The following is a 288358-nucleotide window of genomic DNA, read 5'->3' as shown; positions in this document are numbered from 1 at the left end:
CAAAAAGAGTGGCATACTGTAAGTGTGGGACAAAATGTGCACATAAGAGAGAAAGAAAAACACAAGTGATAACAGGCAGGCAGGCAGGCAGGCAGGCAGGCAGGCAGGCAGGCAGGAAGGAAGGAAGGAAGGAAGGAAGGAAGGAAGGAAGGAAGGAAGGATCAGTCCAGTGCTATTCCTTCCATTCTCTTTCTCAGGCAATCCAGACCGCTATCCTCCCACTTCTCCATGGACATCAACTATGGCAGAACTTCAGAGAAATGAATATTTTGTGTTGTTTAGTTCGGTGAATCAGTGGCCCAGAGTTTGGTAACCAAATTGCTTTAGAAGGTAAGAGGCATTCACATCGGGTGAGCAGGTGAACAGATCTGTGAATATCTCATGAAAGTAAAATCAACATACACTGCTGTACTCATCACACATACATAGAAGAAGAGAAAAGTCGAAATTCAGAAAACAGTAAACAGGTGTCAGGAGTACAACATTTCCAAATAGTTCATTTCAAATAAATCCAGGATGGACAAAAAACAGGTTTCAGTTTCACAGGCTTTTTAAGAAAACATATAAGTACAGTATATGGGCATAGCAAAAAAAATATCATTTTTGATTGCTTGGCATTTTTCATTCTTTCAAGCCAACATAGTTATTGCTGTGGTAGATTTCTTCATGTAAGCCTCAGGCATGTGCTGTTTCCTGACCCCTCTGCCATTAATGTCAACATGTTGACAGGGAAATCTGAAGAAAGGCTGTAAAAGGTACAACTGCTCAATTGGACTGGGAACTGTGACTATCCATAAAGGAGAAGGAGAGTGGAAGACGGGTGAAGCGTAGGTCTTCACCTCCTCTTCATGCTTTCATACCCTGTTTCCTGAAAACAGCTTCTTTTTTATGCGGTTTTAATCCAGGTACTGAATTATCTTTATTATGTGGGAAAGCTGGGTCCGCTATTATCAACAGGTTCCTACTGCCATTTTTAAATACTTGATGAATATGCGATATGGCATTGCAATTTTTGTTGGTAAGACCACAATGAGAACTCTCAAGAAAAGCATGTTTCTACCCTGTTTCCCCCAAAATGAGACATCTCCTGATAATAAGCCCAATCGGACTTTTGAGCACATGGCAATAAGGCCAAGCGCTTATTTCAGGGTTCAAAAAAATATAAGACAGGGTCTTATTCTCGGGGAAACAGGCTAGTTCTTCTTCATTGTCCAAAAACCTTCTTACATTTTTGTAATTATGGGATAGAGTCTATGCATTCTTTTTTTCCCCGCTTCCATAAAAAAGAACTCGATAAGCAAATAGTGGAGACTAGTTTGATGCAGTGGTTAAGGCATCAGAATAGAAACCAGAGACTGTGAGTTCTAGTCCCACCTTAGGCTCAAAGCCAGTTGGGTGACTTTGGACCAGTTGCGCTCTCTCTCTCTCTCTCAGCCTTAGGAAGCAGGTGATAGCAAACCTCTACCAAAACAATTTGCCAAGAAAACTATAGAAGCTTGTCTAGGCCGTTGCCTAGTTGAAGGAGGAGGAAGAGAAGAATATCCCCAGCATGGATTGTTTGATTATGTGCAATCAAGTCAGTGTCAATTCTTAATGACCACATAGATTGTCTCCAGGACAATCTCTCTCCAACCTTCAGATCTTCCAATGGTGTAACCATAGACACTGTAACTGGATCTCTCCACCTTGCTGCTGCTTGTCCTCTTCTTTTTCCTTCCACCTTTCCCAGGATTATAGATTTCTCCGGAGAGCCAGGCCTTCTAGTAATGTCCGCTAGATGATAATTTATTAAAAGGCATTCTATTTTGTTTTTTGCCAAATGTGGTGGCTCCCATGACAAAACAGCTGGGATCATTAAGATGATGGCTTTGCACTTGGGTACTTCCTTGCCCAAATTAAAAACAAAACAAAAGTAGGAGAAAAAAGAAGTGAGGCAATAGTAAATGTTGGGGGAAAAAAAAAATGAACCCTTTTAGAACAGGCACTTATTTCTAATGAAGAAAGAAAATGGGTCCATTCATTTTTTTTTTACTACCGGTTCTGTGGGCGTGGCTTGGTGGGTGTGGTGTGGCAAATGAAGGATACTGCAAAATCCCCATTCCCTCCCCACTCCTGGGGGAAGGATATTGCAAAATCTCCATTCCCACCCCACTCTGGGATCAGCCAGAGGTAGTATTTCCTGGGTTTTTTTATTTATTTATTTATTTTCAATTTATATACCGCCCTTCTCCCTGAGGACTCAGGGCGGTGCACAGCCAGAATTAAAAACATGAAATACAAATATTAAAAACAATTAAAATCTATATAAATTTGGCCCAAAATTTAAAAAAACACAAACCAATTAAACATTTAAAAATTTTAAAAAATTTCTTCCTAAGCCAGCCCGGCTTGCTGGAAAAAGTGGGTTTTAAGGGCACGGTGGAAGGCACTGAGGTCTTGGATTCTCCTTATCTCTGGGGGCAGCTGATTCCAGAGGGTAGGTGCCCCCACAGAGAAGGCTCTCCCCCTGGGGGTCACCAGCCTACATTGTTTGGCTGATGGCACCCTGAGGAGGCCCTCTCTGTGGGAGCGCACGGAGCACACGGTTCTCTGAACTACTCAAAATTTCCGTTACCGGTTATCCAGAACCTGTCAGAACCTGCTGAATTTCATCCCTGGTCCACAGTCCTGATATCAGGCAGTCCTGTTGTTCATCTAGCGAAAGGAAATAATTTGTTTAGTTCAGACTGAATTTGCCCAGAATGCTTTAGGGTGAGGTGCAATGCCAAACTGTGCTACATGTGAATACAACTAGAAGCTCTACCCATCATTTTTGACACATGCCATTCTTTTACGTGATCAAATAAAACAGAGGGTGGAATAATTTTCAGTTTACCCCCTGATTAGTCCCAGTGGTACCAAACCTGATTTCCTGTTCATTGTAGCAGTTACATAATTGTCAATATATGGGATTAGCTCTGATCAGCATTTCCTGAGTGAGAATTAGAGCATTCCAGAACCCCAGAAAGCATTTTCTAAATGTTTGTTATCTCCAGCCTAACAATTTGCAAAATGTTTAATTGGTCTTGTGGAACCTTTGCAATGAAATGTCATTCAGAACGCAGTGGGAATGACATTTTTTCTGATTACAATTGTAGCTCAATTGGCCACTTACACCCAGGAAGCCTGCTTCAGAAAAGGCACGTTTCTACAGAATGTATTTTATGCAGTTCAGCTCTTCCCGTTTATCTCTTTAACCCATATGCTGCTTTTCACTTGATCAAAGATTTCAAAACTGTCTATAATAAGATCAAAAATATCTCAATAGGATGAAGAAGCTATCACTGAGTTTTAATTTTTAGCACTTGTTTGGAAATAATAGAGTCGGGAAAACAGATATGTTGTGACATTATTTACTCAATTGTGAGGGAGTGAAATTTGCTGTCTGTGCTTTAAAAAAGCAACTGCAGCCAGGCAGAAAAAGTTCCCACTCCCACTTCCCTCCTGCCTTCATACATTCACACACAACTTTACTCACAAGCAAGCCGGTTGTTGCAGCTGTCCCTGATTATTGAGCCACCGACTGGCATTTTCAAGGATGTGCAGACAGCCTCACCCCACCCAGGCTCTTAGCATACGAAAACAACTGCTAAGACGGAATGGGAAGAGGGATGTGTGTAGCAGAAAAAGCCTACAGAAGAGTTAATGGGGACAATGTTTGGAGATTGACAGCTATTACAACAGGCGAGAGAACTTTCAACTGCCAGTACTATAATCTATGATGAGGAGCACATTCTGATGGGGGTCCTGCTTGGACCTTGGAGCTTTGTTGGGAGCTCAGTAGCAACTGAAAAAAGGAACAACATTACTGAAACAGCACTGTAGCCTATTCTTCTCCATCCTTTACTAAGAACATTTGGAAAAGGTTGCATGCTTCTTTAAAGACTTTGAGACTTTTATTTGAGCTGAGTATTCTAAGACTGAGTCTAAAGAGGCCTAAAACAAGATGGACCAATGACATCAACAAGTATTGCAGGGTCAGTTAGCAAAAGAAAGCTCAGGGCCATATAGGTTGGAAACCTATGCAGAAGAGGCCTTCATCCTGCAGTGGACAATGGCTAAAATTGTGATGATGATTGAAAGACTGAATGTAAAGGATTGAATAGTGAAGGCATTATCACTTGGCAACATCACCTTACAAAGTCATAGAAGAGTAGAGTTGACACAGAGCAATAGCCTCTTGTTGAGGCAGGTGTGTGCTGCAATGAAGTACTGAGTACAGATTTGCTACGCTGTGTTGTGCCTAGTCTTTGGAGAGCAAAGAATCCTCATATAGATAAGCTTTATATGGTGATAAGAATATTCAATCTAAGATGTTTGCATTTGATTCCAGTGCAAAATATCTTAACAAAAACAACTAGGAAAAGAGATGGCTCCATGTGTCTACATCAGGGGTGCTATTCAGCAGGTTCTGACAGGTTCTGGAGAACTGGTAGCGGAAATTTTGAGTAGTTCAGAGAACTGGCAAATACCACCTCTGGCTGGCCCCCGAGTGGCGTGGGAATGGATAAAATAATAATAATAATAATAATAATAATAATAATAATAATAATAATAATAATAATTTATTTCTATACCGCCCTTCTCCCAGAGGACTCAGGGTGGTGTACTGCCTATTAAAAGCACAAAGACAAACATCAATTAAAAATAATTAAAATTATTAAATAGTTTCGGCTCAAATTTAAAACCCCTAATTTAAAATCATTACATTGATAGCCCAGCCTGGCAGAACAGCAAGGTCTTGAGGGCACAGCGAAATACACGGAGGTCGGAGATCTTGCGCATTTCCGGGGGCAGTTCATTCCACAGGGCAGGGGCTCCCACAGAGAAGGCACTCCCCCTGGGTGTCGCCAGCCGACATAACTTGGCTGATGGCACCCTGAGGAGACACTCTCTGTGGGAGCGGACTGGCCAGTGGGAGGCTATTGGTGGCAGAAGTCGGTCTCGAAGGTACCCGGGTCCTATGCCATGGAGTGCTTTAAAGGAGGTAACCAGCACCTTGAATTGCACCCGGAAGACCACTGGAAGCCAGTGCAGCTCGCACAGGAGGGGTGTCATGTCATGTCATAACCACCTGCGCGGTCACATTCTGGACCAGTTGGAGCCTCTGAGTGCAATTCAAGGGGAGCCTCATGTAGAGAGCATTACAATAATCCAGCCAGGAGGTGACAAGGGCTTGAGTGACCATGCGCAAGGCATCCTGGTCCAGAAAGGGCTGCAACTGGCGAACCTGATAAAAAGCCCCCGTGGCCACGGCCGTCATATGCTCTTCTAAAGACAGCCGTGCGTCCAGGAGGACGCCCAGATTGCGACCCCTCTCTGTGGGGGGCAGCGATTCCCCCCCAATAGTCAGCGATGGCACCAGCTGACTATATCGGGATGCCGGAAGCCACAGCCACTCGGTCTTGGAAGGGTTGAGTCTTAGCCTATTTCTCCCCATCCAGACCCACACGGCCTCCAGGCAGCGAGACATCACATCAAGGGCATCGTTGGAATGGTCTGGGGTGGAGATGTACAGCTGAGTGTCATCAGCGTACTGATGGACTCTCACCCCAAAACCACGGATGATCTCACCCAGCGGCTTCACATAAATGTTGAACAGAAGGGGCGAGAGAACCGACCCTTGCGGCACTCCCCATGCGAGGCGCCTCGAGGTCGACCTCTGCCCCCCTGCCAACACAAACTGCGAACGGTCGGAGAGGAAGGAGGAGAACTACTGCAGTACAGTGCCCCCTATTCCTAACCCCCTCAACCGCTGCAGCATGATACCATGGTTGATGGTATCAAAAGCCGCTGAGAGATCTAATTGGACCAGGACAGAGGAGCAACCCCTGTCCCGAGCCCTCCAGAGATCATCCACCAACATGACCAATGCCGTTTCTGTTCTGTACCCCTTCCTGAAGCCCGACTGGTACGGGTCCAGATAGATAGCTTCATCCAGGTGCTGGGGAAGCTGTTGTGCCACCACACTCTCAACAACCTTCGCCACAAACGAAGGTTGGAGACCGGACGGTAGTTAGCTAATTCAGCCGGGTCCAGGGAAGGCTTCTTAAGGAGGGGCCTCACCACCGCCTCCTTCAAGGTGGCGGGAAAGGCACCCGCACTCAAGGAAGCATTATAATCCCTGGAGCCAGCCTCGTGTAACCTCCTGGGAGGCCAGTACCAACCAGGAGGGACACGGGTCCAATAAACACGCGGCGGCACTAATCTTACCCAGAACCCTGTCCACATCCTCGGGAGCCACAGGATCAAACTCCTCCCAGATAATATTCTCAAGACCTACCCTTGTCTCCTCCCCCGGACTCATCCAGTCGGAGTCCAAGCCTTCCCGAATCCGAACAACTTTATCATGCAGGAATTGCACAAAATCCTCAGCTCGACCCTGCAAGGGATCTTCCCGCACTACCCCCTGAAGAAGGGAGTGGGTCACCCTAAACAGAGTGGCTGGGTGGTTCTCTGCAGATGCGATAAGAGTGGAAAAATGGTTAGATTTCGCTGCTTTTATCGCCACTAGGTAGGTCTTGATATAAGACCACACCTGTGTCCGGTCAGAATCGGATTGACTAGTCCTCCAGATGCTCTCTAGGCATCTTTTCCGACAATTCATCTCTCTCAGCTCCTCGGAGAACCAAGGAGCCAATTGAGATCGGCATCGGGTCAGAGGCCGCAAAGGCACGAAGCGGTCCAAAGCTCCGGCGGCCGCACTCTCCCAGGCGGCCACCAGGTCTTCGGTCGAGTCGTGTGCCAGAGTCTCAGGAAACAGCCCAAGCTCCGTCAGGAACCTTTTGGGGTCCATCAGGCGCCTGGGACGGAACCATCTGGTCGGTTCCGTCTCCCTGCGGTGGGGGGAAGCGGCTGGAAAGTCCAAGTGAAGGAGCAAATGATCTGTCCATGACAAGGGTTTAATGTCTAGGTCCCCTCTACCAAGATCATTCAACCACTGACCAGAGACAAAAATCAAGTCCAGAGTGTGTCCCCCTATGTGAGTGGGGCCTTGAACCAACTGGGTCAGGTCCATGGCTGCCATGGAAGCCATGAACTCCTGAGCCACCTCTGACGCCTCACCTGCAGATGGTAGGTTGAAATCCCCCATGACAATAAGTCTGGGGGTATCAACCGCCACCCCGGCAATAACATCGAGCAGCTCAGGCAGGGTCACCGCCACATGGCAGGGAGCCAGGTACATAGTCAGCAAACCCATCTGCACCCCACAGCCCCACTTTACAAAAAGGGACTCACATCCGGCTACCTGAGGAACAGTGGTCTCCCTCGGACGAAGACTTTCCCTAATAATCGCTGCCACTCGCCCACCCCTCCCCTGAGCCCTTGGCTGATGAAATGCATGGAAACCTGGTGGGCACATTTCGACAAGGGGGACGCCCCTCCTGGCCCAACCAGGTCTCCGTAATACCTGCCAGGTCCGCCCCCCTCCAAAATAAGATCACAAATGAGGGGGGCTTTGTTAACAACCGACCTGGCATTACATAACATCAGCCACGGACCCAGGGCCTGGGGCTCTGTGCAACCCCGGACACGAGTCGCGCATTGGGGGCCGGAGTGCGCAATCGCTCGTAAACAGCGTGTGCGCACCCCCGGAACATGATATGGCCCCCTGCGCCCATCATATCTGCCCCTCCCACTCATTATTTCAATTGCACTGCCCTTCCTATCACCCCCCTGCTCCCCGGTCAAATTTCCTTCCACGACCCCTCTGCTGCGTCCAATCGACCCATCACCCCGCTCAGTGGCTATATGGACCCCCCCCCAGGTCCACCTTTACAACCCCCTCTCCTCCTCCCGGGTCCCCTTAAAATTTTCATTAAAAATTTGCTTAAAAAACCCTCAACCCCCTCTTCGCTGCATGCCATCTCTCGGGGTTCCAAAGCCTGTCATCAAGATAGGCCCTCGATAACATGGAGGGCCAGGCCTACGAGAGGGGGGAGTCTCGCAGCGCTAGAAGGTTGGCTTTTAAAAGCATCATCCAAACCAAGGACGGGAAAGGAGGGCCAGTTCTTTTTTTTTTGCAGTATCCTTCCCCTGGAGTGGGGTGGGAATGGAGATTTTGCAGTATCCTTTACCTGCTGTAACCACCAAGCCACGCCCACAGAACTGGTAGCAAAAAAAATTGAATTCCACCACTGATCTACATGTGTCTGATGAAGCTTGGCCGCTGCCAAAATAACAAGTAGCAATTAATAGATACAAATACTGCAAGTTTTTTTCCCTTTACATTACTTTCTGCTGACCCAGAGAACTAATGTGTTCTAGACCAGGGATCCCAATCCCTGGTCTGTGGCCTAGTACCTAGTACAGGCTGCCACCCATTCAGAACTGGACTGTGGAAGTGCTGGCGGAGAACATGTGTGCAGCTCCATTTGCACAAGTGGTGTGCAAGAGTGGCCATCTTTTGCACAAATGGAGCTGCATGCACATGCTCGCCAGCTGCCCACATGGAACCATCACATTTTCTCCCCCCGACACCCTCCCGCAAATCTATAAAAGTTGGGGACTGCTGTTCTAAGCTATTTTGATGCCAATCTTTTTTGCAAGATACCAGGTTGGCCTCCAAGTCTTAGATTCAAATGGAAAGTGTGTGGTTGCTTTAGGGCTGTTTTCTTAATACAGTTTGGGTTTTTATTCTCTTTCTTACATGGAGGCATCTGGTCCTCTCCAAATAATTCAGAAAAGATGATGGAAAAAGGAAGATGATTCTACCATGTTGATGTGATCACAACCTATTGTTCAGTTCAGAGTGTTGATTGACCACTCACATCAATAGTAACCCTGCTCTGCTGGCTGCACTCCCCTCACAACGTCTCAGAAAACCATTTCAATTGACATCATAAAATGGGCATGTTTCCATCACTCCGTATTTTCACGAAACATAAATAATGCTATTGCAATGTTCTCCTTCTTCAATAGCCAGTCAGATCATTTATGGCAAGAACAGCAATTGCATAAGAAAAACTACTTTAACCAGTTTGGCAAACTGAATCCAAACAAGGAAGGAGTCAAATATCCCTCTCTCAGAGATCAACCAATGGAACAGCTTGCCTTCGGAAGTTGTGGGAGCTTCATCACTTGAAACTTTCAAGAAAAGATTGGACTGCCATTTGTCAGAAATGGTGTAGGGCAGTGGTCCCCAACCTTTTTATCGCCGCGGACCAATCAGCCTTTGATAATTTTACCGTGGCCCGCTGAGCGTGCGCAGGGGTGGGGGCTTTGGGCCACACGTGCGTACCTGCGCGGGGCTCTCTTCCCTGGAGCCTTTGCGCACGGCCCAGGAGCTTTTGCGCACGGCCCAGGAGCCTTTGCGCTGCAGCGTTCATGTCCCCCGGCCGCTGCGTGGCCCGGTGCCAGGTACTCCACGGCCCGGCACCGGTCCGCGGACCGGGGGTTGGGGACCACTGGTGTAGGGTCTCCTGCTTGAGCAAGGGGTTGGACTAGATGACCTATAAGGTCCCTTCCAACTTTGTTAATCTGTTAGAGGTTCCGTATCTCCTTTGCCTATCTGCGTAAGTGATCTTAGTAACCATAAGTGAGATTTCTCTGACTTTCAAACTGCAACTGATTTAAAAGTAGTGTGGGTTAAATCTGTCTAACTTCTCTGAGCCCTGAACCCAAACTACTGGATTTTAAATAAATTGTCACTGCTGTCATACCAGCTACAGATGGTAAAATGTGCCTTTAGGCAGTGGTATTACCCTTGTTTGTCATCTATCAGGATTACTAAAAGCTGTTTCTGTTCCATTCTAAATTGGAATGGATCAGGGTAACCAAAATATATCTAAATTAAAATAGATCTAAACAATAAGCACGATAAATATATATAGTTAAACTAATATTAGTTTATATATAAACTAATATATAATATTAGTTAGGGAATGCCGGATAAGCATGCTTATCCAGAATGATAAAAGATCTATTTAATCTTTTTTAAAGGCGCTAAACCCACAGTCTTTTGGAAAAATGAATAATAGATTAATCTTGGGAGGTACTGATATTCAAAAAAGGTAGGAATCCAGAGGACAGATGATAGGTCTTTGTCCATCTGGGATGTTATCCACACTCTCACTGAATACAATTCAAAATATTCAAAACAGCCAGGAAGTGCCTCAGCTCCATTTAATTTCTACTTTGTCAAAATTTTAGTATCCAGATAGGTAAGTAACATTTTCCTTTGAAAAATTCATCATGAAATTTCTCACAATGGATCTTTGAAAGAACTATCACCCAACAACCTAAGACCCATCATCCCAAAAAGTGTTTCTGAATATTTGTAAATGAAATTAATTACAGAGGAAATCAGTTTGTTTACCACATTTACAACATAGAATATTTGATTATTATAGCTGTCCATCATGTTTGGAAATTCTAATTCTGACCTTTTCACCATTTCGTTTCTAGTTGTTGTTCTGATGATATTATTTGCAGTCTTCCAGAATGTGAGAGAATGGGAATTTCACTGAGAAGGTTTTAAGTTTACAGTTGCACTAAACTAAATTTTGACTTCTTACAAGTGCCCTACAATTGATTTCCAAGAAAATAGAAATTGGGTATTCAAAACTAAATATTTGTGGCTGTATTTTCTACAGTGTTTTATGCCCTAATTCAACTTTTGCTTCTAAATATAGTTTTCAAATGATTATTTAAAGCTAACTATATTAACTATGGTAAAACATTTGTCTTGTGAATTAGGAAAAAAACACCTTTTGTTTTGACTTGCTTAGTTATTCTGGAAGTCACTGTGTAGTATAATATTTTAATTCCAATGTAGTGATGAGATTCTGACATAGTTTGCCAAAATATAATATAAATGCATAAATTGAACAGCTAGTGAATATGAAAATATCATGCAGTCTCCTAGTAACATCTACAAACTACAGTATCTGCTACCTGAATAAGCATTTTGTTTTCGCTCACCAGCCCACTATTGTAATTCACACATTGATTCCTCTCTTTTTAGCAGCCCAAAAGTAACCAAGAAGGCAAAGAAGTCCAAGAAAATTAGAAATTAGTTGGAATATGAACTCCAGTTTGCTTCCATGGCTTTTCTCAAATTGCTTGTACTGTAAGTGGGCTGATAAGACTAAGAGCCATGAGCATCTGGAGTGCTGAAATAACACTCTGTGTAGATGATTTGAGGAATTATGCTCTTCGCAGCAAAGTTTGATTGCCTTGGTTCATAGAAATTATGTATTTAAATCAATATCCCCTAAAGCTTTTTGGTATACTGGGGAGCTTCATTTTTTCTGATAAAGTAATTTTATCAGCTGATGTAACTTTTTAATTCTGGTGCTTAAAGACACAACTTTCAGGAGCTGCACATTAATCTCACTATCGCCAAGCACAAACCACTGAATTCTGCTAGCTAAATGGCCCCCATCCTTTCTCTTTTACAGACTTGTTTTTATTGCTTTTCTATTCCTGATATCCTTTTTTTTTAAACTCGGCATTTGGATTGTTTTCTTAATTCCCAATCAACATTAAGCATTTGTAATAATACTTGGCTATTTTTCCGTCTTCCTTCCTTGCCTTTGCTTCCTGACTTCCCATCTCCACCCCAAGTTATAACATTGTTCTTGGGAACAAGGCCCATGCAATTGTGTTACCTGTACACAATGCTGGATACTCTGATAGAATTGTGTAAACCTCCAAAAGAGGAAGAAATTGTTCCTGGAAGCAGGGTCAAAGTATCAAAAGAGAATAAAAAGAACCTAAGCCCCCAAGATTTCAAACCTTTAGGATGGAAACATAGCTCAGTGTACTGAAAATAGATTTTGCATCCCAAAAAACTTGGATTCAACCTTCAACAACTCCAGTTAAAGAGACTAGATACCTGCAGCTTATATCATCCCAGCCAATCAATGTAGGAAATACTGGTAAAGATAAGCAGTAAACCCTAATGCTCCTAAGTATGTCTGTTTTGTTATCTTAATAAATGCTACAGCAACACAAATGTGAACCTTTGAACTTTCTTATTTTTATGTTCCTGCAGCTCTCCACTGACCCACTTCTGTGGAACTGATGCCTAAAGCAGTTTATTTCACAAATAAGAGCTTTGTTTCTGTTGGTCCTTTCCTTCCTTGTCTTTTCATTAGTCTCTCATTTAATCAGGCTCTATCAGCATATGGTCCTTTTAAGTCCTTTAATTCTAACTGTAATAACAAAAGCCATTTCTGATAGGAGCTTCTTTAAAATTCAGGACAGGTTTTTACCGGTCACTGGGGTCGCTGTGATGATATGCACAATTTAGTGCAGAAAAAGTAAAAAAATAAAAGCTTTTTAAGAGTGGAAAAATACAGGCTGTAATGAGGGCTTGCTGCTGTGTTGTTTTGGCCAGAAGTAAAAACCAAACATATCTGACAGAGCCAGCCTTTTTCATCAGAGAACTGATTATTTATGACTTTTACTGTGTTCAAGCTTTTAGTTTTAGAGTCAACTTCTAAATAATGATTATTATTGAAAGAGCTTCCCTTGTATAAGGGTGCAGACTGAAATGGCTTGTTGCTAATTTGTGAAATAAAAATCCACCAGCTGTATCTTTACTACTCAAAATCATGATGGAGATTTATTTGCGGACAAACACGGAACCTTTGTTTGCATCCTTTTCATTCCAATGGGTGGTCCATATCGGAAGTATAGGTAGAATCATTTGCATAGTTATTGTAAGTTGGACACACCTAAGAAGAAATTCAACAGCTCTAATTGACTTTCCGCACATGTTTCTCTCATGTACAATCTGCTTGATTAATCCATTTGATGAGTTGCATCTTTCCCTACTGCTGGCTCTCAGAAAAGGGCATAAGGAAGATATAATTGATATAGATCTAGACATGGACGCATATAATGAAAGATACAACTTCTTTAAAGTGTGATCGTATTTCATATGTCTGTTTTGCTGTATATAGGACTGGAATTGGCACGGAGTTGAAATGGCATTCAGAAAGGGGAAGCATAATGCTTTATTTTCAGTGACATAATCCTAATGAAAAAATTTACTCCTCTCCGAAGGATTCATTTCCCTCTTGCAGTGCCGATATTGCAGCATCAGTAACAGCTTCCTTCCTCTGGCAAATTGCAAATTCAGTGCAGGGATTCGTCAGGAGCAAGCTTTGTCTGACGACTATTATTTAAAAAGACCAGACAGACATGTTAAATTGATGTACAAGTATTTCCAAGGCTGGCCCAAATACAAGAAGAAAGCTGGGCACCAGCATCCCTGTTTATATTGCTAATGATGCTCTCTCTCCTGGACTTTGTAGTATTTTGGCTGACAACTATTATGCACAGCCCAAAAACACCCTTGTGCAATTTATCTAGCAACTTACATTCTTCACAACCAGCCCTGAAGTCTATTTCACAGACCACACACTGTTAAAAATATTAATACCCCTTCAACAATTTACATTATTCTTCATAATTTAAAAACACTACTCATTCCAGTTATACTCCCTGGAGATTAAAGATCAATAAAAATTAAGCTGATGGTTGAAAACAATACAGAGAATCATTATGATAGTTGCTTGTTTCTATTTCTCTCTTTTAGCTTTGTCTAAAACATAAAATAGCTGAAAGGAGAGGTTTGTGCAGAATAGCCAGAATGTCTGTCACAAAACATCGTTTGGGCCATATGCACTAATGTCTGGAAGGCAGGCTAAAAAGAACTCACCAAGTGATGATTAATTGAATAGATTCTTTTCATAACAGCATTATGAAAGTTCAGGAAGTTAGCTGAGTGGGAAAATCCTGCTTCGTTCAGTCTAGAAACAAGGGGGGGGGAATTGCAGCTGAGGAGATGGCCTGCTTTTTAGTTTGATTAATGTGCTCTAATAAGACTTCTGTCGTCTTCATAGTGAAATTCTGATGTGATTCATAGATGCTGGACACTTATCTGACAGAAGCATTTCCACAAGTGCTTTGGAGAAAATAGCCTGCGTGTGGTTTGAATGTCAGGGCTTTGACTCCAAGCAAAGATTACATGGAGTTCAAAGCAAAATCGTGTGATTTTAGAAATTGTTACAACTATATAGAAATATACTGTATGTACTAAATCTGAGTTGTTTCCTGGCTAATGGTGGTGATGAATAGAAACCATGCTTAACTATATTATTTCATAATCTCTGTCCGTGCTTTTTTTCCCCATTGCTTTCTCTTTAGCATCAAGGAAAACAGAACAGCTGAACAATTCAGAGAACTATTTATAGATCACCATGTTCCTGTAGCCTTTTCTGTGGGAAATCCTATATATTTTGTTTTATTTTGTTCAGTATGATATTTGGGACCAATTTAGGATTCTGACTGATCTCATCGATGGCAGTCAAGGGGTAATATCGTGATTATTTGGAAATACTTAAAGTAAATGGACCTTATTTCCCTCTTCAAGTATTCAAAAAGAAGAAATACAAATACATTAAACCCCATCCTGATGTTACTCACTTCCACTAGGGGGCTGTGGGTATTGCCCGCTAAAGACTATGTCGATTGTTAATCCTTGGTTCTGGGGGGAGAGAAAGTGCCACCCTCAGAACGGGCTCGCAATTTGGGTGTCCTTCTAGATTCATAGCTGAGATTGGAACAACATCTGACAGCTATAGCTAGGGGGACCCTATTGGATTAGGAGGCTCTCCTCACAGTCACTCATGCCCTTGTCACCTCACGGTTGGACTATTGCAATGCGCTCTACATGGGGCTACCCTTGAAAAGTGTTTGGAGACTACAATTGGTCCAGAATGCAGCTGCACGAGTTATAGTGGGTGCACCTAGATACACCCACATTACACCAATTCTCTGCGAGCTGCACTGGCTCCCTATCAGTCTCTGGGCACAATTCAAGGTGTTGGTTATTACCTTTAAAGCCCTACATGGCTCAGGGCCAGGCTATCTTCGAGACCGTCTTCTACCACATAGCTCCCAGCGACTGGTAAAATCCCACAGAGTCAGTCTCCTCCGGGTCTTGTCAGCTAAACAATATTGGCTGGTGGGTCCAAGGGGGAGGGCCTTCTCTGTGGCTGTCCCGGCTCTCTGGAACCAATTACCTCCTGAAGTCCAGACCGCCCCCACCCTATTGGCCTTCCGGAAAGTGGTGAAGACCTGGCTCTTCCTGCAGGTCTGGGGCCGTTGATCTCGTTATAGTGATCTTGCAAGACCCGGCCACAAATTGGAATGTATGTGTTTTAATGTTTTAATGTTTTAATGTTTTCTTTTAACTTTTGTATGGGATATTGTTGCATTGTTTTATTCTTTGTTGTAAGCCGCCCAGAGTCCCTTGGGAGTTGGGCGGCATAGAAATGCGACAAAATAAATAAATAAATAATAAATAAATAATAAACAATATATACACTGTGGAGACATATGTGGGGAGATATCTCAGGAGAGTTTTTCCATAAGATTTGCATAAAAAGCAATGCCACCACCTCCATAACTTTAATAACAAATAATGCTTGAAATGAACTCTTTTAATACCAGTATTTACTTTTCCACATAATGATTTAATCACTGTCATTCGCTATACACTTCTGCCAATGATAGGCAAGCTTTTTAAAACTGTCATGAAACAACTCCATATTTTGTCTCTTTGGCCAGATCGTGGCAGTCTTGTCCATCTCTTCATTTCTGTCAAATAGTGGGATCCAACTTTGCAATTGCCTTTTGAATGGCCGGTGAGGTGTGAAGGCTAAGTTGTCACATGGCAGCAAAATTTCCTTCTTGTGCTTCTAAATCTATTTAAATGATTCACAGTTTTGAGTGTTGCAAAATAACAGAGTTGATGGTGGTACTAGGTTCAAGAACATTCATGTAAATCTGTGTCCCCCTCCATGATATGTGCACCTGTGTTCCCCCTCCCCAAATTATGGATTTTCCTTCCAAAAGCCTGGAAGTTTCGTTTATTTTTTATTTGATATTTTGTTTTGAGATCATAATGATGACCCCCATGCTTTATCAGTTCTCACAATATTGTGAGGAAATTCTTCACTTGCATTTTATTAGCATGACAATATTTATTGACAAATTTCAACTCTAGAAGCTTTTATCTCTGCTGTCAACATGTGAGGAACCAATATTGCACAAAATATCCAACACTGAAAAAACAAAATTGTGCCCTACATCTTCTGTGACATACCATGCTTAATAGCAACTTCCCTTTGAATAATCTGTCAAATGATTAATCCTTAATCAGTTCATCAATCTTATGTGAAATTTGTTTCTTGTTGCCAAGTTTGTCCACTTTGTTCTTGGTCACGCAGCTCAGTTTTTCCCAGTTCACCATTTTTATATTTTTGGCCTAATTAATGCACATTACTGATACTGACTTAATCAATACCATAAACTATCTACATTTAATAGTAAATTTCAGTTGAAAGGACTTTTTCAGCAGTAAAAAGTTCAATCATGGCATACAAGTAGTTCTCTTTTAGTGACTGCCTTGTTTAGCGATCATTAGCAGTTATGACAGTCATGAAAAAGCAATTTTATGACTAATCCAACCATTTATGACTAATCCAAGCACCACGAGCCACGGTGGCACAGTAGTTAGAATGCAGTACTGCAGGCTACTTCTGCTGCCTGCCGGCTGCCTGCAATTTGGCAGATCAAATCTTCTCAGGCTCAAGGTTGACTCAGGCTTCCATCCTTCTGAGGTCTGTAAAATGAGGACCCAGTTTGTTGGGAGCAATATGCTGACTCTGTAAACCACTTAGAGAGGGCTGTAAAAGCACTGTGAAGTGGTATATAAGTTTAAGTGCTATTGCTATTTACTTTTTGCAATTCTGTAGAGCAAAGGAAAGCTGAAGTAAGATCATAAGCACAGTCATATTTCACTTAGCAACTGCTTCACTTAATAAATGATCAGTCCCAACTGTGGTTGCTAAATGAGTGCTACCTGTATTGTTTAAAGTACACTGACAGATACTCATGGCAAGTTTCCATTTCATGAACAATAGCAATACAACCTTCCAACTAATTCCAACTAATCCCAGATCTCAAGGGATGACAAATGTTCTTCCACAGAACAGAAAATTGCAGCTGTTCATGCCTGCTAAATCATGTTCAAGAAACTCTGAATGTATAGGCATAATACTGTTTTCCATACTCTCAAAAACATCTATCAGAACTGTATTTTATCACACTTATCTTCTTGTTCTATTAAGGTAATTGTTCTTTGTGAGAGAATGACTAACCAAAATCACATGGGCGGCTTGGTAGACTGAGTTAATTCAAGAGAAAAAGAAAAAAATCAGTTGTGATCGCAAGAATTATTTTAGAGGTACTAGCCAGGATTCTGCTGGTTACAATTTTGATAGGGCCTTATTTCTCCCTTTTAAAAATATTTTTGAAATGTTATAAAAATGAACCTGGATCAACTGAGAATGTAAATTTCTGAAGTGTTTATTGTACTTCCAGTGAATGTAGTATAGAATGGACAGATATACATATGCTGTTTAAGAAACATATGATAAGCATGATCTCCAAGCTTATTAAGTTGAAGTGTTTGGATTCAATCCAATGCACTATGTCATCTTAATGAAAAACCCTTTGAGATAAAATAACACATTTCCCAAGAGTATGTTAGGATTGCTATCCAAGTATACTTACATATATCACACATATATAATTGGATTGTAAATCTACTTCAAATTTTAATTATTTTTCCTCAACAGGTACCAAATGATCCATTTTGCATATTTACTTGGTTATTGTGCAATACAATTAATACTATTTATCTTAATGTTCTATCTGCTGATATAAAGTATTATGCTTATAAAAATAGTTTCAAATCCTGGGGATTATACAGATCACTTCAGTCACTTTTCAATCAATAAAGAATACTTCAAGGGTAAAATATACACACATTTTATGTATGAACAAACACACAGACACACAGACACACAGAAAGGGAGGGAGGGAGGGAGAGAGAGGGAGAGGGAGAGGGAGATCTTTTCCCATTAAAGTCTTCAAGGGTGCTTATAAAAATTGGCCCACCACATTTGGGTTGCAAAAATACAAAAATATGGACAACTAATTTTAAAATAATATTATTGGATCCCATTAAACAAATGGGTAAGATTTATTTATTGCATGAATTTGGCGGAAAGCAACTAAAACGTATCCACTTTTATAAGTATGTTCCATAAAATTGCAGAATGTGTGGAAACTCTGCTCTCGCTATTATTAAATTATCAATAACCTTCTATTAGCAAATGTTATAAAGGTTTTTCTGAAGGTGTTGTATTGGTAATCTGATCTGTTTAGAGATATAAAACATTACAACATAAATTAGGATTATGTATATGGAAAATATGTGGAATCTTCATATGACTAGTAATGCTTCAGAATTGAATATGCCCCAAGGTTGATCTCCTTACTATCTACTTTTCTATTTTTTTTTAAATAAATGATGGGTATCAGGTGGTTTGCTAGATAAGGTGGTTTACTAAATAAGATGGTTTTTCAAATCCAATTAAAAATACACCTCAATTTGAAATAGAATAATTTTTACACAATTAAGATATTGCAAGCAAAAGATGAAGATTGGCCTTACTGCAGTTGATAGACAAATAGCCTAACCAAGGAATTAATTGCTTTAAAGAAGCTCTTTCTCTAATCTATGGTACCTCCAATATATCCCTAACTGAGCTCTTCCTTAATAGATAAGATGTATTACAGATCATGATTAGCTGTTAAAGTCCATTAAGAATAGAAAAAAAACCCCTCATTTTTAGAATTATAAACACCACAGTGGGTTTCCTCTTGACACAGTAAATAGTTCTTCAGCCTGCACTATTTTGCTTATTAAAAAATTAAGCATTACACTATTTATCTTTAACTACAATAAGAAATTTGAACATTGTTGAATTTAAAAAGTTCATAACTGCAGTGCACCAAAGTTGTCTCTTTTATTCTACTGGCATTAAAGCTTTAATTTTAATTTGCTCTAGCACAAAATCTTATAAGGAACTTAACTTCAGCTAATCAAAATCTCAAAGTGGTCTTCAAGTTTCTCATTGTATCCACAATATTGCTGAGCACATTGTAAGCCGCCCTGAGTCTTCGGAGAAGGGCGGCATATAAATCAAATTTAAAAAAAAAAAAAAATTAACAATGCAATTTTTGCAACTCAAAGCTAGACTTTTGAACATAGGAGAGGGATCTGAATCCATGATTATTTAACTATCAGTTAAATAAATCCCCTTGGATTTGCTCTCCTGATATTGAGAAGTTCCTATTAATTCCTTGAGGCCAACCCCTAGAAACCAAGCTTGGTATGAGGGTGCAAAACAGCAAGTGACATGGATCACTATGTGTCACAACTGTTATGTTAGAATCAATTGTTCTCTGAATCTAACAGTTTAAAAAATCCTACTTACAAAAGAATCTTCACACCTGATTTATTTTATAATTTTAGGTTTGAGGTTATTTTATGTTAATTTAAACCATCTTGTGTGATATGATCTGATGGATTTGATCTGATCCTTGACGAAAATTAGGCAATATTGCTGTTGATCACAGCAACAGTATTACATTACCAAATTTACATAACAATTACACAATAAACTTTTTTTTTTTAAAAAAAAAGACCTACAAATGGTTCATGGATGCCTACATATTAGATAGCCTACTGCAGTACTTTTTATAGAACTAGAGCATAATGTACTTTTCATACTATGGATTTTCTATTTCTGTTTCTATGGATCATCACAACTTTCCACAGTTGCCAACATTTCAGAATCACCAACAAGGACATGTTTATTGCACTATGTAGTTCACAGCTCTCTGGACAAGTCCTCTCCTTCCACTCCCACCCCTGCAATATCATTCTGTCTCTCAAGCTACAAAGGAATTGAAATGAGACATGAGTAACTAGGTTTGAAGTTATATTTGACACAGCGGGAGCACTCTTACCTAATATCAAATCAAATCATATCCAAATAATGAGATCTAACTAGCTCTGAAGAGGATTGGTGCTGTTAAAGAAGTCTTATCTGAAACCAAAATCGGGAAATAGATCCAAATAATGAGTGAAAGCAAAGTGTTGAAACAGAATTTGTCACTGATCAATTGATTCAAAATCTTCTTTCTTTTAAATTTTCAGCATGTACTACATTTTGCTTTGCTGAGTAGATCAATGGTTGTGCTGCCTTCTAGAAGTTTGGATTATAATAGCAATTATTCCTGATCATTGAACCTTTAAACATTTATACTAGGCTCTAGAAAGAATACTTAGGTCTTGTGGAGACAGCAGAAAATAATAAACTAATTGAATATAATTTTAAGAATTAGGTTACATCTTTAAAGGTGTAAAAGACAATTGGATATCACTTATACAGGTTTTGCAATAACACTAAATGGCAAGACCATTCATTTGAAATGAAAAAGATTGCTTTTTTGTATAAAATATATAGTAGCTAATACGTTTTAAAAAGCATTGTCCAATACGGGATTTATATTTCTATAATAACCACAATAACTTTATTTTGCTGTAGTAACAATAAATGTTCAAATTAAATTGTACAACAAAAAAAGGAATAACATACTGGTAAAGGATCATCAAAATGCAGAATTTTAGCTGAGTTCGAAGAATACTATAGTGTATTGTTTTTATTTCTATAATTCCAGTAACTGGAAGAATGCTCAATCAAGAAAAAAAATAGATTTGGCTCAAATCAGAGGCTACAGCATTTTTATACAGAGAAAGAATTATTCAATATATATAAAACATGTGCATGTTTCAAAAATAATTTGGAAGAAGTGCACCTATATAAGTCTGATGGACTGCTTTAAGAACAGAGAGGAACAACATTCATGCAAGTTCCAAAAGACTTGTCCAATAAACATGGAAATCACAATACAAAATTACTTTTTTCCCCTTTTCCAGCACAGCAGATTCTATGTGGACAAAAAGAATGCTTTTTTAAAGATTCAAGCTACTAATAGAAACTTTTGTAGTTAGAGACCGAAATCTATTAAAAAAAATGTCCTGCCACAAAAATACATATTTTTCCATATATAAACAGGCACTTTGGATCATTACAGATCCATGACACTTAAAAATAAAATAAGCTTTCTAATACACTGCTTCTAAGAATGCCATTTTTCAGAGTGTATACTTTTATCTTACTTCAAATGTAGAATCAGATTTAGCAAATGAACACAAAAAAATTTGTTCAGTATCTTAGAATCACAGTACTGTCTAGGCTGCTTGACAACATGTCCTACTGACAATAATTATCATATCATTACAACAGTATTAGAACAACCAACTTGTCTAGCAGTTGCTATTAACTGGTTAACCTTAAAATATTTAACAGCCTATAAAAACTAGTAATTGCATTATCTGCTATGTATTTTGAGTGCAGTTAAGAACAAAATAAAACTGCAAGACAATGTTATTCTATTAAATGACATGCATTAAAGTTTCATTAAGAAACTTCTTTTATAGATTGCTGAAACTCTCTAAAGTTTAGTTCTGGGATTGAGTAAGACTATAGCAAATTTCCATGGCTCAGTGATATTCACAAATCAGGTGAATTAAACATTCTTATAGAATTGGAGTATCCTTGAAACACAGCCACTTAGTATGGATTTAATTTTGAGAGAGTTTCTTTTTCAAAGATTCGGGCATTTCAGGTGGGGGGGGACGAGGCAACTTGAGATAAACTTTAACTGAATCATAGATGAACCACTGCAGTCCAGTGAGGGTACCAATCATCAGAATACGGGTGAAGAGGCCTTTCCAGATCCCATGCATGCCCAATTTCTTGAGAACACCCAAAACAGTGGTGCCCCTTTCTTGGTTCAGCACTGATACCACAGAATCAGCCGGGTGTGAGACTATAGCACAGAAGATGCCAGCGATATATCCGCCAACAAATGTGACTCCAAGTTGTTCCATCTTGCTGCACTGATCTCGTGGCTTAGGAATGACGTATTTATAGAGTGCTTCTATAGTTCGTTCAAAGCAGGAAAACTTCATCATGGTGTAAGGGATCTGTCGCAGCCAGAGAGGATATACTCCCTTATAGAAAGCCCAGAGTCCTTCTTCAATATACATCTTGGGAGCTGCTTCTCGCAGTGTTTTGGCATAACCGCGCTGGGTCTGAATCCGTACCTTGACTGCTTCCATCGGGGCCAAAGCAATGTCAGCAAAGAATTCGGCACTGGCTGAAGCAGCGAGGTAGAGGCTAGTCCGCCACAGATAAGATTGTTCTGGACCCAAAAAGTCAGAGTACTGTAACTTGAAGAATTCATAGAGACCAAACTTGCCAAAGCCCTGCATGGAATAACCTATGGCTGTTGGAGCCCATCCTTTAGCCAGGCCAGGAATCCCCTCCTCTCGCACCGTAAGAGAAAGGCCTTGCATAAGCCCTTGGTAACGCCTGGGTTCCACCTGCATGCGGCACTTCACCACATCCAGTGGCACAACAGCTGTGTGCGTTGCACCACAACTCACCACCCCACCTAAGGAGCACATCAGCAGATAGGTAAATGAGCCATACTCGCAGGAATACTCCTCCTCCACCACCTGTCCTGCGGGACTGTCTTTTTTGGTTACTGAAGCTGCTGACAGGCTGAGCAGACCCCTGGGTGGAAGGGCTGGGCTGCCATCTTTGGAGGGCTCCAGGTTCATTTCCCTGCAGCTACTTGACAGCCCAGAGTAAAAGGAGGGCCTGTTGCTGCCCCTGCTGCTTCCTTCTAGGATCCAGGTTGTGGGGCAAAGCCCTGCCAGCAGCTGAGACCAGGGTTTGGGGTGGGGACTCCTGCTGCCTTCAAGGGCCTCCCCTTCCATTTTGTCTTCACTGTTGAGGATCCTGCACTCAGGGCCACTTTTCTTAAGGCTCCTGGAAGAAGTCTCATCTGCTTTCCAGAACCAGGATATGTGCTGAGAGAAGGGAGCCATGATATCCCTGGCTCCTTCCTTCCAAGACTTGCCTTTCCCCTGGTCTGTGGATGGGCCAGGCATACTCCGTGCACAAGGAAAGGCCTGCTAATAGCTGAAGCTATTGCCTCTTTCCAACTGCCAGAGAGTTCAGGGTTCTTCTGGCTATAGAGATGTAGCCTAGAAGCGGCAGAAGGAATAGGACTGTAAGTGGACACTCTAGTCACTCTCTCTGTGGTTTAGAATAGTTGGCTGGAAACAGAGGAACCTCAGTGAACAAAATTTGATTAAAGAATAAAAAGGTTCAGAGAGTGGGGGAGGCTATTAAATGCACAAAATATATGGGCAGGAATTGCATGGCCTCAGAGAAAAAACTCAAAGGTGCCACGTTCTAAATCAGTAATAACCTTTAATGAGAATCCAAAATCTTTAGCCTTTTTCTCCTAACTTTTAAGCAAAGCCTTCTAGTTTTTGTGTATCAGAGGCACTGGTTCCATATTTCCATGAGTTTTTTCTGGGACAGAACCTTTGGGACAGAATGTTTATTTATTCCTACTACTTTCAGTTTTAGGAGCAGCACTTATTTGAAGACACTATTTTTGCCATTTGCTTTTTGGTCATAGAGCCTGACTTTCTACCTACGATAGCATGTGTATTTGTGTTCCATATTTAAATCATCAATAATAATATGTTATTACTACCACAGAGGTGGAACATAGGAAATAAACTTCCATGTTCCTCAATATTCCTCAATTATAAGGAATATTTCATGCAATATTAAAGATCTGATTACCTTAATATGCAACAGATAGACTAATTATTACATAGCTATGCAGTATCAAGTGGTATGTGTCAATCAGTTTATGTAAATATCATCCTGATAGATGTATGGTACAAACAAAATAAATAAAGCTACTTCCGTCTTAATCTTTTTACTTTTTTTTCTAGTCCAAAAAAAAGATGGAAATCTGAAGATAAAATACAGGATAGTACAAAATGGAAAACAACACAGCCTGGCTTATAATAATAATTTGTTCAATAAAGCAGAGTGATTAATGAAGCTAATCACACACAAAGAAAACTAATAGAGTCACATCCTGTCAGACTTCACAGGAGACACAAGCAATAAATCTCAGTTCTCTAAGAACTCAGTCTCCCTTTCAGGGAGTATGGTAACTAGGTAACAGCAAATACTTCACAGACCCAACAGAGCTAGATGGTGGAGCCAAGAAAAAAGTAATAGATGTGCAGAAGATCTGAGTAGTGCAGAACACAAGAATCAAATCTTTTATACATGTCAGCCTCAGGGTGTAAAACCTAAGCCTCCCCCCCTCCCCCACTCTTCAAGCTAACAGTCTTTTAACTCTTCTTTTCTAGTTTTTGAGTATCCGAGGCACTGGCTCCATATTTACATGACAGTTCTGTTTGGGATAGAACCTCTGGGACAGATGTTGGTTTATTCCTTCTTCCTCAGTTTTAGGAGCAGCACATATTTGCAGATAGTATTTTTGCCATTTGCTTTTTGGCCAAAGCATCTGACTTTCTACTTATAGATAACAGGAATGGTGCAACCTCAACAAATTTATGTGATAGGATTAATGAAAAGTCACCTGAAAGCACCCCTAACTACTATAACTTGTTAATATAACAGAAGCAAATCTGCTGGAGAAAGAAGGGAAAGCATCAAGATAGAGGATACAAAAGAACTAGAGGGAAAATAAAGTTCAAAATAGTTGTATGTGGAAAGAAATGACTTAAAAAATGGTTGCCTTCATTTTCTTAAATAGCTGTGTGCAAAACCACATGGCCAATTCCCAGAACACATATGTTACTTGAAACTTCAATTTTTCCTATGAACTAAATCAATGGGAACATTTGGAAGATGGTTCAACTATTTCAAATGGGAAGATTATGGAACTGGGTTTAATGTTGTCAAGGGAAAAGTCTGGCCCTGAAACAGAACAGGAATATTGCAAAATGCTTCCCGATTTAGAACATTCCATTCTGGAAACAGATGAGCCATCTTGGAATGCTTGGCTGGTCTAGAACTGGACCAACCTGCTTTCTACATCAACTTGCCAACTTTAGCTGAATTCTAGAAAACTAAAGAGTAGTAATTAGATAAGGAAGCATTTAGAAAGTCCAGGGCTACAGGACAGATAAAAAAATAGCAACAATTATATAAGGTGGCAGTAGCGAACATGATATACTTTTTTCTAAGAAAACTGCATTAAAAAAAATCACCAGGACTTGAGTTCATCTTGAAAATAATCTCTTTTATTCTGCCATTCAAATTATAATATTAAATGAATAAATGTCCTTCATTATACCTGTGTGAAACCTGTATGTGCCCTGAGGATTATACTCTATGTAAAAGAAAGATTGGTCTGTTTGCTTTCTAGGCATTTAGATACCAGGGTTTTAATGTATTATAGTTGATGAGACAATTCAGTACAAGAATTAATGGCAAAATGTGAAATTCCATATTTTACCCCAATTTAGAAAATCACATACAATCACATACAATACAGTACAAATAAATACAATTACATCTTTCAGTTCCCTATATGCTATAGCAGTTTACATGTAAGGAAATATAGAAAAGCTTTCTCTAAATCAGATTAAAACCTTTGCCGTCAAATATGCTCTATGATAGATTTCAAAAGATTCCTACCTCTCAAAGATGTTTCCCCTGTAATTTTGAAATTGTGACTCACATTCTACTCCATTGTGAATATTAGAAGAGTTTTCAGCTGGGTATAATATGGCCTATTTAAAAACTGAGGTCAAGTAGAGGTACTTCTTAAAGTTAAATTCTGACATTAAAATTTTATTTTCAATAAAAATCCTAGAATTACACTGGTGATAGCCAAATTTTAGCTCCCCTTTTTTATGAGCCTGTAATCCCTTAATTTGGAGTAGAGTTGGTGTGACTGGATAGAGGTAGTCAAATTTTAACTATGGCTATAAAAAAAAATAATGTCTTTACTAATACATTAAGTTTTAAATTTGTAAAAGTTTTGTGTTGTATCATGAACTTTTTTATTTGCAATACTAGTTTATTTTATGCTAAATCTTTTGATTATGTCTGTGTTTGGGTATTTTGTACTGTATATAATAAATATTACATTACATTCCATGCATTTAAAAGTAATTGGGTAATTCTATTTTATGAGCGGTTTAATTCTCTAGCATGTGGGTAGGTCTGAGCTTGCCCATGGGCTGGAAGGCATATTATTTATTTATATATACAAAAATAGTATACCCTTATTCGTATCCCTTTTAGAAATCAGTTCACAAAACATAAAAACAACCGTAAAAAGAATGTCTAATTATCAAAACGTGTTATTAGACAGCAGGGTTAACTGCAAAACATTTGAGGAAAGAAATTTCTAAGACATGCATACAGATATGTGGGTGTACAACTAGGGTTGGCTTTTGAAAGGCTGCTTGAGTGCACAGAAGACATGACTACTTATGTTCTTCAATAAGATTTTGAATTCTGTGCAGAGTAAGATATAGTATGTTTTAAAAGCAGGGGGGGGGGGGAAACTACAGGGATAGTTGACATTGAAGCAAAAGCTGGATCCAAAATTCCTATCTATTACTATTAAATAAAAATCCTTGTGAAGTTTGAATCAAAGAGAAAATATTAAGAATGACTAAAGTACAAATTCAAAAAACATTTTCTTTTGCACAAGAAGTTTTGTTTGTTTAAGGTATTGTATTTTTCTTATCTACCATATAAGCAGCCTACAGCCATTAAATATTTATACTTTAATACATTACTCTAAAATGCAAAACAGGAGAAGGAAAAAACACAATTTACAGTGATAACTGGAAATATTTAAATTATTAGGAAACCAGTCCGTAAATGTTGATTTAAATACAGAAAGTCAAATAATATGCTCCTGGAAAAAAAGGGAAAGGGTCCTTTAGAACTTTCAGGAAGTTGTTAATATGGAAGTGCTTTAGGACTTCCATAGTCCCAGTCCAGCTAATTAAAAAGCAGAAAAGCATTTCCAATGAAAATTAAACTTTGTAAAATTCTGCAAATGCAGATTTATCATCAATGTACAGCATAATTTTTTTTTACTTATTATTGCTTCTTTATTTGGACAGAGTTATTTTTTAAAAATCCAGTATGAGTTACTGTGGAATTCATTATTCATATCATAAACAGATTTGTAAGTAAGTGGCACAGTCATAAAAATCCAACATTAAAAAGTCACTGTACAAGGAAACAATTTAATAATCTTCTTTTCTTGCAACATAATTAAGCATACAGAATTATTTATAAATTATAGTTTGCTCTTTGTTTACTGTATTGGAATAAGATATAACTTGGGAACCATAGAACAGTTTTCATTTTGCAAATTGATAAAAATAAAAATTCATGTCGTAGTAATGATACCACTCAACCCTCTAGGCAATAGGACAGTTTATTGCATCTTGAAACCAACTTATGGACTGCCTCTCAGGTTCAGAGAAATAAATCTATAAATAGTTAATTTGTACTGAGAAACAGATACATACAATGTCCTCACAACTTGTGTGGATATCAGAAATCCCAAAGGAAAGAGATTTGGAGTTTATGATACAATCACTGTTTAATAAAGGAAAAAGACAGCTGTTTTCCCTGCATGTCACAAGATATGAACTCATGCACATCTTAACCAATTACTGTCTGAAGTTCAGAATTGAAACAAATGAGCAGGATAATTCTAAGGTAGCACAGGTATCAAAATCAATTACTTGACTTGTATCTTGTATAAAATGTTCTCCTCTTTTCATCACGCCATCTCAATTAATATTGCACACCACAGATTCTCCACTGAAGCACAGAACTGTACAGTTTGCATCTGGCCTCTTAAATCTTTCTTGCAGAGCCACCAGAGGATGGAATGTCTTGCTTTCTGCTCACAAAAATTATCTGTGGCCCTAAAAAACAAAAACTCCACCTTCTTGGCAAAGAGACAAGTTCTGTAGGTTTTGCAGGGATGGAAGCTCTTTTCATCATGTTGAGTTTCCAGTAAAACAAAGTTTTCCAGAAAAGGTTTGTTTCGAAATAGTCTTCAGAAATAAAAAAAAGAAGAAAGGAATTGGACTATTTTGTCGCTTACCACAAAATACTACATTTTGTGATCTGAGACCCAGCACCAAATGTTCCTCCTTCTTCACAAAGCAGAATTCTTCTTTCCTAGGCTAGGGCCCAGGCTTAATTGCTAGATTGTAACCATTTTTGCAAGCAAGGAGAGCAGATTTCAGTGCATACCATTTTAGAACCGGTGTGGATCTAGATTAGAGAGAGAGAGCTGTTAGCCATGGAGAATCAAGATGGGACTCAATCTCTTCGGGCTCCGAAATGTTCACGTTGCCGGAATCATGGTTTTGTGGTACCAGTCAAGGGTCATGCTGGTCACTGCAGGTGGAAACAGTGCCCATGTGAGAAATGTTCTCTCATCACTGAACGCCAGAAGATCATGGCTGCGCAGAAGGCCTTAAAAAGACAAGGACCAGATTCACCACTTAGAGAGACCTTGCCTCCCACTCAGGGTAGGCCCAGTGAAGAAGGGGCAGCCATTGCTAGCAGTAAGAAGGGCCTAAAAATGAATTCCTCAGAGTCTTCCACTCATGGGTCAGTTGTGCATGAGGGAATTAAAGTGACTTCAGCAGTTAGCTCCAGTACCAGAACAGCGAATAATCCAACACCACCTAAACCGAGCTCTCCGACCTTCATAGATTTAGGTATGTGTACTAGCCACAATTATTCAAACATTGGTGATTAGCTGTCTTTTCTGTTTTTGAATTTAACTTTCTATTTGTTCTGAGCATCAGTGATGTATGTATCCTGCTATGCCAATTTATTACTGGTGATAATTTGGATTATTGTTTTTCTTTCCCCAGTCCAAGGGTGATATTGCTTAGCTGTTTATTTATTTACTGCAGCTTCCATATCCTGCTTGAAAGCTGCTCCACCATGCTTCATTGTTGCAAAACTAAATTTACACAGCCAGAATCTGTACTGTAGGAGTCAAATGAGTTGCAGCAGGCCCAACAAAACACTGACCTGCCAATCAAGCAAATATAAAAACAAAGAATCTAGAATTAATATGATGTGTACTATATTTTTACCACATTCCTTTCAGCAAAGGGAATATTTCAGTGTTAATGAAAATAATATGCTCAATTGATTTTTGTATGAACAAAAGAGGACAAACCTGTGATCGCTGCCATCTTTTGTAACAATTTATTTTTGCATTAAATTGATATTGTACAAGCTGTATTTTGAAGAATATTTAGAGATGCAGTGTATTTAAGGAAAGTACCTTAATTTGAATTTCTCTGCAAAATTCAAATTGCATTGGTTAGTTATTTTTAAATAAAGTGGTGTTAATCAATATCTTAAATACAGGGAAAGTGTAGAAAATATATTTGTGGAGTCCTCTGCGAGCTAGGTTGTTTTCTTGCAGATATTTTCTTGCGCTGATGATGTTAGTTTATTTGGGTAATGAAACATCTGCAAGAAAATAACCAGCCTCAGAGAGCACCAAGGACCCCTCATTTAAACCCAGGGCTACAAATATTCTCCTGTAATATTATATTTACCAAGGTGATAATGAACATTGTTCATTAAATCAGCAGGTTCAAAATTGTTTATCAAAAGTAAACCTGAAACATTTCAAGATGTTATACATTTCACAATTATTCAGAATTTTTGTTACATTAAAAATAGCTTATCTTCCATTCTGCTCTCTTACTGTTTTAATTGGGATCCATGTTGTGTTCTATTTATGAATATGGATTGCCATCTACTGGCTTGATATAACATTAAATACTATTAAGATATCTTGCGATTTATTTTTGTTGCTTGATCTGATAACATTAAATTTTCTACTTAAGAGAAAAAATGAATTTGTTTATTATGGTTCATTCTAATTCAAAAGGTCCCTGAGTTATCTGTATCGAAGTTCCTTGTTTATATAACTTTTTTGTTGTTATTGTTGCTTGCACTTCCTAATTTTGATTTTCTTTTGTTACCCTTTCCCCTTTTATTAACTCCTTTTCTTTGTTGTGGTATTTTACATTTTTATGAAATTTAATAAAGTTTTGATTAAAAAGGGAGAAACAATTAATTGAATTAGTCCAAACTATATAAAACAGTAAATTACAGTATCACATTTTATGTTAATATATCTCCTATTCATAAATAAATAATATTTGATTTAGTTTGAATATTGCGTAATGTATGTTTCTAGCCTCTGCTTCTCTGTGACTAACAAAAGTCTCTATTCATTCTTCCAACTCATACAAATCATGAGTAACAACTCTGCATTAGTAGGATCTTGGCCATTTAAGGTGTCTTGAGTGTAGGGCCTTTACAACTCTCAGTGGAACAATTATTAATTAAAAAAACACTTCTTGCATTTAAGCTGTCCACTCATTCTTCAATGTTCTCAAGGATATGTAGCTGGATAGGACACCTAAAGAGTATCTTCTTGAAAATTTAATTAGCCAAAATGCAACACTTTCAGGATGTTAACATACCATACAGACCTTTATATGTTGCTGATACCAGCCAGTTTGGTCTAATCATTAAGACATCAAGCTAGAAAGCAAGAGGCCATGAGTTCAAATCCTGACTCGGCCATGAAAGCCTCCTGGGTGATTTTAGGCCATTTACTTACTCCCAACACACCTCACTGGGAAAAATAAGAAGAGAAAGGTATGTTGGATATGTTCCCCCCTTGAGATATTTGTAAAAATGATAAAGGCAGGATATAAACAAACAAACAAACAAATACTGGTAACCCATTTAATCCAGCCACCATCCATTTAATCTTTTTTTTTTTTTAAATAGACCATCCCAATTTGCCTCAAGAATGTATTGCTGTGTGTCCAGAATTTGGGGAGAGGGACCCTCCCAAAATGTATCCTGGTTACTCTGGGATGTATCCTTATCCATTTTCAATGGGATTCACTATCAATCAACCAACTTACAGAGGTCCATCTCCTGCACCTGTTTTGCCTCTACAAACAAGTTTCAGACACTTTTCCAGCAATCATGGACCAAGTAGTGTTCCTGCTTCTATACCAGTAAGTATAGTTTTCTCCATACATGGTTTAATACAGCTCACATAAGCACAACACCCTCAGATGTCTTTTGTAGCTAGCCATTGGTGTAATAATTGTGAATCAATGGCATATTTCAAATTTTGAGTATCTTGAGTGTACTGTGGTAAAATGGTTATCGTGTGAGGCATAGTCAGTCACAAAACACCAGAAACCAAACCAGTAAGATTACTACTCCTTTCTATTTACTCTCCCATGGTGACATTTTTTTTTTGATTGGATAGTCACATATTCACACAAAGCAGCACCTGGCTGCATGTATTTCAAAAACTGCACCTGAACTCAGTTTTTGGCAATAAAATGAATGATAGAGCCTGGCACTATGCTTTTCAGCACATTCACATTCCATTTTTTTTTCAATTAAAGAATGATAGAAGTGCCAAGGGAAATGCCTGAAGATGCTGGTATCTTGATGCTGCCATACTGGGAACCCACTAAGTTTGGATAGCAGACAAGATTGATGAATCATGAATAACTGCTAGGGCTGTACACTGATTTAAATTCTATTGAGTTCTATTCTAGTTATGAATGATAATAGTATTTCCAAGAAAATCTCAGATGTTCTACTTTTAGAATTGTCCATTTAAATTGGCTACACATTGGTATGTCCACACCCTTCAATAGAACATTGATTTGGATGCACAGTTGATGGTTTACTCCATTATAATCTCTGGTTTAGAGCCCACCTAGCTGATGCAACTGCTAATACATCCAGCGGTAACTATGATTGGGGAGTTAATCTAAAAGTATAGGGAAAAGAATGTGAGAGGAGATGGTTCTGTCATGTCTGAATCAGAAACAGTGCTTCTTACACAATGAATTTGCAACATTTCTATAAAATGAATCCCAACCCATGTTTCTTCCTGGTACTTAATTACATAAATGCAAGCAAGGACATAGCATACTACTAGCCCAAACTATAAAGGCAAAACCATTTTGTCTCCCCTATGTATGTCAGAAAAATATTTTTTAAAAAATAACTATATTTTTTTTGAAAATTAGGAATGGACTAATAACAATTTAGGAAAATAAAAAATGGCAAACATACATTGTTAAGTCTTCTCTGTTTGAAAAACACTGTATTGAACTGTTATTTCTCTTAAATATGGATTGTTAACTACCCAATGCCACGGCTAATGAAACTGTTGTTGTTGGATCTTAATATCATTTATTTACCATTTGGCATAGGGGTTTGGATTTCTTTTAAATGGCTGCTGTCTTTTCCAGCTGTGCCTATCCAAGAATTGAGTCGGAGGAAGTAAATGTAAAACTTGAAAATGTTCTTGATTTCATTTCCAATTATAAAAACAAGGCTAATAAAATTATGTATGATAAATAAAGTTAGGTTTCTGTCAGATTGACTTCCATTTTAATTGCTTTCTGGAAGCAGTTGAAAACTAGGCACTTCTAAAGGAGATTTGGCATGTCATGCCACTGTGGCTGAGGTACGCACACACACACACACATATATGCAGTATAATATTTTAATGTTTAATCTGATTGTGGCTATTTTAATTGTTATTGTGTAGTTTATCAGCAAGATAGATGATTATATATATGTATATATATATGTGTGTGTGTGGGCAAGTTTTGCTGTATTCGGGTCTTTTCCTGTGTAATACACCAAATACCCGAATACACCAAAACTTGCATACCTCTACCTGTGAAAATCTACAAAAACATATATGCGTGTGTCTGTGTGTATATACATTCACACACACAGAGATGATAGATAGATAGATAGATAGATAGATAGATAGATAGATAGATAGATAGATAGATAGATCATAGGATAATGGCCTAAATTTCACGACTTTGTAGCTACCATCTGCATAGCTCAGTTCACCAGCCATTTATGCACTTCTGTTTTTATATAGCTACAGGACACAGGTGGGGATTTCCGGCCAGGATACTATACTCCATTGTCACCCTTTATACCCCGAGGCTTTCTGCCAGGGATTCACTACCTTCCACCACCTCTCCAGCTCAACCTTGTAACTGAAGCTACAAAGGAAACATCTGGTGAGTAATCAGAATATTTGGTTGTGCAGCTGTTACACTGATGTTTGCAATGTACTTACAGGCATTCTTCAACTTAACAGTCACTTAACAACCATTCAAAACTACAATGGGCCCAGAATAGGTGCTTTATGGCCCATAAAACATTTCTCCCTTTGTAAAATGTCATGCCATCCCTGCTCCTCAGTCACTTGACCAGATTTCAGGTGCTTGGCAACTGCCTCGCCTTTACGACTGATGCCCCATGGTCACATGACACCTTTCAGAAAATGGGTTCACACTTACAACTGCAGCAATTCCTTAACAACTGTGGAATCGCTTAATGACCACAGTGATTTGCTAGTTACACATATTAGATTTAGATAAATCTAATGCAACTAAATTTTACCAAGAGGATCATACAGATTTCATAATGTTTATATTGTGCAGATTCGGTCTACCTAAATTATTTTCTATGTACATTCCTGTACTGCCTGCATAATTCCAATAGCAAATGCTTTTATGATCTTGTAAACCAAAAAACTATTTTTAATTATTAGCCAATATTGAGAACATCATCTGAACACCTGATTCCATTATTTGTTCAAACTACAGGGGCACATAAATCAAGCATAGGTTCACTTTAATTGTATTTTTAGTATATCTGGGATTAAATCATGATCACATCACAACATGAGATTTTGGGTGGTAATAAATATTTATTATTAATATCTGAAAATATTTAACTTAAAATTTAACTCTGCTGGTCTTCCTCAACCATATAAGAACAATGAAAGAATATCTGTGTAAACTTCAAAAAAAATTAGTGTTTTCCCCAAATAATTTATTGCAGGAGAGCCATATTAAATTTACTGAGAATCATTTTTAAATTCTTTCTGCATATATAAGTAGGGAAATAGTGGCTTTTTCTCAAGTATGTGATCTAATATATTCCAAGATATTCTACATCCAGGGATTTATATCATATTGTCCACTCTCATAATTAGGCTTCAGGTAGTTCTTGAGTTACAAACATAATGGAGGCCACATATTATGGTCCTATGTTGTAACAGTCATAAAACGGGTCGATCATATGACCGACCAGATTTTATGACCATTTTCTCAGCAGTTGTTAAGTGAACCCATGGTTCACTATGGACCAGTTTTGCAAAAAAATTGAAGCGAGTACCAGTTTTTATCAAAACCATCATAAAATGCAGTCATGTGACCATGGAACACTGCAAATGGCCATGAATGTGGCTTTGTTGCTGAGCATCTGAAGTACAGTCACATGATGAGGGATGGGAGGGTAATGGTCGAAACTTTGAATCCAGGTTGTAAGTACCGCCAGATAGGACTGTTGTAACTTGTAACAATTGTTAAGTGACTGGTCGTAAGTTGAGAACTACTTGTACTTGAAAAATGGTTCTGTGTTGTACAGCTACAGTCAGTCAAATAGCTCAAATAATTATTTTCAAACTAATATTCTCAGTAATTGCCTATTTAAAATGCATATATCACTATGAACATTTATATTTGTTTCCTAGCCTATTATTATATTAAATAAATAAGAAACAAATGTATTCAAAGTGAAGTAATAAGTATCTTTGTAATACTTATTGGAGAGATGGCTTTTCAAATGACACTCTGTAAATAACAGAATTGTGTTGTGAATAAGAATATGTTTTGCTTTTGCTATTTAAATAATAGTAATGGAATAAAGCAGAAGAATTCTGTCCAAGCAGAAATTGTAGACTATTTTTTGCTTCTATATTTTAGTTTCCACTGAAGACAGCCAGGATTCTGCAGTTATATGTAAGCCCAGCCAAACATCTCAAGAAGATGCCTCTGAAGATTGTTCTTCATATAATGAACAGTAAATCTTCACCATCTAAGTTGAACTATTGCTTTCAAGTGCCGCCTTTCTAGAAATGTTATTTTGTATTACTTTAAACTATATTGCTGCTAATCCTAATTTATCGGTCAGATAAAGTTAGAATACAGCAGTTATACAGTCCTATTTGCATTATTGGTGTTTCATGTTCACCTAATAAGTCCCGCTACAATTTGTTGTCTTGATGCCAAGTTGCAAGTTTAGAAAGATATGCCTGTATTGAAAATCATCACTGCAGTCCCCTAATTGCATGTCAGATAGTGAATGTAGGCAGAGCTCAGAAGTGATGTATATTGTGAGAAGTCAGATGTGCTTAGTAAGATTGTGCTAGGATTGTGCTAGAGAAGTCAGATTGTGCTAAGATTTTATGGTAGAGTCATAGATATCTATGACTCTACCATAAAATCCTAGCACAATTTAACATATTGCCCAGCCTAAGCTTTGGAAGGAAACATACTGGTTAGCTTTAGGATTTTCAACTTTTATTAGTTGATGCCAGTCTATAGTGTTAGTAGTTGTTTGCTATAGCAGCCTTTTTCAACCTAGTACTATTGATATATATATAAGTTGGAATTATGGAGACATGGTGCAACTGAAGGACATCAAGTAAGGAAACACATGAAAAGATTAATCTACCAATTCCTCCATGCTAAGCTGCTCTTAAATTATAAGAACAAGTAGTTCCTTTGCAGATGCCGTGTTTCAAATTGGAAAATGGCACTAAGAAAAATCTGGTTTTAGCTAATAACTTTGTCTTAATTGTATTTCCAGTTTAGTTCCATTACCTGTTGTAAAAATACTTATATTAGCCTGTTACAATAAAACATTTTCAAATGGTGGTACATTCTTATATATCTTTTCTTCTATACAGATTCAAAAATTATATTTTGAAATGCGTTAGGCATTAGAGGATAATCGCTAATGAGTTGATGAAGAAATGAAAAATTCAAAGTAATATCAAGAGTGCGGCTAGTGAAAATTTGAAAAGTGATTCTTCCTTATCTTCCCTTTTGAGAACTATAGTAGGCATTAATAAAAAGTTACCCTTTCAACATTTTTTTTTCGTTAGGAACATTCAGCTTTAGAGTGTTGGGAAGAGAGTTAGATTCAGCATGAAAACAGAGGATGCTTTTCATAGACCTTAATCCAGTACAAGAGGTTCACTTGAAGTAACCAAGCAAAGAGAGAGGTGATAAATTTTAAAGTTTCTGAGCCTGGACCATCTGGAGTCTTTACCAGCGATTTTCAAATTTCACAACTCTAAGATATGTGGATTTCAACTTCTAGAATCCCAGTTGGGAATTCTGGGAATTAAAGTCCACACATCTCACAGTTGCCAAATTTGAAAAACTCTAGTCTAATACCTTTTACTGGAAAGCAAGGACAACTCCAGGCATAATCGAGGGGTGTTCTCTGAGCTTGGTTGTTTTCTTACAGACATTTCATTACCCAAACTAGGTAATATCATCAGTGCTGATGTCTAGTTTGGGTAATGAAAATTAGTCAGCCATTCACTTTGATATCACTTTAAAGTTATACCTTAAATTAAAAAAGACACACAGTACGTTTAATATACTTCCATGTAAGAGCATAAAATGTGTTCCAATAGACTGAAAGTCTAGTCAGTTTTTCTGTAGGAAGCCCTCAAGCAGGACATGACAGCAATACTACTGTACTTTGGATACATGTGGTAATATATTGTCACTGTGAATAGTTCCCATTATATTTTAGTTGTTTCAAATGCCTGCAAAATTTATCAGAAGTGACAGTGAAATAAATGAGCATAGCATTAGTATATTTTCCAGACTGCCTTCAACTTCCTGAGGCTTTTCAAATCTTAGAAGTAAGATGATTGAATTCAATAGGAATACTTCCAAGTAAACTTGCATAGGAATACTTCCAAGTAAACTCCCAATGGTGCAATCCTACTGTCTGTTTCTAATTAAAATCAAATAAATGTGAACAAGGTTGTTACATCATTGACAGTGTAATGGACAGTCAATATTAGAGAGCTACACCAGTCAATATTAGAAAGTTACAGTAGTTTTTATGCAGCCCACTCCACAGTAGCTGACATTTAGCTGAGGAGAAATTGATATTTTTTCCAGTAATAAAGAATTTCAGCTGAGTACTAGTAAAAATCAATACCACTGAGGAATGATCCTAAAAATAAATAAAGCTACACTGTATTGTAAAACACTAAGTGGGAAAGTCTCTGTTTCTAAATATTCGCTCAATAAAGAAAGCTACCAAACGGAAAATATCATTTTGTTGGAATCTATAGTAAATGTTTTTGCACAAGAGCAAAAATATTAGTCTCAGACTGACTTTAATTACTATTCTTGTGTCCAGTTAGGAGAGCCAGCTTAACATTTGTAAGTAGAGAGTAAAATATATTTGACTGCTATTAGAGCCAATAAACATAGAGGTAGTTTAGTGGCTGTCTTGTTTAGCAACTATTCACAGTTACAGTGGTGATGAAAAAGTAACTTTGCAAACCAGTACTTGCCTTTATGACTTTCACAGGTCTGGAAAGCTGAGGAAAGTTGAAGTAAAATGATAAAATTGAGGTGTTTCATTTAGCAATTGCTTCGTTTAATGACTGAGTTGCTGGTCTCAATTGTGGTTGCTAAACAAAGACTACCTGTACTCAGGATTTTTTAAAAAACTCTTTCTACATGAATTTCTAGTTTCAGAGGCAAAATTGAATACTCAGATTTAGGAGAGCAACTGACAAGAATATGGAGTAACATTCTCATTTAAATCTGGCATTTTGTTTATTTTAGGCTCTATTCAGTGTTCTACAATGAAGATGTGATTGGTCTTTATGAAGCATTGTTTTTTTTAGCCAGTAGAAATTCACTTTTCTTAGGATAGATCAATTCTGTCTGAGATTTTCCCTGACCTAGATTTGCACTGAGTTATCCATGAGAGAGAGTTTTGTAAGTCCAGTGGTGTATTAACCATTAAGCAGACTAAGGCCATGCTTAGAGCATCAGGCCCAAAGGGGGCACCACAAAGTTGAGAAAGAAAAAAACCCCAATGAAGATTTGTATAGTATGTACAAAGGAAGGGGGCACCAAGATTTGTCAGTGTTTAGGGCAGCAGTGAGCCTTAATCCACTACTGCGTAAATCGTAAACTCTAAATGATAGCTGAAGTAACTAAATAGTAAAGTAACAGTAAATATTTAGTGGATTATGAAATATACTGTACCTCATTTTTTTTATAGCAGTACAATTCCCCAGGACAAAAATTAATGTAAAAGTATGGGTTTTCTAGTTCTAGCAAAAGAAAAAAAATCTAAGAGGATATTATCAGGAAAAGCTTTGCAACAGCATAGCTATCTTTCCTCCTGTATTTAAACTGTAAAGGTCTTCAGGCATTACTACAACTGAAGCTTTTTCTTATAACCACAACCATATTTACATGGCACACAATTCATACAGCAATGTTCTGCAGAAAGGAAAAAGCAAGCTTTGCTTGCACGTGCAGAATAAGGGAGAAATAATCTTTAACTCTCAGAAAGCTGATTTTGGACTTGGCAAAAAGCTTCCGTGGAATTGCCATTTACTGGATTGATCTTGCATTTTAAATCCCTAGTTCTGTATTATGAAGCTACATTGTGAGTGTATTGCCTTCTGAGGTAGCTCATGCCTTGAAGAATAAAATGATGAAGGGAGGAAAACACTGTTTCTTTCTTTGATAACATTGATTTCACATGTCAGTACTTCTTCTCTTTCTGCATGAACTTTCCAAGTTTATTTTTTAAACAAGTTGGCTTCTTTTAGAAAGCTTGAGTTCCAAACCAAATTAGAAAGCATCCATTGAAGCAGGACTAAACTGCATGCTGGGTTGACTGCATCTGTTATATCTAGCAGCAAATATAGTTTTCTCTAGATATTTAACCTGTAAGGAAATACTCCTACTCTTTTGTTTTTATTGCAAACAAGCAATTAATCACCCTAATTGCTCAGGTACCCAGAAGCCCAGGATATTATAGCAAAGCAAAATATATGACATTTGAAATACCCCAAGGTTTTTAAACATTCATTCTGGTAATGTAAAACTTGTTTAAATCAGAAAAAAGTGCTCTCAAAAGAAAAAAGACTGTAATAATATTTTGTATCATTGCTTTTAAAATCTAACCTCTTATTTGGTGATAAGTGGCGAAGGTTGTTGAGAGCGTGGTGGCATGACAGCTTCCCCGGCACCTGGATGAAGCTATCTATCTGGACCCGTACCAGTCGGGCTTCAGGCAGGGGTACAGCACAGAAACGGCATTGGTCACATTGGTGGATGATCTCTGGAGGGCTCGGGACAGGGGTTGCTCCTCTGTCCTGGTCCTATTAGATCTCTCAGCGGCTTTTGATACCATCGACCATGGTATCATGCTGCAGCGGTTGAGGGATTTAGGAATAGGGGGCACCGTACTGCGGTGGTTCTCCTCCTTCCTCTCCGACCGCTCGCAGTTTGTGTTGGCAGGGGGGCAGAGGTCGACCTTGAGGCGCCTTGCATGGGGAGTGCTGCAGGGGTCGGTCCTCTCGCCCCTTCTGTTCAACATTTATTTGAAGCCGCTGGGTGAGATCATCTGTGATTTTGGGGTGAGAGTCCATCAGTACGCTGATGACACTCAGCTGTACATCTCCACCCCAGACCAACCCAACGATGCCCTTGATGTGATGTCTCACTGCCTGGAGGCCGGGCGGGTCTGGATGGGGAGAAATAGGCTCAGACTCAACCCTTCCAAGACCGAGTGCTGTGGCTTCCGGCATCCCGATATAGTCAGCTGGTGCCATCGCTGACTATTGGGGGGGAATCGCTGCCCCCCACAGAGAGGGGTCGCAATCTGGATGTCCTCCTGGATGCATGGCTGTCTTTTGAAGAGCATATGACGGCCGTGGCCAGGGGGGCTTTTTATCAGGTTCCCCTGATTCACCAGTTGCAGCCTTTTCTGGACCGGGACGCCTTGCGCACGGTCACTCATGCCCTTGTCACCTCCCGGCTGGACTATTGTAATGCTCTCTACATGGGGCTCCCCTTGAAGAGCACTCGGAGGCTCCAACTGGTCCAGAATGCAGCCACATGGGTGGTTATGGGCGCAACCCGTTGTGCCCACGTGACACCCTTCTTGCGTGATCTGCACTGGCTCCCAGTGGTCTTCTGGGTGTGATTCAAGGTGTTGGTTACCACCTTTAAAGCGCTCCATGGCATAGGACCCGGGTACCTTCGAGACCGACTTCTGCCACCAATAGCCTCCCACCGGCCAGTTCGCTCCCACAGAGAGGGTCTCCTCAGGGTGCCATCGGCCAAGTTATGTCGGCTGGTGACACCCAGGGGGAGGGCCTTCTCTGTGGGAGCCCCAGCCCTGTGAAATGAACTTCCCCCGGAAATGTGTAAGATCTCTGACCTCAGGGTATTTCGCTGTGCCCTTAAGACCCTGCTGTTCCGCCAGGCCGGGCTATCAATGTAATGATTTTAAATTGGATGTTTTAAATTTTAAAAAATTAAAATTATTAAATAATTTTAAATTATTTTAATTGTTGTTTGCCTTTGTGCTTTTAATAGGCTGTACACCGCCCTGAGTCCTTCGGGAGAAGGGCGGTATAGAAATAAAATAATAATAATAATAATAATAATAATAATAATAATAATAATAATAATAATAATAATAATTATTATTATTATTATTATTATTATTATTATTATTTACACAGTTTGAGGTATGAAAATCTATGGAGCAATGTATGCTTTTTATGAATATCAGAATATTATATTATCACATTATAATCGTATTCTGGTATTATTATAGTTCCTATGTTTATTTTAAATCTGCCTTATAGTATTTGTAATTTTACCAAAACAATTCCTGACTTTTGTGGCCCTGGACGTAATCCTGAATCAGATTCGGAATGTTGAATGGTATCAAATATACTAGCAAGATAAGAGTCAATTTATTATTGGACTGTCACTCTTGTATTATTCTCTATTGAGGCTCTGCTAGAACTAGTACAAATACACTCACCATTTAAAGCAGGCAGCCTTGTGCTCCTAACTATTATATCAGGATACATTTCCACTGATCAAATCAACTACCGTTCTGGGGAAATAAGTCCACTAATTCCAGTTCATCTTAGGTCTCTGATGAATTAGAGATGAGCAAAATGCAGCTATGAGGTATGAAATATCTCTTCTTTCTCTAAAACTGTTCAGAACCTCTTTCATTCTGGTAGCAGTGGCAGTTTCCAGAAGTAAATTCTCTGAAATTAGAAGAAATCTCTGGAAATAAAGTTTGAAGTATCTTGAAGAGAATAGATTCCTGGGGTCATGTAGTAAGGGATTAACCCAGAGTGTTCTGATGTTAGCTTTTTTGCTCACCCCAAACAGATGAAAATTCTGAGTTTGCACTACCTACAAAACCTTTGCACTATGTTTGCACCGCATACAAGATATGACTCTTTGAACAGGCTGTGGAGCACTGCTTAGTTATAGTATTTGTGTACATAATTTTTATAGAGTTCCTGAGCAGGAAGACAAAATATTTGCAGAAATTCTTGTACTACACACTTCTCAAAAGTAGTGTTCCCTTAGTCAGATCTCTTCCTGTTTGGATTATTCATACTGTCATTGTGGACAGAAGACATACTGGCTGGAAGTGACAGCAATGCAAAGCTCACAGTTGGGAAATCATATATACCTCCCCAATGAAACAATGGAGAGAATGCAGAAAATAAAGAATATGATTACAAACAAAAAATGAGTGACTTTACTGAACTAGTTCAATTCAGAGAAACAAGTTAAGCTGCCTGTTTCTCCAAAACTCTTCCTTATGCCATCTTTGCACACGGTTTGGGGTCCTGAGGTAAATTGACTTAAGCTTTTTTTTTTATTAAAATTAAAAACTGGAGCTCCCTCTTGTGACAAGAGAGAGTTGCAGTTCTAATATAAACGCCATCAGTGTTAGATTCTAATGTCAGCCAGTCCCTGTTCCTCATTGACTTTGCTTGTCAGAGTGTCGCAAAAGGTGATCACATGATCTTGGGGCACAGCCACGGTCATAAATGTGAACCAGTTGTCAAGCATCTGAATTTTGATCACATGGAAATGCTGGAAAGGTCATAACTCTGAAAAACAGTCATAAGTCACTTTTATCGATGTTGTAACTTTGAACGGTCACTAAATGAATTGATCACTTTTCATCAGGAATATTACGCGAAAGGAAAATGTTCCTTTTGTTGTTATTATACACGGTTACAGACTTTAAAACAAAATAATGGACTTTTGAAGCAAAGAAATATCAACTTACTTGTCTCAACATTGTGGCGACCAAAACTGAATGCAGTATTCCAAGTGTGGCCTTACCAAAGCACTGTAAAGTGGTATTAACACTTCATGTAATCTTGATTCTATCCCTCTGTAGCCTAGAACTGTGTTGGCTTTTTTGGCAGCTGCTGCACATTGCTGGCTCATATTTAAGTGATTGTCTAGTAGGACTCCAAAATCCCTCCCACAGTTACCACTATTGAGCAAGGTACCACATATACTGTACCTATGCATTTTGTTTTTCTTGCCTAAATGTAGAACTGTCAAAGACTAAGTGTTTTTTATACAATGATAGAAAATAAAAGACAACATGAATAGTATAGAAAATAATCCTTTTACAAGTAATTTGGGGTGGGGGGACTTGTCATACATTTCCATATGTATATGGAATGATTGTGATTGTGTTTAGGAGTCTCACAGCCCATGGGTAGAAGCTGTTTTTAAACCTTTTTGTCCAGCTGGCTATACTTCAATGTCTTCTGCCCGATGGTAAAAGTGAAAAGAGACACTGGCCAGGGTGTGAATCATCCCTAAGTATCTTCCTTACTCTGCTGAAACAGCGAGACCTGGCAATGTCATCCAATGGTGTTAGAGGGCAACCAATGGTTTCTTGTGCTGAATTGATTACTTTCTATAGTGCCTTCCTGTCCGCAGCTGTTAGACCAGCATACCATACTGTAATGCAGTATGTGAGGACGCTTTCTATCATGGACCGATAGAAAGAAGTCATCAACCGTTGTTCCACCTGATTTTTCTGCAGAACTCTAAGGAAACAAAGTCTCTGTTGAGCCTTACTAACCACCGGGGACATGTTTTTCCAGGTCTTGACTAATGAGCACTCACAAGAATTTAAAAGAGGAAATCCTCTCCACACGCCGCCCCCCCCCCCTTGATATACAGTGGTGCAGGTTCCTCTCTGTACTTCCGGAAATCCAGCACCATCTCCTTGATTTGATAAATTGATTTGATAAATCTGATAAATCAATAATTGCTATAATGACAATTTGAGGCTTGAGGCGAAGTTTAACAGTGTAATACAAAATTAAGTGATACCCATTCTTTAGATTTGTGTATCTTTTTGAGAATTTATGGGACTTTCTGAGTGTAGATTTTGCAGTTATATTCCCAATTTAAGAGCAAGTTCTTTTGAAGTGTTAATGCATAAATGACTCCACATCATTTTTGTCTCCAGAATTGTGGCATCCATATGTTGAAGGTCATGGAACCAACATAATTTCTCCCCTGTACTGTCTAAACAAAGGGTTGAGTATAGGGAAGCTGTCTGAAATGTTTTTCCCCCAAAATTGAATCAGGCTAAAGAAATTAAATTTTAAGTGTCAATTCATGGGGAATAAAAAACTCAAATTTTTCTCCTGTTTCCCTCAATCTGGCATGTATTTAATATGGAAAGTAAAATCTCTTATCCTGTTTTATAGTCAAAACTGCATCTCCATATGTCTTATCTAGATTGTCCTTTAATACATCCCAATAAGTGTGTGGGTGAGGTGTGTTTTTGTTGCTTTCCCTAAACTACTGTTCTCAAAAGGTAGAATAGAACTGAACCGAACCGAACCGAATAGAATAACGGAGTTGGAAGGCACCTTGGAGGTCTTCTAGTCCAACCCCCTGCTTAGGCAGGAAACCCTATTGCCTATACCATTTCATATTGGATATAGATATTGGAACACTACTATCATGTCATTCCTAGTCCTTCTTTTCATTAAACTAGACATACCCAATTCCAGCAACCGTTCTTTATATGTTTTAGACTCCAGTCCCTTAATCATCTTTGTTGCTCTTCTCTGAACTCTTTCTAGAGTCTCAACATCTTTTTTACATCGTGATGACCAAAACTGGATGCAGTCTTCCAAGTGTGGTCTTAACAAGGCATTATAACACTTCACGTGATCTTGATTCTATCCCTCTATTTATGCAGCCTAGAACTGTGTTGACTTTTTTTGGCAACTGCAGCACACTGCTGGCTCATATTTAAATGATTGTCCACTAGGACTCCAAGATCCTCTCACAGTTACTACTATTGAGCAAGGTACCCAGTGGTGGATTGCTACCAGTTCGCCCTGGATCGGGTGAACTGGTAGCAGCAGTGGTGGGACCGCACTCACGTGCACGAGCGAACTGGTAGCAAACTAAATTGAAACCCACTATTGAAGGTACCACATATAGTGTACCTGTGCATTTTGTTTTTCTTGCCTAAACGTAGAACCTTACTTTTTTCACCATTGAATTTCATTTTGTTAGATAACCCCCAATGTTCAAGTCTGTCAAGAGCCTTCTGTATCTTAAGCCTATCTTATGTTGATGTTGGAATTCAGTTCCCATGGAACAAAGGAAATGAGCTTCAGTGGGTAAGATTACAATTGTTCAACCAAGGTGTGTAGCAAGTCCATTCAGTTGATATAAAGAAGTAATATCATTCCATGCTTAGATGATTGCTCCCCTAAGCAGAACAAGCACAAAGAAATATGAAATTAATGCCAAATGTGGATGCATGGACAGAGACATATTTTTCCCATCACAGAAGTAACTTTTTTCAGTTCCTCCTCCCATATAGTGAGTTTTTCATATGGATCTGTTTAATATGAAGAATCTACCACAAGCCTCAAAAATCAGGATTGAATTAATAGCCAGGATTATGCATTATTGCCAGAGAATCCTCCATCTGTTCTATTGGATTCTTCAGACCACTCTTTCTTGATTGAAAAAAAAAAATCCTTGAAAGAGTAATGTGATTTGGAGAAACATAATTTAAATGACAATATAAAACATCTTTTGTATTATTCATTTAAGTCAGAGTCAATTGATATTGTCATAAATTCTTGGTTCCCTCAATCAATAGTAAACTAGTGGATTTTTTGTAACTGAAAAACTGATTGCATGATCTTTTGTCATGTTTACAAAACATCTTCTGTAGCATGACTGGTGCTATGATTTTACACAGCTAGTCAGGATGTACAGCCAAAACACACAAATTCTGTTTTCTAATTTTGGAAATTCAGTTTTATTCCCCAACAGACTAGCTCATTCCAAATATCACTTTTATCTTTATCTTTTATAAGGAGAGGAAGGAAGAAGGAATAAGAAAGAGGAAGAGGAAGGGACAGGGGAAGGAGTAGGGGAAGGGGAAGAGGAGAAGAAGAAGAGGAGGAGGAGGGGAGAAGGAGAAAAAGAAAGAGGCAGCAGAAGCAACTAATGTTTATATTCACGGTTTGGTTTGGCCAGATTCACTCTTATTGTAATTCAACAGAGTTGAGGGAAATCAGCACCTTCATTCAGTTCACTGAACAACTTCCTTAACATTGAATTGGAATGGAATGTTGTTGTTAGCTTTTTGGGTGCCCTTGTACTTCTATAGCTCTCTTAAATATTGAATGTAATGTGTTATCATTGTAAAATTAAATCAAACACATAGGCATTTGATTGAGCAATAGTTGTTCTACACTGCTTCCTTCGTGCTTATGGGCAAAAAACAATGTTCCAAGGTACTCTTAATTTTTTCCATAATGGCAATTGTTACATAAAATATTTTTCTTCTTTTTTTGTATAGTTGCCATTAGCGGTCATCATAAGTATAAGGATTCCAGTTAATTCCCATCCTGTGTAGTCATTTATTTATTGTGTTACTAATATTACTTCAAAATACTTAGCCAATACAATCAAGTGGACATAATTCTGCAGAATATTTGGCTTGCTTGACAAACATGATCTTATTTTTATGACTTGCATTAAAATATTTTTATTTGGCAAACATAGCATAACACGTGTTATTAAAATAGAACTTGGATGATATAACTCAGCTTATTGATTACTTAGATATTATTATGGTATTAATGGAGAACCATAGAAGTGTCCTTCTGCATTATAAGGCAAGTGATTGAATCGCTGTGCAGAACCCAAGATGTGGTATCCCCTGTTCATGGTTATGAAAGTGGCAATATGAACAATAAACCTTTCTCACCATAGCAGGGTAAATTAGTTAATTGATCAGGAAAACAGGGAACCACTAAGGATAGAGTATGGTTCCAAGCAAGGCCATACACGGGGGATTAATTACAGTTAACAACCTGTCTGGTTTACAAAATCTTAAGAGGGAAGGGAAGGGAAGGGGAGGGGAGGGGAGGGGAGGGGAGGGAAGGGAGGAGGGGAGGGGAGGGAAGGGAGGAGGGGAGGGGAGGGGAGGGGAGGAGAGGAGATAAGAGAAGAGAAGAGAAGAGAAGAGAAGAGAAGAGAAGAGAAGAGAAGAGAAGAGAAGAGAAGAGAAGAGGCAAGATAAAATGATAAGATAGATAAGAGACAAGACAAGATAACCTATATCGTCACTTTTTTTCCATAAACACACTAACGGCACACATTAAAAAATGAAATTCTGATGCCTGTAAATTCTGGAAAGCAAAGTTGGGAAGCATGGGGTCCTTGTTAAATTACAGCTCCCATTAGCCCCCAGCCATTAGTCATTTGTGAAGAACACCAAATAATTCAGTAACATCTGGTGGATCGTAGGCCTCTTACTCTTATTTTTGATGATAGCAAACAAATGATTAAAATTGCTTTCAAGTGGCAGCAGCTTTGGAATTGGAACCATGTAATGTTGCTATCTATTTCTGCTGACCAGAAAGTCATTTACAGCTAGCGCATACCTGACCTTTTGACAAGGAAGTTAATGGAGAAGCTAGATTTACTTAACAACGGTGCTACTAACTTAACAACTGCAGTGATTCACTTAACTATGGCAAGAAAGGTTGTAAAATGGGACAAACCCCACTTAACAACTGTCTTGTTTAGCAATGGAAGTTTGGAGCTCAATTGTGGTCATAGGTCAAGGACTACCTGTATATCAGTAAAAGGCATGGGGCTTTTGTCTATAACTGGAATACTGGATTTTAAAAAATCAGGTTTAAATGGTGTATTAAATTATGTATCACAAAGCAAATAATTGAATCAGGATGTTGAACAGATCCAACAAAACTGAGTAACATAAGGACTCTGATATTCTCCTAATTAACAACAGCTGGAACTATTATGTGGTTTAAATGTTCTTGCATAATCCGTATTTCTTTTTAAACAGAAACAAAGCTATTAATTATTAATATTTAATGAGGCAGGGAAATACATTTTAAATGCGCAAAATAACACAAGCCTGGATTGAAACAAACATCTATTTAAGCAGGTCAAATTAAATTGGGAAAGATTATAATCTTTTCCAATTGAAACATTTTTAAAGAGCATCGTACTAATCAGATCTAAACCATATCTTTTGCTAGACATGCTTTACAAATGTTTATCAGCTGAGTGCCTTTGAATGACATCCCAAAAACAACACTATGAAAAGGAGCAATGTGCCTGAAAAAGAAAACTTATTTGCACAAAGGTGGAAAGATTCAACCTGACCCAAAATAGAGGAATGGATAGTGAAGATGATAGAACTTCCTGAGATGGCCAAATTGACAGCTTTAATTAGAGACAGGACAGGCTTAAAGCTGATTGAAAATCCCTTATTGAATTTTTGTGTGCAACAGAAAAAGATGAAATTATGATGTACAGTATGGGTGTCCAACCTTTTGGTTTATCTGGGCCACATTAAGTGAACAGGAATTGTCTTGGGTTGCATAGAAAATATGTAATTAATGTATATAAATCACATAATAATGTTAACATTTACAATATTGTGGGACCACATTGCCAGTTGTTGAGGGCCGCATGTGGCCTGCAGGCCACTGGTGGGACATGATGGATATAGTACTTTGATAATTAGAAAATAAACAAATTAGATAATTTGATGGTTATAATGATGTAATTGGTCGATTTACGTTTACAATTGTTGTACAAAAATTGCAAGTCACTTTACATTTTTTGCTTTTTTAAAAATTTCCGCACTTTTGAAAAAGCAGATACATTTTTCAGCACCTGCCCTCAACAACTAACCTGTGATCTTTTCTTTGAGAAAAATTACACAGAAGCAACCTCAACCAGTAAGGATTATTTCTAGTGTTTCTTACATAAAGAGGTGGTTTCAAGGAAACTTACTAGTAAAAAAGATACTTGCATTGTTAGTAGTAGTATGTTTCAGAACTATGGTTATGTGCTTAAAAAGCTTAAAAATAAGGCTTAATAAATGGCAATGAAAATCCAGAACTAGAAAGCGGGACTTAATCAGGAATTCTAAAATTTACATGGGTGTTCACAATAGGTCATTCAGTGCAGGTTGTCCTCAATTTACGACCACAATTGAGCCAAAAATTCCTGTTGCTAAGTGAAACATTTATTAAATGAATTTTGCCCATTTTACGACCTTTCTTGCCACAGTTGTTAAGAGATTCACTGTAGTTGTTAAGTTAGCAACATGGTTGTTAAGTGAATCTGGCTTCCCAGTTGACTTTGTTTATCGGGTTACAAAAGGTCACATGACCCTGAGACTCCATAACTGTCATAAATGAGCCAGTTGTCAAGTCACATGACTACAGGGATGCTGCATTGGTCATAAGTGTGAAAAACGATCATAAGACACTTTTTTCAGGGCGTTGTAGCATTGAATGGTCATTAGATGAACTGTTGTAAGTTCAACGACTACCTGTATTTTGATACTTGGGATTTCTGGGGGTATAATTGCATTTTTTCTTGCAGACAACTATAAAGATTACCTGAATTTTGGAAAAAATGGCCACTAGAGGGTGATATTGGCATGGTTTAGTGAAATCTAAAATTGCTTGAGCCTACCCTTTTAACCAATGTAAATTCCAAGCTTAAAACATGATTTGATGACTATTTGTTTCCTCCATCTTCTGTTCTGAATATGCATTACTTATACAGAGATGGATTTAACAAGATATATATACCTTAAAAGCAATAATACAAACACGAGTCAGTTTTATATAATCTGTGAAAATTTGAAAAAAGAATGTGAAGGTACACTAATTGTGTCCTTGTAATTGAGTTCAGATTTCTCTTTTATTGGGAAAAAAAATCTTCCAAACTCTTGTTTTTATGCTGCTGTCTCAAGCATGATCCACACATTTTATACTTTTTTTTCAGAAACACCTTTCAAAAGAATTTCTCATACTGATATTGACCACATGATGGGTTATCCTGCCATTGTCCTCGATTCTCCCTTCTTCTTCATCCTTGTCAGATGTTCCTATACATTCAAACTACTATTGTTTTTTCTTTCTCATTTCTTTGGTTCACACCAGTGAGTCTCCACTTTCACTTTCCATCACCTGGGTCACTATTAGCTTACTGCCACTTCTAAGACTCTATGAAATCTTATACTTCATAACATAAAGTCTTTACATTTATGAAGCAGAGAAAATGATGTTATTAATTCTATTTTCTATTAAAGCTGCTATTCATTTTGAGAAACGTAGTTCTGTTAAATTCTTGCAGCCAAAATAACAACAGATTTAGTATAGCACATTCCTTCTGGGTATAAGCCAATTACATTACCTTCATGCAGAAGAAAAACTGGAAAACTGGAATGTCAAATGATAAATGGTTTGAATTACAGCATTTTGGAAAGAAGACAGAGAAATTGTGTATAGAATTGTATGAGTTCTAAGTCAAAAGATAGTTCTCATTGACAGAATGAAGTAAAAAAAAAAAGAGAGAGAGCACACTAGTTTCCAATTTTTAATTCTTTCTTGTAAAATTGAAAATATAAAACCTGCTCAGCAAAGTGAAAACGTTTATGTACATGAGGTCTGTGAATTTTAAAGAAGTCCTTTTATAGTCAAGAAAACATCCCATGAATTAACTGTGATTAAAGGGACCAGCAGTTTTAAATTGAAAACATACTTCTTAAAAAATCTTTACAAGCATATTTTATAATTTAAATTTATATTTTACTCAAAAGGACTTACACATCAAGCAGTTTTAAATGGTCCTCCTTCTCCCTTAAGAGAATCAGTTTCAAAGTGCCACAACAAAGGAATAGATACCAACAATTACACAGTATATTCCTTTATAAAATAGATCGGTAAATGTGAGCAGTTGACTTAAATGAACACATAAAAGGTTGCAGATTAAATACAGTCAAGGTAGGTCAACAACAATTCTGTAAATACAAAAGGCATTATAAGTATGGTAGACAAAGTAACAATTTAAGATAAGACTTAGGTATCTGTATAGATGGGAGGAATATGATTTAAACAGTGATCAAAAGTGCCATTTTGGAAAAATCCACTATTCTCTTCAGTTCCATTGATAACTTCTTCTGATATGCACTCTGCTTCAGAAATGACTTCATAGCCTGGAAATATGGTAAGCATATGAGACATAGTAACTATGAGGTAGCAAGAACAATCTGAATTGCAGACTCAGACTAAATATGATGCTCTACTGTAAGGTGTTTTTTTTTCTTGTTTCTTTTTTTAATACAAAAAAGCCTCCTAAGTTGTTTAGCAAGGAAGGGGTAGAAGTTGCTTGACTCTTCTGCTTCCTTCCATCTGTCTACTGCAAATTTCCCTCTTTCCTTTGGTTATCAGGAAGAAAGATGTGCAAAATAAATAAATAAACAGGTGTCCAACAGCTTGGTGAGCTGAAATATTTGTTTTATGTTTCCCAGAATTCCCACTGCCATAACTAATTGTGATAGTTGGGAACTTTGAATATTGCACTCCCAAACACATCTGAAGGACATCGGATGATGAGGGATGCTGCCCTAGAACTTTAAAACTAATGGTTGCTTCAGTTTACACAGAAAACAGCATTTAGCTTCTAGGAATGTGTAATTATGATAAGAATGGATATTTCTTTCTACAGTGTCATTCAATCTGTTAACATGTTCAGTAACCATTCAACTTAAATGTCTACACATGTCAAGACTTTGGTAATCATTCTGAACTACTAAGCATTGGTCATACATCAAACAAGACATCATACTATTAGAAACTAGTGATAGTTTCTTATGCTCTGGATCAAGGCATGGAAACAGAAGCTTTCTAAAATGGAATTGTAGTGACTAGACTTTTTATTTTGTTGTTGTTGTTTGTTAAGTCTCTGAAAAATAACCAGTAACAGCAAAGCATTGTTGTTAGAAGACTGTCCTTTTTCAGTTTGGATTGTTTATTAGTGAACCGTTGCCTCTGTATTTCACAACTTCATAGCCCTGCAGCTTTACTTGTAACAATCAAACATTTCTGAAGAACAATGTTTGTTTCTCATTAAATTCCTTCTTTTGAAAGATCTAATTGTTAAATTTTCTCTTCTTTTATACCTGTAGAAACCAAGCACATACATACATACATACATACATACATACATACATACATACATACATGAGACTGAACAACTTCTGCTTTTTTCTGTTTTAAGAAGAAAATCTCCTGCTTCAGCAGGAAGTTGATTAGAAGACCTCCAAGGTCCCTTCTAAGTCTGTTATTCTGTTGTACTTAAGAATGTGCTGTAAAGGAGTTAAGAGTATCAGCATATTAATTGTAACATCTTATTCCTAGGCTACAATTTACAAGACATTTAATGACAGAATTATAGCCAAAAATTGTTGATTCCAGATGCTCTAACGTAAGCCAGTGAAGTAAAGATGTGGGAAGGACAGAAGGAGGAAAGCACACCTTTGAAGATAAAAGGTGAAGATGGGGTTGAGGAAAGTATGTGGTTCTGGGATTTTTTCCTGTTTGCCATAATTTCCATACCACTTTTTCATTTCAGATCTTTAGGGAGAGATTCAAGTTCAGGTGAGATTCTAAGCAGATAGCTACTGAAGTAAGAGCCACTGAACTAGGAGCCTGTTTAACTTCAGTTCTGGAAAGCATTAAAAATTCCACATTAATAAATTTGAAAATAAATTCAAGCACTCTTCTCTTTTTAGAAACTTTTACCATTCAAATTGTCAAGAGGATTTAGTTAAAAGAATACCCTAGACACTACTATAAACCACCCAAAGCTCTAAAATGGAAGTATCACTTACTGGCCATTTATATATATATAGCAGTGCTCTGTTGCTGTACGCAGCTGTCCTACTAAATATACTCTTATGTAACATTTGGTACTATTAAGAATCCAGGGGAAAAATACAGAACAGCTAAAATAGTCTCAGTGTGTCTTATGAGGGCAAATGATCATATATGGATGTTAAAAGTTGCTTTTAAGACTCCATTTTATGGAACTTTGTTTTCATTTATGATAATGGCAACAGTACTTTTATATGGTCAAAGGTGGAAAGATGTACAAATATCTACAATGGAAGAATGGATGGTGAAAAAAAAGATTTGAAAAAAGAAAAAGCTCAGGAATGAAACAAAGTAAAAGTGCAAGACAAATAGAAAGAAAAACAAAAAAGTATATATTATAAATCTTATTAATTATATTATAATATTATTGCAATAATAAGAGAAATAAAAAATAGAAAAAGAATGACTTCTGAGTTTCTTTAATACCGATGTAAGTAAAAATATATGAAACTCTTACTCTAAAATTAATATTTGTTTACATAATCCCATGTAATTCTAATAATCAAATCCCCAAATCAATTTTTCATTTCTTTCAATTTGCCACAAAAGTTGAAAAATGATTTCCAGGTAGAAATCAAATTTGTTAAAGTGTTTTCAATTGTTTGTTGCAATTTCACCATTTCCATGAATTCCACCATTCTCTTTATCTTTTAAGTTTGTGGGACTTTTTTGAAAATTTAAACACACACATACATACATACACACACACACAAACACCAAATTCCTCTTCAATGATCCCACACAAATTATCAAAGGAAATTAATATGAGAATTTATCTTTTCAAAAGGAATAACAATAAGCAGAGAAAGAACAGGGCAGTGCTAATATTCAAAGCTACCCTGATATGCACAGATCGTTTCTCTGTCTGTAGTGAGTTTATATTGGGGTTAACTGACTTATGATTGATGGAAAAAACTGATTTTGTGATAATTTTTCATCAAAGTTTTCATTCTACTAAAGAGAAACTCAAGTGAATCATTCCTGAATATTGGTGATAGTTTTGAGAAAGCTAGAAAACAGTTGAGAAAGGGAAAACTGTTTTTGTTCAATGCATTTTCATTATAACCTGTACACTAAAATATTTAATCAAACTATCCTTTTATAAAATTGACAGGATAGTATATGAATGCGACATTTGATTAATATTAAAGATCAACATTTCCATTTTATGAATGTTACAGTAAATATCCTAAAAAATTGCATGTTTATTTCTGTAAAATGCATGCAGCCAGGCTATAGAACCAAGCAAGTCTTTAACCACTTTTGCAATTCTTTGTTGTGCATTCCAGTAATATTAGGCTGGAGCAAATGTGCCATACTAATGCAATGGTATCACAACATCTGTCCGATTCAACTAAATCGTCCTTCTCTCATGTACTCTAAAATACATGTATTTGTTGCAACCTCAAATAAAACCCCTATTGTTTAGAAGGAGACAATTAAATAACTGCAGTTCAGAATCTGGGGAAAAAATGTGACTTATCTTGTGTCTAAAATTTTAGATCCTCTACCTGTAATGTTTTTGTAAGGGGGAAAGTCCAACAAAAATGATAGGAATACAGTCTAAATCAATTACCTGTTGAAGCTACAGGTGTACTGAGTATGTGATATCCATTTTGTCGCAGAGGGTTACAGCAATGAGATTCCCCTGATAGCACATCATTACTGTAAGATGAGTCCATTGTTCTGTAGCAATCTCCGTAGTGGAAGCAATTTTGTATAGAGTGAAAGCTACCTTGGTAACCTGCAAACAGAGAGCGTTCAGACATTTAGAAGAATGCAACCGGCTTCTTTCTGAAACTGATGCTCATTCAATAACTGATGCTAAGCAAAAGCCAGATTCAAAGTCTGGCATCTGGCAAACACCCATTTCCTGATTTGGTTTAATAGGATAACAAATGAGTCAAGAAGCATATATTGCCCTTGATCAGCTCTGCCCTAATGGGCCACTATTGCCTAGCAAAGTTTTTAGCTGAATGAACTGGGATGTTTTTACTCCATTAATACCAAATGTTTTTCCGTCTTGCAGTGCAATGACTTTTCAGGCCAGGATTGTCTAATATGATCAACTTCATCTCTGTTGGCTCTCTCTCTCCCTCTCCCTCTCTCCCTCTCTCTCTCCCCCTCCCTCCCCCCCTCTCTCTCTATGTATGTATGTATGTATGTATGTATGTATGTATGTATGTATGTATGTTTTCTGAGGTTTTCGCAGGTGTTTGTATGTAAGTCTTTGGCTTCGTGATTCTTTAAACCCCTCCAATCCATACATGAAGCAAACTGACACCCACCATGAATGTGCAATCATACATTGCTCCTAGAAGCACGAAGCCGAAAACACTAGCCTGAAGATGATGAATGAAACTTCGTTGAAACGTCGCCAAGACACTTCCAATTTTACATGGGAGAAAACCCGAATAACCAAAGACCTACATATACTGTATATATATATAAAATGGAACAGCAATTTTGGTTTCAAATTATTTCTCTTTTTAACAGTCCTTTCCCTAAATTACTGCACTTCATCCAATATTATTTGAAGTTAAGACTCACAGGCTCTCACATTTACCATAACTATTATCTTCTCAGCTTGTCTGGTTCTAAATTTTACCTATTGTTAGCATTTGCAATCATAATGGACTGTTTAAAAAGTCCAATACAGAAACTGAACAGCTGGATGAGATTTTTTTTTCTTCAAGAATCATCTTTGGCAGTTACAATAGCTGGGTTATAAATTGGCTTTGCCAATTACAGTGTTTTAGAGTGATTACAAGTTACCCGATGGAGAAAAGACAATCCAGTGAAACCTTTTTGTTGTTGTTGTTGTTTTATGATAGCATGTCTACCGTGAGATTTTTGTACAAAGGTATCTATCTACTCCTTAAAAGAATATTCCTTTTGCATATTCTTAAAGGATTTTTTTTATTTTGTTTCTTTTTATTTTCAGGCTATCCAAGCAACTCCCCTTGGTTGTTCTTGTCCTGAAAACATAGCTCCCAACCAACTGTAAGAACAATTCAATTTGGTTAACTCTTCAAGTTAACTCTTCTTCTGTCTTCAAAATTAATACCAATGATGAGTGATGTCACAGTACAGAAGTGAGCTTTCAAATGAGCAGGCAAATGAGCCTTGCCTGCACTTAACCTAGTTATTTCCATCATAACAATGAACTTTGAACAATGAACGCCTGGAGAGCGGTTGGAAGGCCAGTCTCGCTGAATCTGATCGAACACTGGTAAGGTTGCATATTAAGGCCTACCTAGTGGCGATAAAGACGGCAAAGTTTAATTACTTTTCCGCCTCTACTGCGTCATCAGGTAATCGTCCGGCCGCCCTGTTTAAGGTGACCCGCTCCCTGCTCCATCCAGGAGTGCGGGAGGATCCCTTGGAAGGCAGGGCGGAGGATTTTGGACAATACCTTTATAACAAAATCGCTCAGATCCGGGGGGATTTGGACTCTGACTGGGTAGATCAGGGCAGGGTGACAAGGAATAGTCTTGAGAATGTTATCTGGGAGGAGTTTGACGCTGTGACTCCCGATGATGTGGACAGGATTTTGGGGAGACTTAGTGCGGCCACTGGACCGCACTAAGTTTACTGGACCCGTGTCCCTCCTGGTTGGTACTGGCTTCCCGGGAGGTTACACGAGGCTGGCTCCAGGGTGTTATCAACACTTCGCTGAGTGAGGGCCACTTCCCCGCTGCCTTGAAAGAGGCGATGGTGAGGCCTCTCCTCAAGAAGCCGTCCCTGGATCCGGCAATATTGGCCAACTACCGTCCTGTCTCCAACCTTCGCTTCATGGCAAAGGTTGTTGAGAGTGTGGTCGCGCGACAGTTCCCACAATTCCTGGAGGAAACATCTTATCTAGATCCGTTCCAGGGTTTCAGGTCTGGGCACAGTACGGAAACGGCATTGGTCGCGATGGTTGATGATCTCTGGAGGGCTCGGGACAGGGGTTGCTCCTCTGTTCTGGTCCTGTTAGATCTCTCAGCGGCTTTTGATACCATCGACCATGGTATTATGCTGCACCGGCTGGAAGAGTTGGGGGTGGGAGGCACCGTGTTGCGGTGGTTCTCCTCCTTTCTCTCCAACCGGTCGCAGTTTGTGTTGGCAGAGGGGCAGAGGTCGACCTCGAGGCCTCTCATCTGTGGAGTGCCGCAGGGATCGGTCCTCTCGCCCCTTCTGTTCAACATTTATGTGAAGCCGCTGGGCGAGATCATCCGTGGCTTCGGGGTGAGATACCAGCAGTACGCTGATGACACCCAGCTGTACATCTCCACCCCAGGCCACCCCAACGATGCCCTTGAAGTGATGTCCCAGTGCCTGGAGGCTGTGCGGATCTGGATGGGGAGGAACAGGCTCAAGCTCAACCCTTCCAAGACTGAGTGGCTGTGGCTCCCGGCATCCCAATATAGTCAGTTGACTCCATCACTGACTATTGGGGGCGAGTCTTTGGCCCCCACAGAAAGGGCTCGCAATCTGGGAGTCCTCCTGGATATGCAGCTGTCCTTGGAGGAACATCTGATGGCTGTAACCAGGGGGACCTTTTGTCAGGTTCGCCTGATTCGCCAGTTGCGGCCCTTTCTTGATCGGGATTCCCTGTGCACAGTCACTCACACCCTCGTCACCTCTCGCCTTGACTACTGCAATGCTCTCTACATGTGGCTCCCCTTGAAGAGCACCCAGAGGCTCCAACTGGTCCAGAATGCAGCAGCGCAGGTAGTGACGGGAGCAGCATGGCGCTCCCATGTAACACCGCTCCTGCGCGAGCTGCACTGGCTCCCAGTGGTCTTCCGGGTGCGCTTCAAGGTGTTGGTTATCACCTTTAAAGTGCTCCATGGCATAGGGCCTAGCTATCTTCGAGACCGCCTGCTGCTACCGACGACCTCCCATCGACCCGTGTGCTCCCACAGAGAGGGCCTCCTCAGGGTGCCATCAGCCAATCAATGTAGGCTGGTGACCCCCAGGGGGAGGGTCTTCTCTGTGGGGACACTTACCCTCTGGAATCAGTTGCCCCCAGAGATAAGGAGAATCCAAGACCTCAGTGCCTTCCGCCGTGCCCTTAAAACCCACTTTCTCCAGCAAGCCGGGCTGGCTTAAGAAGAAATTTTTAAATGTTTTAATTGGTTTGTATTTTTAATTTTGGGCCAAATTTATATATATTTTAATTGTTTTTTTAATATTTGTATTTCATGTTTTTTAATTCTGGCTGTACACTGCCCTGAGTCCTCAGGGAGAAGGGCGGTATATAAATTGGAAATAAAATAAAAATAAAAAAATAAAACTTTTTGTTTTTGTTATTCCATTTGTTTTTAACTGTTCACAATTTGTTGAGCCTATTTGCCCAAGTATGTACCTTTCAAAATGCAACAGATGGTAACAGTAGGAACTTAAAGTGAGGTTCAAATCCTATAACTATAGTGCAATTAACTACCACATGTGGTTTTGTACAAAATTCTGAGGAGATTTCTAAAAGATACACATTTAAATTCCTAACAGGCTAAAAAAAATGTGAACCATTCCCTTAAGCTGTGTACAATAAAATATCTATCCCTGCCACATTTCCTTGCAAAGAAAATTCACAAAACATTTTTATTTGTGTTAAGAAATGTAGTACATTTTGGCAGGCGCAGCTAAGCTGACATTCACAGTGCCACCAGCACTAGGTCCACCACATGGATTGCAGGCATTCCTTCAGTTTCTCAGATTTAAATCAAATCTGTGGCAGCTAATTTCTAAAGAAGAATTTCCTAAACATGCTGTCGGTTTAAATGATCACTGTTAAATGTTTTATGTGGAATAAAATATAGAAATACAACAGTTAATAAAGGAATCAACTATGTTCCAAATATAACATTCAGCTATAATTTTGCTATATGTGATACATAAAAAAGCTGTAGTTAACCACATCATAAAGTATGCTAGGTGCTCCTATTTCCCTCAAGCCTCAGCCAAAAAATCTGAAGCACTTTTAAACGAATGATATAATGAGTAAAAGTATTGGAATATGCCTCCTAAATGCCAATTCGTTTGTGTCATTCCTTTTAATCTATGAATATAAATAAGTCAAACTCGTCAAATTATATAAAGTTTCTATGCAAATATATCATGTAAGATATAAATAGATGTACTATTTTATTTGATCGCAAAATTCTTTCAATTTATAATAATTTCCATCTGGATCTTACTGTAGCTGAAGTCATAAATTCTACTGGAGTTTTGTTCTCATCTCACCCATTGTCTATGCATTCATATCCCTAACATATCCAGAGATTGTTTGAGTTACTGTACCAAAAACAGAGTAGAAATACAAATACAACTTTTGATTTACAATGACTTTATAATTGATTTTGCAGTTGGATGACTGTTCTTTATAATTTTTAGGCTTAAATTGAATATGTATGTCTACTGGCAGACATTGATTAAAAATTATTCAGCTTAAGAACTGGATTTGAAAGTATTAACAGAAACAGAGTGACATTACCACAAATGGCATTTAAAATAACATGTTGGTGTTTGTCTGAGTTGACAATTACTTCTTTTAAAAAACCCTATAACAAAAAACAATTAGGGAAGTGCTGTCTTCTCCAAAAGCCTCAATTCAGGGTATTTTTTTCTTTTGTTGCACTCACAAGCAACTAAATTTTATCCTTGATGTTCCATAGTTATTAGCTTTTAGTGATGCAGGTGCCTTCTCAACCTGGCACCTTTCAAATGTGTTGGAGATAATTTCTATTATCGCAACGAAGCTGTTGGAATGGTAAACATGCCAGATTGAGATAATGAGTTTTGTTTATTATTAATTTTTTTAGCTTTCATTTATTATAGCAACAAAAAATGTGTTGCAACAACTTCAATTTTCTCTTTTTTAAATATAGCTTAGTTATCTTTTCATTGACAAAATGTAGTTTATTAATGTAAAAATGTATTATAGCCTCAGGCTTTCAAATGTGGATATGTCAAGAGTTTGAATTACCTTACCAAAACAAAGGCAAAGCTTTTCAAACTTGCTTTCGTTCTTTCAATGGGCAAGTGAGGAAGAGAAACAGAAGTTCATGCAGGTTGCAGTTGGAAAAGAAGCCTTAAGACTGTCCTCAACTAAAGGTAGTCCTCAATTTACAACCACAATTGAAACCATAATCTGTGTTGTTGAGAGAAGCAGTCGTTAAGTGAGATGCTAGATGACTGCTTTGCTCAATAACCACGATTCTGGCATTCCTGTGGTTGTGGTTGTTAAGCAAATATCTGGGTTGTTAAGCAGCCTCTGGCAGGTGGGAGGAAGCTCTTGGCATAGAAAATTTTGATAAAGCATTTTTTCCAAGGCTGTCATCGCTTTGAAACATTGTTAAATTATAGGTCATTGAGGACTACCTGTAAATCAAAACAATCTGAAATCTTTCTGTTTCTTAGCTTTCTGCAAGTTTAGTTCTAATCTGGTGCTGAAAGATTTTTTATACAAAAAGAAGTTCAATTGGTTACTAGTATTTTCTCCAAAAATTGATTGTTGATTTTATAAAGTTTTTCCCACAATAACAAAGATAAATCAAAGGTTAAGAACTAGCTGTATTTCCAGCCACAATTTAACTACTGAATATTGATTCAGTAGTTAAATTGTGGCTGGAAATACAGCTAGTACAGTAGTTTCTTACATGCTAAAGTAATTGTTTAAACTGGTTCCCTATGCAGAAAAAGTGGAGTACAAAATTGATTCATGTAACCGATGAAGGACAACGAACATAATTAAAATCATACTAACATTATTCCAACAGTAATTAAGTATTATTATTGAGCTAGATATATAATGTCTGTTCCCACAAATTTCTGGCATACTCCAGAAAATTACCAATATTTCTGATAAAATCTGAAGCTTTTGAACAAATCCATCAACCATCTATGGTTTGCCTGAGTTGCAAACACTTGAACTAGGAAATTTCTCTAGTCAACCAAGCTTGAGGTCAACTAGATTTCTGTAGTTGTGCTCATATTGCACACCTATCCCAGGTTAATTTTACGGTATACTCAATCAAATTCTCTGACACACTGAACACTTGTTATATACTGAATTAAAATATTCTTGGCTTGTTAATTGCTCAGGACGTCATGCACCTACTCCCCTATTTTAGCTAATACCTTGTACAGACCTATCTAACAGTTACTAAATCTGTCCAAAAACAGGCTAAAAAGCAGGTTCACAAAAAAGAAATAAATGAGAAATGGTATACTCAAACAAGGATTTTTGCCATTTGTGATAAATCTGGAAATGCAGACTCCTTTTCAAATGCTAGATGGGTGGATGGGTGGATGGATGGATGGATAGATAGATTAGATGGATAGACAGACAGACAGACAGACAGACAGACAGACAGACAGACAGACAGACAGACAGACAGACAGCAATGAACTGTAGCATTCAAGAAAACATCCTTGAAAAATTGAAGACATCACTGGTTGCTTACTTTTTCATTATTTTTCCTCCTCAGCATATAAACAGCTACTGCACTTGAATGTGTCAAAATGTGTACTTCATTTGCACTACATTATCTCACAAAGAGTGGCTACTTTCCAGTAAAAATGGTTTACTATTTTTATTACAAAATAGAAAATACATTTTCCATTTACTATTATACCAATGAGAGGCGTGAGGTTAAGATGCTGGGAAGTCATCTGGAAAGTCGACTGCCCAGATTCGAGACCTAAGTGATGCACGATGTAGTGAGCTCCTATTATTTGCCCCAGGTAGAGTAGATTAATAAGCACCACTTCGGTGGAAAGGTAACAGTGTTCTGTGTGCCTCGACATATAGTCATGCTAGCCACATGATCAAAGAAGCATCTTCGGACATGACTGGACAAGGGAAATCTTTACTTTTACCTTTATTTTTTATTTTTTTTTGCTTTAATTTATATGCCACCCTTCTCCGGAGACTCAGGGCGGCTTACAATGCATTAAGCAATAGCCTTCATACTTTTGTATATTTATACAAAGTCAGCTTATTGTCCCCACAAACTGGGTCCTCATTTTACCTACCTTTGAAAGGATGGAAGGCTGAGTCAACCTTGAGCCTGGTGAGATTTGAACTTGCAATAATTGCAAGCAGCAGATGTTAATAACAGTGCTTTAGTCCACTGTACTACAGGCTCTTTCTAACCTGGTGCTCATCAGCTTGAATGACATCTCCAATAATTGAAGCCCAGCTCCCATAATCAGCCAAAGCCCATAGCATTTGGGATTATATAAATTGCTGTCGAATGCCAACTTTCATTTCAATTCAGGCATTATGAGAAACACCGAGGATCCGCTGAAAACAGTAAGCTCATGTTGCTTTCCTGCTCATGATGATAATACAACAGGCTATACAGTCTAAAGTCATTACATTTCCCATGTCTCCATTTTTTATCCAGATTATAAAATGGCAAAGATGGATCTTGCCTGACATAATAATGTCAAGGCATGGTATAATTTTCAATATACTTTAATTGTTATGGTTAATTTGGCTCCGAGAGTGGATTAGTTTATGCGTTTTACATTTCTTTATGCATGTTGCATCCTTCTATAAATATACAGTACGGGATTACCTTGTGGCCCCTGCTGCGTAGATTGGTTTGGAAATGGCACATATAATTTATTTGCTGAGAAATGATGCCCGTTTGGAGACAGGTTGTGTGATGGTGATGAGCTGTGTTTCTGAAGGAGGGAAGGAGCAACTACAGCTTTCAGTGGGCTAGCAAGAGTATTTGGAACAATCCTGGAACCAGAAAAGAGAAAGAAAAAAAAAGTGATGATCAGTTGGCTTTCATCTCATCGTTGGTGCTCCATAAATGACAGCTTTTTTTTAAAAAAAATAAATTTTATTAATTATAAGTAGATTGTAAAGTACATGATAATTAAAAAATTCTTCCATAAAGCATTGACTTGAACATATTCCAGGAGACACATAAATAGAGATTACCATTTTAATGACATATTTCTAGCAGGTCTGCATTTTTATAGGATAAAAAAACGTTAATTAAATTTTATTTTACTGTAATTCTGTCTGTATGGAATTCAAAGCTATCATCTGTGTAACCCATTAAACCATTATTTCTCTTTTCATATTCTTCAAGTGGCTCAGCATGTGCCTAATGCTGTTCTTCATATGGAAGCAGGACTATTTAAAATTGAAGCCTATATATGTATTCACGTCTTCAAATTTTGACTAAGGCTTGTTATTTTTCCTACAGTTTTATTCCAACAGGTGTCAGTTGACCGCTTTATCCTGAAATGAGAAAAAGCCTTTATCATTATGGCTACTCTCATGCACAAATGATACAGGTCCTCAACTCACAACTGCAATTAGGATCAGAATTCTGGTCATAAGTCAGGCACCCACATTACTGGAGCCAATTTTCTGACCGTTTTTATAATGGTCATTAAGTGAATCACGTAGTTGTTAAGTTACTCATATCGTAAGTGGGAAGCCATTCTCCCAAACATGTTTGGGTGTTTTTGATAGAAACAAGCAAAAAAATGTGAACATTGGGGGGGGGGGAATGACATTTTGCAACAGCCAGAAGTGCTTTACATGCCATAAATCACTCTTTGGTGAAGCCGTTGTAACTCCAAATGGTCATTAAACAACTGGCTGTAAGTCAAGGACTACCTGTAATTGGGGTATGATTTCATCAGAAAGAATCTCATGTAACAAATCTTTGCTATGGAGCATCAAATTGAGCATAGCCTTATTTTTACTGGTTTTTTTATTAGGCAACCAACTTTGATAAGGCGTCTAGATAACTTAATCTGATTACCATCAAATTCCAAAGAGTTTTGATGTTCATACACTGTAATGCCCTGGAAACTTTTTCTTGAAGAGAAACTCCACAAAATCTCATATTGTAAGCACATTTATTACAGTACATTAGGAGCCACTGAAGCAATACCCTGTGGTTCTTGATGAGATCCACAACACAAATGCTCAATATCTAAGTTAAGGTGACCAGACGTCCCGCTTTTGGCGGGACAGTCCCAATTTTTAGCAATTTGTCCCGCGTCCCGCGGCGTTTCAAAAAAGTCCCGATTTTTCATTCTGCCTCCTGAGTCCCGCTGCCCCTTGAGCCCCAGCTGATGGCTAGAAGAAAAAAAAACTGTTTAAACTCTTGCCCGGGGCTTCAAAGGGCCGCCCTACAGGCAATCAGTGTAAAGAGTTCCTGAAGCAGTTTTTTTTCCCCTAGCTAAACTGCAGAAACGAAACCGAAACCAGGATCTTTGGTGCAACGTGACAAAATGAGGCAGAGAGAGATTTATTTTTATTGTTATTTTTCCTCCCCAAAAAAGGTAGGTGAAAAACTGCAAACAATGGGAAATTTAGGAGGAGAGTTCAAGATTTTAAAACACAAAAGAAAAAAAAGCTGTATTTAACTAGGGAATTGTAATAATTGAGATACTATTAATTGTATATTGTGTTGAAAGCAGAAATGGTTAAGTTGTGGTTCAGAGGAATATATGGGGGAAATTATTTGGTTTATTATTATTGGTAAATATAATTAATTGATTTGTAAGAAATTGGATTGCATGGAAATAATTGGAATATTCATGTTCATATTGATTAATATACAAAAAAGATAGTTTTATAACTAATTGATTTATATTAAAATGTTGAATTTGTATTAAACAACTGTATTACATAATTACATAATTAAACAATGTGAGGATGGATATAAAAATAGATGACAATTGAAAGGGGTATAATATAGAATAGAAGGGAAAAATTGAATTTGATTAAGATTAGAGATGAGGATGAAGGGTAATATTGGTTTTTTTAAAAAAATAGATGAGGAATAAATATGGCAAAAAGGAAATATAGAAATTGTAAATTTAATTGAAGTGACTAAACACTGTTTAAATTTGTGAACCGGCCAAATACTCTGTTCAAAGAAAATAAATTGTATGTTTGTATGTGTGTTTCTAATTACTGCTATTTATTCATATTTGTTCTCTTTTATTCTTTAAAGTTTAACCATTCATTCTTTATCTTAATATCTTTATATTTGTTTGGGGTTGGCTTTCTTCCCTTTCATCTTTTTTATTGTACAGCAATCTTTCTCCTCAAACCTACCACCTCTCTCTTTTCTTTCCTTCTTACTTTCTCTTCCCCCCCTCTTCTTCTCCTCCCTACTTCCTCTTCCTTTCTCCTTCTCCTCCTCTCTTCCTCCCCCTCTTACCCTCACTCCTACTCTAATTTACCTTCCCTTCCTTCATCCCTCTCTATTACTGTATCCTTTTATGCATATGGACTACTCAGAGGGCTGAAAAAGTTATTTTTGACTGGTCCTCACACTTTTGACCAGTCCTCGAACTTACGACTGTCCTCACATTTTACATTTTTGCCCTATCTTGTCATCATGGTGAAGAGAAGCAGTTGTGAAATGAGTGACATGGTTGTTAAGAATGCTGCACGGGCATAAATGTGAGGATGGTCATAAGTGTGAGGACCAGTCAAAAGTGCGAGGACCTGTCAGAAATGACTTTTTTCAGCCCTCTGGTTAGTCCTTTTGTGCATATGGACTACTCGGAGGGCTGAAAAAGTTATTTTTGACTGGTCCTCACACTTTTGACCAGTCCTCGAACTTACGACTGTCCTCACATTTTACATTTTTGCCCTATCTTGTCATCATGGTGAAGAGAAGCAGTTGTGAAATGAGTGACATGGTTGTTAAGAATGCTGCACGGGCATAAATGTGAGGATGGTCATAAGTGTGAGGACCAGTCAAAAGTGCGAGGACCTGTCAGAAATGACTTTTTTCAGCCCTCTGGTTAGTCCTTTTGTGCATATGGACTACTCGGAGGGCTGAAAAAGTTATTTTTGACTGGTCCTCGCACTTTTGACCAGTCCTCGAACTTACGACTGTCCTCACATTTTACATTTTTGCCCTATCTTGTCATCATGGTGAAGAGAAGCAGTTGTGAAATGAGTGACATGGTTGTTAAGAATGCTGCACGGGCATAAATGTGAGGATGGTCATAAGTGTGAGGACCAGTCAAAAGTGCGAGGACCTGTCAGAAATGACTTTTTTCAGCCCTCTGGTTAGTCCTTTTGTGCATATGGACTACTCAGAGGGCTGAAAAAGTTATTTTTGACTGGTCCTCACACTTTTGACCAGTCCTCGAACTTACGACTGTTCTCACATTTTACATTTTTGCCCTATCTTGTCATCATGGTGAAGAGAAGCAGTTGTGAAATGAGTGACATGGTTGTTAAGAATGCTGCACGGGCATAAATGTGAGGATGGTCATAAGTGTGAGGACCTGTCAGAAATGACTTTCCAGCCCTCTGAGTAGTCCCTATACACATAGCCATGGCCACCTGGTCACATGACCAGCTAGCCACGCCCATCCAGTCACATGGCCTCCAAGCCACGCCCACACAATAAGCCACGCCCACAATGGTGTCCCTCTTACCAATGTTAAAATCTGTTCACCTTACCCTATACACATAGCCATGGCCACCTGGTCACATGACCAGCTAGCCACGCCCACCCAGTCACATGACCAGCTAGCTGCGCCCACAAAATAAGCCACGCCCACAATGTCCCTCTTTACCAATGTTAAAATCTGGTCACCTTAATCTAAGTTGCAGCGATTTTTTACATTTCAATTATGTTTTAGCCGATCAAGAGATTTATGCTCTCTTGTAATGTTACCAGGTTTGTTTAATAGCAAAGTTCAACAGGATCCCAGTAGGAACAGTGTGACTTGATGAAAGAAATTCCAAGTTTAGTAGTAGTAGCAGTAAGAGTAGTAATAATAGTTAACCCTTTTATTTATCTGTTTTTAACCATATTTACATCTATTTTTTCACTTAAACCTTTGTGTTAATACAGATAGCCCTTAATTTACAACAGTTCATTTAGTGACCATTCAAAGTTACAACACTGAAAAAAGTGACAGGCCCATTTTTGGCCAAAAAACAAGCCATTTTTGCCTGGTTTTAACCTGCAGAATGCTTCTGGAGGTGGGGGGTGGTGGTGAAAGGAGGCCAAAAAACAAGCAAAAACGGCTCATTTTTTACCTCCCCCGCCTCCAGAAGATAGAGAGAAGGAGAGAGAGAAAGAAAGAGAGAGAAAGAGAGAGAGGGGGAGAGAGACAGAAAGAGAGGAAGAGGGGGGAGACAGACAGAAAGAGAGAGGGAGAGAAAGAAAGAGAGAGAGAGAAAGAGAGAGAGGGGAAGAGAGAGAGAAGGAAAGAGAGAGGGGGAGAGAGAGACAGAAAGAAAGAGGGAGAGAGACAAAGAAAGAGAGAGAGAGAGAGACAGAGAGAAATTTCTCAAGCTCCTTGGGGCTGAGAAGAATTGCTGCAAAACTGAGTTTCCTGAAGTGGACCACTAGACTCCTAAACAACTGAAAAAAATGATCTAGTAAAAAGAAAAGGCAACCAAAAGAGCAACATGCAAACAACAGCAAAACACCCCCAGGAGCAAAACAAATTAAAGTTTAATTTGTGTGCATTGTTCAATGGACTGTTAAATTGGCCACGCCACCTAGTTACATGAGCTAGCCGTGCCCACCTAGTCACATGGCCACCTAGCCATGCCCACCCAGCCGATCTGGCCCCCCCAAAAGTCTGAGGGACCGTGAATTGGCCCCTGTTTAAAAAGTTTGAGGACCCCTGGTCTAGGATCATGTAATTATCTTTTTCAACCATCTGATAAGCAAAGTCAATGGGGGAGCCAGATTCACTTAACAACTATGGCAAGAAAGGTTGCAAAATGGAGCAAAATTCACTTAACAAATGTCTTGCTTAGAAACAGAAGTTTTGGGCTCAATTGTGGTCTTAAATTGAGGAGTACCTGTAGTGTCAGTGCTCAAAGTAGTTTACCTAAGCTATGAAAAAATAATCTTTGCTGGCTGTGTTCAATTTACCATTTAAAATAACATAAATGAAAGAAAAAAATAATTGAAACAAAATTCCATTTTGTTTTAATTATTTTATTTTACCTTCCATTTATTTTATGTCCATGTTTTTTTAATATGATCAACAACCGAAGTAAAGTTCTTTAACTAATAATTTTATAAAAACAAAGTGTTTCCTCCATTCACATAGGGAAAAAAGTAGTGTATATCTGAACTCTGGCAAGTGTGCTTAACACTGTTGTAATCAAAGAGACTCAGGACTATTACAAGTGGGCACATACGGAAAAAAACAGACTGAAATGTGCTTATTCTGGATAGAAGTTGTTTACGGGCCAGGAAACAATGGGAGAAAGTCAAGGCTGTTGTTGACTTTCAGCTCCCTGGCTGAAGGGAGGCAGGGAGAGCATAGGAGGCCTCAAAAAGAATGGGGGTAAATAGGTGGGGTAAGACTACACAACAAGGAAGACTCAGTATACATCACTTCATTTCTGATTTTCTATACTAGCCTGTGGTTACCAATCTAAGACTTTATGAACTCTATACACTCAATAGCTGTGGCTAATTTTGAGCCTCTTTTTGTCTTTCAAATGGATTAGAAATCAGTGTAAAACATTTCATTTCCTGGGATCATTGCAGTTAGCAACAGGCATATTTCAGACCCACACAAACTGAAACATCTTGGATTTTATCCTTGCCTTTGTCTGACTTGAAATGGTTCAGCAGAGCTAATGGAATAGTTTGTTCTGGTCTGAAACAAAACAGATTCTCCATTTCATGCACATCATGAGGTCCATGGTCCAAAGGATTTTTTTGTGCTGCACACACTGCTACCCACACAAGAACCATCGGTATATTCAATATGCTCTGAAACAAGGGAAATATTATGTTGTATTCCCGATAATTAGCATGCTTTCCCACAGTTGGAATTTTTAGTGCCTCCAAATTTGAATGGTTATATGAAAGTTTGTTGTCATGCAGGATGCCACTGCCAACCTAAATCCTATGCATAATACAACGATCCCAGATTGCTGTAGAGTTTACACATTAATATAGCATGGTAATTCAGAAGAGCAGAAAAAAACTAAGCCATCATTATTTTATGATTTAATAGGGGTTTATTTGTAATTCAGTTTCTTTTCCAGTAAAAGAGATGAGGAAGATAAATAAAGAGGTGGAAGTGATGATCATCAGGATTGGAAGGAGGCTAAACAAATATTTAAACTTGTCACCATGATCCTTGATCTCATTAAGAGGCATTCCCCTAGGGGGCTAGGCTAGCCCCCAAATTCGCTTTGAAGACTTTCTTCCCTCCTTACACCTGTTCCTCTTTAGACTGGGTCTACACTTCTTTTGAATGGAATAGAATAGAATAGAATTCTTTATTGGTCAAGTGTGATTTGACACACAGGGAATTTGTCTCCGGTGCATAAGCTTTCAATGTACTTACAAACCACCAAGTAATATAATCATAAGATATCAATAGGAGAAGTAGTAGGAAAGGTGAGAAGGATTAACAGTAATACAGCCCTACTATAGGGCTAAATATCCTTAGACATAAGACAGTCCTGTGGGAATTAGGTATTTAGCAGAATGATGGCACAAGGAAAAAAAACCTGTCTCTGTGTCTAGTTGTTTTGGCATTCAGTGCTCTCTAGCGGCATCCCAAGGGGAGGAGTTGAAACAGTTTATGTCCAGGATGTGAGGGGTCTGCAGATATTTTCTCAGCCCTCTTTCTGACGCATGCAGTAAAGGATCCTCACTGGAAGACAGGCTTTTATTATTTTTGAGCGATGGCTCTGCAGTGTTAGAGGATAAAGGCTGCAATGGGTGGAGGTCATTGTGATCTATATTACTGGAAATCCAAGGGTCAACAGTCCTTTTCCTCTACTGATGCTTCATATCCTTCTACTTCACCCTATAAACACTATTCTGAGGGAGTCCCAAAGCAATGTATTGTGTTATGCCAATGGCAAGTGCCTACAGGTGAAGATGTTATAGCCACCCCACAATTTGTCAATCTGATTGACCTCCCACAATGGCAGAGCCATCTTGAAACACAGTGAAACTATAATAATATAGTTGCTATAATAGTGGCTGCCATCTCAATCTTCCACTCAAGTAGCTACTTTATTTTGCTAATAGCAGGGATGATCCAAACCTCTCAGGTTGCTTTATTGGCTCTTCAAAGCTTTTTAGGATGCACGGGGGCAGTATGTTGCATAGTTTTTTGTTTTAGTATTTTTCTTCCTAATAAATTAGAATGTAGGGAACAACATATTTTTATTTTCTTTATTAAATTTTATGCCGTCCGTAAGACACTCATATACACGTAGACCTCGACTTACAAACACAACTGAGTTCCAAAATTTTGTTGCTTAAGTGAGTTTTGTCCCATTTTACGATCTTTTTTGCCACAATTGTTTTTTTTTTTTTTTTAAATTTGATTTATATGCCGCCCTTCTCCGGAGACTCAGGGCGGCTTACAATGTGCTCAGCAATAGCCTTCATACTTTTGTATATTTTATACAAAGTCAGCTTATTGCCCCCACAAACTGGGTCCTCATTTAACCTACCTTAGAAAGGATGGAAGGCTGAGTCAACCTTGAGCCTTGGAGAGATTCGAACCAGCAGTAAATTGCAGGCAGCTGTGTTAATAACAGGGTGCTTTAAACCACTGTAGTACCAAGGCTCTTAAGTGAATCTTAATTCTCTTAAGTGAATTAAGTGTTAAGTGAATCACTGCAATTGTTAAGTTAGTAACGTGGTTGTTAAGTGAATCTGGCTCCCTCATTGACTTTGCTTGTTAGAAGGTCACAAAATATGATCACATGACCTCGGAACATTGCAACTGTCATAAATATGAGTCAGTTGCCAAGCATCTGAATTTTGATCATGGGGATACTGCAATGGTCATAAGTGTGAAAAATGGTCATAAGTCACTTTTTTCAATGACCTTGTAACTCTGAACAGTCAGTAAACAAACCATTGTTAAATCGAGGACTACCTGTATACATATCTTCATATGTTGTTATAGGTATGTTGTACTTTTTATGTTTTGCAGCATATTTTACTGCTGGAGTTTTAAAATGCAGCCAAGAGTCTCCATGAATCTATTTTATGCAAATGTCATAATAAAATAAAAAATATGTATGCAAGCCCCAAAATGTGCAGCGTGCACACACATGGATTTTAAGGTATGTGATTTTCACGCTTCACTACCAAGTTGGTCCCTTTTAATATGTTCCTGACAACAGAAAATACAACACAGCCTGCGTAATTGGTAACTACTTTGAAAGGATATAAAATTGAATGACAAAAATCTACTTCTCTTTTACTTATACTTGGGGGTACAATACAACCACAACAGAGACATGGATGTTTCCAATATGAACGCTGTCTCACTTTGTTGTTGTTTGGGAAGAAAAGCTTTGACAGTGAAATTCTTCTCTTAGACAATGGATCTCAATATTTCTTCCATCCATCGCAGCAGGAAGAAGATCAGATCCAGAGTTCATCCCATCTGTACTTTATCTCAAATAAATTCCTGTATAGTTTGTGATGTGGTGCTTGCCTGTAACTTCAAACCACTTTATCAAGGAGTGTGGTTACTTACTAAATGCTTACACAAAAGAAAAACAATAGTCCTATAAAATAGTAGAAAAAAATAGCAAATTCATGTATTGTGCTTCATCACATACTGGTATGTTATACATTCATGTGTGTTTGATATAATATGAACAATCTATTGTGGCAAAAGCTTATTTTGGTGAAGGAAATATGCACCATACAGAATCTCGTACTACAACTTTTCAAAGAACCCAAACAATGTTATTGTGTATCTCAATCAGGATATGGACAAAACCACTAAATTAAGCAATGGTTTCTATCATATGGCTTGATCTAACTTAATTAATATGGTCCCAGCAATTGTGCTGTAGAGTCTGTTTTATAAGAAGCACATACAAAATGTAGAAGGATACACATTCCTATTGTGCATATGCTTTGGAAGCACACAAGTGAACATTTACATTCAATCCAAACTCATGTGAAATTAATTCCTGAAACATAGGTTGCTAGAAGAACTGAAGAAGATTCTTGGATGAGAAGCAAAATGTTTTCAAGGAAAAAAATCAAGGAAGTCTGGTTGCCTTTTGAAAAGCACCTTTGGGACAACCATGACCTGAATGGTTGAGATAGGCCAGAAGAAAATCACAGGATCTGAAATTATCACACAAATTCAAGCCCATTATCTGACAAATAACCAAAAGTCACTGGTTATTTGAAAGCTAGTTTATAACTAATATTAACATTAGACTTTCTATAAGACATGAATTGATAAGAAATAGTTGATGAGCAATTTTGGAACCACTTATACACCCAGCCCACAGCTAGTTTGCCAATCAGCATGTCAAGGACACATTGTCAAATCATCCTTCCCTGGCAATTGTAACCAAACATTCCTTTTAATCTTGAGTTGGTTCCTAGGGTTGTCTGCTTAGTCATATGAAAAGTATCATTCAGAAAACATAAACATTACAGTATAAAAATGAAAATTATCAAGAGGTTTAATGTATCTTGTGAAACATTATCCCCTGATGTATCAGTTTTTACTTCAGATTTCTGTAATGAACAAACGGAATGAATATTTTCACAGAATATTAGTGCTACCTTGAGCCCCTTAGATGAAAGAAGGATTATTACAATCAATCAATCCTGAAGAAAAGTCTCTATACTCTACAGGATTGGTGTATGATAGCACCTGCAAGATAGTTATTTATGGACAGTTTTTATAACTGTGATGCCTTGTGGAAGGTTACATTAAGATGTATGTAGTTCAGATTTGAACAGAGGCCAACATTTTTGGAGTGCTACCCATTCTGCTGTTCTAATGGTGTGTGGAAATGGCCTTAGGAGATAGGGAGAAAAGCCCCAGCCAGAGGGATGGTTAGGCAAGGTAGCTTAGTGAAGGGGACATGGCAAATGTGTCCCTCCCTAATTTCTTGGTCTGTAAGGCTGACAGGAGCAAAATGTATTCGTGTCAGCCATGTAAGGTGGTCCAAACAGGAAGTATGACCAGATGGATTAATTTTACTTTATTGTAAGTTTACATTAACAATGTTTGATCGAGGATTCAGGAATTAAGTATTGTCTATTTTGATTGTTTTGCCAATCATCTCACTGAATTTTTCAATATTTTTTTCCAGATCTTTCTTCCAGGTAGTTCTTGACTTATGACCACAATTGAGCCCAAATTTATGTTTCTAAGTGAAACATTTCTTAAGTGAATTTTGCCACATTTTACGACCTTTCTTGCCCCAGCTGTTAAGTGAATCATCACAGTTGTTAAGTTAGCCACATGGTTGTAAAGTGAATCTGGCTTCCCAATTGACTTTGATTGTCAGAAGCTGACCACATGACCCTGGGACACCATAACTGTCACAAATGCGAGCCAGTTGTCAAGTCACATATGGATACTGCAATGGTTGTAAGTGTGAAAAATAATCATAAGTGACTTTGAACAGTCACTAAATGAGCTGTTGTAAGTTGAGGACTTCCTGTATTCTCTGTAAACTGCAAAAAGTTTTACTGAACTGAGTGGTATAGTCATATCAATCAAGCAATCAAGCAATCAACATTTACGCCACTTCTCCCTCCAATTTTTAGGTAAAACAATGTTCTATGAACAAGCAGTATACAGAGAATTAAAAGTCTACTTTGTAAATGATGAAATGTAAATCAGGTGAATTATGAAGACTTCAATGTAGCTATAAGCTCTAGATATCAAAGGTAAGTGGAAAGAAAGTAAGAAAAAAGGCCAGGAAAGAAAAAGAAAACCCCCACACCTTAACACTGATTTTCATCTCTTCCCATAATATTAAAAACGAAGTGCAAAGCTGTCCTAATTAGGTTTCTGTAGAGTGCTTGGTTTCTTTCTATGCATTTTGTTTCTAGGTCTAGCCTTAGGGGAATTTCTGTCAACATAAGCTCAGGAAATAGTTTTACCATAGACTTTCTGGAGAAAAAGAAAAAAAAATCTGAAGTTTGGTGAACTTTACTACTAATCAGTCCCAGGTGCTTTTGCCTCATTTTACAGAATATGCAGCATTCCTTTTAATAGCATGTTACTAAATCAGTCTCTGTCATTTTCTCTTCCAAATATTTTATTTATTTATTTTTTGCATTACATTACTGTAAGTAAGAAACAAACATGCTGTTGGGTTGTATCATATACCTTCAATTGGAGTTCACACTCTGGGCAGCTGATATCTTTGGTAATTCCCCCACATCATTCTTATAGTCATAGATTTAGTTGGACCAAAATCTATCTGTTAGCCTGTCTTTGTCTTTTTGTCTTTGTCTCTCTGTCTCTCCCGCCCTCCCTCCCCACTTCCTTTCCCTCTTTTACAGGAATTCTAATGCAGGAATTCATTGGCTTAAAAACTGGACTTTGTCCTACTCTGGAGTGTGGAAATTAAGGGTCAAAATTGGTGCTATTTGTGCTTAAGAATCCTGTTTCATTCCTTACTATCCCTCAGTATCTGAACTATCTTACCTTCATGACATCATCCCCTGCAGCTGGAAGCAAAAATAAACCAGATAAAACAAGTGTTTCTTCCTCATGAATGTGAAGAAAAGGCTCAATGCTTCAGAAATTGGGCACACCCATATACATTTTGCAGAGATATTTATTTTTCTGGAGTTATTTTGTTCTTTTTTAAAAAATAGTATCGAAACAAAAAGAGGTCCAAACTTGGTTTCTAAACCTGCCAGGTTTAATGTCTAACTAAAAAGTATTCTTTTTAGTTAGACATTGTAACATCAAATTGGATATCCAGTATTAAGCATAATCAACTGTGAATATTCCAAACTAAGATAAGCAATGTCGATTTAATATTTGTGGTTATGGGAGGGCAGCTTTCATCTCCACATTAGAGAAATTTCAAAACTTTTCAACAATGCATAAAATTAGATGGATGTTTGAAAGAGCTTAGGGTATTTTGAGTTTAGAAATTTTGAGTTTGCTTAAGGTAAAAATAAAGGTTCCCCTCACACATATGACTCTAGGGGGCGGTGCTCATCTCCATTTCAAAGCCGAAAAGCCAGCACTGTCCGAAGACATCTCTGTGGTCATGTGGCCGGCATGACAAAACACCAAAGGTGCATGGAACACTATTCCCTTCCCACCAAAGGTGGTCCCTATTTTTCTACTTGCATTTTTTATGTGCTTTCTAACTGCTAGGTTGGCAGAAGCTGGGACAAGTGACGGGAGCTCACCCCGTTACACGGCACTAGGGATTCGAACCACTGAACTGCTGACCTTCCGATCGACAAGCTCAGCAACTTAGCCACTGACCCACCGCGTCCCTTTCCTACTTTGCTTATTAGACTACAACTCAGAATTGGACTGGTTGGAAATTATCAAAGATAATATAATATCAGATAATATCAGATTTGGGAAGGCTAGCTAGATCAGATATTTTGAGCCTGAGGGCCACACAGGATGGACTTTGTAATACTTGTAACATAATTTTTATAGTTGCTATAATTAATTAAAATTACTTTGTACAACACAATAAATACACTGTTTGTGTGTGCATGTTATCTGTGTATATGTGTCAATTTTAGTTCCATAAATCTTACTTATTTTTAATCTTTTTGAGAGCTTAGCTTATAAAAAACCAACATTCTACCAGAGAAATCATTATTTATAAAACTTCAAACTTTTTATATCAAACTTCATAACTGCCCATCTCCCTCATATAGGGTTATATACTGTTATATTCAAGAATCCTATTAGTGAGGCATGAGTTACACTCTGCCAGACAAAAGATAAAAGTTTTATCTATTTCCCAAATGCTAACATAACTCTAGGCCAAATCCTATTTTAGGTATTCATTTTTTCCTCACTGATTGCAAGATTGCTCCTCAACGTTCACAGAAATGAAAAAGAATTCCCATGTGTTTTGAATTTAGCAAAGAGGATTCCATACTGTGTCAGTTTCTTATGTTCTGAGCAAGTTCTGTGTCCGTTCTTCTCTCATAAACAGTAAAAGCCTAACTGCTGGATCCCACACCCAATTATGGTATCACACTAATCCTACCAAATGTTCTTTATTTTAAATCTATCCCTTAAAGCTTTGCCACTAAACTCAGATAACAAAAAAGTACTATACACATGGGATCCATCAATTTTCCCTATCCATATAAAGATTCTTGCCTATTCCACTAATGACTTAAATGCTGATTCAGTTGAAGCTTTTAACAAGCTCCAGTTGTCATTTTGTTCTTTCACACATACATCTATCACACTTGACAGAAATATGCTTTTCTTTGAATCCCTATAATTTGACAATATTATCATCTTGTAACATTTTTTCCTCTTGAATGGTTGTTAACTAGAAATCTGAAGTGCCTCACAGACAAAATGCACCAAATATTTAACTTCATTCTAAAGCAAAATTGGAACTGGTATAGATGTTTCTCTATAAGCTTTATTTATACAAGGCTATTAGAGGCAAAAGCAAATAGGCTTTGAAAAAACTCAGTTCTTTTTTCTTATGCAGAAATAAGTCCTATTTAATTTTAGGAGACTTTGCTCCAGGGAAATGTACCAGCTTATATCTACTTTCTTTTTTAAGTGAAAATCTATCATAAGATTTTTTTTTTATCATGTTGTCCTCCAAACAAGAGATTCTAGATATAAATGATCATATAAAAATACTGAAATATATACATACATACATACATACATACATACATACATACATACATACATACATACATACATAAAATATGCCACCCATCTCATTTAATGTTGAAGGCAGGACAAGAAGCAATGTATGGAAAACTAATAAGGAGAGAAGCAACCTAGATCTAAGGAGAAATTTCCTGATAGTTAGAACAATTAACCAGTGGAACGATTTGCCTCGAGAAGTTGTGGATGCTCCAACACTGGAGGTTTTTAAGAAGAGATTGGAAAACCATTTGTCTAAAATAGTTTAGGGTTTCCTGGTTATGCAGGGGGTTGGACTAGAAGATCTCCAAGGTCCCTTCCAACTCTATTATTCTGTTATTAATATTATTTGTTTTTGCAATTATGTTTATGAGGAATATTTTCCTTTAAGATGGTTGCTCACTATGGCATAAGTTATGAATAACTTTGCAGGTAGAGGTTTTCATTTTGCTAAAGATGGCAATTCTACTCTTCTATGAAGAATGAAGTAGTGCTACAAATAACCATTTAGCTTGTCTAGATGAATCACAATGGGCAAGCGCTGAGAAACATGAAATATTGTTTTAGTGCATACATTGGGGCACATATTTAACCATACCTAGGTACCACACCCATCTTCTTTAGCTTCGATTTTTAATTGAAGGGCAGGTAGTCCTTGATGTACAACCACAACTGAGTCCAAAATTTCCATTGCTAAGCAAAACAGCTGTTACGTGAATTTCGCCCCATTTTACTACCTTTCTTGCCATGGTTATTAAGTGAATCTGGCTTCCCCATTGACTTTGCTTGTCAGAAGGTCACAAAAGGTGATCACATGACCCTGGGACACTGGCCAAGCATCTGAATTTTGATCATGTGACCATGAAGATGCTGCAACCATCATAAGTGTGAAAAACGGTCATAATACCTTTTCAATACCTTGTAACTTCACTAAATTAATGGTTGTAAATTGAGGACTACAGGTTTTCCACACAGACACATTTTCAGGCTCTACAGATCAAACTGGCCAAGTGCAAGTGATGTTAATATAGCACATTGCTACCTGGAACTTTAAAAGCAATAACAAAAAACTCTAACTTGACAAACACTACTTTTTATATGTCAAACTGCTCCTAAATAAAACATAGTTTAATTAATATTAATATAAATTGGTATAAAGTTACCTGATCTCTATGCGTCACATGCTTCTTTATTAAAGGGAAATAAATACTTCTCATATGTAGCCAGGGTAAATATATTTGGTAATGAAGTCAGATTTTGTTAGATCATTTTCAAGTAAATTAAATATTTTTTTGTCAAACTATGTAAACGTCTTAAAAACCTTTTGGGAAAACTGAGTGCTGCCCTTGTTACTGACTTTGGCAAAGAACAAAATAACAAGGGCCTTTTTTGTTGTTGCTTTTAAAAAAAGAAGGCTTTAAATCAAATTCTTAGCCTTTCTGTCAAACATGAGTAGATTTCTTGTGCTCAGCATCTTGTGGTGTTTGGCTTCTTTCATATTTGATGATTTAGTCATTACAGTTTGTGATAGCAATCGTTTTGCTCTGTCCCAAAGACTTAAGCTCAGGAATTCAACCCTGTCATCACTTTGGCTCATGGTGCACAAATTTTGTACATTCCGTATACTTCAACAACAAGCCTTGAGAGGTGATAAATGAGGCAAATGTTGTAGCTTACCAAAAGGGTAAAGCAGGTAGAAAACGATGGCCACAGATCGAATCTGTGCAGTAATCAGTACACATTTTTATCTGATGGAGCATATATCTACTACAGATTGTCCTCACTTACTGACCACTCATTCAGCAACCATTCAAAATTAACAATGGCACCAAAAAAGGGAGATGTACAACAATGAATGAAGTTGTGGCTGTTGTAGCATCCTTGTAGTCACATGATCGCAATTTGTGTGCTTGGCAACTGGGGCACATCCACGATGGCCCAGTATCACACAATCACATGATGGCCATTTGCGACCTTTGCAGCCAGCTTCCAACAAGCAAAGTCAATGGGGAAGCCAACAGGAAGTTGTATTTCACTTAACAATTGTACCACTTAGCAACAGAGTTCCCAACTGTAGTCTGTAAGTGAGGACACCCTGTATTAACAAAAGTACAACATTCCAATAACCTGAATGAATACAGTCCCCTAAAAAGATTGCAGAAAACTCTGAAAAGGGACATCAGCTTTGTGTTTAGCAAGTAATAGTATTGGTTTTCTGTGTGATTATTTCAAGTGCATTTTCTGCCACAAAATATTCTCCTGTGGTTTTAGACAGCTCAAAGCAATCTGAGTGTTACAGTATTTATTTTGGCATTTTTTATTGTTGTTAATAACAGTATTCAACAGTGTATCAAATAGTGTTTCTAGTCTCTGTAGATATACAATGTACGCAATAAAATACAGTAAATCACTAAAAGAACACTACTCTGCAAGATAAAATTAGTACAATTATGCAAATATAAAGTGTAGTCATCATCAGAGAATAACAAGGCCCAAAATAAGATCTTATAAAAGTTATCTTAACCTAGAAAGAATATATCTACCTACTAGATTAGTTTGAAATCCTGGAAATAGAAAAATAACTGCACATGCTGTCAAAGCAATAGTAATGAGAACACATGGAACAAATTTCACTTGTGAACAATCCAGATTCAATCCTATTGCCTAAGTCATTATTCCTACTATTGAAGCATGAATATTGTAGTATTACTTCAGGAAAGGTTTTTATAAATGACTTTGGAGTTTGGGTAGATATCTGTGAAAGGGTGCATTGAATCACCTGAGATTCCAAAGCAGTTTGTTTTGTAAATTCAAGCCACAATTTTGAATTAGGCTAGTAAAAAGGTAGAAAAGATTTAAGTGAGAGGTGGCTGCAAAATTCGAATGAAGTTTCTCAAGATTATATTTTACACTAGATAATGATAGGTTATCTTCAAAAGCATACCCATGTACATTATATCAATAGACGTGGAACATGAATCGTGGTGGATTATCCACTTCCAGACAGAATTAGGGTCAGTGGTGGGATTCAAGTAATTTAACAACCGGTTCTCTGCCCTAATTATTTCTTCCAACAACCAGTTTGCCAAACTGCTCAGAAAGTTAACAACCGGTTCTCCCGAAGTGGTGCAAACTAGCTGAATTCCACCACTGATTAGGATGTGATACCAACTGATAAAAAGCCATGCCACAGAATCCATTAGATCTTCTTCTAGCGGTTATGAATTCAGAAAGAGTCCCAGAATCCCTAATCTTCAGAAGCCCTTCAGAAAAGATTCAATCCCTTAATTTGCTATGAAAAACTATTCTGGTGGTATATTTAAGATTTGTCTGAACACCATTCTACTTAGCTTACTTCAACAAATGACAACAGCTAAGTATCAATTAAAGAGAGAATTAATATACTATTCACTACTATACCTTTCCACAACACTGCAATTCCTTGATTTAAGGTATTCCCAAATACAAAACTGCAGGATTATAGAGAATGCCTTGTCCTGAAAACAACTGGCGGTTTACTTCAAAATTCAGCACAGGAAATGTGGGCCTGTGTAAGCAGAATCTATTGCAAAACTCGTTATGATGGAAAAACACCACCAATTCTGTTGCTAAAACAAATCTTGTCATAGTGAGATCATTATAACATTATAAACTAGTGGCATATAATGTTATCATATACACACCATAATCTGAAATAAAATATTTTCCAATTTAATAAAATTGCATGCACCCCAAAAATTGAGAGGCCAGTAGTATAATTTTATATATTTCTTATTGCATTTAGAACAATTCACTCTACCATCAATATGATTACTAGATTTTTAAAAATCTCATTAAAAAGTATTCAAATTAATATATGCTAGTGTGTGTTTTGTCAGTTTTCAGACATTCCTAGTTTTCAGACAAATAAATTCTGAATTAATTAAATATTAAACTTGCTTCTGAAAAAAAAGCATAGTTAAAAGCGCATTGACACTATTTGCTTTTCTTTCTTTCTTTCTTTCTTTCTTTCTTTCTTTCTTTCTTTCTTTCTTTCTTTCTTTCTTTCTTTTTTCTTTTCTTTTCTTTTCTTTTTCTTTTTTTGATTTATATGCCGCCCTTCTCCGGAGAGTCAGGGCGGCTTACAATGCGTTAAGCAATAGCCTTCATACTATTGTATATTTTATACAAAGTCAGCTTATTGCCCCACAAACCGGGTCCTCATTTTACCTACCTTAGAAAGGATGGAAGGCTGAGGCAACCTTGAGCCTGGTGAGAATTGAACTCACAGTAATTGCAGGCAGCTGGAAGCTAAATACTACCTTTAACAGTAAGCATTAGTCTGCTGTGCCACTCAGGCTCCTTTCTTAGATTAGCATGTTCTTCCACTGAATGTTTAGCAATATCTCTCTCTGTCCAAATTCAATCCAGTAACAGTCAAAGCCAATAAATATTAAATTTGTTGCTGCCTGAAGCTTAAGAAGGAACATCCAATAAAAAGTGAAATCACTTGGCTTGTTTCATATGCCTTTGACACAATAGAGATTACATCAATGGAAAGGAATAAATCAATCAGTAATATATAACTAAGAAAAAGATTCTTGAAATAAACGATTTCCTTAAGAAGGATCAAAATCAGTATCATGACAATGGGAAGGGAAAACCAGAGGCGATAATGAAGACCTGAGGAAGCAAGTGGAGAAAGAAAAACAAAAACGGACAAAAAATCCCCACCCCCTATTTGTATTCCCAATATCCTACTCCCTCAAGTGGAATGTTACAACAGAAAGAATTCTAGTCTTTACTGATCCTTGGCAAGTCACAAACTCTGAGCTGTAGTCCCATGTTCAGATTGTTTTCTAAGGAAGGAACATCAACCGATTTATATTAATAGGAAGGCCATAATATACATGGGTGTTTGCATGGATATACACACTTTTTAAAATAACTTGACATACTACTTCATAAAATAATTTACAAGGTCATAAAGAGTATATCTGAAAAACTAGAATTCCTTCTGTTGACTAGAAGTCAATCACTTAATCTAGTACTCCATGATATGGTAAGCAGATGAAGTTATTTTAAAAAGTGTCTGTGTGTGCATGTATATAATGGCCTTCTGATAAATATAAATCAGTCAATCTTCCTTCCTCAGATAACAGTCTGAATGTGAAGCTGGACTATAACTCTCAGATTAAGTTATTAGTTCCCTCATAACCGATAGAAGGCAAGATCTTTGACCTATGATCTAAAATTGTACTTGCAATTCTGTAAAGACTGGCATTTTATCCTTGCTAATAACATTTAACACTCCATTGCTTAACAAGTTGGAACCCAAGCATAATTAGGCAATATCAGAACAGACTCAGAAGCAAAACCTTTTCCTTTAAATAATGTTTAGGGAACAACTACAAGTTCCACATTTGAAACAGTTTCTTCCAGTTTTTATTTACTTCTCAAAACTAAAAATTATTGCAGCGTGTGATTCAGTTTTTTTATGAGAGAAAAGTCAAAATGGAACAAAAGCTGGGTGGCCAAAAGAACAAGCCTTTATAATTGCAGTATGGGAAAACTTTCTAATAGAAATTGGATGGAAGCTGTATTTTCTTTAAATACACTCAGTTTTTGAATGTCTGAAAAATTACCGGACCTCAGGAAACTTAATTTTCCCACTATCCAAATAGGGCTGATAGATGCTAGTTTAGTAAGCCATACAGTTATAGACATTATTATGGGTCACATATAATTTTCTCTTTCTCCACCCTAAAGGCCTGTCATCATTAGAAGCTACAATCTTAACCTCTTTCCTAAGTATACTTTTGAAATAAAACACTGCCATCTATAATTTGTTTTGAACTCAGAGGCATTCAGTTTATCCAATTTTACCACATAACAGTAGTTTTCAAAAGTACCTTTTGAAAGTGTGTATATATGTATCCCCACTTACCCACATTTAATGTAAAAGAAAATGTAATTCCCAAAATGCATATACTCAATCACACGAGAAGAGGACGTGGGAAATTATGAGCACAAAGCTCAAGTTTCAGGGAGAAAACAGAGATGTGGCTCTTTGCATCTGATGAAGTAAGTTACACAAAATCTTATACCTTTTAAAATAATTAGATAGTCTGAAAGGGTACATCAAGACTTTCAAAGATTTTTTTTGTTACCACAATCTAACAGGACTGCCCTACAAGCTTCATGGAGCAATAAGTCTTAGGCAATCTTCCATCCCTTTAGGGATCCATTTTGATTTCTTAGAAAAATAGCTCTCTAAGTGTCCCACCACTCTAATATGATTTACAAATGAAGCTCAGAAAGAGACAGTCTTTTGTCCTTCACTTTTCCAGTATGTATCTTTAAGAAAGAGTTTAGAGAAAACTATTTTTTTCTTTCTTCAAATAGAAGAATAATTGCCAGTCAATGAAGCTTCACAGGCAGTAGCAGGCTGAATACATATGATTGCATGCAAAGATCTTTCCTGTTCTTGAGTTCAGGAGACCCAAACGAAAGGTAGAAAGTTGGAACATTAAAAATTGAAAAATATTTTATTACATACCCTTCTCCATCACTTTCTATGGATGATACATGATGATGTGCACTAGTGAGAGCTGACTCAAGTATATGTTGCCTCGACAGAACATTCTGATGCGGTGGTAGAAGGCTAGGTGATGGTCCATTGTGGTTTGTGCTGGAACTAGTATACATCCCTAAGGAAATAAAATGTTTGTCAGTGAAAACTTTTTATACTTCCCCTAAAAAGCATCTTTTTAGCACAGATGTCTCAAACAAGTTGTAATAGGTTAAGTTGTTCACTTCTATAAAGTTTCTTCCTGGATTTGGTTAGAAAGAGTGGCACTGTTGTAATATCTCTTCATAATCATTCATCTTAAGCTACCTATCATCAATGAACAGGAACTTTGTCTTACATTGAGAATGAGAATGAAGGTATCTTCCAGAAACCAGTTCACTTAACAACCATGTTACTAACTTAACAACGACAGTGATTCTCTTAACAACTGTGGCAAGAAATGTTGTAAAATGGGGCAAAAGTCACTTAGCAACATAAATTATAATATCCTGAAATCACACAGGTGTCTGAAATATAAATGAAAACAGAGGCAGAATCCATTATACTGTCTGCACTCTGGAGAGAATAAAATGATAAAACAACATTTTCTTTAACAGCTTGTAATAACTTGTCATATGTTCTCAAAAGAACTTTCTCTCTCTATAAGAAAAGGCTTGTGGTTGGAGCACTTATAATTAATATGATGGGAAAATGAAAATGTGGAGAGCGCTAATGTACATCACGTGCAAGTCCATCTGTTTGTTCTAAAGCCAGTTCTGTTAACAGGAAGATTAAGTCAGCAAACTGGGATTTAAAAATGCAAGTTTCAGGAAACCAGTTTGAGTTTTGAAGGATGTTAGTTTATACCATTCAAAGATATGTAAGTCACTAGAGTTGTACACTCTCTTACTGATGTTCATATAATTTCTTGATTGGTTTTTAGAGGTCAGTCCTGAATTTGAATCTGTCTTTCCTGATATGTTTATGAGCACTGATAAAAACTTTTGTCCTATTTGTTATTTATTCAGAAATAAAAGAATGTTAGCTTGCTAAGGCATTATTTTAAAGCTGGTATATAGGCAATGCTCAATTTATGACCACAATTGATCCCAAAATTTCTTTCTTAGGGCATCTTGGTATGTTTAATCCATAGGCAAACATTCATATAGCATTTTAGAATCTGTTATATTATATTGTATTACATTACATTGATTATATGACATTATTATATTATTCCTAGACATCACATTGCTGCTATTTTACTATTTGATTGGAATATAAATCAAATAAATGGCAAATATAAGAGGTGAAAAAGGAAAAAAAATGCACATGTCCATATTTCTGAAAAATACAGAGCCATTCACTTCCAGAAAGCTTATACTGTCTGAAAAGTTGAAGTTCTGAATAAATAAATGAACCAGTTTACATAAACAAAGAAGGTACTATAGGCAATAACATTTGGGATTTGCTTCTGATGGTACCATGGCATCTAGGTCTTATAACAATCAGATGAGACACTAATTGGTGTCTAAAAGTAGTTTAGGTAAGTCCTACCTATCCTGGCCAAATGGTACATTTAATAATTCAACATAATATGGCAAAAAAAAAAAATCTCAAAATTTTTCATAATATGACAAAAAATAATTTTCTTTGATGTAAGTTTGCTAAAGAAAAATACTTTGCAAGCAACAGAGTACTTTCATAGGAGTAACGATTTGGAAATTAAGACACAATCTTATAGTTATGGAGTGCAATAGGATTTAGCTGAAACACGTGTGCAGAAGTAAGATTATCAAAGCTGCTGTTGTGTCAGCGTTATCATTCATACTACAGATAGCCCTCAACCTATGACAACAACTAAAATTTTACTTAAATTTTACTTTACTTAGAGAAGCAATTTAGAACTAAGGAGAAATTTCCTGATAGTTAGAACAATTAATAAGTGGAACAACTTGCCTGCAGAAGTTGTGAATGCTCCAACACTCGAATTTTTTAAGAAGATGTTGGATAACCATTTGTCTGAAGTGGTGTAGGGTTTCCTGCCTGGGCAGGGGGTTGGACTAGAAGACCTCCAAGATCCCTTCCAACTCTGTTATTCTATTCTATTCTATTCTATTCTATTCTATTCTATTCTATTCTATTCTATTCTATTCTATTCTATTCTATTCTATTCTATTCTATTCACAATTACAAAGGCAATTTTAGTTTTTGTACACATCTTGGTAAACTTGTTATTTTTTGAGACGTTTCTTATTTGTGGAATGAATTTGCACTATACTGTTAATGTTTTTACATATACCCTGATTGAAGACAACTACAATCAGTTGACTGTTTTAACAGGTATCATCTATTTGCACATTAAATATTATTTTCCTTTATCCTGTGCAAAAATGGGGCATCCACTGAAATCAAAGTAAAGTTTGCAGTTTTAACTTCTATCTTTAACATGATGAATTGTTTTGACTACTATGAGATATCAGAAAATTATTTTAGCTAATTCTATGAAAGAAAAAAGATTGAAAGTATTAGTTTATCTACAATGTCTAGACATACATCTGGGGTACCATTTCTTTTTAATCCCTAAAAGCTAACAGGTAGGCAAACTTAAAAATCAGATGTCTTTTTAAATCAGTGGCAATTTATTTTAAAAATTGTGAAACAAGCTTCTTTTGATCTCAAATATGGTTCATACAACAGTACTTCAAATTTATTGGACAATTCAGAGAATGCTTACCAACAGCTGGTTTCATAATATTAAAAATGTAATACAGAAGATGGAACATTAGTTTATAGAGTATGGGCTTGTCATACAGCTGATACATTTTTGTCTTGAATTTATGGACCTATAAAAAGTAATTCTAGAACTAACATTTCTATCTAGGAATGTCGAAGCAGCCTTTGTCAACAACACTAAGATGATTATTATAAAACTCTGGAAAGGAAAAATCTACCTAGATTGCAGTTACAGATTGCTGAGGTGTATGGATTCTTATCAACAAATAAATTGAGTCTTTTCCAAAAAACAAAAAAACTGTTTCTATAAGTTTTCTCAACACTGGGGGGTATCTACTAGAATGTAGCATGTATAGTTTCTTTGGTATTAAGTATCATATATAAAACACTTGAATTTAAGTGTTATATATAAAGTAAAGAAAAAAAAAGAATTTGATGTATTTGGGATTAGCTGTTTAAACACATACCAAGTTCTTTTGCTCGCAAATAACAGTATAAATCTCAGGTAAGAACAGAAGGAAGACATTTATTTCAGAGATGAGGTCACAATGAATATGACTAGACTGTGATAACATCCCAGTGATTGTTTTATTGACAGCTTAACAAAGATCTCTCATGTTTACAACACAGTGTCTATTTAATTATTAATTAATTATTAGAGAGCCAGATTGATCCAGTGGCTAAGGCACAAGGCCAGAAACCATGAATTCTAGTCCCGCTTTTGCCATGAAAGCCAGCTGGGTGACCTTGGGCCAGTTATTTTCTCTCAGCCCAATCCACCTCACAGGATTATTGTTGTGGAGGAAACAGCAAGAGGAAAATGTGTTTGATACATTCACTGCCTTGAAATATTTGTATAAATAATAAAGGTGGGATAGAAAGCAAATATATAAATATTTGTAACACACTCTGATTGTGTGCATGGGATCCTGGGTAGGCATTCTAATAAACATTCATAAATTGGGCACTAAAAATCAATCATTTCATACTTATTTATTTCTGGAAAATTAGATTTAAAAGGGGCTATACTTTTCTCCCATAAGATTTAAAGTGTCTCTGAAAGGATTGACAAGGTTTTTAAAATGGTACACATTCCAGTTTATACTAGGTTTATTTGCTTACATTGATAAATAACATCTCAATGAAATGAAATGAAATGAAATGAAATGAAATGAAATGAAATGAAATGAAATAAAATAGCAATTTTATTTTAGGACATAATCCATTATTTTCATTAAGAAACATCCAATGCTGCTAATTTGAAGAAAATACTTTTAACTGGTATTCTGGGCAAATTACTATTTGCCTGTTCTGCAGAAACTATGTAATTATAGTAAAGCAAGGTCACTGTAACATAGGCTAAAATTTTGTTTTCCTGGACAGATCCTAAAGACCAAAATATTTAGTTATTTTAGTTCCTCTGTGTATGTTTAAATGAGGAGTAGTCACTTACTTAAGTACAATATCCTGCACCTAAGCTGCATAAGTGCAGACTCCTGGTATATACCTTAGCCAGTGGTGAAACCCAATTTTTTTTATTACCGGTTCTGTGGGCGTGGCTTGGTGGGCATGGTGTGGCTTGGTGGGCATGGCAGGGAAAGGATACTGCAAAATCCTCATTCCCTCCTCATTCCCCACTCCTGGGCGAAGAGTATTGCAAAATCTCCATTCCCACCCCACTCTGGGACCAGCCAGAGGTGGTATTTGGTGGTATTTACTACTCAAAATTTCTGCTACCAGTTCTCTGAATTGCTCAAAATTTCCACTACTGGTTCTCCAGAACCTGTCAGACCTTTTTGGATTTCACCCCAATCTTAGCGCTCTCTCTCTCTCTCTCTGTGTGTGTGTGTGTGTGTGTATGCTTTCCTAACACATTAACCACTTCAGATTATAAATACATGTAATCCATCAAAATCTAAATGGCTTAACCTTTAGCACTAACATCTGTTAGAAAACTAGCAACATAATCATCTGGGCTAAAGGCTTTTTAGGAATTCTGCCAAGTAACTGCAAAGATAAAAGAAATAAAATTGCAAGTTCAGAAAAAGCAAACAAAACAAAAGTTCTCAACACAGTATTATTTTCCTGTAAATCCCACAAACATCTCAAAACTGGGGTCAACATAGCCTAGTGGATGGTTAACACTCTAAAATATGATCTGCTGAAAACTATTCTAAATCACAGTGAGCTACTTCAGAGAAGATTGTACATTCATCTGAAGCAATGTGGGTCTTCTTCAAAACCAATCAAGTTATTCCAAAATGATTAGAACTACAATAAAGTGATTTAGGCAATACAGAATCAGATAAAAATGGCCACAGACAGTTGTGGAATGCAGTCCCGAGCTGCAGGAGAGAGAGCAAAGAGATCATGAAGCTTGGAATATTTGATATTCAGGAAAAGAGTGAAAGCAGACCCTCCCTAGAAAGTCACAGAGCATATCTAGTAGTCAGCAGACTGTTGCTTTAGTTTGGTAAGATTTCTGTCAATAGGTGAACACAGTAACTGTGTAAATAACTACTCAGTAAAATAAAGTACCTTGGAGTACTCATTTCTAAAGATCTAAGTGCCAGAGCCCACTGTAACAATATTGCCAAAAAGGCATTAAGAGTTGTTAACCTAATCTTGCGTAGCTTCTTCTCTGGTAATGTTGTACTACTAACTAGAGCATACAAAACATTTGCTAGACCAATTCTTGAATAAAGCTCATCTGTCTGGAACCCGCACTGCATATCGGACATAAATACAATTGAGAGTGTGCAGAGATATTTTACGAGAAGTGTCTTCCATTCCTCTAACCGCAATAAAATACCTTATGCCAACAGACTCCAAATTTTGGGCTTAGACAATTTAGAACTACGCCGACTTCAGTCTGACCTAAGCATAGTACATAAAATTATCTGCCACAATGTCCTTCCTGTCAATGACTATTTCAGCTTTAACCACAACAATACACAAGCAAATAATAGATACAAACTCAAGGTAAACCGCTCCAAACTCGATTGCAGAAAATATGACTTCAGTAACAGAGTACTCAATGCCTGGAATGCACTACCTGACTCTGTAGTTTCTTCCCCAAACACACAAATCTTTAACCTTAAACTCTCTCCTGTTGACCTCACCCCATTCCTAAGAGGTCTGTAAGGGGCGTGCATAAATGCACCAGCGTGCCTACTGTCCCTGTCCTAATATTCCTTTTTTACTTACTCTTTTCATGTATTCAAATTATGTTTATACTTTTACCTGTTATCTTATATATGCTTGACAAATAAACTTATGATTATGATTACTCAAAAGTAAGTATACATGTCATTTTTGGTACGTTGGGCCTTACATTAATCTTGCCAGATTAAAGCAGCACATTTGCTGTTTTTGCTTTCTGCAACTAGGGAGTACATTCCACAAGTATCAGGGGTGAAATGCTCCCGGTTCGGACCGGATCACCCGATCCGGTAGCAATGGGGGTGGGTGGTTTGGAGAACCGGTAGCAAAAATCCCTGCCTCCCCCCATGCCCAGCTGAACCGCACAATCATCAGAGGCTTTTTTTTTTACTTTTAAAAGCATTTTTTCTACAACCTCTTTGGCCAAAAAATGCTTTTAAAAGTAAAAAAAAAAGCCTCTGATGATCACGTGGCTCAGCTGGGATCGTCAAAGGCTTTTAAAAGAAAAAAAATCCCTTTTTTTCTTTTAAATGCCTCTGACGATCCAAGCTGAGTTGCCTGACCGGGAGAGGATTTTTAAAAAGCCTCTGCCGATCAGGCAACTCAGCTTGGATCGTCAGAGCCTTTTGAAAGCATTTTTTACAACCTCTTCGCTGAAGAGGTTGTAGAAAAAATGGTTTTAAAAGTTAAAAAAAAAATTGGTCATGCCCACCCAGTCACATTACCCCCTCCCACCAAGCCACGCCCACAGAACCGGTAGTAACAAATTTTAGATTTCACCACTGAACTGACAAGTATGTACACAAACATACAGCAAAGGTAGAATAGAGCATAAAAAGTAGATTGTGATTGACAACTTTGCTTTTACACAAGGAGTGACTATATACCCTTTCATTATATTTATAACTATCTGAATCTGACTGAAAGTGCAAGTAGGAATGTTCAGAATCTGGTTTATTATCAGCACTAAAAATCTGCTTTCCACTGCTTTTCCTGAAGATGCTGCCTGTCTGCAAATTAAAAAGGGAATATTTGAGTTATAAGTAGCTGGAAGAGAACTATCATGCCAAAAGTGCTGTTTTCTGTACTCCTGCTCATAAAGTAAAGAAACCCTATCAATCAACCTGGGTTCCCCCATGAAGCAAAGTGAGTAAACAAACATCACCTCTCTGCCTAAAAGTGGGTAAGGGGAGGAATGCTTGGAAGAATTTACAAGCAGGGAGATGTTAGATCAGGGGTGTCAAACTCACGGCATCATGTGACATTTCCCCTTTGCTAAACTGGGCGGGGCTGGGGCCAGCACGTGACACATCCAGCCCGCGGGCTGCGAGTTTGACACCCCTGCGTTAGATGGACTGCTGAACTCAAAAGCCATAGTGATCAACTGTGGTCTTCATTTCTCTGCAACGAAAGAGTGAGAAAGCTCCAACCCATTATACCATGCATAAGCGCCTTGAATGCTAAAATCTTGGTTGCGTGTCAATTGTTTTAAAAAACTGAGTTTTGCAACAAGTACTTCTTTATATGCTTATGAACTGGCAAAAGGCTCCTTTACTTCTTGTGGTATATTTTAATGAGTACAAATGCTGTTCCTACACCTCTCTCAATAATGTGTTTCACACCCACTTTAAACTAATATCTGCAAAAAATACTGTTCATTTCTGCCAAAATAACAAAACTACTTAAAACTGTTGTTTAGTAATAATAGCACTTGCATTCCACTTACGCTTCCAAAATTTTGCAGATTACTTTTTAAAGCCCATCTCTACACTATACGTCACATTCATATAAATTGCTTCTAAAGTAATGGGAAAAGAAGAATCCCTTTTAACTCTCTGCCAGGTTCTTTGGCACAATCCTTCCCTTCCATCAATTCTGGATAAATTTGTGGAAACTTTATTCTCTCAGGAGAGGCTAACAATTACTCAGTCACATTTGCTAAAAAATAAAATAGTTTAAAAGTTTCTCCTAAAAAAGACCTTTATACTTTTTTTTTTTTTTTTTATTGCAAAAGTTTTACAATTACATTTTCACCCCTTTTTTCACCCCCCCACCACCCTCCCCAAACTTCCCATCCTCCCTAACCCTCCCTAACCCTCCCCCCCCAGACTTCCCTATTACATACTCATAACTAATAACACTAATAAATAAACCTGAACCCATCCCTCCCCCTATATAATTTTTCCTCTTTGTCTCTTTACATTAAAATATTTCTAATACATTATTTTCAAATAAAAGCTATTTGATACTTTCTAGTTTGGTATTTGTTCTGAACATATTCTATCCACCTTTTCCATTCCCATTCATAAGTCTCTTGTGAGCAATCTTTTAAATACGCTGAAATCTTCGCCATCTCTGCAAAACTGGCCATCTTCAAAGTCCATTCCTCTAGACCTTTATACTTTAATGGCCCACTATATCCACAAATATCAATGTGTACATTCTTTTATTGTAATGTATCATAAAAACTATTCTGATTTTTTTGGTCTGAAAACTGGCAAGCTTCACTCACTCAGAAAACATATCATGTTTGTAAATGTTATCCATATCTATTAAATATTTTTTAAAAAAACACATTTTAACTGAGGATGGAGATTGGTTCTTCAAGCTTGTGGGTTGGTTTCTGAATATTTCATTACCAGACGAGGTAACATCTTCAGAGGAATTTAGGGGATGTCAGTATCGATGTTCTGCTTATACGGGCTTCGTGTGATCAGTAGGTCTTGGATGGGGAAGTCGCTTCAAGTGAGGGTCTTATGATAGATCTTGACATGACTCTCACCTGACATAAGCCACACCTGACCCATCACAAAACCCATCACATGACACCTGACATGATCTCCCCATGACCTGACATGACCTACTGACCACATGAAGCCCTTATAAACAGAAGAACACCAACACTGACATCCCCTAAATTCTCCTGAAGATGTTACCTAGCCTAGTAACAAAATGTTTGGAAACCAACCCACAAGCTTGGAGAACGAACCTTCACCTCATCCTACACCTGAGCTACAGAGATTCACCACTATCTCAAACATTATAACTGTTGGTTCATATTCCAGAAAGTTAATACCCTGTACTAAGTTTTGGATTTTACAAAGATTTCACTTTAAATTTCAGGTGAGAGTATTACGTTCAAAGTTATCTGAATTGATTCTTTTCTTCTATCTGTGTTTCAAACTGGATTTATAGCAAATTAATTAGAAAGATGTGAGCTAGTGTCTCTTGTAAAACTGATATGGTAGCAATAGCTCTCACATAGAGAATTATCATACATATGGACATAAATTATGTGAAACAATTTCATTATAACAGTAACATGTTGGGAATGAGGGAAGGTATTTGTTCAATTGGCTCTTGCTGGCAACAGAGAGCAGGGCTAGCTGGCTTCTCTGCCTGGTTTAACTAGGTTCTTTTGGTTCTTTTCACATAAAGATTTGGAATCTAAATTTTCTATGAAGCAGCAGTACTGCATTCACTTTAATGATTTTGAAATGCAGCACTGCAAAACCAGCAACCACTAGAACACTTTTAAAATATTCTCCCCTTTTAGCCTAAGCACATGGGATTGCTTTGAAATTCAGCATAACAGGAGTAGAATCACAGAAAACATCTCCAGATGCTAGCTTTGTCCTGGGCATATTTAAAATATGCGGCAGCCTTAGTTGAAGGAGAACGGTTCTAGGTAATCTAAATAAGCAGTACCCTATTCCTTATGCTATAATTTCTTTGAAAAAGCAATTTAGAATATTATTTTTTCAAAGAGAAAATATTGAAAATATTATTTTCAAAGAGAATAGAATGGTGGGCACACGAGTGTTGCCCTAGCTCAGCTCCAGCGCACATGCGCGCACCAGCCAACTGATTGTCAGGCCTTCCGGTCCCACCAGAAGTCGGGAAACTGGCTGTTTCCAGCTTCTGGAAGGCCTCCGGGAGGATGGGGAAGGCTGATTTTGCCCTCCCCAAGCTCCTAGAAAGCCTCTGGAGCCTGGGGAGAGGGAAAAACAGGCCTACTGGGCCCATTGTGCCATCACGTGCCAAAAGCAGGGGGAAGTGTGTGTGGTGGGGTTACGTGCGCATGCGCGGGAGGGCAGGGCGCATTGAATTATGTATGTGGGCACGCAACCCCCCATGCTCCCCCCGCTTTTGGCACGCGACGGCAAAAAGGTTAGCCATCACTGGTATAGAAGATTTGATGGTATGTTTTTTTAAAGTCTGTAGTCTGCTATGTATAAGGTAAAGATTCACCTTCCACATATCTGCTAGTCGTTCCCGACTCTAGGGAGCGGTGCTCATCTCCGTTTCAAAGCCGAAGAACCAGTGCTGTCCAAAGATGACTCCATTGTCATGTGGCCGGCCTGACTAAACACCAAAGGCACATGGAACGCTGTTACCTTCCCATCAAAGGTGGTCCCTGTTTTTCTACTTGCATTTTTTATGTGCTTTCGAACAACTAGGTTGGCAGAAGCTGGGACAAGTAACGGGAGCTCACCCCATTACGCGGTCCTAGGGATTCAAACCGGTGAACTGTCGACCTTTTGATCGACAAGCTCAGTGTCTTAGCCAACGCGTAATTTGATTCCCTAATGCTAATAAGGTAAGCTTCCAAATGGAATCCTATCACAGCTTGAAACCTATCTGTTGGTTCTAAGTGGCCAGATGTCTATGCTGCTCTATGCTCCATTTTTCAAATATCTTTTGGCAGTTTGACATCCTACCCATAAGGTTCTGACCCATTATTCCTGAATTAATAGCTATATTTAACCAAATATCACTTCAGTCCTGCTCAGACTTGGTGCTCTCCAGATGTCTATAGTGCATGTAGATAACCTGAGCTCAAAGTATCGTCAATATGGCAATCTGGGCTACAGTGTTTTACATGACATGGTAAACAGACTTCATTCAGATGAGATCAGACAACAAATACCAAATTGCTAGGAATTCTGCACTGTGTGAACATGTACATACAGTATGAAAGGCATAAAGTTATGGAAACGTTTCTTAGTGGAACTTTTGGAAAATGCCAGACCACAATTACTGCTTCTGTCTTAAACTACTATAACTGTTAATAGAGATGTCCACATGGTCTTTTTGGCATGTTCCAAACAGGTCATCATGGAATAGCATTCTGTCATTTTCCTAAGTTCATGTTTGATGCTTTTATGCACATACAGAATATGCTTATTTTTAAAACAATTTTCTAGTTTGAAGTCATTCTTCTTTCATAGGTCCAGAGAACCTTTACTTGGATGACAAGGTGGTAGAATATAAATGGAGAATCCTAGCAAGAAATTGGTCTTCTGTGGATTTTCCTGGCAGTAGTCAGGCATTGTAATTGGCCCTCAGATAAATTGTTTCTTGTTGAAAAAAGTTATATAATTATACTGTCTAAAACAATAAACTCAAAAGAATGCCACCACCTATATCAGGGGCATATTTCAATTATAAGTCAATTATTTACATATTTATTTGTGACAGTACGATTATTAGCAAATTATTTCAATCTTACTTTTGAATTTTAGATCTGAACATATTTGCTTTATTACATTCTTCCTGTGATATGTTCTTTGGAGTAGTATATACTTTAAAAAATCCTGAACGGTATGCTGATATGTTTGTTCAAGGCATCTGGCAAGCTTTATATTTAGATGGAATTTGCATCTGAGTTCTCCATGGCAAATCCTATTTATTATATTTATAAGAAATACTCCCACCTGTAATGAGGTTGTGGTGGCTTATTGATCTCCCACACTTCCCATCCAAAATGTGTTGTGAAGAAGGGTGAAGCTGCTGCATGGTTAAGCATTCACTTAATAGTTCTTGTTCGGCATCAGAATATGAATGTAGCTATAAGAGGATATAAAACAAAGAGATTTTCATTTCAAAGAGTAGAACTCAAATGCAGCTAATTTAATGCATATGGCTTTTTGCCCATAGCCTATTCATATATGCAAGAAACAAAACATCATTGTTTCCCTTAGTTCAACAAGGGGAGATATATTAGGCACTTGGTGCTTTAGTTTGGGTTTTCTTGCATATGCAAATTTATCATACTAATCTATTAGCATCATGCTGATTCTTAGAAAATTACTATGCATTTTATAATTTTACAGATTAATTGAGCTGCACGGTATTTGTCTCTCATATCTTAAGTTCTGTTTCTCAAAGAAATGCATCAATTACCATAGTAACTGTCTTAGTCAGAATTTCCTAGATAAGAAAAATGTTGGTACTTATCAGATTAAAATGACCAAATTGGTAGGCTGTTGGTCATGTGCAAAAGATATTGCTGATCTATACTGTTTTCCATGTAAATTAATGCACTGGCTGAAGCATGCTCTCTTCAAAAACCACAATGTCGATCATATTAGAAACAGCAGGAGAGGAGAATTAAGAAAGAAAAGCATTTCTAATTCTTTTTCAAACATACTGATGCTGCCAAGTTTTTGTCATAACACAAAGCTCAAATTACCCCAAAATATCTATCTCCTGTTATGGCTGCTAATAAATGGTTATTGTTTTGAAGTTTATAGAATTCAATTCTGCCCTTCTCTTGGCTTGGTTATTCTAAATTAAAAGATCTAGGCCAAGCAGTTTAGCCTTCAGTCTTACCGTCAGTTTATATAAACATTCAATATTCTAGAACAAAACCAGCTAATCAATGTTTATGCTATTATTACTACTACTGCTATAAGTATTGCAAAACTTCTTAGTTTTCATCTAGGAATAAATTTCATTGGGGCAATGCTGCTTAAATAAAGTAGGAAGTAAAGGTTCAGTGTTGAAGTAGATGTACTGCATGCAATAAGACATTTCAGGTTGAAAACTTGAGGAAGGGGGAAGCTTGTCTCAAAACCTGAAGTTTACACAATTTCTATGGTCTTGGTTCTCAGAAAGCTCGGCTCAGGAAAATATTTGTATTAACCAAGGCATCTGCAGATCTGCATGATAGAACTATTCAAAAACCCTCATTTCTTTTGTATCTCATTTCACACATGTACAAAGTGGCAAGGCTTCGACTACATGGTTGCATCTGTCCTTGTGATTTTTTTTTATATCCACCGCCCGCATCATTCTGCTATGGGTGTTTCAGATGCCCGATGCTTTATTAGCCTCTTTCAGGAATGGGACATTTCCCTCATAGTACTCAGATTGTGGCTTTTTTTCTTTTTTTTAGAAAATTCACTGATTTTTTCTCCTGCTGGATTCTTGAAAATGAAATGTTTGACATTTAATAATAATAATAATAATAATAATAATAATAATAATAATAATAATAATAATAATAATAATAATAATAATTTTATTTCTATACCGCCCTTCTCCTGAAGGACTCAGGGCAGTGTACAGCCTATTAAAGCACAAAGACAGATATCAATTTAAAAATAATTAAAATTATTAAATAATTCCGGCTCAGATTTAAAACCCCAAATTTAAAACACCCAATTTAAAATCATTACACTGATAGCCCGGCCTGGCGGAACAGCAGGGTCTTGAGGGCACAGCGAAATACACGGAGGTCGGAGATCTTACGCATTTCCGGAGGCAGTTCATTCCACAGGGCAGGGGCTCCCGCAGAGAAGGCCCTCCCCCTGGGTGTCGCCAGCCGACATAACTTGGCCGATGGCACCCTGAAGAGACCCCCTCTGTGGGAGCAAACTGGCCGGTGGGAGGCTATTGGTGGCAGAAGTCGGTCTCGAAGGTACCCGGGTCCTATGCCATGGAGCGCTTTAAAGGTGGTGACCAGTACCTTGAATTGCACACAAAAGACCACTGGGAGCCAGTGCAGCTCGCGCAGGAGGGGTGTTACATGGGCACAACGAGTTGCGCCCATAAACACCCGCGCGACCGCATTCTGGACCAGTTGGAGCCTCCGAGTGCAATTCAAGGGGAGCCCCATGTAGAGAGCATTATAATAATCCAGCCGGGAGGTGACAAGGGCATGAGTGACCGTGTGCAAGGCGTCCCAGTCCAGAAAGGGCTGCAACTGGCGAATCAGGCGAACCTGATAAAAAGCTCCACTGGCCACGGCCATCATATGCTCTTCTAAAGACAGCCGTGCATCCAGGAGGACGCCCAGATTGCGAGCCCTCTCTGTGGGGTGTAGAGATTCACCTCCAATAGTCAGCGATGGCAGCAGCTGACCATATCGGGACGCCGGAAGCCACAGCCACTCGGTCTTGGAAGGGTTGAGTCTGAGCCTATTTCTCCCCATCCAGACCCGCACAGCCTCCAGGCAACGAGACATCACATCAAGGGCATCGTTGGGGTGGTCTGGGGTGGAGATGTACAGCTGAGTGTCATCAGCGTACTGATGGACTCTCACCCCAAAACCACGGATGATCTTACCCAGCAGCTTCACATAAATGTTGAACAGAAGGGGTGAGAGGACCGACCCTTGTGGCACTCCCCATGCGAGGCGCCTCGAGGTCGACCTCTGCCCCCCTGCCAACACAAACTGCAAACAGTCGGAGAGGAAGGAGGAGAACCACCGCAGAACGGTGCCCCCTATTCCTAACCCCCTCAACCGCTGCAGCATACCATGGTCGATGGTATCAAAAGCCGCTGAGAGATCTAATAGAACCAGGACAGAGGAGCAACCCCTGTCCCGAGCTCTCCAGAGATCATCCACCAATGCGACCAATGCCGTTTCTGTGCTGTACCCCTGCCTGAAGCCCGACTGGTACGGGTCCAGATAAGATAGCTTCATCCAGGTGCCGGGGAAGCTGTCGTGCCACCGCACTCTCAACAACCTTTGCCACAAAACAAAGGTTGGAGACCGGACGGTAGTTAGCTAATTCAGCCAGGTCCAGGGAAGGCTTCTTGAGGAGGGGCCTCACTACCGTCTCGGCCACCACCGGCAGGAAAGGCACCCTTACTCAAAAAAGCACTTATAATCCCCTGGAGCCAGCCTCGTGTAACCTCCCGGGAGGCCAGTGCCAACCAGGAGGGTCACGGGTCCAATAAATACGTGGCAGCACTAATCTTACCCAGAACCCTGTCCTCATCCTCGGGAGCCACAGCATGAAACTCCTCCCAGATAACATTCTCAAGACCTACCCTGGACTCATCCAGGGACTCATCTCCTCCCCTAGACTCATCCAGTCAGAGTCCAAGCCTTCCCGAATCCGAGCGACTTTATCATGCAGGAATTGCACAAAATCCTCAGCTCGACCCTGCAAGGGATCTTCCCGCACTCCCCCCCCCCGAAGAAGGGAGTGGGTCACCCTAAACAGAGTGGCTGGGTGGTTCTCTGCAGATGCGATAAGAGTGGAAAAATGGTTAGATTTTGCCACTTTTATAGCCACTAGGTAGGTCTTGATATAAGACCTCACCAGTGTCCGGTCAGAATCGGATTGACTAGTCCTCCAGATGCTCTCTAGGTCAGATTAAACATAACCGGGAGAGCCTCCATTGCCCTCTCACAGCAATGGGCTGGAGTCATAGCGTTCCGACAACTGGGGGGGGGGACATCCAAGCCACCCTCTCACGGTGGTTGGGCCACACTGGCTCTGGAAAAGGTGGAACATCCCACCAGTGGTGAAATGTAGTACAGAACCAACTCCATCAATCTTCCTGTACACTGCCATTCTCCATACAGCCAGCGAGCAGGATGAAAAAAAGAGCCAGGTCCAAGACTCCGGAATAAGGAGGTCCACATTGTTCATAAAGGTGGGCATACCAGAAAGGGAAAAGATGGAAACGGGTAGGGCCACCTCCATTGAGCAGGAACCAATAGGGCAAGGTGACCGTCCTGGAGCCTATAAACCGGCCAAAGGTGGGGGGGGCATTCGAGGCGACAGGGTAGACATCATGCTGTCAACCTCTCGACCCTCCTCATCCACCCCAGATCTTCAATAGCCACCCCATGTCCAGTCTTGGCCTCCAACGATATTAATGGAGGCCACAGGGGCCTCTCGCCCTCGCCACAGGGGCTAATCTTCGGGAATTACCCCAACAGCCCTGTGGCGGTCCAACAGGCTCCGGGATCTAAATTCCACGATGGAGGGGCTCCCACCATCGTAATACCCCTCATCTGCTGTTAGCACCCGACTTCTAGCCGTCCCACCACCAACCGTTGCCCCGTCGGCATCACCACGGGCACCACCAATAGCCACCTTGTTGAGTATCTTCACCTCGTAGACGCCCCTCTACCTCCAACTGGGCGTCTACAATGCCAATGGACAGATGCTGCCCACGTTGATGCCGCAGCCAGCGCCGCCAGCATCGCTCCAGCTGCAACTATCGACGGGCCATCTAGCTAGGAAAGCGGCTAAACAAGCCGACGGGCTAGTTCGCCACCACGCCGCCAGCGGCGCCCCTAAGCCGCTGATGCCGCCCTTCCCGCGGTGACCATGGACCGGCATTTCCTCACAGAGTTGATGTTCCAGGGAATGTTAGAGAGCGAAAAAGCTCTCTAACCGCTGACAATAGGCTCCGCTTGCTGGGAAGGGTGGGGCATAGATGGTTAAAACGGCCCACCGGAACCGCCCAAAGCCAAATATCACCCCATCTCTCCACAGCGTTTTAGAACAGGACCGCCATCTTGGACATGCACAGATGAAAATTTGAATAGTAACTTGTTGTTGTTGCTGTTTATTTCTTTTTGGCTCACTTTTATTTTTAAAAATCTACTATCGATTATCATTTCTAAGGGTTGTTTTTCTATAACGTATTTTTATTTTGCAATGATCAATATTGAACAAGAAAGTTTTGTTCAACTGAACATCGAAGTAACCAGAAATCCATTGTCACATATAAATGAGACTTAAGCAGATTGGAATTTGTTTATGATGCAAATCAGTTTATGATGTAGAAATACAAAGTGCAAGAAAGTTATTGTAAAAAGCAAACTAATTAAGATTTGTTTTTTGATCCAGTGTAAGCCAAGTGTAGTAAATGAACTAGTAATTTAATAAATTAAACTATTAAAGAATTTTTGAAAACAGACAATTATGATATTGGTTCAACTACTTCTGATTTATGCTTTATCTTATTGTGTTCAAATAAAAGTGCACATTTGATGGAACAGCAGTTAGTAAGGTCAATAAAAGAGGGGGGGAAGGAAATCCCCCCACCAAAGAGAGAAACTAACTTCTGTACTCATTCACTAACAACATTCATAGTAGATTTCCATGGTAATCACATGATTGGCAACTGGTCATCCAAAATACAATTGTGTGATGTGATAATTTTATGAACGCCATAAGTGCTTTATGGCCTCTAAAATAACCTTTCTGAGCCTGTTATAACTTTGAAAAGTTGTTATAGCTACCAATCATAATTCAGGGATGATCTGTAGACAAGATTCAGGATCTGATCAGAGATCAATTCATCAATTGATCTAAATTTAATCTGGTGTACAATGTCATCATGTCCAATAGTTGCAAGCAAAAGAGTTTGTCATTTAAGACACACTATAGGTTTAAGAAAATGAATTGGGATTCTATTCCTGTAGTGAAATCATTGAAGGAAAAAAACAATATCCACTCAGTTAAACATGTAGAGATATATTTCTTGGCATTCCTAATCTTTGGAATGTTGGTCTTACCTTCTTATGCACCTGTTGTTCTTTGGCAGAATGAGCCTTCACATGTTTTCTAAGGGAACTTGGGTCAGTGTAACGTTTAGAGCATCCAGGAATCTGGCAAGCGTACGGCTTCTATAAGTTCATGGAGAGGAATAAGGGGAAAAATAGATAACACAGAAATTACATTTGCTTTGAAAGCATTCTCCTTAAGATATGAACTATTATGTTAACAAAATAAAACAGTAATATTCATTGGTGATGTTCAAACATGCTGTAAAGCATTTAACTGTGTGTTCAGCTTGAAACTACAAATTACAGGTGAATATAAATATAAAAGACAAATTTACATCTAGGCCTGCTATAGAGGTCACTTTTTATTCTCTTTTATTCTCTTCATTCTCAGTTTAGCCAAAATGCTTTACATTTACATTACAACAATACCCCTGCTATCTCCAATATTCAGAAACTATACATACAATTCTGCAGTTATTTTATCAAGTTTTCACGGTCATGCATCTTGAGTTCCTATGGGCAACTCGCAGATAGAAAACACCAGTTCATGCAACAGTATTTCTGTATGATAAGAGACAGGCAGCTCATTGGCCATTGTGTTTAATCCTAGTGAAAATCACCTGGACAGCCTTGAAGGTATTCATACTGACATAAATCAGTATTTAAGCAATTCAATCTGCAATGTATTTCTCAAAATCAGATTTTTAAAGGAAACTTGCTTTCTACTTTATATGCATATTTTATCTTTTATTATCTATTACAATGATAATGTGATGTTCTACAATTGTCTAGGACTTAATCCTAGCTAACATAGCCAAGGGACTGTAAAACAAATTAGAGGCAGCCTTGATCTGTAGTATTTATTCTTTATTCTATTTATATGCTGGCCCCATCATTGCTCTCTAATGTCCGTTATCCCACAGTATGGAAGGCTGAGCTATCAGACCTAATCTTAGGATGATTATAGAACACCATCTTAAAGCATTTTTGCTATCGTTTTAGTATCTTTTTACTGGCACCCAGAAAACTTCTGACAAAATTAAATGATTTTGTATTAGAAGGTTAATAGCCTTGCCTATATTGAAAAATCAGTCAGTTTAACTGCTTTTTTTTTTAAATGTACATTTATCCAGTTTCAGGATAGCCCGAGACCTAAATCTAACCTAATAATCTGCTATTCAATCAAACCAGTACATTCTAGCAGGTCTTCGTAATTATTTACAGATTCTCCTTTCAGAGAAGATAAACGACAGATTGACCTGCCTTTGGAATCTGAAATCAATTCCACATGCATTCAATAAGAAATAGGCAGTCCATATAAATCCGTTTTCTTTGTAAACACCTCCAAAGGAATAAGTAGTCCTGCTTCTTGTGCTAGCAGGAAATTTCCAAAGGAATAATAAGATCATTCACCAGCTCGAGACTCCAAAGGCTAACCTGATATGTACCCAAAACTTGTATATGAAAGTCAATTTACTGAACACACAGAGAACTGAAATTTGAGGAAGGATGATGGAAACCATTAAATAATTCCTTAGTGGAATTAACCAGGTAGAGTTCTACCCTGCAATGGAGACACATTATTAAGGATGGGAAAACTAGACCAGAAAAACTCCATCCATACTAGTCCAAGCCTTTTCAATCTCACTGCCACACAGTATTCAGTTACATAGCTCACTTATAAAAGGGATTGGAGTTTAAATTGTCATGAACTGCCAGTTTTGTGTTACATGCATTTGAAGCACTAACATCAGCATGCAAGATGCATTCTAATTTACTATATATTCAGTAATCAAAAACAAAAACTGCTAGTGTGATACGAAGCTAAAATCCCTGGGAACATTAACAGGATAAAAATGGATGTTATCTTGTGCAGACTACAAATACCGCAAAAAAAATATAAAAATAAGAGTAAGTAAGAGTAAATAAGTTATTAATAAATGGTTAGTTAAAATTATTACCGTACCTTTTTGCTGATTAGAAGTATTTCAGATAGGAAGGAAGAATATGGAATAAACCGTACAAACAAAGGAAGAAAAAGGAAGAAGGGAGAAAAACAGAATAGAAAAGTTAAAGAGGCTCTTTGCAATAAGACCATCCAAAAAGATACAAGAAAAGAGAGGGACTTGCTTCTGCTTTGTAGACATCAGAGTCTACAAACTGCTTTGAGGGATACATCTGCCTTCCCTCCCCCACCCTTCCACTTGTATTAATGTCAAGCCATTGAACTTCAAAAAGGTGCATCCTATATGACATATTAAGTTTCAAAAGAGCCACATTTTAGAAGTAATTACAAATTCAAATCCCTAAAGCTGATTTTCAAATAAATAAAACATTGTTATTGTAAGCGTGCTTGGCTTGGAAAATGTGACTGAGTGGCTTGTTTGTTTTTGGAAGGCATAATGTACATTACACATTCCTTAATGCTGCACTGTCTGAAATATGTAGCTAGTTTAAAAGTAAATATCAATTAACCTCTAGGTTCTGCCACATAAACACCCAGCCAAACATTAAACCACATATTCACCTCTTTCAAAAAGACAAAGGGAGGACTTGTGAGCTGTGGAGCAGTAGCTAAAATGACTAAAGAGTCTGCTTAGCTTTCATGGGTGATTGACCATAGTAGAGGCTAACATGACCTGGGCAGTAGAGTAACATTGCCATTTTCCACACTCCAATCGTTTCAAGTATCTTAGAAAGTTAATAGAACATTCTGCTGTAATTGCCTCCATGTACAAACTTCTTTATACCTCCTGTTCATCTCTTTTTCTTGCAAGTACTGTAGATTATTTGTATTAATAAAGTTTCATTATTATGAGGTATAAGAAAAAAAAAAGGATGGAGAAATGCATTCTAATATTCCAAACAGTAAGTGGAGGGACAGAGAGACTTATAATGCTGTAAAATATGAAAATAACTTAAACAAAAAGGATTATTGGTTGAGAATACCTATTTTAATTTTGAAAAGTGAAAGGTGTTTTTAGATGAACCTGGGAAATGTCCTAAAAATACAAATTTGTTTCTGCACACTATTCACTAATAAGGCAGAAACAAAGTCAAGAGGACACAAGGAACACTGCATTCATTCATTTATTCATCCATTCATTCAGGTGACACCTTTATAGAAATGTAGGTTATATGAGCAAATGGTGGGATGGAGTTTAAAAAAGAAGTAAATACATTTAGAGGCCAGTTTTCTTCATCTGATGATCTACAGATGTGTTTGGCTACCAATTCTGAGCTGTCATCCAAAACCTATAAAAAACAGCCGATGAGGAATCACGCATGCAGGCTTTCACTTATAATCTTGGGCAACAAAATGCATTTTAGTTTGAAACACAGCCAAGGTTTTAAGTCTACAGAGAAAGATTTCCAAAGGCATGTAAAATATTAATTCAGAAAAATTAATTGCATGGCAAAATAGAAGAAAAGCAAACTTGGTGATTCTCTGTAGTTGATATAGTATAACTTTCCTTAATCAAAAGCTCTCCTGATGTTTTGGGTAAAAATTCCAGGATTCCCTACCACTATTATCAATAATGCTGTATGTTGTAGTGGAAAGAATAGGAAATCAACTATAGATATATAATTACTGGCTATAATGCTTTGTTTTGTGCTAGCACTACTATCTAAAATATTAGGTAAGATTTCTTCACCCCAATATTTTTTATATTTTGGCCGATTCTTTCATCTGACGTATGGTAATGTTTTTAGTATATTTTGAGATGAGTAAAATTTTAAAAATTAACATTATGTTAAACCATCTAGAACAGGGGTGTCAAGCTTGCGGCCCGTGGGCAGGATGCATCATGCGCTGGCCACGCCCACCCCCGTTTTAGCGAAGGGGGAAAAGTTGTGATACGTCACATGACGATGTGTCATCGCAAGTTTGATACCCCTGATTTACAATCATATGTTAATGAAGAACAATATACACAAATCCAATTACATGCAAAACCATGAGCCATGGTGGCGCAGTGGTTAAGAGTACAGTATTGCAGGCTAACTTTGCCCTCAGCCAGGAGTATATTCTGGACCAGTTCAAGGTTGACTCAGCCTTCCATCCTTCTAAGGTCGGTAAAATGAGGACCCAGATTGTTGGGAGCAATATGCTGACTCTGTAAACTGCTTAGAGAGTGCATTATGAAGCAGTATATAAGTCTAAGTGCTATTGCTATCTCTGGATTGTTACTAACACTTGCTCTATTTTCTATTTTTAAAAACTATCATTCACCAATACCATGGGCCTTATTTTCATAATTTTTCCATCATGGCAATGACTACATTGTTGTATTTTATCAAAAGAAACTTGTGACGGTTGCAGAGAAGGACCTGCTATGACAGCTGTATTTCACTGAGCATTTTATGAAATAACATCATGCTTACAGTATCCAGGTGTGTTCGCTGATGCTTAGCCCGGTCGCTAGAGTTGCTGAAAGCTTTCTGGCAGCCAGGATGCTGACAAAGATAAGGCTTCTCACCCGTATGACTTCGTAGGTGGATCTTAAGATTTTCAAGCCGAGAAAATGCTTTGTTACATCCTTCAAACTGCAATAAAGCCATAAAAAACTCTGTAAACCTTTATTAAATAAACCATAATATCCTATAATGAATACAATATTTAAAAGACCATCCAAAGTGGGCATGCAACAAATCAACCAGAATTCAGAACATCTGCTAAAATTTATGGATGAAACACATTTGGCGTTGCTGTTTGAATCTTTTACTATGAATGGCACATGGGTTGGTAATACTATTTTCACATATGTATAGTGTTAAGCCTCCAAAACATGGCATTAAATAAAGGAGCTTAAGCATTATGAAAAAACTACTAGATACTTACCAATAATTAAATTTCTTGGAGTGGTCTTCACATGTACATTTGGAAGCTTCTAATATTTACAGAATTTCTTGGTGGGTATGCCGTCCTTGCCTATTGCGTGTAATTAGTCACAAGAGAGGAATGGTTCCTTTGCTAATTTGTAAGAAAGTTTGATAATTGCAACTACCCACTTAGAAAAGTGCTGAGCAGAAAGAGGCATCTGAAGTCCTACTGGACAATCACTTAAATATTAATCAGCAATGTGATGCAGCTGCCAAAAAAGCCAACACGGTCCTAGGCTGCATTTACAGAGGGTTAGAATCTAGATCATGTGCAGTGTTTATAATGCCTTTGTAAGATCACACTTGGAATTGCATCCAAGAAATGGAAGGTCTGATGGAGTTAGCAAAGATGGCTAAATTAACTGTTTTGATTAAAGAAAAACACACAAATACCTTTATTTCTACTTGGAAACTGCTTCTGGACTTTGTGCTTCAGGTGGAAAAAAAATGAAACTTTGATTTTTGGTGTTACCGATTATATGTGTTGTTGTTATAGAATTGGCTAGTTTATATTATTATGACAAAATAAAAAGATGAGGGTAGACGTTAATGCCTTATTTTACTGAACCAAAGGAGGCGGAAGTCAATGCCTTTTTTTCTTTTTCCCTTACTTTCCCCCACTATCCACTTACTTACTTACTTACTTACTTACTTACTTACTTACTTACTTACTTACTTACTTACTTACTTATTTATTTATTTATTTATTTATTTATTTATTTATTATTCGTATTTCTATGCCACCCAACTCTCTGAGGATTCTGGGTGGCTTACAACAAAGACAGTATGAACAATATACAATAAGAGACGTTAAAAAAAAAACCCATACACACTGCTCATGGCCGGATCTCGCAAGATCGCAGTGGCAAGATCAACAGCCCCAAGCCTGCCAGAAAAGCCAGGTTTTCACCATTTTCCGGAAGGCCAGTAGGGTGGAGCGGTCCGGGCCTCAGGAGGTAGCTGATTCCAGAGAGCCAGGGCAGCCACAGAGAAGGCCCTCCCCCACGGACCCGCCAGCCGACATTGTTTAGCTGACGGGACCCGGAGGAGGCCAACTCTGTGGGATTTTACCGGTTGTTGGGAACTATGCGGTAGAAGGTGGTCTCGAAGATAGCCTGGCCCTGAGCCATGTAGGGCTTTAAAGATAATAACAAACACCTTGAATTGTGACTGGAGACCTATGGGAAGCCAGTGCAGCTCACGGAGGATTGGTGTAATGTGCGAGTACCTAGGTGCACCCACGACCGCTCGAGCGGCTGCATTCTGGACCAACTGTAGTCTCCGAAAACTTTTCAGGGGTAGCCCCATGTAGAGCGCATTGCAATAATCCAACCGTGAGGTGACAAGGGCATAAGTGACTGTGAGAAGAGCCTCCCGATCCATGTAGGGTTGCAATTGGTGTACAAGGTGAACCTGTACAAAGGTCCCCTTAGCCACAGCTGCCAGGTGTTGCTCTAATCTCAGCTGTGGGTCAAGGAGGACCCCCAAATTGCAAATCCGTTCTGAAGGGGACAACTTCTCCCCCCCCAGGGCTAAGAATGGACAATCGACATGGTCCTTGGGAGGCAATATACACAGCCATTCGGTCTTGTCTGGGTTAAGTCTGAGCCTGTTGACTCCCATCCAGATTCTCACAGCCTCCAGGCATTGGCACATCACATCCACTGCTTCACTGAAATGATGCGGAGTGGAGATATACAGCTGGGTATCATCGGCATACTGCTGATATCCCACCCCGTATCGTCGGATAATCTCCCCCAGCGGTTTCATGTAGATGTTGAATAGAAGGGGAGAGAGGACCGAGCCCTGAGGCACCCTACAAACAAGGGGCCTAGGGGTCGACTTCTGTCTTCCTATTAACACTGACTGTGACTGACCAGAGAGATAAGAGAAACACCATAACACGGTGCCTCCCACTCCCAACTCCCTTAGTTGGTCTAGTAGGATACTATGGTCGATGGTGTCGAAAGTTGCTGAGTGGTCAAGTAGCACCATGATAGCCCATCATGGGCTTGCCAGAGATCGTCCATTAGCGCGACCAAAGCAGTTTCTGTGCTGTAGCCAGGTCTGAAGCCAGATTGAAAAAGGTCCAGATAATCCGTTTCATCCAATGTCCGTAGGAGCTGAAGTGCCCCCACTTTCTCTACAACCTTCCCCACAAAGGGTAAATTGGAGACTGGACAAAAGTTCTTTAATTCTGCTGGGTCCAAGGAAGGCTTCTTGAGGAGAGGCCTTACGACCGCTTCCTTTAATGGTTGCGGAAAAGACCCCTCCCTTAAGGAAGCATTAACTAAAGTGAGGAGCCAGCCTCGTGTCACCTCCCTGCTGGCCGAAACCAGCCAGGAGGGGCATGGGTCCAACCAACAAGTGGAGGAACTTATCGCACCCACAGCCTTGTCCACTTCCTCAGGAGTCACAGGCTCAAACTCATCCCACACAATACAACTAAGACCTGCCCTGGTCATCTCGGTCGGAATTGCCCAATCAGAGTCCAGGTCCATCCGAATCTGAGCGACTTTATCCAACAGAAACTGCACAAATTCCTGAACTCTACCCTGTAAGGGCTCCTCCGCTCCCCCTACATTAAGGAGAGAGCGAGTCACCCTAAACAGTGTGGCTGGGTGAGAATCAGCGGATGCAATAAGTGCGGAAAAATGTGAACATTTTACCGACCGTATTGCCACTAAATAAGTCCTAATAAACTTCCCTTTTTCCTTCCTTAATTTCCCATAAATTTACTTTTGTATTCTCTTTGTATGTCATATTATAAATTAATAAAAAAAACTATATTTAAAAAAAAGGAATATTGCATCCAGTTTTGGTCGCCATGATATAAAAAAGATGTCGAGAATCTAGAAAGAGTGAAGAGAAGAGCAACAAAGATGATTAAGGAACTGGAGGCTAAAATATATGAAGAATGGTTGCATAAATTAAACTATGTCTAGTTTAATGAAATGAAGAACTAGGGGTGACATGATGGCAGTATTCCTATATCTCTATCTCTTCCTATATCAGACAGACAGACAGACAGACAGGCAGGCAGGCAGACAAACAAACAAACAAATAATCAAGGAAACAACCAACCTAGAACTAAGAAGAAACTTCCTGACAGAACAATTAATTAGTGGAACAACTTGCCTCCAGAAATTGTGGGTGCTCCAACACTGGAGGTTTTTAAGAAGACGTTGGACAACTATTTGTTTGAAATGGTATAGGGCCATGATGGCGAACCTATGGCATGCATGCCACAGGTGGCACACATAGCCATATCAGTGGGCACGCCAGCTCAGCTCTGGTGCGCATCAGGCCTTCTGGGCCCATCAGAAGTAGAGAAACAGGCTGTTTCCTGCATCCAGAGGGCCTGGGGGTGGGGGGTGGGGAAGGCCCGTTTTTCTTTCTCACCTGGCTCCAGAGCCTCTCTGTGCATCTGGGGAGGGCGAAAACAGCCTTTCCCACTCCCTCGAAGGCCCTCCGGAGACCTGAAACGGCCCATTTCCCAACTCCCAGTGGGAAAGGAAGTGATTTTTTTGCTGTCCCCAGCCTTCAGAGACTCCTAGAGAGAGAGTCACCTCTGACACTAGGGGTGAAATGCTCCCGGTTGCGTCCGGATCGCCCAATCCAGTAGCGATGGTGGCGGGTGGTTCAGAAAACTGGTAGAAAAAAATCCCTGCACCTCTCCCCCATGCCAGAGGCTGTTTTTTTAACTTTTAAAAGCATTTTTTCTACAACCTCTTCAGCCGAAAAAATGCTTTTAAAAGTTAAAAAAAAAAGTTGGCCACGCCCACCCAGTCACATTCCCCCCAGCCACGCCCACAGAACTGGTAGTAACAAATTTTAGATTTCACCCCTGCCTGACACTTGTCCCTTTGAAATGAAGTTGCTGATAAAATGAGGCCACCCACAAATGCACCCTCCTTGCAAGGAAACTGCAATGCAATGATCACCAGTAGATTGGCTGCTCAGAATGATGAGGGAATAGTTACTTATTCAATTCAACATTGGCTCCTTTAAGGACATTGGGTTAGCTTACTTCCTTGTCTTATTTCACTTTTGGAAATTGCTTGTTAACTGATATTCAGATATTAGGAACTTTTGTAGGTTTTACAACATCGGATGAGTTTCCTTCAATCTTTAGCAAAAGAGGTTTTAACTACAAGTTTAAGAACTTAGTTTTTTATGGCATAAACAGCAAAGGGGTAATTAAAACTTTGATTTTGGATGAACTAAGGGTCTTCGTTCTTAAAAGATGTATTTTATGTTTATGTTTTTTTAAAAAAAATAAATATTTTTTTTAAAAAAATGGGAAACTAGTCTTGTTCTGCATTCTTTAAAAAAATGAGAGGACAAGACATTGAAGGTTGGAAATAAAGATTATAATTAAAGGAGAAATATTCTGTCATGGAACAGACAACCGGACAGACTGAGACGAGGTGGAGACTTAGTAACCAGCTAACATTTATTGACTAACGCTAACATCTAACCAGAACAGCTGTAGAAGGGCAACCAATATTCTGCCTGACAGCTCCTGTTATACGGAGCTGTCAGACGGTTCAACCAATCAGTTGGTGTCTTTTTTCCGCTCGAACTGTGCCAGCTGGCGTGTAGCCTGAAGACACTGCAAGAAGAAGCCTTAAATTTGACTTGTTAATAAAGAAGAAAGCAAAATATTTTAATTCTTGAACATACTGAAGGATATTTTTGAACAATGGGACCAAAAGTTAATTTTAAGAATATCTGCCTCTATTCAACTGTGTGAATACAGAATGTGTTTCAGTGATGTTATGGAAGAATAACAAGTTTTACCTGACAAGATTGAGACTGATCTGAAAGTGGATCTAAAAATTACAGCTTACAAGAATGATATGGAATATACAAATTGGACATTTGGACATACAAAAGAAATCAGTTGATGTCTAATAATTAAAAGGAATATACAAATAACAACCATGAGAGTAACTTGGATAATTTTCCTATATCAGATTTACAAAAGAGACTTTAATGTTAAAGCTTTGCAGAATTTTATGAGAAGGGACAAAGAAAAATTGATAAGAAATTAAATTCTAAGACATTATTTGAAGGGACTAAAGATGATTACTGTTAAAAGTAAACTGAAGGAATATAAAGGTGGTTTATTTGATCAATGTTAAAATAGGTATGTTATCTCTGTTAAAACCTTAATAGACTTTTGCTGATCAGAACTGAAGGGATGAGGTTTTTAATGATCTGTTTATAAATAAGAGATGGGATATGGGCAGAAGAGAACATTTGTTGTATTTTAAGAGAAGGTGGTAGGTTATTTAATTGTTGATACTTGTTGAGATAAAGGGGAAGTCATTTCTGTATATATTTCTTTTTCTTTACTAGATTATTTTTTTTCTTCTTTCCTACTTTCTCCTTCTGTTCTACACTTTCAATCTTTTAGTTTGCATTAATTTTGTATCATTGTAGTTATGATTTTTAATATAATTACTATTTTAAAAAAGGAACATTATTCCTTCTGAGGTAACTGTCAGCGTTGCAACACTGCCATAGAGTGAGCAGAGGACAGCGAAAGATAATTTAATTTAATTTTGAGACAGTACTGCAGTCTGACAGTAACATTTGCCCTGACCTGGTTGGTATTCTAGAAATGACTGAAGACATGGCTCTGTCATCTAGCCTGGGGATCTAGAGATGTAAAGGGACAGTTAAATATTTCTAGGAAAATGAACAGTGTTCTCCCCAGATTGTTTTTAATAGTTTAATCCTTTTTTTGTTTTAATGATTTTTGCCGGGTTTTTGTGGTTGCCTTTGTATTTCTTTTTGCTTTTTAATTCTATAAGCTTAATGTCCTATCTAGAAAGTGTCTCTCTTGGGCAAGACTGAGTCGAAAACTGGATCAGAACAGACGCAAAGTGGGCGTGGCTGCTATTTTTAATCTTGGTCTCTGGGCAGAAAGGACATGTCAAGATCCCATTCTTGGACCCTCATGCTGTCGATCAGGAGAAGCAATCTGGGATTAAGGAAAAATTAATTGAGAACAATTAACCAGTGGAACAGCTTGCCTTCAGAAGTTGAAGATGCTTCATCACTGGAGGTTTTTAAGAAAAGACTGGACAACCACCTGTCTGAAATGGTATAAGTCTCTTGATTGAGCAGGGGGTTGGACTAGAAGACCTCCAAGGTCCCTTCCAATTCTGTGGTTCTGTTATTCTGATCTGAAATCCTAAATACAAATGCCAATATTGGAGGTCTTTGTTTTTCCTTCTTTTTGCTTTGACTAGGACTAGGTAAGGTAGATTTATTGTACTGATTCTCCTGATGCTAGTAAGAAAAAAGCAAAGTACTGGGAACTCCACACAGGAATTTCAGACCTATTTAAGACATGATGTAAACGGCCCTCTGCAATTTTTGAGAGACAACAGAAAGATCAAGGGGCTATAAAAGAATATGTCACTATGATGGCTTGCTTACAAAGTGTGGTGCACAGATGAGAGGAATGCTTGTGTCATGCCTATGCTGTAAAAGCCTGATTATGCTTACAAGAATTTACTGTGTGGCCCTCTTCAGAGCACAAAAGGCAACAATTATATCCATTAAGGATGGACTGATATTCCACAGAGATAAATTGTATTAAAACTGAGGAAATAACTGACCTAAAATTCAGAGTTATATTTGGAGAGGAAATTACTGCTTGAAATATGATGCCTTTGCTGAGATTCAATATGCAAGATTAATGTCATTGCATAAACACAGATATATTCAATATATTTTAGAGAGGAATTTTAGAAATAAGATTTCTACTGTTTCTACTGGCTAACAAATGTACAACTGTGCAATTTACTTCAATCCTGCAATAAAAATATGCTTGACAATGTTAACATTTCAAAACTGATTTAGAAATGACTGATATGAAAGTGTAAAAACACCTGCCTAGAATCCTATCATTTTTACTTTCCTTGTGATTCTGTCTTAATTCCATTTCCTTTGACTCTAGCAAAAAGGGAAGAAGATGAGGAGAAGGGAAAAGAAAAACATATAAATCAACAAAACAGAAGAACAGCTGCACCCGGAAGAGAAATATGGGGGATACAGTAGGGGACAATACTGGACACAGATATGGCCATAAAAAAGAGGTGCTGCACTTCAGTAACCAAGAAAGATATGTTGAGGTTCTTCTAACCAGTTTCCTTTATTGTTCCTCACCTGTAGTCAGAAATCTTTCCAAACTAAAGCAGAAAACTTACACCATTAAACATACAGCATACTCTTGAGAGTTACTAGGAAGGAGCTGTCTTAACTCTCTTTCTTCTGTACTATCTAAACTTTGCTGTCTTTTGCTCCTCTGGAATGCACTTTGGTCCTGTCAGGGAATCCGGAATACATTCACCACAGAGGTAACTGGACACAGAAGGGGAAAAAAGGGGGGAACTTCCCCTTAATGTTACAAAAAGGTGATGCAATGATTAAAGTGCAGTATTACAAACTGCCCACAGCCTGATGTGTGATTCTGACCAGCTCAAGGTTGACTCACCCTTCCATCCTTCCGAGGTTGATAAAATGAGGACCCAGATTGTTGGAGGCAATGTGCAAATAATGCTTCTACGTTGCAAACCACCCAGAGAGTGCTGTAAAGCACTATGAGGCGGTATACAAGGCTAAATGCTACTGCTATTAAATGAAGCAGACAACAATGACTCCAAACCAAAAGACTAATCTTTAAATAACACACAAGAACATTAAAAAAATAAGTCCTGCTGGGCCATTTAAGGCCCATCTTATTCCAGCATTTTAATTCTTATAATGGGTAATCAGAAGGCTTTCGTATAATTACACATAGGAAGCAGAAACTCTTTTATTCCTCTTCTCTGAGTATTTGGAGATATGTTCGTCCCAATTTAAAGGTAAATAGTGAGTATTCTATGTGAACAGACTTGATGCACATGTCCTCCATAAATTCATAAGAATCACTATATTAAAGAGGTAGAAGGAATCTTTTTGAATATTATCTACTCCCTCACTGTGCTCAGTGCAGGAATCCATTACTACTGGTATAGGATAATTAGTATTATTTATTTAATCTATTTAAATATCCAAAGGAAAGGAGAATCCCAAGGCAATTTATTATCATGTGAAAAAGTACCAGTAGGTGCACTCCATGTAAAGTTTTTTTTGACATATGTGACATACAGTATACATATTTTATCTTCATTCAAAAGTATGTGAAAGGTATGTAACTGAACAAAAAAAGTATGAAAAACTGATTCTGCAATTATTTATTCATAAAAAAAAAAAGATTTGCCATTTTTTTCTCTAGAAAAAGGGATACACCTATGAGTCTATACTTGTTATTGCCCCTTCGGCAGAAACTACCTCAAATAGGCATTTTTTATAACTGTCTAACAGTCTCTGATATCGGCTGGGAGGTATTTTTTTCCCCCATTCCTCCATCCAGAATCTTTTCAACTATACAACGTTGAAGGAGTTTCTTGTATGCACAACTATGTCAAATCAATCCACAGCATCTTGGTGGAATTTAGATCTGGGCTTGGACTTAGCTATCCCAGAATCCTCCATTCCCTCCCCCCCTTTTTTTGACAGACAATGCTTGAGAGATTGAATGGAATATTTAGGGTTATTGTCATTTTCATTTTCAGTTGAGCTTCAATCTTCTGACAGATGCTCTTGCATTATCCTTAGGCACCCTCTGGTACATTGAAAATGTGTAATGGATTTTACAATGATGAGCTGTGCAGGCCCTGATGCAGAAAAGTAGCCCTAAACCATAGTGATGATGAACCATTTTTACTATCATACTTTATAATTGATATCTGGTCCTTTTGGTGAACTGCTATTTTTGTTTTTCACCAAACATGTCTTCTGGTACTATCCAGAGCATGTTGTTGCAGACTTCCTGCTTTTTGCCTAGGTGTTCATGAACAAATTTGCCCTGATGTTCTTTTTGGACAGCAAAGATTTCCTCCTGGTACATTTCCTATACAGATCTAGTTAGTGCAACTGCTTTCTGATGGTAGACTCATGCACTCTGACATCAATAATGGTTAGAGTAGGTCACATGATGAAACTCTTAAGAGACTTATTTCAGTGTCATGAATTCTGCTCCAGTAGATCACTGACTCATCTATAGTTAAGTGGATCATCTTTATGAAGACAAGAAAAATATTTGCCTTTGGCATTATACATATTCTCCATAAATTCTCAAATACCATAGAAAAGAGCTCCAAGATGACATCCAAGACTTCCATCTGGCAACTCATCTGATTCTAAAAACTTACATGAATAGAGTTTGATGTCTTTATAGCAAACTGGCTGACAATAATAGCCTTCCTATAAAATACACAGATTTGTACATTTCAAAACATATTATGTCCTACCCATATATCGATACACACAACCAGTCAGAGATTGTATTAATAGGAAAATCTAAGCAGCAATGTATAATCACATATAAAATATTTCATTGAAATATTTCATTTGGAATAAAAAAACATATCAAAAGAGTTACAAGTCTTGATTTCAAATTTGGTGATGCGGCAAGATAAAAGTGCTTTGCAAGCCACAATTGATTCACGGACTGCCAATTGGCAATCTCCAAGCCAAATGATCCATTGTATTGTTTCCAGCTCTTAGATCTGATGACAACCATTTTGCTGCTGTTTCTTTGGAGTAACTAATTTTGCAGTATGCAAGCATGATTTTCCCTGGCTGCTGAACTTGTTGCTGATTCTGGCACAATTCCACTGAAAACAATGCAGCAACATGCCAGAAGATCAGGGGGAGAAATCCTATAAAATACAGATTTTGCAGGATAACTCTCCTGATGTGGATATTCTAATTCATTAAGAAAAAAGGAGTACAGCTTGTTCTGGATTTTCTGCCTTCAGCACATACAAAAATAACATTTCCCAAATGAACAAAATTTGGAATGCAAATAAAATTATCTTTTTTAAAGACTGCAGTTCTTTGAATTTATGAATAAAAATATCCCATCTCCAATTTTTAAATTTTAGTTATAGGGGATTTCCCAAAGCCAGTCTGATTGCTTACAAGTATAATATGGGGAAAATAGTTGCATTACTAAATAGTAATTATAGTTGTGCAGTACAGTTTATCTGTAAACATCTTCAATGTACTCAAAACAGGAGTTAATAGATTCCACAATCTTTTTCTCATTTATCTTACATCTTGCCCTCCTTATGTGAAGTATGAACATCTGTTAGACTGGTGTCATTAATTTGGTCTTTCTTCTTTCTTAAAAAAGGTGATGTCATCATGTAGTCAAATAAGATTGGCTTATAAAGTCATTGCTGAAGACAGCTCAAATTTAGGGCAAGGCTTCCTGAATCATATGGCCTTACGGAGCAAACTATTAATCATACTCTAAACACAACAATGACATGATGACTATATGGCTAATAAAATGTGGCTGTTATGAATGATGTCACTGAGGATAAACATTTGAGATTGAAGACAGTGTTCCTAGCATCACACTGTCTTCACTCTGAAGGTATGAACCCATGTCACTTTGAGTAATTTTTTTAAAGTTTAATGACAAAAGCCCACTGATTTTCAGATCAGATCTAATAATAACCATCTCCAACTGCACAGAATGTGTTATTATGGTTGAATCTTATATTTCTTTAAAAGTAACTTTCAAATTATTTTCTTTGAAATTTTTCAGTTGTATTGTATAGAATATAAAAACACTTAGAATGAATTATTAAATCATTTTTAAAGAGGAGTAGGAATCTGGATTATTATTATGAATAATATAATTTCTGTTATTTTAGAAAGCTTCTGGCTTTATCACCAGGTCATCTGGTATCAGTCTCTCACTTTTACCTGACTACTAGCGCTCATATTTTGCTGAAGTCTGATAATTGGGATAACAATACAGTATTAATTTTTGCACTTGTACAATTCTGCTGCAAATGGATTGTTTTTTGTTAGCTGAGTTAAACACACATTTTACTTAACACATATTTACTTAAGACATGATTGCAAATTTAGAAATCGCAAAACTTCACAAACATATTTAACCCAACGCATTTAATATGCCTGCAAGAATAATAAATGTTATCTATTGGTTTACATATTACGAATTCTTTTTAGAAACTATTTGACTATTTTACACCATTATTCTGTGAAGGTCATATATTAATTTTTATAGATGCAAAACTGGTTCATATGTCGGCAAATGTGACAACAGACACATCTATACAAACATTTGTGACTTGGAGAACCCAATTTCATCCTGTGAAAACTTCCAAAACTGTTGCTATCCCGCTCCTATTATCCTTGCATGCCAAAGCTCTTATAACTGAACATTTTAACACATAATTTTGAATTAAATATTTAACAAAACAATTTCTTGCTGAAAACATTAACAAAAATGACAAATTACATTGTTCTGAATTTTTCAAAAATAATTACGCCATATTATCAGGGCCATGAATTTATATAGCAATTCATAAAGGCATATATAAACATAAATGTCAATACATTGTTAAATGTTGAATTTGTTCCTAAGGATACTTAATTGCAATGGTGTCTAGAACAACTGTCAGTTGTCAGGAAGGGGAGGAAACCAATTAAAAATACAGCATTTGGGGCCATTAGGTGGAGCACATTTTCACTGGAAATGAGTTATGACTGTAAAGGAGGAGGTTTCATAGGGGCACTACTGTAAATAGAGTTAGTGTGCCATTAGAAAGCTCATTAATACACACTTCTGCTTTCAGTAGCAAGATCAGTTAAACAAGCTACCTTTTATTTATAGACTTACAAGGAAAAACAGCAGGTCATATTGGCTGTTGACATCTCAGACAGTCTACAGATGGAAAACCTGAATGTTTCATTCCCAAAACATTTAAGGCTATCAATAGGAAATCTTCTGCTTTCTCAAAAGAGTTGAGATTCGTCTGAGCTCTACTCAATATTCCTTCTTCTTCCGAAGTACTTAATTAATAAAAATCTACATTTAATATGCGTTTAATATGACTTGGCCAATGTTTACATAAATTCTATTATTTTTAACCATAAAAGAGAATAATGATTCCCCTCCCCCCTCCAATGAAAATCAAACATTTCACAGAGCTCCACAAGCTGATCCTGTAGCAAAGATGTTTATTAGTCTAAGGTCAACTCTAGAACAAAAATACAGGTCATTTATTTCCCTGTCTTTTCAGATTTTTTTAGGTTCTTGATGATCTGGATATGATGAACAACACAATACATATCCATTATAACATTACAGCTCCAACTTCTTCAAATAAAACAGGAAACTGAGCAATGACTTACAGTAGATTTGTGACTTCAGCTCCTTTTCTCCCTTTCTTACACCAGGTGCTTTTTCTAACCTGTGTCCCATTCCGAAGGCTTCTCATTATAACGAAGAATACAGGTTTTACAAAAATCTCCTGTACATCCTTTTTAGAAATAACTATAGTTGTATAATCACTCTCTGTTTCTTTTCTGTTAATTTCAACTCAATTTGGTACAAAGGTTCTCTTTGTATTAGAACCAATATATCAAAGACAAGAAAGCAACAGCAGGAGGAGGAGAATTAAAAGAAGTGGTTGATTAGCATAGCACACCATTTTAAATTAAACTAAAAAAGAATCATGGATTCCAAGCATCTGGAGTTTTAAAATAACAAGGGGAAAACAATATGAAAAAATGTTCAATGCAATGCATTATTCTACAATGAAGACCATTATTATACAATGATAGATCTGTCGAGGAAAGGCAAACAGAAAAAGACAAACAAGGATATATATAACAACCTAGCTTACGTAGGTGGAACCTGGCTAGAAAGAATATGTGTGTGTGTGTGTGTGTGTGTGTGTGTGTGTGTGTGTGTGTGTGTGTATATATATAATTGTATTAAGAGTTCGTGAAAAACTCAATAATGTTAAAGTGAAGCAATATTAACAGGTATCTAAGAATGCATATAAAAGCATTGGAATTAATAGGTGTCAAAATTTAGTTTAACCAAATAGTTTCACAGTTCGTTGGCTTATATTTCCATTTCCTCCTTTTCCTTTTCTTTACCTATCATAATCCAAGAACTCTTGATCTTTATTATATAAATTTATACTCTTTAGAAAAATGTTGGTGCGTAACCATATAATTACTGAATAATAAATTTTGTCTGACCTTTTACACACAGTATGTTTTCTCCAGGTGTGGGTTCTATTTACCTTTACTGCCAGTTTACAACAAGGCCGCGCGCGCGCATGCGCAGAAGCATTCTAATGACATCAGGGTTGGTGGGAGGAGCCTCCCGCCGGTTTTACTACCAGTTCTATAGAACCGGTGCGAACCGGGGGCAACCCACCACTGGTTTGCTCCCACATTGGTTCTTCCTGCTAGACAAATAGCTACGGTAACACCAATTGAAAACTTACCATTATATCTGAATCTAAGCTCCTGGCTATTTATGAACCCGATTGTTCAACCAGTGTATTCTCAGTTAACAAATCTTGGTCTTCATAAAAGGCAACATATGGTTAACTAGGAAAGCCAATGGGCTCAAAGAGCCTATATACCCTAATCCAGTGATGGCTAACCTTTTAGCCATCGCATGCCAGGAGCGGGGGGGATGCGTGTGCCCACACCAACACGACCTCCCCCCCCACGCTCCCCATGCTCCTGGCACATGATGGACCAATAGGCTCGTTTTTCTCTCTCACCAGGCTCCAGAGCCTTTCTATGAGTCTGGGGAGGGCAAAAACAGCCCTTCCCACCCCCACCGAGGTCCTCCAGAGGCCGGAAACAGCCCATTTGCCAACTTCTGGTGGGACCGGAAGGCCCGTTTTTTGCTGTCTCCCGAGCCTTTTTAGGAGTCTGGGGAGGGCAAAAACAGCCTTCTCTCCCCCCATCCCAGAGGCCCTCCGGCGGCCAGAAATGGTCAGAAAGTGGGCCATTTCCAGCCTCGGGAGGGCCCTGGGGGGGAGGCCATTTTCGCCTTCCCCAGACTCCTAGAAAGGCTCTGGAACCTGGGGACAGCAAAAAACGGGCCTTCCCCACCCCCCCAAGGCCCTCTGGAGGCAGGAAACAGCCTGTTTCCCTACTTCTGGTGGGCCCAGAAGGCTCGAAAATCAGCTGGCTGGCGTGCAAATGCGCACCTGAGCTGAACTCATGTGCCCCCCAATATGACTACATGTGCCATAGGTTCGCCATCACGGCCCTATTCCTTGTATTTATTATAAGTCAGGAAACATTAATATACCAGCTAATTGATCAAACATCATCTGTATCAAATATTGAATTGATAACTTAGCAATTCTGCTTGATCATTCTCTCACCCATCTGCAATTCCCCAAAACTTATTCCTTTTCAAGCTTTTTGTCAACAGATATGAGCTGATATACAAAAGATAAAATTGATTATGTATGTAGTCTATTTAATTTTATAATTCTTTTCTGGTGGGGGGTAGAAGGAGAGATTTTGCTTTTTAATTTTAGTACACCACTTTGGGGGGCCTGTCAGTCACTTAAGATACTCAGTGTTTCAGGGGATATCTGAGCAAATATGCAGATAATACACTGCTCAAAAAAATAAAGGGAACACAAGCAGAAGACATCCGAGATCTGAATGAATGAAATAGCCTTATTAAATACTTTGTTCGTTACATACAGTAGTTTTGTGTTCCCTTTAGTTGTTTGAGCAGTGTATAAATTACTGTATGTAAAGAACAAAGTATTTAATAAGGCTATTTCATTCATTCAGATCTCGGATGTCTTCTGCTTGTGTTCCCTTTATTTTTTTGAGCAGTATATTTTAAAATGCAAAGTTCAATTTCAAAACCATTCTGACATTAAAGAGTGAAAAGCAGAAGAGCATATATTCTGGACACTGTTCCGCAGCTTCTTACAGTGACATGTCTATAGTGATGTCTTGTTTATGGCCTCTATTATATACATATCGCAGTCTGAAAGACCAAGACTAGATTCTCTAAATGCTTCAGAAATGGGGTTCCTGGGTATAACAATGACTGTATAAGATGTTCAAATGTGGCAAGTTTAAAATTGAAAGATTTTGCATTCAGCTCTAAAAATGTCTCTTTAATTACTTTTTTTAAAAAAAACTTGAAATATAACCCAACAGAGTTTTTAAATTGAAATGTTGAATATCAGCCCAGAAGTCACCCTCCTTTCCCCAAAAGTATGTTTTTGTCTAATTCTCTCTCATGTTTTGAAGGCATTCAGCCTTCAGCTATTTAGGGTACAAAAAAAAATAAATTACATTATTCTAATAGATGATTATGTAATATTTTGGATGGAAAAAGTTAAGTTTTCATAGTACTTTTAATTCTATCCCGCAAACTAACAAAGAAGTACCCATCAGTTGTCTACCTGCCACGAAGGCTTTTACAACAAAAAGTGCTTTGGACTTGTATATAACTTGTTTTCAACATGTGCATTTAATTTACGTACTTTAAGAAACGTCCTGTGGCCACAGTACTAAAGAAGTGAAAATGTAAATTGAAGAAAAAAAAATCCATATGATTAAGTAAGATCCTTAAAGAGAAACATGTTGTTAAGTGCTTCATTGAGAAGAAAATGTAATGCAGTAAATAGAAGTTCTTTTGGAATAAATCACTGAAACGCATGCTTTCTGTGCAAAAATTGCAGTGTTTTTCTCCATGGAGGCATCTGGAAGAAATTAGCATGATGTTAAGAATAATGTCAAATTAAAACATTTAGTTTTGACTTCTAAAATTAAATATAAAAGTTAGGGACTTGACACAGTGCTGATGGGTTTAACCAATTTATTTAATAGAAGTGGACTTTTTATCCTAATCCGTCATAATATTAGACATATTTAAAAGGACAATATTGGTTATTTTCTGTGTTGCTTAATAAGGGCATATCACTGAGTCTGAAGAATTAGGACTGTGAAAATCCAGGCTGGTTCAGCTATTCTGGATAAAGATAATAATGTATAATTTGTGACAGAGCTAGAAATGAATGGGGTTTATAGTATAATGGTAACTGACAGATTAAGATTAAATTATTTATTAAACTGCTATATTCTTTTTCTTCTATTTTTTGGCTTTATCTGTGGAGAAAGGGTTTAACTACCTTACAAAGTTAGTTCTCAGAGTAGGCCAGAGTAGGCCAAATCTTGCTAGAACTTTTTAGACCCAAACACTCCTATAGACAAGCAATCACTAACCAAGTATCTATTTCTGAAATGATGACAACTCCACCCATCCCTCTCAACTGTATTATGGTTAATTTAAGAATATTCTCCATTTGTTAGCATACTAAATCATTATACCTCCATGAAGGTTTTCTTGTTCTCTCTTCCACTATATATGTGTATATGTATGTATTAATGAGATAATGGGATTGGTAATAGAATCACATCTACTCTTTGTCATACTTGCAATATCAAATCACCAGATCACTTGGGAGTGGGGACATAACATCGTCCTCTTCAATACAAATCAGCTGCATTATTTCTATACAAATCATGGAATACTTCATTTCAATCAACCCTGACTTCTCTGTTCTTCGAGCGATGAATCGTCTCTTAACCAGACAACTCACCTGTGTTTTTCTTTTTACCCATTCTATAATTTATGCCTTTTTCTCCTTGAATAACAATGTTAGTATTCTACAAGTAGCAAAACGAAGAAAGAGAAGTTAGACAAAGGGAGAACCAACTCTTTTCCTTCCTTGCATTTATCGTGGCATGTTATTGGAGTTCAAGGATGATGAATAAGATCAGAGAATGTCTAAAGAATCACAAAATGAGTTGTAGATAAAAGTATGGCTGGAAGCAACTTGGACAGGGATTAAGAGAACAGCTGTTTAACTTTTAAATCCTAGGCTGGAAAAACATTAATCATAAAATTCATCTGAGTATCTTAAGTGTACCTTACAAGCTACTAGTTATGAATGTCTAAACTCAGAAATTAATCTCAGTCGCATTAGTACATTAGAATTTCAAATTTGTTTACACCTTAAATCTGAAAATCATCCATCCATTCAGAATGACATAATAGTGACTATTAGGACACGTTTATCATATACAGGGAATATTTTCATGAAAATTTAAAGCTGATAACAAATAGCAATAGCAATAGTACTTAGACTTATATACCGTACACAGTGCTTTACAGTCCTCTCTAAGCGGTTTACAGAGTCAACATATTGCCCCCAACAATCTGGGTCTTCATTTTACCAATCTTGGAAGGATGGAAAGCTGAGTCAACTTTAAGCCAGTGAGAGTCAAACTGCCAAACTGCTGGCAGCCGGCAGTTACAGAATTAGCTGCAGTACTGCATTCTAACCACTGAGCCACCATGACTCTTTGTGGAAGACACAATTTGGTATCACCTTTTTATGGCTAGTCATTGATTAAAAGCAGTGGCTCATTTTTTTATTATTATTAATAGTGTTGAATATAATTAACTGAAGACTCATTTTTCCAGTTCCATATCATAGCCTACAGTATCTGGTTAAACATATAAGTTAGAAGTGGAAAATATAATATTAGGATCTTATTCTGGGATCCTCAGTTTTTGGACCTTAAAAATAATTCTTTTTTAAGACTGAAGATATTTACACTGTACGTATTTGGGCCCCAAATTCCAGTGAGTGAAATTCCATTAAGGGAGGGGTTTCCAGCGGAGGAAAAATGTTTTTCCTACAGGACTTTGAAAAACTAGAAAATCTTTTAAAACACTATAAGAAACAGATTGTATGGCTGCAAAGGTGAGTAACAAAAATCACCTGTCCACAAATTGTCTAGCAGAAGAGTCTGCGGGAGTTCAGCTATGAATGGCAAGAGGCCCAGTTATTCCCAGATGGGATTGTCTAGATGCGATTCACCATAGATGAGCGGTTATGTTTATTTCTAACTTTCTTTAGCAAATAACCAAGAAATTTTCAGTTGTAGAATTACACTATATACATTATCTAATAACTGCTGAAAAACATCTTAAATTAAGGATCTGCCTATATAAAGTTTTGTAACATAATACATCCTGCATATTACTAAATTATGACTTAACACATTGTGTAATCTAAACCATAAACCAAATCTTCGTAACTGTGCTCTATTTGTTGTTGTTGTTGTGGTTGTTGTTAATTGTCTTCAGTATTGTCTGTGATACATTCAAGTAATGAAACAGTAGTAATTTTTATGGTGGCTGTTTTAAAAATATAGACGTCTAAGAGAGTTTAATTTGGTTTAAATTACATGATCACAGTGGTTCTTAATTCAACGGGTAACTGCAAATTCTCATCTAGTATTATCAATATATTACACCCATCATTCCACTGTGTGTGTGTGTGTGTGTGTGTGTGTGTGTGTGTGTCACTTTGTCCTATAGCTTGGAATTGAAGTTCTCAACTGAAATCCAGGTATGGATAGGAATTGAGCCCGGTGACCCACCAAAGGTAGCTGAAATGGATCCTCGCCGGATCACAAGGCAAATAAAGATATGAAAGATGATGAAAAGTTAAAGGTAAAGAAAATGTAAGGATTTAAATAGTTGCTCCAGAACAGCCTACTCTCAGGGATGAGGGGTATATTGGATTTTAACTTTATCATGCAAGAAGGGATATAAGGAAATTGAAAGTTATTTATTGAAAAGTTCTGGGAAAGATCTGGTTGTGGACGAAATTACATTTAAGGGAGAATATAAGAAGAAATTACAAACTATTAGAAAATTTTAAAAGTAGTTGATAAATAAGTTACCTAATATTGAGATGGATGTACTCTCTCTGCTTAGGTTTGTATATATTTTCAGTTTTAATCATCTCCATTTTTAATGCTGATTTTTCTATTTTTAATGTCTGATTCTATGTAAATATTGTTTTTTTTACTGATCATTGTATGCCACCCAGAGTCACTTCTTGTAGGATGAGCAGCTATATAAATTTGATTAACTAATAATCAAAATAAAACAAAATAACCATGTGTCCATGTATGCTATGAACTCTCATATAATCTCATAGGGGGAAAAAGAATAACTTTTCATGTTTTTCTTAGGCTCTTTGTAGATTTTTGTTTAAAATACCATGACTAATCTATGATTTTCCTTGAAAATGTACCATGACAAAATTGCAGCCCTTAAACATAAGAGTGCAGCCCACAGGCACTTTGGCTTAAAGCAAGCCATGGAGAACAACTGCTTAAGAGTACAAATACAACCAGAAACGATTCTGATATCAGATTACAGCGTTCTTCCTTCAGCATTTATTACCCAAACCCATGTGCTTCAAACTAGGTTGGGAAAGGGTTCAAATGAAAGAGATCATCATATATGGGAAAAGTGGGTTTCTATTTATTTATCTGCTTTACTTAAACAGCTAGTCCTCAAGTTACAACCAGTCATTCAGTGACTGTTCAAAGTTATGGCAGCTCTGAACAAATGATACTTACATCCGATCCCTGAAATTATAGTTGTTGCAATGCCCCCAGGGTCACAAGATGAAATTTTGGACTCTTGGTAGTCTTGCTGCACCTACAACTATAGAGGTGCTTCAACTGCCTGTTCCAACTACAGATAGTCCTTGACTTATGACTAGTTGCTTAGTGACCGTTCAAAGTTATGATGGCTGTTCCCCTCTCACTTGCTGACTGAGCAGGAGTTGTGAGTCCAGGAGGACCTCCACAATGCAAACCATTTCTTAAAGGAGGAATGTAACTATTCAAAATCTAATATGGTATTTCCCTGGAATAGATTGGCCCACAAAACCAAAATCTTCTAATCCGGGCTCTGACAGCCTCCAAGTACTGGGTCAGCATTTCTATGAAGGTTGAGATGGATAGCTTGGTATCACAAGCATATTTATGACACTAAACCCAATGCTGATGTATGATGTCCCCCAGTGGTTTTATGTAGTTACTGTATTTTTTTTAAAGAAGTACGGTGACAGTAGGGACCTCCTTAGGTATTTCACAAAGTAGATATCTTCAAAAAAATATCCCCTTTCTCATCACCAAGATTCCAGGAAAAGGTAAGGACATTTGTATTTCTACTTACCATCACTATCATCCCAGAGCTAAGATTATGAATTTTTAAGATTTAAGAATACTCTATTTTTCTGAGAGTTTCTGCCTTGATTTGGGGACTTCTCAATACTCTTGGTGCTACTTTTGGATCATATTTGAACCTACTTGGGCCTATAGTATCAATGTGTTTTAAAACCTGGATGAGTTTCCTGATTCTAGTCTAATTTATATGAAATCAAAACAAAGCTGAATATTTTTTTAATGCTGAGGCTTCCCTCCAGATTATGGAAGCAAGTACTCTTCCCCACTTTAAATTGCATAACTTGTTAATTTCTAGAGGGTTTCAGTCTCCATAAAAAAATGGTAGTGTTGATTTACCCTATTTATATAAACAAATTTGGCTGCGAAAAAAGAAAGAAAGAAAAATAGCTGACTTGATTTCCCGATTATATAAGCCACATGCACCAGAGTCTTGCCTAATCTTCCTCCCAGCCTCTAAACTCAAGGGAGCCATTATTCTCTCTTCCATTTATCACACATTTAAAAAGTTCCCATACTCAGCCCACAACTTAAGTGTTCTATGTGGAAGTGCAATAACGTTAATTGAATTACAATGGAAACAAGAAATATCTTTCTGAATGTTTGCAAGAGTATAAATAAATAAACAGCAAAACGTGTTAATCCAGGGTGGGAAAAGACTATAATCTATAAGCATAAATGGATAATTTATGAGATAGAAATATTTTATTCTGATCTCATTGTTCTGGAAGCAATTAATGATTTAATGATTTGTTTTAACATATACCATAACAACTAACAAAGTAAAAAAAAAGCATCTGCATAATCAATTCTATGTCGTATAGATCTACTCCTGTATTTGTTGGCCTAAAACCAGTATGACTTTTTTAAAATCATATAACACAGAATCTAGGTATTTAATGTAAAAAGTAAATACCATTGTCAGAAAACAAATGTTCTCTATTTTTTATCCATTCCCTCAAAGAGCTGGAGCTCATGAGCCACTATTAGGAAGAAAGGAAACAAACAACAACAACAAAAAACCTGGACAAAATGTTTTTCAATGTTTCTATGGCCCAGTTTGTGACTTCTTCCACACAGCAACATGCAAGATATATAAAACGTACTGCAAAAAGCTTGACTTTGGACCCTTGCAATCATGCTCAAACACTTATCTCCTATAACTCTGCTGCCCAGATGGTAAAGAAACATTTTTCAACTGGAAAGAGAAGTGCTTTACTTTTTGCATGCATTATCTGTGCACACTCAGGTAGAAGCTACCTGAAATAACATTTCAAAGTCATCCATACTCTGCGGAGACTGAAGCAATACCACCTTCTAAGTTGGCTGTGAATTTTGGGAAAAGTCCTAACATATCTTGAGAATATTAATTTTGGGGAGGCTGCTACTGATCTTCAAACTCATCAAGTCTTCAGAATGTAGGACTGCGAATGGAATCACAATTCTGTCTTAAGTTTCCTAAAACATTCTCCAAGGTAAAATGACTAATTTGATAGCTGACAAGTTCTATTCAAATTTAATTAGCCCTGGAATACCTTAATCAATACATGGAGTTCCTCTTCCTAATGTAGAATTCAGGAAGGCCTACAGCCCCAGGATAAATACATGGTTTTCATTTAGAAGATCTTAAGATTCAAGTCTCTGTATCCAAGTATGGCAATAAAAGACCTGTTGAATAACCTGTCCAACATTTGAGAGTCTTATTATATTCCTAACATTTAAGTTTGATCTCTCTTGTGAAATTTGGAATTCTGTTTTTATATCATTCTCTTTTTTCGCAGCTACTTGATTTCTCTTTACTACTGGTGAATACTAAGTAAAAACATGCATTTTTAATTGCTCTGTAGAAAATACATTAATCAGCCATTTCCAATTATAATTGGGAAAGGATTCACGCTTGTTAAAATTCTTCTAAATACATGGAGAACTCAGTAATTAATATCACTGTTTTGTGTATAAGCATTAGACTATTAACTCAACATTACTAAGTATACCAACACAACCCACTAGGAAGTCGTCAAATCAACCAACTTCTTGTTCAATGAAGGATTGTTTATTTTTTTGCCTGCCACCAGTGTTACAGTTTCCAGTCCAAAAAGATTTTGCCCATCACGGATGTAGTCAATCCCTATATGGCCAGCTTCACATAACACGCTTATATTTGCATGAAGAAACAGGAACTAGAGAAATGACAGCAAAATTAATTGTGTATAGCAATTCATGACACTCAGCCTCATTCTGCAGCACCCAACAGTCACTATGCCCTCGTAAAATCAGGGAAGTAACCTTCAGTGCTATAACAACTCCCTAATTAATATCATGGAAACATTCATTTGGAACATTAAAGAAATGTCACCCTGACCCAATTTTTGCTGTTGGCTGGTTAGCTGTGAAGGAGCTTACTGCTGTGTATCTGCAATGTTTCTAAAATATTTCCCAGTGAAAACATGCAATACAGGACTGCCTTTGATCTGCTTTGTGTTTAAAATGTTCTATTTTCTTAGTTACAAAGCAAGTAACAGATTTTAAAAATCTGTACAATTTGGCGTGTGCACTGAATGGATTAAGTCAAACTGGTTAATTTATATAAATGTTTCCTCCAGTTTAAAATTCTAGAGGACATCAATATACTAAGGACAATTCCTGGCACTCAATTATAAACCAAAATCACCCTATGTTTATTTACATTGCTCCTTCTCCAGAACTAGCCTTTTTATTTGGGCCCTAGTCATATTGTCCATTTTGTTACTACTTTCTCTACATTTTTTCTTTTGCAAATAGGAACCACAATGGCAAGGATGAAGGGAGTTGGTACTTAACACATCTGGTTAGCACAGCTATAATAAGCATCAGATGGAGAAGCTTGTTCTAGAGTACCAGCAAGCCACAACCTGCTTAGATTAATTTAGATTACTAACTGCTGCACTCTTTTTTATGGTTTTTAAAAATAGTTTTAATATGCCTTAATTGTTTTTGTTGTTACAGATAGTCCTTACATTACAACCATTTGCTTAGTGAGCATTCAATGTTACAGTGGTGCTGAAAAAAGTTATTTGTGACCAGTCCTTGCACTTATGACCATTGCAACTTCCCTGTGGTCACATGATCAAAATTCAAGCCCTTGGCAAACATCATGGATTTACAATCTTTGCAGCATCTCATGGTCACATGATCACCATTTGCAACCTTTCCAGCTGTTTTCCTACAAGTAAAGTCAATGAATTTGCTTAATGACTGTGTGTTTCACTTAACTACTGTGGTGATTTGCTTAATGACTATGGCAAAAAAAAAAAAGATCATAAAATTGGATACAACCAGGGGTGAAATGCTCCCAGTTTGGACCAGATCGCCCAATCCGATAGCGATGGAGGCAGGTGGTTCGAAGAACTGGTAGCAAAAATCCCTGCCCCCCACCCCCATTGCTCAGATGAGCCGCACAATCATCAGAGGCTTTTCTTTAATTTTTAAAAGCATTTTTTCTACAACCTCTTTGGCTGAAAAAATGCTTTTAAAAGTAAAAACAAAAGCCTCTGATGATCGCACGGTTCAGCTGGGATCATCAGAGGCTTTTAAAAGCATTTTTTCTACAACCTCTTCAGCCAAAGAGGTTATAGAAAAAATGTTTTTTAAGAAAAGGAAGGCCTCTGCCGATCAGGCAAATCAGCTGGGATCGTCAGAGGCTTTAAAAGCATTTTTTTACAACCTCTTCAGCCAAAGAAGTTGTAGAAAAAAATGGTTTTAAAAATTAAAAAAAAAATAGTTGGCCACGCCCACTCAGTCTTATTACCCCCCCTTACCAAGCCACGCCCACAGAACCGGTAGTAACAAATTTTACTTTTCACCACTGGATACAACACTTAACATTGACATCACTTAGCATCAGAAATTCTGGTCTCAGTCGTAGTTGTAAATCAAAGAACTACCTGTATTGTTTTGTATTTTTTGTGCATTTTTTTAACTACACAATCCACCCAGTCACATATGTGAAATTGGCAGCTACACAAATTGAATGAATAAATGAATGAATGGTGTCTTTATATTTTCTGTCATTTGAATTGTTCCCTTCTGCCTCTTTCTCATGTCCTGCAAAATCAAACTTTTCTGTATAAGGACAGACGTAATAACCCTTCCATGAGTTAAAAAGATATATTTTTCTAATAGTGGCGAATATCTGTAGCTCAGGTGTAGGATGGCAGTGATTTTTATGTTGCCACAGTGATAGGAGAATTGTAACAAATATTATTAATATGGGGGTGTTCTCTTGAACATCAACCATTCCAGATGAATAGGATTGAACAGCAGGCTGGTGTGCAAAAGTAGAGAGGACGTAGTTCTGTTCCAGTGTAAAGCAAACATTTTCAATTATAGTTCCTTTTAGGTTAATACAATATGAGGCTTTTTTTTTTCCTTTAGCAAATTGTGTTGTTCCATACAAAAGGAATTAAAGTGATAAAGAAACATAATGACTATTCCCAGATGCTGTGGCAATTTTTCGGTTGGTATGTTAAAAGCTTGGGCCTGGCCACCATCCCTAAGGATCTGCATTCTTGCCTTATAGTTGCCTCAAATCTATGCTTTTAATTAAATACGGAACATCTTACTTGTTTCAATGCAATCAAGAAAGATAGGAGCAGCCAGCATTGTGCTGGAATAATGAGACAGAGCTGAATTTTCAGATTAGTTTAATAAGAAAGGATACGAAGATGTATTATTTTCTTTTTTATATACAACTTACTCAAACTTTCATATATCAAGCACTACAAATACTGTAACCAGATTTCTCAATATCTCTACTTATCATCATCCCAAAGCACCCAAGATCCTGGCTTTCCATGCTGTATAGGTAGTTCTCGACTTACAACCATTCATTTAGTGACTGTTTAAAGTTATAACAGCCTTGGAAAAAAGGGACTTATGACCATTTTTCACATTTACAACCAATGTAACACCCCCATGATCATATTATTAAAATTCGGATGCTTGGCATCTGGCATGTCCCAGTGTCATGTGATCACCTTTTGTGACCTCTCAATAAGCAAAGTCATTGGTGAAGACAAATTCACTTAATGATGGTGTTAATAACTTTACAACTGCAGTTATTCACTTAACAGCTATGGCAAGAAAGGTTGTAAAATGGGGAATAACACACTTAACAATGTAAATTTTGGGCTTAATTGTGATCATAAGTCGACTACCTGTATTTATTTGGTACAAATAGAAGATTTCAATCAAAATATGTATTTTTAATTGTGATATCTCACTTATTTTTTGCCAGGGAATAGAAAGAAGGAAAGATCCAGATGACTTCCAAGTAGCAAATTAAGCTATAAAATGGAGCAAAAGCAGTGGTGAAATGTAAAATTTGTTACTACCGGTTCTGTGGGTGTGGCTTTGTGGTGGTGGGGTAATGTGACTGGGTGGGCATGGCCAACTATTTTTTTTTAACTTTTAGAAGCATTTTTTCTACAACCTCTTCACGTGAAGAGGTTGTAGAAAAAATGCTTTTAAAAGGCTCTGACGATCCCAGCTGAACCGCATGATCATCAGAGGCTTTTTTTTTTTTTTTACTTTTAAAAGCATTTTTTTGGCCGAAGAAAAAATGCTTTTAAAAATAAAAGCCTCTGATGATCGTGCGGCTCAGCTGGGCATGGGGGGGGGGGCAGGGATTTTTGCTACTGGTTCTCCGAATCACCCACCGCCATCGCTACCGGATCGGGCGATCTGGTCCGAACCGGGAGCATTTCACCCCTGAGCAAAAGCAAATTAGAAAATTCATGGAAATTAACTCAGAAAAGGGAATTGCTGTGTATTTGTTCTGTAATGATCTAAGAAATGGGAGCATTATCTATACCGGAAGATAGCAGTTCAGTTTTTTACATGTTATGAACCATGCTTAGTTTTTGAAGGTTGAAACTGGATCTGGGTTGATAACTGTTAAAGAATAGCAGCATAATTCTTACAAAAAGAAAACTAACAAAAAAAAACCCAACAACCCAGTTTGGTCCAGTGGTTGAGGAGGTTAAGGTGTTGTCCTAGAAAGCAGGAGACTGTAAGTTCTACTCCTGTCTTAGTCAAGAAAGCCTGCTGGATGACTTTGGGCCAGTCACACTCTCTCAGTCCAATTCACCTCTCAGGTTATTATTGGTGGGAAAATATGAGAAGGAAGGAGTATTGGATATGTTCTCTGATATATAAAAAAATTAATAATAATAATAATTTTTTAAAAAACAAGAAAGGCTGAATTTAAAATGTTTTTAAAAAGGACTTCCAAAGCTTTACATCAGCAGCCCCCAACCTTTCCAGCTTCAGCCTGGTCCATCGCAGGGAGGGGCATGCGTGGCAGGTGCAGGCACGAACACAGCTCCATTGATGTGAGTGGTGGGTGGGAGCGCCCTCCACTTACAAGAATGGAGCTTTGTGTGAAAGAGAAGGGTGCTTGTGCTCACATGCAAAGCTCCACTCTCATGAGTGGCGGGCACTTGCCCTCATGCGTGAAGCTCCACTCGCGCCAGTGAAGAGTGCTCATGCACAAAGCTCCATTTGCACAAATGGAGCTTTGCACCCGAGCACCCTTGGCTTGCACAAGTGGAGCTAAGCATGCAAACACAAGTGCTATCCGCTTGCGTGAGTAGAGCTTTGTGTGTGCATGCTTGACTCCTGCTCGCACAAGTAGAATTTGTGCACACAAGCTTACTTATTGCTTGCGCTGCCTGGTTTCGAACAGGCCACGGCTACTAGTAGTGGGCTACGGCCCTGGGTTGGAGACCCCTGCTTTATACTGACACTTTCATTTAAAAAAAAAATCATTTAAAATTAGAAACCAGCAGTGAGATACCAAAACTATGGATTACACCAAATTCATTTTAACAGACTTATAAGTTCCAGAAGGTTCCCTCCAATGAATAGCAAACATGGCCTTTTATATATTGTTTTTTTAAAAAAACAAAGAATACGAATTAATTAGCAATTTTCTTAAAATGAACAAAGTTAAGAATTGGACTCATTCAATGGTGCTGTGACCAGTGCTTCTTAACTTATTTATAAATGGTCTTGAGTTAACAGTAAGTATTGAGTTAGCCAAATTTCTGCATGATACTAAGCTATTTAGGTTGTTATAAAAACCAAAAATGCCTGGGAACTACTGTAAAAGGGTTTCTTTCAAGTAGATGAATGATCAACAAAATGCAGTTCTATCTGAGGTGATACTTTGGGGCAATCCCCACCCAAAACATATATTGCGGTGGGGTAAGAGCTATCTGTACATAATCATGAAAAGATCTTTGGGTCATAATGGAAAGCTCAAAAGAGGTTTCAGCTCATTCTGAGGCAATTATGAATGTAAATGTAGATTCCACACTAGAAGAAAAGGAATTGAAAATAAATTTGCCCATTTTATAAATTCTGATAGAAAAGAGTATTTTGGCATCTAGAATATTGTGTACATGCTACCATAGTTGAAGTATTTTTAAATGATATAACACAGCTAGAAAAAGTGCAGACAACCGAAATTATCAAGAAATTACAACATTTGTTTTTAAGGTAAGAAAAGTATAAATGTTGGGAATCTTCAGACTTTTAAAAACTGGTTTCTGAGTGAAGAGAACATATTCAAGGTGTCTAAGTCACACACTGTCAAACCCAAAATGGCAAGCCAAAGAAGCAAGAACAGAGATAAAGACATAACCATGAAAACTATAAGGTTAAATTCCTAGCCAGACTTCCAGTGAGTTAATCGAAGTACAGCCTCTTTGAAAAACTCTCACATCTGGATTATGCTGCTGCTTCTCACCTTAAATCCAGTCTTCCTTCTTCACTTCCTTTTGCACTACCTCTCATATGCATGACACAGAGAAAGCAATCAAATAAAGTGTTTTTCCTCTTTTCAAAATATTGGAATATGATAAAAAGAAGACTTAAAGCAGATCAAATAAAGTACTTATTTTACACAACACATAATCTGTTATTATCACAAGATGCGATGATTGCAATTCATCTGGATGGCTTCCAGTGAGAATTGAATAAAACTGGGCTCTATCAATGCGATTTGCATTGAAACCTCAAAATTTACCTCTGGGTTGCGATGAATTGACAGTAGAACATATCTCCACTTCCTGCATACTAACAACATCTATTTGGGCACTCCAGAAAAACAAAAATAGGCCTTGGTCTGATCCAGCAAGGCTATTCTTATGTATGTCTGAGGAACCTTACATTGAAGAATAAGCTTTTGTTAAGAATAGTTCAAGAACAGGAAAGGGAAGGAACAAGGATGCATACTGTCCCAATCTATCTGAAGTATACAGAAACTATTTTATAAGAATAAAAGGACTAGAATAGAAACACTACCAATTTTTGACATCACAACTTCATTCTGTTAGCAGATAATAAAGAGGGCTTAGAAGAGCTCAACAATAAAGTAAAAAAGAAAAGTCAGAATTAATGTAAAGGTATGAAAACATAGGAAATCAACATTCTTAGTGAACTTACAGCTGATGATGGCATTGGATAAGCTTTATTAGAAAAAGATGGGCAACTGCTAGATAAGTAAATATGAAATTACTTCTAGGAAGAAAGCAATGACAAATGGAGAGACTGTAGGAGATCATGAAGGACAACAAAGAACAGGACAGTTAAAGAACGGTCTTTCCAGAATTAATGTTCAGTTGTGACACTTGGAAACGGTACAAAAAGAAGACAGTGCTGTATTATAGATTTGGAGAAGCTACTAAGATATCATGGAATGCAAGAAAAGAAATACTACTCTTGGACCAAATGAAGACTGACAGTTGTAGCAAAAAATAAGCAGAAACAACACATTTTGAATATATGATGTTAATGGATGATAAAACAGGAAGGAGACTATGCATGTCAAGGAAAGTAAAAGGAGGCAAAACCAATGGATAGGAATACAATAGTGGAGATCACTATAATGTACTTGGAAATACTATGAATTTCAGGAAAGGTTTAAATAGTAAGCATTTGTTCATACAGTTATCAGGAGTCAGTTTCAACCCCCATGGAATCTCATTTTTTAAGTTATTAAATACAGCAGATTTATTTGAACTTGTGAATTATAACCACATAAAGATACAAAAAGATGAAAAATGTTATTCTACATAACTTTAGTGAGGATACAGCATTTTCCTGGACAAAATCCCACTCAGTCTCAATGTATAAAACTAAGGGATTACTTTGTTCAACTCCAGTAGTGCCCCATTTCAGTTTCAAATTAAGGAGACAGACACATATGTAAAGCTGGAAGGCAAGTCTGGAAATTTTCTGCAAATGCTATGTGGTATGATACTTTATAAGCACGGTAGTCATTGTTTAAATGGTAATGTTTGACATGTTTCATTTAATGTTCCTTTAATAATAAACAATATTGTTCTTGTTTCATATAGTATTGGAATTCATAGAAGCCTTTTATCTAATTTGTTTGACTCAAATGGATGACACTTTATTTATTTTCAATAAAAGATTTCAAAACAAGCATTGAAAGCTTCATATATGGTTGAAAGCAAAAACAATATCTTGATTATTATATGCACATTCTCGTTTCAAAACTACAGTAATAGAAAACATGGATTCATGTTATCCTGATGCTTTGGACAGAGCTCTATTCAATATTTCCCTTCTATGGAAGCTGGGCTTTGAAGAATCAGGGTAGGAAGAATATTGTTGTTTTTAAACTTTGGTATTGGAGAAGACGCCTGCAAATACAGCCAAGAAAACAAACCAATGGATCATCCAACAAATTTACCCAGAGTTCTCACTCATTGCACAAATGACCAACCACAAATTATCCTATAGTACTTTGTGCACATTATGCAAAGATTTAGCTAGTATCTAGAGAACGTTCTAATGCTAGGAAAAGTGAAGGGAAGAGAAAGGAATGACCAGAAGCAAGGTGGATTGACCTAGTTACAATGTCAATGAGTGCACAGTTGGAAGATCTGAAGAACTAAATTAGGGCCAGATCAGGGGTGAAATGTTACCGGTTCGGACTGGTTCGGGCGAACCAGTAGTGGAGATTGGGACTGGTTCGCCAAACCAGTAGCAACTGCTGGCTGGCCACACCCCCGAACCAGTCTGCAGCCCACAGTCCTGCCATGTTTCCCTGCCTTCCACGTGGCCTTCCTGGCATTCCCGTGGCCAGCTTGCGAAGGCAGGCAAGCGGAAAGCCACATGGAAGGCAGGCAAGTATGGCAGGGCTGCAGGGAAGGGAGTGAGTAGCCTACTCCCTTCCCCACAGCCCCGCTTGCCTGCCTTCCATACTGCCTTCCCGGCCCACTGGCTTCCCACCCAGCCACCGGCCTGCTCTCTTTGACCCCTGGCGCCACTCCGGGAACTCGGTCTTCAGAGTCCAGCGCTTTGAGAGAAGACTTGGCCGCAGCAGCGCTTCCTGCCAGTGAATAACCAGAGCGAGAGGAGTGGAAGTCTCCGGCAGCTGGCAGCCCCCCGCATGGGGAGAGGGCCAGGCCCAGCCGCACCACCGCAAAGCCCACAGCACTTTCCATTTGGCCTGGGCGGCACATACCCAGCCAAGCCAATGTGGGTAGCCCTTCATCTTGCTGAAGACCAGGTAGCCACACTTACAGTCATGCAGCTGGCCGAAGAGGGACATGGCGCGCATGGAGAGGCCAATGCAGCCCCCCACTGAGGCCATCCTGGCTGAGCAATCGCAGTGCCTCCACAGCAACAGGCGCGCCATGGCCGTCTTGCCCACCATCGCCACCGTGCGCTGCGCTCGGGTTTGCTGCCACTTTCCCTCCCCACCTGGCTGCACAGTGTGCACATGTCCGCCTGCCCTCCCGAAGCAACCATTCGCTTCCATTTCGTGGTGGGAGAAGGAAGAAAGCAAACAGCGCTGCTGCGGCACATGCACGTGTGCATGTGTGGCAGCCCCAAGAAGTCCGCGGCCAGCCTGCCCTCCCGGAGCACTGCCATGGTGCCGCCGTTCACTTTCATCAGCTGCAGCAGGCAACGGTGTGCGTTTAAGAAGGGGGTGAATCTTTCATGTGCCGTGGCGGCTTTCTTCCTTCTCCTGCCACAAAATGAAAGCGAACAGCAGCAGGGTTGCTTCAGGAGGGCAGGCGATGTGTGCACACTGTGCAGCCAGGTGGGGAGGGAGAGCAGCAGCGGCGGCCCCTTCCAAGCGCAGCACACAAAGACGACCACAGCGGCGCGCCTATTGCTGCGGAGGCACTGCGATCGCTCAGCCAGGGCGGCTTCAGCGGGGGCAGCATTGGCCTCTCTGCCTGCGCCATGTCCTGCTCTAGCCGGCCGCGTGACTATAAGTGCAGTGACCTGGTCTTCGACAAGATGAAGGCCTATCCACACTGGCCCGGCCGGGTAAGGGAAAGTGCCACAATCTCCGTGGTGGCGTGGCTGGGCCTCTCCCCATGCATTTAAGAAGGGGAGCGCGGCTCCGGTAAGTTTCGCTACAAGAAGCCTGCAGCCGCTGCATTTTTGGCACAAGAAGCGCCTTCAGGCACACCGAAAAAAAGTGGCTGCGGCTGCAGGCATCATACAACAGGGGAAAATAGGGTTTTAGAATAGAAAATAGATTTTTTTTTTCCTGCCGGATTCTGTGTGTGTGGCTTGGGGTGGTGGGGGTCATGTGTCTGAGTGGGCATGGCTGTAAGTGACATCAAGTTGGTCACACCCACTCAGTCACAGGAACCCCCCACCAAGCCACGAGCACAGAACTGGTAGGGAAAAATTTTAGATTTCACCATTGCGGCAGATCATTATGGATAAAATCTGTGTGGTCACTAAAAGTTGACAACAGCTTGATGGCACATAATCTGATCTAATCTTGGTATAGAATTGTACCCATCATTCAGAAAGCATAATAGTTTTGTCTGCTTGTATAGCATATTTTATCCTTACAAATGTGACATACCTGTATAAGTAAAATTCTGACCATTCCAACACAAAAACCACCTTTTTCAATTTTATTTTTTTAAACAAATGTATCATTTTCCCAGAAAATATTTATGAATGATTGCATAATTATTTTCACATACTATGAAAACTGATTAACACTATTTCTGTACCAATTAAAATAAAACAGCATTAAGAAGGAAGCATTATAAATTGATCAATTTTAAAAATTCCAGAAAAATTATTTTAAAAATATATTATAAATGTCAGTGAACAGATAGCATAGCATACTTTTTAAACAATAAAGAGAAAAATCCTGTTACAGTATCTCTGACACTAAAAGTTGTTGAGGTTCCTGATAAGGTACATAATGATTCCATGTGCTGATAGAAAGTGAGACAGTCACAAAAAGTTACATTTTCTCCAGCCTTAAAACTGACACATACCCTTCCAAAAAGAGTAAAACATGGAAGGATAATGATTTCACAAGGATAATTCTTAGAGTGGGAGACCAAGATGGAATTATTTCAGGTTAACTACTTATCTTAGAAGCACTCTGCAATTGAATTTCACCTTGAACAGATTTCTGCTGACATTGATGGGGAGCACAAGACTGCAATTTGTCAATGGCCAGGCTATTTGCAGGTTTGCCTCTCTCCAATCATTTTTGCCCCTCCCATCAGAGGTAATAGGGTAGGCATACTTCAGGTCCTGTCAATTAAACAGTGACACCTAGCAAGTGTATCTTCTTGGCTGCATGCCTGCCCTCTGAAGAACTGTGTTCCCTAAGGTTTGTTGGGGTTCAACATTGGGCTTAGTTTGTGGGGTTAGATGAGCCCATCAATGTTATAATTGTGTTTTTTATGATTTGAAATGGGTTTGTCTTTGTCTTTGGTCACTATTATTTCATTATTAATTGATGAGTTCAGTGTGTGTGGCACCTAGAGTTGCACATGTGAGATGGGGAACTGCATAAATTGATCCAATGGATGAACAAATACAACTATAAAGCACAATTATACCAATGGCCATGTCTTGGCAACTTAATACAGCTATTGAATAATCAAATTTTATTAGAGCTCAACAGCTAACAGGAAAGCAAAGTAAGCAGCTCCTAGATGATCTTGCTTTTCAAGCTTCTTCTGTCTGTGCTCAATATTTATTTATTTATTTGGTTATTTGACTTTTATCCAGCCTTTAGTATTGTTTATAAAAAAACTCAAGGTGGCAAACATATCTAAATATTAATATTTCTGAGGTGGATGGGTAGTTAGGCATGTGCAAATCAACTGTCCGCTTGTTTATTCTCAACAATTCATCACTTTGCTATAAACATGTACATACTAATTCCTCTCTGGTCCTGATCCTAAAGTGAAAAGTGTTACTCACAAGTTCCAATTGTGTCTAAACTCTAGTGTCTATGAATTATCAAAAGAAGTGGAAGGTAACTGGAATGGAAAAGACTTGCAAAACTTTACCCACTGATAGCTTTTAGAAAACACACACTGTATTTGTTTAACATTTTAATAACAACTGGTATCTCTGTCAAACAATCTGGATGTTTGTGCGTGTCCCTTATTTACAGTGTTTTCTTCCTTTTGAACAGACAGGCAGGATTTTTCTGAATAACAGTAAAGTTTGCAAATCAAAGGAACTGAAGAGTTTGAATATTCTACTTTTATGATTATCCTGAATTGCTCATTCCACTAAAAAAATTCAGTTTTGCAAAAGAGAGAACGCCCAACTCCACAGAATTATCCCTAGCTATACTACAAAGGAGCATCTTCCCATGAACAGCAGCATCTTTCTCTACTAATATTTCTGCTGCTCTTGAACATCTAGTGCAGATTTCCCTGGATTATTGCTCCATTGGAAGGTGAAGAGCAACAGGTTGTTAACTGAGGGGATAAAATAAATAAGGAAACCCTCGTCAGAGAGAAGTATGCTGGCCATTATGCTGTGACGTTTCATGTGACAACTGAAGACAGCCAGTTCACCAAGGAACCAGAGGCTAATAAATGCTTCAAGACCCAGCTGCTTCTACAATGACTTTTTCCAAATGTATTTTGTTTTCCTTACAGCATGTTTATTGTTTTGTTCAGGTCAGGACTGGAAGTTGCATTGCTGGTTTGTTTTACTGAAGGCTGTTTTTATTCTTTTTGCGCTCTGTTCTGGGGTCCGTCAGGAGGGAGAACTATGTTAAAACAAAACTAAACCGAGCAAAACAAAACAAGAGAGAAAGAGGAAACGTAGGTTGTGCGGTACTCCAGGAAAAAAAATTAGCCAAAACATTATTTTACCAATATATACAATACCAGCTGCACATGACACAATTTTCTGTAGTCATATATTCCTTCTCTCCCCACCTCATCCCAGGACATCCTCCCTGATTCGATTACATGCTTTGGCTCTACATTGAATTCAAATTACATGAATGGCAGATGATTGACAGTGACTGAAGTAAAATCACAGACTTGCGTTCAATTGCCAGATTACTTATGTATTTCTTTTGCTGTACTGTTAAACAATGATTTCAATGGGCCATATGGTACAAATAATGGGGTATTTAGAAATCAGAAATACATGAATAATAAAAACAGCACAAATATAAAGCTTTATATTTGTTTAAAAGCTATACTGTGCTTCATTAGAAATACACACACACACACACACACACACACACCTTGTTTGGCCTATACTACACAAAGTTTGCAATAACTGGAGATTGTGGTATCACCAAAGATCATATTTGTTTTAATGTCAAGATCATCCTTTTTGCACTGGTATTTAAAACCACAAGTAAGTTTAATATGTGTGCACACACAGAAACAGGCAAAACAGGTTGCAGACCACAGTCATGTGACTGTGGTACAATGCAACCTGTTATAAAGGCAAGTTGGTTGCTAAGTGCTCAAAATCCACAATGGGGGTTGGCCTAACATTTTATGACAGCTAGAAGTGTTTTATGGGCTGTAAAGCACCAATTCTGAGTCCTGTAATTTCAAACAGTCATTAAGCAAATGGTTGTAAATCAAGCACTACCTATAGAGCAGCATATGGACTACCTGTAGATATACATATAAGGATCATTATTGGAAAAAGTCTTCTTTTTATTTCTCAAATATTGGAATCCTTAGAACTTAATATTTTTATTATGCCAAGCCTGCACCTCAGATACTGTGCAAGAAAGATAGTAAAAGTACCCTCAAATGCCTACAGAGTGCCTTTGTCTCAAACTAAATGAGAAATTTCTCTCCATCCATCCAAAATTGGGGAAGGATCTGCAGACAAGAGAAAGGACTTCTCAAAACAATGATGGAAGTATTCCTTTTACTCAAAATTAAATATGACTTTGATACTCTGTTGTTTCAGTGGGTTTGTTTTGGATGAAGCACCATTTCTCCTGCTTTTGCGCAATTGCCAACAAAGCAGGGTCACAGTGATCTATACTGCAGTCTCATTTCTATCTGATTCCCAACAAAATGCCATCCCACATGCTTCAGTGACCAGTCTAGGTTTTATAAAAACAGAAGAGATGCATGACCACCAATGTTATTGTCACGCTGAAGTCAACATTGGCTAAGGAAGAAAATTAAGCAATGTGCTCAGGACAGCAGAATACTCTTACACTATCAAGTTACCAAATGTCAGCTTGACCTGCAGGGCTGCCAAGCAGAGACATTAAGAAATGAAGTTCAAGTTCAATTGAAGAACTGAAAGAGTAACAACCATCAGCCTGCTTTAGAGAAATAACTCTAAATATATAAGTGTTATCTGACATTCTTCAAATCATTTTGTACAAGTTTTCTTTTTAATCTATATGACCAAAAGAACATAGAAAGCGCTGTTATACTCTTGATATACTGTATATGCCATTATAAGTTATGTGCTGCTTACAGGTCTCTAGCTGTCAGAATATAGTAACTGGAAAGTTTGCAAACTAAAAATACAAATTCCTAATTACAATCTTAAAAAAACCAATATACTTTTACGTTGTTTTTGGCTAACAAGTAACTGAAATTATATCAGACATAAAATCCATGTATTTTTTAGCTTTGACTGATGAAATGTTATAAGAGGAAAAGACTGTGTTTCAAGGGTACTTTGGCAGTCTCATCTTCACCAGAAAACCAGATTCAAAAGTTATATAACTAAATCAGGACAGTATCTAATCAAAGAGGTAGAGTTGGGTTTTGTTTTTTTTAAAATAGCCACCATTTAACTAATCTTTTTGGTTGACATATACAACTGTTATCTTCCAGGGATGTTATGTATCTGCATGATCTTAACATTTAAGATATTAAAAGACTTAGTGTAATCATAGTTTGACCCACTTCACATTTTTTTTGTTTTAAATGAACTTTATTAGAATTTTGAAAGGCAATAACATCAACAATCACTAATATTTATTATTATGAAAGAAAATAGGCATTGGTCTTACTTTAAATGCCGATTTTCAGAGACGCTATGGCATTGTCCAGACATGGGTTGCTTCAGTCGGATCTGCTGTTGGCTGAGTCATAGTTTTTTGACCACGCCCCTTGCTCCTCCCTTTCAGGCTCAGTTTCGGCAAAGACAGACCACAAGAAAGATCTCCATCAGGAACCAACACCGTTAGAGATAGGGACCAGTCCAATACGGCAACTGGAAAAATAAACTCCTTGGACATTAGAGAAAGTCAAGTACAGGCCCTGAGACAGAGGGAGGGGCTGGATGATGCCACATAGTCTCTGAAAATTGGCATTCAAGGTAAGACCAATGTCTATTTTCCAGTGATGGCTGTGGCATCGTCCAGACATGGGACATACCAAAGTTTTGGCAGTCCTAAGGGCGGGATGCCGAAGAGCCTGAAGAGACCCCGTTGATGCACCTGTTGTAATACCCTCCTGTCAAATGACGCTTCAGCTGAAGCGAAAACATCTAATTTATAATGGCGAATAAATGGTGAGGGAGTGGACCAGGTGGTCGCCCTGCAGACCTCCTCAAAGGAGGCTTGAGTTGCCCAGGCCGCTGAGGTAGCTGCACTCTGCGTGGAGTGAGCAGTAATACGACTGGGAACAGGAAGTGCCTGGGCTTGATATGCCGAGGCGATGCAAACTCTGATCCAGCGACCAATTATCACGGAGGAAACCTTATACCCTAACGAATTTGGTAAAAATGAAATAAGTAAGACCTCAGATTTTCTGAAAGGGGCAGTTCTCTTAATGTAGATTTTGAGAACCCTCCGCACATCTAAAATGCCACCTCTGCTCCAAGTCATGAGAAGGCCTTGGACAAAAATTAGGAAGAACAACCTCCTGAGCCCTGTGAAAAAGGGAATTTACTTTAGGGATAAAGGAGGGGTCCAGGAGTAAGACAACAGTGACTGGTCGGAAAACACAGAGATCTTCTCTAACAGAAAGGGCTGCCAGCTCAAATATGCATCGAGCTGACGTTGTGACCACTAGAAAGGCTACTTTGAAAGTGAGAAACCGAGGTAGACAGTTCGGAGAGGCTCAAAAGGGACCCCAGTTAATGCCTTAGGTACTTTGGGCAAATCCCAAGTGGGATATCTATGAATTGAAAGAGACTGTAAGAGACTGCCTCCTCTTAGAAATTTTTTAATAACTGGGTGATGAGTAAGTGGCATCCCAGTGGCACCGGACAAGGCCGTAGATATTGCTGCCACATGTCTCCTAAGGGTGCTATGGGCCAGGCCACGGTCTAAGCCATCCTGCAGGAATTCAAGTATTTGAGGAGTGGAGGCAGAAAGTGGGTTGACCTGGCAGGATTTACAACACCTATAAAAGGTTATCCAGGTGGTGTTGTAAAGCCTGACTGTGGACCTACGTCTGCAGGCATGCACGGTGTGGATAACCCTATCAAAATAATTGTCTCATTTTAGAAGGGCCCTTTCAAGTGTCAGGCAGTCAGCTGGAGCCACTGAGGTTCCAGATGAATCAGGATCCCCTGGCGCAGGATCTGATCTGATGGAATCTTCCAAGGTTGTGATATGGAGAGATTGACCAGGTCCGCAAACCATGTGCAACATGGCCAATGGGGAGCCACAAGGATAATCTCCGCCCTGTTGGTGATGACTTTCCAAAGCAGGACCTGGATTAGGGGTAGTAGAGGAAAGGCGTAGTGAAGTCTGGGTGGCCATTTGAGTCGGAGAGCGTTGACCCCTTCCGGGAGCCTTGAGAAGAATCGAGGAAGTTGGTTGTTCAGGTTTGTTGTGAATAGGTCTATGGTCGGAGTCCCGAACCTGTTGCATATCTTTTGGAATATGTCTGGATGGAGCTGCCACTCAGCATTGTCCACCTGAGTCCTGCTAGAAAATCCGCTTGGATGTTCTCCATCTCCACTATGTGGTACGCTCGAATGGATAGATATTGCTCAGCCCACTTGCCAAGTTGAAACTATTCTTCCATGAGTCGCCTCGAACAAGTGCCCCCCTTGACGATTGACATGTGCCTTTGTGGCCATGTTGTCTGTCAATATCAGGACATGGCGGTTTTGTACAGTCTGCTGAAAATGTCTGAGGGCTAGGTGAATGGCCTTCAACTTGTGCTACCTGCGATTTGAGATGGGCTCCACAGACGGACAGGCTGGCGTCTGTAGTGAGAACGAGTCTGTCGTGATCTGCAAAGAGACATCCCTTGTCTAGAGAAGGCGATGTCCACCAATGTAGCGATCACCTGACTGCGAGGGGAACTCTTGACCGTGGTCATGGTGTGAGCCTGACGCTTTCGCTGGAAGGGAAGCAGGAACCACTGTACATGTCGAGCGTGAAGGCACGCCCAGGGAACGATCTGAATACACGAGACCATCTTGCCCAGGAGTTTGGACAAAGTGGCCAAGGGAACTGACGAGTTCCTGTGAATTTGGATCACCAATTCCCATATGTCGGACCTCCGTTCCAAGGACAGGTAAGCTGCTCCCCGCATCGAATCGATGATGGCGCCAAGATGGAAAATTCTGGTGACCGGAACTAACTGGCTTTTCTTGTACTTGACCAGGAAACCGTGGTTGTTCAAGGTCCAAATTATGAAGTCCAGATCTTTTAAGGCTTGGTCGTAAGAATGAGCCTGAATTAGAATGTCATCCAGGTATGCCTGGAGTCTGACCGGTTTCAGCCGTAGGTGGGCTGCTATGACTGCCAGGACCTTTGTGAAACACCTTGGGGCCAAGGCCAGTCCAAAGTGAAGAGCCCTGTATTGTAGATGTTTGCCTGCATAGCTGAAGCGCAGGTATTTTCGATGTGCTGGCAGAATGGGAATGTGAAGATAAGCCTCCATGAGATCTATAGAAACTAGAAAATCGCTGGGATGAATCTCTTGAAGGATAGAGTTTAGTGAGCACATTTTGAATCTGCAGTAGACTATGTATGAATTGAGGGACTTTAGATCTAGAATCGCTCTCCACCCCCCCGAACGCTTCGGAACCACAAAAATGATGGAGTAATAGCCCCGTTTCCACTGATTTTGGGAACCTCCTCTATAGCGTGAATTTGAAGGAGGTGTTGAACAGTTTGTTCCATCAGCTGTCATCTGGTCTTGCTATTTGAAGGAGGGCACTGAACAAAGTGGTTCGGAGGCTGGGAGAGAAATTCTAAAGAAAGGCCGAATTTTACTACCGAGAGGACCCAAAGATCTGGTGTTGAGCTTCCCCACCTGTCCGCAAAGAGGGCCAGGTAGCCTCCGATTGGAGGAGTGGGCGGTGAGTCATTTACGACCGCAGGATTGGCGGTAGCCAGAGCTGTGAAAGGACCGCTTAGACTGCGGGAATGGTTTGGTCCTGTCCCGAAAGGATTGACAGTCCAATGGCCGGTTTGACCCCTGAAGGTAAACTTGATGGGAGGGGCTTCCCTGAGAATAGGCATGAAAGGACGTCTTCCTGTAGAATGGGGACGACTTTCTATCAGCACGTATAATCGCTGAAGGCAGAATTTTTCGCTTGTCACGTGTCTCAATGAGAAGCGACTCAAGTGACTCACCGAACAGTTTCTCTGCTGAATATGGAGCTGCAGCCAAATGCCATTTTGCCTTAAGATCTGCTGACCAGTGGCGAAGCCAAAGCAGCCTGCGGGCTGACACTGTAGAAGCCAGAGCTCTAGATGCATATTTGGCCGAATTTAAAGTAACATTAGCTGATAATTGAGTGGCAGCAATAATCTTGTTGATATCCTGATGGAGGCGAGCCTCATTAGGGGTTACCCTGGCCTGCAACTGCTGAAGCCATAAAATAGTGGTTCTATTGAAAAAGGAGGCTGAGGAGGCCGTTTGAATTGCCCATGCTGCAGCTTGATGGTTCTTTTTAAAGAGAATATCAAATTTCTTATCCTCCGGTTGTAGACCTTCAATGTATCCCCTGCCACATATGAAGAGGAAGAAGAAAGAACTGCTACAGGACTGTCCACTGGGGGAACCTGCAATAGTTGGGCAAACCTAGGTGCTACAGCATAATACTTTTTATCTGTATCATGTGCAGAGGATAGGGTTGCAGGGCTGGACCATTGCTTTTTGACCACATCTATGAACAGTTGTGGTGTTGGAATAAAATACTGTTCAGGAGGAGGTTCAGAAAAAAGGCCCGATGGTTGTCCCTGTTGAGCTTCCTGAGCTTCTTTGATGTAATCATCCTCTTTTAATGCAGCAGTGATTCGTGCCTTATGCAATAAGGACTTGAATCTATTTGTGGGAAATAAACCTGTAAATACAGGTGTGTCAGGAATCACCCCTTCATCATCTGATAAATCAGAATGACATTCTTCATCAAAGGCAAATGCCTCACTTGCTCTGGAAGCTGCAGGAGAATGAAAGCCAGTAAGGCTAGCTGAAGGAGAACCTATGATATGAGTGGAACGTTCTGAAATTATTGAGCCAGTGGTGACCCTGTAAAGCAATGGCCATGCGAGAGGCAATGCCTGATCAATAATGACTTGCAATCCCTCTGGTAAATTTTTAAATGGGTCCTCTGGGGGTCCTTCTGGTAAGGGAGATTCCCTTGCAGAAGCTGATGTTGTAAAAATCCTACCAGATTCAGGAGTTGTAGGAGTAATCAATTGGCATGCAAAAGGATTTTGAATTGTGCCATGTTCTTCATGAAGAAGAACTCCTCCCTCCCCTTCTGATTACCAAGCCTGGTTAACTGCAGGAATAGGGAGGGAAGGAATGGTGGAAAGATTAGAAGTCTCTTTATCAGGCGCATTTGTAACAGCCTTGGTTATCTGCTTCTCTAAGGATTTGTGCCTTCTTTCCAAATCCTTTTCCTCCGCTTTAGAAATGTGCTTGCGTTTGCAAGTGGCTTTCTTTCCCGTGGACTTGCCAGCTCTCTCCTCTTGGGAAGAGCAATCTGCCATCTTGAAATTCAAGCGAAATTCTTGAAATTCAAGCGATCTTGAAATTATACTCACTGCGACCAAAATGTCGGCTGGAAAAGAAGTAGTTTTGCCACATGGAGGAATAAACGGTGGCAGCTATGTCAGAGAAGACCAATGTCAGCCAGCACACATGTAAGCAGTACGTATTCTGCTCAAAAAGTGACTGTCCAGGTGGCCCTAGAGGCAGTCACTATCTAGCGCCCACAGCCACAATTCCAAGAACCGATGGCTGGAATATGCCACAGGGAGAGAGCAAGGAGTAACCTTGCAACTCTCCACTAGAAGAAAACCTCGTTGGTGGTATGAGGGATCAAGGAAAATGCTTCCAAACCTCTCTCTCAGGCTCGTTGGTGGCAAAGCGGCAAAAATATGCTGTTTAAAATGCCGCAGCGCTTCAAAGGGCCACCCTACAGCTGATCGTCGGTGTTTCAAAGATCTGAGGGCGGCGGCGGCCAAAATAAGTGATCCTGGAGCTGCTGCCAGGAATTGCTGTTTAAGTTGGTGGTACAGCGTTCTGAGCCATGTGCGCCGTTTCGTTGGTGGTATAGGGCTCCAATCTCACCAAAAAAGTAAAAACGGCTGTGCGAAGGGAGCCGCCCAAAATGGCGGCCACCAGGAGTGAAGAAGATGCCTGGTAGACCAGGACGGTCTGAAAAAGGCTGGGTAGACTGGTAGGCTCAGTTAATTAAATAGCCTAGTACAGGGGTAGGCAACCTTGGCTCTTTTACACCTTGTGGACTTCAACTCCCAGAATTCCTGAGTCAGCCAAGCTGTCTTAGGAATTCTGGGAGTTGAAGTCCACAGGGTGTAAAAGAGCCAAGTTTGCCTACCCCTGGCCTAGTAGACTGGTACCCTTGAAAAAGTAAAAAGAGAAAATTAAAAATAAAAGGTCAAAAAACTTAGAATAAAATAAAGGAATCGAACAGACTTGGGCTGAGAGCCAGATCTACAAGAGATGTTTCTCTCAGGCTGACTGAGTCAAAACTGAGCCTGAAAGGGAAGAGCAAGGGGCGAGGTCAAAAAACTATGACTCAGCCAACAGCAGATCCGACTGAAGCAACCCTTGTCTGGACGATGCCACAGCCATCACTGGAAAACAAAGAAGAGCAAAGACAATTGTGCAGAAATCAAAGGAAAGGAAAAGGAAAGATTGTAAAGAAGTGACTTCCGATTTTATAGCATACAGCTCAGGAACATAGCGCAAAAAGGTATTTTGGCTGTGGGGCTGCTTTTTTCCCTGCATTTTTTTCAGTGTGAAGTCACACCCAGCCCGGTCCAGCAGACAAATGAGGCACACCTCAGCAGTAGGAACAAGAAGATAGTGAAGATGAACTAGCACAGTAAAGCACATGGCAGCAAAGATCTCAGAGTCCAAGGTGATGGGGGTGGCCTGTGGTTGGGACTAGGTTGGGGCAGCTGCATGGTGACCAAAGGACAACAATCGCCAAGGAGTGATGTTGCCATGTAAGGCAATGTAATGGTTGTTTTGGTTGCCATGTAATGCAGAATGGTCATTTTGGTATGCTGTGACTCTAGATGCAGTGCATAGCAAAATCTAGCCCCAACCAAGCCCAGCAGCCAGACTGGGCACACCTTAGCTGTGGAAACAAGAAGACAGTGAAGATGAACTAGTGCAGTGGCAGCAAAGATCTCAGAGTCCAAGGTGACCTGTGATTCGTACTAGGTTGGGACAACTGCAGGGTGACTAAAGGACAGAGACAGGGGAAGATAAGCGGATGGGAGAAGCTGAAAAAGCCTTGCGATCATGAATGGGGGTGAACTACCAAGCACCTGAATTTTGATCACATGACTGCAGAGCCACAGCCATAACTTCAGCACAGGCTGTAGGTCCATTTTTTCAGCACCATTGTAACTTTGAACGGTTGCTGAACGAATGGTCATTAAAAAAAGATTACATACATACATATATGAATGAGACCATTATCACATCTTTACTTCCTGATATTATTTGCTGTTTTTGGATTTAATACTTTCATTTTAACATTCCCTGATCTCGTTTTTCAGTACCTTAAGGTTTTACCACTAATCAGACTAAGGAGTAAGTGGATTTGTGGTCAAGACAAAGAAAGAGGAGGACCATGTGTGCAACTACAGAATACTGTCCAGGTAAATCAGGATGCCAAGTACCATCATCTGGGTTGAATTGTCTGTCCCAGATTCAGTGGATTTGAAAAAGTTGTTGGTAGGACATTGTACTACAAATCTTTTCAAAATCCTTTTGATGTTGTCTTGGTACTTTCTACCAGAAAATATGATTTAGGGTTTTCTAAACAGTAACAACAATCACCAAGGAGTGATGTCGCCATGTAAGTGTCAACCTGGATAGTGTCAATGCCTGAACCATGTGTTCCTAATTTAAAAACTCTACTTTCCTGCTCCAACAGCTATTTATTGTCAGGGTTTCTTTTCTTTCTTTTTATTTAAGAAAATCTTTTGTACTTACTTAATGTCACAAAAGAAAATAAACTATCCATTGCAATCTCCCTTCTCATCTCATGTATCCAATATGTTTTTTCAAGGTACAGTAAGTCAACTCTCATCAAACTTTGTAGTTATTTTTCAAAAAGAAATATTAAAGTTGACTTTACCAAATATTCATGGATTATTTCCAATTCAAATAAATTGCAATACTGCTTAGACTTCACCCTATTAAGTCAAATTGAATTCATATGATTAAAATAACAATTAACATATTTATCCTTTTCAAATAGGTCTCTCTCTAAAACATTATATAGCAATAAATGTCACTGTTTCCAACAATTAAGGTTTTTTCCACACTAAGTTTTCCTATTTACTCAAAGAGTTGTCTGCTGGAAATGTAGTATAACTGGGGATTTTCAAATCGCCAGAGTTGGGGGGGGGAGACCTTAGAATATCTGAACTCTTAGAAATTATTAAAAATTAAATTTGCTATCTAGGGAATCACAATTACTAAAATCTATATAAGTACATTACAGCAATTAACGTGGACAAAAGAAAAGAAAATGCAACTCTGATACAGTAATAAGGGTCATTTCCTATGTATTGTGCAGATTACAGATACTCAGCATACTCATGCTAAATAACGTACAAGCAATCTGATCATATTTTTTTTTCTTGCTAGTCCAAGTACTTGTAAGCCTTGTTTCTCTTTCACCAAGTAAATTGGTACTAGTCTGCCTTCTGTGACTTAAAATATGTAAGTATTTATTCCTTTCTAAACTAATTTTAAAAATATGGTAAATAAAGAGACCCATTTTGGTCTGGTGCAGGATGGCTAACCTTTTTGCTGTCGTGTGCCAAAAGTGGGGGGAGCGTGGGGGGTCATGGGTGCCTGTGCCCACGTCCATAATTCAATGCGCCCCACCCTCTCACACATGTGCACGTGACCACCCCACACTTCCCCCTGCTTTTGGCACACAGTGGAACGGTGGGCCCGGAAGGCCCGTTTTCCCCCCTCCCCAGGCTCCAGAGGCTTTCTAGGAGCCTGAGGAGGGCAAAAACAGTCTTCCCCATCCCCCTGGAGGCCTTCTGGAGGCCAGAAACAGCCAGTTTCCTGACTTCTGGTGGGACCAGAAGGCCTGAAAATTAGTTGGCCGGTGCGCACACGCGCACTGGAGCTGAGCTAGGGCAACACTTTAGTGCCCACCAATATGGCTCCGTGTGCCACCTGTGGCACCCATGCCATAGGTTCACCATCATGGATCTAGTGGTTAAGGTATCAGGCTAGAAGCCAGGAGACAGTGTATTCTAATCTCGCCTCAAATATGAAAGCTGGCTGGGTGATCTTGGGCCAGTCAGTCTCTCTCAGCCCAACTCACCTCTCTGGGCTGTTGTCGTGGGGAAAATGGGAAGAGGAAGGAGCATGAGGAATGTTTGCCTTGAGTTATTTATAAAAATAATACAGATAGGATTTTAAAAATCTAAATTATTGTTTTTTCTTGTTTGCTTTGGAGCAGTTTTTAACAATGAAATCATGGGAGTTATGTTTTAAAATAAATTATGGTCGTGACTGTAGCTGTAGTCCTACGCACATTTTCCTATCAATACAAACAACTAACACATAATTAAATATAAATTAGTTTTTATCTTCTGAGGTCAAAAAGTATTTATTAGATTAGACTTGTAGAAGTAATCACTAACACAAATATGAATAAGCTAGCCCTGGAATAATTTTTATACAGTAAATTTAGCAAATTGGACATACCCTGTTCCTATTTCCAGGAGAAATAACACGTGGCGTTCTTGTGAGATTGTCTCAGGGTATTCGGGGCTAGACCGTTGTCCAATCCGTCCTGGAGGAATTCGAGGAGGGCAGGGACCGAGGCTTTGGCCGGGTCTACGTTGTTCCTGCGACACCAGCGGCGAAAGGCTTGCCAGGTAGCCTCATAGATCCGTACAGTGGAAGCCCGGCGCGAGGCTTGCATGGTGGTAATGACGCGCTCCGACAGGTTGTCCTTTTTCAGGAGGGCCCTCTCAAATGCCAGACGGCCAGTTGGAGCCACTCCGGTTCCGGGTGTAGGATGGCCCCCTGGCTGAGAGAGACCCTGTCCTGGGGAATTCTCCATGGCCGGGATATGGACAGTTCTAGTAGATCCGCATACCATGGTTGTCGTGGCCAGTGCGGAGCGACCAGGAGGACTTCCGCGGCCTCTGACAGGATTTTGCGCACTACCCTCGGAATGAGAGGGATAGGAGGGAAGGCGTACAACAGGCCCCGGGGCCATGGGCATCTCAGGGCGTCCGTCCCTTCGGACCCCAGGCTGGGAAACCTGGAGAAATATCGAGGAAGCTGTGTGTTGCGGGGGCTCGCAAAGAGGTCTAGGACGGGACAGCCGAATCTGGTCGATAGCATCTGGAAGAGAGCTGGGTGCAGTCGCCACTCTGAATGGTCGAGCTGAGTGTGGCTCAACCAATCCGCCCGAGTATTGTCCCTCCCGGAAATGTGTTGAGCTGAAATGGAGAGTACGATCCCCTCCGCCCAGGAAAGAAGGGAGATCGCCTCGTCCAGCAGTGGTTTGGAATGCGTGCCGCCCTCTCGATTTAGGTGTGCCTTTGCCGTGGTGTTGTCGGTCAAGACCAGCACGTGCCGACCTTGGATGTCGAGTTGGAAATGCCGGAGGGCTAAGTGGACGGCTCTCAGCTCCAGCCAATTGATATCGTGCTGTATGTCCGAGGTTGACCAAAGACCTTGGGCTACCTTGGCTTGCAGATGTGCTCCCCACCCCAGTAGACTGGCATCTGTTGTCACCGTCACTCTTTCTGGGTCCTGAAAGAAACACCCCTTGGAGATTGCTGGGGAGATCCACCAACGTAGGGATCGGAGAATGGGAACAGGGAGCCTGACCTTCGAAGTGGAATTGCTGCCTCGGGACTTTTGAAGGGGCAGAAGGAACCATTGGAGGGGGCGAGAATGGAGGCGAGCCCACGGTACGATGTTGATGCATGAAATAAACTTCCCGAGGAGCTGTGACAATTGGAGAATGGACACTGTCCGGGAAGACCGGATCTGAGAAATTGCCCTGGCAATGCTGTGAGAACGATCCGGGGCCAGAAAAACATGGCAGGATGCCGAATCTATGATGGCTCCCAGGTGCTGAATACGATCGGTGGGCTGAAGGTGGCTTTTCTCCACATTCAGGGAAAAACCATGCCGTTGGAGGGATTCTCAAACTGCCTCCAGGTCTCTGAGGGCCCTGTGGTGAGAATCGGACAGGATGAGAATATCGTCCAAGTAGCAGAGGACTCTGATGGAAATGAGACGAAGCGAAGCTGCCACTACTGCGAGGATCTTCGTGAATGTCCTGGGGGCGGACGAGAGACCGAACGGCATGGCCCTGTATTGGAAGTCCTGGTTGTCGTAGGAGAAACGCAGGAATCGGCGATGTGAGGGCCTGACCGGCACGTGGAGGTAGGCCTCCTTGAGATCGATGGAAGTCATGTAGTCGGCTTGTCTGATGGCGGCTAAGATTGAATGAAGGGACTGCATTTTGAATTTGTGATAGGTAATCAATTTGTTCAATTCTTTTAAGTCCAGGATCCCCCTCCAGCCCCCGGAGCTCTTTGGAACCAGGAAAAATATTGAATAGAAACCTGTCCCACGATGTTCTATGGGAACGGGCTCTATAGCGTGAATGTCCAAGAGGTGACGTATTTCCAAGGACATCAGACGCCTCTTTTCGGGGTTCCTGGAGACCGGGCATCGAATAAAGCGATGAGGAGGACAGGAGGAGAATTCCAGGGTGAGTCCTAGACGAATGGTTTGCAGGACCCATTCGTCCGTTGTAGTTCGAGACCATTGTTGGAAGAAATGATGCAGGCGGCCGCCGATAGGGTATGGAGCGGAGCAGTCATTTTCCTCTCCGGAAAGGTCGGGAGGCACCTCCGCGAAAGGGACGTCTGGAAGGCTGTTGCCGTCGGGAGCGGTCCCGAAAGGACTGTCTGTCAGACGGACGATCATAGGAGAAGGAGGAAGGACGATAGGTGGAAGCGGTGCTGGGGCCAGGATCAGCCCGAAAGGAAGGACGCTGATTGTATGGTAAGTAGCGTCGATCAGCTCTGCGATAGGAAGAGGGCATGATCTTCCTTTTGTCCTTATCCTCTATGAGGATAGGATCGAGTGCCTCCCCGAATAACCGGGATCCCTTGTATGGAGCTGAGGCAAGCTTCCATTTGGATTTTACATCCGCACGCCAATGCCGGAGCCACAGGAGGCGGCGGGAGGTAACAGTCGATGCCAGAGATCGCGAGGCAAACCTGGTCGCTGCAAGAGCCGCATCCGCGGAATATTCTGTGGCTGCCACCAACTTATTCACATCCTGGTGGAGGTGGCGATCATCAGGTGGGAGACGCTCCTGAAGCTGGCGGAGCCAGATCAGGGAGGCTCGATTGAAGAAGGAGGCCGAGGTGGCGGCGCGTATGGCCCAAGCCGCAGTTTGATGGGCCTTACGGAAGACCAGTTCGGCTCTCCTGTCCTCAGAACGCAGGCCGTCCGCGATGTCGTTGGATAAGACTGCAGAGGAAGTCAAGGCTGCGATGGGAGGGTCTACGGATGGTAGCTCAAGTAAATCTTGCAAGCTGGGCGCTGAACAGAACAGCTTTTTGTCAATCCCATTGGGTGCCGCAAGCGCTCCCGGCTGGGCCCAGGGCCGTTGGACGGTTTCAGAAAACAGTTGTGGGCAGGGAATGAATTCCTGGTCCGGTTGAGGAATGGCGAAAAGAGCGTCATGAGGATTAGAAGTCTTCTCCGGGTCAGGCAAGGACTTAGGAGATGCCAGCTGCGTAGTAGCAATGGCCTTGCGGAGAAGTGCCTTGAAGAGGGAAGGCCGAAAGAGACCCGTAGACGAGGGCTTCTCAGGTGGCTCCTCCTCATCTTCCGAAAGTTCCATGGTACCCCGCCTCATCACCATCAGATTGAGAGTCGTCACTGTGGTCAGACTCCTGTAGTGAGGAGTCCCCTAGTTGAACATCAGGGCAATGAGCTGCTGGTCTGGGAGGTTCCATAAGGTATGATTGTGAAACCCCTTGAGGGTAAGGGGCCTGAGGTAGGCCACCCGCCATCATTCGAGACACAGTGGCTGTAATCATCGCTTGAATGTCGTAATAAGAAGGAGAGGGACCCTCTGGCGGGCGGAGGCCTGCCGCGGTGGGGGTGAACGTAGCCTCAGGTGCCCTTCCAGGATGTGAAGACTGGTAAACTGCCGTGGAAGTCGAAGGGAGCACAGGCGGTTCAACCTGATGGGGATAGACGAATCCTTGAGTAGTAGGTTCGGCCCCTGGTGGTAGTTCCTGAGAAAGGTCTGGATGAGGCAAGGGGCCAACGAGAGAAGAGGAAGCAGATTCACCCCCCGGACAGCTGGCAGATAGTACGGGAGTGGGGGCCTTGCGTTGAGCCATTTGAAATTGACGCTCAAGAGCATCGTGGCGACGCTTAGCGGCCTTATCCTCAGCAGAGGATGATTTGTGGCCTTTTGAGGAGGCAGACTTGGACGGGCATGATGACTTCTTTGAAGTCTTCTTTGAAGCCTTCCCCGACGAGCGGTTAGATTCCTTGGGACGAGGTGGAGATTGGTCTTGTTCCATGTCGGAAGAAAGGTCTGGATCCACCATGAGAATTGAAATTTGGCCTCTCGTCTCTCTCTCTCTTTCTTTCTTTTTTTTTTTTTTTTTGGGGGGGGGGTGTTAGGTGGAGCACACACCCCCCAGCAGGGAAGAACCTTTAAGGGCAGAGAGCCACCTGGGTGAGGCAGTAATGTTCCAAATATTCAGGAATGTCCCTGAGGCCTGGCTCCGATGCTGTCAAAATGGCGGCAAACACAAAATGGCGGCTGCGCGGGAAATAGCGTCCTACGGGCATCGCCTCCTGATTCGCAGCAAGGAGGCCTCTCCGAAACGATGATGAAGGGCCGCCGGGCTGCTGAAGTGCCTCCGCAGTCGAAGGAGATGGCCAGCTGCGCGCGAGCGCTAAAGAGCGCTCCAAACGCCTCCAAATGGGCCTGCAAGGTGTTCGGGAGCAGGCAGAGCCGGAGCGCTATGGCGGCCAAAGGATCGGGCCGTGGGACAGTCTGCTGTGAGCCTGCGCTGACGAGCACACCCAACGGCTCTTTATGGTGGGTGTGCGATGGCGGCCGATGGATCAGGCCGCGAAACCGACCCCAGCAGCGTGCGAGCGCTAACGAGCGCTCCCAACGCCTCCTTGCTGCCGTCCAAGCCGCTTGTAATTCGGCGAAGCTGGGGTGCGTGGGCGGCAGGAGAAAAGGGCCGCGGCAAGATAAAGAGGGCCTCCCGATCGCCCAGTGACTATAGCACGCAAAGATGCCGTATGGAGGCAGAGCTCAGCGGCGAGGGCAAAATAAAGGGCACACAGGGGGCTCGCAGGGATGGCAAGGTGGGATGCAGAGCCCTGCGGCAGATGTAGGCCCAGGAGGGGCGTCTGAAGGTTCGCGCCTTCAGAACGCCGTTGCCCTTCGATCTAGGAGGCTTGAGGCAATAATTCAAAAATTTACAGTAATGAAGACAGGAAAAAAACAATAAATTAAAATAATAAAATGTACATAAGGATTGCAATGTAGGGAGAGATGTCAAAAAGCACTGGTTCAGGCTGCACTGAGTGAAAGGAACTGAGCCTCAGCCAGTCCCTAGGGGAGGAGTCAACAGTTAATTTAAAGTGATATGCACTCAGTGTTTTCAGGCTACCTGAGGGGTATTACCACGCTCTTGGATTCTTCCAAGCAGCGCGCCAGAGAAATAACACGTGGCGTTCTTGTGAGATTCATTCATGCCATTCCTTAACTTGCTGCATTGATTTAATGGACAGAATTGCATTACTTTTCATAAATGTAGAAATGGGACGCAGGAATGGAGATGGCTGTATTCAGCTCAGGATATTTTAATGAAAGGTCTTGTATTATGTATTATGTAAACGTTTAAAATGTTTTTTTCTTTTAAACACTAAATGTTTCCTGCATTCTTAGGGAAAGAGAGGGAATGAGAACCTATTGTGATTTAAATACTTCAAATATATAGCTGGAAATACAATGCAAATTCAGAATAGCAAGTACAAAGGGGATGACCAATAAGCTTGTCCTAATTATATACTAAAATCAATTAAGCTTATTTCAATTGCTCCTCCCAATATTATATCCTTGTATCCTGAGGAACATAGGACTGGAACTCCAAGAATTCCAAGTCAATTATGACACACCTGGAGAGCACTAGGTTGGAGAAAGTTGTCCCATGGCAATTTGCAATGTTTTAATTAGCCACTGGTTGCACTCAGCTTTTGTGCAAAGTTGCACCACAATGCAGGTGAAATCACATTGCATGTAGAAATAGAGCTGAGTTTGTTTGAATGGGGAAAATGCAGTGTTTTTTATTATTATGGTTCATTGCATAGTCAGCCAGATGTTTAGACTATGTTTGGCATTTTTATCCCCCTATTGAGTCTTTCCCAAAGTCCTGGAATAGGCAGGTATTGTTATCTGATGATGTTAAAGGTATTATCATAGGATATAAGTTATTCCAAACAAATCTGCCTTTTCTAATGGCCTGATGGTGATTTTCTCAATGCTGATGGTATTCAACTTACTTCAAGTGATGCTCCAGATGTTTTGGGATTGTACTCAAGGCATCTGTTACTATTGGTACTATCTTTGCTTTCTTTTTCCACAGTTGTTCTACTTCTATTTGCAAGTCTTTGTGTTTTATGATTTTTTCCAGTTCTTTCTCTTCTATTCTGCTGTCTCCAGGTATTATTATTTCCAAAGTCTATTTCAGGGCTCACACTACAATTTAGTTTGTTCCTTGCCAAAAAATACTGTGAAGTTAAGCCAACAACTTTAAGCAATCAAGCTCAAACAGGACTCCAGGGACTGGGGGGAGAAATGGATTCTGGTGAGTCCATGCAACCTTGGAATCAATATATAATTCTGGTGACATTCCAACAATAGTGAGAGCTTCTTCACAGTCCTGAAGTGTAACTATTCCACTTTATGATTTATTTACTAAATTTATATGGCTGCCCATCTCACAAAAAGCAATTTTGGGTAGTATACAACAGCTAATTAAAACAATAAATATATAAGACCAATCATTATTAAAAACTAGAACAGTCATGTTAAAATTAAAAAAACAAGGCACAAGAAAGAGTGAATATTAACTATAGCCATGGAGCCATTTTAGAATTTCAACAGTCCTCTGGGATCCCTAGGTCTGATGTCACAGCTAGGTCCTGAGAGATTTCTGGAACATTAAAAAATTGCTGGCCTGCTCCTTGGTGTGCCATTCCAGGAAACAACCGAAAATCCTAAAACACCCAACAATCCAGAAACACAGTTGGCTCATTAGGTACAACCAGCACTGCAAAATGACAAGTACAGCCATCTCTCACCATTCCGCTGCAGTCCACCACATCTAACCTTTCAGCCTGAACAAATCAAAAAGTCCACTTTTATCCTGTTGAGTGTCACTAAGAGACATCCTCAGCACAATGCCACATACAATGACTAGCTGTCTGCAAGGAGTATAAATCCTTCCATTCCCCATATCCAGTCAGAGCTGAAGAAACTTCTTGGATGAGAATTGAAACGTCTTCGAAGAACAAACAAGAAAATTCACTTGCCTCCTGAAAAAGCACCTTTGGATACTATTTCCAGGATAGCTAGGTGACAGTTCCCTCTCTGCCATCTTACCAGAAGCACAATTATGGCAATTACTCTCAGCTCCTTGTCTCGCCGACACGGAGACAGCAATAAAACACAGCTGGACACAGCAATTGTGAATGAATCCTGGTTTAATGCTTCGTCAGCTATGAGACAACGCCAAGCCTCAAAATCTTTCAAAGTTGGCGCTACGAGCATCCGCCTCGTAGCGCCTTATATCCTTGTTCCCCACCCCTTCCGTAATGACCGTCTGCGCTGATTGTCTGTAATTGTGATTCCAGCATTTCCTTCAGGTCTTGCGCTGATCTAGCTATCCTAGCCCGACGCACTTCCACCCCTTCGCATGCCGCGTTTCCCACCACCAATCTATCGTTGTGTGAATTTAGCGCAGGATTCCGTGAGTTATATCTGTCCCGAGCCTCCACCGTTCGTCCTTCCTGTCCCGTCGGTATGTCGAGCACTCCGGGCTCAACAATTACTATGGAATCTAATTGATAGCAGTCAGCACTTGCTGATCCCTAAGATATAGTCCAATTAATTCATACCTTGAATTAAATAGACTTCTGATCTTGTGCTGAAACCCAGCACATGAATAGCTTAACCGATGACAAAAGCAACAACAGTAGATCTCAATGTAATAGCTGAGCTCTGTAAACTACAAATTAATTTTAAAGACAAAGCAATAAGAACTTCAGCAATAATAGGGGGTGGGGATGGAAACTCCAAAGGATTAATCCAAAGTGTGAAGAGCATTTCAGAGATAATCTAGACAGATGCATTTTTTTAATATCGAATCCTGAAAAAGTATTCTGTACATGAGAAGTATACATATGCTAGCCATATCCTCCAAGATATAAAGACCAGATACAGAGTTTGGAAAGAAGACCTGTTTTGTTCAAATTCCATTTAAAAACAGGTCAATTAATCAAAGGACTTTCTGCGCATGTTCTTTCCATTATATAAAGCTTATCTGCTACCATCCATTTAAAAGTGAGCCTGCAGAAATTACATTTCCTTGAGAAGATCAGGACAATTCAGGAAACAGAAGAAAAGAACAAGCTAAGAGATACTGTTATTCACTTGGATCCATGCAACAAAGGGCTTATTTCTAAAGTGCCTTTAGGAAGGAAAGTTCTCAATATCTAGTTGCTAAAAATGGGGAGGAATACACAGGCTTCATTTGTTTACAGAGGCAATATTCCATCGCATTGTCATAAGAGATGTGGAGATTGACATGCAATTAACAGACTGAGTTAATTTTGAAAGGTCACGCATGACCTTTCAAAATCTACTTCTACAAGATTTGCAACATTCTGCATGTGCAACACATATTTCATTATGAACTCAGGGAGATTTACACTATTCTCACTACCATGTGCTCACTAAGCAACAACAATGCACATGACAAAGCTTCAGTACAGAATTCAGTTTAACAGAAAGGTTAAGAAGCTTAAGTATTTATGCAATCTTCCTAGAGTTGATCTAGATCAAGTTCATTAAATACATTAAATGCTGCAGTAACCCAGGGATGTGGGAAGTGGAGTTACTATGGATAAATTCTTAATTTACCACCATATAAGAAAAAAAATTCCTGAGAATTGTGTACCTGCTAAGGAATCAGGACTAACTTGAATCTTCTATACTGTGAGTAAATGTCCAGGAGAAGGATACCTTGGTACGTCAGGTATAGAAATAAAACTTTCACAGTGAAGCTGCTTCTGGGATCAAAAGGAACAAATGTATTGAACAATCTTGAGTATACATTATGCACACACATGTCATCAGTAGGTCAGAGGAAAATTAACAGCAGTAAGAACATACAGTAATAATTACCTTATTAACAATAGACATTTACAAAACAGTTGCTAGATTACAACACAGACATGTCTACTGGCATGCTGATTAAAATTTATTAAGTATGCTTTGTTCAAACCACAGGAAATAAAAGAGTTCAAGAGTTTGATTAATTGTAATTTATTTGTCTTTAAATAGCCTTTATACAATAATGGACAGAGTCTCCTGGGGAATGTGCAATATCCTGCCATATTTTTTTAAAAAAAATATTGTCACACCTGATGTTCTGTGTGTGAGACAGAAAAAGGGAATGCTCACTTGGTCTTGTGTAGAAGGGCTGTTGGTCTTACCTGAACGCCCTTTCTCGGTGGGCTATGGAATAGTCCAGGAATGGGTTGCTACAGTCGGATTTGCCCAGAGACTGAGTCGTAATTTCTTTTCCACGCCCTCCTGCCTCTCTCTCAGGCTCTGTTTTTGGGCGATGTCGCAGCTGAAAGAGAGGCTTCCAAGATATTTTAGTGACACCTGGCTCCAGATCCACAATCACCAGGGTGGGGCTGGGTATTCTGCAGCCCACTGAGAAAGGGTGTTCAGGTAAGACCAATGCCCCTTCTCCAGTGTAGCTACAGAATAGTCTAGGAATGGGACATACCAAAGCCTGGCTGTCTTAAGGACGGGTAATCGTTGGGTCTGGAGCCCCCAAGGCCAAATGCACCTGTTGTAAGACCCTCCTGTCAAAGGATGCCTGCAATGACTACACAGAAGTGGTGGCTGTGCTTCTAGTTGAATGTGCAGTTATTCATCTAGGTACAGAAATCACCTGCACCTCATAAGTTTTTGTGATACACGACTTTATCTAACGACCAATGGTCAAAGAAGACATCTTGGTGCCTAACGATGTTGGCTGAAAGGAGACAAATAGTGCCTCAGATTTCCTGGAGGGCGCCGTTCTCTTAATGTAGATCCAGAGAGCCCTCCCTACATCCAAGGTATGCCACCTCCTCTCCAGGGCCTGGACAGAAGTTTGGCAATATGACCTCCAGGAACCAGGAGTTTACCTTGGGGATGAAGGAGGGTTTGAGTCTTAGGATCACTTTATCCAGATAGAAAATGCAGAGATCTGCCCTGATGGATAGAGCTGCTATCTTGGATATGTGCCTTGCTGATGTAACAGCAACTAGAAAAGCCACTTTAAGAGTCAAATATCTGAGGCTTGTTGTCCGCAGAGGTTTAAAGGACGGCGCTGTAAGTGCCTGCAACACCTTGGGCAAATCCCAAGTGGGATATCTGTGGATGGTCGGCGGTTGCAAATTAATCACCCCACGAATGAACCTGCAGAGGACAGGGTGGCGTGCGAGGGGACCCTGATCGCTGCCTGTCAGTACAGTAGATAAAGACACTACTTGCTGTCAAATGGTACTGTGTGACAATCCCTTGTCCAGACCCTCCTGCAGGAAGTCCAGTACCTGCGGAACAGAAGCGGAAGTAGGATCTAGGTGATTTCTGGTACACCATCTGGCAAAACAAAACCAGCCCAGGTGGCGATGTAGATCCTGATGGTGGATAGTCTCCTGACCGCTTGGATAGTCCTTATGACCTTTTCAGAATACTTGTCCTTCCTCAGGAGGACCCCTCAAGTGCCAGGCGGTCAGCTGGAGCCACTGTGGCTCCAGGTGTTCCAAGACCCCCTAGCTGAGAGAGATCCTCTCCGGAGGAATTCTCCAGGGCCATGACACGTACAGACTGACCAAGTCCGTGAACCACAGATGCATGGGCCAGTGAGGGGTGACCAGGAGAACCTCTGCCTCCTCCGAAATCACCTTCGATATTACCCCCGGTATTAGACGGAGAGGTGGAAATGCATATAGGAGGCCGGGAAGCCAAGCACTGCGGAGACTGTTGGTCCCTTCCGCTCCTTGAATTGAAAACCTCATGAAAAAGCGAGGGAGTGGGGGGTTTGTCTGTGAGGCAAATAGGTCTACGGTTGGATATCCGAACCTGTCACATATGTCTCAGAAAATCTCTGAATGGAGACGCCATTCGGCATTGTAATCCCACTCAGATAGTCTGCCTGAGTGTTCAAAGTCCCAGCAATATGCTCCGCCTTGAGGGAGAGGATGTTCTGTTCTGCCCACTTTCCTAACCTCAAGGATTCCTCCATGAGGCGCTGTGAGTGGGTTCCTCCTTGGTGGTTGATATGAGCTTTTGCTGCTACATTGTCGGTCAAAGGACATGTTTCCCTTGTACCGAGTCCTGAAATTGACAAAGGGCCAGATGAATTGCCTTCAGCTCCAACCAGTTGATGTTGTGGGTGAGGTCCTGCAGAATAGCCTTGCGCTATTCTGGATTGGAGGTGAGCCCCCAACCAAAGAGGCTTGTGTCTGATGTGAGTGTAATTTGAGTGGGCTCTCTGAAGACTCTCCCTTTGTTGAAAGCTGAGGATGCCCACCAGCGGAAAGATTTCATGACAGGCAAGGAAACCCTGACCTTGGTCAGCAAATTGGAGCTGTTTGCCCTCTGATATGGTAGCAGGAACCATTGAAGGTTCCTGGCATGTGATCGAGTTCAAGGCACTATTGCCATGCAAGATAACATTTTGCCCAATAGTTTTGACAAAGTGGGTATGGGAACCTTGGGGTTCTGTTGAATATGGGCTATTAAGGCCCTTATGCTGTCCCACCTTTCTTGCGAAAGAAAAACCTCCCCAAGTCTGGTGTCGATAATCGCACCTGGGTGAGTTATGATAGTGAAAGGAACTAGGTGGCTCTTTTTGTAATTTATCAGGAAGCCATGTTCCTGCAGTGCCTGAATTGTTATTTCTAGATACTCCTTTGCCCTGGGAAGGGAGGAGGCCTGGACCAAGATGTCATCCAGGTAGCATTGCAGTCTCACTGGTGTTGATCTCAGGTAAGCTGCTAGGGCGGCCAGGACCTTCATGAAGCTCCTGGGTGCCTATGCCGGGCCGAACGGCAGGGCTCTGTATTGAAGATGTTTCCCTGCATAACAGAACCTGAGAAACCTGCGATATTCTGGCAGAATTGGAATGTGGAGGTACGCCTCTGTTAAATCGACTGATACCAGGAAGTTCCCGGGCCGAATCCCCTGCAGGATAGACTAGAGGGAACTCATCTTGAACCTCTTGTAGGCCAAGTGTGAGTTCAAGCTCTTGAAATCCAAGATCATTCTACACACACACACACACACACACACACACACACACACACACATGGCACACAATGAGGCTAGGGCTCTGGCAGCATTTAGTGTTGCAGGGAATTGAGTCACTGCAATGACTTTATTAAGGTCTTGATGCAAGCGAGTCTCTTGGGGATCTACCCTTGATTGCAGTTGGCAAAGCCAAAGGAGGGAAGTGCGGTTAAAGAAGGATGCCGCAGATGAGGCTTTAATTGTCCAGGCCACAGCCTGGTAGGTTTTCCTCAAGGACAATTCGAATTTTTTGTCCTCTGCGGTAAGCCGTCAGCTATATCTCTAGCCAAGTATGCTGTAGGAGACAAGAGGGCCACAATGGGACTGTCTACTGAGGGCAGTTACAATGCATGGGACAAGTTTGGTGCCGTGCTATAGAATCTTTTGTCATTCCCACTGGGAGTGGGGAGTGACACCAGGCTTATCCATTGTTTCTGGACGTTGTCCAGATTTGGGAGCTGGAATGAACTGTTATTCCGCTATAGGCTCAGAAAATAGGCCCTGGTTGTGGTCCAGAGGGGGCAACACCGGCTCTGCTGCTGGTGGCTCCTCTGTCAAGTGGGCTGTGGACTTTGCTTTATGCAACAATGATTTAAACAGCCCTGAAGGAAACAATCCCGTAAATGCTGGGGTGTCCGGGGATATCCCCTCATCATCTGAGAGATCCAAATCTCTCTGGACCTCCTCTCCCAAGAAGGAATCATCACTAGGTATGGAGTGATTGAGTGACTGATGTGGAAGCTCATTCAAAGTTGCAGAGAGTGGAATCTGGTGTAATCGAGGAGTCGATTCTGAGATCACTGAGGCAGAATGCTGCTGACGTAACCCCGCTGCAATGCCTCTGGTTATTGCCTGAGAAATCAATTGTTTAATATTATCAGGCAAATCTGACAGGTGGGCCTCAGTTGAATGTGGGCCAGTTGCTGGGGGCCTATCAGAAGCCCCGGAGGTGGGTTGAGGCCATGCCTCTGTTATTTGGCAAGCAAAGGATCATTCTCCTCATCTTTTTCCCTGCTATCCAGCAAGCCTGGAGTTGGGGTTTGCTCACCAATGCCCTCTGCTGACCAAGGCTGAGAAGCCTGAGGGGAATGAGCTAATGGCTCCGATAGAAAAGGGTGGGAAACTGATGGCTCGTTAGAGTTAGGTAGTTTCTCTAACTCTGCCTGTTGTTTTTCAGCTCTGGAGACCTGCCTCTCCAGAGCCCTTTGTCTCCTTTCCAGATCCTTCAACTCAGCTTTGGAGACCTGTTTGCCCTTTTTCCCCCCTAGAAGATTTGCAGGTCGCCTTCCTGCTCACCGAGGTTTCAGCTCTCAGTTTGGAGGCAATTGAATGCTGCTCCTCACAGAGCGATCTGCCATTTTGAACTGTGGCAATGTAATAGCAACAGAGGAGCTTGTGGAATCTGGATGTTACAGTCTTGCTCCTTAAAAGTAGGGTAATGTCCAGGGGTCTAGGACAGGGACCCTACTTCTCCAATTGCCCTCCGAAGGCAGGAGGTAGCAATGAGGTGGTGGCAGTGCCGGAAGAACCCGGATTAGCCAGCACACACGTTCGAGCAGCTAGATACAGACTGCTGTGACGGGCAGCGTTCCTAGGGCAAACCTAGGGGTAGCCAGCACTGATCGCCCCTTCCTCACTCTGAGAGAACCAGGGGCCACAGCCAAACCACGAACTGGCGTCCTTGCGCTGCTTCGTCAAACTGGAGGACCAGTGACTAGTGATGAAATTGTCAACTAGAGCCATTCAAGTGCGAATCCTGGCACCTGCACACCGCAGCGGCTTTTAAATTTTCCAGCTTGCAAGCCTCTGACTCGCTCGTTGTCGGGAGCGCGACAGCGATCAGGCCTGCTTCAATGACAATGGGGCCTGAAGTGTCAGCGGCATTGCCAGCAAGGCTGGACTAGCCAGCGTGATCTATGGAGGCCGTTACGCAAGCCAGGAGAACGCTGTCTATCGCGAAACCGAGTTGGAAGGGAAAAAACTGATATTGAAGGCAAGAATAATCCAGGAATGGAAGCAGAAGACCAGCCTTCTCCAAAACAATCTCACTCTCGGGCTAACTGAGTGGAAAAACTGGGCCTGAGAGAGAGGCAGGAGGCGTAGCTAAAGAAATTATGACTCACTCTCTGAGCAGATCTGACTGTAGCAACCCATTCCTGGACTATTCCGCAGCTACCCTGGAGAATGCGAAAAGACATTTCTACCAAATTGGAGCCTTTCTCTTGTATGTGTTCATTTATCTTTTATAATCTTCAAAGAGGCACTTGTAACTTAACACAAACGTCCATTCTTGAGGTGGAATAAACTGCAATCCTTAAATGATTGTCGGTCTGTCTGTCTATCACACCATACTGTACACGCGTACTTCAAGGTATGGTAACATTCCTAGATATGAAGGCTACTTTCAATTCTGAGGACAAGCAAATAATAGGAAGCCAATTTTAGCAGATGGTGTACACCAGCACAGTGCACAGAACAGTTCAAACTGCATTTAATGTTTTAAACATTTGTGTTACACTACTCCATTAATTTACTAGCTACAATAAGAGCCAAAGCAAACAGTTTACTGTGCATTTTAGTTAATGGTGCTGAGCTAAAGGAATAGTTATGCGTGGGGACAGATTCTGGCAAATCTATGGATGATGAGTCAGAAAGTAGGAGCAGAACATTGAAAAATAAGAACTATAACAATAGTAAACAAGTACTATTGAAACAAGTACTAGGTTCCTTGACCTCTGTCAATTTACCAAATTAGATAGATTTTCAGAACCAGCTACAAAAGCTGATCCAAGAATATAGTACAATCAGTTTGTAAGTAATGGATAGAACAAGTCAGATTAAAAAAAAGTATTTGCATGAACAAAGTATAATTACTAGATGCCTTGAGGAATAATCCTTTAAGAAGACTCTAGAAGGTAGCAAGTCACAAAACGTTAAAGCCTAAAGAACTCTAGAAGTGAGTCAAAAACATTCCATCTACAACTGGCATGGAATGTCTCAAATTATTTTCCCATGCCCCTATTGGACTGACTACCCAAAAATGAAGTGCTGTGTATGTGATAAATTCATGAGTATGGCATTAGCTCACATTTCATGTTTTATTTATGAAATAAGCCATCACATCTATTAGAGTTACAGACATTTAATACGATTAAAGCAGCGTACTTTGATTTAAAGCTTCAACAATGCTCTACTCCCACTTAACTTTCACATGATTTACATGGATTTTTGTGCCGCTAGTGCAAATGCAGCTGCACTCTCTGACACACCTTTGTTAAAATCAGATTAGATTTTTTTCATCAGTGAATTTTTCATGGATTGATAAATGTAATAGGCAATATGAAAGATAATGCAGTAAATCCTCAATCTAATAAGGGCAGAATATCAGCACAATATGGTAGAAATTTGCTGATATGCTAATCTCAATCATGCTAAAGCCACAGTTTGCAATTTTTAAAAGCAGGGAATTAGTCTTTAGGAGAAAAATATTTACGTTTTTAAGAAACTTGGCTAATTGTTTGGCCTGTGTTTCGAACACTTATCAACCAAATTAAGTGACAAATGATCAGACATTGAATGTAAGATTTCAGCTTTTAATTATTAGATTTATATACAGCTTTTCATATAGGAAATCAAGGTGGAATACATAGTACCCCTTCCTCTTATTTCTGCTTAACAATAACAACCTCATGGACACACTGATTTTGTTTATTATGGATTCATACATTTTTGCCATCAAGATTCGGCACTTTTCCACAGCTCTTTCAGAGTCTAAAAATAGTGGCACAATGTTAACTACACAATATCGGCAGCCACGATGCCACCTGAAACTTTGCTATCCATTAAGCCTGTGACATTAACATACAAACGCTGCTTATTTTATGCAAATTATAATAAAGAAAATATAGTTTATAGTATATAATCTTCTAAAAGAGAAAATTTAATCTTTCTAAAATCTGCGGGGGGGGGGGTGTTATTCTAAAATTATCCTATCAGGTTCCTGTCCCCCAATACCAGTTTTATCTTTGCAAAGGATATATGTGGTACCGATTCAGATAAATCTGAAAAAAGAAGAGAAGGGAAGAGGGGACAGATAAGACAGCAGCATGGGAAAAAAATAGGCTATCAAAATTTGTACTCCTAAAGACCTTCATATCTGTATCATTCCCAGCATCCATTCTGTCCAATCATAACGCAGTCTTTTACAATCTATAATGAAAACATTTTAAATGCAACAGGAACACATAAAGCAAACTTATTTCTACAATCCCCTCAAATAAATTTAGATAACTGACTGAAACTTTTTAAGGTTCTCTTCACCTTTTTCTAGCAGAACAGTAGGGCATAAAAAGGAATGTCCATTGTGAAAGTTGGAGAGAAGAAATTTATATTGTGATATAAATTGTAATATTTATTTTTATGTCATTATTAATTTCATCCAGTTTATACAAAAAGAAGGCATCTGTTGAATCAAGGATTTGTTATTTTATTTAGCCATTTAAAAAAAAAAAGGAATCATTCATCATCCCTTTTGTTTTCATCCTAGGTTATTTTGCCCCACATACCTGGCACTTAGTCCATGTAGTTCCAGTAAAAACAATCAAAACCAGAATGCACAATTCTTAACCTAGCTCTATTTAGCTCTCCAACGGTACATAAAATAGCAAATTACATTAGAAATAGGAGGTGCTGCCAGCAGCTGCCACACTTGATTGGAAGTATTACAATGCTCAGAAATGAATACTACCATCATGTGGATTAAGTCTCAGTAGATTTGAAATGGTAATAACATTTAGTAGTTTTCACAACTGTTAAAGAAATTCTGGCAAGAAAATAGATTTTGAATTTGTTTTACCTAACATGTTTTGGGAGTAATGGTTCTCTAAGTCATCCAAGAATAAACTGAAACAACATGTTTCCCATAATTCACTGCCATTCACTAGGGGTAGCATAATGAATATAACTTGCCATAATGCTTTGACTTTAATCAAGGCCCAGCGCATTTTGGTTTTCTTTATTTAATATTGATAATGCCAAAGCAGGATACCATAGTGGACAAATATAGGTATTAGAAGCTTTATTAACTAATCCCCCCCCCAAATTAATAGAAATTTAATTAATTAAATTTATATGCCGCCCTGAGTCTTCAGAGGAGGCGGCATATAAATCTAATTAATTAAATTAAATTAAATAACAGCGTAAGATTCCTGCTGATGGGAGTTTTGGACTCAAGACCTGCACGTACACCTTCTCATCTCTGAAAGAAGTACTGAATATAGAAATATTCCCTACTTTGTATAAGAAGATCATCCTGGTCATGGAAAACTGCTAGAGCAGTTTCGAAGAAGAAGATGGAGGACGAGATGAAAGTCATGCAGGAAATGGTAGAGGCCATTCATGTCATTGTGACATCTCCCAAAGAGGAGAGACATCAATAGAAAAGAATAGTAAAAGACTTCTAGGAGGAGGCTGAGCAGTAGAGAAGGAAATGGGAGAGGAAGAGATACAAGTAAAATATAAATTGAAATTGTCAATATTCCCCCAGCTATTCAGTAGCATCTAGCTTATTTGGGGTGTCAGAAGCAAAGTAAGCTTAAAGTAGCATTTGATTGTGAATTACCAAGAAATTCTAGAACTTTGGCTAAACTAACAAGTTAAAAAAAATGTAAGAGGACAGAGGCAATCCACTTCCATAGTGCTTTTAAGAACATTTCATGGATACATGCATGAAATTATCAGAAACTGAATAATATGAAGGAGATTTTCCTTATTGTTAATACCAAGTGCTTTTCTTAATTTGTCCCCCACTTTCTAAAACAAAGCACAATCAAATTTGAATGAATGGAAGAATAAAACATTTCCTTCAGTTCACAACAACAAATATAGCAGCTAAGTTCCTTGGCTGAAGATAAGACTTGTACCTGGGTTTTCCATTGCCAGCCCAACACTTTAACCACTACACCAAACTGTTTTTTGTTAGAAAAAACACATAAGAATATCCAAATTATGAACAGTCTTCATAGATTTAAAGGAAAGAGCATAACTGAAAGTTACAGATCGTGGCAGAAGAACATAAACAGAAAGGTATACTGTATGAACAATAATTAAATAAAAATTGAAAATGTTAACTAAAAAGATCACTCAGGTAAACAAACTGGAAGGAACGAGAAACAATCAAAGGATAATTACAGAATTTCTTGTAAAGTAACAGAATGATACTGTACTTTAGAAGCATATCATGCCTGTGGATACTTGAACTGGTATTTGTCTCCCGATACGAATCATTCAAGTAAATTACTTTATTACAGTGCTTAGTGGCTTTCGAACTTTTTCTGTACAGAATCTTGTATACAACTGGCCAGATTAGTATTACCTTCAGAGGCAAAATAAAATGCCACAACACATTCATATAGACTGCAAGTGTACAATGATGGCCACCAATACACTGAACTGAAAAGATATCACCCCACAGTTATTTACCTGGAAATTCCACAATAGTAGATCTCAAGGGTAATTGTATAGTTCTGATTGACCTTAAAAATTCTACAAGGAATTCAATAGCCACCCAATAATGCCATTATCTTTCCAGCCAGACTGATTTTCAACACCTACCTTAAAGGAAACATAGATCAAATGTCTTGTTTAAAGGACTTACTATGCAAGAAATGCAAAGTAAAAGATTTCAATTCAATAGAGACAAAAATGTATTCCGTTTGACCATGAAAGTTTCTACCTACAATACCAGCTCTGGGATTTATTTAAAGGTTTTGTTATTTAATGAGTCAAATGAATAGATGGTTCTAAACACAAGATTACTAATGCCATGGGATGGTATACTACATCTTGTCCTTTTTTGTACCCCAATCTCTTTTCATATTTGATATTGGCTCTTTGTTCCAGGCTAAAGAATTGAGGGAAGGAGGGCCACTTTGCACATGGGTTAAAAAGAACTTAATGAATCCCAGAAAATAGCATGCTCAGTAAAAGCATTCCCCCGTGGTTTTCTACATAAATTATGTGAACATACCATCAAAACATGATGATTTTTATTTTCATAAATAAGGCCATATGTCAGTTAAAACAGAAAATCTGTACTCAACTCTGATGTGGCTTACATAATATGTTTTAATTGGATGTTACTTTAATGTAAACAGTTTTATATAAAACCTGTAGTAAAATGAATTCCTTTTAAATTGTCTAATATTAGTCTCTAACTTAAGTTGATATATGTTGCATTTGCAATGCAAATAATCAGCAACAGGATTTAAATTCTGCAACAAAGTTCAACAAATATGATCACAAACTCATAGCAGCAATCAGAAACCTAATCTTGATGACCAGCAAGAAAATTCTATATAGGAGGAACAAACACATTATAGGACAGTGACTCTTTCAAAATAGCATCAGAGGATAAATTAGGTTGAGATGATGCATTGCTTCCAGGGACTGATTAGCCACATGCATGAGTATGCAATAAGATCAAAGTAGCTTAATTTATACTTAGACTTAATTCTGGAAACAAGAAGTCGAACTGTTCATACTGAATCTGCCCAAAAAGTATAGATGTTTTCTGCATATATGTGACATTTTACTGAAAATGTATATAAACTGCATTTTTAAATATTTAAATGCACAATTGAGAGTTGAACATATTTCATGGATAAAGGGCATGTTTGGGAGACCTTGCATTTAATTTCACTTACTTAATTTGTACACAACTGTGCTCTTTAGAACCACTAGAACTACTGCCCTCCTTTGCAGGGTGCCTATTTCCCCTCCCTGATAAATCTGTATTAGATTTAAAAACTATGTTGTTGATGTTGTTGTTGTTGTTGTTGTTAGTTGCAAAGTCGTGTCCGACCCATCACAACCCCATGGACAATGTTCCTCCAAGCCTTCCTTCCTCTGGAGTCCATTTAAGCTCATGCCTACTGCTTCAGTGACTCCATCCAGCCACCTCATTCTCTGCTGTCCCCTTCTTCTTTTGCCCTCAATCTTTCCCAGCATTAGGCTCTTCGCCAGTGAGTCTTTCCTTCTCATTAGGTGGCCAAAGTATTTGAGTTTCTTAAAAACTATACTTATAAACAAATTAACCTGGATGGTAGATTGCTAAAACTGATTACAACTGCCATGTAAAAGATAGAAAATTAGAGTAATTACAAATGGTAAAGGCCAAATTGTTAAGCATATCAAACTGTCAGGTGTTGATCATTTATTATGAACAGGTTTAATTCCTGACATTATTTTACAGCATGAGACTGCTAAATATCAATGCATTTAGGCCTATGAATATTTTAGCTGCATTCATACATCACAAAGCAACAGAATGGATGTGTTTCTTAACTAAATTAATGCCTGTCTTAACTTTCAAAGAATCTGGAGTGGAATACAGAATTCCTATGAAAAAAAATGTATTTGTTACCTAAATGTTCAAATCAAATCTGCATCTAAAAGTCTGTCTTCAATTGTGCACTAAGTGTGCACTTAGAAGGAGCTATCCCAAAATGTTGATCAGAATTTGGCTATAAGGTGGGTTGTAGCAAGCAACTTAGCATCATTTATCTAGAAATGGCTCTTTAAGGATGAATTGGACCACCAGCACAGTCCTTAGTGGCATCTACTGCAAATCTTTTCCTGTTGCAAGTTTGTTTCATATATCATTATGGCTTTTATAATGACAGCAGTGTAAATCAGCAAACCAAATCTGCCTCCAATGTTCTGTGTTCATCTACCACGCAAACTTTAACTTCAATACTGGGAGGCAACACTAAATGCATTTGCAAAGAAATCAATCTTCCTCTCTTCTCCTGATTTATTTGTATTTCAATGAATACTGTCTAGAGCAGAATGAAAGGGAGAAAACAATAATTCATAGCACCAAAGCCACAAAGTTTCCTCTAATAGCTAAATTAGATTTGTATGGAATGGCATAAATAAACCCATTTAAACCATAGTTGCAGTTTCAATCAGCGCAGAAAGAAATGCCTTACAATTTTACGGCTGTGAAATATACAGTTTTCCTGTACAGCCATTAAGTTATAGTAGGTTTCATACATATTAGTGAAGCAGAAATTGATCAGATGTTTCTAGCTAATTTTACACAGCAAAAATGTTGAGTCAGCATAAAAATAACACTTGGTAAATGAAGTAGTAATTGAAATTGGAAATTTCAGGGAGAAGCTATAAACCTTGTTTTAGGAACTGTTAAAATGATAGCTGTTTTCTCCTAAAGGTTAAAAGCAGACTTTACATGCCATTATCAACTGACTATTAAGATTGAAGAAGGAGGACAATCGGACCTGCCAGAAAAACACTTTAATCAACCTGGAGATATTATGCAAAATGTATAATCATGTTCTTCTGTAATTCCTCCATTTCTCTCCCGTTAATAGCCCCCTCTCACTGGATTTTTATATATATAAAAAAAGAATATTCACAAAAAATATAGAAAAGGTCATTTCTAGTTATCAATCTACCCTCACCTATAATCACCTGCTATAACTGATAAACTAGGGCAACAATTGTAGAAGTTATGAGGATATAGAAAATCTAATTTGTTTGTATACATATGGGTGAATGATGGACACAAATATCTAGAAATGCCAAACACCATGTCCATGTATATAGATGCTTGCTTAAGGAAGAAACGTTGCCCTCTTCTTTCTCAGTAGTCTCATTTGTATATAATTAGCTAATTCCTTTTCAATTAGTTAGAGCCACGTTTCCATCGAGGTCTCCATTTCTAACCATTTTGAAAGTATTTTACATCTGATATGCTGAGAATTAAGTTACCCTAAGAATTGGCCTAAGGTTTTTAAATAAGATATGTGAACAAGACTGTTTAGTTATGGCTCTGTCATTCTCTCTCACAACTCTATCAGTCCAATGACGGCAATACATTTACTGAATAATGCAAGAAAGTGACTTTTGTAGATACAATTTATTGAGGTAACACACAAGAAAATATTTGAATCAGTGTATGTATTGTGAACATTTCAATCCCTTTCCAGCAGCAATCTTGGCAGTGTTGCAAATATAGCAATGATTCAGCTGGCAGGTCACAATAGATCATTGTGGCCAATTTAGAAAAACCGCTCCTAACAAGTCCTCTTTTCCAGAAACCAATATGCATTTGGAAGTGGATTATTAAAACCAGGGAAAGTATAACACAACAGTTGAACAGCATTTTTGGAAGAACAATTTGAATTATTTTTTCATAAGGTTTAATAATTAGATAAAAAGCAGTACCATGACAAAAGTTATTAGCAATTATGGTTCAATTTAACAGGACATTTTTTAATGATGTTTTCATAGACACAGTTGAATGAATACAATTTGGGAACACGTAATTATGTATATCCGTATCTTGTGAAACTAATTATACACCCATTGTTTTGACATTTTGGCACATTTAACTTAAAATGTGCTTCCTTGCTCCTCGGTGAACTTCTTGCTTCAGGATTTGCTTCATTACAAAGATGCCTCGTTTTTCATCAAAATGTTCTTTTATATAGGATGCATATGAACAATGTGACCTCTATGTCATCATCAAACCACTGTTAAAGCAGCTAGAAGACAGCTTTAGAGGTAGATGTGGTGTTTTCCAAGTGAAGAGAGGACAAGTTGTTCCATTTGGACAATCTAGAGGACATATAGGAGGCAACGTAAGAGGATGCAGCTAGGGTGACACCATCTCTTTGTGTCTGGCTGCTAAGTTTGAAGGAGACCAGAACCTTGGCATCCACACCCATTCTCTTTGTGCTTTGTTCCCCTCATCTCAAACATAGGTGACCCAATCAACCTAAAAACAATCGCTGCCTCAATTGAGAGACCATGCAAACCAAAGCACAACAATCCAGGACATTGCACACATGCTATTTCTGCTTCAGGATACTGGTTCTACTTATGTCGGTGCTGTGGGGTTCTTTCCATATGGATAGCAGGTAGACCTTTTGGGCACCAGGGACCGGTTCCATGGAGAGAGGTTTTTCCACAGACCGGAAGGGGCATGGTTTTGTGTGATGCAGGTAACATCCCGTGGATGGGGCTTCGCTTCTTTGCATGGTCCAGTTTCTGGAGTCCCAGTCCACAGCCCAGGGATTGGGGACTCCTGGGATAGAGGATGGACAGGAGTCTTTGCCTGTATTTACTATTGCTCTGTCTATAAGACACATGAAACCTGGTTTCCACATCTATTTTATTCACTGAATGGCAGGTTGACTTACTGTATTCACATAAAACCTTTTTTCTTTTTCCAAACTTTAGCTCTTCAACACTTATCCAGATATTGCATCTCAGCTGCCCAAATTGGGGCAAACTCTTGATAGTAGCCAAATGATAGAAATATTCTAATTCTTTGGTGCCATTTAATGGCTAATACATTGACAGTTTATAATCATTTGAATTATGTTTTTCACTTGTAGTACATCAAGGATGACTCTAGAGTTCAATAGTTGTAGCTAAACAATGATATAAAAAGTTCCGATTCTTCAGATTAAGTATTTTTATATACAGTATATGCATACATGCATACACAATTATTCAGTCCAAGTTGGTTTTAGCTAAAATTATTCCCTAAAAACTATTTTTCTTTTTATTCTAGTACTGACAGTGAGCTGACCACAATGGACTTGGCTGGAAGATACATTTTACTCTCCTTGAATAGAAAAACAAAGTTGTTTTTCACTTGTTCTGTCATAAGATCACATTTGAAAAAGGCGAGATTCTGTCACATTTCCACAGACCACATCCAAGTCGAAAAAATCACAATCTCCAGTCACATCATAATATTTTAAAACAATTGTCCAAGTTGCTCAGTGCTCATCAAGGTGCAAAATGCTTTTAAAAAATTATCAGAACCAGATACACAACACAAATGAAACCAATATATATATATTGCTATTGTGGGGAAAACAGAAAGAGGAAGTATTAGATATATTCTCCACCTTGAAAAATAATGCAGGATAAAAAAAAAAAATCCTTGTGGTTCCTGTTTCTTGAGCTGGCCCGCTAGAAGACCTGGCATTTGTTCCCTAGCAATAATAAAAGATATGCATGTGTTCTTGCAGGAAGATTTCCCTGAAAGGCTGTAAGTAGTGGAAAACCCTTTCAGCCAATCTTGGTGTGAGCATCAGCAAATCAGGATACAACTCCGAGATGCTTAACCATCTTATGTAAAACTAAATCATGAGTAGACACACTGCTCTTGCTTATTCTTCAAATGCTATCTGGTGGCACTATCCCAAAGCATAATGAGCCACTTCAAATTAAGACCCGTCAGTGAAACAGAGATATCTAGCAACTAATCTGAAAAATAACTAATATGTTCAAAGAGTAAGGAAAGTAAAACAAAAACTTTATTTTAAAAAAGGATAAATGGATCTATTTTTAAAGCAGTCATAAGAATTAACTAGAGGCACAATAGCTGTTGGATCATTTTCCTCAATAAATGAAAGAATAATAAATGAAAGAATAATGTTTTTGATTCATTTGTTTAATTGAGTTCTTTCTCTTCTTGTTTGGAAAAGATCCTGGTTTTGGTCATATTTCTTCAGAAATATTGAAAATTGAGAAGAGTTCTCAAAGTTTTGAATGCCACTGTATAATGGCATTGCCTCTTCTGCTTGCTAACCTAATTTGAACCTTTAGAGGGGAGACATTCACAACAATCCAGTGACTGGATGTGAATCATAGTTTCATTTTCAGCAAATTGGCAGATGTTCAAGAGGAAAACAAGTGCAGAGAAGATTGCTTTAAGAATCACAGAACACTTCAATTTTGCCAAGCAATTCTAAGCATTTCGCCAACACTATCCAAATGTCCATGATAAGGGGAAATAAACAGAAAACAAGAAGCATTTATAAGAGAAATTCAGAGAAATATCCAAACTTATTGTTTCATGTTTTCTTTTTTTTCCCTGCTGAATTAGGAGACCTAATATTCCCTGTCTTTAAAACAGACAAATCTGTCCCCCGAAACAGAGTGAAGTGACAATGTTAGAATCCTGGATAGAGATTTTCACAGTGTTTCTCGCTTTTATCGAAGTCGTCTAGCTTGTCATTTCTCCAAACTGAAACTCTGGAAGCAATGCTTACTAGTTCCTGACCCAATTCCCTCTCCTAACAAACAAAAGGTAGACAGTCAGGTAACTACGCAAAGTCACTATCTTCAACAGATAATGCACACGAGGATGCATCATTCTGTAACTTAGACACATACTACTGTGTTGCAGTGGCCACTCCAGATGTTGATGGGTCAGAACTGTCTATGTCCCACTGCCTGCCCTGAGCCTCTTTAACTGGTCTTCTGCTAAGTGTCAATGCTAGTCCAGCTAGCTTTGTATGAGCAGCAAAAATGTTTTGGTTGGTTTTGAGCAAAGCAAATAATTATAAAGATTTTCAGAGGCTTTCCCGATCTGATGTCTGGTTACTAGGGAGTAACTGCCACTGATTGTAAAGAGCCATATTAAATAATGCATAAAATCAAGCTGGAAAGAACATTTACCTTTAAAGTCACTGAAAACAATTCCATTCAAAGACAGCATGTACTTACTGTTCTACCTGTGAGAAGAGAATTAATGGCATTGTTAAAATATCACATATAAAAAATACCAGATTGGGGAAGTCTTTTTTTATTAACAATGTATAATCAGATTTGATTTTCATAACCAAGGGGAGTAAATTACTATAATCCCATACAGTAGTTAAGAGAACAAGAGATTGGAAACACTTGAAGGAACTTGAAATACCAAGGCTTTTGGGTGTGGGGGGAGTTGTTTAAGAGATTTCATGCCAAATCATAAAAGAGCCTTACTCAACTCCCCATTTTAACGTTTACCTATACAGTGAAAGAATACCAACACAATTCATAGACGTAATCATTTGCAGACCTGGTAGGCACTCTTAGTTGACATAAATGAAAGATTTATTGTTGGGATGATGAAACAAAGAGCAAGTTGTGCAAACTTTAGTGAGCTGGATTATGAAAACATGCCTTTTCCATTTCCCATTTTTAACTGCTTTGGGTGCAGTTTCAAAATAAAGGCCAAGACAAGTTATACAGAAAAACAAGTTGCATGTTATCTGAGCGCAGGAGCCTCTTTGTATACAAGTTATCTCCATACTTAACAAAAATAACATAAGAAATGAAGAATTTACACTGTTTACTAAATAGATCTAACTCAAAATGTGCAGCACAACTCTTTTCTGCAACTAGCATCAAAAACATGAATGATAAAGGATCACATTAATTTTCCCTTTCTTTTTGAATTCACAAAGATAATTTTTTTCTAAATATGCCTGCTTATAACTCAAAATTCAATAGAAATTCATTATCACTTTCAATTTCTATGACAATAAAATTCATTTCTATAATCAGTTTTCTACAGTCTACTTTTTATTTATTTATTTATTTATTTGATTTGATTTATATGCCACCCTTTTCTGGAGACTCAGGGCGGCTTACAATGCGTTAAGCAATAGCCTTCATACTTTTGCATATTTTTTACAAAGTCAGCTTATTGCCCCCACAAACTGGGTCCTCAATTTACCTACCTTAGAAAGGATGGAAGGCTGAGTCAACCTTGAGCCTGGCAAGATTCGAACTTACTAATTGCAGACAGCTGGAGTTAAATTACAATGCATTAGTCTGCTGAGCAATCCAGGCTCCTATCCAGTCTAGTATTTCTAAAACTCAGATTTATAATTCTTCATTGATCAAAGTAGTGTGTGTGTGTGTGTGTCTGTCTGTCTGTCTCCCACCCTCCCTCCCTCCTCCATCCATCACATTTTTGAATCACCTATATCCCTCACAGAGAGATAGTGCTATTAATACTGTACCTCACCCCAGTACTATCAAACCATTTTATCTGCTTCACATTTTAATCTGTTACTTCATGAATTATTTCTACTGTAAGAACCCAAAACAATTAAACATTGGTCATTTATAATATATGGGGGAAAATATCTGCTTCAGCATTTTATTTCTTTCATAACATGTAATACACTTTGTAGAAGTAATATACCATTAGAAAACTATTTTGTACTGAGCTTTCCTAAAGAGAAACTCAAAACTGAAATCCTGAATTATAGTCTTCCCTCTTCCTACCACCAGCTAGCATTTTATTTATTATTCATTATGGCCAAGAGACCTAAAATTTGAAGTATTAGAATTTTTTCGATCTATCCATGAGAAGACTCTGTGTGTAATTACAGAATGTCAATATTATACTGCATACAAAGAAAAATAGAAAATACAAAAACTATAAAGGAAATTTTGTTGAATGTCCCTGGGAAGGTGTTGAACAAAATTATGAATAAGAGAAAGTCACATCTGGCAATTGTAGGGTGGTTTTAGTGTGGTCTACAAAGCAGATTGTTCTTCAACATTTCATTGAAAAATGCATAGATGAGAGAAAGAAAAATTTTCACATTTGTTGATTTACAGAGAATGACAATAAATAGACTGCTTTGTTAATGGTTCAACTGTGAATAGAGAAGATGACCAGCTTTTGTAATATCTCCTTAATTGTTTAATGTATTTATGCATAAACATATATGGAATGCTATGCTTGTGGCACTATCAGAGACGTCCTGGTTAGAGTGGGAATGTGCATATACTTTTGCAAGCAGATAATGATATATATATATATTTTGGCTGAGATCCTGGAATGATATGCAGCAGAGATGCTAACTGATTACTTGAGAATGTCCCCAATACATCAACTGTATAACGGCTATTATTATACATGCTCCTCCAATAAGTGTCATGGCTTTTTTTCAGGCATATGCTGCTTGACTCACAATTTCTACCCTTGTTAAAGAGAGAGATACACCTAAAACAACATTGGTTTGGTAGTTGTCAGATGGACATTGCATACAGATGGTAAAATAATTATTAAACAAACCAATTTCTGTAGGTGAAAGATGCCACTTGCTATGATGCTTGAATGTGGTCTCTGTCCTACAGGGCAAAGCTAGACAAGATGATAAACATCGTTAACATCTATGGCCCTTGAAAAAAAAAAAAACATTCATGGAATGAAGGAGGAGTGTTGCCAGGACCGCCGGGCTCAGGAAAACCAGGTTCTACTTTTCTTTCCTGCCATGTTTCTGACAAAAAAAGAGCTTTCCTCACATTTGGAATTAGTCCTAGAATGTTTTCTCCATGTCCTGCTGTCTCAAAAAGATACCCCCATTTACTTATTTTTTGTAATTCTTCCCACCATGTGACTTAGCAGCAGATTCTCTTTGGTTTTCAGAAAACAACACAACTTCAGATCATTAACGCCTACCTAAAATGTTGCAGTGAGAACTGCAGTAATCCCCTTAAACATTTCTTAAGATTTTATGAATCTCATCCCAATGAGTATATTAGTAAGGCTTAAGAGCAGTTCTTCTGTACATACTTTTTGACTAGAAGGAAAGCATGAAGGAACAGTCCACAGGTACAGGTAGTACTTGATTTATGACCATAATCGGGACCAAAATTTCTTTGCTTGTTGGAAGCTGGCTGGGAAGGTTTCAAACCCATGATTTCCAGACACCACCACCTTTGTAATACAAGCTAATTGCCAAGGGGCCAAATTTTGATCATGTGGCTGTGGAATGCTACAACAGTTGCAAGTGTGAGGACCACTTGTAAGTCAACTTTTCCAGCATTTGGCAGTTCGAATCTCACTAGGCTCAAGGTTGACTCAGCCTTCCAAGGTCGGCAAAATGAGGACCCAGATTGTTGGGGCCACTATGCTGACTCTGTAAACTGCTTAGAGGGCTGTAAAGCACTGTGAAGCAGTATATAAGTCTAACTGCTGTTGCTGTAACTTGAAACAATCACTAAATGAATCATGGACTACCTGTATATAAAAACAACTTATTCAAATATCTTTATTTCCTCTTTTTTCCAGAAAAGATCACTCATCACCAAAAACATTTCAGTACTAAATATGGACCTAAGGTCAGTCTGAAATGGGTCAAGACAATCCTCTTATATACTCATTATGTGCCAAATTCTTTTATCATTTGCCTTGGCTCCTAAATAAACCAAGGAACTCTATGAAAATATGTTCAGGGACCATCCAGTTAAACAAATGTAATAATCTCCACATTCCCTATATTAACTAGTAGATGATCACAGATAGTCCTCCAATTATGACCGTAAAAGAGCTCCAAATTTCCATTGTAAATTATGATGGTTGTAAATCAAGGCACCCACATAACTAACATGATTTTATGACCTTTTTTGTGATCGTCATTAAGCGAGTGCCATAGTTGTTAAGCGAATCAACGTCTTCCTATGGGCTATATTTTGCTGGAAACAAGCCAAAAAAGGCTGGAAACATGCAAAAATGTCATAAATCACAGTCACGTGACTACAGAATTCTGTAACTGGTCATAAGATGTGATGGTTGCTGAACACCTCTAATGCAATCATGTGACTGTGTGTGTGTGAGTGTGTGTGTGTGTGGGGGGGTGACATGTGTGCATTTGTGCATGTGCAGCTGTTGGAACTGAGTCTAAGTAGCTGTTGGGAATCTAATTTGAAATTTGAATGGTAACTTGGTGACCAGTCGTAAGTTGAGGACCACCTGTATAAATCCCAATTCAAAAAACAAAAATCTGCAAAGAGCCATCAATCCCACTGGATCCAATTACTGGATCGTTTAATGTTCTGCTGGGCTTGTTAACCCACTCTCTGGGGGAAAAGGGGGGATCACATAAAGGTAGATTATAACTGGAAAAAAATTCTGATGAAGTCATTTAATAGAAGTTTGGTTTTACAGGAAGTCCTTGTTTAGTGATCACAATTGGGACTGACAACTTGGTCAATAAGCAAAGCAGACATTAAGTGAAATTGCAACTTCAGCTTTCCTTCGCATTACAGATATGCAAAGGTCGTAAATGCAAGGATTGATCATAAAGTTACTTTTTCTTCATGGTTGTAACTGTAAATGGTTGCTACATGAGGCAGTCAATAAAAGAGTTATCTGTATAGGTGACAGAAACGGAGTTATCTGTGCATCAGAAATTGGGCACTTGTCTATTCCTGCAAATATTTTCAGTAACTAAGCATGTTATTTGCTATCCAAAAAGTTTCTTTTTGCATCGTACTATTCATCTATTTGAAGTAAAAATTGAATTTAATGAGTATTAGAAATTGTTACTTAAATAGTAATATGATGACTGTTAAGTATTTCACTACAATTTATTATTTGGCTTAAAGGATGGAGAATAAAGTTCAGCATACTCACATATACATACATAGTTTTTTTAAGTGAAATAACTTAATTACACTCACAAGCAAGAACTTAACCACTTTTGTATAGTATCAGGTTCATTAATCATTATTATGCAAAACAATGGTAGGACAAAATGTAAGGGTTTTTTTTAAACTTGAAAACATTTAAGCGGTCTAATTTTTGTTCTCAGACAATCAAAATTCCTATAGTCTGGGACATCAAATATAAAAAAGCATCAAATTAATCTTTCAAAAGTTCAGGTTTTAAAGGCATTGCATCATTATTTTTGTTAGCTATCTTTCTGATTATAATGCAGATGAGCACCAAATTTAATAAAACTAAAATAACACAAGCTATATATGAAGCATAACAGGATATTGCAAAGAGATTAGGTAGTTTCCTTCAGACTACTTACACAGCTCAAAGAATAAAGACAGAATGAACAAAAGCAAAGCATAACATAACATAACCCCACATAAATGAAAGGACACAACGTTGAAAAAAGAATACATCAATTATACATTTTAACTGAAAATTAAAAAATATAAATTTTGGCAACAAATCCAGGGAACCCAAAAATATCAATAATGCCTTTATGACAATTTGTGTTCCACTTTTCCCACTCTGTTGCTGAGAAGGGAACATACTGGCTAAATTTAAACCAGCTGTAATGATGAGTATTACAGTTGGACTGAAGGGGAAGCTTACCTCATGAAAATACATTGTGGAAACTGCTGTTGGAAGATAATAAAAGGATTAAGTGCCATTTTAGTGGACCATTTACTTTTCAATCAAAATGTCTCATGAATTTCCTGTTCTCAAGTAGCCTGAATACCAAAATTCCTTTGTCTATTACAGTACATAGTAGCAAAGACTGTCATAAGAAATTAATAATTTTACATAGAAGGGAGCTTTTATATATACAGACAGCAAGCTACTTGTTGCCAGCTTCCCTTGAATCTGTTCAACACATATTTAACCAACAAATGATGTTGATCAGACTGGAAAACTATCCAGTTTCAAATAAAGCAATAAGACACTGGAAGCAATTGGGAAGGGGAGCATCTTCCAAGAAAAATCATGAAAGTATTTAATTTAGACTTTCTAAAAAAACAAAAGAAGTCTTATTTTTAAATGAAAATTGACATTTGCAAAATGATTATTCTTTAAATTTGAGGTGCACAAAAATATGAGTAAACTGCAATTACACTACAGCTTGCAAATAAACTCCTAACCAACACTAATTTTTGAAGCAGTTTACCCACTGCTTTCTTAGTTTAAGAATTAAGATTTTTAAAGTGATTTTTTAAAAACTAAGCTAATATTTAAAGAAAATCCATTTTGATCGTCTACAATTGTAGTTTACTTTGGGGCTGGACTGTAAAAAAAACTTTAATTATTTTAAATATTTAACTTCTCATTTCCTTTTTAAAACTAAACGTATTTTAATAGTTTTACCCGTAATTCTTCTACAGTCATTAAAAAAACAGGACACCAAACATTTATTTTGTAATACTACATAAAAACTCAATTCTGATCGGACAAAATACCCGTTCAAACGTACTGAATTGACTACACTACTGACAATTGTTTGTTTATACTGAAGAGTATACTTGAAGTAGTCTAATATCTAAACCCATAGACTAATACACTATTTATAAGCGTCTACAGTGCAATTTACAATTATAAATACTTCCAGTATTACCCATTATATGAGGTTAACGTAATGACATGAAGATTTGTGTGATGTAACTGAATAGAAAGGTAACATTAAAAGCTGCCACATAATAAGTGCCAAATGTACACATCAGAGGAAAAAATATACAACATGTTTTCTGTTACTGAATAATTCCATAGTTCTGTTCCACCTATCACTAAACTTTCGCCTGAAATTTTATTTTTAAATTATACTTTTAAAAGAGAGAGACTGTTTTCATATACCTTTTAAAAGCAACCTCCTATGTGGCTACACACGCACACACACTGTTGAATAATCCAAGTATTTCCATAGTTTCAGATTTCTAATTTAGGAATACAGCACAATTATCTTATTAAGACACAATGAAACTGGAGATTTGAATATGTCTGATTCTTCCCCGTCTCTACACAAACTATTTGTGCTGCTTAGTGTTAGTGACGATTCTTGCAATCTTAATGTTTTTTCTAAATGCAATAACAACATCTACTGCAGTGGAAAGTTATGTGTACTACTTTATTATGCTTGGATTCTTGTCATGAGTATATAAGCCACATAATTTACCAGTATGAGGTCAATGGAAAGATTTAAAGGATGTTATACACATAAAACAGTTTAGGATGGGCTGGATAAGAAATAAGCAAAATCCCTGTTGTTTTAATCTTTTGAAAATATAGCATTCAGTGTATTGGGCATTATATTAGGTAATAAATGATATAGGAATATTTAGAGTAGAAAAAATAGATAAATACTAATATACAAAGTGTATAAAAACAAAGTATGTGTGTAATGAGGCATTATGAACTATTCCATGAGTAGAAGAAACCACATACACTACTTTTATTTTTTAATTATTTCATTTTCTAATACGATCATCTGCATAATGAAATAGGAATATGAGAAAATAAGGTTGTCAGGAACGTATTCTCATCACAGTTAAGAATATCTCAACATTATTTCTAACCATAAGACTTTTCTTCTTAGGAACAGCATTTGGGAAAAATAAGTCCAACAAAACTACCATATACCCCTTCAATAAAAAGTACATCTTACTTTGAAAAGAATAACTCTCACTCCAAAATCTGACCAGTATTGTACTTAGGGGGTATTTGTTTTTCCAAAACACACTCAACCACAATCCTATGAATAAACACCAATTCTTCAAAGTGATCCTTCTTGATGACATTTAGTGCAGTTATTCCTTTGTAAACAATACAATTTGGGTAGCAAACAAATGTTCCATATTTCACAACTGAGTTTGGAAGCTTGGTCCAATCTTGCTTTGTGGTTACCTACTTTATTAAGAGTTTCATATTATTGCCACTGAACTGCAAATCATTAGTTTTTATTTTAATTTACCACATAACTAATAATTCAACCAGAGACAATGCTTCTCTCAACATGTTGGCATTATGGTGTAGCTTAGATCTGCCTGATCAGAGAAGGACAGCTATAATAGCTCTTTTCTGAAAACTGTTTTTTATATGTATTAAATGAAAGCCATCCTGAAAGTTATATAAGATGCTCAATTTTAGTCATTAATAATAATTACTAGGATTTTCTTTTTTTCTGCCATCTATTATTTCAAAAGTTTCTGTTCAGTTGGGATACTGTTCAAAAGCAAACTGGAAAAAAAGCATTAAAATGCGCTCCATGTTTCTTGATTTAAAATATCACCCAAGGCACATTGACTCTACGCTATGTTTAACTCTTCCAAACTGCTTTGAACATCCTGTTAATTTTTCAGTGGCCTTTTCAAATATAAACCATTTGTATTTAAAAGCTAAATTTGTTGCAGTGGGCAACAAAATACAACATGCCAATATTTATAAACAATATTTATATTATTTCCTCTCAAAAAAACAAAATGAAGCGTTACTATAGGGTAATAGCATAATTCTGATAAAAGAATAGTATAATAAAAGAGCAGCTGGTTTTTAACAGATAAGATTCTGCTTCATAATATCACTATACAAGTTACATAAAAACCTGTAATTCCTATTGGAAGAATATTTTAGAAGACAGAAAATGGGGGGGGATGCAATTCCAGAGTATTTCCAGTCAAATAAATACATTCCAGACTTACCATACACTTGTTTGGTTTTTCTCCCGAATGAACTCTCATATGGATTAGCAACTTGTAACGAGCATTGAAAGGTTTATACCGGCGAACACAGCCTGTCCAGAAGCAAGTGAAGTCCTCTCCTTTCCTTTGATCAATATGAGTCTTTTCTATGTGCCGAACCAATTCATCTTGTTGATCATAGACAGCACTACAATCAATCCATCGACAGATCTGCTTACCACTGCTGGCCTCCTGCTCATCACCTTCACTCATCTGAAGAGACTTTGGAGACATAGAGGCCTGTAAATGCGTTAGTGCCCCTTGAATGTGGTTTTGCTGCTCGTGTAAATGATAAGGTGGTGGCAGCTCTTGGTGATGCTGAAAAAGACTGGAGGCAGAAGTATATTCATCAAGTGGTTCTTGTTTTAAGAAATTCAACTTCTGTTTGCTATGTAAAATATCTGGCTGAGGAGCAGAAGCAGTATTCATTATAAGGCAGAAGCTTGCATTCTCTCCTGTGTGCTGCATTGGGGAATGGTCACAGTCCCCTCGGATAGTTTCAGTGGAAACAGGGACAAGGCATACTGAAGGGGAAGAAATATGGCAGTGGTTCCCAGATTGCGAGCAGGACTGGGGGCGAGAGGGTTTCTGAGCACTATGAAGAGTGATCTCTCTAGGAGAAGAGGAAACACCAGCTGAATTAGTCCACAGTCCATTCACACAGGTAACCAGCGAGGTCTGGGATGTGCGGATGATAGTTGTAATATCAATCCCATCAGCAGAAGATGGCAGCACTGAGATGCATCTCTTCTTCAGGTTGCTTGCCTGTTGTCTACTTGAATGGTGAGGGCTGTTGAGTGACAAGGAGCCCAGGGAGGGGCTATGTTCATTATTAAACAACTGCGATGAAAGTGAATTGGTAAGGCTATTGTGGTCAACTTCAAGATGAAGGCCGCCTGAGCCTTTCAGTTCCATTCCGTCAGTAATCCCTCTCTGTGCAGAAATCTCAGATAGGCCCTTATAATCACCCAAGCACTCCTGTTTTATATGCTGAGTAGTGTGACTTCCATTCATGCACGGAGTGGTAGAATCTGCCAAGTCTTGGAATTGGAGAGGCCTGCAACACAGTTTCATGGATCATCACTAGCATGTTGAGAATTTAGCATTTCCATGCAAGGTGCAATATCAATTAAACTTCTAAGAAAGGGTTGGTCTGAATTCTTGTGCATGATATCCCTCTATTGCACTATCTGCATTTGAACATTTTTGAATAAAAAAGAGTGCTATCTCTGGGAAGATATGAGCAAACTGCACTCATACTAACTAAAGTACCACAGTTTGCAAAATTAATATATTTAATGCAAGTTATGGATTCAACAGATAACATAGGCAAAATACAGAGTATTAGTTATTTTCAGATCTTTCCAATAGTACAATTTAGTTCAGCTCAAGCAGAAATATCAATAATGTTACATTTATTTTAGGACTCTGATATCAATTTATATGATTAACCAATTTTATTAGCCATTTAATAAAGCTGTAATATTATTGCTGCTCACATCATCGGATTATGCAGTGGCTAAACTGGTGTTAAGATTCAAACTGAAATGGGGGCTAGAAGACAAAACAGTTATGAAGATGCAGGTTGGATATGGAACAGATTAAAAGTACTGTATCTCATCAATTAATACTTGTAATATGTTAAAAACTTTGTGCTTGTTGAGACCTTCTGAAATTGTCTCTATTTACTATTATTAAAAAGCATTTCTTTATTTTCCCCAATCAGTGACTTGTAGCCAATTTCATGAAGCATTAAGATAATTTATTTAATAAGCTTGCCTGCAGTACAAATACGATTCTAAAGTAGGTGGCAGAATTCTTAACTACAAGTTTTGATTTGAAGATATATCCATTAATAAGTTCTGTGTTTCTCTCTACCTCCCCCCCCTCTTCCTCCCCCCTCCCCCCTCCCCTCCCTCTTTCTCTGTCTCTCTCCTCTCTCTCTCTCTCTCTCTCTGTTTGGGACAGTTTCCAATATGATAACTCTAATAAATCCCACAAATGCAAAATGCCATCTTAAAAAGATTTAGAATATTTATAATTCACTACAGTTTCTTTTTAAAAAAATCTTCATATTTTATTATTACAATGACTTACATGAACATCTCCTTTTAGCTTAACACTCTAATCCCTGTATAATGTTCCATATATTCTTGATATAGAGCTCTAAAATATTAATTTCAGAATTCCCTTGGTTCACATTCATTTCAAATCATGTCACTGCTTTTCCTTTAAATTTATTTACCAACTTCCAAAACAATTTTACATCTATTGATATTGTTCTTCATTTGAACTATTTTAAATAAAGTTTAGTCATCCCTTGATCTCCATGACTACATTCTCTGCATCTTTTTTCTCTATGCTATTATTACACAATAATATGCAGCAATTATTCTCTTATATGCATTTTTTCTCATCCACAGTCTCTTTCACTTCGTTATTCTACCAAGCCTCCTTTTTCATACTTCCCATTAGTGTAATTCCATACACTTCTGTGATACTCATTTCACTCTGTGAAACTTAAACTGCAAATAATAGAGCTATGCAAATCCTTCAAAAGAATTTTTAGAATCCACAGGAGTGTGAATCGGCCACCTCTTCTAAATGGCTAACGCATCTACATCTTTTTGAGGCTTGATTGCTGCTCCTGGCTCTGTGGATAAATATATAATTTTCATATCATTTTTAAAGCAGAGCAAAATAGCATGCACTTCTAGAGATAGCTAGGAACATTTTCAAAGGAAAAAAAAGATATACTGCATTAATAATTAAATTTTTAAAATGTTCTGAAACACCTCTTCCGAGGGATTTACACAGCCATAATAAGTAACACAGCAACAGGTCCTTCCAATCTTTTTTTTCCCAGCCAATAAAAAAGCATTAATAAAAGTACTTTTTTTGTTCAGGAGAATATTAGGATAAGCTACTAGTTTCATAATAACTCTTCAGATATGAGTTCAATGAAGCTTATTCCAAAGTAAGGAGGCAGTAGTTTCTGCATCTGAAGCATCTTCTTTAAAAAGATAAATACTCCCTCACTTACATTTCCTCCCTTCTGAACACTCTTATAATATCTTCAGGAAGAACAAATATATAATTTGTGCTTATGCTACAGGCCAAAACTGGGTAGACTCACTCACAAATCTACCCATTCTGGTCCTAGACACTGCTCAAATAAGTAAGAAACTGCCAAAGTCTTAGATGAAAAGACATCAGACAGCCCTAAATTTTTACTGGCAGCCAACTGGCTAAAGTTGTTAATTTACCACTGTGAGGTAGCCTCTGCAAAAGGACATGGTTCCACCAGTAGGAAGAAGATGAATCCTCCATTCTTACAGATTAATAGTTTCAGCTGTTTGGCGCATGGGATTTGCTACCACATCATAGTATAAAAATCATAGCGACTTTGAAAAAAATTGTAATAACATTGAGTTGTGCAACGTTACATCTGGGTAACAAAAATGAAAGGCATATGTACAGAATAATCATAGACCCTGGCATAGAAATATTACATGTGAAAAGTATCTGGGTGTCCTTTTCAACCACAAGTTAAATATGAACCAGCAGTATGATGCAGCTAAAAAAGCAAATGCTACTCTAGAAGCAGACAGTCCAGTTTATGAGATGCCATTGTGATTCTATTCCGCCCTAGTCAAATCCCACCTGGAATGCCATATCCAATCCTAGGTATCACAACTGAAAAATAAGAGACAAACTGGAACAAATCCAGATAGTAAACTACCTAGAAATCTAGTCCTATGATGAATCTGGATATCTTTAGCCTACAGAAGAGAAGATAGAGGGAAGATATGATAGTGGTCTTCAAAGATCTTAAGAGCTGTCACACAGAAGAGGAAGTAGACTTTCTCTTTATTGCCCAGAAATTCAAGCTCAGAACTAATAAGTCAAAATTGCAAGGAAACAGGTTCATGCTACACATCAAGAAAGATGTCCTATGAAGAAATGTCATTTGATAGAAAAGGCTATCAAATGTGAGTTTTCCTTTCCTAGAGGTCTTCAAATGGGGCCTAGATGGTCAGCTCTCAGAGATGCTCTAGTGGATTCTACATTAAGTAAAACGTCGATTGGTTTAGATCAAGGGTGTCAAACTCGCCACATCATGTTGCCATCATATGATGTATTGCAATGTTTTCCCTTCGAGGAGATGGGGTAGGCATGGCTGCGCATGATGTATCCAGCCCATGGGCTGCCAGTTTCACACCCCTGGTTTAGATCAATGTTTTTCAAATTTCATGACATTAAGATGTGTAAGATGAGATTTCAACTCTTGCTGGCTAAGGTATTCTGGGAGTTGAAGTCCACATATCTTAAACTGCCAAGTTTGAAAAACACTTGTTTGGATAGTTCCTTAAGACTCCTCCTAACCCCATGATTATATGATACAAACCCAGACACCTTTTGTGAGAGATTATGGGGAGGCAGTGAAAAGAATGAAAGCACAATAGACATAAACAAATAAGTGTTACTAGTGAACCTTTCCTAAAAGTCTTATGATTCTCATTAGAGCAACAATAAAGCAAACAATTGTTTAACTTGAGAATGTAAATTTTCTAGATTAATCAAGATTTATGGACATCATGTTTTGCAACATGCAGGTAGTCCTTGATTTACGACTACAACTGAATTTTCTATAGAAAAAGAGAATAAACAGCTACTGTATATGTGGAATACTATTCTTAAATTAAGAAGGAATGAGAAAAGGAAAAAGGTTTTTTTCTTTGAACTCTAGAAGAAGGAAAACCTCTAAAAAAATTATTTGGTGTATATTGTAGCCAGAAAAAAATGGATGTTACTAATAAATGTTACAAATAATGTGCTTAGGAAAAATAGATGATTTTATTAGTAACATCCATTTTTTTCTGGCTACAATATACACCAAATAATTTTTTTAGAGGTTTTCCTTCTTCTAGAGTTCAAAGATTGCGCCCTTTTCTGGATCGGGACTTCCTACACACAGTCACTCAAGCACTTGTCACTTCTCGTCTGGACTATTGTAACACTCTCTACATGGGGCTCCCCTTGGGGTGCACCCGGAGGCTCCAACTGGTGCAGAATGCAGCCGCGCGGAGGATTATGGGAGCAACGGGGCGCTCCCATGTGACTCCTCTCCTGCGCAAGCTGCACTGGCTTCCGGTGGACTTCCGGGTGCACTTCAAGGTGTTGGTGATCACCTTTAAAGCGCTCCATGGCTTAGGGCCGGGGTACTTACGGGACCATCTTCTGCCACCAATTGCCTCCCACCGGCCAGTTCGCTCCCACAGAGAGGGCCTCCTCAGGGTGCCGTCGGCCAGACAATGTTGGCTGGCGACCCCCAGGGGGAGAGCCTTCTCTGTGGTGGCACCTACCCTCTGGAACAATCTACCCCCAGAGATACGAGTGATCCCAGACCTCCGGACTTTTCGTCGGGCCCTTAAAACCTACTTCTTTCAGTTAGCCGGGCTGTCCTGACTTTATGATAGGTTTTTAAAATTTGAAATTGGTTTTAAATTGAAATGTTTTAAATTATGGGCCAAATTATTTAATTATTTTAAATCTATTTTAACTTTTGTGTATAAAGTGTTTTACTTTGGCTGTTCACCACCCTGAGTCCGAAAGGAGAAGGGCGGTATAGAAATCTGAAAAATAAATAAATAAATAAATAAATAAAGATAAATACCAGTAATAGAAATTCTCTGGAATGGTCAGAAGAAATTTCCAGGAATGGTCAAACAAGCACAGCAAAGTATACTTATCAGGTATTCAAATTATTTCATTTCTTCTTCTCTATTGCAAATCTTAAATTCTGAATGAGCTATAAATTTAAGGGATGATGACAATAGTAGCAACCATATATGTTTGTTTTTAATCTCTGACAGGACATTTTCTTGAATTTATTTATAAAGTAATTATACACTAAATTTTTAAGAATCCACCTCTCCCCAAAAATAGCTAGTAACAGGCATTAACACAACTCCATTATTTTTTCGTTTGTAATGGCTTTTGGCTTGAAGCTAAATGTAACCAATCAAAAACTCTGCTAGCATTCTTTATTAACAAGCACTAGTGAATTCTACATCTTGAAATTTCAAGCAAAAAAAAAAAAAAGACAGCAAAATATTTCATGAAATTGTTGGCAATTCTACCTAAGATAGAGCATTCTACTCTACTAAATACTTAAAAAGCGTGTTTAAAGCAGAGATATGGGGAATGGGAAAAGATGTCAATCCATATATGACATCACTATAAATATGGTCCTTATAGCTCACTCACTCACTTTTAGATAATTTCAACTCCAAGGAAATAGGCTAAAGAAAACAGCTTAAGGGTTTTGTTTAACATAAGGCAATGTGAAAAATGACAGAAAATGTCAACATCTTTCTCTCCTTTGTCTATTCTAGAGAAATTTACTACAGCTATGTAGTGCTTAAGACTCCAAGGCAAAAAGATACTTTGGAGTGTTCCAGAACCGTCTGCAGCTCCTTAAAGCAGCTACAGTACATCTTTTTCCAGGGTCATGCAGCTGCCCTTTGCAGTCTCTTTGGGCCTTTGAATCCAAAGCAGTGTGCTGGCCTAACATTTGCCATTTAAGTGCCATTTGGGAAAAACAAATTTCAAGACCTGGATCGGCTACCATCAGATCAAGTTTCAAGGTATTTTACACAATTGAAGTGCACTTACATTTTTCTTCGACTGATTAACTTTGTTGCAGATTTGGTTTCATTTTAGCATGCAGCGTAAGAATATTTTCCAACACATATGCAGTGTTGGATTTCATAGGGTAGGAAGTGTTAGGCAGGCTGACAGAAATAATCGGACAAACTGACAGATAAAATGATTGTACCCAAACGGAAGTAACAAGTACAATGTAAAGAGGATGGATTCATTTGTCTCCATTTACTATGAGTTGTAGGGAGATAGTGCACAAGTTGGTCCCTAAAGAAACCAGCACTAAAATTGTGCTTTCAATATTAATGAAAAGCACTGCTGGTATTGATGTTATATATTCCTAGTAATATATTGCTACTACGAGATAATCTAGAGTATTTTTATACACTTAAGATTTTGTTAATCAATCATCAAGGGAAAGCCTAAACAGAAAAATTATATCAAACTAGTATAAAACACAAAGACATTAATGTGTTCCTTGGATCCATATTAGAAAAAAGGTGGTTATTTCAGCACTAGACAGTGTTTATTAGATGTTTTGCCAAGCCACAACCATATTATCAGCATTATCTAGGAATGCCGGGTGCAGTCATGTTTCCAGAAGCTTTCTAAAACTCTAAACACAAGTGATGAAATTAGGCTGAGGCTATCAATTACAAGTATAGATCACAAGTCACATTCAGCCATCAATTACTTCTTGAATTTCACTTTGTGAAGTCTGGTTTGTTAACTAGCCACACTGTGAATTCATAAGAACATTATACAGATAATCCTCTACTTACAACAGTTCATTTAGTGGCCATTCAAAGTTACAGCACTGAAAAAAGTGACTTATTACTGTTTTTCACACTGTTACAGCATCCCCTTGGTCACGTGATTAAAATTCAGAAGCTTAGCAACTGACTCGTACTTATGATGGTTGCAGTGTCCCAGGGTCATGAGATCACCTTTTACGACCTTCTGACAAGCAAAGTCAATAGGAAATCCAGATTCACTTATAAACTATGTTATTAACAACTGCAATGATTCACTTAACAACTGTGGTCAAAAGGTCGTAATATGGGCGAAGCTCACTTAACAAATGTTTCACTTATAGCAACATAAATTTTGGGCTCAATTGTGGTCGTAAATCAAGGACTACCTGCAGACTGAATTAAACTGAAAGAATCAGTGATATGACCCTCTTTTAATATAACTATGACCTCTAATAACAAATTTATGTTGACTTGAAGCCCAATTAATTTGCAGTTTCTTTCAGCTTGCAATGGAGACATCCCTTGAGAAACCTACCATAATAATAACTTGGGCTTCCTTATCAAACAATCACTTACTTTAGAGAGTTTGAATACAGTAATAAATAAGGAAGCTATTACAGCTGTACAACTCATTTGTGCTATGAAAGACAAAGTAGAAGCACTGACTTCTGAAGCAACTGGAGCCTCCTAGAAAACGTGGTAGTGATGGTTGATAAATCAGAACTTTTGGACTGGGAGAGAAAGATTTTGATGGGAAACATGTTCCTTGAGTGTTGGATGGTTAATTTTGCCTTTAAAGGAATCTGAAATCTTGGACAGATTTTAGCAAAGAAAAAGAAGAGCTTAAACCAATGCTTTTATAACTTAACTGGAGGCTATCATATAAAGGCTTCTTAAGGAGCTGAATAACAATGAACATCTGACCTGTAAAAAAACCCTGATCATTCATTTAGTTTCAGGAATTTCTCCAGAATTATGGTTAATACATTCACATTTCTCTTTCTCTTTCTCTCTCTCTCTCTCTCTCTCTCTCTCTCTCTCTCTCTCTCTCCCCCCCCCCCAAGAAAATGAGTTGGGGGGAAAAAACATTTGCAGTTAGAAGCAGAAATGGCTCTCAAAAGGAGGAGGAGGAGGAGGAAGGGAATAGTTCTGAGGGAAATGCTTAAAACACAATGGGGAAAGAAGGGGAATGCTGATCACTGGGTCACCATAGTGCCTGTGATGCCAGAAGCAGGCAAACTAATGACGAGATCAACGAACTGATATATATTCACTATTCAGTTACTGAGAAAATGGCAAAGCTACAGAACCTAGGGCAGGTTTCAGGAGTAAAAGGAATTATTTCAGTCACCTGCTGCTTTATATCACAATAGCATCTCTTTCATGTTCTGTGGCATATAATCCTGTGTTGTTCTGGGAATCTTCTCTGAAACAGAGTTGTAAGGAGTTCATATTTCATAAGGGAATACTATGATCCCCTGAATACAGACATCTGTCATTTCCTCATTATGGATTTTTCAAAAAGCTCCTGAAAAGATCTAAGCCCGGTCTTCTCTTCCTCCTTTTGTTTGCTCCAACCCCAATTATCTTTGCATCATAATTGTCGTCAATGACAGAATAAAACCAGCTTGTTAGTAGTAACCATGTGGATTCCTAACAAGGTCAAGATGGAGTTAACATATATAATAAAATTAAAAACAGCAAAGCTTCCATGACTGAATTAAAATCCTTGCTGTCTCATGCTGGGCCTGTAAAAACTAGCATTAGACAGCATTCCAGATAAAAGCTGAAGTTTTGAAGGGCTTTTGTCCACTACTGTTCACATTTTCAAAGAAACAAAATATTTCAAGATTTGGGTTTTTTAAAAAAAAAGGCTTGGTGTTTATCCAATTAATCACTCCCAATAAAAGAAGGGTATCTGTCAGTGGACAGAGAGGAGGCCATTTCCTCTCACAGTCTTCAACATGGCCACAAAAACTGGCCTAGAGAGCTGAGGGAATCCTCCAAATTAGATATGGAGGCCATGAGCTACAGAATATGAAGGCCAAATCTTACAAGTGTATTTCCACAAACGTGATAAATACTGGAGGTATATTTTTTATTTGTAGCACATTTCTGTTTCAGTAGAAATTCCCTATCTACTAAGGAAGCAGCTTGACTGAAAACCTGATAAAAATGTTATTTTACAACACTAGTTTTAAAAGAGTTGTTTCAATTTCTTAAATAAAATTGATCTGAAAATAAATCTGCCACTGATATTATCAGATTAAAATGACCAAATTTGTTAGTCAATAATCACAAAAATGTGGAAGTTTATAGTTTTTATCAATAAAATGCATCAATAAAACTTAAAATAAAAAAAAATATTTTATGGAACAGTAATACAAAAAAAAACATTAAAATAGTAATTCAAAAACGTATATGAAGGAGTTTATAATTGTAAAACTGTTTCTTATATTTTGAAATGCTATGCCACTGAGCTAAAAGATGTATTATATTTCTATTTCAATCTGGCAGTTAACATTAAAAGATAATTTATTGCACTGCAACAATTTATCATTTGGAAAAATAAACCTATAGTAGAATTACTTGGCAAATTTTGTCATTCAAAAGCAATTCAAAGGGAGAAAATTTTGCTCCTTTTGTAGACGCGTGTAACCATCTTGCAGATTTTGACCCACCCGCACCATAAATCCTGCTTTATATTCAGAATCAAGTAATAGGCAAAACAATTGGGAATCTCTATATAAAAGTAGGATTTTATGGTACAGTCATTTGAAGTGCAGCTATTCTGCTAAGTAATGATAAAGACATACTCTTACTCAAACAAACCTTGCCCATCCTGATCTCCAAAAATACAATTGCCATTATCTCCTAAGAGGATAATTTTTATCCTGCTACATTTAGAAGCCTGTTTGGTGGCTTTTATTCCTTCTCTTAAAAGCACTAATATCCTATTAACAAGACACTATACTGTTGTATCATCTTACAGAAGATACTGCTTTGCCTTTTTTCCTTTCATGTTGTAGCTTGGAAATATCTACTTTCTGGTACTTGAAACTAAGCCTCTAATCCACTTTAAATTTAAGTAGATGATTTATTTTAACCCAGATTACCAACATAATTTCTTTCTCCTCATCCACCATAGCTTATGGGAAAGGTTAAGAGATCAATTTGAATACATAGAAATCATGTCTATATAAGCTGTACTCAACTCTGGAGAAAAATGTGAAAGATATTCTAGCTCCCCTCATAAGGCTCAAGAGACACCCCCACAAAATGTATTATATTACATAAAGAGACAAAGTTAAAAGAGAGGGAAGTTTTATCTCTACATTAAGTAAGTTACTATCTTAACCAGTGATTAGCCAATATTAATTTAGTTTTAGGAAACCATACCAGATACTATAGCAATGAACGAAATTAATTAATTTGAAATATCATGGTATTGTTCAAATATAGGAAGGACCATTGCTAAAGCACAGCAGAACTGTTTTCCAGAATTAAAGACCTAAATTACAAAAATCAAAAGAAATGGAAATGTGCAACAATTTGTTCACGGCTCATGGAATTTATCAAAATGGCTTCCTTCACAAAACACAGTAAGCCAAAACAAAATATGGTTTAGTTCCTACCTGATACCAATTTGCCCTGGGCAGAAGGTTGGACTACAAAATCTCCAAGGTCTCTTCCAGCCCTATGTTTCTATGATAATAGAGAAGATTGTTCTGGGATGTAGGTTACTACTTTAATTAGGAATTTTGAATTAGAGGTGGCATGATAGGGAAATTTTATTTGGCAAAGAACTGAATCTGTTCTCTTTAAAGTGCAAGTTGTTCTTGGCTAACTACTCATTCAGTGACTGTCAAAGTTACAAGGGTCCTGAACAAGGGACACTTATGACAGGTCTTCATAGTTGCGGTCAACATGTCCCTTTTGTCATATGATCACATTTGGGTGCTCTGCAATTGGCTCATAATTATGACAATTGCAGCTTCAGTCATCATTTGCAACCTTCACTGTTAACTTCTGACAGACAATGTCAATGGAGAAGCTAGCAAGAAATTGCAAATGGTGTCCATATGAACTGCATGAAATTCACATAACAAACATAAGTACATTGCCACAACTGCCATCATGTCAGCACAGTCACATGACATTGTGGTTTACAATCATATTGTTTAACAACAGAGTTGCAGGTGCCAATTATCACAGTTAAGAAAGGATTACTTTCCTTTTGGATTGCGGCTAAATCATCCATGTTCTTCTAGTATTATTATTATTCTAACATTTTGTTTGTTTGTTTGTTTGTTTATTATTTAATAGTTATTAAATAATTATTAATTAAATACTTAATTATTAAATAATTAATAATTATTAAATAAATAATTATTTAATTAATTATTCTAACATTCTGTTGAATTATTTATATTATTTAATTAATTATTAATTAAATAATTAATAATTAAATAATTAATTATTAATTAAATAATTATTTATTAATTAAATAATTAATCATTAAATAGATAATTATTTATTTAATTATTCTAACATTCTGTTGAACTATACTGCAGCAACAAAGTGCTTGAAGTATAAGGTGTAACTGTAACAGACTGAAAGGCTGGTGAAGGCACAATATGCAAATGTGGAACCATATTCAGTGGAGAACTGTCACAACTTCAAAAATGGTTGTGCACGTAAGAAAAACAAAGCTGAAAACAATACCTGGTATCTGCACAAGACATGTTCAGCTGACTAACTTGGAGGAGTCTTTCACACGGCAACAGGTGTTCTCGGGCAAATGAGTTTCCTGAGTGGGAAATCAGGTTCTGCCTACACACAGGCCCCAAACTATTTGTCATCTCCATGTCCACCACGTTATTCTCAGAGATTAAATTACAATGGGTGTAGTCACCATTCACTGTTAAAAGAAGAAGTGAAAGAGAAAAATAAGTAATGAACTCTTTACTGAGAGAGTTGAAGATCTCATGGTTTCTCTCTACCATATTCCATCTGCTTTTGACAACTGGTTTAATGAAATCAGGAGACAAAACAAAAAATTCCACATTAATTGTGATTCAGTTCTAAAAGAGTTATCTAACCTGAATGATTATTATTGCTTTTTCCAGATAGCATTATATCTTTAACAGGATTCTTTTCAAAAGGAATGAGCATACTACTATGCACCAATGTTTTTTGTTTTATTTTGAACTGTTTTTACCCAGACAACTAACAGTAAAAATTAAAAGCATAAACATTTTATGGAAACAATCCAAATCAGGTATCAATTAATGCAAAAGACCCTACTGAAATTAAAAATCTTGATTATTTCTCTAAAGTAGTAAGAATAAAGATTGAAAGAAATTCCCAATGCCTAAAATCCCTTGTCCTTTGGGCCCAACAAACTAACCTCAGAAAGTGACAGCATCTTCACCATCTCTGTGGTTCTTGCATAGAAGAAAAGAGGACTGAAAGTTCAAATCAAAAGTTGAAATGGTATAGGGTGTCCTGCCAGAGCAGGGGGCTGGACTAGAAGACCTCCAAGGTCCCTTCCAGCTCTATTTTGTTCTACAAATCCCAAAGTATTTTAGAATTTCACTTGCTGCTTAATGTATTCTGCACAGGACCTAAGGATAATGATGATTTTAGAATCTGACAATTACCCTTATAGTAATATTCAAGTCTCTTTATTAGTATTTATTTGTTAAAATAATATTTATTTGTTAAATTTACTTCCTGACAATATCACTGTGGGATTACTCAAGGTGGTTTACAATAATAAAAAGGAAGAAAAGTGAAAGGGATATAAACACAGCAGAAGTAAAAGAATAAAAGAATAAAAATAAAATACTATCATGTTACCTATATGTTAGTTTATTAAGAACGGTTTACAATATGGAAGCTCTAATAATGGAAAAAAATTCTGACTAAAAAGGCAAACTGTATTTTTAAAAAGGATTTCAATATATTTAGTTTATACCAATATTAATTAGAAGAAAACTAATTAAGAAAAAATAAAGTCAACTTAAACTATTTTATGATTTAAACAACAATTTTGTTTACAGGTTAATAATAGTAAGTCTCTTAATCACAGCTACAAATGATGTGGGGAATTGTACAGCTTTGGAGCTAGGTTTCTTATTTTAAAAATTTCAAGAGAGCTTTTAAACTAAAACGTGTACTAACTCAATATTTATTATAGGCTTGGAATGACACAATAACATATAGAAAAGAATTCTAATCCAATATTCGATTCTATTTGAAGAAAATCCCAATTTTATATTAATGTTAGTTTTTAGATATTAGCAAAATCAAATTGTTCTTTTGACTTATCAATTTATATAGAATTTATTCTATATGTTCTATACCCGTGATGGAGAACCTATGGCACCTGTGCCACAGGTGGCACGTGGAGCCATATCTGTGGGCACGTGAGCGTTGCCCTAATTCAGCTCCAGCACACATGCGTGCACTGGCCAGCTGATTTTCGGACCTTCCGGGCCCACCGAAGTTGGGAAACAGCCATTTCCAGCCTCCGGGAGGCTGGGGGAGGCCGTTTTCACCCTCCCCAGACTCCAAGAAAACCTCTGGAGCCTGGAGAGTGCGGAAAACAGGCCTACTGGTAACCTTTTTGCCGTTGCATGCCAAAAACCGGGGGAGTGCCGGAGCAGTGGTGTCGCACGCACATGCATGGGGGGTGTATTGAATTATGGGTGTGGGCACACACCTGCGTGACCCTTCAGGCGCTCCCCCTGCTTTTGGCACGCGACTGCAAAAAGGTTAGCCATCATTGTTCTATACTAATTCTATTCTATTGGAGTAACGAGGAATTTTCTTTTTTTGCTTAAGTAACTTTATTAGATTTTCAAATAAAGAAATAAAGCTAACCCAAACTAATCATTAAAATAAAAAAGGAAAGAAAGAAACAAAGAATAAAAAATTAAGGGCAAAAGTGCAGAAAGAAAAAGTAATACAAGGAAATGACTTCTGATTTTCTTTTACAGCAGACATCACATAACTTTCATTTTTCTATTGTCTACCATTTGTTATAATCATTACATCCACTTTATAATTTCATTTTTTCTGTTTTCATGCAAAAAGTCCAAAGGGGTTTTCCAATCAGCCTTAAAATTAATCAATGTCTTTTTTCTAATCAAAACTGTCAATTTTGTCATCTCAGTCAGCTCCTTCAACTTCAACATTCATTCTTTCATTGTAAGTAGTGTCAAATCTTTCCATCGTTATACATATAAAAGTTTCACTGCTGTTGTCATATACAGAAATGAACTTCCATGAGTTTTTTTCCATGAGCTTTTGGGACTGCTAGGCCCAAAAGGAGCATCTCTAGTGTCAACTGTACATTAATCTTTAAGACATTCTAAGTTAATATACATATTTGAATTAAAAAATTTAGCTGTTCTGTATGTCCACTAAGCATGATAAAGTTCCCTCTTGGTGTTCACATTTCCAATATATATGTCTTAGATGTATAAAGGTATAAAATATGAATTGTTTTCCTTCTTGTGAATATAAGATATTCCACACAGAAATGGAAGGTTACAGAGACTTTGCATTGTCAGTCTCACTATTGATTTTGAATTCTGACTTTATCATTGCTAATATACTATAGTTTCCTAGGGACATAATGTCAAATTCTTGATTAAGTCTAATCAGCATTGAATAGCTAATGGTGGTGTTTCTAGGTAGTCCTCAATTTATAACCGGTTGCTTAGCAACCAGTCAAAACTATGATGGACCTCCCTAGAGAATACTTACAACCCAGATTCAAAGTTCATGAGGTCACATGACTACATTTCAGGCAGTCAGCAAGTACATGCAACCATTTGCAGCACCGCACAGTCATATAACCACATGTGACCACATACTGCAGTTTTGCTGAAAAGCAGCATTTACTTAACAGCTGCTGCATTTGCTTAATGGACACCACACAAAAAAATTGTAAAATCAGATCATCATATGGATGAACCGATTCATGAACATCACAACTTACGCTTATAAAGGGCAGGTTCCATTACAATAGTAATTCAAGAAATATCTACAGTATATCAGGAGTGTCAAACTCACGGCATCATGGCAGCATCACGTGACATATCGGGACTTTTTTCCCCTTCACTAAACTGGTCGTGGGCATGACCAATGCATGACGCATCTCGGCCGCGAGTTTGACAGCCCTGATCTATATATCTTTTCTAAATATATGTAGCAAATTTAAGTGAAGTTTTTTTTTTAATTTTCAGATAATAATTTCTTTCTTGTACATATAAATGTAATACTTGAAACGAATACTCAAAATCAAAATTCACTGTACTCTATTAAATTAAACCCCAATTACTTATTCTCAAATGCTACCCAGTTCCCTAATTATATAATAGGTAAATTAGCATGATTTTAATAATATTACCAAATGGATTATACCCTGGGTTTAAGACCCTCAATTACACGAAGATTAAAATCAGCAATCCAATAAATGTGTCGAAGTGCAAAAAAAAAAAAATTCATCAATGGAACTTTACAGTGAACTTGCAAAGGCTGGATGGAAAGGGCAATCAATTCAAACAGAGTTCTATTTTAGGAATTTGCCCAATTAAGAACAATGAACAAATAGTGGTAATGAATGTCACTTAAAACTAATGACTCACATTCCAAACAAAGATGGGTTTGAAATATTTGCCTAACACACTGAACTATCCCTAGAGCTTTGTGGCTTTTGTGGCATCTGCCATATTAAGTCATTTGCTTATTCTTACTATTTTGAGACATCATACACAATGCACCTACAACATGTCTAAAGATAGCTACTTTTTAACTGGCAGCTAACAGTGACGTATCCTTTCAGAACGAGGCTCTACATGAGACTGATTTGAAATAAATCAAATCATCCATCAGAGCAATCAGCACCTGTCTTGCTCTTACATTTCCAGTTTGTCTTTCCACAACAGACAAGTACCTGTTTATTAGTCTAACAGAAAATGAAATTTTCCTTTCTTAAAAAAAGACTGTTTTGCAGTAGGACTGTTTATAAACCATGCAGATAATGCAGGCTAGTTAGGATAGGTGAATAGCTACTTTGGGATGAAGTCATAAGTTGTGTACACCACAGAGCTGGATACACACACAGCCTTTCAACGTATTAAAATAAAAACTGGTGAGATGGGATAAGAGATTTCTTTTACGGGAGGCAACAGTGCTGTATAAAATGCTAAATTTAAATAACAGTGATGATAAATACAAATCTGTTTGAGTAACCACCATTTTTGAGTTTATGATATAAAAAGGAGCAAACAAGTTGGCAATATTTCGATGAAGAATGAGTCTTTGTATAGATTTTGGTGGAAGAAGGGGAAAAAAATAAATAACTAAATAATATTTTCAATGTGGACATCAAACACCATTTTTACAGATGCAACTATTCTGCGATGTGGTGATCCATGTCTGCAATTAATCTTGTCTCATCATCAATGAAATCATTTGTCTGTGAATTAATTAATGACTTTCAGTGAGAATTCATGACAAACTAGACATCTCTGAAGGAGAAGAGACAGCACTATGGTAAGATCAAGAATATGGTGAATGGCGATATGATGAATACTGGAGCTGAAATTATTCTATCCAGAATAATTTGTTGTATTTTAAGAGAAGGTGATATGTTATTAAAATTTAAGAGAAAATGATAAGTTACTAAAATTGTTCATACTTGTTATGAACAGCATTTCTTTGTATATTTTTCTTTTTATTTACTGTATTATTTTTTCTATTACTTTTTTCTGCAGTCTGAACTTTTTTTAGTTTAGTTTTTATTAGTTTTTACTATGTTTATTAAATACTTTGATAAAATTATTTTTGTGTGCGTGTTAATTTTCTGCTATTCAAGATTTTAAATTAAGCATCACTAATTACTATGTAATAATTCAGAAAAAAATTAAATAAGTTGTTCAGTACTTGACTGTAAAATCCAGTATTTTGTTTTATTAGTTTGTTAATTTTTCAAAGCTCTAGGCTTTGCATATATCATGCTGTACAATATGTCATTTAGTCAACAAAACACCCATCACAATCAAAATGAGTTCCTTTCCCCCCTGCAACATGCCTTTCCTCAACTTAAATTGGCACATCTATCTAGAAAAGTGAGCAATAAACCTTAAAATAAAAGAATTAAGAAATTAATAACCTTTAGCACTTCCAAACTTGAACATACAGAACCAAAGTCACTTAAACTTTTTTTTTTAATACCAAGATGGCAGTACACATCATCACTGATCATGTTGGCTGAGATCATCTGGACATGTAACCCCTTCTATCTGAAGTACCATAAGTATTTCTACAAACTTCGGGTGTTCCAGAAAAGCTGCTACTGTGAGTATAGAAAGAAGGAACAATTGATGGAATTATATGTGACATACCTGTATAGCAATAGGGAATAATCTGGTCATCTAGAGTTGGTTTTATTGAACAAAGTGAGACAGTCTCCTTAAACATCAGATCATTTAGCTGTACATTATTTAATTTATTGCACTTTTGTATGGCTAGAAAATTCCATCCTTGGCAGCCAGAATAACTTGGCTAACATTGCATGCAATGAATACCAAATTGAGTGTGCAGAGTACATGTTACTATCCTGCTTCGAGAACTGATACAATATCTTTAGCCAGCTACCCATATCATTGATAAACATTTAGATGTGGTCCAAATTCCATTATTACAACTTGGATCCAAATCCCATTTTTTAGAATGAATTGTCCCTAATTTATGTATCTGAAATGATTCTAATATTACGTTCATACTCCTGCATCATTCAAAGGGTGTTCATCCCAAAGCGCATAGGTAAATGTCTATGGAGATTCTCAGTCATCTACGTCATGGTTGTCCCAAAGCTGCTTTTTCAAGAAACTGGACTTTCTGGTTTTTCTTTGAAGACATTTCATTTCTGAAGAAGCTAAAGAAGCTTCTTGGATGAGAAGCGAAATGTCTTCAAAGAAAAAGCAGAAATTCCAGTTGCCTCTTGGAAAAACATCTTTGGATTTCTGATACTAGTTTGTTAAATTAAGAATTATAACTTTTTTTAAAATGTAGTTTCCAGGTAGTGGTTGCAGCCTTACAGACACAAAAAATTGTTACTATCATACAAGAACATTACTTATCATGCAGAGAAGTCACATAGACACAGCCACTACAGATGTTGGAAAACCACCCCAAGCCCTGACACAGACAGGAAACTGTGATGCATAGACAAGGCCATATCTTTAAAATGTAGAAGAAAAAGAAGTTGAAAGAAGCAGAACCTCTCTTTTGTGATACTTCTCTGAGCATATTCTGACACTGAGCAGAAAAAAGAAGACAAGTTTCACTTTGAAATTACTGCCAAAGAATGGTAAGAACACTGTTCTTTCTAAAGAAAATGACATCCAATTGTTCTCTCGCTATACAACAGTTCTCTCGCAGGAAAGGGGGCTGTTCATTAATGTCTGCTGAACAACTGGAAACAATATTCTAGTCATATATTTGGAGGAAGAGCAGACCTCTGATTATACCTCTCAACTCCTAGATTCTAGAATTAGGAATAGAAGTGAATTGCAATTATGTGGAGGCCACTTTCCATTAATCCCTATTGTTGGCTGCTTCCATGCTAAGAAACATTTCAATGGATAATCACCCCACACCACACCAATAAACCACCAGACACTATAATGGTATAGACCAGGGATTTCCAAACTTGGCAATTTTAAGACTTGTAGACTTCAGCTCCCAGAATTCCTCAGCCAGCTGCACTGTCAAGTTTGGAGTCCCCTAGTGTAGACTCAATCAGCAGAATCCAAAGGAAGAGTAAGTAGAGAAAATACAATATTCAGAGGGACTCAATCAGAGGTAATAAGTTATTCCATACAATAAATATAACAAGAAATAAAGGTAAGGCAGGGAACAAACCTGCTCTGGAGAAAACATGGTTCCATATGTTTATGCACTGAACTGATAATAAGATTTTCTGGGGAAGCATTGTGCAGCAAAAATGAAGCAGAGCAGTCCTATTAAATACTGCCAAATGGGAAATGGTCGTTGCTTACCTGAACGACCCTTTTATACTCGACGTTCAGACACTCCTCATTCTGGGTTATGATCACTCCCATTTGCACAGCTGAGTGTCAATCAAATCCCTCTGGAGCTGCATCCTCCTCACTTCCTGCTTCCTCCTCAGACTTTTCACGAAGACAACTTGGCTCAATAGCAGCAGGATCGACCATTAGAAACTCCATCAGGTAGACACACAGGAAGCAGACAGCTACAGAGCTCCCTCTGTAGCTCCACCAAAGCCAGGCACGGCCAAGAAAGGGAGGGACGGAGTGTCTGAACGTCGAGTATAAAAGGGTCGTTCAGGTAAGCAACGACCATTTTCCTACTCGCCGTTCAGACACTCCTCATTCTGGGATATACCCAAGTTAGAAGGAAGGGAGGGAATTAAGCCGTAGACTGGCCTTGTGGAGAGATTACAGCCTGTAATACCCTTCTGCCAAAGGCAGCATCTGCAGAAGCAAACTTATCCAGCCTATAGTGACTTACAAAGGATGAAAGGGAAGACCATGTGGCCGCCCGGCAAATATCATCTACCGAAGCCTGGGTAGCCCAAGCCGCAGAGGTTGCGGCGCTACGGGTAGAATGGGGCAATATACCACCTGGGACAGGGGCCTCTCTTAAGTCATATGCCTTAGAAATACAGGCTTTGAGCCACCTTCCTACTGTAGTTGAAGAAACCTTCTGACCCAGGGAAGAGGGAAGGAAGGACACCAACAGAGCCTCAGTCTTTCGAAAAGGGGCAGTCCTTTTAAGATATCTTCTCAATGCCCGTCTCACATCTAGAGTATGCCACCGCTTCTCAGCAGGATGACGCGGGTTCGGGCAAAAGTTAGGCAAAACGAGTTCTTGGGCTCGATGAAAACGAGTATTCACTTTAGGAACAAAAGCCGGGTCGAGGCGTAGAACAACCCGGTCAGGATAGAAGATGCAGAGATCACTTCTCATGGACAAGGCAGCAATTTCGGATACTCTGCGCGCCGAAGTTATTGCTAACAAAAAGGCCATCTTCAAAGACAAGTGGCGTAGACTGGACGAAGCGATGGGTTCGAACGGTGGACCCGTCAAGGCCTGCAACACCAAGGTAAGGTCCCAAGTGGGGTAGCGATGAATCGGCGGAGGCCGCAAATTTGAGACCCCTTGGAGGAAGGAACGGATCCTGGGGTCCTGAGACAAAGGAACACGAGATTCTCCTGACAGGACAGTGGCTAGAGCCGCCACCTGTCGGCGTAGAGTCGCGGGGGCCAAGCCCTTGGAGAAACCCGCATGCAGAAAACACAGAATGTCCGGAACAGAAGCAGTTGTGGGGTCTACGTGATGATCTCCGCACCATCTCGTGAAGGCAGTCCATGAGGCATTATAAATACGAATTGTTGATGGCCTTCGAGCTGCCTGAATAATGGAGATAACATCGGCAGACAAATTGTCCTTAATGAGCTTTATGCGCTCAAATGCCACACGGCTAATCGAAGCCATTCTGGTTCCGGATGACGGATGGCTCCTTGAGTTAGTACTATCTTGTCGGGTGGAATCCTCCACGGTGGTTCGACTGACAAGTTCTTGAGATCGGCGAACCACTCTCGACGGGGCCAATACGGTGCAACTAGCAGAAGGTTCGCCCGTTCGTGAATGACCTTCCGCACTACCTTTGGGATGACAGGAAGGGGAGGGAAGGCATAAAGAAGGCCCCTGGGCCACTGACTCCGAAGAGCATCCAGCCCCTCCGCTGCTGGACATGGATAGCGGGAAAAGAATCTCGGCAATTGGGTGTTCTTTGCCGTCGCAAACAGGTCCACTAGGGGAAGGCCGAACCTCCTGGACAGGTCCTGGAACAAGCCGGGGTCCAACCTCCACTCGGCATGATCTATTTGGTCTCTGCTGAGCCAATCTGCTTCTCGATTGAGAGTCCCCGAGATGTGTTCGGCTTTTATCGACGAGAGGTGGAGCTCTGCCCATGACAGAAGACGCTCCGTCTCCTGCATCAGTGCCCAGGAGCGGGTCCCCCCTTGTTTGTTGATATGGGCCTTGGTGGCCACATTGTCCGTTAGAATCAGAAGGTCCTGGCGATATACAAGGCGTTTGAAGTGTATCAGGGCGAGACGGACCGCTCTGAGCTCTAGCCAATTTATATTGTGCAGTTTTTCCGCCGATGACCAGGCACCTTGGGCTAGCTGACGGTCGAGGTGAGCCCCCCAGCCTCGCAGACTTGCGTCCGTGGTCAACACCATCCGAGCTGGTTCGAGAAAGGGAGAACCCTTGTTGAGGGCTGGAGATAGCCACCACCTCAGGGAAAGGCGAACTGGAGCTGGAACCTTTACCTTGAGAAGAGACTCCGCTCGACCTTGTCTCTGGTAAGGGAGTAGGAACCATTGGAGGCGACAAAGATGGAAACGTGCCCACGGAACAATGTCTAAGCAAGATATCAACTTCCCCAGAAGCTGGGAGAGAGACAGCAAGGTCACAGTCCGGTGTAGTAAGACTTGAGATGTCAGTTCCCGAATGCTGGCTTGTCTGTCGGGAGATAGGGAGACCACACACAGCGTCGAATCTATTGTTGCTCCGAGATGTAGGATACTCGATGTGGGAACAAGATGGCTTTTGGCAAGGTTCAAAGTGAACCCGTGGTTTTGAAGGGACTGAAGTACTAGCTCCCGGTCCTGGGTCGCCTGTTCGGGAGAAGACGACAGGATCAAAATGTCGTCGAGGTAGCACGCCAGACGAACAGGAATCTTTCTGAGCGACGCCGCTACTGCCGCTAGCAACTTTGTAAACGTCCTCGGAGCGGACGAAAGGCCAAAAGGCATCGCCCGATATTGAAAATGGTGGTCTCCAAACGCAAACCGGAGGAACTTCCTGTGCGACTGATGAATAGGGACGTGCAGGTACGCTTCCTTTAGATCTACAGATTGCATCAGATCTCCCGGACGAATGCAACCCAGCAGAGACTTGAGAGAATGCATCTTGAACCGACGGTACAAGATGTGTTGATTGAGACGTCGAAGGTTCAAAATGCCTCTCCAGTCGCCCGAGGATTTCGGCACCAGGAATAGTGTTGAATAAAAGCCGGTTTTGAGTTGATGCAATGGAACCTGTTCTATGGCCTGGATTTGCCACAAATGTTGGATTTCGAGCAACAGAAGAGACCGCTTCTCCGGCTGAAGTGGCCAAGGGCATTGAAGGTAAAAGTCCTGTGGCATGGTGGTGAATTCCAAACGTAACCCTTCGGTGACAGTTTGGACAATCCAGGCATCCGAGGTGGTAGATGGCCACAGGTGAGAGAATGCCTGGAGCCTGCCCCCGATTGGGACCAGAGGCGGTGAGTCACTTACCGCGCCTGGAAAAACGGCCCGCTGACTGTCTGAAAGGTCGCCTGAAGTTGGATTGTCGGCGACCGCGGTCACGAAAGGGCGCCCTGTCCGAAGTTGGTTGGTACTGAGACTGCGAAGATCTGTAGTAAGAGGCGCCCCCGGCGCCCTGCTCCTGTCGAAAGGGCTGTCGATTATAAGGTACATAGCGCCTGTCCTGACGTCGGAAGGACGTGGGTAACACCTTCTTCTTATCCCTATTCTCGACCAGCACAGAGTCCAGGGATGAGCCAAATAAGGCAGGGCCTTTGTACGGGGCAGCAGTCAAGCGCCACTTGGACTTGGCGTCAGCTCTCCAGTTACGGAGCCACAAGAGACGTCTTGAAGATACAGTCGAAGCTAAGGCCCTGGAAGCAAACTTAGCTGCGTCTAAGGACGCGTCAGCCGAATATTCAGCAGCTGCGACCAGTTTGGCCAGGTCCTGCTGTAATCGTGCGTCCTCAGGGGGAAGCCTGTCCTTCAATTGACGCAACCACACCAGCGATGCCCGATTAAAGAATGATGAGGAGGTTGCAGCACGAATGGCCCAAGCCGCCGCTTGGTGTGTTTTGCGAAACCCCATTTCGGCTCGTTTGTCCTCAAACTTGAGACCATCCCCGGCCTCACCTACCAGGATGGAAGACGATGTAAGACTCGCCACCGGATCATCAATCGAAGGTAACTGCAGGAGGGCATCCAGCGCAGGGGCCGAGGCATAGAGCTTTCGATCAAATGAATTCGGACCCGACAACGAGGCGGGGCGGTCCCAAGGCTTTTGAACAACCTGGCAGAAAAGATCCGGACAGGGAACAAAGTCCTCATCAGGTTGAGGTAGATTGAACAGGTTACTGTTGGGACCAGATGGATTAGAAGAAGAGGAGCCCTGAAGAGGTGTGGAATCCATATTAGTGGCAGCTTTCGCCTTGCGTAGGAGAGAGCGAAACAATGAAGGCTTAAATAGACCTGGAAATGCCGGCTTGTCCTGAATCTCTTCTTCATCCTCCGACATCTCAAAATCTTCCAGGAAATCGTCCTCCCGGGCTGATTCAGGCACAAGGCTACAGTCAACAGATCTCTGCTGATGTTGTGCACCAGGGGGATGCATGGAAAAGGCCGAAGTGGTAGGGCACGTAGGAGCAGGGAAGGCACCAGAGGCTTGTTGCAACCCCATTTGATACATATGGGACATGGCCTGAGTAAAAAAGGACTGAAAATCCACAGGCTGAGGAACCCCTGGGCCCGCTTCAGGGCGGAGGCCTGCTGCAGTGGGTGTAAAAGTAGCTTCAGGGCCTGGCCTAGAAGCTTGAGAAAAATGGCTTGCAAAACTAGAGGAGCGGGACCTAACACTGGCCCTTGACTGATTAGTCGCAGACATTGGAGCCTCCTGAGAGGTAGATGGGTCATCCTCCCTCAGACCACTGACCAACAATTCTACATTATGAGAGGCCGAGGGCTCACAGGTCACCTCATGGCTCAAGCCTTCAGGAATTGGTCCTTGACCAGGGTCCTGGGCCCGTTGCCTAGCCTTAGCAAACTGCTTTTCTAGTGCTTTATGCCTCCTTTGGGCATCTTTATCTGCTGTGGCAGATTTGGAGGACTTTGTCTGCTTGGAAGCCTTAGATTTCTTCCCCCTGAGCTGCCTAGGGGAAGGTACTGGGGAGGGAGAGAGACTCCTGTCCATATCAGAGGAAAGGGCACCTTCCTCCCTGTCATCCATGATTAATCACCCCAATGAATTATTAATTAATGAATGAATTAATTGTAAATAGAACTTATCAATTCTATATATATGATTGAATATTAGCAATATAATTGTAATATATATATCTATATGCTCTGTTATTATTATATTATTATTTTTTTTATATTTTTTGTATTTTTTTTTTATCTTTTAATTGTAATAAATGCAATAAATATGTACAAACACAACCAGTTTATCAATATAACAAGGCAACAGCCCCCCCTTTTTTTTTTTTTTTTAAATAAAAATGTAAATTAATTTAAGCAAAGTGTACTTCCCTGAACTTTCAGGCACCCCTCTGCAGGCCGTTGTTAATTGCAGGTACGATCAGGACAGCGTCCCCACCTGCCAGCAACCTAGCGACCCTGGAAACCAAAGCCCAGGTCGCTATGGCCACGGAGATCCAAAAACGGAGCCGATGATCAGGGCTCAAAATGGCGGCCCGCGAGGGGAATTTCCAGAAGTCCTAAGCCAGGCGAAACACAGCGCCTGCGGCCGGACTGAAGCTGCAGCAAAAAAGCAGTCACAATATTCAAAGGCAGCTGATGAGTATGCCAGCCGGCAGGGACTCAAGCCGCTCGATCCAATGGCCACTAAGGCAAACCGGAGCCTCGCAAAGTGACTGGCAGCAAAATGGCGGCAATGGCTGCAAACGGCGGGAAAAACGTTAGAAATAAAGCGCCAGCCAAGCCAAGCCGCAAGCGGCGGCCGGAGCCCCGAACCGCCGCTACGCGCTTCAACCTTCTCCAAACGAAGGCAAAAGAAGCGCAGCACCTTTAAACAATAAATAACTAATATTTAGCCAATTCAGAAAGGAAATAACTAAATAAAGCACGAAATGCAATCAAGAGAACAGACACTCGATGCTATTGCAATGGCTGAGTGAAAAAGTCTGAGGAGGAAGCAGGAAGTGAGGAGGATGCAGCTCCAGAGGGATTTGATTGACACTCAGCTGTGCAAATGGGAGTGATCATAACCCAGAATGAGGAGTGTCTGAACGGCGAGTAGGAAAATGGGTCCCTTCTCTTCCTTTCAATTGCTGCCTGGTAAGGATCTCTTGATTATATGCAATTACCATATTTTTCGCACTATAAGACACAGTTTCCCCCCCAAAAAGTGCGACTTATAGAGTGAATATTACGGTGGAGGGAGGGGGTTGGTGCGGTGGGGGTGTTCACTGCCACTGCTTGTCACTGCCAGCGGCAGCGGCGGGAAACGCTGGAGCCTTCGCTACCGAGCAACTGATTGGTCGTTGGATCGGCCTCCTGGAATACCGCCAATCAGCTATTCTAGATGGGGGAATCGCCACCAATTGCCGCCACCAATCACCACTGATTGCCATGGCAATAGGCAGCAGTGATAGGCAGCTATAGGTGGCAGCGATCCCCATTGCCTAGAACAGCTGATCAGCTATATTCCAGGAGTCCGATCCAACTGCCAATCAGCTGCTTGGCAGTAAAGGCTCCAGTGTTTTCCGGCAGTGGCAGCAGCTCAGCTCAGTTGACTGGTGGCGGACACAACAGAGCGGAATCCTAATAAGCCATGTGCTGGGGCTGCAATAATATGCTGAAGCTGACCAGGCTGTTTGCTGCAAGGACGCTAGCCAGACAAATATCGGATGGATGCTGGGAGGCAGAGGAAGATTTTTTTTCTTCTTTCTCTAAAGCTAATGTGCATCTTATGGTCTGGTGCATCTTATAGTGCGAAAAATATGGTAATTTGCAACTGCTTGGCCCACAGATCTGAGTATCACAGGAATATTTGATAACACCAAGGAAAACAGGCCTACATTTTTTAAAAATAAAACACAATGCAGGGCACTCTGAAATTGTATGGTGCACACAGATGTAGAAATATTGTGTGACTATACCATTTCAAAATATATTATAGGATTAGAAAAGGTTAAATAAATGGTCATCATCTTAAAACAGAACTAAAAATCAAGAGTTCTTGGCTCTACATTTCTGCAATCTTAATGCAGATAATGATTCTAAGCCATACAAGTCTATACATGCTTTCTTGCAAAATAAATTCCAAGTATTAAAAAATCAAAGTCTATCTATATGATTACAGCTTTATTCACAGTCCTATACTACTTCACTTTTAGAATAATTATTAACATTATCAGCATATCATTTTAATACAAACACATCAAATCCAAATGAAGATGTTCTTATGAATGAAGTCTCATCTTATGAATAAGTCTCATTGCAATTAAAACGTAACATATGAACTAATATCATATTACATCGATGTAGACAAATGACACGTTTTCTAAAAGAGAGTAATTTATTGTAATAAAGTGAAATTTAACATTGTTGATACCTCAATCCCAATTGCCAGAAGATTCTAACTAGCACTCTAAGGAAATGTGAGAAACCTCAGCAAATCATTTCTAATACCTCATGTTCTGAAATTGGTTTGTTCTCTGTTAGGGACTTCAGCCCAACATGTTTAAGCGAACTCTGTAGCATTGGGATACGCTGAACTCAAGACGAGCTGAACTGCAATATTCAAATATAGGACAAATTTAAATAAAAGTTATATCAAAAAAGATTAATTACCTTTTCACTTAATGAGAAGTTACTCAGAGATTATTTTGCAATTTAACATAATTTTCTGCTTGATATGCGTGCAATAGCTGGATCTATCCTTGACTTACCCTAGACATTTTTTTTGCATTTTTATAATGTTTATTGTAATATAAAATACAAATAGAAATAAATATAAGAAGTAAAAGAGGAAAGGAATGCAAAAGGAAAAGGAAAAAAAAGTGATGACGTCTGACTCTTTTCTGTACAGTAGAAAACGAAGTACAATTACAGCCTCAACTTTCTGTTGAATGCAAACCATTTCTATAGTCACAAAGTTGACCTAGTCATCAAAACCTAAGATCAAAATTTGAATTTTATCTGTTCCAAGCATGAAGTCCAGAAGTGGTTTGCAAATGGAAACAAAACAGGATATGTTCTTCTCTTTAATTAAAACAGTTGGCTTTGCCGTCTCCGCTACCTCCATCACTTTTTCTATCCATTCTTCTATTGTGGGTATGACTTGTCTTTCCATTTCTGCGCATAATTTCTGCGCATGATTCTTACTGCTATCAACTTTTATAATTACAAAGCTCTTTCTTTCAGACTCTTTATCCAACATCCCTAAAAGGAAAACTTCTGGTTTCAGTTTTGAATTTGTTTTAAGAATCTTCTAAATTAAGACAAAATTTGGCCCCAATATTTCTTTGCTTTATCGTAAGTCCAACAAAGAGAAAATGTTTTTACAATTACATTTCCAACAAACTTTTGAAACACCTTCAGACAATTCTGACAAATTTTTGGGCATTATGGTAGGTACCAACAATACACCCTGGATATTTACATTAAAAAATTCCAAGTCATCTTCTGAACTAAGTAGCCATTTCTAGCTGTCATCATTTATTTTCAAACATCACATCGCTAAAGAACATTATTATGTTTGATAAAGGAATAAATCAACTGTCTGAAAATATAACAACCAGTGAGAATCTGGGTACAGTTAAAAATGGAAAGATTAACTTTCTGCAACTCAACTCATTTATAACAAGTTGCCCGAGTTCAGTATAAAGAGGCTCATAAGCCACAGTAAATTAATAAAAGTAAAATCTCGTTCAGGTGATAAATGATGCAGAAGAGCTATTTTGTTTTGATTTAGTCCTGTTCTCAGAGCCATATTCATTCATTCATCCATTGCTTCTTCTCTTACTATGTCACAATATTACAAGCAGGGGTGGGTTCTACTTACCTTTACTACTGGTTCGCAACGGGATCGCACACGCACGCTCACTTACGTGCACAGATCGCTGATGATAACATCCGGGGCAGTGTGCGGGGCCTCCCACCGGTTTTACCACTGGTTCTTGCGAACTGGTCCGAACCGGGAGCAACCCACCACTGATTACAAGTATGTAAATAAGGATGGGATTGTTTTTATTGTTTATGCCTCTCAAATGCATTCTATGTATGTTGTGTACAAGCTATGTGATTAAAAACATTACACACAGAATGCTTAAGTCACACACAGTGTGCCTACAAAATTCGACTAGTCAGTTTCCTGCACTAACACCTTTGGTTGGTGTGCATTAAATGTTACCTTTAATGGGAATAAATTTCTTTTGGACTAGAGGAGGGCATTTTTTCCCCATACTAAATATAATAAGTTAATACAAAGCTCTCAGAAAAGGAAGCAATGATGAATAAAAACAATTTTTCTTCACAGTGTACACTTTTCCCTTAATTGCCACCTTGTCAACTATTTATGTGTTTGAATGGACTTCAATATTTTGTTTTTCTTATGAAATCCAATTGAAGCTCAGATGAAGATAAAAGTTTCTAATGCTCCAATAAAATTTGGAAATGATATATTACGCATAAAAGAGACTGGCATTCTTTGAATGTTTTTGCGATAGTTCTCATTGTTAGCCAGTTTCTATTACAAAATCTCAGTACTATAACAGTTGTGCTGTGAGCTGTTTTATAATAGAAAGATCTTTGGATAAGATAATTTCCAGATTAGATCAGACATTGGATTTAGTAGTGGTAAAATATCATCCAAAAATAATTCATAGAGGAAAATAATGATTGGTGGTTTGCAGATTTGTGCAGTCAGACTTTAACATCAGAGTGTCTTTCCGGATGGAAAAGAACTGACTGTATTTTTTGGAGTATAAGACACGCTTTCCCCACCACCACCCACCCAAAAGAGGGTGAAAATTTGGGTTTGTCTTATACTCCAAATGTAGCCCCACCCACCCGCTAGCTCCCACCCTTTGGCCTCTGCCTCCCTGCAATTTACCTCCTTGCAGCAAGCAACAAACAGCAAAACAGCCCATTTCAACTTCAGCACAGCCTGATTAGCACAAGCAGTTGATTGTAGGTTGGATCAGCCTCCCGACCCTCAGCAGGAATTGCCATTGCCTATTGTCGTGCGGGCCTGTGCTGCTTGCTGCAAGCAGGCAAATTGCTGGGAGGCAGATTTTTCTTTCTTTTGTACTAATCACGCTGTGCTGAAAATGAAACTAAAGCAAGCTGTTTGCTGCTTGTGGCAAACTGGGAGGCAGAGGCAGAGTTATTGTGAGTGTTTTATGAGTCTTATTTTCTTCTCTGTGTCCTTTTGTTGTAAAATTTCTGTCTAGAATCAACAATTAGCTGGAATTTAAAAAGCATTTCACTAACATAATTAAAATGTTACCTGAAGGAAAATAAAGATAAAGCTTCACATCTAACAGATTGCCTGCTGATTCTGATTACAATACCAATCTATGCAAAGAAAAAAACTTAAAACAGTTCCAAACTGGTAAAATTTCATATTATTTCCCATATTCATGCACTAGTGTATGTCTTGTTTTCCTCCCCCAAAAAGGTAGGTGCGTCTTATAGTCTGGAGCATCTTATGAAAAATATGGTACCTAGATTTATTTTCAACTGGCTACTAAATTTTAGTATAATATTTCTTATTCTAATTCATTACAAATCAATCAAAATATGTACAGTTCTGTTGATTAAGACAGAAATCTCCATATTATGTGGTAGAACGGACAGATAAGGATTTTCTAAAATGGAAGAAAAGAGTTTTGGAAAAAAAAACCTATCCTCTTAATTATTTAAATCTATGGCACAAAACACTTTAATATAAAATTAATGCCATTGCAGGACATATATTCAATAGCTGGTTCTGGGGAGAGATCTATATAGCAGCTGACAAAACCACAAAAAGCAAGCCACAAAACTGCCAAGGAAACAATAATAAATTAATTGAACAAAATGGAAAGCAGGGTTTAAAAAAGGCAATTCTCCAAATATTCAACATCACATCTGTCCCTTGGAACAAATGAAATGGGGTCAATTTGAGAGCTACAGATGTTTTTCTTTCTAAGATAGAGAAGGTCTTCTACCAGAATCCACAAAAAGAATTTGGCCTCAATTTTGTCATTTAAAAGTTAAGATAACTATGTAGCACTTCCCAAAGTTTTTCCTTTATTACCCAAAATTGTTAGCGGAAAGTCCTTTTTACCACTTATTAAAAATTCCCTAATTAAATGTCCCTGTAGTGATTGGATAATGGGTTTATTGATGTTTACTGACATTACCCAAAGAAAGACCATTTTTACCCAATTCTGGGTGATTTCCCAGGTTTGGGAAACACTGATTTAGAGAATTGGCAAGTCTCACACAAATCTTTAGGTAACAGATTGTCATTTGTTTGACCAATGCATAGTACGATGGAGTGTTAGTCTATTTAAATACTCCAAATGGAAACATAAAAATATCACATTGTAATATAAGAAATGCAAAGTCACCATGCTAAAATATATACTGTATCAAATACATCAGTGCAATAAAAATTCAATCTAGCCTAGTAAAATCAACAGAAATATGTTCTTTGATTAAGAGTATGTTTTCTGGAGAGAATAAGACAAAGTTACCTTAAATAATAATAATAATAATAATAATAATAATAATAATAATAATAATAATAATAATAATAATAACAACAACAACAACAATAACAACAACAACAACAACAACAACAAACAACAACAAAACACAAGGACAGGTGGAAATGCCTTCTCAAGATTTTAACAAATTATAACCACCAATTGTCCAAATAACTACTTTGAATTTAATGAATACAAACTTTGCAAAAATCAGTTGCAGAAGTTTTTCTGTTGGATTGACAAGGATTTATTTTCTGTTTCTTCATCATAAATTAGAAACACATATTATCGTGTTTACTACATTGTGACTGCATAGGAAATTGCATGTAGTATTTCTCCATTATATTATTATTGCTCAGTCATTCAGTTGAATATAAGAAAGCTGTCATAGAATTACTCACTCATATGTGGAAATGTTGGCTATGTATGTTTTTTATGGAATTGATCAACAGCAAAGAAACTATAAAGTTAATAGGTAAAACTAGATATTTATTTTCTTGCTCTGCATATTGGCATTAAGGCTTGCAATATCTTAATGAATTTCCTGGTACATCTATAGTTTCATTTCTGTTCTGCATTACTAGACTTACAGCATGTCAAATAAATCATTGTAATGAAGTTTGATGAACAAAGATTTTGATGGTGGTACACCATAATTATAAACATCAGCAGTAAAGCTTTTTTCAATCATGAAAGGAAAAGCACTTTGATGATGGCCTAGAAAAACTGCTTGATTAAAATTACTTTTGGCATTTCAGGCAATGGAAATCTTCAAATATTGCTCTGACCTTTAGTCTTCAAAAATGCATCTTTTGTTACTAAATTGCAATATCTTTAATCATACAATATTAAGGACACTATGAATCAGAAGAACATGCAACAAGTTTGATTTATGTATGTAAATTTGAAAGAATCTATACCCATGGTAAAAATTATTCAACTTCTAAAGGAAGAAATAGCTATAGCATCCCAATGATTTTCCCCTTTCATATGGAAAGAATCAAATGGTTAAAGAAATAAACTGTTGGAACAGACATAATATTATAAAATTGACTATGAATATTACATTCAGATTTCTTCTTGATGTATGTCTCATAAATTTAAAACTTGAGTCAGATCAGGTGTAAGACTCAATATAAATGGAAAATCACCAGTCATTGTTTTTACATTTCTGCACATAATATCATATACAAAATGACTAGTTCACAGAGCAAAACTTTTACATCTATCAACATGTTATCATAAACCATAAGAATCTTTATTCAAAAAAATGACAGATAATAAACTAGACGTTATAATGAGAATAGATTTGTGATTTTATTGTTCAAAATCTTTTAGTAAAGTTAAACATTCTTGCAACCAAACATTATGAATTTGTGATGGGGGTAGAAGACAAGGTTTGCTGAAGTTTGTCTTCTTTTTTCACACATTATTCTGATCAAGAATCTTTTTCATCACTCTTTTCCAAAGGGTTGAGAACCAACTGATCATTGGATCCCTGATGATTTAGAGTTTTAACTGGGGTTTTTTAAGAAAGTTAAGATCAGGTGCAAAAGAGACAAATATAATTATAAAATCAGAAATGTTTTCTCAGTACCATATTGTCAGCCTTACTGTACAAGGGAGAGTTCTCTCTAAGATGTTTTCACCACCCTCCTCCTTCAGACTCAAATTTTGTTTACAAGATTGCTGTTTAGGTTGCAACTCTTCCTTCTTTCTTCTATGGATATACTTTGATGGTATGTGGGAATGACCTTGGGAGACTTGCCCAGAAAAAGTGCCTAGAGAAAAGTTAGATAAGAGACAGCATTGTCCTCAACTGGATAGTGGGTGGGGCAAGAGGCTCAGAAGAGACCCTCTCTAATTCCCTGGGAGTAAAGAGACAGGGGAGGAGAATTATATTGTATGTAACAATGTAACAATGAATAAGTGCATTAGAGTTTACAGCAATCGTAAACCCTGGATGTCAGCAAAGGTACAATAACTTCTGAGAGCCCGAAATTCCACTTTCAAGGCAGAAAACAAAGATGTCAGAGTTTCTTGCAAAAATCAAATCCAGACGCACACACAGATAACTGATTCAGCTGGATTCATTAACTTCTTTACATGCATAATATATATATATACAATACCAACAGCAGAGAAGAGTTTCATTTCAGTTTAGATCAGTAGACAAGTTCACACACACAGCTTCAGACCTTAACACACACACTGTGCTGGTTTCAGTTTCATTTCTCTGCACAAAATCAGAAGCTGCAGATGGACACGCCCTGGCTCCAGTCTGTCTCAGCTCCCAATTGGCTGACTTAGTTGCTATGCCTATTCATTGGCCGACCTTGTTACCATGTCTTCCCAGTCATATTCTGACAAAAGACGAATACAGCGAGGCCAGGGCAAACTTGAGGAGAGGCATTAAGGCGGCTAGGCTAAACAGGAATACAAACAAAAAGTAGAGAAGCATCTGGCGGATAATAACCCAAGATAGGTGTGGCAGGGGTTACAACATTTAACCAATTATGAGGGAAATACGATGAAAATAGCCAATGCTGATGCCCTGCTGGCAGAGGAGCTGAATAGCTTCTTCGCCAGCTTTGAGGTTAAAAGACCTGTCTCTGTGGCTCTAGCTCAAAGGCACTCTCAACTCCAGCACTCATCCTGCATGAACATCAAGTGAGAGCTGTGCTGAAGGCCGTAAATCCCAACAAGCTGCAGGTCCAGATGGGGTGCTGGTGATAGTGGTAAAAACCTGCGCTGACCAATTAACAGGAGTCCTGACAAGAATTTTTAACATCTCCCTGCAATTGGTTAGGGTCCCATTGTACTTGAAAGCAGCCACAATCATCCCAGTTCCGAAGAAAGCAGCCTGAATGACTATAGACCTATTGCACTGACATCTATAGTGATGAAGTGCTTTGAGAGACTGGTCCTACAACACCTCAGATCCTGTCTTCCACCAAATGTTGATCAACACCAGTTTGCTTATAGAAGCAACAGGTCGACAGAGAACGCCATTGCCACTGCCTTACATACTGCACTGAGACACCTTGAGAAATCTGGGAATTATGTCAGAATGCTTTTTATAGATTATAGCTCGGCCTTTAATACCATCTTACCAGGCATTCTCATTGAAAAGCTGACTGACCTGAATTTCTCTCCCCTCACTTGTGACTGGGTCAAAGACTTCCTGACGGAACACAAGGGTTGGGTCCTTGACATGTTCCACCCTGAAGCTCAGCACAGGCTCCTCTCAGGGTTGCGTGCTCAGCCCCCACCTGTACTCACTATATACACAGGACTGCATATCCTCGAATCCATCCAACATCATAATAAAGTTTGCAGATGATACAATGGTGCTGGGGCTTATAACTGGAAGGGACAAATCACCATACAGGGAAGAAGTCCAGAAGGTATCCTCATAGTGTTCAAAAAACAACCTACATCTAAATACTAGCAAGACAAAGGAGATGGTGCTAGATTTCTGGAAGCACAGAGAGGAACCTGCGCTAATGTATATTAAGGGGGGGCCGTGTGGAGAGGGTTTCCTCTTTTAAATTCTTGTGAGTGCTCATTAGTCAAGATTTCATCTGGAAAAACAACACTGGTGGTTAGTAAGGCTCAACAGAGACTTCATTTCCTTAGAGTCCTACAGGAAAATCAGGTGGAACAACGGCTGATGACTTCTTTCTATTGGTCCACGATAGAAAGTGTCCTCATATACCGTATAACAGTATGGTACACTGGTTTAACAGCTGTGGACAGGAAGGCACTACAAAGAGTGATCAATTCAGCACAAGAAACCATTGGTTGCCCTCTAACACCACTGGATGACATTGCCAGGTCTCGCTATTTCAGCAGAGTAAGGAAGATACTTAGGGATGATTCACACCCTGGCCAGTGTCTCTTTTCACTTTTACCATCGGGCAGAAGACATCGAAGTATAGCCAGCCAGCCAAACAGGTTTAAAAACAGCTTATACCCATGGGCTGTCAGACTCCTAAACACAATCACAATTACTCCACGTACAAATGGAAACGAATGACTAGTTATTTCCTTCCCCACCCCAATTACTTGTATAAGGATTATTCTTTATACCCGTGATGGCGAACCTATGGCATGCGAAGCCATGTCACTCAGTACGCATGGCCTTGCCTGTTTGTCTTTCGGATTTCTGGCACATATGCGTGCGTGATGATCAGCTGTCCTTCGCTTGCGTGGCAATGCCAAAAATCAATGTGTGCATGTGCGCTGGCCAGCTGATTGTCGGATGTGCATGCATGCCAGAACCCGGAAGTTAGGCTTTTCCGAAGCGCAATCCCTTCATGCGCACAGCAGTGCCAAAAACTGGCCCATGCATGCGCACCAGCCAGCTGACTATCAGGTGCACATGCGTGCTAAAACCTGGAAGTTCAGCTTTTCTGGAGCATGGCCCCAATGAGTGTGTGTGCACGCGATGTTTCCACGTGACCTTTTCAGCACTCAGTGCCGAAAAGGTTCGCCATCCCTGCTCTATACTATTCTTGTTGTCTTGTATTTTCTGTTACGGGTTGTACCAGTAGCGGCTAAACCAATTTCGTTGTATACATGATGAACAATGACAATAAAGGCTGCTATTTGATGATGAGGAGGAGGAGGAGGAGGAGGAGGAGGAGGAGGAGGAGGAGGAGGAGGAGGAGGAGGAGGAGGAGGAGGAGAATGATCTTTTATTCATTAAACATGAAACAGAGTCAACTGAATATTTAAAAATGTGTCACAAATACAATTGACTGATAATAATGGTTGGTATGGGTTGCTGCCAGCATCCTAGGTATCAACTAAGTATCTTCTTAAAATATATGATGTTCTGAGTAGCGCAGTTTTTTGCAGTTCTGTTGTTATTGCAGGAAGCTGCAATTTCTTGAGGGTTTTTGTAAAATTCTTGGACATGGTACCAAGTGCCCCAATGACCATCACTGTTAAATGTTTCATCCATAGTCGTGTAGTTTCGATGGCCAGGTCGCGATATTTCCTGATTTTTTCCAGTTCTTTTTCTTCGACTCTGGCGTCTCTTGGTACAGAGATATCAATAAATTGTATGCTTCGGCCCTCAACAACCGTGATATCCATGGCATGTTATGTTACAAATGACAATCTGTCTGTATTCGAAAGTCCCACAAGATCTTCACTGTCTCATTTTCGATAAGTTTTTCCACTTTGTGCTCCCATTACTTTTTGGATAATTATTATTATCTCTTTTATTTATTAAACATGAAATTATTATTATTATTATTATTATTATTATTATTATTATTATTATTATTATTAATCTTTCAGACTTGCAAGATTCTGTTAATTTCACCTTACAACACCTTACAACAAAGTAGAATAAGCTGATCTGGTTACGTTTCCTGTCTGGTATACGTGGTAAGAAATAATACAAATATTGGTGGCCTTTTGGTTAAGATTGTGTAACTACAATCTCTTATTTGCCTTACCAGAATAATTAAAATGGGGGTGTATCGATCATTTCGTTTGTTTGCTAAACATTTGTAAGTCAAAATCCTTGCCGATACCTTGCCAATCATCCAGAAATTGAATATACATTCTATCCATGCTATTATACTGCATTTTGTGTAAAACAAGTCAACATTTTGCTACACTGAAACACATTTTAAATGAACTTTTTAAAAATAAAATTGCAATGTCCATCACAATAATATGGCAAATGCTACTTTCAAACATCTGTCTCAACTCAGATATCATTTAACTATTTGTTCAATTACTACATTATATCACTAGTATTTTCTATGTTTTACAAAGACTTTAGTCCTACTATTAACACATCACAATATCTAAGACACATATTCATCTGATCAAAAGATAGTCATTAATATATGCAAAAATATATTAAGATATATATACAGAAAATGCTAAGATATTTATAGACTCCCTGCAAACAGACTAGAAAAATAATAGGATATGTAGATTGTGAAAACTCTAGAAAATGTTCCCAACTTTGTCACTTTGTCACATCAACCTCTACTATTTTTCTCAATAGAACAGTAAAAGGTGAAAAATACATAAACTATAAAATTTCTTTTTGGTTGCGTGGTCAACAGAATGACAGAAAAAATAACTATCCAGGGAATACACCAGACATCAGCTATTATTTCACTACCGGATCACAATGATGAATAATCAGGAAAACAAAAAACAAAATGCATTAAACAAGTGGTAAATTTGGAATGATTCAGTTTCCTCTCAAGATGTCAGTCTCAAAGATTTTCTTAGCTTATGAACCAAAGATAATTCTCACCACTGAATCATTGCAAAGAATGAGACAGCATCAGTCCAGGCACTGGTGAGTTGGGAAGACACTGGGAAGGCTGTGGCTATAATAAATGTTTCTTTAATTCATCTCTCCTCATAACCTCTTAATTCTCACTCTCTTCTGAAAATATTTAAATCTTGAAAATATGATGCAACGAGCCAGTATGCATCACTGAACTCTAGTTTTAGACTTCAGAGATGTATTATATATTGACTCATTATGTTTCACTTTTTTCAGTCCTTTCAGAGTTTATGCAGGATCCATAGCCACTTTGGTTACCTAAAATGAAGGACATGAACTGACCACAGTAAACACCTGCACATAATAAATTATTTCTGTATATGAGAAAAGACTTTTAAGACCCACTTCGTTAACTGCTAAATGAATATAGAAAGAATTTGATTTTATTAAAGAAAATAAATCAAATAAAAAAAACCTAAATTGCTGGCCGCCTTTGGGATTTTATAAAGTACACAATACTCCTGTCCACCATCACCACCACTACTTATGTTAATGGGGCTGTTTTTTTTCATTTGCTTTTAAAATACTCCCACAGTTAAAGCATGAAAAAAGTCAAGGAAACAGTAGGTGCACTTAAAAGAGAAGGAAGTAATGGGCATCAGGGAGAAAGTAGAACTGCTTAACTCATTCTTTGCATCAGTCTTTACACAAAAAGAACCTGTAGCCCAACCTACCAAAAACCTAACTGTAAAAAACAGACTAGAAATAAAAAAAATTAAAATAAGCAAGAAAATGGTTAGAGAACACCTATCTGAACTTGATGAATATAAATCACTTGGGCCTGACAGATTACCTCCCAGAGTTCTGAAGAAGCTGCCATATGTTATCTCAGAACCGTAATACCATATCTTACAAAAATGCTGGAACACCAGATCTGCAAACATCTAGAAACAAAGTTATAACTAAAAGCTAGTATGGGTGTTAAAAATAGATGATGCCAAACCAAACTTATTTCATTTTTTGACAAAGTGGCTAAATAAGTAGACCAGCAAAACGCTATGGACATAGTATACTTAGACTTCAGCAAGGCATTTGAGAAAGCATTTGGTAAACTAGAAAAATGTGGGATAGATAGCATCACTACCGGATGGATTTGTAACTGGCTGACAAACTGTACTCAATGAGTAGTCCTTAATGGTACTACATCTATATGGAGAGAAGTAAGCAGTGAGATACTACAAGGTTCCGTCTTAGGCCTGGTACTTTTCAATATCTTCAAAAATAGAAGAGGGAATAGAAAAGGAACTCGTTAAATTTGCAGATGACACTAAACTGGCAGGAATAGCCAACACCCCAGAAGACAAACTCAGGATCCCCAAAAATCTTGACAGAGTTGAACAATTGGCCTATCCAATAAACTGAAATTTAATGTCGAGAAAAGCAAGGTTTTACATTTAGGTAGGAAAAACCAAAGGTACAAATACAGATTAGGCCAAACCTGGCTCAAAAACAGTAACTGTGAGAGGAATCTTGGAGTCTTAGTGGACAATCACTTAAATATGAGCCAGCAGTATGTGGCAACAGCCAAAAAATCTAATACAATAAACAGAGCAATGGAATCAAAAGCATGTGATGTATTAGTACCGCTTTATAAAGCCTTAGTAAGTCCATACCTGGAATACTGCATCTAATTTATAGATGCAGGATAGATGCAGGATAGGGCGGCCGCTGGAGCTTTGAACCGCGTTGTCCCTTTGCGGCCTCTGACCCGGTGCCAATCCCAGGTGGCTCCCTGGTTTTCCGAGGAGCTGAGGGAAATGAAGCGCCGGAAAAGACGCCTAGAGAGCGGTTGGAGGACCAGCCGGTCCGAATCTGACCGAACACTGGTGAGGTCTCATATTAAGACCTACCTAGTGGCAATAAGAGCGGCAAAGTCTGACTACTTTTCCACTCTTATCGCATCTGCAGATAACCGCCTGGCCGCCCTGTTTAGGGTGACCCGCTCCCTGCTCCATCTGGGAGCGCGGGAAGACCCCTTGGAGGTAGGGCTGAGGATTTTGTACAGTATCTGCATGACAAAATCGCTCAAATTTGGGAAGGTTTGGACTCTGACGGGGTAGGTTCAGACGGGGTGATGGAAGAAGGTCTTGAGAGTGTTATCTGAGAGGAGTTTGACCCGGTGACTCCTGAAGATGTGGACAGGATTCTGGGTAGACTTAGCGTGGCCACATATTTATTGGACCCATGTCCCTACTGGCTGGTGCTGGCCAGTAGGTTAAACGAGGCTGGCTCCAGAGGATTATCAACGCTTCTTTGAGTGAGGGTTGTTTTCCCGCCGCCTTGAAAGAGGCGGTGGTGAGGCCCCTCCTCAAGAAGCCCTCCCTGGATCTGGCTGTTTTAGCGAATTATCGTCTAGTCTCCAACCTCCGCTTTGCAGTGAAGGTTGTTGAGAATGTGGTGGCACAACAGTTCCCCCAGTACCTGGATGAAGCAGTCTATCTTGATCCGTTCCAGTCGGGTTTCAGACCTGGGTACAGCACGGAAACAGCATTGGTCGCAGGATAGGGGTTTTTCCTCTATCCTGGTCCTATTAGATCTCTCAGTTGCTTTTGATACCATCGATCATGGTATCATGCTGCGCTGGTTAGAGGAGTTAGGGGTGGGAAGCACCATGTTGCAGTGGTTCTCCTCCTTTCTCTCTGACCGGTCGCAGTTTGTGTTGACAGGGGGCCAGAGGGTCGACCTCGAGGCGCCTTGTTTGTGGGGCGCCGCAAGGGTCAGTCCTCTCGCCCCTTCTGTTCAACATTTATGTGAAGCCACTGGGTGAGATCATCCGTGGTTTCAGGGTGCAGTTCCACCAGTACACTGATGACACTCAGCTGTACATCTCCACCCCAGACCACCCCTATGATGCCCTTAACGTGATGTCCCGGGGTCTGGAGGCCATGCGGATCTGGATGGGGAGAAACAGGCTCAAGCTTAACCCGTCCAAGACTAAGTGGCTGTGGCTCCCGGCGTCCCGATATAGTCAGTTGGTGCCATCTCTGACTATTGGGGGTGAGTCGTTGGCCCCCACACAGAGGGCTCGCAACTTAGGTGTCCTCCTGGATGCACGGCTGTCCTTAGAACATGTGATGGCTGTGGGCAGATGGGCTTTTTATCAGGTTCGCCTGATCTGCCAGTTGCGTCCCTTTCTGGATCGGGACTCCCTACGCACGGTCACTCATGCGCTTGTCACTTCCCGCCTGGACTACTGTAATGTTCTCTACATGGGGCTCCCCTTGAAGAGCACTCAGAGGCTCCAACTGGTCCAGAATGCAGCCGCGCGGGTGATTATGGGAGTGTCATGGCGCTCCTATGTAACACCTCTCCTGTGCAAGCTGCACTGGCTTCTGGTGGTCTTCCGGGTGCGATTCAAGGTATTGGTTACCATCTTCAGAGCACTCCATGGCTTAGGACCTGGGTATTTACAAGACCACCTTCTGCTACCAATAGCCTCCCACTGGCCAATTCACTCCCACAGAGAGGGGCTCCTCTGGGTGCCATCGGCCAATGTCGGCTGGCGACCCCCAGGGGGAGAGCCTTCTCTGTGGGGGCTCCTGCCCTCTGGAACGAATTGCCCCCCGAGATGCGGAGGATTCCCAACTTACGCACCTTTCACCAGGCCCTCAAGACGCTTTTATTCCAACAAGCCGGGCTGGCCTAATTTTTAATCGTTAACTTTTAACTTTTAAATGTCCAAAATGGGTAATTTTATTTTAATTAGATATGGGCCAAATTATTTAATATTTCTTAAATTGTTTTTTAAATTTTATATCTGTGTGTTTTATTTTGGCTGTACACTGCCCTGAGTGCTTCTGGGAGAAGGGCGGTATATAAATTAAATTAATAAATAATAAAAATAAATAAATTTTGGTCACCACATTACAAAAAAGATGTTGAGACTTTGGGGGAAAGTGCAAAGAAGAGCAACTAAGTGCAAAGAGCAACTTTGTACTAAAAAGTGCAAAGAAGAGCAACTAAGATGATTAAAGGCCTGGAGACTAAGACATATGAAGAACGTTTGCAGGATTTGAGTTTGGCTAGTCTAGAGAAAAGAAGGACTTGGGGGTGGGGGCATGATAGCAGTATTCCAATATTTGAGAGGCTGCCACATTGAGAAAGAGGTCAACTTATTTTCCAAAGCACCAGAGTGCAGGACAAGAAACAATGGATAGAAACTAATCAAGGAGAGAAGCAACCAATTAAGGAGAATATTCCTAACAGTGAGAACAATTAACCAGTGAAATGGCTTGCCATCAGAAGCTGTGATACTTCATCACTGTATGTTTTTAAGAAGAAACTGGACAGTCACTTATCTGAAATGGTATAGGGTCTCCTGCTTGAGCAGGGGGTTGGACTAGAAGACCTCCAAAGTCTCTTTCAGCTCTATTGTAATTGAAAGCATCATTTCCAGTCAGTTGCCAGAAATGCTTTGGCATGTCTGTACCACCAGTTTGACTTCATTCACTAACAAACCGAAGTATCAAGCTGTATAGCAGAGTCACTATTTCTCCATGCTCTTCTACTGCCATCCATCATGGTATGAGTTTTTATAGGTAATCAAATGATGCCATTGTCAAATCACATTGACTCAGGTTTGATCTGTAGCACTGTAACATTAGCCGACCCAAGAGGACCACAAGCAATCTTTCTTTTCCAAAATGAGGCTTTCAATCACTTTTCCCTCACTGTAGTCTCTACTCTCACTTTAAAAAGCCAATCTTCTATGCCAATAAATCTTTATGATGATATGAAATATGATCCTGTAAGATACTGGGTGAAGTTGGGGAGGGGAATTCTTCAGAATCCTTTCTGTCTTGCAAGGTATTGTGTTAAATTTGTATTTATCTTCCAAGCGGAAGCAGTATGCTCCATCCCATATTTGGTTAGACCACGATGCCCTGATTAAAAAACACTCCCCTGGTATAGCTGACAAAGCAGGGAGAGCCCATGACTTTGAGGTTAATACCTCTACCTAATATGTTAGTAGCCCAGGTTCGAATCCCAGAAGGGTATGGCTACCTGATGAGAGCTAAATAGTTTGAAATAGATCTATACTATAGATCTTCCTTTCTTTGTCAGTAAATAAATTTAACACAAAAATAGTTTGTTGCAAAAGCGACTACCTGCGAAGGCTCCTGGATTGGGGCTGAAAGCGGAAGCAGTATGCTCCATCCCATAATTGGGTAGACCACATTGATAAAAATAAGATAAAAACCAGATAAAAACACTTCTTGCAAGGTGTATGTCATCAATACAAATTGAGACTTTAAGGTGTGCCTATGATGATTTTGAGACAGTATAGGAGTTGGGTCAGTTTGGTGCAAGCACTAGGCAAGAAACTGAGAGACCGCACAGAGACCTAGACTATCTCTCAACCCAAATAAGGGGGCAATGGCAAGCCACTTCAGAAAATCCTTGCCAAAACAACTGGAGGGTACCTTCCATGCAGTAACCAGGAGTCAATAACTGACTTGGAAGGCTCCTCAGCCCCCAAAATGGGTGCAAACAAATATAAGTATAGGGAATTGCTACATGTATACAAAAATCTTGCTTATTCTGCTGTTGTGGTTTCTACAAAAAGAAATGTGGAGCCAGAGAATGAAAATGTCCACTTTAACACTATTTTATAAAAGTTAAGCCAGAGAAGCTAGCAGATATGTTGCTTGGCCTGGAAACCGAATACAAGAAAGAGGCCAATCAGAAATTTGTTCCTATAAATACATAAATCAATCTGGTGATGGTACAAAATGATACAAAAATGCCATACTTCCATCCAGAATTTTTTTGTTTGCTTATTAAATGTGTATGCCATCCATCTCACTGTTGCAGTGACTCTACAACACTGTTGCTGGGAGTTGGGCCACACATACGCTTATATTATTATTATGGTTCATCATGGAATCAGCCAAATATTAGACTGGATTTGGCATTTTATTACTTTGTTCATCACATGGTCAGCCAGATGTTTAGACTGGATTTGTCATATTTATTGACTACCAAGTCATTCCCAAGGACCTGGGATAGGCAAAATATTATTGTTTGATAGTATTGATGGTATAATAAAAGTATTACAGGTAGTCCTCGATTTACGATCACAATTCAGTCCAAAATTTTTGATGTTAAATTAAACACTTGTTAAGTGACTTTTGCCCCATTTTACAACATTTCTTGCACAGTTGTTAAGTGAATGATTGCAGTTGTTAAGTTATTAACCTGACAAATGAATCTGCCTTCTTCATGGATTTTGCTTGTCAGAAGATCGCAAAAGGTGATTACATGACCTGGGGCAGATTTTTTTTTTTTTTATGAATTAACCCTGCACCTTTGGTTCTACAATTCAACATGCCAGGAGTAATTATTTCTCAACCAAAGCAACTTCTCATAGCAATTATGTGACAGTGGTACTTTTTACTAAGTAGGAAGGGCAGGCAGGAGAGAAGTATTATATTATTAATTTAGCTCACTATTTGTAAAGAACTGGTGAGTGAATAAAGATTCACAAAATTCTTCTAAAATCAGTGTATAGAATTTAGCAGTTAATCTTACTTTTCTTATCTAATTGAAAGCACTGTAGCTGTTGAAATAATTCAATAAAATAATTTAAAAATAATGCTATAGATCCAGCAATACCAAGGAAGTAACTCCAGCTGATGCCAAGAGTCAAAAAGCTAAAAGCAATAAAGCAGACATTAGTATAATAATTGAAAGTAGTATACCAGTTGATCTACTTAAAGTCAACTAACTCTAGCTTTACATAAGGACCAAAAGATTGCACTTTATTTCTTCATGCTTTGATATTCCTATATAATTGTAAACTCTCTAACAAAGAATTCACGATTAGCCATTAGTCCTCTTGATATTTATCCATACTATGTGTGTGTTATTATCCCATTTTTTTGACTTACAACTGTGTTCCAAGCACTCAAGCTAGTCTACATGTCACTCCCTCATATCTATTCATTCTCATACCACCACCTTGAGATGGATTAACTAAATTCATGCACATTCACCAATCTTCTCGCCTTTGAGGATTTGAACTGGAAGTCCAGTAGTTTAACCACTATGTCGTAACACAGCAATGAATCAACTTGGACTTTTGTCTTACAAAGAATAAACAAAGTACGGGGCAACAATAGAGTTATGATTCAGCTAAGCCATCCAAGCTGCTTTGGAAATACAAAGTAGGGTAACAGTATCATTTTATGCAGAGAATTATAATTTTATGCAGAGCCTTCCTTTCAGAGACCTACAGGCCAGCAAACTAGGGAACATCATTGTGTTATTTGTTCATAATTGAACATTTTCAAAGAAAAGCTGACTAATGCAACAAGTGGTAATCTGTTTTCTATTTGTGGTGCCAGCCTTATTTGGCTTGGGCAATATATAGCTTTCTTTAGTAAACAAATAAACTATAAACCAGTGACCCAAAGAATCTTGGAAACTTTGCTGAAACACTCTCTCTCTCTCTCTCTCTCTCTCTCTCTCTCTCTCTCTCTCTCTCTCTCTCTCTCTCTCTCTCTCTCTCTGAGAACTGGAGCCTTTCAACAGTTTCAAAGAGTATTTCTCCAGATGCTCCCTCATGACTATGCTATGGTCAAGCAGAACACATATTGTTCTTCTGACCATTTCCAAATCCATTTGAACTATAGCTCCCATCATCCATAACCAGCAGGAGACTGAGGTGATGACAGTTGTAATTCAACCCATCAGGAACACACTCAAATGGGAAAGACCAAGTTCCAAAAAAGAAAAAAGAAAGTAGTTTATTAACTGAACAGTTTAATGCAATTTTATACCCTGTCAAGAATTTCATGAATAAATATGTCACAAAAATGGTAGTAACATAATCATTTTTAAAATAAATAAAATACCCATAATTTAAGTGATCCAGAATAAAATTAATATATTTAAATGAGAGCAAGTTTGGTGCAGTGGCTAAGGAATCGGGCTAGAAACCAGGAGACTGTGAGTTCTAGGCCCATCTTAGGCACAAAATCAGCTGGGTGACCTTGGGCCAGGCATGTTCTCTCAGCCCTAGGAAGGAGGCATTGGCAATCTACTGCTGAAAAACCTTGCCAAGAAAACTAGAGGAATCTTTCCAGGTAGTCTCCAAGAATTGGACATGATTGAACAGAAGAAAAAAAAAATTCAAATGAAGCTGAACCATGGGAAAAGATAAACTTTTAATTTCCACTTGAACAGAATAAACTGAATCAATCAGCATATCAACCTAACAACCCTCATAGAGTTGTTGTGAAGATAAAATAAAGATGGAGAGAAGCAGATATACAAACTTCTGAGCTCAAAAGAAACATGAACCAGAAAAGTATTGATAAATAGCTCAGGATTATAAACGGTCATTGAGATTTGGAAAATGAATATGTTAAAGATTGTATGATTCAATGGACAAAAATCTTTGGTTATATTATTATGCTTAATCTGTGGGAACATGTATGGACAAATGGACTGAAATTTACATTGAAAATATAATCTGTAAAAACAAAACTTTTAGAAAATGATGTATCATTGCTATTTAATGCCCAAGAACAGGGCCTGGTGGCTCAGCAGACTGATAGCATTGTGATTAACACCAGCTGTTTGCAATTACTGTAAGTTCGAATCTCACCAGGCTCAAGGTTGACTCAGCCTTCCATCCTTTCTAAGGTAGGTAAATAGAGGACCCAGTTTGTGGGGGCAATAAGCTGACTTTGTATAAATATACAAAAGTATGAAGGCTATTGCTTAACGCATTGTAAACCGCCCTGAGTCTCCGGAGAAGGGCGGCATATAAATCAAATTAAAAAAAAAATGTCAAAGATGAGTCTCAAATGCATGCTAGAAATGTTAATTGTAAAGAAAGTGCCTTTTAACCAAAATTTGAATTTTTGCTATTATATGTGTTCAGGTTGTAACTTTTTTGTACTGTACTCTATTGTCCTGAAAACAGACAGAAATAACTGCTTTTTCCCTGTAACTTTGCATTTTTTCCCTTTTCTCTTTTTTTCTGTTCAAAAAAGTATAAGGGCAAGTATGTTTGTGTGTTTGTGTATAAATTTAGACATAAACTGCTCGTTGGAGATAAGTTTATATTTCTTTGAAGTTAAGTATAGTAAACAAGAAGTTTTCACTTTTATATATATAGATTCAAAACTATTCATCCTCATTGATGCAATCTGCGGTCTTTTATAAAAGAAGAAAAAGGCACACTTTTTTTTATGCCACAAAAATTACTTGCATTGTACATTGTGTCGAGTGCGGGGGGGGGGGGACACACATAAAAATGTTCCAGTTTAATTGACCCTCTTCTTCTCTGGATCATACTAGGATGTATAATGCTAGGATAGTCTAATATAAATCTTATTGCATAAATAATGTTATTCTCTGCTGTTTGCAATTAATTAGCTCAATAATTAAATCAGGGAGCAGCTAAGTTACTAAGAATGAAAACGATTATCATCATAGAACTGTGAGTTTTTCTCTTTGTGTGTGTGTGTGTGTGTGTGTTTGCAAAACCAAGTTATTTCAAAGCAGATTATAACCATTAAAATTACTATATATTTTCTTAAACAACCAAAGTGATAATTTAATATACAATATGTAAAAAGTATACCAGCAGCCTAATCTTTTTCCACAATATATGTATGTAAAATACTAGAATATTCATATATTTAAAGGCCTGATATAATAATCATTACCCAAGGGCACAGTAGACAATAATATAGTTAGATGCATCTCACTAGAAAAAGCATTCCACAATTAGGCATAGGTACTGTAATTGACCTGTTTGTGGGCATTCTTCTCTTTAGATGAGCAGAGATCTGTACACAACTTCTAAATATGACTTAAATGTGCAGCTTAGACCATTTAAAATAGGTTTTGAGCTACTTGATCTCCTTCTCAAGAGTACCTGACAAAAAGACTTCCTCCAATCCAGAAGATGTTGGATGAGTGGTGGGATTCAAAATTTTTTACTATAGGTTCTGTAGCGTGGCTTGGTGGGTGTGTCATAGCTTGGTGGGCGTGGCTTGGTGGGCATGGCAGGGGAAAGATACTGTAAAATCTCCATTCCCACCCCAGAGGAAGAATATTGTAAAATCTCCATTCCCTCCCCACTCCAGGGGAAGCTTACCACAAAATCCCCATTTCCTCCCGATCAGCTGGGATTCGGGAGGCAGAGAATAGATGGGGCGGGCCAGTCAGAGGTGGTTTTTACTGGTTCTCCGAACTATGCAAAATTTCTGCTACCAGTTCTCCAGAACTGGTCAGAACCTGCTGAATACCACCTCTGTGTTGGATATCTGAGATCAAGTGTGTCCAGGAGGAAAAAAGGTTCTTTAACCATGTACTTTGTAGGGGGGAAATATAGGAAAGGCTATGGGGAAAACAGCAAGAAGATAAGGCAGCAAAAGGCAGGAGTGTTAGATGTCACATTACTGGAGCAGAGGGGAAAACTGAGAATGACAGTGAGCATCATCCCAAGCTGCTGTTTACCTCTCCCAAAGGTATGCAATGGGCATTATTTTTTTCTGGATATTTTCTCTTTACAGCTCCTGCCAAATCAGGCCCATTTTCGAATTCAATCTTCCCTTTCCTGGCTTCCCCTGCTACACCATATTAACATGCTGAAGGGGCAATGGAGTTGAGCCCCACATCACTTCTTTCCAACATTTTGTTGAATTGGCAAAAGGAGGGTAGGAGTTTCCAAACTACAGGAGATGATCAACATACTTGGAATTTTAAAATATGCTGTGGATGCTCTTGTAAAATGGCTCCTGAAGAGGATTTGCCATTTGTAGAATGACAGATGTGGGGAGCATAGTCAGCACCAAATTACTATACCAAATCTACTACTAGATTATAAACAGAGTTGTATCATGGTTTCACGTAGTAACTTCTTCATTTAATGACTGAATTGCCAGTCCCTTATGGCCATTAAATGAGGACCTCTTGTAGAATGTTATGAGTGATTATCTCTTAGTTCCTGCCCTGCCACTTTCTACCCAATGGTTCCTTCTAGTCCTACTACTCTCTAAACAAAGCATCAGGCTGCAAACTCTCACTGTTTTCATTTTCTAAGATAGCTTATGCAATTCATTTGGCACCCAAAGGCATTCTTAGAAAATAAAGCTAATAATGGAGACTGATGCTTTTACTGCAATGTGCCAACTTTCCATTTCAAACAGATAATTTTAAAAAAATCATGCCAAGCAAGAAGGGTGCCTGCAGATATACTGGTACATCCAAGATCTGTGTTCGGGATTCCTGATTCAAGCATTTTGATTTATGCTTCATCTGCATTCCGAATATTACAGGAATCTGTAGAGATAAGAAGTGCTAGCATATCTCCAGACAAATTAAAATGGGGGTGGGGGAGAGAGAAATGACACTATTTCCATATTATTTTTAACTTCTAAATTTCCTCCCCTTGCCGAAAGCTTCACTGATGTAGCTGACTATGAGAAAAGCCACCTTCTCTTCACTATTTAGACATTCTTCTTACCCCTAGTAAAAGCACTGCTGCCCCTTTTTTTTTAAATTCACAAAGATTAATCCGAGTATGATCTCTGCCTCAACTAAATTTTAAACTACCCAGCCCCCAGGTATCAATATTAGGCCATTGAAAATACTATGTGAAACTGTTTTAAATTAGTTTTTGCTTGTTAAAAAAGATTCTTTGTCTAAAATATAAATCAAAATATACAGTTTTGCAATATTCAGCCAGGCATACAGACATTACATTACAGTAAAGCCTCAGCTGAATTAAAAGAAAACATGGATAATAGATATTTTCTGCTTGATTATTAATCTACAGAACAAAACCAACATGCAAACTCCTTTCCTTAGGTAAGATAGCAAATCAGGTCTTCGTGTGATTGGTGCAGTGCAAGGAAAAAAACCCACCAAGAAACAAATATAATTCTAAGGACTGCGTGGTTTCCTGCTGTATCCTGGTTTGCACTCTGCCAATAAGGGGGAAAAAAACCCTAAAAGGACAGAAGAACTTAAACAGGAAGAAAATTGCACTGAACCATCAACAGTAGCTGATAACAGGGCAAGTTAGCTTCATCCATTCAAAACGTCCAGAAAAATAGAATGTACCTTTTTTACCTTCTGCATATTTTCTAAACCGGCAGACTGCCAATTCCATAGTAATGGTTTTCAAGAAATGCCCCTGACAACAAAGGTTCTCCCTTTGCCAGATCTCAATATTTATAAGCAAGTCCAAATCTGTGAGAAAATTCAATTGAATGCAGATGGCAGGAAATTCCTTCAAAATGACAGTGGCCAAATGCAAACCACAAGACATGAAAATAACCCAAGATACTAGACACGGAGAACATGGAATATATATATATATTTCTTTGTGCAATTCATAATCTGTGGTTGATTACTGGGAAGACAGGCTGCAGGTTTATTGGACTTCTGTAGAATGACTATTCCATTTGCCACAATTAAAGCATAAAGGGCTGAAAAATTAATGAAAAGAGTAAAGAGGGTATTTTGACAGTATGAATGCATTCCCAGGTAGATTCACCACAGTATAAACAGGCTGGGCATGTCTTTCTTACATCTTCTCATGTACTGCATAGCATGAAAGCTAATACACCATTTGGCAGGCATGCAACTTTAATAAAATTCTCAGAGTTATGTTTTCTTGGCTCAGAAAAGGTCTTGCACTACTCTATCTGCTGTTGAGATGAGTATGTCCTAACAATAGTTTAGCAAAAGGAAAAAAAAATCAGACTTGTGAGTTAAAGTCCTAGAATCAGTCTTTCTTCCTAATTAGACTTCTCTTCCCTTTAGTGATAGTAGAAACCATCCTCTTTGACTGCACGCCTTCCTTCTCTACAGAATACTCCTTTTCTCTCTTGCACTATCCCAGTCTTTTTGTCTTCTAATCTCAGCCTTCCTTATCATTTAGCAGAGAGGTGATCCTAAATACAGGTAGTGCTCAATTTACAACAGTTATTTAGTGACGTTCAAAATGGCCAACTTAACAACCGAGTTACTAACTCAATTACTGCAATGATTCACTTAACAATTGTAGCAAGAAAGGTCATAAAATGGGGCAAAATTCACTTAACAAATGTCTAATTTAGCAACAGAAATGTGGTCATAAGTTGAGGACTACCTGTATTATAAAACAATAGAAAATAATACATGCAGGTCAGGGTTGAGATGTGGAGTACTTGGTGCTCTCTGAACTTGGCTGCTTGCTTGCACACATTTTATTACCTAATTAATAATAAATCAGTTAGTAATCAACTAGAAATTAGCTAGCAACTATTAATCAGTGATACAACCTAGTTAGGTAATGAAACACATGCAAGAAACCACCAAGTTTATAGAGAAAGCTGTGTATTATAAAACAACAGCATAGCTAAAAAAAATTCCTTGCACATTACTAACAAAGTTGAATTTACATATCCTAAATATCTGGACGTCTGTTATAAAGCCTCTGAATAGAATCTGGTGTCTGCCAGGCTTTTCATTCTCCATTAACCAGTGCAATTTCATTTTAAAGTGGACAATGCAGCTGTTAAGTTCACAATAGTGAATGGAAGAATATCTTCTGCATACTGTGAAACTTCTAGGCCTATCTGAGTCACCAAAGGCACTGGAGAGAATCTGATCGTTATCAACTCTTATTCATTTCAACATGCTTTAAAGATATAAAACTACAATTAGATGATTTACTTTAAGGAAATCATGTCAGCGCGCCTAACGAAGTTAGAATCTAGCATCTGAAAACTTTGGCTACAAAAGCCATTAGTTTCAAGGCTTATTTTCAGCCTGAATCACAGAGAAACTATTATGGAGGCTATAACCAACAGGTTACAGCTAATAATACATCAACTGGAACAGCTGCTGAATAAGTTCAGTGATTTGAATTCCCCCTAGTGGCACTTAAATGGAAATGGAAATTAGAAAGTTTTCCTTAATGCAATAATTTTGATGAGAGCAAAGAACCACAACCTCTTAAAACACATTCTATCATGAGATCCTTAATTTTGTGCAGTGCTGTGTTACATCAAAAGAAATATCGTTATATTATCGATAATATAAAAATATGTTCCCAAAGAATGCTTTAATAAACTAGAGGAAGGTTATATCATAAAAGAAAAATCTTGTTTGTTTCACCTTTGTTCTGACTTCCACTGCTCATCCCACTGTATTATGCTGCTCCCTAACATACGCACTTGTATCTAAGGCTGAATTTGCCTTTTGAACCACTAAGTAAGAGAGATCAGTACAATATAATAAAAAAAAAAATCCAGTCTAATTCTCATGGACTGCTGCTATGGACAGAGGGAGCTAGGTAGCAAACATCTGCATACTTAATTTTAAAATGTTGTAAGCACCTCTGTTTCTTAAAGTAAATCTGTTTTGTTTTTACACACAATTGTGTGTAAACCTAGGCACAAAGCCAAAAGACAGCCTTCTATATAGAAGACCTGGCCTGAGTAACAAAAAATACTAATAAAATTACACAAAGAAAATTCTGGATATAGTAATGGCAAATGACTGCAGTGTAATAAAAGAAAAGTGTGTGTGGGGGGGTACATATGTGCTTATCCAACTGTAACAGAAGTTAATAAAGAAAATATACCATGTCTTAAAGTAATACTCTTATTTTGAAGATCTTGGAATAAAGAACTTTGCAAAGAAGGCATTTACGCTCATTCTAGAATGTCATTCTTCTTTTTAGAGCAATTTGGCTCATAGTATCAACTTCCTATTTATCTCATCTTGTTCTTCAGCCTTTCAGAGTTCCATGTCATCTCATTTTCTCCGTAGTGCATTTTCCAGGCATCTGAGGGTTTCAGGGTTGAATGTGGTATGCCACATACTTTAGTTTCCCTCATTAATAATAAATCACTACAATTACAATTTAGGATTAAAATATTCTACCTCGTACTTAACATTTGCCCTCAGCAAATTAACTAAGTAAGCCATATTGGATTCCATGTTTTGTACTGACCTGGAAAGAGATGCTAATAACTGAAGGTCAGGAAGGGACAATATAATGGACTATATTTCACGATAGGAGTCTAATAAAATCCATTAAACCCCAAATACTAGGAGTCAACCAATCCCTAAATTCACAGAAAAATGAAATAACAATCAACAGACTACTGGAGAATGTTTGATTCTAGGAATTTTTTAAAAAAATTGAAACAGTTTTGTTAGTCAAATGTATGTGTTACTTCTAAAACAAAAGTTGTTTGCATTGTATATGCATTTCAGTAGGCATTTTATTAAATAAGCACATTTTTTAAAGTTAAGTACTGTATTATTTTTTATTATTATGAATAGAATTGATTTATTCTGTAAACTTTATGCAAACTTTATATACTCAAGAATATCATCAAGAGCTTCTGTGTGCATTCCAACTGGCATAATTGATTCACAAGCATTTGTCTTAACAGTAAAGTCATGCTTTCTCCAAAATGGCATAGCGTTCGGTGGTGTTTCATCCATCATTAGGATCAATAACTCTAAGGGGCAGAATGTTAAGGGAGAGAGGTTCTGTTGACATTCATAAGTCTCTTAGGGTGGTCCTGGAAAATATCAAGGTCTCATATTCATAAATGTTTCCTGCTATGACCTCAAGGTAGCAGAACATTATTGCATAGTATAACAAGAATTTAAGTGGAAAACTACGAAGATGTTAAAAAGTCAAGACAAAGACATATAAAAAAACATATTGGTCATTATCAGAGACCGAGAAACCTACTGAAATTTGAGAAGTACATATGTCTCACCCTATTCCCAAATGAAATAAAATTAGGTGAATTAAAATAATTTCTAAAGTAAAACACAAGAAAGGAAGTACCATGATTCTTCATTTACAAGTATTCCTGAGACTTTCGCTTTGGCACAAATGATATAAGCCTGCTTGTAGCAAGGGGAATTGCTTGTTTAGAGTCTAATCAGAATTTGTTTTTCTGACTAAAGAGATTATGACATGGGTATAAACAAAATGCAGTTAATTTTGGGCTCTGCTCCTTTGACTAGACAGGTCTCCCAGGGCTTGGATCCCACAGTGATGCTCTTTGACCTCAGAATTTTGTTTTGCTTGAGACCGCACATCTGCTCTCTTCAAATCTTTATTCTTCCCTACAGGATGATTCGGAACATTATATGCCTGCCTATCTATGTCTGTCATGCAGAGGAGAAGGAAGAAATGAAATACACTACTGTTCCAATCTTCCAGGTCTATGCGTTTGGATGCATTCTTCTTATTTAATTGCTACAATTCTTAACTAGTTGATACAACAACTACAATTCTTGTCTAATTGATACAAACCTTGTGGGAAAATATTTACTGGCCAACTCATGAATTCACCTTCTTTGATTATTACAACTTTGTGGGAAAGTGTCCAGAAATCTACTCATCCCCTTGCATTCACATGGTCCAATTAGAGTACTGCAAATTTTGTAATACAGGTTTGAGTTTAAGCAACTCATTCTCTTTTATGAGTCATCTTCCAATCAATATTTTCCAGTTGTCATCGCTTTATCAGCTCTGAATTCCAGTTGTTACACCTACACTGAGGGTGAATTATTGCCCCAGCTTCCTGCTTGATCATCCTGGGAAAAAGACTGCTCATCAAAAAGACCTTGCCCTGATCTAGCAAAATTACTCCTATGTTCACCCTGCTTCCCTCTGCCCTACTGTATTTAGGTGGATTGTTCTTCACTGTGATAAGAAGACAGGAGAACAACAAAAATGACAGGCAGACCTGCAACATTAAGTCTAATGTGGCTTAAGCATGGTCTTGTAGGACAACATGGAATTCAAGTCATACAGAATTTTTTCTTGAGGATTATTTTATATGGCTGTCACTCAGGATTTGTCTCCTTAGTACCATGCAATTTATCCTGAACATGTAGAAGAAATAGCAGAACCAGGAGTCAAGAGAGAAATCGGTCAGGAGTCATTACATTCCCAGAAGCCCATCCAAGCCCATCTCCCTTGTATTCTATTAACTCTTATCTAACGCCAATTGAGTGCTGACTGTTAGTTGACTAGATTCTTATGAATAGGATTCAGCAATAAATCTTAACTGAAACTTAATGTTTGATCCTGATTCTTCGCACCTGATAGAAGATCTATTTGTTCATTTGCAGTGGACATAATCCCAAAAATAAATTCACATTTCATTAGAGATTCTTATATATTTTTCTGATAACACATATTGTGCAAAGAATGTATCTTTTGATATTTTTTCTTAATGAAATTAAGAAAAGATAAAAACAGCTGTCAGAAAAGATGAAAACAGCTGTGAGAAAATAAGAGAGGTTTAAAAACAAAAATAATAACACCCGTACATCCCTTTCCTCCCCTCTCTCTCTTTCATTAACATGGCACACAATATCCGAAAAGGAATGTTATCTAGAAACATGCAAAGATTTATGAATGGTAAGAGAGCAGAATAGAACTAAAATTGTCCTGCCACTCTCTGAAATTAACAGAACTTTGTTACATAGAAATGTTTCACAATGTTATCTGTTAGAGTTCCATTTTTCATTGTTTATGTGATAAGTTATTCTACTTAGGCTAGTAATTTTGTTCATTATGTCAAAAATAAAAAATGAGTAACAACAACATTATTCTTTTGACATTTCTAGCAAGATAAGTCTGTGAGGAGGAAATATGGCTCAGCATTTGGTAAAGTTTGGTAGAGTTAGTTTCAAGTTACAACCACAATTGAGCCCAAAATTTCTGTTGTTAAGTGAGACAGTTACATGAATTTTGCCCCATTCTATGACCTTTCCTGCCACAGTTGTTAAGTTAATAGCTGTTAAATTAGTAATACCATTGTTAAGTGAATTTGGCTTCCCTATTTTATGTCAGAAGGTCATCAAAGATGATTACATGACTCCAGGACACTGCAACCATCATAAACATGAATCAGTTGTTGCCAAGATCTGAATTTTAATTACGGGACTGCTGCAACAATCGTAAGTGTGAAAAATGGTCATAACTTACTTTTTTCAGTGCCATAATATGGTCACTAAATGAACTGTTGTAAGTCGAGGACTACCTGTATTGAGAAGAAGTTTTCTGAAACATTTCTATATCAACACTTCCTCTCCTCCCACCCCCTATGGCATGCAACAGAATCTATAAAGGGGTGGACTATATACGCGTGAAGCATTTACAAGCAGTATAGATAATCCAGTCAAATGGAACATTTCCTTATTCATAAAGATGTGTGAATTATTCCAAAGCTAAGGAAGTGATCAACAAGCAAACCTGGAACTGACCTCCGCTTTCCAAGCCAAAAAAGTTCTCATGAAAGAAACCTAATCTGCTTAAAAGGAATGGAAGCAGCTGAAGGGGATTCCAAAACAGAAAACCACGAGAACAAAACACCATAAGCTGTTAAATCCTTGGTTTAAAGGATCACTTCTATATGGAGCAGGCCTGAAAGTTAATTTGAGCAGTTCTAGGACTAATTATAATCTTTAGAAGAGATTTGTAGCCCCACAACAAGGTCTACTCTAGCCCAGATACAGTACCTTCCTAGAATCATCAAAGAGATTTTAAAGGGACAATCATATGTAGGGCCTGAAGGCTACTATAATCTCCTATTTATGTTTCCCAGTAAACAATATTCAGACAGTTTCATCATTGAAAATAGTACAACCAACCCCCACTGATAACTTTATACTTCATGACAACTTCCTTGTTACGTGGCTTCCCACTTCCCCTGAAGTGGCTAGTAGACCCATGATTGTGGGAAGAAAAAAGAGATAAATAACTATCCCACTCTCTCAAATTGTTTAAAAGGTGAGCTCCCTGCTTGCCAAGCCCTCACAGCATGATGAAGGGAGCAACAATTACAGACTATAGTAAGATGTTTCAATACAAGGAATGTGGGTAGAATAGAGAATATCAGAAGCAAACTTTTCAGCCCTCGTTTTTTAGTGTGTTTATTTAGGCAGAAACTCTGAAGTTTCTGAAACTCTTTTTCCTGGGTGTTTCTGAGATAAGCTATCTATTAGTTGTTTATATCTAACATTCATTCAATTACTCTCTCACACCACTGCAGCTTTAAAGCCGGGAGGCAGACAGCAGATTCAATAATGGGGGTCCAGAATACAAAATAACTGAGTTGGAAGGGACCTTAGAGGTCTTCTAATCCACCTCCTGATCAAGCAAGATATCCTATGCCATTCTGGACAAATGGCTGTCCAATCTCTTATTGAAAACCTCTAATGAGGGAGCACCCACAATTTCTGGATTAATTGTTTTTACTGTCAGGAAATTTCTCCTTAGTTCTAGGTTACATCTCTCTTTGATAAGTTTCCATCCATTACTTCTTGTCCTGCCCTTGGGTACTTTGGTAAACAGGTCAATCCCCTCTTCTCTATGACAGCTCCTCAAATATTGAAAGACTGCTATCATGTCACCCCTAGTCCTTCTCTTTGTCAGATTAGACATTGTATGAATTAGCTTCCAAACCTCTAATCAACTTTGTTGCTCTTGTTTGCACTTTTTCTAGAATCTCAACATCTTTTTTGCATCGTGGTGACCAGATGCAAAATCAGATGCAGTATTTTGAGTGCGGTCTTACCAGGGCAGTATAAAGCAGTATTAGCACTTCACATGATAGCACTTCACCTGCATCAAGTTTCTTTGGGTTCACAGTTAGAAACTTATCAGATAGCAATGGTACTACCACATTCACATATTTTATCATAACAGAGTGTATCATGGTTTAACATCAGTTTAACATTACTTGAAATTAGCAGTACTGGAACCTTCAGTAACCCAACCCTAAAAAATAGAATATTCCAGACCCATGTCACAATTTCTAATGACCAGAAATATACTCCAAAAATTGCAATTGTAACAGAATTTATAATTAATAAATAAAATTTACAACAGGAGTTTCTTAAATTTTGTGGGTTAATATCTAACACAGCCTTCAGAAAATATAACAAAGAAAAGGAAGAATCCAAAACAAAGTGTTTCTGTGGAAACCAAGTTCTTATTCCTAAACAGAAAAGAAAATCAACAAACACATTCCTGCCAAGATTATTATTGGCAATAAAAAGCCAAGGTAGTCATCTAGCCATAAAAACAAATCCTAAACCCACTTTAGGACACTGGCTTTGCAAAGTGTCCGAATAATGTATGAGCTTTCAAATTCCTCAGAACATGAATATTTTCTGGATGGAGCAAGTAGGATGGAATATTCTGCTTTGAGAACTATACTACCCAGAGTCTAAATAAATGCAGATTCCAGCAGCACTGCTATATTATTGTGGTGGGCTAAACTAGACAAGGTTGCTGCATTTTTAAAAGAAAAATATTGATAAAATAAACAATTGAAACAAGTAGATGACGTGTTTATGGGCATTCAGCAAAACAAAGGCACTACAACAGTCCACTTCCTTGTCATTCTTATATTTTGCCAACATGTGATTAATTTGCATTTCTAAGACTACTTTTTAAAAAACAAAACAAAACACAGTAGTGGAAAAGTTACAAACTGTTCACAAAGAAAGTATAGGGGTACAGGAAAAGTAGGCAAGATAAATGGACAGTCTGGAGGACATAGTACCAAATGGTCAGGAAAGAAGTATGGAGATGGACAGTGGTGTTCAAGTGGCAGAGGAAAAAAAAGTTGGTTGATGTCCAAATTATGAAATGTATCTACTTTTGGTCTTCATATAGGCAGTAGTTGGATTCAAATAATTTAACAACCGATTCTCTGTCCTAATGACCAGCTGGGTAGGCGTGGCTCGGTAGTCATGTGACCATGTGGTCATGGCTAACTCAACATCACTCACTTGATGGGTGCTTCACCTTAGCTGTTACAATGTAGTAAGGGTTAACCAGAGAGGCAGTTTCTGTAAGCAGGGCAATAAAGATTAGGCTAGAAACACCACCAGAACGTTTCCTTCCTGCCTTCCTTACAGGATTAGCCATGTAAAATAGAAAAAAACAAACTAAGATTTCTTCCAACAACCGGTTCTCCCAAATAGGTGCGAACTGGTTGAATCCCACCTCTGCATGTAGGATATTCTATGATGTAACAAACATTTAGATTAGGTATTATGATAGGAAGAATCTAGATTGTAGATGATCACTAGGACAAAGAAAAAATGGCTGATTCCCATTTTTAACATAAATTGTCCATTCTTAGGGGAAAAAAACATGGGATATTCTTTAAAACAATGGAGAAAACAGAAATTATCTGTATCACTTATTCAAAGAAGACAAGGTATTGAAAGCCAAGACAGGATAGCTATAAATTGACTTCACATTATACAATTTTTTTTTAAACCAAGATGTTCAAATCATGCTTTCCCACCATTTGGCACAAATTGAATCAAGATGTATCTATTGCTGAATAAGATTCTGAGGCAAAAATCCAACAAGATATATCTAATTGATCCCTATTGGAAGACTAACATGTTTAAAGTTATGAAAATTATCTTCATAACAGAAATAATTTCTAACAACCAAAGCAGACAGCCTTGGGTTATGGATGGAATTAAAACAAAATCCTCATATTACTTTTAAGATGTTGTCTATTAGAAGGACATTTTTGCTGAACTTAATGTTTGTTTACTAAGGAAGTTTGATAGACTTGAAATGAAAGTGACAGAGAAGACAGAGATTAGAACAAAGCTGTGAGGCAAATACAGCATTTTTTTAAAATGGCCTATTGTTGCTCATATTTTTAATACTCTCCCTTTATACCTTCCCCAGATTGTTCTTATTTTCCATAATATCAAAGTATTCCCAGCTGATACAACAAATCCTTTTAAAATTGTCTCATTCTCTCCTGAAGCCTGTACTATGGATGCCAGTTTTCATTTGCTAAACACTGTATATCCAAGTTCGAAAGCAGGCTTAGATTTCTTTCAATATTGTGCAATAGAGGTATTATCCTAGCCCACACCATTCTCCTTGAGAAAAAACTGAAATGTGGCTATCACTTCCACAAAGACAACAATTAAATCTGACACCAGTTTAACTTGCAACTGGACTAACATCTGCCTAAAAAAGTTAACTCTGATCCATCAGGATCAAGTCACCCCAGAATGCAAATCCTCACCTTTTATTCCTTGTCCCACAATCTAGAATGCAGTATGTACCATATTTCCACCAAAGTATATGACAGTAAGGAGAATTTACATGAAATTGTCAGGAAATTATTGAAAACTGCCATCTGCTGGTGAGATGTCGGAGACGGCTCGGGAGTTCATGGCTTCCATGACGGCCATGGGCCTGACCCAGGTAGTTCAAGGCCCCACCCACTTGGGGAATCACACTCTGGACTTGATTTTTATCTCTGATCAGTGGCTGAATGATCTAAGAATAGGGGATATAGACATCAAGCCCTTGTCATGGTCTGATCATTCTCTCCTTCACATGGACTTTCAAGTCACTTCCACCCACCGCAGGGAGACGGAACCAACCAAATGGTTCCGTCCCAGGCGCCTGATGGACCCCGAAAGGTTCCTGATGGAGCTTGGGCCATTTCCTGAGACTCTGGCTCACGACTCGACTGAGGACCTGGTGGTCGCCTGGGACAGGGCGGCTACTGGGGCCTTGGACCGCGTCGTGCCTTTGCGGCCTCTGACCCGATGCCGATCTCGTCTAGCTCCTTGGTTTTCCAAGGAGCTGAGAGAGATGAAGCGTCGGAAAAGACGCCTGGAGAGTGATTGGAGGACAAGCCGATCTGAATCTGACCGAACACAGGTGAGATCTTATATTAAGATCTACCTAGTGGCGATAAGAGCGGCGAAGTCTAGCTACTTCTCCGCTCTTATTGCATCTGCAGAGAACCGCCCAGCTGCGCTGTTTAGGGTGACCCGCTCCCTACTTCAGGTGGGGGTACGGGAAGATCCCTTAAAGGGTCGAGCTGAGGATTTTGTACAATTCCTGCATGATAAAGTCGCTCAGATTCGGGAAGGCCTGGACTCCGATTGGGTAGATCCAGGGGAGGAGACGGGGGCAGGTCTTGAGAGCGTTATCTGGGAAGAGTTTGACTCTGTGGCTCCTGAGGACGTGGACAGGATTCTGGGCAAGCTTAACGCTGCCACATGTTTATTGGACCCGTGTCCCTCCTGGTTGGTACTGGCCTCCCGGGAGGTTACACGAGGCTGGCTCCAGGGGATTATAAATGCTTCTCTGAGTGAGGGTGTCTTTCCCGCCGCCTTGAAAGAGGCGGTTGTGAAGCCCCTCCTCAAGAAGCCTTCCCTGGACCCGGCTATATTATCAAATTATCGTCCAGTCTCCAATCTTCGCTTTGTTGCGAAGGTTGTTGAGAGTGTGGTGGCGCGACAACTACCCCGATACCTGGATGAAGTTGTCTATCTGGATCCGTTCCAGTCGGGCTTCAGGTCACGATACAGCACAGAAACGGCATTGGTCGCATTGGTGGATGATCTCTGGAGGGCTCGGGACAGAGGTTGCTCCTCTATCCTGGTCCTATTAGATCTCTCAGCGGCTTTTGATACCATCGACCATGGTATCTTACTGCACCGGCTGGAGGGGTTAGGAATAGGGGGCACTGTTCTTCGGTGGTTCTCCTCCTTCCTCTCTGACCGTTCGCAGTTTGTGTTGGCAGGGGGGCAGAGGTCGACCTCGAGGCACCTTATTTGTGGGGTGCCGCAAGGGTCAGTCCTCTCACCCCTTCTGTTCAACATTTATGTAAAACCGCTAGGTGAGATCATCCGTGGTTTTGGGGTGAGTGTTCATCAGTATGCTGATGACACACAGCTATACATCTCCACCCCAGACCACCCCAATGATGCCCTTGCTGTGATGTCCCGTTGCCTGGAGGCCGTGCGGATCTGGATGGGGAGAAACAAGCTCAGACTCAACCCCTCCAAGACCGAGTGGCTGTGGCTTCCGGCGTCCCGGTATAGTCAGCTGGTACCATCACTGACAATAGGGGATGAGATCTTGCTCCCCACAGAGAGGGCCCGCAACTTGGGTGTCCTCCTGGATTCACGGTTATCTTTAGAAGATCATTTGACGGCCGTGGCCAGGGGTGCCTTTTATCAGGTTCGCCTGATCCGCCAGTTGCGTCCCTTTCTGGATCGGGACGCCTTGCGCACGGTCACTCATGCCCTAGTTACCTCCTGTATGGACTACTGTAATGCTCTCTACATGGGGCTCCCCTTGAAAAGCACCCGGAGGCTCCAACTGGTCCAGAACGTAGCCGCGCGGGTGATTATGGGCGCAGCTCATTACGCCCATGTAACACCTCTCCTACGCGAGCTGCACTGGCTCCCGGTGGTCTTCCGGGTGCGATTCAAGGTGTTAGTTATCACCTTTAAAGCGCTCCATGGCTTAGGACCTGGGTACCTACGAGACCGTCTTTTGCCACCAATAGCCTCCCACCGACCAGTTCGTTCTCACAGGGAGGGACTACTCAGGGTACCGTCAGTCAAATTATGTCGACTGGCGACTCCCAGGGGGAGGGCCTTCTCTGTGGGGGCTCCAACCCTTTGGAATGAACTGCCCCCGGAGATACGGAATATCCCTGATCTCCGTGCTTTCCGCCGTGCCCTCAAGACCCTGATGTTCCAACAGGCAGGGCTAAACATACAAACATGCAAATGATTTTTTAAATGTTATCTAATTCTGGGTTTTATTTAATTGACCAAACTAAGTAACAATTTTAATTAGCAATTTTATGATGTTTGTGTGTCTATATTTTTCTTGACTGTACACCGCCTTGAGTCCTACGGGAGAAAGGCGGTATAGAAATATAATAAATAAATAAATAAATAAATAAAACAAGGCTATTCTCCTCAACAGTTAAGGGTGGATCTGTTGAATGGGGATTTATTTATTTGTTCGTTCGTTCATTTATAAAAGTCTGTCTTTACACCACTTTTTTTTTTCTTTATTGATACTGTTCTCAATACCAATTATAAATTATAGTTTCGCCATGAGTCAGAAAGCCTCCAAACTAGTAAAATAAAATAAAATAATGACATGAATATTAATTCCATTTAATTATACTAAAGTATATTACTTTTCGTACTCCAGTTGGGAATGTGGAGCTTAATGATTTTCAACAAGGAAAAAAGCCACCCTTAATAATTTAAATGTTGGCTACTGCATCTTCTTTTTTAATAAAATTTGAAATAGATTTTCTGATAGGGATGCGGTAATAATTAATGTTAAACAAGTGATTTCACTCAAGATGCCTACTATGCATTTTGAAATTAGCAACAGGCACCAATGTTTACTACTGAAATAAAACAAAAGAATAAAAGCAGTAACTTATTTTTATTAAACACAACCAAAAATCACAACCAAAAAAACATGCATTGGGATATTGGAAAGAGTTAGAATAAAAACAGGAAGATCTAAATATATTATTTGGAATCCCTACTACATTTCTGTTATGAATAACGGGACTAAAAATTGAGGTTTTAGTTCTATTTTGATTTGGTAGATATAAAGTCACCTATAAACAAAATACAATCCCTGTTATCTAGCACGAGGATGTCTCCTTTTGCAAAGACTTGGGCTCCAGGGATGCCGTAAATACTATTCCATCATGCTCAGGCCTCCACACTACTGTTGAATGAATGTTTACAGTGTCGCATGCTGCAGGTCTCTCTTTCTAGGCTTTTCCAGATAGCGTTTTTGATTTCCTTTCATTGTAATCTCATCAGTTTCTCCATAATCTCAATTCTTCCACTTTCCAAAACTCCAAACTAAAAATTCCTCATGAGAACATTACCAAACCAATGAAGAATTTGCTCTTCCTCAGCCTTCTAGTTTGCAAGGATGCTAGATCATGGCATTCCCCAAACAGCTTCTCTGTGGTGGGCTGTCTCAGGGTGGGGGGGAGATCGCATGGGGGACAAGGGAAGTGATACAAGGACACGTTGAAAGCCTCCTTTAAGTCCCTATATGTTGACCCTATCTCCTGGGAAACCCTGGCACAAGATCGATCGACATGGCACACGCTGATCCACCAAGGCTGCCAGACATCTGAGGACAGCAGAACAACCATAGCACAAGAGAAGCAAGCACTCCGCAAAGCCAGAGCTTCAGATGCTGCGACAATGGTGCCCACAGGTGTCTGCCCGACATGTGGCAGAATATTTCGTGCCCATATAGGCCTTACCAGCCACTGCGGACACATCGTGGACAGTCCACAACCTGTTAGATGTCAAGGTCCTCTTCGAACATGATGGACGAACATCATCAAACCTTCTAGTCCTACTGTTAACCAACTTGCTCAAAAGAAATCCAGAAGACGAAGTTTAGGTATGATAATAGCTCTAAAACTTGCAGCATTCTCCTTGACATTTTCTGACATCAGAGGAAGTACTTAGTTAAAACCTCAGCCCAATATTTTGAAACAAAATATGGCATCTGCTGAGTATCTTAAGAACTGAGTTTTTCAGATCCTTTTAGTTTCTTTTAAGAGTGGCTTTTTCAATTTTCTTTCTTTCTTTGATTATGGAAGGAACAGCCAGTTTTAAAGATTGGCAACAAAAGATGCAGCCAGGATAAGATCATTCTCATCAATGGATTTTAATAAGCTTGATTACAGTATTAGGGCTGTCTACATTTCCAAAAATGATTTGGAAGACAGGCTTCAGATCTTCCCCCAAAATAAGACTCTTATTTAATGCAAATTGAGTTATATTATTTTGAATGAGTAAATTTCTTTAAAAAACACTTTTTTCCAAAATTCATGTTCTACAGAAACCTTGAACAGAGTGATCACTATGAAAGCATCATTTCCTAATTGAATTTGGAATTCCAACTCGAAGCATGCAAAACCCATGCTGGATATTCCTAAATATCTAGCAATAACTAAGAAGAGCTGTGCATGAACTGGAGTTTAAGTTCATTCTTGACATCTCAAAGTAAAGTTAGAAAAAAACTTCTATGAAAACTTCTACTAACAAAGAACAATTGCAGGATTCGGAAAACAGAATTTCATTTAGCTTTGTAACTGAACAGATGTTGTGATTGATTCCCTACGTATTTAGCTTTATAGATTATCTCTCTAGCTAGAAAAGTATGTTGATTTCAGTAAATATCATTTCCTATAATAGAGGCAATTGTTTTATTTATTTTCTTTGTTCATTAGATTTATATAGCCGCCCATATTACATAAAGCAGCTAACAGTCAGTCAAGGAATTTTGGCTGGCAGGGTCTAGGAGAAGAGTATTTTTACTATGGCCCCTGCCCTTTAAAACATCTTGCTGCTGGAGGTGAGAGCACCGTCTTGAACTTCCGGAAGGTCTCAAAACTTCACTCTGTCAATTGGCTTGGGGACTCATTGGGAGCACTTTATGCTGGAGATGGCTGGTGGATTAAGAAAGAAGATCCCAACTGTATTCCACTAGTGTTCTTGGTTCCTAATTTTATTTAATTCCTGTTAATTTTAATGTTTTTATATTTGTGTTTTTATTGCATTGTAAGCTATTCACCTACTTCCCAACCTCGAAAAAAAAGCAGTTCTTAAGGGATTTAGAAAAAGCCAGCAAAGTTGGGGTTGATCTGATTTCAAGGGAAATAGTATTAAAGAGGTAAATGCTGCTGAAGAAAAGACACGCCAGCTGGGTCCTACCAAATGACAATCTTAAATTATTGGGACCTGGAAAATACCTCTTTTGCTAGATCTAAAGGAATGAGTAGACTTAAACAGAAAGGAAGGTACAGGGCTTTCTCATTCAGTGCTGTCAGGCGCAAAAAAACCAGCAGCATTTGTTAATTTCAAAGCACAGAAAAGTTTATTATCGTTACATCTATACAAGCATCTAGTCAACTAATGGTCAAAGCTAAATGGGTGCTTAATAAGGGTCAATGGAATTCACGGGGGGGGGGGGGGGGGGCTGGATTTGTAGCAATACAATGACTCAAAACTGATGAGATGTTTAATCCTGCCTTCCAGCTAAGTCTGCTCTTCCCCGTACATTGCAGGACAGATGTAACTTCTTTACCAGAATAAACTAGGGTTTCTTTGATTTGAGGAATGCTTTATCAATGAATGCCTTGCCTTAAATTTTGAAATGAAGGTCCATTTAATCTAAAAGCTGGAATACAATATTTAATTTTATATTTTAAAAGTCTGCCATCACTTTATTTTATAATTTAATTTAAAAGAAGCCATTTCAAGTCTTTCATCATTCAAAAAAGTATAATAATACTAAATTTACACGCATTAACAAAATATGCATGAAATTGAAAACGTATGAATTGCTACTTGAATTATGTTTTTTCTAATGACTTCAATAAAATTCATCTCAAATACTTGATAATGAATTATGTACATTGCTGCCAACATACAATTAATCTTATGTTTCCAACATGCTGATTCATCAAATCACAATTTTGCATGGCAACAGCTCCTTAAGGAGACAATGTTCATTTCAAATAAGATAATTTTAAGCAGAAAAATTAATGTCCTGTGAAATCCAACTCATTTTCTGCACTTTCATTAAACATGTATGCAATGTAAATTAAACCAAACATTGGTTCAAAATTCTAGAATGAAGAAATTAACTTGTCCCATAATGTATAAATGAACCGAACAGACCAGATTCTCTGGTGAATGCACTCATCCTAACGTAATAGCAAAAAATGAAATACATACATACATACATACATACATACCAGTGGTGGGTTCCTCCCGGTTCGGTCCGGTTCGGCAGAGCCGGTAACGGTGACGATATGACATCACCGAATCAGTTCTCCCCCCCCCGCCCTCCCACGTTATTCTTACCTTTTATTTGGTCCCACCCCAATCTATTGCTGCCTCCTGAGTCCCAGCTGATGGCTAGAGGGGAAAAAACTGTTTAAACTCTTGCCACGGGGCTTCAAAGGGCCATCCTACAGCAGACCAGTGTTAAAAGCAAACAAATGAGTCGGGTTGTAAGTCGAGGACTTGGTCGTAAGTCGAGGACCTTCCAGAAATGACTCTGACCAGCTAGCCACGCCCACCTAGTCACATGACCTCCAAGCCACACTCACAAAATAAGCCACATCCACAGAACCGGTAGTAAAAAAATTTAGAACCCACCCCTGATACATACATACATACGCTTTAAAAAAAACTCATGAGGTAAAATGATGTTCTTTTGCTATTAGATAATTTGCTAATTATCTCATTGGCATTGACACTTTATTTTAGGAATGTCTGTGTAGCAAAACGTATTAATTCTCTGTTTGTTGAGCCTCCTGATGAATTTCTGTACACTCAACTGGTTAAACATTAAGTTCAGATGCAGAATTTTTTTTTCTTATGTGTCTCCTGAAATTACATAATGTCTGCTTTTTTCTCCCTCTGACTCCACTTCACTCTTCTTAAAGAACTTTGTATTTCATAGTTACCTACTTACCTTTGCATTATGCCTCAAAATAACAAATACACTATATGGTTTATAGCCAAATTGTTTTGCTAATGTTTAAATTCAAAGTGTATTCTCCCACCTCCAAGCTTGCCTTACAATTGGCTTTTGAAAAGACTCAAAATAATCTAACACTTCTAATAATCTAACTTTATTCTGAACTTTAGATTTACAATGGAGAAGATCAAAAATTAAAGGCCAAAGAACTCTTAATATATTACAGTAATTTCTGGGCAAATATGATGTCTATTCAACTATTAAGTCTAGAGTCTAAGAATATCGAAACTTGCACAAACTTACTATAAAGGATAGTGGCACAAAATAAATTATTATAATATTTGCATGCCAAAAGAACTGTTATACCATTATCAATTCTTAAATACTATATCAGTCAAGAACTGTGGTTAGAATGCCATCTATCAAATTTTACACTGACCAGTTGTATATATTTTAAATGTAATCTTCCATTTATTTATACTTGTCTGTATAATTCAGAACTTCAATTGGCTGCTGCAATTAACATTCAGATTCACAGATAATAATTTATCTGAGCTTTCTTCTCCCATATTATCCTGTCTTGTAATGGGTTAAATACCCATATTTGTTAAGCAAATACTCTCTCAGATTAGGATGTGCATTGCATAAGTTTCTTTTATATAACACAAACCAGTTAATGCTACAAGGCAGATCAAGAGATATTTGTATTTTTATTTCTTTTATCCAATGCTTTAATTAGTTTCTTTTAATGGTTTGCATTACACTGGTTATGGCTTTATCTGTATAAATATATACAATTCAACGGGTCTAAGACAACTCGCCACAGCCAACTCACTGTGGCATCTCGCCATGAGATAACTCGCCGTGGCCAATTCACCATTGGATAACTCGTCCCTGGACAATTGCACGCAGGATAACTCAACGTGATAAATGTTATCTGCCACTGTTTCTTTGCCATTATTTTCATTTTCCATTTCCACATATTTTCATTTTGGTCCAAAAAACAAGATAACATTTTATCACATTGAATTATTTCATGTGGAATTTTCCCACGTGGAGCTGTTCCACAGCAGCTGTCCTATGGTGAATTAGCCACGGCAATGTGACCACGGTGAGCTGGCTGCAGCGAGTTGTCCCATTCTGGAATTCAACCACCCTCCAGTTCATCAAGCTATTTTCTGCTGATGCAGAGACAGACATCACATTCAAGAGAAGCCCAAACACCGATTACCACCTGCCCCAAGAGCTGATCAGAAATATTTCAATCACTTTGACTAACTACTGGGCAGGGAGAAATATATAGCAAAGCACTATTCTGACTTACTGCAGCACTATCCATAATGAATTCACAGCAAGACTTTCATTACTCAATGTTTTCTATCTAAACATCTCCACAGATTTGGCAGAACCGTCATGCATCCAAAAAAACTACCAGCAGGGATGCATTAAATATAAAATATGTCTGGGTCTGTATTTTGACTATTTCTAAGAAATATGCTTTAAGCAATTAAAGTGATAAATAGAAAAGGAGGGGTAGGGAAGAAAATTCTGTGCTATTTAAATCCAACATTTTGTCATTTAAGCCATTCTCTTATTTTCCTGGATATTCTCATTTTTCCAAAATAATTCAATCAAGCCTCTAACAAGACAGATGTGCTCTAAATAACAGCAACTATCATTTTAGATTATATAAACCTCTTGGCACTGCAACTTTTTTCTAAGCAAGTTGTACAGTATGATCAAAAATGGGTAGTACTGACAGATTATTCAGAAAATGATCTGGAGGAAAAATGTTTTGAATGCAGAATGAGCATTGCCACTTCAAATGAGTAACCATTCTAGTTTAGTTTTCTACCATTACATCTAACAACTACTCATGTTTAATGGTTCAACCACATTCTTAGATTCAACACCATAGCAATGATATTGAGAGGGTTACTTTCCATACCAACATATATCCAAGCAAAAGTAATCATACAATAGATTACAACAGATACAAATTTAAAGTGAACGGCTCCAAACTCAATTGCAGAAAATATGACTTCAACAACAGAGTGGTCAATGCCTAGAATGCACTACCTGACTCTTTGGTTTTATCCCAAAAAGCCCCAAATTTTAATTTAAGACTGTCTACCGTGGACCTCACCCCATTCCCAAGAGGTCTGTAAGGGGCGTGCATAAGTGCACCAGCGTGCCTACTGTCCCTGTCCTAATGTTCCCTTTATTTGTATTCATTTTATGTATTCAATTCATGCTTATACTTATATATATTATCTAATACATACTTGACAAATAAATAAAATTTTTAAAAAATAAACACGAGTGAATACCCCTAAATGTGTTGCTAATGGACAACATGGAATGGGGGATTGGCATTTGCTGGGAAGAATGAATAATCCATATGAGACCTCAATTTTTTTGCTTGCCTCTATCAATTACTGCAAAAATTAAAAACAAAAAACAAGAGCAACAGAAAGCTTTTTGCTGAGTCCCCAAGTTCCATGTTGTTCTATCACCATCTATAGCAGATATAAGGAACTACTTTCCTGTTGGATGTTGCAAGCTTCAGCATGCTAGCTAGGGAATTCTGGGAATTGATCTCCAGATAGCTTAAAGTTGCCAAGGCTGAGAAACACTGTTCTCAACTATCTATAGCCTCAACTGGCACACTCAAAGTATTGTCTTTGGCACCATGCTAGTCATACCCTTACTTGCACCTGTTATTGACTTTGCAATGTTAGCACAACTGAATTCAAGTAACTATTATACTTTTTATCTCTCTGTGGAAATTGACAGAAAGAAAGCAGCTGAGTGCAGGATTTTCCAGTGATGCTTAATTTTATTACACTATCAAAATTATGTTTATTTAACTTAATTCTGTTCACTTCTCTAAACGCTATAAAGAACAATTATTCATTTTATAAATAATGTGCAACACCCAATCACAAAATGACATTACATAGAATGTCAAGAATGCCAAGAAAACTTTTCAGGTAATAATCAAGATTCCAGTTTCTCACAAATGCAGTTAAAACAACTAATGCTAATGTCAAAAAAAAAAAAAAATCCCCAGAAAATATATTTAATTGCTGTCCTTATTCTTCACTATTGCAACATTTATGCACAAGGATCTCAGCATTTTATAGAACTGAACACCTGGTAAGAGCAAGCAGGTACGACTGGGGCCTATTTCTTTCCTGCACATCACCAACCCTTTCCTCCTTAAGTCAGTAGAGTGCACACTTTCAAAACAAGTTGTCTGCCCAGATTAGGCAGAAAGCATACAAAAGAATGGTAAAAAGCAGAAATTCTGTAGAACCAAATGTCACTCAATGTAAACACAGTGCAACAACTGTTCCATTCTATACTGTAGACTAAATTCCATGTTCACTGATGCACAAGAAATCATGGCTTCACTCTATTTTGGCAGCAAGAAGGGCCTACTTTTGGAAAACACACCAAAATAATCTTCCTTTTATGGAGCACAGTAAACATGTTTTGGAAATTGTTACATTACAAACTTGAAAGGAAATTTAATTTTCTAAAAAGGCAATCACATTCAAGACACTGAAGCTATTGGAAGAAAGTAGACACAAACAAAAGCATCAAAGGATGGAAGCAACAGCAAGCTTATATAGTGCTCCAGAACCAAATCTAACAATGAAGTAAAAAACACTCCTTATTCGTAGAAAATACTATTACCTTCATTTAAAAGACGACAAAAGAAGCCAAACTATCCAGTTGCAGGCATGCTGAGGATACATACATTTACAAAACTATAGATGTACTTTCGCATTGTTAATACACTCATTCAATCTGACATGATCACATGTTGGCTGACTCAGCCTTCCATCCTTCTGAGGTCGGTAAAATGAGGACCCAGATTGTTGGGAGCAATATGCTGACACTGTAAAATGCTTAGGGCTGTAAAGCCCTAAGTGCTATTGCTATCACTTCCTTTCTATGTTTTTATATTGGTTACCTTCAAACTGTTCAAATATTGAACATTTTGAAAATGAATTCTTGTGTAAAAGAACTGAAGTATACAGAAATTAATGTCAGATATATGTATATTAAAAATAAAGGTAAAGATTTCCCTGTCCAGTTGTTTCTGACTTTAGAGTGCAGAGCTCATCTCCATTTCTTGGCCAAAAGGCCAGCATTATCCAAAGACATTCCATGATCATGTGGCCAGCATGACTATACGCTTGTTGTGGCTCCGTCCTCCGAGCCTATCTTATTGGAGGAAGAAGGCTCCAAACATGAAGGAGAGGAGACGGCCAGGCCTCCCTCTCCAGGACCCTCCTCTCTGGCAATGCCTCAGGTGTCTCCCGAGGGAGAAGAGATTGGCCAGGAGCCAGGTGTTTCCGAGCCGTCAGATAGTGATGAAGAAACATTGTGGTTGGACCCACGCCAGGGTCGGAGAGACAAGCGTGTGCAGCAGAAAAGGAGGCGTGCCAGAGATTAAGCTGAGTCACTGGACCACACCCCACAGGCTATAAAAGGGAGTGTGGTGGCCATTTGGACTCTGTGACGGACAAAGCTAATCTCTGGGGAGTCACTTTGCACCTTTGGACACAACGCCTATTTGCTGTGGATTTAATTACAAACTGGACTATTCAAACTGTGTGTATTTTTGTCTATGTTATCGGAGTAAAAAGTTCTTGGCAGGCAGCCACGGAGTTGCTGCCAAGTTCCTTATCACTGATGATTGAGTGTTTAAAGAGTTTATTTAACCCTCGGCTGGCTGGTTGGGTGCGGGGACAGAACAACGCTGAGACGTGTAGAACACCATAGAGATATCTATTAATCTGCCCGTATTTGCATGCTTTCAAACTGCTAGGTGATCAGGTAATTTATATGTACATTTATATACATAAACATACATACTTACCGTATTTTTTGGAATATGAGACACACCTACCTTTTTTGGTGAGGAAAAGAAGAAAAAGAAATCTCCCTCTGCCTCTGAGCAATTTTGCCTCTTTGCAGCAAACAGCAAACAGCCTGCTTTACTTTCAGTTTCGTTTTCAGCATAGCTTGATTAGCACAAGGGAAAAAAAAATCTGCTCCAGCAATTTACCTCTTTGCAGCAAGCAGCAGAGCCCTGCGCAAAATAGCTGAGAGAAAATCAGCTGAGAGTCGGGAGGCCGATCCAATCAATTTGTGCTAATTAGGCTGTGCTGAAAAAGGAGCTGTTTTTTCTTGCTGTTTGCTTGCAAGGAGGTAACTGCTGAGAGACAGAGGCCAAAGGGTGGAGGCCAGTGGGTGGGCAGGGCTACATTTGGTGTATACGACACACCTAAATTTTCACCTCCTTTTAGGGGGGGGGGAAAAGTGCGTCTTATATTCCGAAAAATACAGTACATACACTTTATACATATATTAATAATGCAATGTAATATTGATAAATTCAGGGTTGGGCATTACATTTCAGTCTATAAGAGTCATGTCCAAAAACCAGCTTAAAATATTGTATTTCCTACCTAGGAAACTAAAGTATGACACAGAATAGAGAGAGAAAGAGACAAAAATGAATAGGAAAGACTAAAAGTTGTTATAGCTTTTATTACAGCTTTACAGATCTGGACAGTAACCTCAATCAAGTAATTGAGATTTGTCTTGCTGGACATTGTCCTCTTCCCAGTTCACTAAGGTGATCTAGCAAGCTAAATGCCAAAGAACTTTGATCCATAACCATAAAATGTGATTTCGAAGTCATAAGGTTGACTCAGCCTTCCATCCTTCCGTCGGTAAAATGAGAACCCAGATTGTTGGGGGTAATATGCTGACTCTGTAAACCACTTAGAGAGGGCTGTAAAGGACCATGAAGCAGTATATACATCTAAGTGCTATTGCTATAATATCTCCACCAATGATCTCCATTCCAGGTAACGATTACAGAGTAAATAAAGTAAAGTCTACAGTATTTCAGGGCAAACAGAGGGAGAAACAGGTTTAAAAATGGAGGGAATGGGTAGTAACAACACTGGCTAATTTCAATGAAATTCAACCTAGAACAAAGATGTTGTAGAATTTGTACTTATTTAATACACAGAACCATTTATATATTAATAACAACACCAGGGTTCCCTTTCAATAGAAGAGCTGCTATTACATTTGCTTAATACACAAATAAAATATTAATGAATCATAGGTCAGGCAGTGCTATTTATCTGTTTGTGTGTCTATCAATCAAATGTATATACCACCCATATCTCTTAAGTAATGCTGAGCAGTTTACAGGTAAAAGATGTAAAGATACAGTTGAAAATCAGAATTAAAGCCAGTTAAAAGTAGAATTAAAAAGACAGAGGGCGCACCCTCAAGCCATCTATCGTCCCCAAGTTTGCATACCACTTTTAATGATAGACAAATCATTGAAAAACCAACATTACTATTGTGATAGGAATGAATTAGAAAATTGGGACATCACTTGAAAATACAGAATGAAAATTGATGAAACAAAATGTCATCATGTTAAATAGTGTCAGTGTCCTGAAGAAAGTGTGAGTACAAATATGCTTAATTTGGATTAAAAGACAGCTGTATTAACCTAATGTGACTAAACTAAGTTGAATGTCTTTTTTAAAAAAAATTGTTTCAGAAGATAATGAATCCACTTTTACCATTTAAATTAGTACTTTATTCATTCTCACATACAATCCTAGTATCTTTCTGCCAGGCCTAAGTTACAGAATTACCATTAGTTTAAATATTGTATTTCTCTTCCCACACCTGTTACATTTAATTGGGACCATATGGATTTGGCAAAAATAAATGGGATTTATAAAGCTGGCATGTTTTGGTAACCAACTAGCATTTTATAGAAAGTAGGCAAGAAATCTTTAAACTTAAAATTAAATCTTTTGAAAAATTATTGACTTATCTTTCGATGAACAAATCAAGATAAATTATTACAGCATGTCTCTTTAGCTTGAAACATAGATTAACCAAACTTTTATCACATAATCTAAGTACACTGTACTATAATTCTCTTTAGGGAACATTAACCAAGAGCATAATTTCATCCTGAAACATATGGCTTCTTTAATTTAAGTAAGCATTTATTATTGTTTATTTTTCTGGTTTCTTATAATATAAGGTTTCTTAAGCATACTACCATTCCACTCTGCATTTGTCTGTAATATTCTGCCTACACATGAAGCTTGGACTTGCCCTAAGCTACTAAAGCAAGTGTTTTGGTGAATCAGGAATAAAGATGAAAAGGACTGGAAAGCCATAATAGCAAGCTGGGAGACGTATCTGCATATTAACTAGCTAACACACTGAATTCTGTCAACAATCTGTGACTGTTACTAGTTTACAGATGTTCTTCTGGAATGCTTGGAGGCAGATGATGAGTTTCTTGTTACTGTGTGGTCTATTCTCAGTAGGAAACAGAGTTTTACTCCCAAGGTTTTAAGAAGCTGAGCTCAGTTGTGGATAGACCCTTCCTTCAAGTTCATAAATCTTTCCACAAAACAGCAATTCTGCATAAGAGCACCTATGAATGAACCTCTGTGGTCTAATATATCATTTCTTCATTCTAGAGTGCATTTTGGCTAAAAGGCACAAAAAAGGAAAGCGATTTTTTTTGCTCAGCCAGGTGATGTATTTGAACAAGCCACTGTACATCAGCCTAAATGACCATCAAAGTATGTTACAAAGATAAAGTAAGAAATCTACTCAAAGTGCCATAGACCTTTTGGACAAAATGGAAGATATAATGGGTACTTTTAATGGAAGTAAGGGATATATGCTCATATGCTCATATGCTTCCTCTTCTAAATTCGTGTACCACGATTTCTTCCTGTGATCCTGGCTCATAACAATTTGCTTCAAATTTTCAATAAGTATTTACCTGGATTGAAAACAAATCCAAAACACCTGTCCAAAAATAAAAAATAGAAAATCTGAAGTGAAATGGTAGACAATAGTTTACTACAACTAGAAAGGGAGAAAAGTGAAAGAATTGCAACTCAAGAAGAGAAAAAAGGAGCATGTAGACCTAAATGTCCTTTAGCAACTTTCACACCAAATAAATATTACATTTGAATTGAACTAATCTTGTGAGTTGTGCAATGTGGCATACATTATACAAATAGAATACATAGTAAAATTTTATAACTTTATCCATCTTTATCACATTAGCAATCTCAATTTTAGAGGACTTGGAGATATAAACCAGTGTTTTTCAAATTTGGAAACTTTGGGATGTGTGGACTTCCACTCTCAGAATGCTGGCAAGGGAATTCTGGGAGTTGAAGTCTTCACATCCTAAACTGTTAAGTTTGAGAAACACCAATCTGAGCTAGAAAGATGGAAGAATAATGAAGTACCCACAGTAGAAGATTTGATTATGAAAGGATAAAGCTGACCAGTTTGGTCAGGTAAAAGTTGATAAAGATGTTTTTAAAACTCTTGAAGCCTTATATTGACTTTTTGTTGAAAGAAGAAAAGAATTTATGGATTGAGAGATTTAAAAGGGTCAAAGAGGAAGAAGAAAGAATAAGGTGGTTATTACTCAATAGAAAGAAGTATAAAAATGATAATTCTATGGTTTTTTTCTTATGTTCTATATACTTTTTGCTTTAATCTTTTTTGCATTTGCAATTTTTTTATTGACAAACTTAAGTCTAAAGGTAGTTCTTGACTTACAACCACAATTGAGTCCAAAATTTGTTGCTAAATTGAGACATTTGTTAAGTTAATTTTGCCCCATTTTACGACCTTTCTTGCCACAGTTGTTAAGTGAATCACTGTGGCTCTTCAGTTAGTGTCATAATTATTAACTGAATTTGGCTTCCCCATTGACTTTGCTTGTCAGAAGGTCACAAAATTCACAAAATGACTTATGACTGTTTTTCACACTTATGACTGTTGCAGCATCCCCATGGTCACATGATTTACATTTGGATGCTTGACAACTGACTCACATTTATGACAGTTGCAGTATCCTGGGGTCATGTGATCCCCTTTTTCTATCTTCTGACAAGCAAAGTGAATGGGGAAATCAGATTCACTTAACAAGCTTGTTACTAATTTAACAGCTGCAGTGATTCACTTAACAAATGTGGCAAGAAAAGTGGCAAAATGGGGCAAAACTCACTTAACCAATTTTTCACTTAACAACATAAATTTTGGCTCAATTGTGGTTTTAAGTTGGGGACTACCTGCATTTGACAACACCACCTCACTGCAGAATTCCTTCTCAAGAAAGATCCAACAGATCCTCTTATTTGTGATTTTGGGCAAATGCATTTTCATTTCACCAGAGTTCTCATGGATTATATCTGTATATTAACATTAATGGGTTTTGGTTTTACTTCATTTTTATGGTGGTTCTATTGTCCTTTTTATTTTTTATTCTTTATACATATTATGTTTTAGTACTTGAAATCATGATTACTTAAAAGGTGTTAGTTTTATTACAAAGTTCCTACAAAGAAATAGAAAGACAAATGAAATGGAAACAGTAATGGAAGTAGAAATTAAGGATAATAAATCCTTCACTAGTTGATAAGAGGAGCAAAAGTCCTCTTAAATGAATTTAAATAAAACTGACTTTATATGGCATGTATGGTGTCATATAAAAGTGACCAGCACATTATAAATAATTATGACAGAATGAAGATTCAGATATTTAATAAGATAAACTATGGTATATTAATACAACAAATTCAAGAAATCCTGTTTATGAAGACTATTGGACTATGTTTAAATCCGGGCTTGATCACAGAAGGAATAGATAGCTTTAGGCAAGTCATCATTTATCCAGCATTGCAAAAATGAATAAAATAAGGCTTAAGAAAGCAATTTGACTATAAAAAGAAATTAACAAAATGATAAAAATAGGCTTTCCTAGATTTATTAGGATGTTGCAGCTGAGGTGATATATTGCAAATCAAGGGTAGAATTTGCATTGCAGTCTTAAATCTCTTTACATTCCTTTATTGTGATCCCTAAGCATCATATCAGTTCAACACCTGGAATATTTGCTAAGGTTTAGCTTATTTTAGAAACCTTCAAAGTCTGTTAGATTATTGTTCTCAGCATGACATTACTGACTTTGTATAAATATACAAAAGTATGAAGGCTATTGCTTAACACATTGTAAGCCGCCCTGAGTCTTCGGAGAAGGGCGGCATATAAATCAAATAAAAAAAAAAATCCTCAAGATGAGGACTTAATATTATTTTTTGTATTATGTTAAACTGTATTGTTGTGTACACCACCTGCATTTCGTCTACTATTGAAGTGGCCTATCAGCCTAAGTGAAATATATAAATGGTGTTTTATTTTGTTTTTTCACGTTCTTACTTTTAGCTTCCTGCTTCAAAGAAACCTTGTTATTGTACAGACCCTTAAGCAGCGAGTTAATGGGGAAAAAATTTATATATGTATATGCCTTATGAAGGGAGTACATCCTTGAACATCTTATGGGATGGGTTTTGGTATGTGTGCATTGCACTCACATTCACATCAATTTGGCTTTAAAATATCATGTATCATAATATGATTTCAGGTTATTATTTCAAATACTACATTATGCAGAAAAGAACAAAGTAAAGAGATTAATATTTAAAAAAACTAAACAGCAGTCCAAGGGAAAACTAACAATATCATAGATTAGCAATTCACATAAACTAGGCTGATCTAATACATTCAAGTGGAGTAAAATGTCAATAGGGATTTTCTAGCACCTCAGGATACTAGTCAAGAAAGTAGATATAATTCTCTTTTCCACCAAGTTTAAGATACAAAGAGAATCACACAAAATTAGATTATGGAATCCTGTTGAAAATAGAAGTATATCAATTAGAAATTTAGTTTCTTGAATCTCATATGGACATCTTTGCTCCAAAACAGGATTATTATTAGGTAGTACTTGTGGTTCTGTAGTGGTTTATGCATGCTACCTCTCAGAGATATGTTGCTGAGATGAGCAGCTTCCTAGTTAACCCCAATCCAAAGCATGGTAGATAGTCCCTGGTTTTTTTCATAGTTTTGGTTCTATTAAGGGCCAATTTTGGTTCTATCAAGGGCCAGAACTAATATAAATTGACTTGAAAGACTTGTTTAAATGATCAAATATTATCAAAGAAGTTAAGGAATCTGAAGAACATTTCATTCAAGCCAACAACTGACTCAAAAAATCCAGGCCAACCAGATTCACGTTGTGTAGCTGTGTTAGAAATTTTACAGCAAATGTCTTGAAATAAGGCTTTTGACATTTTTAATTAGATGGTTCCCACTGGAGTTAACTATTCATAGGTACACAATAGAACCATACTGTTTTTGAAAAATTGTTTTTTCTTTAAAGATGTTAGTAACTGTTAGTATAAAACGTCTTCCTCATGAATAGAAGAAACCCCACACAGCCCTTGCACTCCTGTTGGCCTTTTCCACAGCTAACCTAATTTGTTTGCTCCAAGATCCAGAGCAACTGAAAGTCAGTCCAAGATATTCACAGCACCTGACTTGCTCTATTAAATTTCCATTTATAGTATTTCCCAGCAATTGCTGTGACACCAGACCACCTTTGAAAAGATCATAATCTTGATTCTGGGGGTACCCATTGGTTAGCTTTTTCGCATAAAAACTAGTTGCTATGGCTAAAACTTTCTTCTAAATCTAATTTCTGTTGTCGAGTCACATTGTCCTTACCCAGTTGTTGAAGATGAAACTCACTTTTAGTTATAGAGTTCTGATAATAACAAGGAAAGTCAAAATGTAATCCTTTCTGTATGGAGATTTTGGCACAAAATGGCAATATTTTCATGACACAGCAATATTTTCATGTAATTTCTTAATTAAGAGTAAGTCTCAAGTGGAACAGTTTCCAGCCCAGCCTATCCTTAAGTATGGAGTCAAACTGTGTTTTTAAATCAATAAAATCATGTGTACAGTGTTCCATTCAGGGGCTATGATGTTTTTCTATTAACATGTACCAAACTAACAATGATCAAATGTTGACTTCACTTCTCTAAATCCTGCTTAAACATCTACAGAATTTTCTCTTGCTCACGCCAGCCGAGGCATTTTCAGGGGGGAAAAACCCAGCTCAACTATAATTTACTATCACACTTGAGAGCCTACCTGGATCAAATTTATCCCCTTTCTTATATATGAAAAGTATTACAGATAATCTCCAGTCTTTGGAGAACCGCAAAGAATTATTTCAGTAATATGAATAAAGGTTCCTCTCATCAAGTTTTTTTTGTTTTGTTTTGTTTTTTGTCTATGTAAGTATTCTTTGATGCACAGAGTCAATAGATGAGAATTTTTCTTCAATGGCTTTAAACAGGCAAATGTCAACATCACACAATCTCCATCAGTTACAACTCTGTAAGTATTTTTAAGACCATACACTTGTTCTATAACAGCAAATTAAACTTCTGTATTCTCAAATTCACCACTAAATTTGCTCTGGGATGTATAATTCTTAATCCAATGATGGCTTTGTCTTCAGGCTGAAGGATTAACAATTTTTTGTTCTTCAAAATGATACAGACAATACATTAAAATTGAACGTATTTTAAAATAAAAATGTAAAGAGTTTCATGATTTTGCATTAAAATGTGTGATAGTTATATTTTCTCCTCTTCTTTCAGGTACCTTATTACTTTTTATCATTTGCCTAAAGTAATCCTGTGAGGAAAATCAATTCCCCTCGCTGAATACTCAAGGTTTCCAGGAAATATTTCTAAGGGACATGTATGTAATTTTCATGTAAAGAATTGAAGGTATGGTACCCTGATGTTAATAATGAGTTAATAATGAGTGATGCTGTTGTCATCAATACCTTTTCCACATGTTTTTCATGTGATTCATAGACTATATGATGTGATCACAGAGCCATCATCTTGAACACTAAGAAGTTAATCAAAAGACTGAAATGCAAAATTGCAATTTCTGATTTGTTCCTCACATTAGGAGAGTAATTCTGGAGTGTTCCACATTTCCACTGCCTGGATAACGAGAAATAAGGAGAACAGAAATCAACACGGAAAAATCACAATGGGTATTTTGTAGCTATGTTTTACTAACGTAACAAAATTTAAATATACAGAGAATAGCCAACTGTGCCCTTCCAGTGGAACAGCTAGCACAGGTGGATCCAATATTCTTTCCCTCTCCAAAGTTGCCAAATTTGCTCCAAGTAGTAAGTAACCTGTTTGTATAGCACTGCCTTTAATAATCCACTGCTTGGTTTTCAATTTATAGGAAAGAGAAATCCCAGAACAGAAAATTATAAATTTAAATTTTAAAAACATAACAATTTAATTGAAAATTTAAAAAAGTGTGCCATTTATCTGACAAGTACGTTTGATTTAGTAATAAAATTTGCACTGCTTTCACTTTCTCAACTGATTCTCTCAACTGATTTTCTTACCCACCTCAGTGGCTGTTATTTTGTACCAGGAATGGTGTAAGATTATTTACAGAAAGGAAACAGTCCTTATAAAAGTTGTTTTCTTTGATGTTAAAATAGCAACTTTTCATGCTATGTATGACTTAAATATACTTTTAGTCCATAAAACTCAACCACATAGGCAGTATCTATCAGCTGGAGAATCCCTTGAAAAAATATATTAATGTTTTTCCTAGTTTTATTTTATAAGTTTGATCCTAATTCCTAGAGGTAATATTTCTGATTACCTTTAATCTGTGTCACTTGTAACTGGAATTATTATCAAGTTAATAGGTGAAATGAAAGCTGTGAGATGTTGCATAAAACTCTGAGCCATGATGTCATTGTTTAATAAGAGTAACTCAAGTTTATTGAAGGACAATTGTTTAAAATTAAAAGCAGACAGATATCTTGCCTATTTTTTCATACCAGTCTCCAAAAAGTCATTGGAAACCAATTTTTGCAAGCTTATTGAATCTGGTTAAAAAGAATCTTTTGGGATTTATAAAAAAAAACATTTAATATACTGAAAATATACTGCCACTGCATGGTTGGAACCAAAGAGGAAATGAAAGTTATCAGTGGCCCAAAATAAATTGTACTCTGATTACAGAACAAAAATTAGTAGAACTGAATAATCTTAAAGACTTTTATTCCATGAGCTCATCTATCGTTTTATTTGGTAAAACAACAGCACATTTATGGCTTATCATCCATTCATGCAAGCTAACAGAATTATCAAAAAATAAAATACAAATTTGCAAAACACCTCATTTTGCAAACAAAACTGGTAGATAGACACATAGGCCCTATTGGGGAGGAAGAATTAAAGTTATATCTTTTTTAGAACTAATTTCATAAGGCTGTGGGGAATAAAAAACAAACATTTTGAAACATAATCTGAATAATTTGGCATGCTTCAAAGAAATAAGAAGAAAATGTACCTACAGGAGATATTAAAAATTATTTGAGACTCCTAACCCATTGCTCGTGGATTGCTAGTAGCAAAATTTTGCTTTACTTCTTGCTGGTTTCCTGAGTTTGCTCCCTTAGGTCTATCTATCTTATTAGTTTCATTTCCATCTCAAATAACTATTATTCAGAAATGTTTCATGATTGACATAGTAAGTCTGTTCACACATCTATGTCATTCATTTCTCCTCTAGTGAATGGACTATCACATTTACAGTACCAATATTTGAGAACATCATAGTTCAAAATCAGAAAATGCCATATTTATGTTCCATCGATATCAAAAAATTTATACACAATTTATACTCTTCTTGCTTTAGCCCACCAAAAATATGTAATATTATTGTTTGTTTCATTCTTATCATAGCTTCATATATATATTCATCTCCACATTCCCAACAATGCAAGGTAGATTAGCCAACAGTGACCAATTAGTTTTGTGGCTGCATATTTGACTACAAGTCCAAGCACAATGCAACACACTCTACTATATTACACTAATTTCTGCTGCATTTAAACCAATGTTATTTCTTCCGGAGTGTTTTTAAAAATAGTCTTCCTATCTAAAAATTATTAATTAAATCCATAAAACAAAATGTATCATTGTAAAGCCCCAAATTTTGTTTTTGTTTTTTTTAACTATACAACGTAATTTAAATTTCCCAGGTTTGCAAAAATGAAATTTTCTAATAAAGTATGGCTAAAATGTATTTTTGTTTCATTAATAACAAAATTGAATTGTCATTAATTTTCAACTGGCAATCTTTACAGTAAACACAACATGAACTGGCAAATCTATGCAACCCTGACACACTACGTTTCAATTCATTAAAATACTTTGCAAGGAAATTTAATATATAGAAAACATGGAACTGACCATTTTTCCATAATTTGATATTAAAAAATTACGACCTTCCTACATTTTCTCTATGTACAAGATAAAACTTGCCTTATCAAATAAAAATACATCTGGTTTTGATTTTCCTCTATTCATTTTTACTTAATGAGATAACCTTTCAGAAAAGTAATATAGTATAATTTTATACCATATTTCCAGAATTAAGGCCCTTGTGCTGTTTCAGAGTTTTGCTATTAATTATCTTACAGCCACTAGTGTGAAATGTGACCTTAAGTATTGTAAGTACTTAAGAATTAAGTCTATTCTATATCATCCCAGAGAAAAGTCAGAGAAAAATGGCTTTAAATTATATGAGTGTGGATTTCAGTTTAAACATTAGGAAGATTTCCTAAAAGCAATCTGACTTTGAAATTAGAAATTTAAAGAAACAATGAGCTCCCCTTTACCAATAAATTGTAGTTTATTCCACATATCACGATTAAATGATGGTTTAATGTGATGTTTCAATGTGATCTATTAAATTTGAGTAAATGCATTTATTAAATGCCACTAAAAAGACATCATTGCATTGAACAAAGGGATCCTTTTCCTACCCTGTTTCCCCCAAAATAAGACATCCCCTTATAATAAGCCCAATTGGGCTTTTGAGCGCATGGCAATAAGGCCAAGCGCTTATTTCAGAGTTCAAATAAAATATAAGACAGGGTCTTATTTTGGGGAACATGATAAATTCTGCTGCAAGAGAATATAATATTCTTTTTTCTGTTCTGATCACTTCTCCATGCAGAGTTCACCTCTTAAGTTCAACATTGTGACCATGCTAATTTGCTAAACAAGAATTCCTATCTATGTTAACTGAATTTGTGAACAAAACCAAGAAAATGTTTAACAAAAATCACCATATCTGGAATTAGAGCACATTTTGAGAACATTCTGTAATTCTGCACATACTATCCTAATTCTCTTGTTTGGATTAAACAAATGTATTATAAATGCATATGCATCTTTATTTTATTACAGGAAATCTGACATCTTAAGCTTACAATAAAGAACTAATATAAAACAGAAAACTTGTACAGGAGTTAAACAAACAAGCATTCTCTGGATACAAAGCTGCCTTCTTATTCCAACAACTTTTCAAACATCTTTAGATTTGAGATTTAAAAGATCCAGATTTCAGCACATTTGACTCCAAATGGGTAAAGAACAATTAATGTGGCACTGAACTCATCAAACAAAAAGCTATTATGATGGGGTTAAGGGCAGATCCATACTTCCTGCTTGGCCCAGAATGAGTATGAACCATCTACCATTTCTGGATGGCAAGAATATTAAATGGAATCCTAAACCTATTCTTGGACCTCCAAGGAATGCAACATCTGGCTGTATTTTCCTATAATGCTTAAATCCAGTGTATACTACTACAGTAGATAATCTGCTATGTCTATGGAGATTCTTAATCATTCAAGGTCATGGTTGTCCCAAAGGTGCTTTTTCCAAAAGGGGTCACTGCTGTGGGTCACTGCATTGTGGCAAGTACCCCACTCCAACTGGTTAGTGCATATGTGACAGGAATATCTCCTTTCTTCAGATCCCTGATGGCTGCCCCTCCACTGCCTTTTAATCTGGTGCTGCCAAACTGAAGATCCTTTTCAGAAGGGTTTAATGAAATAATATATTCATTATATTATTTCATATAATATAATGAATATGTAGAGTCCAGATAACTCATTAGATATTTACCAGACCTGACTACATGCCTGGCATGAATACAGTGTGTTACAGTATGTATGTGTATGTACACTGTACATAGTGTGTTACAGTATGTATGTGTATGTACAGTATGTATGTATGTACAGTATGTACATACCATCCAACTGACTCTTTTGGTTTTGGTTATGATTTATAGCAAGTTACAAACTTAGAATATCGAAATGAATGCACATGCATAATCACTAACTTTAAAATAAAAGCATTTTTCAGATTTGACGCCATAATCTTTCCTGCAATCAGTGGCATTATGGATAATATATTTGCTTCACATCACCTGTTAAAAAACAAGGCAAAAGCTATTTTTTTTTACTATTGATTTTTTTTCTCTTACCTAAGGTAACATGGAAAACCAGCAAATGTTTGGTCAATTTCACCCCAGGACTTTTCACTGAGTTTGAGGAGACCAAATAAGAAAAGAGCAGCATTTCAAAAGTCTGCTGCCAGATTTCTTTTTAAGAATAGCTACCAGAAAACTGCCCAACTCAGACAAAATAATAATAATTAACAATAATAGTATTATTTCTGTTTGGTTTCAAATTGGTAATATTTTGCATTAGTGGATGTGAACAGTACCCTACTGTTTTCTACTATAACAGAAGATTCTGCAGAAATTTAGCAAAGTTGAAACAACTGGCCACCAAAGCAAAGGAATGGGCTGAAATTCAGAAAGGGTTTTCTTAAGTCTCTGTTTCAGATTAACTGAAATTAGTGAAATAAGTTTTTTTAAAAGGTGACTTTTAAAATTCAGAGTAAATTAAAAGAATCTAAATAAATTCTGGGGAGCAAATGGAAATTGTTATTTTGAAAGTAAATCAATTAGAACCACAATATTCTTGAATGAATAAAGCTATAATACTAAAATCATATTTGCAAGAAAATAACCCCTCTGAAGACGATGCAGCACACTTACAAATAGGAATACACAGAGTAGTAATTTAAACTGCAAACTCAAACTTAACAAGTGAGACACTTTTTAAAATAAGTATCTATCTGATACCATCCGCTTAAGAAATTATTGCTAAAAAGGCAAGCAAGTTATTTTGACAAACTCCGCCACCTCCTTTTAGACAGTATCCAAATGTTGTAACCACGTAATTTTGATGATACTCAATCAAAAGCCAATAATTTATCCTAACCAACTATCCTAACCTTTCTAGTAACCTGTCCTTTAAAATATGCTCTTTTATCAGGATTTAATCCCAGTGTAATTTAATTAGAAACACATGTCTCATAACTATCATCTGTCATGTTCCATTACTTTCATGCTGAAAAAGGACAAGTCAATAAACAAAGGATGTGACATAAATCTGCCTTGAACACATTATACCACAAATAAGAAAATAAAAACATATGTGTCCTCTGACCTGAAACATCTTAAAATGGAACTCAACGCATTGTTTTGTGTGTTCAGAAATGTTTTAAGTGTTCACAATTAATTGTGTACATAAGCAATTTTGATCTACATAATGCTGATATATAGATAACCATTACACAAGAGCCATGACTGTAAGGCACCTGTTAAACTCCATCATTGCATCCAAGTTTGATAAAATAGCAGGATTTGCACAACCATTTCTCAAGCCAGCAACTATGCTATAAAATCATCTTATCTAGATCAACAATTCTAGATTTTAGATCTAGTGGTCTGGGGACCACTAGAGATACCAGAGACCCTTTTAGGTGTGAAGTCAAATAAATATTTTAAATTTTCTTAGTTTTAACTTCTAATGCAGTAAATATCAATAGATAGGACCAGTGGTGGGATTAAAATAATTTAACAACTGGTTCTCTGCCCTAATGACCAGCTGGGTGGGCATGACCATTGTGGGCGTGGCCAAGGGATGTGACAGGCAGCATTCAGCCTCCTGCCACCCCCCCTGGGAGCAAAATCGGGCCATGGGGGGGCTGTGCCACCCCGTGCTCCATTTTGGGCCTAGTTGGCCTCCCTGCAGCCTCCTGGGAGCAAAAATGGGCCGCGGGGGGGCGCACACAGCCATGCCCCATTTTGGGCCTAGTAGAACTCCCTGCTTACCTGGGAGCCAAACAGGGGAGTATGGGGACTTCTGGAAGGAGAGGAGAAGGGCCAGCCAGCAATTTAACAACCGGTTCGCCCAAACCGGCTGAATCCCACCACTGAATAGGACCCACATAAACTAGAGTTCTTTGGAATCTTCAAACATTTTTAAAAATGTAAAAGATTCCTGATACCAAAATGTTTGAGAATTGCTGATCTAGAAAACCCATTATGTATGATAAATAGAAGATGGGTAAGCCTGCAATATTGGCTTGAAAACTATATAGAAGTTTTTGCTGCTATAAATATATAAAAGGATGTAAGCAGCTATGTTATATGTACAAAGATCATAATCCTGCAAGCCATAGTTTTCTGAGACACTAGAGAGTGAAAGTTGGATGTTGAAAAATCTAAATAAAGAGTATTGACGTTTGAATTTCGATGTTGGAGAAGATTCCTGATAATATCATAGAGACACAAGAAAGCAAACAGATGAATAATGAACATACAATCCAGATTAGTTATTAGAAACACAAATGATTAGGCTTAAAATACTATAGTATGAACACATTATGTGAAGATATAGCTCTCTTGAGAAGTCTATACTATGGGAAAGGTAAAAGACAAGAGAGAAAAGAAATATAGTGGATGGATTTAATTACAATGAGGATGGGATAACATGTACCATTGCAACACCTGAAGAAAGATTGGGAATGGATAATGCTGGAGAAAATCTGTGTGGTCGCGAAGAGTTAATATCAATTTAATGGCAGATAATTATCATAATCTAATAACTATTTAAATTCAGTATCTTAGAGAGCTGGTTGTATGTTAACTTAAAAATCCAAAATATGAACAAAATATGTATGCAGTTGCACAATCATACACTTTGTTTTCTCAAACCTCAATTCAATTAGGCTTTAATTATTCCTCATAATTTATTTATTAAGGCATCCAACAGAACACATCTAAAGTTAACATTTGGATGAACTAAACTGTTAAGAAATTTTACTGAACTTGCCCATACATTCCTTCTGAATTTTTTAATAGAAAATAATCACCCACAATTGATACTTAAGCTTACTGTTCCCCTGACGTTCATTTTATAGATTTATTATGGGGATCTCAGTAAATTAGTTGTGCCCAGGTATGTTCTGCAAACATCCTGCTACTTTAAGTTCCAAAGAGGGTATCTATGTGCTAGTCACATCACTTGGAGTGAGGAACCATCTCATGCCTGAAAACAACCCAAATTTGGTGTGGTGTATGAACATATCCTCCACAGCATGTAATAAAAACGTAAAAGTAGATGTTGTTTAGCAACTGACTTACTTAGCGACCATTTGCAGTTATGGTGGTGATGAAAAAATAACTTTACAATCAATCCTCATATTTACAACCTTTGCAGGTCTATAAAGCAAAGGAAAGCTGAAGGAGGATCACAAGCACAGTTTGCAGTTTCACTTGGGGACTGCTTTACTTAACAACTGAGCTGCTGGTTCAATTATGGTCGCTAAACAAAGGCTACCTGTAACTGTAAAGTTTGTGCAATTTGGTTTTTTAAGGTCTATTCTGAAACTGGTAAAGTATAACTTTCCCAACTGAACTGAACAAATGTACAAGTATACTTCTCTGGCTGACGTAACTAGAACCTCTGGTTTGAATCTGTTGCAAAATACTCCCTTTTAGTTCTGTACTAGCTCATGGGAGCTTTTCTCTAAGGACTCCACATATGCTAAATGAGGGAAAGATTAACTTTTTTTTCAGGTGTACTTGCTCAGCTGTATTTATTTATTTGTAAGACTTTGTATGGCTGCCTATCTTATGTATCACAACTCTGGACAGCTCATAAAGCTATAATAAAACAAAAGGAAACAATAAAATCACATTCCAAGACATCTAAAAACAATCCCCAGGGCTCTAATGAATGGTCCTAACCCACTAACAATTAGAAACACAAATCACTGGGATCCAACTTCATCTTATCCCAGCCCTTGAGAGAAGAGCTAGCTTTTTAAGGCTTTCCAAAAGGCTAGGAGATCAAGGGCCTGCCAAAATACATGGGAACAGTGGTCCTGCCAGGGGACATGTTAAAGGAATACATCCAATCTATCTTGAGATATTTTCAGGAAGAAGCTTGTCCCTTGCCATACAGGACTTTAAAGATGATAATTAGTACTTCGAATTCATCTCAGAAAAAAAAACATGGAAGCTAGTGTGGCTCATGTAGCAATGATCTAATATGGGCAAACCAAGGGAAGCTCAAAACTGTATGTACCACCACATTCTGGACCAGTTTAATTTCTGATTTTCAAGGTAGAATACATTCTGGATGCATTCTGTCCAATGTTCTGGACAGAAAGCTGAATAACATTCCATTGCGATATGGCCTATGGCTCTATAATGAGGGGTGATGAAACAGTCTCGGGTGTATGTTAGGATGTCTTCTGCTTGCCTTCTGAATTAACAATACACCAGCTAACTATTAATTTAGATCACAGAGAAAAGATGAGTGGTTTTTTCTTGCTAAGTCAGTTTCTACAAACATGTAGAGAGCTATACATTTTGTGTGATTGTTAACTGTTGTAAGCGAAACCTGGGTGTAATCCTGAAAATGCTTACTGGTTGATTTACTCCTGTCTGGACTGCAGTGGTTCTCAACCTGTGGTCCGCGGACCACCGGAGGGGCGCGATGTCATCACAGAGGGTTTGCAAAGACTTGAATAAATGTTATGATTTAAATCCTGAGTTAGGTCTTGGGGGTCCGTGGCCATGGTTCGTGGCCATAAAAGGTATTTAAAGGGCCTCCGTAGTGAAGAAAAGGTTGAGAACCACCGGTTTACTGTATTGACTATTTAATTAGTTTTTGAATTTTTCTCTCACACACACATTTATACACACATACCTTTTTTCAAAGAAATGACTCTCAAGGACATATAAGAATATATCCTAGAAGATAACGTCTTAATTTTAAGAGATCTCCTGAGGTTCATTTGTTTATATTTATATGTAATTCTGACCTTTTATATGAACTTTATTTCTAATACATTTAGTAGTCAGAAACAAAATCATACGCATAACTTCTCACAAATTTATAACAAACTACCGTGTTTCCCCAAAAATAAGACCCTGTCTTATATTTTTTTAAACCCTGAAATAAGCGCTTGGCCTTATTTTCAGGGAGGTCTTATTATTTTGGGGCGTGTGGAGCAAGATAGGACTCCTCTTGCCATCTAACCCGATTTCCAGCTCTGCGTTTAAATATTTTCGGGGAGGGCTTATTTTCGGGGGGAGGCTTATTTTAGCACATGCGCTCGAAAGCCCGATTGGGTTTATTATGAGGGGATGTCTTATTTTCAGGGAAACAGGGTATACATTATAACCTCATCAGGAAGATATCCTTTCGGAAAAATCTTATTAAAAATAAGTTGTCTTTCTTAAATTGTCCTGCACATATTTATTAAAGCTGTTTTAGAGATGCACTTTGTGTGTCTAATTGAAGATTTTATTAAATAAATAAGAAATAGAAAAGCCAGGTATCAATTACATAAAGTGATGCAAATATGTAAAATAAATTTTTATTTAAATAAAACGAAAAACCCATTTCCCTAAAGACCAACATGTGAAATTTAATCTGAAAGGAGAGCTTTTAAATGTTTGATTCAGTTAGTAGTCAACCAAATGAGTTCAGAAGGCTCTTAGTAGGATTTTTGGAATGTCTTAAAAATGTGTGACTAACTGAACTTCTAAAGAGGCTATTTGCAAGTTAGCTTTTTGGTCTTCCCACAGAAAGAAAACATAGAAGTAAATTGCAGGCTGTGATCTTAGTGGCATGCTAAAAAAGTCATTGTAGCAATCACTGAGCAATCAGAAACAGAACAGAATTTTTGCCATTTAGAGAAGGGGGGAAATCAAGTTTTGGCAAGGAGAAACCCTATTAGTTGAGGAAGGGCAAAATAAGGGAGTGCAATCAGTAGCACGAGAAAAAGTTATTTTTATCCTATTTAATTGTTCCCACACTACCCAAAAACCTGAAATACATTACTATATTGCATAAAACAATACAAAATAATTCCAAGAAAAATGGACAAAACCTGTGAAATTCTGCTTGAGAATGTTTTTAAAAATCTGATGAACATGCTACAGATTGTTGAAATAATGTTGTATGTTCTTCATTCAAATGTATTTGGGCACAGTATGCATGTCAGAACAAAAGGAATAAAGGATTTCTTATCAGGAATAAGAAGTAGATGCAGATTTATATATGGCAGCATGTGTATATGTGTATGTTGTATATATTAGCTATTTACACATGCACAGCAATATATTTTTTAAAATGTCCAGACTCTTATTACCATAAATATTATAAAATATTTGGTTCATGTACTAAGCCCTGTCACACTTTCCCCAGTCTGATGCCCTCTGAACTGAACTGAAATTCCCAATTTTCCAAGGCAGTTGAGATGTTTTGAGAAGCTGAAAATGGATAAAAATGAACTGGATGATTTCTGGATTTATTGATTAATGAAGGAAAAATATTGGAAGAAGAAACAGCTTTAAATACGTTTATAACGGCTATGAAGATTAGAAGTTGCTTCCTTAAGCATCATCCTGTTTTCTTTTTCTATTTTACTCCCTTGATTGCTGTAATACTTTTTTGCTCATCTTTTCTCTTTTCTAACTCTTTCATTACATTGCTTTGTATTTATCTTTTTAACTTAGTAAAAAAAATTATTCAATAAGACTTATAGAAAAAATTGCTATTATGTCCTCAAGTCATTTATCAGCTGTATGCAATATTTATTATACAACAAAAAAGGAAATTCATGTCATGTGATACTGTCTTGTTAAGAAGGGAAGGCTCACTACAGTGGTATCAACCCGTACAATATGCAACCTAATTGATTCAGAAGCTTCAAAAACATGATAAACTAAGGTAATATGTTGCCTTTGTAACATCTGCATTGCGTTCTTTGTAACCACAGAAGATAAAAACATAACTGGGATGAACTACCCCAGTGATGGCTAACCTTTTCCAGACCGAGTGCTCAAAGCGCATGTGTGCATGTGCAAATGCGTGCCACATGCCCAAACTCCCAAAATGCAATGTGCGCACAGCCCCGTGCATGGACCTGTGGGCCCCATGCATGTACACATGGGCCCTGTGCACGCACACATGGGCCCCATGCATGCACGTGTGGCCCCCACGCAAGTACACCCCCCCACGCATGCACAGCAGAGACCTGAAGACCAGCTGGCTGGCGGGAGGCATGCACACATGCACAGCAGAGCTGACCTGGGGCAATGGCTCGCATGCCATCAGAGAGGGTGCTGCGTGCCACTCCTGGCACATATGCCATAGGTTCACCATCACGGAACTACACTATAGTTGTAGTATAGGGAACTACACTATAGTTGTTCAGAGAAAAAAATAAAAAAATATTCTCAATAAAGAATTCTATTTCGGCTTTCAATTTAAACACCAAGAGGCAATGATAATATATAAAATATTATTAATATTAAACAACAACCTCTGTCTACCCCAGGACCTTAGGAGGGATTCAATAGGTAGACAGAAATTCAAAATCTAGCTTAAACAAACCCTAACCTGTATGAAGAAAAATAATAATAAAGTCTGGGTAGTAGCAATGAAATACTTGGAGACAGCAGAATAGAAGAACTGGAGAAAAATCATAGAATATAAAGATTTGAAAATAGAAGTAGAAGGTAAAAGAAAGCAAAGATAGTAATAGATGCCTAGGATGTAACTTCAAAATATTCAGAGCACCATTTGAACACCACTGACTAAGTCAACATCAATCAATTACAAAAGGCATCTTTACTTGAAACAGATTACATTCTGCGACGATATACCGTAGTTAATATTATTAAACAACAACATCTGCCTATCCCAGGTCCTTGGGACGGACTTGATAATTGGACAAAAATGCCAAATCCAGTCTAAACATCTGGTTGAGTGTGCAACCATCAACATCATATTATTATGTCAAGGTTTAAAAAGCTTTTATGTACCCCTTCCTACTACAGATTTCATTAGAACAGTGCTTTTAGCATTTTGCTACCGTTCTTGAAATAGTACAAAGAACCTGGGATGAACATCTGAAGGCAAAAGTGACCACAAATCTCCAGTGTATCATTCCGCCCACCTTCAATATCACCATATTTTTAACTCAGGAGGAACATTTATTATTTATTTAGTGTATGGCAAATACATGGACTTATAGTGGTTCAAATGTTAATGTCCAGTCCACCCAGTCATTCAAAGACAGGGTGATATATGTTGAAAAAAAATCAAACATTGGGACAGTGTAAGCTCTTGATGGACACAATGTGATGGATATTTTGTCGAGGAGCACCACAGTCACACTAAGGGGTAGAGACAAGACCCCACTTAAACAATGAGTGACCACAAATCTCCATTATATCATTCCCCCACCTTCAATATCACCATATTTTTAACTCGGAAGGAACAAAAGATTGATCCAAATAAGATTGTTGCCTCTGTTCCTTGAGTCCAACTGGGATGAGCATTCCATAAAAGCTTCACAGCCAAGTTCTCCTCTTTAAAAAGAGATTTCCTTTGATTTAAAATAGAAGCAGCTCTAGCAATCCTGAGTATATGATATATCCCCTACAGCAAAATCTGCTAACCTGACACTTTCCAGATGTGTTGATACTCTAAAACCCAGAATCCCCAGCCAATGTGACCAAAGCATGAAAGATGGGAATTTTGAGGGTTGCAGTCCCAATAATTTAGAGGCGATTAGATTGAGATAGGGTGCCTTAGAGTAGATAAAGCTTCTAAGACAACATGAAACAATAAATCAATTCATGCTTTTTTTTTTATTGCAATTCACATTAGCTCACCAATTTACTCAGACTCAACTGCTTGGATAGAATGAGTCAAGACTTACTAAAAAAAACAGGGAAAGTAGTTGGGTGGTCTAGTTCATCAGGAGCCTTCTTCAAGCACTACTCCAATACTATCTTGGATTTACTCACCAGCATAAGACAATTCCAGGAAACAGCAAATTTTATCAGGGTCTTACAAATGCCTACCCTCAGTGTGCAAGTCAGAATAAATTAAATCCAGCTGCTCAATAAAAAGGGCAGCGGCAGAGACTAAAACTCAAGAAAACAATTTAAAAATTGTGCACAGTTTCTCCTCTACATGCATGAAACTAGGTGTTTTAGGCAAATATCAGGATGCTGTGTTTTGCTTTTTAACATTTTAACATACTATATTGCCGTCCTGTGCTGTTTTTAGGTTCATCGTTCTGAACGGTGAGGCTCCACCTTCCCAGATAACTATCTTGTAGTGTTTCATAAACTTGCTCCTAGATATCTGAAACAACACTTTATTTAAGCGCTTTGCTCTAGGCATCCTACATTCCTATGAATTATTACTTAAATATATTATAAAGAAACCTGTTCTATGTTAGGCATGAAGTACTAAGAGCACATCTACCTAAAGAATCATTTCATTTATTTGGCAGCCTCCTCATACTCTCCAAAAACAAGAATGTTTTTAAACAAAAGCAAGATATTTATGGTGGCATTTTATTTAAAGAAATCTAAAACAGAGTGCGGCTTGGTGATGGATACTATTCAATTTCACTTCTATGAACTATTTAACGCTGTTATTTTTATCACCCACAAGTTGGTGGCTTTAATTTTTAACCTTTTCAGTGGAATACTTCATAGAATAGCAATGAATCACTGACACATATTGGCAATGAAATTCATGCCTTACACCAGTTGCCGGGAAAGTACTTGGCTCCAGTTTTGTAGCATATATTATTCTTGCATATGCACTCACTTGTAAAATTATTTGATTACTGAAAGATTATTATTTTTTTGGAAAGTTAAGCATTGGTTTACAGTTTGGATACCGAGTAGCTTAGTCAGAATGTCTAACCTCTTCAGATCTGGAAGGCAGGCAAAATACATCATCCACTATTATACGTATTTCGTCTAAGTATTAAAATACTAAGTCCCAGGTGTCACATTTCATGTAGTGCAGCAAAGTTCCAGAATAAACTAAATATTCAACCCCTTAAGAGCTTAAAATAACAGCAATTGAAATGTGCATTAAAAAGTTAGTTTTACAGTATTTGCTGATGTCTTTTTTAGGGCATTTTTCCCCCAAAATAAATATGCAAAAACACACAATTAAATTATTTTGCTTTTTGGATCAATTCTCTTGCTGCTATCCTGACGTCCGTCACTATATAGAATGTCCTTGAATCTGAAAATAATTTCCTCAACTCTTGAAGTATATTAATAATTGAGACTTACTGCTTTTTTTTTGTTAAGAAACTGCATAAACCCATCAAAGAAAGCCCCATTCAAGCACACCAGAAGAAAAACCAAGCAAAATCAGCCAGCAACATCAAACCTTGCAATATTTATGTTAATGCACTGATTGGCCAGATAGACTTTGCTTCATTACTTTGCAATGGTTTGAATAAGCTCTTGCAATTCATAAATAAAAAAACCACATGAAAACTAAGATGGCATAAATTGGATTACAGTATTTCGTACAGCAGCATATTTCCCAGTGATCATCAGTGATGAATAATCATTTAATAAAACACAAATTAAACCACAGAAAAAGGGGGAAAGCCTTTTCCCAGGTTAGCAGTGAAGCATGTTGGGCAAATAAAAAAGTATTCAGACAGAGTATGTCTTAACTGTACAGAGAAGTTTGAGAAAACCTGGCAACTCCTTTTCAAAAGTTATCAAATCCAACATCAAGATAGAATTGGAACAGAATTTAAATATAATGAACTTCGGCTTTTACATGCATGCTATGAATAGAGAAAATTTACTATTTTGAAAAGTTATTTTCCTTAATGATTTTAATGCAAATGTACATATTTTTCAAAGTATTCAAATCCCATCTATCTATCTACCTACCTACCTACCTACCTACCTACCTATCTTCTACCTGCTCTTTAACAGGCCAGGAAATTCTCTCAAGTCTGGAGACCAAAGACTACTGGCCTTTGTATATGAGATATTGAGAGGAATAATAATTGCATTTGTTCAGAGGTGTGTGTCACATACTGTAACAGCCAGTTCGCCCAGAACCAAAACCAAAAATGTGAGCGTGCGAATTTTTTTTTTATTAAAAAGTTTTATCAAGTATTACAACAATTTTCCCCCCTCCCTCCTCCCCCCGTCCCTCCTCCATGTCTACGAATTTTTGTTCATATACCAATGTGGCTATAATTGCTATTTATGAAGATTGTGCAAAATATTTGAAATTGGCATTTTGTAAGGTGTGTAACCATGAGTGAGCAGCTTATTTCTTTTCTAAAACAGCTTTTTCTCTGATTTGCTGCATGGCGACAACTGGAAATGGCTTTCAAAAACCTTCCAACACTTTGTAGATGAGATGCTACTATTAAGCACTGGGGAGGCTTATCACATCCTCTGTTGTAGCAACTTTCAGATAATATAAAGCTGCAATTAAATCTTTGCATACTGGTTACCAAAAGTCTCATTTCCTCCTTTCTTATATTATTATGTGGTTATTTTGGTGCTTATGATACAGGAGGAATAATTAATTCTTCATAAAAACCCTGTTCTAATTTAATTAATATTATGTGACTCTGGCTTTCTTTCCCTCCTCTCCCACAAGTATTCTGCAAATATCATTTCACAAATGTCTTTTTAGATTGCTCTTTAGTGGACATTGTAGTAGCAGTTAGAAGTATATACCACTTCCCAGTGCTTTACAACCTTCTCTAAGTGATTTACAGAATATTGCCCTCAACAATCTGGCTCCTCATTTTACTGACCTTGGAATGATGGAAGGCTGAGTCAACCTTGAGCTGGTGAGAATCGAACTGCTGGCAATTGGAAGAATTAGCCTGTAATACTGCATTCTAACCACTGTGCCACCGCAGCTCCTGCTATTCACAGCTCAAAGTCAAAGTGTTCCTATTGCAATAACAAATTCTCAAGAAGTATTCAAATATAGCATCTTTTTTCCAGCATTCTACCACAATGTACTATCATACCATGGGATACTTGCCCAGATGATCCCCCGGAGTGTCTATGCATGTAGAAAGATAACTTGCAAAAAATAAAAGCTATAATCAGTTCTTCTGTCATGCTATCTTTCAACACAAACTGAATTGTTAAAATCTATCCATAGCTATAATTCATTCAGAAACCATATGTTTCTGGAGAAGCTTGGAAGGAAAATCAATGAAGAATTGTCCATGTATTGCTACAATAGTGTTATCATCAAATTATTTTAAATAACCAAATATTTAAAAACACTTTTAAGTCAGGGTGGGCAACCTGTAGCTCTAGATATATTTACAGCCCTGATCTTAATGTTTTGTAATCCACAGTATAATTTCAAAACCACTTTGCAAGCAATAAACTCTCTATGTAACTTCTCCTATCCTAGCAACCGTGAATGTAAGGGCAGAAAGTGCAAGACTTGGGGTTTGTCCAATTAAAACATGACCTCATCTATGAACATGACCTCACCTCAAGCAACCCACTCTCCCTTGTGCATTTTTTTTAACTTAAAATTGATGCAGCCACAATAGAAGCATGACAAATGTGACTTTGACAGTTTAACCTATAAAATCCCAAACAAAATTAAGATTTTCCACATTTGAAATTCAGATTAAAAAAAACATAAGCTCTTTCTTCATCTGAAAAGTAAAAAAAGAGAAGCAATTTTGATAGGGATTTCTCCCATTCCTACTGTGGACCATTCCTTCACAATTTAGATTTTTAAAAATCTGCACACAATGTCAAATCATATGCTTTACGTTGATTTATTTAATACTTATTTTAAACTGCACACAGATATATATACACACGCAGTTATATGTGTCTCTTTCTGTCTATCTCTATATGAAATACAATAATACAACCAGCATAGTTCAGTACATTGTTAAAATACTAAAACTATTCTCAATTCCGAATGAAATTACAAGCAAACCAAGAAATGGTTGGATAAATAAGTACATATTGAATTGAAGCTGGTCACCTGGCCAGAGTTTTCATAGTCTACTTTGTTTTACAGGGTATTGTTAAGACCAAGACAGAACACACAAAGTACTTGGAATGTGTAGAATTAAATAAATAAATCAAATAAATCAAATCAATATAAGTCAATTGTACAGACATTTACTGGATAGCACAATAATTTAGACTAGAAATAGGTTATAACCAAGAGCAAATCTTAAATTTATGCAACTGACATTTATTTATATCCTACCTTTATTTTTTACAAATAATTCAAGTTGGTGAACATATCCAACACATCTTCCTTTTCCTATTTTCCCCACAACAATAACTCTGTGAGTTGAGTTGAGTTGAGTTGAGTTGGGCTGAGCGGGAATGACCAGCCCAAGCTCACCCAGCTAGCTTTCATGGTTAAGACAGGACTTGAACTCAGAGTTTCATGCCTTCTAGCCTTAACCACTAGACCAAACTGTCCCTCTATTTAAGTAATGCATGGAACTCCTATCCACAACTAACTCTAACTGTGGGCATTATACACTTACACTTCTTTGAACTGCCTCAAGCAGTCTCTCAATTGCTACAAAGATGAAACTGGACATTCTTACAAATATGAACCCCAACAACAATGCAAAAGGTTTACTTGGCCAACTGAAATTGTGTTTTTCCTCTATACTATAAGAATAATTTTGGGGAAAAAAGGGTAATTATCACTATTGATCTCACACAGCAATGTGGCAGATCAACGTTTACAGCACCAGGTATGTGTAAAGTGACGCATAGTGAGGCAAACCCTTCTAACCTCACACATATACTGATGGATGTCTGAGGGCTTGTAACTATTTAGAAAAAAGATCTGGGGCATAATGAATAACTCTGTGAAATTGCTGAATCAGTATACAGGAGCTTTGAGAAAGCCAATTCAGTCAAAAGGATCCTTAGGAAAGGAACTGAAAATAAAGTTGTCAATTCTGTAATACCCGTAAGCAGATCTACAGTATGTCAGACTTTGAAAAACTGTATAGTTTTGATGGCCATATCTGGAAAAGGTTATAATAGATCTAGAAAAAATGTAACAAAAGGCAGTAAAAATGAATGGAAGGAAATCAAACACCTGTCTATAGGAGAATGCTAAAATATCTGGGAATGTTTAGATTGGAAAAAGACATATAAGGAAACATTATCAATCGTGCATAGCATGGAGAAATGGGGGGGACACAACAATCAATGGCTAGTCAAAGAAGCTGGTTTAGAAAAGATTTAAATAAGCAAAAGAAAGTATGTCTTCACACAATGCATAATCAAGCTAAAGAGCTCATTACCACAAAAGATGGTGAGGTCCTGACTCCAAATGCAACCCAACTAATCGTTGATATCAGCTTTCTCTCGCCTTCTTCATTGTACCATTCCCATCCACTGCTGCCACCATCATTGGTCAGATGCCTTTCAGACTAAACCAGGTCATCAAACCTGGGATCGGCTCAGAGATTTGACTGGACTAGGAGAGTATTCAATCTAAAATAACTTGTATTTCCTGTTGCCCAAGCAGAAAATCCCACAAACATATCCCGAGACCAGAGGAGAGGGCGTGTGCTTGCATGAGCCTAAACTGGCCAATCTCTGCTGGCCTAATCCCACCCTGAGAGACGGAATTAGTTTGTGAATGGTTGGTGAGGTGTATCAAACTGTATCCATGCAAAATCCATGGTGGGATAAGCAAAAAAAAAAAAACCCCAACCCACTACTACATGAATGGCTGTCCAAAGTTGTGTTTTAAAATGGGTGGCCATACAAATCTTTTAAAGAAATAAATATTTTAATGATGGGATAGCTCAATGTAATTGAAGCCATCCTCAGTATGAGTATTACAAAGCAGAGAAAAGGGACTGCCAGGGCATCTATCCCCAATTTTAAAGAAATAATCCTTTTCTTCTTAATTACATCAAACTATTATTCTAATTCACTCCTTAACTCCCTCCAAAGACGTCCTTAGGCAAAAAGGCCAGAAAGAAAACTGGCAACTAAGAAGCTGATGAATTTACTTAATAAAAAGGAAATAAATAGATGCAATATTAAATTAAAAGGGAAATAGAAATTAAATGATCATCTGCTACCCAGAAAAAGAACTAAAAGTTTCCTCATCCAAGACATTAAAAGATATCACAACACCCACACTCAACTCAATGCAAACGCACTAAGTAGTATAAAGGAGGCAAAATGAATTGTCTACACAATATTCTTTAAATTTCCCACATCTTTTGGACTAGTAATTCACCATCAAGAATATTGCCAAGGAATGTATTTAAAAAAACAGGATTGCCCAATGAAGATTTTTGAGACCATATGTTACTGCTGCATCCCTTCAAAAATATCTTTTATTTGTTAGTTGCTAGATATTATCTTCTACTGAACTATTTTTGTGTTAGCCTTCTTTTTAGTAGATACAATATATGATCTAACGCTTATCTAGTAACATTTAGAAAACACATTGAAGACTTTTCCTTTCCCCCCCCTTTTTTTTTTTTGCTCCCAATTTGGAATTCAGCAACTTAGCAACTGTACCATTAGAACAATTATGACATTCGGGACTTTTTCATTAAGAGAAGCAGCAACTAAAAAAAAGAAGAAAGACATGCAAAGATCAAGTGGGAGAAAAAAATAAATGGATTAAAAAAAAGAATGGGTAAAGCATTCTTTCCCACTGCCCCATTAATATAACTTGCGAAGTATTAACTAGTGGAATAATGAGGAGCTCAGAGAAGGTGAAAAGAAGAGTTGAACTACTGAATTTACTGTAAACTCTGATATGAGGAAATCCTTGGTGCTCTCTGAGCTTGGTTGTTCATTATCCAAATTACCATAGGTAACATCATCAGTGCAAATTCAGACATGCTGAATACTTCTGATTGTTTTTAAAGAAGCCTGAAGAAACACACAATCAGAATGGCAATCTGCTGTCACAGAAACAAAGAATTAACTGCTCCAGAACAAGAACAGGAGATGCATATTGCTCTTATGGTTCTCCTTTTACGTTTCCATGGGCCTGTGTTGAAAACCAAAGGCTAAATTATGTAGATTTTGGTCTTATCAATAAGATCTATTTAAAGTTGTCACAAATATTACAAAAGAGAAAGGCGATGTCTTGGATTTTCTTGCTTTTTTTCTTAAAGGATTTCAAGGGCATTTTAAAAGTGTGCTTTGCTGAAAATGATATATTATTCACAATATTTATAATGCTGGCTATTTTTGAGAATTCTGAGAGTGAATTAACAATAAAGGCACATAGCAAAATCATGCATTTCCAGACCAGACCTTTGAACACAATCCAGGGAAGGGGGAAATCAACCAATAATGTAATGTTTCTTGAAGGAAGTAGATATCAAGATACCTAAAAGTGCCAGAAACTGAACTTTCTCAGCTGCCATGTGCATAAATGCAGGCTATTTCTGGCTTTCAAAGACTGTATATATTGCTTGATCATTTCTTGTTTTTTCTGCTAGAGGGAACAGCTAGGAAAGTCATATAACCTCAAACCTAAGTTTATTTAGAATTATGGCTGAGGTGGGGTACTTCTTCTGAACTATCTAGAGAATCTTGACTTACGTTTCTAGATTGTGAAACAATGAGGGAGCTGAGATTAAAAACCGAATTAACAAAACTAAGAAGGAATGATAGGACAGAACAACTGAATTAGCATGTTAAATTAATTTTGACTCAGCTGATCAGATAGAAATATTATCAATGCTCGTTCTGGACGAACTATACTCATCTTATTTTTGTTGTCTGCATCATTCAGGTTAACTTTTTCTGCAGAACATAAATACCATTCTATTCACAAACTCTGAGTAAGAACACTTATGATAAAGGTGTTTATCATTTTGTAATAAAAACAGTATAAAATGATGGTGCATTGTAAAAGAATTGCCACATTCCAAATGGAAATTTAGTTATATTAATTATAATATTTGTATAAAAACATTTTAAAGATCTACCAATACAGTCTCCATTAAAGAGTGACAGTTTCATATTATTAAATGAAAGAAAAAGAGGTTTTCTTCTCTGATAATCATTTCACAGTGGTATTTTGCAAACCCCACACTTGCAATTATTTACATATTGCAATATAAATTTGTCAACTATGAATAAAATTTGCTGTAAATGATCTTCAAGAAAGAAGGTAAACGATATTTGCATAAGTACTGGTAAGTGCATGAATAAGGTTAACAAATATTAACCTGACAAACAAGGAAAGAAAATATATATCTTACAGGAAATATTTTCTGATGAATGTTTAAAAAAACCTCACCTTTCTGCTGGAAATCTTCTCTAGCAGTTTTAGGACATCTTGTCTCCTGCGTTCTCTGGAGAACAGGAAGTCTCTCAAAGATGCTAGATCTTTTTGGAAAGAAACCTGCTTCAGGTGGGCTCCTCTGAATTTCAGCACTGTCGCTGCTGTTACTGACAGTGATTTTAAAAGACATTTGGGAATTCAAGAAAGTGCGCCACTGTTGAAAAAGTTGACTTGGAATAGATTCTTCATAGGAATAACGTGACATTTGTCATGGACTTCAGAGAATGCTGTACTGCTGTTAGATTACTACCTCATCATGCATAGTGTAACATGCCTCTTCAGGATGGACCCTTCCAAATCTTTTACATTAAGGGGTGCACAAAACAGCAAACTGCAGAGCAATGAAATCTGTCAATAAATGGGAAATAAATTAGAAGCAGCCTTTACTGAAAGAACTCATACTTTTAAACTTGCCGCTCACTGCTGCAAGAGAAAGGTGACCACAAAGAAATGAGTTTCTAAGCTGGAAGATAAATTGGTCGATTGGTTTTAATTTTAAATTACTTGCTGCAAAATTATTAGCATAAGAGTACTGGAAAGTAACACATTTATGTAGCACAGTAAGCCTTATAGACTTCAAGCAGAGCAGTTGCACTAGTTCCACTGCAATTCAAACAAGCTGTCCTATAAAATTTTAAAGTCAAATTACTTTATTGTAGCATCAGCTTTTCTGGTCAAACCCAGATGGTCTGCCTTGCGATCTGGATTTAACTCTATTCATTAACTGGTGTAATAACCCAAACAACTTTAAAGAACAGTTGCATTAGAAGAATATGCTGTTTATTTTTTTTTTAATGTAACTTGCTATTCATGATGTAAAGTACAAACTTAGCAAGAGATTCATTGAATTTTGTAGCCATCCCTCTATTCCAGCATGTTATGATTTCTCTTCCTTAGATGCAGAAAATGAAGAGATTATTCATTGGTTGATTCAAGCAGTGTCTTCGGCAGCTAATTATTAGGAGAGGCACAATTCTAAAAACCAAGTAACTAAACATCTATGCCATGAGATGTAACCTGCATTATTATTTTTTTTTAATTGACAAAGTTTTATTAGTGAAAAAAAAAACACAGTAACCTGCATTATTAAGTGGCAGGACTTCACATCACTTATTCAACATAATCCAGCAACCTAACAGCTTCCTTTCATTTCCTGATTTTACCCCAAGAATTTTTTAGTCAGATGCACCAAAAAAGAAACAATTTCCCCTGCTAAATTTAAAAATCCAAACGGATGCATCAGTCAAGTGTCTTGTATAGCTTTCTACCACTATTCAAGTAATGCCCAATATAATATAAATTAAAAGTCTGTTTATAGAGAACAGTACCTACCAGGATACCAACAACCTGGGATTTTCCACTAAGTAAATAATTGCAGTTGGATGTTTGCAGCCAGAAGAAAGTTTAAAGAGGTTCTGTGGGTTTTCTTTTCTTTTTTAAACAGAACAATCTAACTTTTTTCCCTTTCAGGGGAAAAAAAAAAAAGAGTGGATGTAGGATTTGGATGCTTTCTTCCTGCCGGTTCCTTCCTCAACTTTCACTAAACAGGCTAAATTGCAACAAAAGGATGCAAGCAATGTAAAATCCCTACTGTTGGTGCAACACGGTTAGCGAAGAGAAAGAATCCCGAATAGCAGAACTACCTACTTCTTCGTCTTTTATCTTCACTCTCTTAAGCCGATTAAACGAAGCCTTCTGCAGAAACCGAAAGCTTTTTACCATTCAGGAACGAGGCCGGCCTAATAACATAGTAGCTAGCCGGGTATCACAAAACAGATACTCCGCCAATATTTAAAACCCAGCGCTTCCAATCCAGCCGGGTAGGATACTTTCCCTTAGAAGAATAGCGGGACTGGGATTTCTAATCAGCTGCAACACCGAAAAATTGGGAAACCCGCCCAAACACACCCATGCCCTGCAGGTGAGAAACCGAATCCGCCTCTCTCTCTTTCAGAGAACTAGTACAGGATTGCTCTTGCCCGGGTCTACACGCATACATACACACACACACACACACACGCCCCGCTACAGATTACCCAAAGCAACGATGCTGGCACATAGTATCAGTTCGCGCGAGCGCTCCGAGTTCAATCTGCAGCGCGAGCCGACCGGCCTTTCGCTTAACCTCAACTCGCCCGTCGCCGGTGCTCCTCCCGCGCCGCCAAACTCCGGATTAAAGCAACCCGGTCATTGCCCTTCCGACGAGCCGGTGGCTGAGCAAAACCCGGCCCCTGAGCCAGATTGGGCGGCGAGAGGAGCCGCCGAGGGACCCGCCTCCTCGGTGCAGAGCAGGAGAAGCGAGCGTGCAAAAGGGGCAGGCACGTGTGCAAAGTGTGGCGCCCGTCGGCACGTGGCCCGGCCACTCGACCGTTTTGCCCGTCTGCTCTTCGGGCGACTTGACTGACCCGCCTCACCCATTCTCCTATAAAAGATACGCCAAAACCAATCCGCAGCGCCCCATCATCACTGCACAACATTGGCGTGTTGACTTTTTTTTTTTGCCTTTATAATCTTTTAGCGCTAGCGCTTCTTGACTCATTCAGAACTGAGGAAGCTTCTTGGAGCTTGAGAAGCGAAAGGTCTTCAAGGAAAAACAAAGTCCCGTTGCCTTTTGAAAAAAAAAAGCACTTTTGGGATGACCTACTGAAAATCTCTATGGATATTGAGCACTGATGATGTTACCTAGTTCGGTAATTAAAGGTCTGCAAGAAAACCACTAAGCTTAGAGAGAGTATCAAGGACCCCACAGTTCAACCCTGAGCTACAAATATTCACTTCTATTGGTATAAGTATGCTGTTCAAAAGGCCAGGGTTTGTGTTTCTCCTATAAGAGGAAATAACAGGACTACATTTCCCACATTCCTCATTAAATTGAGTGAACTTCCATTCTTGCACATAAACTGTTCCTCTGAATAAGGCCTCACTGTTTATTAGGTAACATGCGACATGCTTTTGCAGGACTGATTCACCTGCATGAAATACGAGTGTACCAGTGGTGGGTT

The 288358-nt window shown here is 38.4% G+C and overlaps 2 protein-coding genes and 1 pseudogene across 2 annotated transcripts; 1 reads left to right on the top strand and 2 right to left on the bottom strand.

Moving 5' to 3' along the window:
- Positions 1–21622: 21622 nt before the first annotated feature.
- LOC139314027 (solute carrier family 25 member 3 pseudogene) lies at positions 21623–22999 on the bottom strand (annotated as a pseudogene).
- Positions 23000–28239: 5240 nt separating this feature from the next.
- Positions 28240–34926, top strand: DMRTB1 (DMRT like family B with proline rich C-terminal 1). The gene is made up of 4 exons (XM_070939535.1): positions 28240–28663; positions 30777–31012; positions 32926–33070; positions 34826–34926. Exons 1-4 carry the CDS (start codon positions 28240–28242, stop codon positions 34924–34926), a joined length of 906 nt encoding a protein of 301 aa, XP_070795636.1.
- Positions 34927–50385: 15459 nt separating this feature from the next.
- On the bottom strand, positions 50386–285561 carry GLIS1 (GLIS family zinc finger 1). Its single transcript, XM_070939534.1, has 10 exons — positions 285312–285561; positions 196361–196556; positions 184176–185271; positions 104238–104399; positions 99861–99971; positions 94024–94156; positions 82400–82550; positions 61815–61984; positions 53819–53986; positions 50386–50522 (listed from the first exon to the last, which is right to left on the bottom strand). The coding sequence occupies exons 1-10, from the start codon at positions 285559–285561 to the stop codon at positions 50386–50388; spliced, it is 2574 nt and encodes an 857-aa protein (XP_070795635.1).
- Positions 285562–288358: the final 2797 nt, after the last annotated feature.

Source organism: Pituophis catenifer, unplaced genomic scaffold, assembly GCF_029215685.1.
Source record: "Pituophis catenifer annectens isolate HBS135680 unplaced genomic scaffold, rPitCat1.0.hap2 SCAF_3, whole genome shotgun sequence".
Taxonomy (NCBI): Eukaryota; Metazoa; Chordata; class Lepidosauria; order Squamata; family Colubridae; genus Pituophis; species Pituophis catenifer.
The sequence above is the reverse complement of the archived record's forward strand: the minus strand, read 5'-3'. Positions and strand labels throughout refer to the sequence as shown.

Bases quoted from the DNA above. Each gene is read 5' to 3' on its own strand.
- DMRTB1 (XM_070939535.1), top strand. From the start codon at position 28,240: ATGGAGAATCAAGATGGGACTCAATCTCTTCGGGCTCCGAAATGTTCA. The intron at 28,664-30,776 runs GTATGTGTACTA...TTTTTTAAATAG, and splicing joins TCCGACCTTCATAGATTTAG to ACCATCCCAATTTGCCTCAA. The intron at 33,071-34,825 runs GTGAGTAATCAG...TCTATATTTTAG, and splicing joins AGCTACAAAGGAAACATCTG to TTTCCACTGAAGACAGCCAG.
- GLIS1 (XM_070939534.1), bottom strand. From the start codon at position 285,561: ATGTCACGTTATTCCTATGAAGAATCTATTCCAAGTCAACTTTTTCAA. The intron at 94,157-99,860 runs GTAAGACCAACA...ATCCTCTTATAG, and splicing joins AACAACAGGTGCATAAGAAG to CTACATTCATATTCTGATGC. The intron at 82,551-94,023 runs GTGGGAGTATTT...TTATTTCCTTAG, and splicing joins CCACCACAACCTCATTACAG to GGATGTATACTAGTTCCAGC.